The sequence below is a fragment of the Pipistrellus hanaki genome (assembly GCF_964339955.1).
Source record: "Pipistrellus hanaki genome assembly, chromosome: 1".
Taxonomy (NCBI): Eukaryota; Metazoa; Chordata; class Mammalia; order Chiroptera; family Vespertilionidae; genus Pipistrellus; species Pipistrellus hanaki.
In genome coordinates, this window is record NC_140503.1 from 48,366,918 (window position 1) to 48,655,275 (window position 288,358).

Consider the following 288,358-nt stretch of genomic DNA (forward strand, 5'->3'; position numbering starts at 1 on the left):
CTTTGAGAATCTAATAGAAGTCATGGATCCTTGCTTTAGAATACACAGTAAGTACTGTTAAATGTCAAAAACCTATTGTGCATCATAGCACTGTTGATTCAATGGAATTAGATATGAAGAAAATTCATATTGTTAATAAAGATTGCTCATTAACCTTAGGAACATATTTTAAAAGTATGAGAAAGCCCAGTGATTATATCATTCATTCATGTGCTCTTTTACTAACTGTAATGTTGACTGGTTGATGGAAATGTGCCCCTAATCTAGCCTATAAATATTAAAAGCAAAAATGTTTGTGTTCTAACTACTGCTAGCAGTATACATGTAACAATTTTCAAGTACTGCAAAATACTGTGAAGGAAAGACTTTAATATATCACTATCAAATTCCTATATACCCAAATCAGCAATGAAATGTCTGAGTATAATTTGTTGCCTTGAGCAAAATATAAGAAAATAAAGACACAATAGCTCTAAATTCTTTATAACCTTCAAGGATGGGAAACCAGTATCTCTGAGAAGTTTGTTTGTTTTAATAGAATTGAACATTTAATTTTTCCCCCACAGTAATCAAAGCAAACATTTTATCATTATTATTCTTGGTATATCAAACATTCCAGGAATGTAAGAAAATCTGACTTGGAAATATTACATAAAAAAAGGCTGAATTAACAAACACATTACATTTTTAAATTACTTCTTATAAGTATACATTGAATCTACTTATCTGATAGCACTGCTGCTTTTCAGTGAGTCTTTTTTTTTCTTCCAGAGGGAATGGAGAATGGCAGTATTATCTTTTGAACAAATTAAGTAGACAGTAGCAAACAACAGAAGAATAACACATAAATTTTTCAAGGGCAATAAATAGTATCATTATGAGAAAATATGCCTCAAATATGCTTTGTGAAATTTCTCAGGATTTATTTTGTGTGTGTGTGTTTCTTATATACTGCACTATCACTACTACCTGGGGAAAAACAAACCCTGAAGTTGTAGTTTCCTCCTTCAACCAGAATGACAAGAGTAAATGTGGCCCTCGCTGGTTTGGCTCAGTGAATGGAGCATTGGCCTGTGCACTGAAGGGTCCCAATTTCAGTCGCGCGTCAAGGCCACATGCCCAGTTTGCAGGCCTGATCCCCAGTGTGGGGCTTGCAGGAGGCAGTCGATCAATGACTCTCTCTCATCAGTGATGTTTCTATCCTTCTCCCTTTCTCTCTGAAATAAATAAAAGTACATTAAAGAAAAAGAAAAAAAAAAGTAAACCTGGACTAAGGTCAACTTGTTTGAGCCAGCAGAGAATTCTGCAGTACATTTGGTTACTTCACTAATCTACACATATTCTGGGTTATTATCAAGAGACCCACAAAATATTTTATATTGAAGTTTTATGCCCCAAACAGGTTTTCTGATGATTATCATGCTAGCATAGGAAATTTGAAAGAATAACAAATGATATAACATAAACAGACATGCAATACACAAGACATAAAAGATATAGCTTGACCCTGGATTTTTCCCTTAGAATAATTCCTTCCATAAATAAAACTTCACTTTTTACATGTAGACTAATCCTCTTGGATCATGGAGAATGTTAAGGACATAGCTTAAGCAATCTAGATCACTTTTTTTTTGTAGTCTATTGTCACCCAGATCACAAAAAACATTCTCCAAGTGGATGCTCAGGTTAGACAGATCCTCTTAAACAAACTTACTGAGGCTTAGAATGTAAATCACAGAACTACTTGCAGCAGCAATAGTCATTTCAAAAATGACCAAAACAAACTTTTAAATACAAAGCATATAAAAGTGACTGTAAGGATAGTTTTCCAAACTATATCTAGAAATACAGAAATACATGTGTTGCCTCATGATAAAGTTCAATAAATATTCTTTCTGAATCCTACAAACACTACAAGATGTTATAGGTTTATTTGGTTCCCATAAGTTAAAAAAATGTGATTGCTTTTATATAAATTTCTCCAACAGATTTCTACTACTGCTTTTTACTAGACTCAGAGGTTATAACCTAACTTCCCTTCAGAAATGTGCTTTTTTGTTGATTTTAATAATTATACTTAATTTTCTAGCAAATAAACATGGTTTAAGTTTTAAGGTTCAAGGTAATTCTAGAAAAAGGTAGACACTGAACTACTTCCTTTTCTACACCCTCATATTTACAAAGTCCAGCGTCCACTGTGGTTTCCTTCTTACTCTCACTTATTACACTGCCAGTAAATAGTAGCTGTGGTCCAAGTTACCTATATTAAAGATTTCAAAATTCCTCAAAATTTCACAACACTACAAAGTCATAATATCTGATTTTGGTAGAATATGAGTATTAGTATTATGTAATTTTTTGCTACTGGAAAAGAAAATACAAGTCTTTATTTTTTTCTATCTAATTAAATCCGAGCTCCATGATCAGTTCTTATGATAATATCTAAAATGTACATTCCTAAAGAAAGGTAAAGCTGTTCAAGGGCTGAACTAGTCCAATATACAATTAAGGATTATTTATTCCTGTTATTTTTTTTTCTTTTTTTTCTTTTTAAGTCCCTATATTAAACCCCTGGTTTCTTGTGGATTAGATCATAATTTAATATTGTAAAAATTAATTTCAGAAACTATTGTGCTAGTATTTAGTTTTCAGGAAGGAATCAGACAAAATCAATTACCTTCATTCATTGTTAGAACAGAAGAAAAAATAGCTTACTAACTGATATGAGTTATGAATGTCACTATGACACAAAAGTTACTGTGATTTGCTTATTTGGCTACAAGTGTAGTATTTTTCATGAATGACAACACACAGCATTTCCTACTGTAACAGGAAACTCCAGCTCATAAATAGTGTACTGTGTGACTTGAAAAAGTCTAATTGTAGTTACGTAACAACCTTTCCCCTGAAAAACATGAACAAAATCCATTGGAAAATCAGGCACAGACGGTATTTATCGGGTTTTCTTCCTTTCCTCCTGTGGTTTTGTTTCTCAAGACATATAGGTGGTTTCAATAGAATCCAACACTTGTTACAAAATAACACAGCTATTTTTTTCCTTTTCTTTTTCTTTATCTTTTTCTCGAGGTTCCTTTCGTTTACGTTCACCACTTCCAGATGGTCTTCCACTTGTCGGAGAGGCTTGTGCTGGTTGGCTTTGCTTTAGGAAAAACAAACAGGAAGAAATTACCTCAACTTTCTTAACTATGCTTAATCACAGTTATCTAGAGAGAAAAACCGAAAGAGTGAAAAAACTCATTAATGAAAAAAGAAGCTACTGGCATACAGCCTTGTTATATGGTATCTGAATAGTTTCCTCTACCATTTTGGATAGATATAAACTATTCTAAGTAAATAGAAATTTCAAACAATAAATAACATCAAGTAAGATCATGTTGCCTGAAGTCTCAAATTCAAGAAATATTTATGTTGAAGTTTAGAGAATGTTAATGAAAGTGATACCATTTGGGCCATAACCGGTTTGGCTCAGTGGACAGAACATCGGCCTGCAGAGTGAAGGGTCCCAGGTTCGATTCTGGTCAAGGGCATGTACCCTGGTTGTGGGCACATCCCCAGTAGGAGGTGTGCAGGAGGCAGCTGATCGATGTTTCTCTCTCATCGATGTTTCTGACTCTCTATTCCTCTCCCTTCCTCTCTGTAAAAAATTAATAAAATATATATATTTTTAAAAAGAAAGTGATACCATCTGGTAAACTACAATAGTTCTTTAAGACCCTATTAACTACCATAATAAACAGATTTTAAAAGGAAGAAAAAATATTTAAAACTGAGAGTATGAAATAAGTATATTCAGTGAAATAAGAGAAAAAGAAAAAAAATTTTAAATCCTCACCCAAGGATATTTTCCCACTGATTTTCTAGGGGAAGAGAGAGGGAAAGACAGAGAGAAACATCGATGTGAGAGGAACACATTGATTGGTTGCCTTCTGCATGAGCCCCAGGGCCTGGGCCAAAGGAGGAGCCTGCAACCAAAGCACATGCCCTTGACCAGAATCACACCTGGAACCCTTTGTTCTGCAGGCCAATGCTCTATCCACTGAGCCAAATGGACTAGGGTGAGAAAATTTTTAATGAAAAGCTAATCATAAATGGTAGGTTTTAACTTTTAAGCTTGGGGTAGTCAATATTTGAGCTCGAAATAGATACCGTATGTTATTTTATTTTAATGGAGACCTCTATATTTAAATCTTCATCAGCTCTTACAGGACATCTTGCTTTCTTATACTTCTGGCATTGTACAGTTAAACATAAAAAGGAGGATTTCCCCCCCCATTTAATACAATGAGATTTAACATATAGAAACAGATTTAACACAGTCACATTTACAGTGCATAAAGCATTCAGCTGGGAAGAGTAAAAAGTGGGAAAGTGCTAATCTTGGTTGGATACTTAGTACATGCCAGACACTGGGTTTAGTTGTTCTCAACCACAAACCTAAGAGTTAAGTATTATTTTCTATTTTACAGACAGGGAAAATGAGGCTAAGAGGCAGATGGCTTGGTCCAAGATGTTGCAGGAAATGCAAATCCACATCTGACTCGAGTCTACATTCTTCCAGTAGTACCTCACACTGCCCTCTGACTGACAGGAAAGACTATTTAAATAGGCCTATATTCTGGGCAGCTATTAGTAACTTTAAAAAGAAATTTGATCTTTAGGAAGAGGAAGAAAATAAAGATAAAAATTATGAACAACAAATAGGTAACTTTCAAGTGAATCTAAAAACCAAGGGATTTTAAAAAATCTGATGAACAATATTAACTGGTAAATATAATAAAATCAGAGGTTTGGAAGGGGAGTGGACTGACGATTCTTGGGGAAAAGGAGAGTGGGGGGTGCAGGAAGAGACTGAACATAAACTGTGCACCTATGGATGAGGACAATGGGGGGTGGGGAAAGGGCAGAGGATAGGGTGGGAACCTGGTGGAGGGGAGCAATGGAGGAAAAAAAAAAAAGAGGAACATTTGTAATAATATGAACAATAAAGATTTATTTAAAAAAATAAATTTGAAAACTCTTGTCATCAGAACCTTATGAAAAATAACTTCAGAAAATGAGAAAAATATTAAGATAACCACAAAAATAGGATAATGTTATAAAATCTAATGGGTAAAGAAAAAAAAAAACAAACAAGAAAAAGAAACCTAATGGGTGCTAAAATGCTTATATAATTAAAGAGTCAATATATAATTTAAAAATGTTTATCTCAGCACAAATCTTTTTATTGTTAAAGTGATCATGATGTTTAAGAATAAGAACACTGGTTTCACCTGAGCCTGGGCAGGAGCAGAAGTAGCAGAAGCAGCAGCAGCAGCAGCAGCAGCTGCTGCTGCTTGTTCCTGTTCCTGGTAATACTGAGAAGCCCGTCGATCCTCCTCTTCTTGGAGTTTCTTCGCAAGTTCCAAATCACTGATTCCTTCAGGCGCTTGTTCCCAATTGATCTCTTGGCTCTGCTGTTCTTGTTGTAGAGATAACGCCATAAGATAGTCCTAAGAAATGAAATTATAACCATCTTTAGCTATGAGACATTACCTAAGAACTAATGAGTGTAAATACAGAGGTTATATCTACAAAACTAAGAATGGCTTTTTAAAAACATACCAGAGGTTAAATATAAAAACAAAAGTTATTTAAGTGCTTCTACTTGGGCCCTAGCTGGTTTGGCTCATTGGATACAGCGTCAGCCTGTATGCGGACTGAAGGGGCCTAAGGTTCGATTCCAGTCACCGCACATGCCCAGGATGCAGACTCAATCCCCAGTAGGGGATGTGCAGGAGGCAGCCAATCAATGATTCTCTCTCATCACTGATGTTTCTATCTCTCTCTTCCCTCTCCCTTCCTCCCTGAAATCAATTAAAAAAAAAAAAAAAGTGCTTCTGCTAGGGAATATTAACTTATTTCAGTGATGCTACTATTATTCTAAATGTTTTTGGAATTCATCTGAAATTATTTCTAGAAGTATAGAAGGCATTAGAGAAAACTTAAAAATGTTGCCCCTGCCTGGCCAGTGTGGCTCAGTGGTTGAGTCACCTCTGAACGAGGAAGTAATGGTTCAATTATCAGTCAGCTGATCAATGTTCCTCTCTCATTGTTTCTATCCCTCCATCCCTCTCTCTCAAATCAATTTTTAAAAATCTTATCTGACTCAGTTCTAAATGGGAATTCTACTCACTAATCTACTCTTCCTTAACTCTAAGGCTTAGAATACACTACACTTTATCCAGTGCACACTATCTTCAAGACTCCCTCTTTTCTATGTTTTCTAATTAGCCAAAATACATCTCAAAGATGTACTTGACTCTTCATCTCTATCTCTTGCTTGGACTACTAGTCTCTACTTATACCTGTGTCCTTCCTCTGTATTCTCCACCTCTCAACCTTTTAAAAAGGTGAAGTAGTTCACTTCCAGGATATACCTGGCATATCTTCCCTACCACAATTTAAATAAAATTCAAATTCGTTACCGTAACCATTACAGTCCTAGATGATCTGGCCTTCTGAACCAAACTGTGCAATTAATATGCATATAGAATGATGACCTATCTAATTTTAAAAATGTATTTTATTGATTTTTTTTTAATAAATTTTTATTGTTCATATTATTACAAGTGTTCCTCCCCCCCCCCTTCCCGCCCCATCCTCTGCCCTTTCCCCACTCCCCATTGTCCTCATCCATAGGTGCACAGTTTATGTTCAGTCTCTTCCCACATTCCCCTGTCCCCTTTTCCCCAAGAATCATTAGTTCACTCCCCTTCCATACCTCTGATTCTATTATATTCAACAGTTACTATTGTTCATCAGATTTTTTTTTTTTAATTTCCTTGGTTTTTAGATTCACTTGTTGATAGTTACGTATTTGTTGTTCATAATTTTTATCTTTATTTACTTTCTCTTCTGAAAGAACCCCCTTCAGCAATTCATATAATTCTGGTTTGGTGGTGATGAACTCCTTTAGCTTTTTTTTATTTGTGAAGCTCTTTATCTGACCTTCGATTCTGAGTGATAGCTTTGCTGGATAGATTATCTTTGGCTGTAGGTTCTTACTATTCATCACCTTGAATATTTCTTGCCATTCCCGTCTGGCCTGCATGGTTTCTGTTGAGAAATCAGCTGACAATCGTATAGGAGCTCCTTTATAGGTAACCACCTGCTTAGCTCTTGCTGCTTTTAATATTCTCTCTTTGTCCTTTGCTCTTGGAATCTTAATTATGATTTGTCTTGGTGTGGTCCTCTTTGGATTCCTCTTATTTGGAGTTCTGTGTGCTTCCTGGACTTGTAAGTCCAATTCTTTCCCCAGGTGGGGGAAGTTTTCTGTCACTATTTCTTTCAGTATGTTTTCGATATCTTGCTCTCTCTCATCTTCTGGGACCCCCATGATTCTGATGTTGGATCGTCTGAAGTTGTCCCAGAGGTCTCTTACATTATCTTCAATTTTCTGGATTCTCTTGCCTTCTAGCTTCTGCAGAGGAGTGCCTTCTGGCTCTTTATGTTCCAAATCTTTGACTTGATTCTTGCGATCTTCTATTCTGTTTTTAGGACTCTGTATAATATTTTTTATTTCAGACAATGTATTCTTTATTTCTTGTTGATCCCTTTTCATATCTTCATAGGTCTCATTTATTTTATTGGCCTTTTCTAGGATACTCTTGAAAAACCTTATAAGTGTGGTTTTGAACTCTATATCCAGTCGCTTTTTGTCCTCCATTTCTTTCGTTTGTGATCTATTTGGTTTAGGCATTTTTGCAGGCAGCTTTCCTGATGGGGCGGGGTTTCAGGGTGGAGTCTACAGCCTTGGCTTCCGTCAGCCCCACCCTATGCGACTCCTGAGACTCAGGGTCCTTCAGTACTTGTTGCAAGCACCTCTGAGAGAAAGGTGCCCTCGATTTTCGCCTGCTACCAAACAGTGTAGGCTCTCCGCAATGGGCCCGAAACTGGGGTTCAGTTCAGTTGGAAGTGGAGTTGGAGATGGCGTTCAGAGCAGTCTGGAGCCCCTGTCTCCTTCCCGCCAGGGCAGTCCTACGGCACAGCCGGCCGGCCCTTCTCTGCGCGCAGTGTGCGCGCCTCTGGGACCGCCTTTCGCCGCTTCCCCGGGTTCCGCCTTACAGCCCAGCTCCCTCTGGATGAGCCTGGTTCCCCAGGGTCTGGCCTAGAACGGGGGTTCAGAGCAGTTGGGGGCCCAGCACAGTCGGAGTGTTTATCTCCTTCCCGCTTGGGAACGCCAGCCAGGCACTCGGCCTCCCTCCTCTCCGGCTCTGTCCTCTCCGCGCGCCGCGTGTCTCCGTACCTTAGGCTTTTACAGCTCCTCCGCGCTTCCTTCTGGTTTTCTCCTTGCTTCTCGTTGTAGAATTTCCAGTCAGTTGACTTTCCTGTAGTTCTGGGTAATGTCCATTTTATATTTTAGTTGTATTTTATTGAAATTGTTGCGTGCGGCCGCGGCTAGATGCCTACCCGAGCAGCCATCTTGGATTCCTCTATTTTATTGATTTTTTACAGAGAAGAAAGGAGAGGGATAGAGAGCTAGAAACATCGACGAGAGAGAAACATCGATCAGCTGCCTCCTGCACACCCCCTACTGGAGATGTACCCGCAACCAAGGTATATGCCCTTGACCAGAATTGAACCTGGGATCTTTCAGTCCGCAGGCCAACGCTCTATGCATTGAGCCAAACCAGTCCTGGCTTGACCTATCTATTTTGTAAGTGTCAGAAAACTTACATAAATATATTAATAAATACTAAATCTTTAGTTCAAAAGTTTTGGATAACTAAATTTGTATTTGAAAGGAATAAACATTTTAAATAATATGAAGAAATAAACAAATTTACCTGATCTATTTGATCTTGTTGTCCTTTGTACACAGTTTCAGGATCTGAAGGAGGCCGCAGATGAAAATCTGAGTCACAGAAATTTCCATCACCATCAACATTGTGAAGGCTTTCCCAAACAATTTTTTCTTCAGTAAGAAACCCCTGGTCTGTTACCAGCAAATACAGTAGACCCTTAATAAGAAATAACAAAAGAAAAAAGACTGATAAACTGATCAAAACTAGTTAATATTTATTTTTAATATTTTTCTATTGATTTGAGAGAGATTGCAAGAGAGGGAAACATCCATATGGGAGAGAAACATCAATGGGCTGCCTCCTGTACCCTGGGGATTGTGCCCACAAGCCGGGCATGTGCCCTGACCCGGAATCAAACCAGTGACCTTTTGGTGCATGGGAGGGTTCTCAACCAACTGAGCAACATCAGCCAGGGCAAAAATAGTTAATATTTAAAAAATATTTTATAATATGTATGTGTAAAGCATATTAACTATTCCTACTAGTTAGATCTTCATAACATAATAAATAGACCAAGAAGATATCTTATTTGCTCACTGAATTAAATCTAGCTGGCTTTGAATATAATTTATAATTGGTATACTACAGTATTATGAGAAATTATATTATAATTTTTAAAAAATATATATTTTATTGATTTTTTACAGAGGAAGGGAGAGAGATAGAGAGCTAGAAACGTCGATGAGAGAGAAACATCGACCAGCTGCCTCTTGCACACCCCCTACCGGGGATGTGCCTACAAACAAGGTACATGCCCTTGACCGGAATCGAACCCGGGACCTTTCGGTCCGCAGACTGACACTCTACCACTGAGCCAAACTGGTTTCAGCAGAAATTATACTATAATTTGAGGAGCTACTGGCATGTTCAACAAGTAAATGACTTACAAATAGCCTTGGGGGGTTATAATCTCATTTCACAAAATAGAAAAATACTATACAAGTTCCTAAAAACACAACAGGTACTAAGTAAAACAGTCACAATAAAATGATATCACTTTGCCTATACTCATAAGCCAATATGACTAATCCAATTCATATCAAATTTTCCTTTCTCTGTACTAAAGTACTTTGTACCTATTTCTATTGTAGCACTGAATCACACTATGCCATAATTGTGTTTTCCTGCCTTATTCCCCAAACTATATGTTTTAATCTCAATATCTCTGGCCCTTAGTGTACTGTACTCATTAAACTTTATTGAGTCAATCAATGAAGTCATATTTATAGTCACTACCAAAGAATTTAGCATTGATCTTTAATTTTTCATGTGTATTAGCTCTGATTCCAATCATGTGTGTCACTAGTATACACATAAGGATTGTGAGCCATTTTTCTTCAGATTTGCAAAGATATGAATTTAATTTACCTGTTGAAAGTTGCCACTGGTTAATACGTGTTTAGTACTGCACAAACCATACTTTGCATGTTCTCTCTTATCATCAGAATTAATCTTAGTAAGTAAGAATAAGAAATTCCTTTAAAGAGGTTGGTGGTGTGGGTAGAGAAATTACTAAATTAATTCTAAAGCTTTAAAAACTAAGTAATTATTTTTAAACATTTATTATGTGTCCTGCACTGTGGGCATAGCTCTTCCTAAAGTACAAACTTTTTTCCTGTGTGCTTACAGTTACATTCTAGAATTAGCTGTAGACAGTGATTAATTTATAGTAATTGAAATTACTATAACAACATGGAAAGTATTTATAAAGAAAAACATTTTGATATAAAGTTTAAAGACATTGTTTTAAGCAAAAATTAAGTCCAGATTTATACTTAAAAAAAAAATCAGGTATGTTTAAATTCACCAAACATTTAAATGCTCATAATATGCTCAGCACTATGCTAAGGGCTTGAGGATTCATATCATAGAAAGTAATGATCCTACCTTAGTCAGGTATTAGGTGCTCCTTTTACATGATTTTATAGAAATATGCTCTTACCATGATCATAGCACTTTATACAATGAATTGTAGTTGACTGCTTAGTTACCCATCTCTTTAAATACATTTCAAGCTCCTTGAGAACCAGAGCCATGGTCATCATTATCTATCCTATTTTTAAGGTTCTACCTTGTCCTAGGATAATTTAAGAGAAAAAAATAAAAGTTCTTTCCAATTTTCTACTGAATAGATCTGACCTTTCTGTTTACACTTATCACAACACATTTCAACACCCCATTATATTACACAATATTTAGGCTTTATAATTTAGTTTATGTAGATCATATAATGATTGGCTGTGTGCTAGGAGAAGAACCATAAGCTTATAATTTTTTTCCAAATGACACTTTAGGGTGGGTAATTTCTAGGAGGATTTCCCTTAAAGCTGTTATCATACAGCACATATGAACATTTATACACTTTTATCTAAAAGGGTATCCCATTCCTGGTATAACTGACCTGTCTTCTCAAGGACCATCAGCCTCAATTTCTTCCTCTTTTAGATCTTGACATTTATCGAAAAGGTCTGTAACTGGTCCACTGTCAACAATGCTGATTATTACTCAACAGTACCTTTATATAATTGCAGTGTAGAATAGCAAAGTATGTATTAGTATAGTACTGAACAGTTTAGGCCCATTTTTCCCGAGAGTTTACAGTTAAATTATAATCAAGAATACTTTTTGCATTTATACCCAATCACTTTTGCTGCATTATCTAGTCAAAGCTTTCTTTTCTAAGCTTTGAATATTCCTTCTAATCTCACTCATCAGTCTCTAAAATACTAATTTCATAAAAAAATAAAAAAGAAATTATGTATTAAATTCTTAAATTATTTATTAACATATAAAATGTATAAATTATATAAAAATGGTAAAGAAAAGACAAATAAATTTTATCATTTTATAAAATAGGCAATTGGATAACAAAAGAAAACGGTAACATCATAAATTAGTTGTATACAGAGTATGAATAACAGGGTGAGAATGTCATCGAAATTTATAAATTGATAAAATAAAACTTGGCAAATGTAATAAAAAAGTAAGTAATTCCAGCCTTTAAGATATGGAGAAAAGCACTGCCTGAATATTTTTAGATAACTAGTTTAGACTGAAATTACTAATACCTTTGAACTTTATTTAGTTTTCTTTTCTCATAAAGTGATATAGAGACATTACAATCTGAAAATCTCTAAGATATTTTATAAACTGAAAGATGAATATTATTCCTACAAACATAAATCTCATCCACAAATACATCTACCCAGAGAGGCAAAGCTGTTGAGAATGTGGCCTTGAAGTCAGGTTGGGGCTGCTTACAAGCTGAATGATCTTGGGCAAGTTAACTTAGGGCCTGTAAACCTGTTCTTTCACGTGTAAAGTAATATGGGAGTAATAATATTCACATCTCATAGGAGAGTTGTGCAAATTAAATAAGATAATGCATATAAAGTGGTTAGCACAATGCAAGGCACTTGGTGTTTAATAAATAAAAGGTATTATACTCATAAATATCACCTAAATTTATCTTAGTTTCTGTATCTATCTCCTTCTCCTGTCTCCTATTTGAGAGAAAAAGATAAATATCTCCGCCTGTACTGTGGAATTTACCACTTTCCTATTCTTTTTCTACATTTCTCTATCCACTATCCCCATTAAAAAAAAAAAAAAAATTGAAAGTGACAACTTTTTAAAAAGTATATATTTGTATTGATTTCTGAGAGGAATGGAGAGGGAGAGAGAGATAGAAACATCAATGATAAGAGAGAATCATTGATTGGCTGCCTCTTGCAAGTCCCACACTGGGGACAGAGCCCGAAACCTGGGCATGTGCCCTGACCGGAAATAGAACCATGATCTCCTAATTCATAGGTTGATGCTCAACCACTAAGCCACGCTGCCTGGGCAAAATAACACTTCTTTTTTTTTTTTTTTTTAAATATATATTTTATTGATTTTTCACAGAGAGGAAGAGAGAGGGATAGAGAGTTAGAAACATTGATGAGAGAGAGTCATCGATTTGCTGCCTCTTGCACACCCCCTACTGGGGATGTGCCCGCAACCAAGGTACATGCCCTTGACCGGAATCGAACCCGGGACCCTTCAGTCCCCAAGCCGATGCTCTATCCACTGAGCCAAACCGGTTTCGGCAAAAGTAACACTTTTTGGTGCATCAACTACCTTTTAAAAATAACGAAATTAAATAAGTATTTAAATGTAGTCTTCTGTGGAAAACAAAATTCCCACTATAGTCTTAGTAGAAGAAGAGAGAGAATGGGCCAATTTATTTCTTGAACATGTCTTCAGTACTTCTCTAGAATTGTATCTTCTCCTAAACTACTTTTCACTTCTAAATGGAAAGTAAAAAAGTGAACAAACAAAAGCCAACTTCAAAAACCCTGGTTTTGAATATACTTCAGGGAGATGTCAGTAATTTGAAACCAACAGGTAGAGGAAACAATTATGACATGGATATAAAGTTGATACTTTATAAAAAAATGATCAAGAGGGAGACATGTCATTATATATACCAAAGACCTAGAAACTAGGTGATCTGGACAAGGGCCAAGGAATCTTACTTGAGAGCAAGCAGAAAGTACTGGAGAAGTGGAGGAGGATCAAAAATAAAACAGGATAACTAGATCTTGGAGATAGAATAATTAGTCATGATCATATGGGAAGCAAAACAGAAGTTTCTAGGAAAGAAGTAATTTATTTAAAAACTCACTTTTATACTGTCAAGTTTCCTGCCTGTATAAAAAGTCACCTCACCTTCTAGAACCAGAGGAACGGCCCTGAGACCATCTGTTTTCTCAGTAGGGTCTCCTCCTGCTGCTCTCAGATACTAATCTAGGTATGCTGATGAAAAGCACACATCTTCATAGTATAACACACTCAGTGTGGTTTTGCCCTGATGATCTGTCCAATTCAATTTATAAGATTAGGTGGAAGTACATGGAGCAAGGTAACATAAGTGGTAGTAGAAATTGGAGATATGTGTATTTGCTGCCAGTGGACAGATGAGGGGTGAACAGTTTAATCAAGGATTAAGGAGAGTGCTATTACAACAAATAACTAACAAGAGCTGGACTTGATTACTTTGCTATAATACAGGAAACAGCAGAGGTATTTGCCCAGAGTTTAGGAATAGTAAACCACAAAACTAGGAATGATCAGAGGACTTTTCAACAGGAAAGTCAATTAGTATCTGTGGTCAGAGAAAATGTCATGAGAATCTGTGCAATCAAAACCACAGATCATACTGTGTTAGACAGTTAGAAAATGTGAGGTTGATTGGTAGATATTATATGGAGAAGGGTGGGAAGGGGAGGGAGGATCAATTTGATCAACACATCCATTGTGACTCTGTAATGGCAAAAGGCCTAATAAAAAGTCTATGGAGCCCTAACCGGTTTGGCTCAGTGGATAGAGTGTCGGTCTGCGGACTCAAGGGTCCCAGGTTCAATTCCGGTCAAGGGCATGTACCTTGGTTGCGGGCACATCCCAGGAGGGGGTGTACGGGAGGCAGCTGATTGATGTTTCTCTCTCATCGATGTTTCTAACTCTCTCTCCCTCTCCCTTTCTCTCTGTAAAAAATCAATTAAAAAAAAATTTTTTTTTTTACAAGTCTGTGGAGCCCCGCTGGTGTGGCTCAATTGGTTGAGTGTTGTCCCATGCACCAAGAGGTTGCTGGTTCAATTCCCAGTCAGGGAATATGATATGATATGATATGATATGATATGATATGATATGGATACAAGAAAGCATAAAGATGCTTTTTTCCAATTCTAATACAAATAAGCTCCTATATAATAAAAGCCTAATATGCAAATTGACCAAACAGTAGAAAAACCAGTTGGTGGGGGATGGAGCCAGCAGGCGGGCAGTGGCAGGCCAGCCAAGGAGGGTGTCAGTGGGCAGAGGAAGGGGATGGCGGTGACGGGTGGCAGAGGGGTGATCGGGGACAGGGCCTGCCACTTGCGGGCCCCCAATTAGCCCACCAGTTGCCTCCTGCAGGGGGAGGCCAAACTGCGCTTAGGCCCACTCTGCAGGGAGTGGACTTATGTTAGTGGGATATCCCCCCAAGGGCTCCCAGACGGCGAGAGGGCTACCAGCCAGGCTAAAGGACCGCCCCTCCCACAGGGCAGATTTTTGTGCACCGGGCCTCTAGTAAAATAGTAAGTTTGTAGATATTTATGACTGACTGTAAATTTATTATTATAGGCCCCTAGTTACAGAAACCATTTATCAGTAGAAGAAACAATTCTATCCAGCTAGGCTGGAGTAGCTCTCAGCTGGTTGGGCATCCTCTCATGCACCAAAAGATGGCTGGTGCGACTCCCAGGGCACATGCCTGGCTTGTGGGTTTGATCTTTGGTCAGGGCCCGTGCAGAGCCAAATGATGTTTCTCTCTCACATCAATATATTTCTCTCCCTTCCTCTCTCTAAGCATGTCCTCAGATGAGGATTAAAAAATATTCTATCCAGATATTAAATTAATTTTATTGTTGAAAGAATAACTGAATTCTATGGAATAAACTATGTTTATACCACAGGTGTTCCAAGAGTTCACAGGGGAAAAAAGATGGGAAGTGATCATTAAATATGAATGCACAAAATAACCCTAAAATCTTCAAAAGTGCAATGTTAAAAGGCATTATTAAAAATCTAATTCAGTATTAAATGTAACCTTATCTTATTTGAAACATCAGCTTTCTACTTTTTTTCTTACTTGTATCATTATTAGATCACAAATTCCCTGGTCCTCAAGTTTATAAACAACTACAAAAACTCAAACAAGACAGGAATCAGTAGTAGAGAATAATGGTTTTCATTTTTAACAGGTTTAACAGAATAGGGGAACAATTTTCCATTGTATTTCCTTAGTCAGCAAATGAATACCATTTTGTTTTTATTTTTTAAAATATATTTTTATTGATTTCAGAGAGGAAGAGATAGGGAGAGAAACATCAATGAGAGAGAATCACTGATAGGCTGCCTCCTGCATGCTCCACACTGGGGATTGAGCCTGCAACCCAGGCATGTGCCCTTGACTGGAATCAAACTGCAGGCCAACACTCTATCCACTGAGCCAAACCAGCTAGGGCTTGATACCATTTTGAAGAAACCCCTTCCTAAATTTTATTAAGTATTCCTTTAGGGCTTCTAGTTCTACAGCAACAGCCAAAGAAGTATAGGTTTTATTGTAAATCCAGTTAATTAGTCCCTAGAATGATGAGGGAAAGTGTCTCTGACTCTTCTCATCAATGTACTCACTGGGTACTCTGCCAGAAGTAAAGCAGTATCTTATTTAAAGACCATTAGAATTGAAATTATAGTTCCTTTTTAAAAAAATATATATATTTTATTGATTTTCCACAGAGAGGAAGGGAGAGGGACAGAGAGCCAGAAACATAGATGAGAGAGAAACATCGACCAGCTGCCCCCCAGCATCGAACCCCCCCCCCCATTGGTGATGTGCCCGCAACCATGGCACATGCCCCTGACCAGAATTGAACCTGGAACCATTCAGTCCGCAGGCTGACACTCTATCCACTGAGCCAAACCGGTTTCGGCAGTTCCTTTTTTTTAAAAACTATATTTTTTAGAGTATTATAGATTTCCCCCTTTAGCCCCCCCAAACTCCCTTCTACCAGGTTCTTGCCCCACTCCAGGTCCAATAGGAATGTAGGAAATAAGATGGAGAAGATTATAATGGGGCATAAATAAATAGATCCCTGGAAAACACAAGATTTACATAATATTAAAATGGGGTTAATTGACCAAATGTAATGCATGGTTCTTGATTAGAGCCTGGTTTGAACAATAAAACTACATGGGGACAAATGGGAAATCTGAATATGGACTGGGTATTAGATTATATTCAAAATTATAGTTAATTTTGTTAGATGCAACAAAATTAACTATGATTTATTTGAATGGAAAATGTTGTTTAGAGATGTATATTGAAATATAAGCAAAAAGATAAAAACAGTATGTCAAATTGTTAAAAAAAAAAAAAAAAGATGAGTATAATAGGAACACATTAAATTAGTCTTGTTACTTTTCTATAAATTTGCAATTTTTCATAATAAAAAGTAAAAAAAATCCTTCAAAAAACAGAGTTACTATTTCAGCTTGGTGTCAAGATAGTAAGCAATGGCATTTCCCAGTAAGCAACTGGCCACCAGGATAGTCGTTCCCACTTATCCCTTCTATATAAAAAGATCACCTTAGTGAAGAATAGTATTTTATTTGCTCTAGACAATATTTATAAATTTGCCCAATATCAGTGTGTTCATAATAGCATCATGTCCTTGAACTTCTTTGCTTTTCTACTCTTTGTTGCACCCACTTAGAAAGTCTCAAATCTAGAATAACAAACTAGCCACCTTCTCCATGAATGTATTCTGGCAGATACTCCTGCAAAAAAAAATTACACAAGTAATAATTACCATATTCTGGAATCCCAACAATGTTTGGTGATTCTTCTTAATTTCTCTAGTTACAGCTTTCTCCTACAAGCTATAAAGACTACTTCAAACTTTCCTTCTATGAAACCAAACCCAGTCCTACTCAGTCTCAGTAAATGATCTTGCCTTCCATATAACAAACAAAAGCATTCAAAGTAACTTCCTCTGCTTCCTGCCATCAAATTTGTAAATCTCTCTGTAGCTATACTCATAGTCTATTTTTTCCCTCCTTTACAATGAAGAAGTTTTTTTAATTGACTTCAGAGAGAAAGGGAGAGCAAGATATAGATAGAAACATCAATGATGAGAGATTATCATTGATCTGTTGCTTCCTGCACACCCCACACTGGGGATTGAGCATGTGCCCTTGACTGGAATTGAACCCAGGACTCTCCAGTGTGCAGGCTGACACTCTAGCTACTGAGCCAAACCAGCTAGGGTCTTTTTAAAAAAATATATATTTTATTGATTTTTTTACAGAGTGGAAAGGAAGAGGGATAGAGAGCTAGAAACATCGATGAGAGAGAAACATTGACCAGCTGCCTCCTGCACACCCCCTACCGGGGATGTGCCCACATCCAATGTACATGCCCTTGACTGAAATCGAACCAGGGACCCTTCAGTCCGCAGACCGACGCTCTATCCATTGAGTCAAACTGGTTGCAGCTGAAGAGGTGTTTTTTAAAACAAGGGCCAATCTCCTTCACCTGTGAACATTTCTAACCTTTTGCACTCTCTTAGGTGTCTCCTAACATCAAATACCTCTCTCCTGAATCCTTTTCTCTACCGAGTCCTTCATATTTATAATAGACATGATTAAGTTTCTCATATTAAAAAATAAAAAACACTTTTTGGATTCCAATACAGCTATGAGCCAATGTCTCTGCCCCTTCCTGAACTGTTTCAAAGAGGTGCTTTATCTGTTTCTTGTTCCTGACATCCCAAGCACTTATTAACCAATTCAAATAGAGTTTTTCCTGCTGCCAACATTCTCTAAGATACCAATGAAATCCATATCACTAATGGACTCTTCTCCAGTATTCTCCCACCAGCATTTAATAACTGAGATCTCAACTTTTCTTGATACACTATCTCCCTGTTGGCTTATCAGTGTTTCCCAAACTTTTGACATATGTGCACCCCTTCTATAATTTTCGTTACGCTGAGTACCCCTCGTGCTCATGAGAACGTAGAATTAGGCGCAGCTAAGCACAGTGCAGTGCATATCCCCACTAAATTCTGGTGCAAAGCGTACCCCCACCAAACTCTTCCCATATCCCTGGAGGTACGCATACCACACTTTGGGAAACACTGGCTTACATGATGTTATATTCTTTAGATTTCCCTTTTATTCTTTTCTTTCTTAGTCTCCTTTGCTAGTTCATACTCCTCCAGCTAATCATGAAATGTTGGCACTCCTCAAATCTGTCCAAAGCCCCCTCTTTTAGCCTCATGCATATTTTTCTTGTAAATCTCCTCCTATGCCAAAATTACTATTTGTACACAAAAATTATTCCAGTTTTGAACCATTTTTCCCAACATTTCCACTTGAAGCAATGTCTCAGATGCCTCTGACGTAACAATTAAGTAGCTAATCCATCCTATCCTAAAAAAAAAAATTTAATAATTACATTCATAATTTGATGATTAAGGAATATTATGCTAATTTTTTTATTTCGAAGCAGATGAGACATTTCTAAATCAAGTTCCTTTAATTTCAAATAACAAAGTTATTTCTATATCATACCTTGTATTTAGTCATGGTGCTAAAATGATTATTCCGAAAAAACACACAAAGTTCTCCTTCCTGGACCGTTGAAGTTAGTTCACATAATCCATGGTATGTCAGTTGAGTGGCTGTGTTATTTAGAAACTGCTCAGCTACAAAGCCTATGGAACCAATGCAAAATATTAGATAGAAGAATAATTTCGAAATTAAAAAGTTGTTCTATTTACATTGTGTTACAAGTATAAAAAAAGGCCAGTCAGAATAAAACTTCTCCTACAATAACATAATGGTACCAAATTGGAGATTCTACCTTTTTATTTTAAAAGATGTGTCTTTAGACATCCCCAACCTAAAGAAAAGTTACATGAAATTATTTTTATTAATCAATGTATTTATATATACTTTACCTACTTCCTAAAAAGAATTTCAGGCAGCTTACAACAAAATATATAGATAGAGTAAAACTAAAACCTACTAAAACAAGTAAGGCAAAAATTAGCAATTTAGCCAAAACCGGTTTGGATAGAGCATTGGCCTGCAGATTCAAGGGTCCCGGGTTCAATTCCGGTCAGGGGCATGTACCTTGGTTGTGGGTATATCCCCTTTGGGGGGTGTGCAGGAGGCAGCTGATAGATGTTTCTCTCTCATTGATGTTTCTAGCTCTCTATCCCTCTCCCTTACTCTCTGTAAAAAAAAATCAATAAAATATATTAAAAACAAAAAGAATTAGCAATTTAAAAAGTGCATAGGAGCCTGGCCAGTGTGGCTCAGTGGTTGAGCATTGACCTATGAAACAGGCGGTCACGGTTCAATTCCCGGTCAGGGCACATGCCCAGGTTGCAGGCTCGATTCCCATGTGAAGCGTGCAGAAGGCAGCCAATCAATGACTATCTCTTGTCATTGACTAGAGGCTTGGTGTATGAATTCGTGCATAGGTGGGATACCTCTGGATGGCCTGCAGGGATCGGGCCAAAACCCGCATCCAATGCTGCCTGCAGCTCCTACCTGATGCTTCTGCTCAGCCTGGCCCCCACTGTGCCTGCCAGGGCTCATGCTGCAATAGCAGCGCTCACTAGCCATGAACCCTGCGTCTGGTGCCTTCCCAAGGGGAGTGGTCTGTGGGACTGGGCTGAAACAGGCTCTCCGACATTCCCCAAGGAGTCCCGGATTGCAAGAGTGTGCAGGCCAGGCTGAGGAACCTCCCCATGGTGGTCAGTGCACGGCATAGTTAGTGGTTGAGCAGCTTTAGCATATCATTAGCATATTATACTTTGATAGGTTATTCAGGTGTTCTGCCACTCGATCTATTTGCATATTACCCTTTTATTATATAGGATGTTTCTATCCCTCTCTCCGAAATCAATTAAAAAATTAAAATTTTTTAAATCTATTTTTAACATAGAGGAAGGGAGAGGGAGGAGAGCTAGAAACATCGATGAGAGAGAAACACTGATCAGCTGCCTCCTGCACACCTACTGTGGATGTGCCCGCAACCAAGGTACATGCCCTTGACTGGAATCGAACCCGGGACCATTCAGTCCACAGGCCGATGCTCTATCCACTGAGCCAAACCAGTTAGGCAATAAAAAAATATTTTTAAAAAAGGAGTAAAATATCTATGTCAACAGCTCCTTCCCCAAAGATAGGTTTTTAGAAATTAAAAGTAGTCTTAACAAATTGAGTTGCTTAAGATTTTAATAAAAGTCCCAGATAATTTGAAATTCACAAACTGCTCAATTCTTGCCTTAAACCTAAAATTGAAGAGAAAACAGTGGGTAACTGATGCCATTTTATTCTAATCTCCTCTAACATATGCCACTTTATATCTATCTATCTATCTATCTATCTATCTATCCATCCATCCATCCATCCATCCATATCAAGTTCAGAAATAGAAGTGATCTCTTTTGTTTTCGAAACATAATAAAATATACAAAAGTTTTCTGTGGTTTAATTTAAAAGACATGTAGAGTTGATCCTTGTTAATAGCAAAATTTGCCTACTAGCTAAGATTTATTAACTCCAAAATCAATACTTGCTGTTCACTTTTAGGGTCATTCCTGGATATGTGCAAAGCTGCAAAAAAAATGAGTCACCAAACATGCACATTCCCAACTGAAATTGAACAAGGCAACACTAGGCCATGTTTCAGCTCTCATACTGTGAACAAGTGTCCTTTTCAAGTCTATGGAGTGCCACATTCTTCACATTTTTGTGCTTTTGGTGGAGTGATTTTTACTGTGTAAAATGGCCCCCAAGTGTAACAACGGAGTGCTTGCTGCTGTTCCTCAGTGCACAAAGTCTGTGATGGGCCTACGGAGAATATACAAATTTTTGTAGCTTTGTCCAGGTGAGTTATAGTGCTGATTGCCATGCATTTAATGTTACTGAATCAACCATATATCGAATGTCTCTAAACAGAAATGCACATAAAACAAGGTTATGAATTTATCAGTTGATGAAAAGCTTGTGACTAAAGGCTCACAGGAACCTAATCTTGTGTTTCCCGTAGGAGCAATGGTTTAATATTCACTAACTCAGTGTTCATAGCAACTTTATAGAACAGCGATTTTCAACTGGTGTGCTCAAGAATTTTTAAAACATGCAATACCTGCTCTGGCCAGGTAAAACATGCAATAACTGCTCTGACACTCAGCAGTTAGTGTCAGCCTGTGCAAGAGTTGCGGGCTTGATTGCCAGTCAAGGGCATGTACCCCTAATCAGGGTGCATGCTGGAGGCATGTGTCTCTCTCACATCGATGTTCCTCTCTCTCTCTCTCTCCTCCTCCCTTTCTCTCTGAAAAAAGAAAAAAAAAAGGGGGGGGGGTAATAGAAAAAACATCCTCAGGTGAGGATTAACAAAAACAAAAACAAAAAAACAAGCAATACCTGATTATTTAATCGGGGGCATTAATCTCTTTTTCCTTAGATTGTCAAATAAAAAAAATGATAACAGCCAACACAATAGTGAATGAAAATTATATCAGATTGGCAAAAAAAGTATTTTTGGCGTGCCACAGAATTTTGGCAATTAGTTTATACGTGCCATGAGATGAAATCCACTTTTACAGAACATAACTACTGTGAATAATGAGAATCAACTGTATATATATATTTTAAAAGCCTGTATTTCTCTTCTTCTGATCTTTCTCTTCTTCCTTCTGTTCCCTTACTGCAGAAGAAAACTCTCAGAAACCATGGGAGGAGGGGAGGAAGAGTGCTCTAAAACAGCAGTCGCCAACCTTTTGGATCTCGTGGACCACCAGTGGTCCACAGACCAACAGTTGGTGACTGCTGCTTTAAAAAGTTTTATAAGTGAGCAGAGAGGTGCAAATATAAGGTGTTCAAAAACTGACACCTCAATAAGAAATTGAAAATAAACTTGGAAGGGCCAAGGCAGCTATAGACTGTAGGTTTATTCCACTTACTCTCCCGTCCCTCACCTTTATTGTCAAGCCACACCAAGCCAAGCTGCTAAGTGGTTGTAAAACATTATCAATATATCACACTATTCCAAAGAATTGTGTAAGATAGGAGGGGAAATGCAAATTGTTATATGAAGGTCACAGCCAAAGGAAATTTATAGCAATATTTGCAAATTCTGAGGCTTATACATTTAGAAATAGTCACCTCCCTCGATTACTATTATTACTTTGTTAAGTACTAAATTACTGAGTAGAATAGATGTATTATACTAAAGCACTTAATATTAGATAGCATTTTAAAAGTAAGTAGAATGCCTGTGCTGAGAGGTACCACCGCTGCGTTACCAAACCTTTCCTTCAGAAAGATGTTTTTAAATGGGCCGCCCACACCTCACTCACCCAATGTGCTCTCTACAAATCCTTCAAGAAGATACAAAAATTCAATGGAAATACAGCACATTCTCTCTGAAAAATTCAACACTAGAAAGGTCTTTCTGAACTTCTTTCTATAGAACAGGACCAAGGCTCAGAGAGAATAACTTTCTCCAGGAAAAAATTACTTATAAGAAAGACTGAAGCCCAGGAGAACTGTTGGTATTAAGTTTAAAAATTTAGTGCTTATGCCCTGGCTGGTGTGGCTTAGTTAACTGGGCATCGTCCCATGCATAAAAGTGAATACCCGGTTGCAGGTTTGATACCAATGAGGGTGCATATTTCTCTCTCACATCAATGGTTCTTTCTCTCTCTCTCCCTTTCTCTTTCAAAATAATAATAATAATAATAATAATAATAATAATAATAATAATAATAATAAATGCAAACTGAATTGTATTTTTTTCCAAACCATAAAGCAGGGTAATATGGACCTATAAAGAGCAATGTTTCCTAATTCTTCTACCAACTCTTAAACAGTGTGATTTTAGTGGAATATTCAAAACCTAATCTAGTTTCAACTTTTTTTTTTTTATAAATATATTTTATTGATTTTTTACAGAGAGGAATTGAGAGGGATAGAGAGTTAGAAACATGATGAAAGAGAAACATCGACCAGCTGCCTTTTGCACACCCCCCACTGGAAATGTGCCCGCAACCAAGGTACATGCCCTTGACCGGAATCGAACCCAGGATCTTTCAGTCCACAGGCCAAAGCTCTATCCACTGAGCCAAACTGGTTGCGGCTAGTTTCAACTTTTCATAACCAATTAAACAAAATCTGGGAAACAATTCTAAGCATTATATAGCAGTTTATCTATCTGCATTGCTTCAAATATTTTATTTGCAATATTTACATTAAATTACAATTTATTAATGATAATAAAGTAGGGCGAAAATTAATATAATGATAATAAGGTAATATCACTGAAAATAAATTTAAATTAGAAATTATTTTCCTGAGAGGGGTTGGGAAGGGTTGCCATGGTGTGGGCCTGGGCCACCAGCCATGTGACTAGGCCTTCCAGGGTGGGTGCTGCTGTCCCCAGTGACTCCAGAGCAGCCTCACTTTTTTTTTTTTGGTCAACTCAGGACAGACATTCAGCTCTTCCACTCACAGACTCTATGACTGCAGCCAAGCCAGGCATCACGAACCTGTACCCTTCACTCACAACCCCCACCACACAGCCCTCTGAGAGCTCAGAGATCATGCCACAGCTGCAAAATATTGTATCCACAGTAAATCTAGGTTGTAAACTTGACCTAAAAACCATTGCACTTCGTGCCTGAAATACTGCATATAATTCCAAGTGGTTTGCTACTGTGATCATGAGAATGAGGGAGCCCCGGACCACAGCCCTGATCTTTAATTCTGGGAATATGATGTGCACCGGCACCAGGAATGAAGACCGGTCCAGACTAGCAGGAAGAAAGTATGCCAGAGTTGTACAGAGTTGGGTTTCCAAGCCAAATTTTTGGACTTCAAGATACAGAACATGGTATGGAGTTGCAATGTGAAGTTCCCAATAAGGTTAGAAGGCCTAATGCTGACCCACCAACAGTTCAGTAGTTATGAGTCAGAATTATTTCCTTGTTTAATCTACAGGATGATTAAATCCAGAATTGTTCTCCTTATTTTTGTTTCAGGAAAAGTTGTATTACCAGGTGCTAAAGTCAGAGCAGAAATTTATGAAGCCTTTGAAAACATCTACTCTATCCTCAAGAACCTTGGGAAGACAATGTAATGGCTGTTTTTCCCTCCCACCCACTAGTTTTAAAAACACATCAGTTTTTGTACACTTAAATGGTGGTGTTGAGGGTAGCCTGGGTCTGTGTGGATTGTAGCCTGTCTTACCGTAGTGGCTGAACTGTGCTGACCATCTATTAGATTTAGATTTTAAACTCCTACTACTGTTGACAAGTTGGTTTAAGAAACCAAACTCTGGCCAGGGAATAGGGGAGGCTGGAGGAAGGTCATTGGGGAAAAAAGGAGATATATGTACTACTATTAGTTTTGTTTTTTAACCTATTTTATTGATTTCTTACTGAGAGGAATGGAGAGGGATAGAGAGCCAGAAACATCGATGAGAGAGAAACATCGATCAGCTGCCTCTGCACTCCCATTGGGGATGTGCCCCCAACCAAGGCACATGCCCCTGACCGGAATCGAACCTTGGACCTTTCAGTCCGCAGGCTGACGCTCTATCCACTGAGCCAAACCAATTTTGGCTGTACTATTTGTAATACTTTAAACAATAAAATAAAATAAAAAAGAAAAAGAAACAAAACATAGGTGTTAAAGCCACCTCTACAATTGACTGGACTTTTAATTTTGTTTGCTTTCTTCCTCTTAAACCACAGATTTTATATTTCTACCAAAAAAAGTAAAAAAAAAAAATTTTTTTTAAACTGCTCTTTTTCTAATTTGTAAGTATAGGATTTATTTTTGTGCCAGACACATTCCACCTTCTCATAATTGCAGTACAAAACAAATGTTAATAATGAACATGAACGGCTGTAAATATTTCTTTTCTCAGTACTCTGTACAATAAATGCTGTTTATAAAAGTGTTAGGTTGATGTAATAAATAATGAATTATAAGATTTATGTGATCATACTGTTTTTAAATAAGCCAAGTTTCTTTTTACCTTACTACCTATTTTTGTTCCTTTTTGCCTAACTTTACTGTCCCTCTTTTTAACTTCACATCCTTTAAGGCAGTGTTTCCCAACCTTCTCTCATGATGAGAATCACCTGGTGGAGTTGTTAAAACAGATTCCTGAATCCCAACTAAGAAGTGCTAAACTAGAATTTTTGGGAACATATAGGTAAAATTGTATACTTAACTAATGCTCTAACACAGATGTTATATACAGAGCACTAAGTTAGGTATGCAATTTTACCTATATGTTCTCAAAAATTCTAGTTTAGCACTTCTTAGTTGGGATTCAGGAATCTGTGTTTTAACAACTCCACCAGGTGATTCTCATCATGAGAGAAGGTTGGGAAACACTGCTTTAAGGCACTCATTACTTTCAACTTCTCTAGTAGCTCTTTAGTAATAAAGGAAAATAATTTGATAAACTAACTTAGTATTGAATTTCTGAAACTAAGAGATATTTTCAAACACTAATGTCAGAAAATAATTTTTTTGTGTGGGTTCAGGCATTATATCTAAAATATAATCACCTTTTGGATATTTTATTGGTTCAAAAGAAAAGTTATAGTTGCAGCCCAAATAGAAAAGAGAGCAAACTACCACTTCAGTAGAAAATTATACCCAAGAAAATATGATAAAGAAAATGATGGAGGGAAGCTAATTGCTACTTATAAGTAAAAATGTCTATTGTGGCCTCTTTTTTTATATATTAGAGGCTAATGCACAAAACTCATGCAAGAGTAGGTCTTCCTTCCCCCGCTGCTGGCACTGGCTTCCCTCTGGCACCCGGGACCCCAGCTTCCCTCGCAGCCCCAGCTTCATCCGGAAGGTTGTGCGGAAGGATGTCCGGTGTAATTAGACATCTTTTATTATAGATTTCTAGTGCCTTATACAAGTAACCATTGGAGTTAAACAATTATTTCTAGTAGATTACACACTTGTAGTTTCTTATAAAAACTAGTTTAGTTTTTTAATTATAGTGAATTCTATATATAATTTTCCTTGATATGGGAATCTGATATGTAGAATTTCATCACTACAAAATGTATATAATAAATGATGAATAAGCGATGATATATATTACCCAAAATTCTGGTATATATTACCCGAAAATTCTATACCATTAAAGAAGATAATTACTTCCTTGTTTTTAACAGGATGTTCTTCTCAAGTTATCAACACGATATAAATTAGCTATTGGTTTTCATTATCCTGGGAAATCAATGTCAGAGAAATAATAATAATAATAATTATAGTTGTAACATCAGGTTGAGTAAAAAAAGTGAAAAAGGCACTGGGGTTTTTGTTGCTATTGTGCATTTGTTTGTGTATAGAGCTTGGGTAAGTTCTAGTGAGAGAAAATATTTGTGTGTGTGTTTTTTTTATGTTTTATTGTCATTTATCGATCTGTCTTCTGTTTCTTTTTTTTTTTCTCTTAATCCTTACCTGAAGATATTTTTCCATTGATTTTTAGAGACAGTGGAAGAGAGAGGGAAAGACAGTGAGAAATATAACGTGAGAGACACATTGATTGGTTGCCTCCTGCAGGGGTCTGGGTCAAGGAGGAGCCTGAAACCGAGGTATGTGTCCTTGCCTGGAATTGAACCCAGGACCTTTCAGTCCACAGGCCAATGCTCTACCCACTGAGCCAAACCAGCTAGAGCTAGAGAAAATGTTTGTTTGTTTTTAATATTTTTTTTATTGATTTCAGAAAGGGAGAGTGGCAGAAACATCAATGATAAGAGAGAATCATTGACTGGCTGCCTCCTGCATGTTTCCCACTGGGGAGAATCAATCCTGCAACCTGGGTATGTGCCCCCTGGCCGGAATCAAACCCAGGACCCCTCAGGCCACAGGCTGACACTCTACCCACTGAGTCAAACCAGCCAGTGTAAGAAAATATTTTTAACAAATATTTTGTTCCTTCTCTTCCCCCTAAAATTTAAACTTTGCTGCCTTAGGTTGTAATGAAAGAGCTGTCATGCAAAACAATGATCAATATCCTTCTGTATTTACTTATGCGTTTAATGCAAGTAGAAGACTAAGATAAGCCTCAATTAAAATACTGTGTGTTTTCTTGCTACTTGCCTCTTGCTAAACTTATGGATAATGGTGTAATAAAATTAGTTGGGTTCTGATTAATCATTATAGTATGGGGTTCATGTACATGTCTTCTTTTATATATTCTCATATACTCTTATAGTAATTTAGTTTTCATTTTTTTAAAACACAATAATAGCTCTCTTTCTCCGCCATCGAGGTGCGCGCGTTCGCCTCTCCCTCACCATGTCTTCCCACAAGACTTTCAGGATCAAGAGGTTCCTGGCCAAGAAACAAAAGCAGAATCGGCCCATTCCCCAATGGATTCGGATGAAAACTGGTAATAAAATCAGGTACAACTCGAAGAGGAGACATTGGAGAAGAACCAAACTGGGCCTATGAGAACTCACTCATGAGAGATGACTCACATATCTATGCTGTATCCAGGTTGCCTATACCTTTAAATGATTGAAAAGACGCTACTGTCTGGACAGTTGGAGCATTTTAATTGGAGAATTAATGGACTTGTGATTTTGCTCTGTTGATTTTTCCCCCCCTCCTGCAATAGTAGGATGGTTCAGTAATAAATGTGTGAGATCTTTTAAAAAAATAAAATAAAATAAAACACAATAATAGTAATCTACACTAATAAGAGAAAAATTCTAATTGACTGTACCTTCACTATGCCCATAGCCAATCAGAGTGAGTATGCAAATTAACCCAACAAAGATGATGGTTAGTTTGCATACATGAAGGGAGGGAGGAGTGAAGACTGAAGACAGCATAGAAAGAAGAGGGAGGAAAAGCGGAAAGCAAGGTGGTTGCCAGAGGGAAAGTGCAGGCGGGGCGGGGCGGGGCGGGGCGGGCAGCGACTGTGGCAGCTGCTTGCAGGAATCTTCCTGCAACAGGCCCCTAGTATATATAATAATAATATATACCGAATACCACATGCAAAAGAATTCTGTACCTAAAAAACTGAAGCTCACTCCCTACTTATGATTTCTCTTCCTTTTGTTTCCCTACAAAGCGAGGAGAATAGCAACCTCAGAATTTGAACATATTTATGAAAAAGTGAGCCCTAACCAGTTTGGCTCAGTGGATAGAGCGTAGGCCTATAGACTGAAGGGTCCCAGGTTCAATTCCGGTCAAGGGCATGTACCTTGGTTGTGGGCACATCCCCAGTAGGGGGTGTGCAAGAGGCAGCTGATTGATGTTTCTCTCTTATTGATGTTTCTAACTCTCTATCCCTCTTCCTTCTTCTCTGTAAATAATCAATAATATATATTTAAAAAGTAAAATAAAATACTTCTTAAAAAAAGTAAAGTAGGTGGTGGGGAAGGTATAAATATCCAAACGCTATGACTCTGGACAGCATTCTTCTCCTTCTCTTCAATGACTGAAACACAGCTGAAAAATATGAAATTACTTCTTTGGTGACAAATTTAGCAATTTTAATTAGTTAAGGATTAGGATAACTGAATGATCAAAGGTATACTTTGATTAAAAATGGAGTTTTAGCCCTAGCTGGTTTTGCTCAGTAGATAGAGCATCAGCCTGCAGAATAATAGGTCCTGGGTTCAATTCTAATCAAGGGCACATGCCTAGCCGGGACCAGTTTGGCTCAGTGGATTGAGCGTCGGCCTGCGGACTGAAGGGTACCAGGTTCGATTCCGGTCAAGGGCATGTACCTTGGTTGCGGGCACATCCCCAGTGGGGGGTGTGCAAGAGGCAGCTGGTTGATGTTTCTCTCTCATCGACATTTATAACTCTCTGTCTCTCTCAATTCCTCTCTGTATAAAATCAATAAAATATATTTAAAAAAAAAAAAAAAAAAAAAGGGCACATGCCTGGGTTTCGGGCTCAATCTCCAGCAGGTGGCGTGCTGGAGGCAGCTGATCAATGATTCTCTCTCATCATGGATTTTTCTATCTCCCCCCCTCCTCCCTCTCTCTCTCTCTCTCTCTCTCTCTCTCTCTTTCTCTCTCTCTCTCTCTCTTTCTCTCCCTTCTCTGAAATCAGTAAAAAAAAAAAAAAGAATGGAGCTTTACTATACTATGTTATACTGAAACAAGGCAGAGCTCTACTAAAATGAACACTGAGTATCATGATACTCAGTCAACTGAAGGATTCAGAATGAATTATAAGGTTCACATAGTACTCCCAAATAATCATCATTTTTAAAAAGAGCAATTATCAGTTACCCCTGAGTAATTTACCATATCAAAGCTAACAAGAGGGCCCTAGTCAGTTTGGCTCAGTGGATAAGGGCATTGGCTTGTGGACCAAAGGGTCTCGGGGTCGATTCCAGTCAAGGGCAGGATCCTCCATGGCCCAGACAGGAGGCAACCAATTGATGTGTTTCTCTCATATGGATATTTCTCTGTCTTTCCCTCACTCTAAGAAATCAATGGAAAAATATCCTCGGGTGAGGATTTAAAAAAAACTAGCAAGAGCTGAAACCGGTTTGGCTCAGTGGATAGAGCGTTGGTCTGCGGACTGAAAGGTCCCACGCTCGATTCCAGTCAAGGGCATGTACATTGGTTGCGGGCACAACCCCAGTGGGGGGTGTGCAAGAGGCAGCTGATTGATGTTTCTCTCTCATCGATGTTTCTGGCTCTCTATCCCTCTCCCTCCCCCTCTGTAAAAAAATCAATAAAATATATTAAAAAAAAACAAACAAAAAAAAACTAACAAGAGATTCTAAAGACCTTTATTAAAATCCAGGCCTCATTGTACAAGTGAAAAGGTTTTTAGGAAAAACCTTCTACTGGCACCTTTATGAAAAATTACTTAATTCCTATAAGTAGCAACATTTCTGTTTTAATACATTTGAAAGATCTTAAATTATCAAACAGTTTATTTTGCGAAGAATAAATTAGGTAATAGCAGCACTCACCCACCTTCACTAACCAGCTCATTATTGTCTGACTGCTTACAAGAGATGATCTTCTCCACTAGTTGGTTGTAGCTGCAGTTACCAACAGCTTTTACAATGTCATCCATCTAGAAAACAAATGACTGTCTTACTAATCATGATAAGATTAAAAATAACAAAGAAACCAAGGTCACTCTTTAGGGTTTTATTCTAATACAATACTAAAGATACAAATTATTTATGAAAAAAATCAACACTAAAATTAACACCCAACTGTTTTCAGTTTTGTTTACAGCTATAATATATTATAAAAATAATTTAAAAAAAAGAAAAATATTGCTCAGCTGTATTTCAATTACACAAAAAATAATTAAATGGGCTTATTACATGCAAATTTATTTCTTAAAGTTGTAAAGATGCATTTAAGTGATTAAAATAAAAAAAATAAACCATTAAGGAAAAAAAATAAGAAAAGCTCAGTTTTTTTTTTTTCTTTTCTAAAATACAAATATTGTCAGTTAAGGCAAGGCAAATATAAAGATGCTAATTCATGAGATGAAAGTTTTTCCATTTTATTTATTACTAGAGGCCCAGTGCATGAAATTTGTGCACTGGAGGGGGGTCTCCTCAGCCTGGCTGGCACCCTCTAGCAGTCCGGGAGCCCTTGGGGGATGTCCTACTGATGACTTAGGCCCACTCCCCAGCTGGCAGTCAGACATCCTTAGCACTGCTGCAGAGGCAGGAGAGGCTCCTACCACTGCTGCTGCACTTGCTGGCTCTGAGCCTGGATTTTGCCTGAGCAGTGCTCCCCCTGTGTGAGTGCACTGACCACCAGGGGGCAGCTCCTTCATTGATCATCTGCCCCCTGGTGGTCAGTGCATGTCATAACAACTGGTAGTTCTCCCATTCGGTCTATTTGCATATTAGCCTTTTATTATATAGAATTTACTTCCTAGCCAAGCATAGGGAAAATGAGTAGACACAACTAACTTTATTTTCTTGAAGAAAAGTTAATGTATATTAATCAGGGACAGTATTTACCTAATGATTCTTTTTTTTTTTTTTTTAATAATATATTTTATTGATTTTACACAGAGAGGAATTTAGAGGGACAGAGAGCTAGAAACGTCAATGAGAGAGAAACATCGACCAGCTGCCTCCCGCACCCCCCCGCCCACTGGGGATGTGCCCACAACCAAGGTACATGCCCTTGACCGGAATCGAACCCGGGACCTCTCAGTCCGCAGACCGACGCTCTGTCCACTGAGCCAAACCGGTCCCGGCTACCTAATGATTCTTATTTAATATTTGTCTTTGGAGATTGACTAGAAAAATGAATTCAATATTTTAAGTTATAGGAATATAAAACTGGGCATCTCTACTCTCTATTATACTTTGCTTTGTTTATTGAAGAAAAATAGACTTATGCTGTATCAACAACTTATTCTGTTTGCCCTCCTATCCCTAAAATATATTTATAAATTATTTACATGTACTACTGTATTAATATATGTCCATAATAAAACAAGTACAAATTAATACAATGATATAAAAAATAAGAGGGTCAATGCTTTCTTATCACCATCCAAATGATCTTCTTGAATACTTACTCTTTAAATACCATAGTCTTAACATATATCTGCACAAGAAATATTCTGGACAGTAGTTTCCAAACTGAGAAGCTTATTAAAAAGATGTAGACCCTGGCTAGTGTGGCTCAGTTGGTTGAAGTGTCATCAGTGCACTGGAAGGTCACGGGTTTGATTCCAGTCAGGGCACATACCTCAGTTGGGGCTCATGTGAGAGACAACCAGTTGATGTATCTCTCTCACATCTATGTTTCTTTCTCTCCTCCACCCCATCCTCCCTCTCTAAAATTAATTTTTTAAAAAGATTTAAAAGAGCCAAAAACAGTTTGGCTCAGTGGATAGCACATCAGCCTGCAGACTGAAAGGTCCAAGGTTCGATTCCAGTAAAGGGCATGTACATTGGTTGCAGGCACATCCCCGGTGGGGGTGTGCAGGAGGCAACTGGTCGATGTTTCTAACTCTCTATCCCTCTCTCTTCCTCTCTGTAAAAAAAAAACAACAAAAAAAAACCAAAAAAAAACAAAAAAAAATCAGTTATATATAGATAGATAGATAGATAGATAGATAGATAGATAGATAGAAAGAAAGAAAGATAGATAGATAGATTTAAAAAAATTCCAGGCTCAAGTTGTTTCTCAATTGACCATTCCACTGCTAGATAGCAAAATTTGAGAACAACTGCTCTGCTCTAGGCTATAATTTATTTATTTTACTAGAAACCCAATGCACAAAATTTGTGCACCAGTAGGTCCCCTAGGTCTGGCCAAAACAGTCTCTTCAACATTCCCCAAGGGGTCCCGAATTGCGAGAGGGTGCAGGCCACAGGCTGAGGGACTACTGGTGCACAATTGGGCCCAGGGCGGGATACAGGAGGTTGGCCAGCCAGGGAGGAACCACAGGAGGGCTCTACGGCATGTTTGGCCTGACTCACTCAGTCTCAATCAGTTGGACCCCAGCAGAAAGCTAACCTACCATCAGAGCGTCTGCCCCTGGTGGTCAGTGCACATCATATTAACTGGTCGACCAGCCTGTCTGCTCCCTGGTGGTCAATGCACATCATAACAAGCAGTTGAGCGGCCTTAGCATATCATTAAAATATTACACTTTGATTGGTTGAATGGATGACCAGACATTTAGAATATTAGGCTTTTATTATATAGGATTCCTGCAAAATTCTACCATGTTTTGTAAAAGCCTCTTAACCATGCAAGTGGAACTGAATTGGTTGGTTGAGAAGACCAGTAAATTGAAAAAGTTAAAGCAGTGAATTACGGAAAATGTTATATACATATCTTAAACATTTCATATTAACTAAAAGCACATAAATGTATTCGCTTGTCAGTCTTTCAATGTAGAGTCAAATAAGGCCTTTTCTTTGAAAGAGGATCTTTTGGCTATGAGTCTACATAAACCACACAAAAGAGTATGACTTCCAGCTTTGATTCACTTAAAATGAAAATTTGAATGCTTAAGAAGCAATTTGAGGGCACAATTCTTTTAGACTTTCATTCTTTTTCTTTTAAAAAATATATATTATTGATTTTTTTACAGAGAGGAAGGGAGAGAGATCAAGAGCCAGAAACATCAATGAGAGAGAAACATCGACCAGCCGCCTCCTGCACCCCCCCCCCACCAGGGATGTGCCCGGAACCAACGTACATGCCCTTGACCGGAATCGAACCTGGGACCTTTCAGTCCGCAGACCAACGATCTACCACTGAGCTAAACCGGTTTCGGCTCTTTTTTTTTAAACACACACACACACACACACACACACACACACACACACACACACACATATATATATATATATATATATATATATATATGTATGTATGTATGTTTTATTGATTTTCTCCAGAGAGGAAGGGAGGAAGGGAGAGGGGATAAAAGATAGAAACATCAATGATGAGAGAGAATCATTGATCGGCTGCCTCCTGCACACCCACAGTGGGGATCGAGTCTGTAACCTGGGCAATGTGCCCTTAACTGGAATCAAAACTGAGACCCTTCAGTCTGCAGGCTGACACTCTATCCACTGAGCCAAACCAGCTAGGGCTTCATTCTTTTTCTTAACACTTGTACTGTTTAGAGCATTTCTTTAATGAGTCAACTTCATTGTCTTTCCAAAGAACCTGAATTTTCAACCCTAAGGAATCCATTAAATACAACTAGAATAACAAATACCAGATCAATGTACAAAAATCAATTGTACTTCTATATACCTACAATGAACAATACAAAATTTCAAGTTTTCATAGGCTGAATCTCTATATTAATATTTCATTCAATTAATTCATTGGGTGCCTTTTATACACTACTATATATTAGGTGTTGTTAGAGAAATTGCAGATGCAGCAGAGAACAAAACAGATGTTCTATGCTTTCATTAAGTTTATATTCTGGAGCAAACACAAACAATAAATCAAATATATAATATGCTAGGTAGTTGTATGGAACTGTTCTTTTTCATTGTTCTATAATATTTCATCTTTTTTTTTTTTTTAATATATTTTATTGATTTTTTCGAGAGAGGAAGGGAGAGAGATAGAGAGTTAGAAACATCGATGAGAGTCATCGATCAGCTGCCTCTTGCACACCCCCTACTGGGGATATGCCCGCAACCAAGGTACATGCCCTTGACCGTAATCGAACCCGGGACCCTTCAGTCCCCAAGCCGACGCTCTATCCATTGAGCCAAACCGGTCTCGGCAATATTTCATCTTTTGATGGCTACCTAAGTTGTTTTTAGTTGGGACCACAACAAATAATAGTTAGGAATATTCTTGTACATTTATCCTGTTCCACATATCAAGAATTTCTCTAGGATACGCATTTTCAAATTTCTGAGTATTAGGATATCCTATCCTCAATTTTACTAGATAACTTGAAACTGCTTTCTAAGGTATACAGCCAATTCACATTACTTCAGCAGAAAATGAGAATACAATGTATATCTGATCCAACATTTCGTATTGTCAGACTTTTAGATGTTAGCCATCCTGATATGTGTAGAGTGGTATCTCATTTTGGTTTTAATTTGCATTTCCTGGATGGCTAGTTCATATGTTCACTGGCCACTTGCATATAGATTCTTGTGAAATGCCTGTTAAAATCATTTGCTCCTTTTTTTACTGGATGGCCTACCTTTAAAAAAGTACCTCTCGGAGCACTTTACTGGTATACTTTCTGGATATTCATCCTAATGTAAGTTGCGATCATCTTCTACTCCATGGCTTACATTTGCATTCTCTTAGGAATTTCTTTAGACAAATACAAATTCTCAATTTTAATGTACTCATGTGCCACCTATGTTCTTCATAGTCAATACATTTGTGAATTGTTTTAGAATCTTTTCATTATCAATGTTAAAAACATTCTCAAATTATATAATTTTATTTTTTTACAATTAAAAGATAAGTGCACACAGAATAGAATTATATAGTGTGATCTGGGGGAAACAATTTCATTTTTTCTAATTGGCTATCTAATTAGAAATCTGAATTGGCTATCAAACTGGCTAACTATTTACATATCTAATTGTTTTAGCACCTTTTATTGAAAGGACTACCTTTCCCCTGTTACCTTACAGTGCCCTAATTCTGTCTATATATTCACAGTCTTTCTTAATCTTTAAAATATTTTGCATCTGGAAGAGTAAGTTGTTCCTACTTATTCTGCTTCAAGAATATCTTGGCTTTGCCCTAGCTGGTGAGGCTCAGTTGTTTGAGCGTTTCCATGCACCAAATGGCTGATTCAATTCCCTCTCAAGGCATAAGACCAGTTGTGGGCTTGATCCCCAGTAGGGGGTGTGCAGGAGGCAGCTGATCGATTCTTCTTTCTCACATTGATATTTCTCTATCTTTCTGTCCTTCTCCTTCCTTCTCTCTCTAAAATCAATAAAAACATAGTTTTATTTTTAAAAGACTCTCTTGGCTTCTATTCCTAGCTCTTTGTATTTTCATATGAATTTCACATTCTAAAACTGCTCCCACAAATCTGCTGGGATTTTGCTTGAAATTGTATTAAAACTATAACTTAAAGAGAAATGACATCTTTATAAACTCAGTCTTAAAATCTAAAATTTCATTTGTGTAAAAAGAATGTATAATCAGGTTCATAAAACACAAGTAAAGCCTAGCTGGTATGGCCCTAATTGAGTTGGCCCCTAACTTCCTGAAGGGATACTCAGAATTCTTGGGCTTAGGCAGGTTTAACAGTCTGGGGGATCACTTCCTTAACCTCTCAATTTGGCTCATTCCAGGTAAAAACAAAAATATAAGTATCAGCCCTAGCCGGTTTACCTTAGTGGACAGAACATTGGCCTGTCTACTGAAAGGTCCCAGATTCGATTCTAATCAAGAGCACATGCCCAGGTTTTGGGCTCTTCCCTAGTGTGGGGCATGCAGAAGGCAGCCGATCAATGATTCTCTCATCATTGATGTTTCTCTCTCTCTCTCCCTCTTCCTTCCTCTCTGATTAAAAAAAATAAAAAAGAAAACTCTTTAAAAAGTATAGGAAAATATAAATCAAATTAATTTGCCAAAGTAATAGCATTTTACTAAATTTGTGTTTATAAAATTTTAAATTTTCTACTTACCTGAGGGTCCACTAACCACCCATGGTACAAAGGAATATCAAGAAGATCAAATACTATGCATTCTGGTGTATATTCAAACACTCGAACACCAGTGAATTTCACATTTACATCCAAGCCTGTCTGTAATTTGTGCAAGACTGCCATAGCATCACTCATATTCTGAAAACAGAAAAGGAAAGGATAACAATAAGAAAAGGAAATAGCAATAAAGAAGATATTTAAATGCAAGGACATTTCCTTCTAATTTTCCATTTTTGATTTTTATTAATATGTACTATGTGCCAGACACCAATCTGAGTTTTAAACATATAATATGGTCTCACTCATATATGGAATCTAATGAACAAAATAAACTGATGTACAAAATAGATTCAAAGACATAGAAGCACGAACAGACTGTCAAATATCAGAGGGAAAGTGTGGTGAGTGGGTGGGTGGGTGGGAAGAGATCAACCAAACAACTGGTAAGCATATATATATATATATATATATATATATATATATATATGATCCATGAACACAGACAATAATGTGGTAAAGGCCTGGGGTGGGGGTATGGTGAGCTAGAAAGGGTTAAGGGGGAAGAAACATATGTAATACTTTCAACAGTAAAGATTAAAAAACAATATATGTATATAAAATAAAATAGACAAAATTCCTGATCTCATACAATTAATGCTACTGTGGGAAACAAATATATTCTATATATATAAAAGGGTAATTGACAGACCATCCATCCGTCCAACCAGCCAGTGATTATGATATGCACTGGTAGTTTAAAAATAAACATTGACTTATGCATGCCCGATATATATATAAAGCTCTCACTGGTACAAATCGCACGTGTCTTAATTTTCGTAAATAAATCTTTATCCAGGTTATTACAGTTGTTCCTCTTTTCTCCCCCCATAGGTCCCCTCCACCTGGCTCCCATCCCACCTTCTGCCTTTACCCCCCCTCAACTGTCCTCATCCATAGGTGTACAATTTTTGTCCAGGCTCTGCCCGCATCCCCCACACCCTTTTCCCTGCTGAGGATTGTCAGTCCACTCCCTTTCTATGCCCCTGATTCTATTATATTCACCAGTTTATTCTGTTCATTAGATTTTTTATTCACTTGTTGATATGTATTTGTTGTTCATAATTTTTTTTTAAAGAATTCTCAGTTTTGTTTATTTTTATTTAAAAAAATATATTTTATTGATTTTTCACAGAGAGAAAGGGAGAGGGATAGAGTCAGAAACATCGATGAGAGAGAAATATCATTCAGCTGCCTCCTGCACAACCTCCACTGGGAATGTGCCCGCAACCAAGGTACATGCCCTTGACCGGAATCGAACCTGGGACCCTTCAGTCCAAAGGCTGACACTCTAACCAGTTTGGTTTTGGCTGTTGTTCATAATTTTTATCTTTACCTTTTTCTTCTTCCTCTTCTTAAAGTATACTCTTCAGCATTTCATATAATACTGATTTGGTGGTGATGAACTCCTTTAGCTTTGCCTTATCTATGAAACTCTTTATCTGACCTTCAATTTTGAATGATAGCTTTGCTGGGTAGAGTAATCTTGGTTGTAGGTTTTTGCTCTCCATCACTTTGAATAATTCTTGCCACTCCCGTCTGGCTTGCATAGTTTCTGTTGAGAAATCAGCTGACAGTCGTATGGTACTCCCTCATAGGTAACTGTTTTTCTCTGGCTGCTTTCAAGATTCTCTCTTTGTCTTTTGCCCTTGGCATTTTAATTATGATGTGTCTTGGTGTGGTCCTCTTTGGATTCCTTTTGTTTGGGGTTCTGTGCACTTCCTGGACTTGTAAGTCTGTTTCTTTCACCAGGTGGGGGAAGTTTTCTGTCATTATTTCTTCAAATAGGTTTTCAATATCTTGCTCTCTCTCTTGTTCTGGTACCCCCATAATTTGGATGTTGGTATACTTGAAGTTGTCTCAGAGGCTCCTTAAGCTATCTTCGTGTTTTTTATTCTTTTTGCTTTTTGCTTTTCCAGTTGGGTATTTCTTACTTCTTTGCATTTCAAATCTTTGATTTGATACTTGAGATCCTCTAGTCTGTTGTTGGATCTCTGTATATTATTCTTTTATTTTATTTTATTTTTTTCATATATTTCATTGATTTTCCACAGAGAGGGAGAGGGATAGAGAGCCAGAAACATCTATGAGAGAGAAACATCGACCAGCTGCCTCCTGCACAACCCCTGCTGGGTATGTGCCCACAACCAATGTACATGACCTTGACCGGAATTGAACCTGGGACCCTTCAGTTCACAGACCGACGCTCTATCTACCGAGCCAAACTGGTTTTGGCTGTATATTATTCTTTATTTTAGTCAGTATATGCTTAATTTCTAGTTGGTCCTTTTTCATATCCTCGAGGGTCTCACTAAATTTATCGGCTGTTTCTAGAAAATTATTGAAAAACTTTATAACTGTGGTTTTGAACTCTATATCCAGTAATTTGCTTTCCTCCATTTCTGTCATTTGTAACCTGTTTCTTTGTCTCTGCATTTTCGCTGCTTCCCTGTGTTGATAGTGTGGCCATGTGTGCTAGGTGTCCTATAGGGCCCAGTGGCTCAGTCTCCCCAGTTACCTCTGTTGGACACTCTTGGTGCACCACTTTATGGGCTGTGTACACAGTCTGGTTGTAGTTAAGCCTTGATTGTTGTTGGTATCACTGGGAGGAATTGGCTTCCAGGCCAATTGGCTCTGAGAATCAGCTGTGTCTATGATGGGAGAACTTCTGTGCTGGAGACACCCTTATGAGGCAAGACTTGCTTCAGAGGGGCTTTGGTGCTCACCGAGTCTGCCCCCTGAGTGTGTCTCTTATGGATCTGAGGAGTTGTAATCTGGATGGTCCCACTCTGATCCCTGGGCACACTGGCTCCTGGATCTCCAATATGGAGGTGCTAATTTAGCCTCTGCCTGAGGCCACCCAGCAGGAGCTACAGAGAGATCTGCAGATTCCTCTTCTTTGTTTGGGGTTTGTAGGTGCCCAGATGAGGCCCAGCTGTGAAGCTACGCAAGCTGCTGTGGGAACTTGGGCCTTCTTTTGGATATTCTGGGTGTCTGACTCAACTGCAGCTTGTTAGGTAATTTTTGGTTTCAAAGGGCCGGGCCATTCATATGCAAAAACCTCTGTGCACAGCTTGGGTGGGGTGAGGTCTCAGGGAATCAACAGAGCGAAGCAAATAGCAATGGCTGATCATCAGCCCTGTCCAAAGAGGCCCCGGGTCTCAGTGTCCCTTGATAATTGCTGCAAGCACCTCTTGAGTTCCAACTGACGCCAGATAAACCAGTTTCTCCCAGTATGAGTCTGGGTCCCCCGAGTTTTGCCTGGAACTGGAGTTCAGAGCAGTCAGGAGCTTGTGTCTCCCTCCAGATTGGGAAAGACAACCACGTACTAAGTTGCCATCCCCTTCCGTGAGTGCCTCCATGCCTCTGCACTTTACTTCTGCAGCTCCTCTGAGTCTCAGTGTGCTTTTCTCTTTCTTTTTAGTCGTAGAATTTCCACTCAGCCAGTCTTCCTGTGCTTCTGGATAATGTTCATTTGTCTTTTAGTTGTAGTTTTGAAGTGGTTGTGTGAGGCAGCAATTTCAGGTGTTTACCTATGCTGCCATCTTGTTTCCCACGTTTTAATTTTATAATACTATATTATATATACTATTTTGACATGTAATTTTTTGCAGTAATGTAATTACTGCACAAATCTTTCTTCTAATTAATTTTCTTTTAATGTGCATGAATCCGTGCACCAGGCCACTAGTAAATACATAATATAATATCAAGTATTGGTAAGAAAAATTGAGCAGGACAAGGATGTACAGAGTGACAGGGGTGAGGGACCAATTTTAGACCAAGAAGCCTAAATATAAAAGTTTCTAGTCAAAGAAGGCCTCTTCCACTTTTAGGTATATATCCAAAATAATTGAAAGCGGCTTCTTGAAGAGATATTTGTACACCCAGGTTCAATGCAGCGTTATTTACAACAGCCAAGAGGTAGAAACAATCCACATGTCTATTGACATATATGTAAAGAAAATGTGGTATATACATACAATAGACTATTATCCAGCTTTAAAAAAAAAAAAAAAAAAAAAGGAAATCCTATTATATGCTATAATATGGATGAAACTTGAGGACATTATGCTGAATAAAATAAGCCATTGCAAAAGAACAAATTCTGCATTATTATACTTACATGAAATATCCACAGTAGTCAAAATCATGAAAACAGAAAATAGCATGATGATGGTTGGGGTTTGGAGGGAAAGAGAGCTGAGGAATTGTTTGATGGGTACAGAGATTCAGTATTACAATATAAAAATGTTCTAGAGATCTGTTACAAAACAGAGTGAATACAGTTAGGATTACTGTATTATACATTTTAAAATGTTACGATGCCCTAACCTGTTTGGCTCAGTGGATAGAGTGTCAGCCTGCGGACTCAAGGGTCCCAGATTCGATTCCGGGTAGGGGCATGCACCTTGGTTGCGGGCACATACCCAGTAGGGAGTGTGCAGGAAGCAGCTGATTGATGTTTCTCTTTCATTGTTGTTACTATCTCTCTATCCCTCTCCCTTCCTCTCTGTAAAAAATCAATAAAATATGTTAAAAAAAATCAACTTATAATCATTTTAAAAACTGTCATAGAAACACACAAATACAATTTTGCCTTGTGTAAGTAAACCTGGGAAAAACATGCTCTTAGTTTACATTATAATTTCTGGTAAAAATATATATATATATTTTTTTAACCAGGGGGACCAGGCTGAAAGGGAAGGGCAGTTGGGAGGGACCAGGTTAGCAGGGAGGGCAATTAGGGACAATCGGGCTGGCAGGAGCAGTTAGGCATCAATCAGGCTGGCAGGGGAGTAGTTAAAAAGGGTGATCAAGCTGGTAGGCAGAAGTGGTTAGGGACAATCAGGAAGGCAGGCAGGCGAGCAGTTGGAAGCCAGCAGTCCTGGATTGTGAGAGGGATATCTGACTGCCTCCCTGTAGGATCGGGCCTAAACGGGCAGTCAGACATATCTTGAGGGAGAGGATGCAGGGACACCCCCGCTCCCTGCATGCAAAAATTTCATGACCTGGCCTCTAGTATTCATATAAAACAGAGACTGTTTTATATCTTTAAATTAAAAATGACATATTTTAATATAATAAAAATTGTTTGTTTTACCTGTTCATAATTTAAACGTTGAATTTCTGAAATTTCTTTTGGCTTTGCATCAAGCATGTAATCTCCTGTAAAAAAAAAAAAAAATTGTGAAGTTGCCTTTAAAAAATATCAGATTTAAATTTTAAATTGTAACAATAAGTGACATAAAATTAACCACCTAATTCTAATAAAAGAAAATTGATATTAGTCTGAGATGTATATTTTTAATCCTCACCTGAGGATATGTCCATTGATTTTAGAAAGAAACATCAAAGTGAGAGAAAAACAGCAATCAGCCCCCACATCCTGGATGCACCCCAACCAGGGATCAAACCCAATCCCACAACCTAGGTATGTGACCTGACTGAGAATCGAACCCACAACCCTTCGGTTTATGGGACAACTCTCTAACCAAGCCACACTGGCCAGGGTAGTCTCATATACTTTTTCAACTACATACTCTAATGCTTTTGAGCTTTCTCTTTCTTCCAGTTTATAATATAGTGGAGCATCTTTCCATGTATTTCAACAAAGCTCTAAATGGCTGTACCAAGTTTCACTGTTATTAACAATATAACTATTACCCCATTACCTTTCCAAGAATGGGTGTTATCAGTCTTCTAAATGTTTGCGCCATTCTGAGAAGTAAACAAAAATTTTTTGCATTTAAAAAATTGATGTATTTTATATATGTATTTTTACTTGGTATCACCTATTTTATATATATATATAATATGCCTTTTGGTATATGTGGCACCTTTTAAATATATGTAGCTCCATCTTACATCTGCAGTGCCTTATCTATGTTTTGTCTTTTTAATTATGTATTAACTATATATACTCCTTTTCTTTTAATTGCCTGCCTACACAAGTATTATTTCTTCTTATTGAACTGTAAAAGCTCTTTTTCAACTAGAGAAATTAGAACATTTATTATTATATATGTGGAAAATATTTGCACTCTGTATTGGCTTCTAACTTTATGCTTATGCTTTTTTGTCTATTGTTTGTGTGTTACAGAAATATTTAATTTTAATTTGGTCAAATTCTTCTATTAATAGATAGATTGGATATCATGTGTAGAAAGATCTTCACATCTTAAAAGTATAAAAATAGCCTTGGCCAGTGTGGCTCAGTTGGTTGGAGAGTCATCCCATACACTAGTGGATGGGATGTAGGTTTGATTCCCAGTCAGGACACATAACCAGGTTGTGCATGTGAGGGTGGCAGTCGATGGATGTTTCTCACATCAATGTTTCTCTCTCTCTCTCCCCTACTTTCTCTCTCTAAAAAAATTTCCCCCCCGATATTTTATTGATTTTTTACAGAGAAGAAGGGAGAGGGATAGAGAGAGAAACATCGATCAGCTGCCTCCTGCACAACTCCCACCAGTGATGTGCCCACAACCAAGACACCTGCCCTTGACTGGAATCGAACCTGGGACCCTTCAGTCCCCAGGCCAATGCTCTATTCACTGAGCCAAACTGGCCAGGGCTAAAATAAATTTTTAAAAAAATATACAAACATTCACATATGCCTTCTTCATATAACTTTGTATTTGTCTTTTTTAATGTTAAATCTTTAATTTACCTGGTGTTTATTTTGATATAAACAATTATATATAACACCAGCTTCTCACCTAGCCTCCCAAATCACTAACAAATTGATGAAATTTTTTATAATACAACCTTTATTTTCTAATTAAAAATAAACTTCTAAAGGTTGCATCAAGTACTCTCTTAAGCTTTCCAACTCTACTAAAAAAAACCTCCTATAAACATTAATATATTATTTGTATTTTTTTTTCAAAAATATATTTTATTGATTTAAGAGAAGAAAGAAAGATAGGTAAAGCATTAATAATGAGAAAGAATCATTAATCGGCTGCCTCCTGCACACTCCCTACTGGGGATCAAGCCTACAACCTAGGCATGTACTCTGACTAGGAATGGAACTGTGACCTCCTGGTTCATAGGTCAACATTCAACCACTGAGCCACACTGGCCATACTATTAATATTATTTGTACTTTTACCTAGAACTTTATATAATATATTTTATTAATTTTTTACAGAGAGGAAGGGAGAGAGATAGAGAGCTAGAAATGTCGATGAGAGAGAAACATCTACCAGCTGCCTCTTGCACACCCCCTACCGGGGATGTGCCCGCAATCAAGGTACTACATGCCCGTGACCGGAATCGAACCTGGGACCTTTCAGTCTGCAGACCGACGCTCTACCACTGAGCCAAACCGGTTTCGGCTTAACTAGAACTTTAGGATAGCAAAATCTAGGTAGGTGTGGGGTTGAAGGGGTCAATGGGAAAAAAGGGGGACATCTATACTTTCAAAAATAGATAACTTTAAATAAATAAAATAAATAAAAAATAGCAAAATCTAGGAAATATTTTATTCTGCATAGGTACAAGAACTCCAAAAGCACTAAATGAATTGACTTTCAGAGATATATAAGCAAGTCTATATAACAAATATTTCTGAGACCATATAATATGTACCATATTTATGTATCTCTAAATATATATCTATATACATATACATACACACACACACACACACACACACACACACACACAGACATAGACATATTTGAGAACATAATTGCTATACTTGTATCCTATATGTCATTTGATAGAATTGGATATTTTTACTTATTATTATTATTTTTTATTGATTTCAGAGAGAAAGGGAAAGGGAGAGATAGAAACATTAAGTGATGAGAGAGAATCATTGATCGGCTGCCTCCTGACCACTCCCTACTGGGGATTGAGCCTGCAACTTAAGCATGTGCACGTGACCAGAATAGAACCCAGGACCTTTCAACCACCGGCCAACACTCTATCCACTGGGCCAAACAGGCTAGGGTGAAGAATCAGATATTTTATTTATTTATTTTTTAATTTCTGAGCATTTTATTTTTTAAAAATATATTTTATTGATTTTACACAGAGAGGAATTGAGAGGGATAGAGAGTTAGAAACGTCACTGAGAGAGAAACATCGACCAGCTGCCTCTTGCACACCCCCGCACATCCCCCACTGGGGACATGCCCGCAACCAAGGTATGTGCCCCTGACCGGAATCGAACTTGGGACCTTTCAGTCCGCAGCCCGACGCTCTATCCACTGAGCCAAACCGGTCTCGGTAAGAATCAGATATTTTTAAAAGGCAGAGTTTGTCGCTGTCTGATTTGCTCAGTGGTTAGAGCATTGGTCTGCACACTGAGGGGTCTGGTCAAAGGCATGTACATGGGTTGTGGGTTCACTCCCTGCCCCTAGTCAGGGCATGTGTGGCAGGCAGCCAGTAGCAACCAGTCTCTCTCACATCGATGTTTCCCCCTCTATCTCTTTTCCTCACTCCCTCCCTTCCACTCTTGCTGGAAAGAAATAGAAAAGCCCTGGCCGGTTTTGCTCAATGGATAGAGCATTGGTCTGCGGACTCAAGGGTCCTGGGTTCAATTCTGGTCAAGGGTATGTACCTTGGTTGTGGGCACATACCAAGTGGGGAGTGTGCAGGAGGTAGCTAATTGATGTTTCTCACTCTCCATCCCTCTCCCTTCCTCTCTGTAAAAAATTAATAAAATATATTTTAAAAATGGAAAAAATATCCTCCAGGTGAGGATTAACAAAAAAAAAAGGGGGGGGGGGCAAAGTTTGAGTTTTTAAGGGAATATCTTTCAGATTTAGATACCTAAATAAATCTTGTTTTGTCTAGCTTTTCTAACCTTTATTATCTGAAACTGGTCAACAATATTATTTGAGTCAGTAGCTCTTCCTGAAAGCAGTCAGAGGTGACCTCTGAAAATAGTTTGCTATTTACTTGACCCAGAAAGCCCCACAAAATCATGCACATCAAAATGTTCAAAACTTCACGTTCACTTTAAGAATACTTGTGAAACTGCCCAGGCCATCAAAGGTATGCATATTCAAAAAGCCACCAAGTATCTGAAGGACGTCTCTTTACAGAAGCAATATGTACCATTCCATCGTTACAATGGTGGAGTTGATAGGTGTGCCCAGACAAAACAGTGGGGCTGGACACAAAACAGGGTGGCCCAAAAAGAGTGCTGAATTTTTGGTGCACATGCTTAAAAATGCAGAGAGCAATGCTGAACTTAAGGGTTTAGATCAGTGTTTCCCAAACTTCTCTCGTGATGAGAATCACCTGGTGGAGTTGTTAAAACACAGATTCCTGAATCCCAACTAAGAAGTGCTAAACTAGAATTTTTGGGAACATATAGGTAAAATTGTATACTTAACTAGTGCTCTAAGACAGATTTTATATACAGAGCACTAAGTTAGGTATGCAATTTTACCTATATGTTCCCAAAAATTCTAGTTTAGCACTTCTTAGTTGGGATTCAGGAATCTGTATTTAACAACTCCACCAGGTGATTCTCATCACGAGAGAAGTTTGGGAAACACTGGTTTAGATGTATATTCTCTGGTCATTGAACACATTCAGGTGCACAAAATTCCCAAGATGCAGCATAGAATTTACAGAGCTCATGGGCGAATTAACCCATACTCCAGCCCTCTCTACGACACTGAGATGATCCTTACTGAAAAAGAGCAGACTGTTCCCAAACCAGAAAAGGAGTTTGCACAGAAGAAAAAAAAGATATCCCAGAAGAAACTGAAGAAACAAAAACTATGGCCCTGGCCCTGTCCCTGGCCTGTGTGACTCAGTTGGTTAAACTGTCCTCCCAGGCATTGAGAGGTCACCAATTTGATTCCTGGTGCTGGTACATTCCCTGGTTACAATATTAGGTATGAATCCCTGGTAGAGGGCATACAGGAGGCAGCCCATCGATATTTATTTCTCTCTCTCCCCCCTCTCCCTTCCTCTCTCTCAATAAAAAAAACAAAAAACAAAAAACAATATTAAAAAAAGAAAAAGAAAAGAAAACCAAACACATGGCCAAGAGTAAATTCAGCATAAAATAAATATAAAGTAAAAAAAAAAAAAAAAAAAAAAGCAAAGAAAGCAAAACTATTTATTGTGAGTCTATTATATGTTTAGTAATGGTTTAAAACAAATATTAGAAAATGAATGGTTCTCTTTAAAAACAATAATTTGCCCTAGCTGGTTTGGCTTAATGGATAGTCAGTCAGTCTGTGGACAGACGGGTCTCAGGTTCGATTACAGTCAAGGGCACATACCTGGGTTATAGGCTCAATCCCCAGTAGGGGGCATGCAGGAGGCAGCCAATCAATGATTCTCATCATGATGCTTCTACTTCTCTTTCCCTCTCTGAAATCAATAAAAAAATAGTTTTAAAAAACCAATAATTTTGCCGAAACCGGTTTGGCTCAGTGGATAGAGCGTCGGTCTGCAGATTGAAAGGTCCCAGGTTCAATTCCGGTCAAGGGAATGTATATTGGTTGAGGGCACATCCCCAGTGGGGGGTGTGCAGGAGGCAGCTGGTGATGTATCTCTCTCATTGATGTTTCTAGCTCTCTATCCCTCACCCTTCCTCTCTGTGAAAAATTAATAAAATATATATTTTTTAAAAACACCAATAATTTGGTTGGGCAAACATAGGAAACAGAATAAGATAATGATAAAGTATAATATAGTTAAAATCTAATAAGTGGCCAACACCGGTTTGGCTCAGTGGATAGAGCGTCGGCCTGCGGACTGAGAGGTCCCAGGTTCGATTCCGGTCAAGGGCATGTACCTTGGTTGCGGGCACATCCCGAGTAGGGGGTGTGCAAGAGGCAGCTGGTGATTCTCTCTCATCAATGTTTCTGACTCTCTATCCCTCTCTTCCTCTCTGTGAAAAATCAATAAATTAAAAAAATAAATAAATAAAAATAAAATAAAATCTAATAAGTGCCACCCTATGTTAGTCTAATCCTCACACAAACTATTTCAGATAAGTTATAATATAAATTCTAATTTGTGTTATACTTTTTTATACATTATTTTTCTACCCATTTTCTACTTTCCACCTACACTTTTTCCTCACCTTATTTTATTAGACTTCCTAGCACTTCCTAAGTATTCTAGCTTGTCTTGTTCATTTCTTTATGCCAAAGCTCTCCAACAAACCTTGCCCATGTATAGCCCTGCTCTACTATTCTAGTAAGAAATTTCCAAATTAAAATTCACTCCTCATCTAACCTATGCCAATCAAAATTCCCATTCCCGTGTGGTTTCTCAGCTAGGTGCTAGAAAAGCAATTAATAGTTTCTCTTATAATTTTTCTACAAGTGTTTGCTTATTAATTCGAAAGTATCTCTGGTTCCTCTAGAGAACTGGAGTAATCTCAAGAGGAAAAAAATCAAATAGTTTAGAAAGTTAAACAATTTGTCCTAGCAGGATTGGCTCTGAATAAAGTTTACTTTTGGTGAGGCAAATTCTTCAGAATTTCTTTTCTCATACTACTCTTGCTCACTTTTCCCCCAACTCCCATTAGGATACTGCTTTCACGCTACTCCTAGTTGCTGATTCTCCCTCACCCAAAACTTTCAAACCTCTTAAAATACCCCAAATCTAGATATTTCTTCATTAATATTTCTTTTTCCCTATTAAAAATTTCTATCCTGTGGCCTGTTTTCTCAAAGCTTTGCTAACCAACATTTAAATGATATTAATATTCCAAATGTCCTCCCTGCTTTTAACACCCTCTACTTGCTTTTGTCTGCATACTTTCAGAGACAAAATGAGCTGTTACTTTCCTATTGGCTGTATATGAGGATTTCCAGTTTTCTCTTGTACTCATTCCAAGGAGGTTTTCATCCCATGCATTTACTTGTCAAAGTTATCAATGGCCTCCTTATGGCTCAGTCAATGGTCAAATTTAAAGTCTTCTTCCTGTTTGAACTACTTGTAGCATTTGATCCAGCTAATATCTCACTCTTCATTGAAGGTTCGTGGGCTGACGCTCTAACTATTGAGCAAACCGGCCAGGGCCCTAAGTTCTATTTCAACATCACAGCCAGAGAATTCTTATTAAACTCAAGTCATATCATGCCAGTTCTCTGTTCAAAATTCTCTAATGGCTGACCAGCTTACTCCCAGCTAAAGTCAATGTTATAATAGTCCACAGAGCCCTATATGATCCGACCCTATTACTTCTCTCTCATTTCCTACTAACTCCCCTTTACACACTACTCAGCAGTCATACTGGCTGCTCAAGAGCAACAAACATATTTTAGCCTCCCCCTTAAATATAATTTAGAAATCACAAAGCCTAAGAATCACTAAGCTAGACTAAAAAAAGTATAGATATTTTATTTCTAGATATCTAGGTATTCAAAGTAATCTACCCATATGTAAGACGTTCCCTAGCCAGTAAATATCCTATGCAATAAAAGTCTAATATGAAAATCAACCAAATGGTGAAATGATTGGTTGCTATGATGCACTCTAACCACCAGGGGGCAGACACTCAATGCAGGAGCTGCCCCCTGGTGGTCAGTGCACTCCCACAGGGGGAGCTCCTGCATGCCCTGTACTGGGGATTGTATGGGCTCTCAGCTGGTGAGTGCAGCAGTGATGGTGGGAGCCTCTCTCGCCTCCACAGCAGCACTAAGGACCCCTTGGGGGATGTCTGCAAGAGGGCACCCCCCCCCCCCGCAGTGCACAACGTTGTGCACCGGGCCTCTAGTAATGAAATAAAATATTAATTACACAAAGAAAAGGGTCTTCCAAAAGCTGCAATCTCAATTACATCACAGACCCTACATCTCACAAAAAAAAAGTTAGCTAGTTTTCTGGAATGACAAAGACAAAGTAATCAGCTGACAATTAAAAAAAAAAAAATTACTAAAAAAAATTGTGAGAATATGGACTAAGATTTCCAGTTGGTAATAGTATAAATATATAAACTTTTCTTTGTTAAACCAGGAAAGATCTCAGTGTGATATACAACTACCTGCTCTGTAAACAAGTTCTACTCAATGCAGCTGATCTGTAAACTGTGTATTGATGGTCTGTTTTGAAATAAGAGGCTTGCATAATAATGCAATTCAATACACTACTTCCTTCACCAAGAAAATTTTGCTATGAAAAAGTTTCAGATAAACTAAACAGTGAGTTTACTACTGTAAATGTTTTACATATTGGCACAAGTCCCTATCTCACTGCATACTGATAGCTAACATTTCTGGCATAGGTCCATGAATCATACTTTGGGTAGCATTGCTCTAAATCACCCCCTGGGTCTTTATTCAAAGATAATCAGTACTTTTTATTTTTAAACTTTTTATATATTTTATTGATTTTTCACAGAGAGGAAGGGAGAGGTATAGAGAGTTAGAAACATCAATCAGCTGCCTCCTGCATACCCCCCACTGGGGATGTGCCCGCAACCAAGGCACATCCCCTTGACTGGAATCGAACCTGGGACTTTTCAGTCTGACACTCTATCCACTGAGCCAAACCGGTCAGGGCAGTATTTTTTATTTTTTATTTTTAATATTTTTATTAAGTTCAGAGAGGAAGGGAGAGGAAAGATAGAACATCAATGATGTGAGAGAATCATTGATCGGCTGCCTCCCGCATGCCCTGTACTGGGGATTGAGCCCACAACCCAGGCATGTGCCCTTGACTCTTCAGTCCACAGGCCAATGCTCTATCTACTCTATCCACTCAGCCAAACCAGGTGGGTGTAATCAGTATTTTTAAAAACAATATATACAATATCAGAGTTTCTGTGCTACTTATCATTGTGCAACTTATTGGAATTAATGTATATCTTGTGTTTTCTAGATGTTGTTCAGTCTCCTTATAAATATTATAGAATTTTAATCCTGGTCAGAAAGAAGGCTTTAACATCCAAGAAGAATGAATACTGATAAAAATTATAATTAAGCTGAGATCGGTTTGGCTCAGTAGATAGAGCGTCGGCCTGCAGACTGACAGGTCCCGGGTTCAATTCCAGTCAAGGGCATGTGCCTTGGTTGCAGGCACATTCCCAGTGAGGGGCGTGCAAGAGGCGGCTGATCAATGTCTCTCTCTCATTGATGTTTCTGGCTCTCTATCCCTCTCCCTTCCTCTCTGTGAGAAATCAATATAAAAATATATATATATTTAAAATTATAATTAAGAGATTAAAAATTATAATTTTAAAATAGATTACATAATAGTACTTCTGGAACATGAGATTTAATAACATGTTTTTATTTTATTTTATTTATTTCAAAGAGAGGAAGAGAGAGGGAGAGAGAAATATCAATGATGAAAGAACCATTGATCAGCTGCCTCCTTATGCCCCCTACAAGGGATTGAGCCTACAACCTGGGCAGGTGCCCTGACCAAAAATGGAATCATGACCTCCCAGTTCATGAGTCAACGCCAAATTACTGAGCCACACTGACCAGACTTAATAACACATTAGCTTTGAACACTTTGTTTTAAAAGAGATATAAAATCATCCACTTTTCAACACTAACCTAAATATTCCATCAGCTGTTCAGCAGTTATGATTTCCATCATCGGTGGCAGTTTAACCTGAAAAACAAAGTATTTTTTTCTATAAAATCAAATGTTTTAGGTAATTAAAGTGTTTCTCTGTCAGAAAAACAAATATATATGTACATATATGTATCGACTATTTATATACATTAACATTAAAATGCTGATAGTGAATCTTTATAATATATAACAGTTAATCCTATAACAATAAAATTTACAGAATGATATAAGGTCTCATAGACATTGAGAAATCTGTTTCCAATGCATAGTGCTCTGCCTTTCACCACTCACCATGATTGTCATTAGGCACCTGTAACAGTGTCCTGCATGATAAAAAATGCATTTCAAGGGCAGGAAAAGGCATCAAACATATTGTGACAGGTGACTCACCGAACAGTTTTACTGAAGACAGGCTTAAATACAGTTCAATATCCAATTACTTCAGTCTACGCTGGCCATTTTTTATTGTGAATGACTAACATGAATACATATTAAAGTATTAGTCACACACTGAAGAATTCAGACTGTATTATTCCACTTGTAAAGTTTAAAAACAGGTAAAATTAAGTTATATTGTTTAGAGCCACATATTTGGTGATAAAACTACAAAGAAAAGTAAGGAAATGGATACAATAAAAATCAGGATTATGGTTAGCCCTAGGGATAAGAGAAGTGATAGTTTGAAAGGAGCATATTAGACATCTGAGGTGCTGGCAATGCTCTATTTCTTGACTTGCACGGTAGTTCTGCTGATGTTTGCTTTACAATAAATTGTTAAACTGGACATTTCTGTTTTATGTTCTTTTCTTATTATATTCCACAATAAAAAAGTTAAAATTAGGTACATATTTAAGTTTCTAAAGCTAATTCAGATGCAACACATCAGTCTAAATTAATTTTTCAAATGAACTGGCAAGAGTTACACAGATATTACAGCTAATAATTATAAATATTTTAAGTGACTTATTCAAAAGCATACTCTGTGGTATATTTATAGGAAAAAAATAAATAATGTAGGATGGAAATTCAAAGTCATTAACATATCAATAAGAGAAGAACTGCATGATTTAAAATTGTTCAGAATTATTTTCCACTCAACCAAGGAAATAATTTAAATCGGCAATTTCTCCAAATTCCCCGTGTTGAAAAAGGTCTTCTGGGTGTTCAAGTTACCAAATGCGGTAATAGCATGCCACAATTTTTTGTTTTTGTTTTAATCAATGAATAAAATAGGTCTTATAAAAGATCCCTGTAACATCGAACAATGTGAGAACCTCTGAGAGCATATATATTTGATGCTTATGATTTAGTCATCCAGTGGATTTATTACTCAGTGAACCCAAGAGATTCCATGGAGATTTTGATCATTTTGCTCAGTAATTATTTTCATTTTGTTTTTAAAAAATTACAATACTTTTTTTTTTTAAAGCAGTATTAAGTTTACAAAAAAAAACTGAGCAGAAATTATGGAGAGTTCCCATATATGGTATGTTTTTAAACTAAAACTTACTGGCAAATTATGGTCCCTGCTTGTTTTTCTAAATAAAGTTTTATTAAAACATGATTTATGTATTGTCTGGCTGCTTTTGCACTATAATAGCAGAGTTGAATCTTGGCAACAGGGACCATATTAGCCCACAAAGCCTAAAATATTTATTATCTAGCCCTTCACAAGAAAAGTTTACTGCTTTAGGTTATTTTTACTGCCTTCAGTATTGCTTTTGGATGTCTGATATTTAAACTAATAGTTTATGTTCAGTGTGAATGTTCATATTCTGAACAATTGTCAGACCAATCTGAAAGACCATTATATCTAACAATGTTTCTTAAACAAAATAAGACCTACATATTCTTTTATTCCAGACACACTCGCTACTGAAATATATTCACCAGAAAATTCCATAAATAAAGCTTGTCCTCTGCTTTGGTTAATGTAATAATCCTACTATAAAATTATCAAGATAAGAAACAAAGGCACTAACAAGTATATGTATTTGGAAAATACATTCTATAAACAAATTTCTGAAAACAGATAATTTCAGGGTTTAGCCTTGGAATTTCCAAATAATTGCTTATCTTCAAATATCTGAAATAGAAAATGACAATCTTTATACTGATTTTAGAAGTGGGACAACAGCCTAAACCAGTTTGGCTCAGTGTATAGAGCGTCGGCCTGCGGACTAAAAGGTCCAGGGTTCGATTCCGGTCAAGGGCACGTACCTTGGTTGCGGGCATATCCCCAGTAGGGGGTGTGCAGGAGGCAGCTGATCAATGATTCTCTCTTTGATGTTTCTAACTCTCTATCCCTTTCCCTCTCTGTAAAAAAATCAATAAAATATATTAAAAAAAAAAAAAAAAAGAAGTGAGACAACAAATACACAAATATTTTAACAGACTTATTCACAAGTATACTCAGTGGTATATTCATTTTCTGAATCTAAGCCAATAAAATATCCTGGATGTTCATTAAAACTAGAAACAAAAGAGTTAATAGTGAAGAAAAATACCTGCCTCTCACTAACAACTAACACTTTGGAGCTATCAACAGATGTTAGTTTTTTTAAATCCACAAAATGATATTCCTGAAAGCTTGCTTCTCTTTTTGCTTTCCTCTCTACCACAATCACCTTAAAAGCCAGTGCCAAGGTTTTATTAATGATCCTAAGACTGAAGGGCTTCCGGCTGGATTCTGAGTACCTCATACCTCGGCTGCTGCCTGGATCCTGGCCCAGTTGGGGCTTGTGCAGGAGGCAGTCAATTGATGTCTCTCTCTCTCTCTCTCTGTCTCCCCCACTTTCTTCCACTCAATGGAAAATAAAAATCAATGGAAAAATATCCTCAGGTGAGGATTAACAGCAGCAACAAAAACGTATTTTAAAAAAGAAATTAGCTCTTAGGTAATCTGGCAAATAGCTCCCTCAGTTTGTAGCATGTTTTGATCTAGTTCCTGGTGTGTGTGTGTGTGTGTGTGTGTGTGTGTGTGTGTGTGTGTGTCTGTGTGTGTGGTGGGGAGATTGTGAAGGTGAGGGGTGAAGAGGGTGGTGTCTTTTTGTCCTATTTTTCTTTAACCGTAAGCTCTTTTTGTTTTGTTTTGTTTTGTTTTGTTACCAAAATAAGAATCTGATGTACAATATTATTATTTTATGGTTTCTAGGACTAATGTTTGGAAAAACTGTGGTATGCAGTTAGACAGACCTGAGCAGAGCAAGGAGGATGGGCCAGGTCACCAAGGTGGAAAGCCTTGGGTGCCTAGCAAAGGACAATTGTAGGGTGGGACCTAGCCTCCAGGTCCCACCAGCACATCACTGATTGTGGTTTGGACCCATTGGCCTTTCCTCCCCAGAGATAACATCTGGCTTCAGTTCCAGACCCAGAAGAAAAATAAAACCAGCCACAGCTGCATAGAATAATGACCCTTAGCGCTAACCAATCAATCAATGGAGACCATAACCCTGAAAGGACATACCTGGAAAGCTGCTGAAGCTTCCCCTGGGACCTCCCCTAAAATCTCCACCCTTAAAACCCTTAGGAAGAATTCAGAGCACTCTCCTTCCCCTTTCCCCTTTTATCCCTCCAGGTGTTACCATTGTCTTCCTCACATCTAAGCTCCAAGCCCTTCCTTTACCCCACCACTTGTTTTCTACCTCTGTGATTTACCAAATAAATGTTCTGTACATTTTGAATCTTGGCTCTGGATTCTTTCCTAGCCAGATCTCAAATACCAAGGTTGCTGAACCCAGGTCCGGTCTGATCCCATAGGTCAAACACCTGGTGCCCTTCCCTCTGCCTACAACAAAACCAGTTTAATGTAAAAGAGCCTTGCTTCAGAACCCTGATGTTGCTCTCTTCACTCCCTCTACTATTATATTCACACAGTCATAAACAAAAATATTAAGGCAGAAACGTTAAAAAAATTATATACAACCCCAGCTGGTGTGGCTCAGTGGCTGAGAGTCAACCTATGAATCAGAAGGTCGCTGAGTGGATTCCTGGTCAGGGCATGTGCCTGGGTTTTGGGTTCCATCCCCAGTAGGGAGCATGAAGGAGGCAGCCAATCAATGATTTTCTCTCATCATTGATGTTTCTGTCTCTCTCACCTTCTCCTTCCTCTCTGAACTCACTAAAAATATATTTTTTTAATTGTATAAAAAAGTAGAAAAATAAAAGCATAATGGCCCAGCCATCATTGCTCAGTGGTTGAGTGTAAGCCTATGAAATAGAAGGTCACAGTTTGATTCCCAGTTCGATTCCTGGTCAGGGCACATGCCCAGGTTGTAGGCTTGATCCCCAGTGTGGGACATGCAGGAGGCAGCCAATCAATGATTCTCTCTCATCATTGATGTTTCTATCTCGCTCTCCCTCTGCCTGCCTCTCTGAAATCAATAAAAAAAATATTTTAAAAAGCATAATGAGCCGAAATCGGTTTGGCTCAGTGATAGAGCGTCGGTCTGCGGACTGAAAGGTCCCAGGTTCGATTCCAGTCAGGGGCGTGTACGTTGGTTGCGGGCACATCCCCGGTGGGGCGTGTGCAAGAGGCAGCTGGTCAATGTTTCTCTCTCATCGACGTTTCTAGCTCTCTATCTCTCTCCCTTCCTCTCTGTAAAAAAATCAATAAAATATATTTTTTAAAAAAGCATAATGAATTCAGCTTCAACATTTATAAAATAAGGCCAATATTATCACATAAATTTTATATTTTATATATCTTCTAAATTTTTATAATTAATTAGTCTAAATGGGACACAGCCCTCAAATATACCTATAAATGGTTTTTGTTTCTAATATATTTTTATTGATATCAGAGAGGAAAGGAGAGGGAGAGTGACAGAAACATCAAGATGAGAGAGAATCATTGACTGGCTGCCTTCTGCACAGTTGGGAACTGAGCCTGTAACCCAAGTATGTGCCCCAACCAGGAATCGAACTGTGACCTCCTGGTTCATAGGTTGTGGCTCAACCAAATATAGCATAAAGAAGCAAATTGAAAATATTCCAAGATATAAATTTGAGTAAGTTACCTGATATCAGTTAAAAAGACAGAAATTTGAGCTTGAGTAATTTAATGGATAACTTTCCTTCTTTCTTGATTTGTTGGAATATCATAGTTCAACTATTTTACAGGTTATGAAATATAACCTACCCACTCTCCACCAGTCCAAAGACAATTTTAATTAAAACTCCATTTCTAACTCAGTTTGATCATTTTAACTGTCATCTCTCATCCAGAACCACAGCATTTACTTCCTTTGAATCACTCAAATCCTTCCAATATGTTCAGTTTATTGATTTTTCTCATTACTTCATACCCAAAAAAGAGATGATCAACTATTTTACTTTCAACTCTAATTCCACTGACTCACCATGAATCAACCTTTTAAAAGCCCAATCCCTAATAACCCTAACTAGCCATTCTTCCTGCTCCTATTTCCAAGTATGAGAACTACTGGGGGGAGTGGAGGGGGGAGGAGGAGGATTACAATAAAGCAAAACTGATATACTAAAAGTTTTTAAAGAATACCCTAATTTATTCATTGCTACTCATGATTTCCTACTTATGCCTCAAATTCCTAGGCATAATCTCCATGAAGCTAGAATTTGTTTAAAATACAATGTACTTTTCTCATCATACCAACCCCTCATGCTTTACCTCTTTCCTCCTTAATTACTGACATGTTTGATAGTTCTTTTTGAAGAGATCAACTGTTATTCTGCAAAAATGGAAAATGAGACCTCAATTTCCATCTGTTAATATTAACATAATCTTGTCTCTGTATGTATTTGCCTTGTCCCATTCCTTACTTCAGAAAATAAGATTGTTCGTCCTTCAAAGAAAACTTTACCACCTATTCTGAAATGTCTGTATTATCACTTTTCAGCAACTTTGTTGTCCTCACACCTGTCTTTTTGGCAAAACATTTCCAATTCTGCCAGCTACTTGATGTTGTTACATTTGACAATAACTACTTCTTTTAAAAATATATATATATTTTTAATTTTAATGGAGAGGGAGAGAGAGATAGAAACATCAATGATGAGAGAAAATCATTGATCGACTGCCTTTGCATGCCCCACAATGGGAATTGAGCCCACAACTGGGGTATGTGCCCTGACTAGGAATCAAACCGTGACCTCCAGGTTCATAGGTCAATGCTCAACCACTGAGCCACGCCGGCTGGGCATAACCACTTTTTTATTACAGCTTCTCTCTCAGACGATTATCATGACATTTCCCTATTTTTAGTTTCTTTTACACCCTCTCTCCCTTAATGCTTAGCATTCCTATCTCCTCACCAAGTTAAATCTTTATTCCTGTTTTCTCTGCGTCTACTAAAGAATGGGATGGAAAAGAGATTGGGGAATAGAGGGAGGATAGGGAAGATGTTTATGCTGGCCATTTGTAGCTCCTCACATATATTGAGGTGAAAAAAAATTGACAACTATTGCTCACCATTCTCATTTATTCTTATAGTTATCATACTTACTTACATCTATATAATGTTTCCCTAATTCTATTTTTTTCTATAATTTTCACCTCTTTCCTGACCCAATCCATATTTCTAGAGGCATAATGAACATTTATATTTTTGTCAGACATTACCGACCTGACACGATCTAAGGTTGACCTCAACTTTCCCACCTAAAACACCTTCTCTATCTTTTGAATGGCCCAAGAAATCTCCATTGCCCAGATTAGAAAAAGTGCCATCTTCTTCATTTCCTATATCCAGGTAGTGATCATTTCATCATTTAGACCATGACATCATAGAGAAGGGGCAAAGAATTCCCCATACAAAAGAGCTATCCTTATCAATTCTTCCTGCTACATTCACTACAGTCTCACCTCTAATCTCAAGCAAAAAGACCACTTTCACCATGTCATTCCTCTGTCTAGTAATCTCTATTCTAAAACATCCCCCCCCCCAGCTATGACACCTGACGCCATCATGACCAAACGCCAAATGATTTCTTCATGGGAACAAGTAAGTGTTGCTCTGTTCAATTCTCATCTTCCAACAAAGGTCAATTTAAATGCTCCTGAGAAAGAAAGGTAGGGCAGGAAACTATTCTTATCTCCGTCCACAACTGTCTTCAAAGTGGGCGGGGAGGCGAGCTCCGGTGGGTGGGGACTTGACGCCTGGTCCCACGCATGGTCTGGGTCTTGCACAATTTCGCTCGGTGGGACTCTAGTTTATAATAACTCCCTAATACAGCTATATATAAAGTTTAAACACAACCAGTGACAGTCCTCTGAAATCTGATACCTACCTTCATACTCTATTTACTATTTTTCTCTACTATAGCATTTCTCAAACTTTTTGGTCTTAGAACCCTCTACAGTCCTAAAATCTGTGAGGTCTCTGAAGAGCTATATGGGTTACATCTACCAATACTTAAGATACTGAAAATGAAAACTGAGAAAAATTTTAAACACAATACCCAAGCAAACATTTTACTATCAGAGCAATGTCATCATATATCATGCAGTCTGGAAAACTCCACTGACACTTGTGAGAGAATGAGAATGAAAAAGGCAAATAGCATCTTAGTATTATTATTAAAATATTTTTTACCTCTAGAACCCCTGGCTCACTTTAAGAACACTGCTCTACCTAATCTTGATTCTTTTAACCTTTTCCCTGTCAACCATTGAGGATTACTGATTTGCAACTTTTGTGTGCAGCAATAGTCTGGAGGCAGAGAGAAGACTAAGAACTACAGGTTTATAAAATAATCTTCAAATTCATTAATATGCTCACAGTCTAATCCCACTATTATTTCCTGCTATTGCATTTCCCACCCTCCTCCACTGTACTCCCCAAATAGAACAAATGTTTTTCTGCTTCAGCATCTTTGAATACAGCATTCCATTTGTGTGGAAGGCCTTTTCTCACTCATCCTTCAGACCCAATTCATAGGTTATCACTTCTTTGAAGCTTTCTATTAACACATCCCATTCCCAATTAACTTTTTCTGTAATTCCATAGCACATTTAGAACTTCTCACATTGCACCATGATTACTGTTCATAAGTCTGTCTCCCCACTAACAGAGACCTAGATGAGGGCAGACTTGCATCTTTTTTTAATTTTAATTTTTTGTTAATCCTCACCTGAGGATATTTTCCCACTGATTTTTAGGGAGAGTGGAAGAGAGGTAAAGACAGAAACATTGATGTGAGAGAAACACATAGATTGGTTGCCTCCTGCATGAGCCCTGACCAGGAGCTGGGTCATGGAGGAGACTGCAACCCTTGTATGTGCCCTTGACCAGAATCAAATCCGACACTCTATCCACTGAGCCAAACCAGCTAGGGCCGGACTTGCATCTTATTGGTCTTTCTATTTCTAGTACCTCTCATAGTGGGAACCCAAACGTTTGATCATTCACTTCAAGTCATGTCTTTCAGAGTCAGTTCAGCCTGGCCAGTGTGGCTCAATGGTTCAACATCGACCTATGAACCAGGAAGTCATGGTTCGATCCCAAGTTAGGCACATGCCTGAGTTGAGTTGTGGGCTTGATCCCCAGTTTTGGGGTTTGGGGATGCAGGAGGCAGCCAATCAATGATTCTCTCTCACTATTGATGTTTCTATCTTGCTCTCCCTCTCTGAAATCAACAAAAATATATTAAAAAGAGTCAGTTCAATGCTCATCTATCCCCAAATATTCCATAGTATTTTTTCCCCTTCCTCTGAACTTCTGCAGTACTATATAGGAATTAAGAAGAAAAATGAAGCTTAAAGGAAACTGTTATAACCTTCCTACAAAAAGACTGGGAACGCTGGACCACAGGATCAAGTCCAATTCCCTACTTTGCATCAATTGGCTCTTCTTTACCTTTCAATTTTATTTTCTGTTATTCTCTAATATGAACTGACCACCCCTGTCATCCAACTCTAACTCTCGCTCTCTCCATTCTATTTTATACTCTTCTCTTTCTCAGGAATTCCATTTCCTTTTTAAATTCTATTTTTCCTTAAAAACTTGGTTCAAGACCCAAAGATGCCAGGACGTTCTCTGGGACTATGCTAGACCAAAGGAAAATTTCCCCTTTTGAGATATCCAATGTATTTCAATCTGTTTCCTATCACTTAGTATGTATAGTGTATGGTCTTGCATCGCTCTTTGATCATTTCAAGTAAGTCAATGCTGCAACCCCAAATAACTTTAAGAGCAGGCACAGTTTTCATTTAAAACATTTGAGTGCCAGGATGTACCAGATAATGGTAAGATTTCTAATCTTATTTCTTTTTTTTCTTTTTCTTTTTTCTTTTTTTTTAAATATATATTTTATTGATTTTGTACAGAGAGGAAGGGAGAGAGATAGAGAGTTAGAAACATCGATGAGAGAGAGTCATCGATCAGCTGCCTCTTGAACACCCCCTACTGGAGATGTGCCCACAACCAAGGCACATGCCCTTGACCGGAATCGAACCCGGGACCCTTCGGTCCCCAAGCTCTATCCATTGAGCCAAACCGGTCTCGGCAGATTTCTAATCTTATTTCTTTTGCATCAAACCTTTCTAGTAACAGGGAGACGAAGGCATATAATAAATACTATAGTATTTATTCTCTTAACTTGATTTACACCTTAACTGGTCAGAACATTCCAGGTTATTTTTTGTGTAGGGAACATTTTATCTGCAGACACAATTATCAATTTGAAAATAAAATATGCTATGAGATGTATCTTCTCAGCACCTTGAAACTGCAAGCTCAGATATGATACTCCATTTATAGATAACTCACTCTGAGTCTGAACAAATATGCTTACTTTTGAAGGCCCTCCCTTTAATGTTCCTTTACCTTGAATATATCTTTTCTTATTTTAGTTGGTACAATTTTAGCTCCCTTAACACATTCTGATGCATGGTTACTGGTGATAATGCCAAACTATTTAAGTGCCAAAGAAGAGGCAGGTAAAAATCATGCATAAATGTAAAATATAATCTTTGAAAACCAAGAAGTTGTGGTAATTGGGTCTCGGACCAATACGTTTCCTTAAATGGAATTTAAGGGGCCACATCTTCCCTATCACCATTTCCTTAAGTGTCCACACCCAAATGGAACAAGCATTATTTGAAAAATACATTACACATAACCATTAGAACTTGGTCCCTGACATCATGGGTTGATGATAATTTCTGAACATCATTTTCCCCCTTTATTCACTCTTTTACATATGTGATAAAGTCAATAAGAAGAAATACATTAAAAAAATATAGTTTAAAAGTAATCGTAGGATTTAGGATGTCCTAAGCCCTAGTTTTTTGTGAGTATTATCAATCATAACTAAATGTTAAGTGAGACCTGAGGTTGCCAGCAATTCTTTCTGATACATGTATAATTCGGAGTCCCCGAATGAGACTCATGTGATAAGAAAAGGGAACTGATGAATGAGGAAAGAGGGGAGGAAGACATCAGTGGACAGGGAGCGGCTCCCCTACCCCGTTTCCCTCCTCCCCAAAAGCTATAGGAGACAGGAAGCCACAGAATGTACCTTCCAGGCCAGAAGCAAAACATTGAGGATGGCCAGCAAAGGGCAGGGTCCGTTCTCATTCTGGGTGATGATGGGTGTGTGCTCTTCCTTCCACTGGATCCACTTGATGTGATAGACAGATTGTCCCGGGAAGCGTTCCTTGGAGGCCGCGATCACCTGAGCCGCCTCCCCCTCCTCTTCCTCCCCTCTGCACAGGGGCACAGCGCCGGGCACCACCGCCGCGGCGCCCGCTTCCCTCTCCTCCTCCTCCTCCTCCTCCGGGACCCTGCTCTCGGCTCCCTCCTCGCTGTTGAACTCGGAGCTACTGGGGAAAGAATGGAGGTTAGAGAACGACTCCAAGGAGTCCAGGCTGGGCGATTCCCCGGCGGGGCTCGGATCGCTGCAACTGCTGCTGAGGCCGCCGGCGCCGCTGGGCTCTTCGCAGCCCGCGGCCGCTGCCTCCGGCGGGCAGGTGCCTGCGGGGTCAGGCCGGGCGCCCGCGAGTCCGGCGGGACCCAGCCCCTGGCCCGCTCCGGCGGCCTCGGCTGTCTCCGGGGAGGCGGTCACCTTGCGCTGCCCTCTCAGAGGCACCTTCTGAGCAGCAGGACTCTCCAAATCGCTCTCCGGCAAGTCCGAGCCCCGGGAAGCGCTGCAGGGTCCGGGGACCTGAGAAGAGCTGGCGGGAGCCACCGTGTCCGGGAGGCTCCTCCCGGCGGCGGCCGCCGCCCCCTGCCCATTCCCGCCGCCGCCGCTCTCCGCCGCCCATACTTCGGGACCATCCCCAGCCGCGAGCCCGGTCTCCGGCCGCCCTTCCTGCGCAGACGCTGTCTCCGGCGCCGCTGGCCCGGCCGCCACCCCGTGCTCTAGCGGTTGCTGCAGGCTCTCGGGGCCGCTCTCCATACCCAGCCGCCCGCTCCTCGCTTCTAAAGAGACCGCGGCGGGTTCTCCTCGCCCAGCGCCTCCGACGCCATGACAGCGGCACTGGCAGCTACTGCGCCTCAGCGTAGCCCGGGCCAGGCACGTCAGGGGCGGGCAGGGGGGGGGGGGGGGAAGGGCGCCGGGAGCGCGCGCGCCGCTGCGCGGTCCGTCAGCTCCGGGCGTGCCCGCGCGCCGCCCCGGGGAAGGCCAAGCCGCGCGGCCCCGCCCTTCCTCGAGCGCGCACGCGTGCTGGTCGGCCCGCCGGAGCGCGCGCTCTCTCGAAGGGCGTGGCGTGGCGGGCGTGGCCTGGAGGGCGTGGCCGGGAGGAAAACATCCTCTCACTATGTGACCGGAAGTTGAACTCCGGGGCAGCCAGACCGCAAGCGGCTTATTTAAAGGCGAGGCGGAGGCTCACCGCTTGCTTGGCTGCGATCCTGGAGAGCCAGCTCTGGTGTGTCCCCAGTCTTGGGCTCGTAAATCCTGAGCTGGCGGTGGTAGGTGGCAGTACTTGGAAAAGAGCTCGCCCGCCCTTGAAGGATTTTCAGATTTGTTTCCCCAGCTTGTAATATGGAAAATTGAGCTATTTTCTTGCGACATGCAGATGTTAAAGGCTGGGGTCTACTGGAGATATCTGGATGACTGCACTGAACAAATTCCAGTCTCCCTCCATGCTCCCACCGACTGCTGATGAAAACGTTCGCCCTGCAACTGGCGTCTGGGCAATTGTGGATATTGGCCTGCGCAGGAAAAAAAAAAAAAAAAAAAAAAAAAAAAAAAAAGAGTGGGCCCTTTGGGCCAATAATAATAAATTAGCTTGTGCTTAAATTAGCCAAGTCTTTGCGGTTCTGTTAACTTGGCATCACTTTTCTTGGAGTAGGAAGTGCCTGTTCCTGAAAAAGTGACTTTTCTAATTTGAACTGACACCTCATTAGGCCGAGCAATTATCAAAGAGGACAGAGTAGGCTGGAAGATTTTGGGTGGCAGTGGATTTGGGTCCTCTTCAAACCTGTTTCAGACAAGGTCCTTTTTCCCCTTAAAAAAAATAATTGCAATATTTTCTAAGATCTGGGAATACAAAATTTGACAAAACAGATCTTCTTTCACAGTCAGACATGAAAGTGCCTGATAACTAACAGAATGTAATCTTTTGTATCTCTTGGTTAGAGAAGATAGAATTGCAAAGTAGTATTTCATTCACTCATTGAACACATTCCTTTAGTTAAATGTGATGTAAAATATACCATTTTAAAATAAATTACTTTCCAAAATTTAAAATTAATTTCCAGCCGAAACCGGTTTGGCTCAGTGGATAGAGCGTCAGCCTGCGGACTGAAAAGTCCCGGGTTCGATTCCGGTCAAGGGCATGTACCTGGGATGCAGGCACATCCCCAGTAGGAGGTGTGCAGGAGGCAGCTGATGGATGATTCTCATGTTTCTAACTCTCTATCCGTCTCCTTTCCTCTCTGTAAAAAATCAATAAAATATATATAAAAAATAAAAAATAATACAAATACATTAAAAATAATTTTTAAAATTAAATGTATTGGGGTAATATCAGCTAGTAGCATTGTAATTTTTCTCCATGCTTTTGAGTTGTTTTTTAAGAAGCAGTCCCAGGGGGGCAAAAAAAAAAAAAAAAAATCAATAAAATAAAATATATTAAAAAAAGAAAAAAAAGAAGAAGAAGCAGTCCCATTCAACTCCTACATATTTTTTTAGCTCCTTACTCAGTGCATTCATCACTATCATGATTACACTCTGATTTCTTCATTTAAAAGTTGTAGATATTATTTATTGATTGATTCCCATGGAAGATGATTTAATTCTTTTCTCTCACAATATTCTTCCTCTTGCTCCAAACTCCTAATTATTTAAAATTTTTCAATGAAATAAAGTACTCAAAGTTTAAAGTACTAGAGTTACATGAATATTATTCACTAATAAGTGAGATATTTTACTATGACTGTGATTACATTTCTTGTTAAACATTTTGTTTTTCCTGGAATTAACAATTGCCTCATCATTTTGTTTGTGTGTTTAACTCTTCTTCTATCACTAACTCAGCCACAGACTTACCAGTATGGTCACCCATATCAAGTTGCCCCTCAGATGCATTTTAATCTTGAGTACATCCTCCTGGAACACTCACCTCTTGATCTGCTCTGTTTTAGAAATTTCTTCCTCCTTTCTTCCATCTTGATTCCTTACTTTTCTTGGATTTCCTGTTCTCTTCCTTTCTCCCTTTCCTTTTCCTCCTTCCTTCCTTTTTAAAAATTTTTTAAATATTTTATTTATTAAAAAACTTCCTATGCCAAAACCGGTTTGGCTCAGTGGATAGAGCATCGGCCTGCAGACCAAAGGGTATTGGGTTTGATTCCAGTCAAGGGCATGTACCTGGGTTGCGGGCACATCCCCAGTGGGGGGTGTGCAGGAGGCAGCTGATCGATGTTTCTCTCTCACCGATGTTTCTAGCTCTCTATCCCTCTCCCTTCCTCTCTGTAAAAAATCAATAAAATATATTGAAAAAAAAAAGCTTCCTATGTGACAGATTTGATTCATTGTATGTCCTTGTCTGGAATTGAACCTGGGACCCTTCAGTCGGCAGGTTGTTGCTCTATCCAATGAGCCAAACCAGATAGGACTAAAAATGATTATTCTTTTAAAATTCTCTGAGTCATAGCTTTTCTAGTTTCTATGACAAAAAATAAAATCTTTTATTTTTTTTCTTTATTGATTAAGGTATTACAGATGTGTCCTTATCCTCCCATTGCCCCACCCCACTCCCACCCCCTATTCATGTCCCCACCCCCCTGGTGTCTGTATCCAGTGGTTAGGCTTATATGCATGCATACAAGTCCTTTGTTTGATTTCTCCCTCTTACTCCTCCCCTCCCCTACCTTCCCTCTGAGGTTTGATGGTCTGATAGATGCTTCTCTGACTCTGGATCTGTTTTTGTTTATCAGTTTATGTTGTTCATTATATTCCACAAATGAGTGAGATCATGTGATAGTTATCTTTCTCTGACTGGCTTATTTCGCTTAGCATAATGCTCTCCAGGTCCATCCATGCTGTTGCAAATGGTAAGAATTCCTTCTTTTTTATAGCAGCATAGTATTCCATTATACCACAGTTTTTTTGTTTGTTTGTTTTTGTTTTTAATATATTTTATTGATTTTTTACAGAGAGGAAGGGAGAGAGATAGAGAGCTAGAAACGTCGATGAGAGAGAAACATCGACCAGCTGCCTCTTGCACACCCCCTACTGGGGATGTGCCCGAAACCAAGGTATATGCCCTTGACCGGAATCAAACCCAGGACCTTTCAGTCCGCAGACCGACGCTCTACCACTGAGCCAAACCGGCTTCGGCTATACCACAGTTTTGTAATCCACTCATCTGCTGAAGGGCACTTAGGCTGTTTCCAAATCTTAGCTATGGTAAATTGTGCTGCTATGAACATAGGGGTGCATATATCCTTTCTGATTGGTGTTTCTAGTTTCTTGGGATATATTCCTAGAAGTGGGATCACTGGGTCAAATGGGAGTTCCATTTTTAAATTTTTGAGGAAATTCTATACTGTTTTCCACAGTGGTTGTACCAGTTTGCATTTCTCTGCATGCTTACCAGCACTTGCCATTTGTTGATTGTTGATGATAGCCATTCTGACAAGGTGTGAGATGTACAGCATTGTTGTTTTGATTTGCATCTCTCCGATCCTTCCTTCCTTTCTTTCTTCCTTCCTTCCTTCCTTCCTTCCTTCCTTCCTTCCTTCCTTCCTTCCTCCCTCCCTCCCTCCCTCCCTCCCTCCCTCCCTCCCTCCCTCCCTCTCTCTCTCTCTCTCTCTCTCTCTCTTTCTTTCTTTCTTTCTTTCTTCTCACCCAAGATATGTTTTTCAGTGATTAGAGAGAGGGACAGAGGAAGGAAGAGGGAGAGAGAGAGAGAGAAGCATTTTTATGAGAGAGAAACATTGATTGGTTGGCTCATGCAATCCCTGACTGGGAATCAAACCCACAACTTGGGTATATGTCCTGCCCAGGAATTGAACCCTTGATCCTTCAGTGCATGAGACAATGCTCTAACCAGAGAAATACAGGCCAGGTCTATTGTCTTCTTTCTTTAATTTGATTGAATATACCCTTAGCTTCCTGAGAAAAAAATGCATAGGAAGCACATTTTTATAGATCACATATGTATGAAAAAATATCTTTTATTCTATCTACATTTTATAGTTTGGTTGGATATAAATTCAACATTGGAAATACCTTTTCATCATTTTGAAGTCATTGATCAATTCTTTTCTAGATTCCAGGTGATTGTAGAGTTGGATACTATTAGACTCCAAAACCTTTGTATTGTATATAACCTGTTTCTTCTCTCTGAAGTTTATTTGATCTCTTTCTTCTTGGTATCCTGATATTTCAGTATTTGATATATCTTTGGGTGGGTCATGCTTTATTTATTGGGCTAGGTACTTGGTGATATTCATATTCAATGAAGAAACTTAAGTCCTTCAGGTCTGGGAAATTTTCTTTTTTCATGTTTTTTTTTTTTTTTTTTAATAATTCTTACCTTTTCTCTAATTTTATTTATCTTTTTGTTCTACTTTCTAAGAGATTTCCTCTAATTTATCTTTCAGTTCTTTTTAATGCATTGTTCATTGATATTACATATTTAATTTCTAAGAGTTCTTTCTAGTTCCTTTTTATTGTTTCATGTCATTCTGATATATTTTATTGATTTTTTACAGAGAGGAAGAGAGGGATAGAGAGTTAGAAACATGAATGAGAGAGAAACATCGATCAGCTGCCTCCTGCACACCCCCTACTGGGGATGTGCCCGCAACCAAGGTACATGCCCTTGACCAGAATCGAACCTGGACCTTTCAGTGGATAAGCTGATGCTCTATCCACTAGCAAAACTGGTTTTAGCCATGTCTTAGAATATTGATTATAGTTTTTTAAATTGATTTCAGAGAGGAAGGGAGAGGGAGAGATAGAAACATCAACGATGAGACAGAATCATTGATCAGCTGCCTCCTGCATACCTGGGGATCAAGCCCACAACCCGGGCATGTGTCCTTGACTGGAATTGAACCTGGGACCCTTCAGTCAGCAGGTTGTTGCTCTATCCAATGAGCCAAACTAGATAGGGCTCAAAATGATTATTCTTTTAAAATTCTCTATTTTTCTTAGTTGGGTCATAGCTTTTCTAGTTTCCATGACAGAAAAGTTGGTCCCATCTTTCACTTTTGCCCTAATTTACTTGCTGAATATTATCTCATCTATCAAGTCTTGGCTGATATTATATACCACTTTCCTACTTCATTTGCCTGTAGTCACCCCCTAGCTTAGTGCTTATTACCTTACTACTAGAGTGTGGCAGAATTCTAATTATTCCCCAGACTACGGTTTTCTCTTTCTCAGGTTTATCCTGCATAAACATGTAAGAGCTATAATTCACACACCTTGCTTTTATTTTGTTGATGATTCTACTAAAAATAATAAGATGGTTATTTATTGTTAGTTGACTTAAAAAGTGGCTCTGAGCAGAAGATGCTGAACGTATGTATATACCTTTACACCCTATTGCTTTCTACTCAAGATACAGTGAAAAAATTCTGAGTTAAAATGAAAGGTTTCCATGTAACTCAAATTGCCCTGGCTCTGGCCCTCAACTGCTTATGCAGAAACTCCAGCTTCCTGCAAAGTACATTCCCTATTTAATTATTTCTGAGAGCCCCCATGAGGAGTCCCACACCTGTTCGAAAACAAATCCAATTCTATGATATTCTACCAGGTGCTGCTTCTATTCCATGCTGCTTCACCAGATGCTAGTCCGTCCTGGTGGTGTTGAAGATACATGATGGAGAATGGAGGGAAATGACCTTCCTTTCCCTTTTATTATAGCTCTGATATGCAACAATATTTGTGCAGTTCTCTCAATTTTATTTATGCAGTCCTTTTTAAAAGAGGGACCCAAATATGGGTCCAGATAGGCTGCACCAGGAATGAATTAAAAGAATATATTTCATTACCTTCAACTCAGAATCCCTACTCCCCTTGTCTTACACCAAGTGTTTAAGGTTTTGTTATTGGATCAAGCATATCATGTTTAAGGCTTAGGACTTCTTTCTTAGGATTTCTCTCTTCACACATGCTTCTGCCCTACCAACCCACCAGTTTGCCAGATATCCCTCAACTCTAGTACAGTCATTCTCAAAGTGTAGTTTTTGGATTAGTAGTATCGACATCACCTCTGGGAACTTATTAAAAATGAAAATTCTCTACTCCAAGAATTTTCTAGTCTACAGAATCAGAAACTCTTAGTGTAGAGGTCTGTTTTAATAAGACCTATGGAGTTCTAATACATGAAAAGTTTTGAGACTTACTATTCTAGCAATTGGGAGAGCCTCCCCGCACCCCTATAGCAAATAAATAAATAAATAAATAAATAAATATTTAATATATACATATATATAGAAGCCTAAGTGATCATTATGACCTAACAACTAGAACGACCTGTTGACCAGTCACTGTGATGTGCACTGACCACCAAGGGGCAGATGATCAACGCAGGAGTTGCCCCCTGATGGTCAGTGTGCTCCCACAGGGGGAGCGCTGCTCAGCCAGAAGCCGGTCACAGCTGGCAAGCACAGCTGCAGGGTCAGGAACCTCTCCAGATTCCACAGAGCACTACCAAGTGGCAGCAGCAGGTGCAGCTGGCGGGAATGAGTGTGAGCAGCACCTGGCCCTGGCTCTAGCTCCTGCTTGGCTGCCTGCCACTTGGCACACTGCTACATCCCCCCCGAGGGGTCCGGGATTGCAAGAGGGCACAGGCCAGGCTGAGGGACCTCCTCCTTCCCCGCCCCTCCCCCCATGCATGAATCTGTGCACTGGGCCTCTAGTAATAAAATTAAAAAAAAAAAAAAAAAAAAGCTTCTATGCCCGACTGGTGTGACTCAGTGGTTGAGCATTGACCTGTAAACCAGGAGGTCACAGTTTGATTCTTGGTCTAGGCACATACCCAGTTGTGGGCTTGACACCCAGTGGGGTACATAGGAGGCAGCTGATCAATGATTCTCATTCTATCTCCCTGTCCCACTCCCTTCCTCTCTGAAGTTAATAAAAATATGTTTTAAAAAAAGAATAAAAGCTTCTAAATTTACCTTCTATCACCATTTTGATTTTTCATTATTCTCCCAGAGCTCCATAATGCTCCGAAGTTAGTCTTTTGGTCATTTTTTCAATGTACTCACTCAAGGATTTTATTTATGTGTGTGTATGTCCACCTTCAAAGTCATGTTTAAAACTATATTTTATCATTCTCATCATTAATGTTTCTTTCTCTTCCTCTCCCTTCCTCTCTGAAATAAAAATATATTTTTAAAAATAAAAAAGAAAATGTGTTGACTTGCTAACATGAATATCTAACTTATAAAATAATGAGGTGCCATTTTAATCAAGACATAAGTATCCTGAGAGTTTAGCACCTGGTTGGCTGATCAAATCAGGGTGCACTGAGAAAAATCAAGCTTCTGCACCTTCAAAGCCAAGAAGTAGATTTTGGACCATGCAATGATATTAAAAGTAGATTCATCCAGGAGTCAAAAAGACTCAGAGTTAAACAAACTTGGGTTGAAAGCCTAGTCTGCCACTGTTTCCTTATTTGTATAATGGGATATACCTACTTCACAGCATTGTAAAGTGCTATCGTGGTGCCTGGTACTATGTCAGAAATATTGTCTTGGCAGTCTGGCAATCTTTAAATCAGGAGTAGAACAAATATTTTTTGTGTGCCCTTTGCTTGCCTTAAAATTTCTATATCTCTGCCCTCTGCAATATCAGGATAAGAACACAAGAATTTCCACAAAGTAACAAAACACATGACTAATTGCAGATGAGGAAACAAATAATATATATTTTGGACTAAGCTATAATTGAGATTAGCTAATGGTGGCTTAGTAGTTGAGCATTGACCTATGAACTAGGAGGTCACAGTTTGATTCCCAGTTGGGGCACAAGCCTGGATTGTGGGCTCAGTCCCCAGTAGGGGGGCATGCAGGAGGCAGCCGATCAATGATTCTGTCTCATCACTGATGTTTCTATATCTCTTTGCCTCTCCCTTCCTTTCTGAAATAAATAAAAATATATTTAATATATATTTTAAATTTGGAATTTAGATTTTAACAAGATAGCTCCTAATTGTTGAAAATTGACATAAATAAATAAAAATTGATTACAAGTCAAACCAAACATGTTCTGAGTCAATTTGCTTTATGAGCTACAAGGCTGTGACCAAAGTTTCAAATTCTAGGTAATATTTATTATTTATTTTTATTATTATTATTTTTAAAATATATTTTATTGATTTTCTTACAGAGAGGAAGGGAGAGAGATAGTTAAAAACATTGATGAGAGAGAAATATTGATCAGCCACCTCCTGTACACCCCCTAAGGGGGATGTGCCCGCAACCAAGGTACATGCCCTTGACCGAAATCGAACCTGGGACCTTTCAGTTCGCAGGTTGACGCTCTATCCACTGAGCCAAACCGGTAATACTTATTTAAAGACTAGAGGCCCAGTGCACAGATTCATGCACTGGTGGGGCCCCTCAGCCTGGCCTGTGGGGTTCAGGCCAAAACTGGCTCTCCAACATCCTCTGAGGGTCCCAGATTGTGAGAGGGCACAGGCCAGTGTACTATCGGGGCCAAGGAGGGCTCCAGGGCGTGTCCAGTCCCTCTCGCCCAGTCCCCAGCAGCTGGACCCCAACAGCAAGCTAACCTACTGGTCGAGCATCTGGTCAAATAAATGGTCATATACTTAGCATATTAGGCTTTCATTATGTAGTATAACTGAGGCATATTAAAATTGTTATGAGTTTATTGAGTAAAAATTGATTAAAATCAGACAGCATCCAATTTAGCATATAGAAAGGAGCTATACAAAATGAAAGAGTTTAATAAGCAGAAGGGAGAAGGAATAAGGAAGTTATAGTGGGCAAAAAAGCGGGTTCGTTATTATAGGCTCATGTTCCTTTAGGGCAGTGGTTCTCAACCTTTCTTATGCCACGACCCTTTAATACACTTCCTCGAGTTGTGGTGACCCCCAACCATAAAATTATTTTTGTTGCTACTTCATAACTGTAATTTTTGAGAACCGCTAGCAGGGTCGCCTAAGACCATCAGAAAACACAGATATTTACATTATGATTCATTAACAGTAACAAAATTACAGTTATGAAGTAGCAATGAAAGTAATTTTATGGTTGAGGGTCACCACAACTCGAGGAAGTGTATTAAAGGGTCGCAGCAGTAGAAAGGTTGAGAACCACTGCTTTAGGGGATGGCAGAAGTCTATTCAGGCAGATTACCTAACAAATGCTGATCAAGAGATTCCTAATGACTGGTTTTAGATTCCCTTTCTCAGCGAGCTGAAACTGTAAATTAAGTCTCAGTTTGTTGATATGGGGCTTTAGCATAAGCGACTCTATTTTGGGTCTATTTTCTTTCTTTCTTTTTTTTTTTTTTTTAAGCATAGTGTATAAGCAGAAAGAAAATGGGGGGGGACAAAAGCATGAAGGAGGGAACGTTTAAGATGGTTTGGGGTTCCCAAGTGTAGACCAGTTCAACTGGATGGAATAGGAGTTTCGTTTAAAGGGGAAAAGAGGCCCAGCTGGCATGACTTAGTGGTTGAACTTCACGATTGGTTTGGATTCCTGGTCAGGGCACATGTCCAGGTTGCTGGCTTGATTCCCAGGGGTGTGTGTGCAGGAGGCAGCCAATCAATGATTCTCTCTCATCATTGATTTTTTTTCTCTCTCTCTCCCTCTCCCTTCCTCTCTGAAATAAACAAAAATAAAGGAGCACCTTTATTAAATTTTGTCTGGTAATGAACTTAGTGAAGATTTAACAGGGGAGAAGTCTGAACCATTTCTTTAACAATAGCTTTTCCTTTACATTTGAAAGGAAATTGAAATTTATTACATAGCTTCTAAATGCCATAAATTATAAATACCATTTTTCACTCTTGTCTTTTCCCCAAAAGTGGGTTTTCTAAGTTCTTTTCTTCTCTGGTCCCCTTTTTACACAGAAAAGTTTTATGAGTTTATTGAGTAAAAATTGATTAAAATCAGGCAGTATACAATTTAGCAGGTAGAAAGGAGACACATTGGCCAGGGCTAAGGGCTAAAATGATATATATATATATATATATATATATATATATATATATATATATATATATTTAAAAGATTACTCTGACCGGGTAGTCAGTTGGTTGGCATATCCTCCCATTCACTGAAGGGTTGTGGACTGGATTCCCAGTTGGGGCAGGTGTAGGGGTACAGGGGCTGGGGAGTGGCTGATAGTGTTTCTCACATCAATGTTTCTCTCTCTGTCGTTCTCTCTTTTTTTATTTTTTTATTTTTTTTATACAAGCAACCTCTTCCACCGAATTCTACAAACCCCCATTCCACAGAATTCTAATATATATATATATATATATATATATATATATATATATATTTAATAAAGTATCCCATGTTTCTTTTGTAGTGCAAGTTTTTTTTTTTTTAAATATATTTTATTGATTTTTTTCAGACAGGAAGGGAGAGAGATAGAGAGTTAGAAACATCGATGAGAGAGAGTCATCGATCAGTTGCCTCTTGCACACCCGCTACAACCAAAGTACCTGCCCTTGACCGGAATCGAACTTGAGACCCTTCAGTCCGCAGGCCGACGCTCTATCCACTGAGCCAAACCGGTTTCGGCTGTCGTTCTCTCTTTAAAAAAAAAAAAAAAAAAAAATATATATATATATATATATATATATATATATATATATATTATATATATATATATTGATTTAAAATATATATATATATATTGATTTTTTACAGAGAGGAAGAGAGAGAGAGGATAGAGTTAGAAACATTGATGGGAGAAAAACATCAATCAGCTGCCTCTTACACACCCCCTACTCGGATATGCCCACAACCAAGGTACATGCCCTTGACTGGAATCTAACCTGGGACCTTTCAGTCCACAGGCCCACACTCTATCCACTGAGCCAAACCAGTTTTGGCTCTCTGTTGTTCTCTTGTTCTCTTTCTCTCTCTTAAGTTAATGTACGTATCCTCAGGTAAGAATAAAAAGAATCATTTTGGCAGCAGTGCTGGCAAAATGTCAGGGAATGGGTATTACAAGACAAGGAGATCAGACCTTGGGCTGTGGCAGTAGAGGTAGGTGGGGAAATTTCGTACAATGGAGATAAAAGCTGACTTAATGACCTACTGGGATGGGGCAGCAGTTTAGGTAATTGCATGGATGGTATTGTCACTAAACAAAATAGAAAAGGTGGAAAGAAAGAAATGATTTGGGTAGATTGGTGTAGGGGCTTGTGCAGTTTGGGACATATTGAATTTGGTGTGGCTGTGTAACTTCAGGGAGGAGTTAGCTAGTAAATGTTGGATATGTAAGGATAACACCACCTAACATTTTATAATGCTTACTATGTGTCATATAGTATTCTAAGTACTTTACATCTCTTAACTTATTTAACTTTCACAGCAACCCTCTGAGATAGATATTACTATTTTCCCTGCTGTAGAGACAAGGAAACTGGCACAGGAGCCTTAATGTAGTCAAGGTCACACAGCTGGTAAATGGTGCACCTAGGATACAGGTCCGAGGCTTGGAGCACAGGGCCAGGAAAAGTGCTGAGTATCTGTGAGGCAATGGGGTAGAATTTGGAACAAGACACACCCATGCTTTGTTTCCAAAGAGTTTTTTTTTCTTCTTTTGTTTTGTTTTAGCTTAGTAAGTCACAGACTTTCGGGGGTTGTAAAAAATATAATCATACAAGTGAAGAATGAGAAGATAAGAAAGCCAAAGTTAAAATCCCAAGGAACAGCTATATTTAAAAAAAATAAAGGGTAGAAAAAGCCCCAGGGGAAAGATGCAGTTAAGAAGTAAGGAAGAGCCGAAACCAATTTGGCTCCTCAGTGGATAGAGCGATGGCCTGTGGACTGAGCGGTCCCGGGTTCAATTCGGGTCAAGGGCATGTACCTTGGTTGTGGGTACATCCCCAGTAGGGAGTGTGCAGGAGGCAGCTGATCGATGTTTCTCTCTCATCGATGTTTCTAACTATCTCTCTCCCTTCCTCTCTGTAAAAAATCAATAAAATATATATATTTTAAAAAGAAGTAAGGAGGAAAATCAGGAGATGGCAAGGTTTTGGGTGGTATTGGAAAAGGGAATTTTGAGGAAAGATTGTTAATTGACCAAGAGATCGAGTTAGATAAGGAGTGAAGGAGTACAGTGGCATTAATAACAGATATATATTTTAAAAATATATTTTATTGATTTTTTACAGAGAGAAAGGGAGAGAGAGAGAGAGAGCTAGAAACGTCGATGAGAAAGAAACATCGACCAGCTGCCTCCTGCACACCCCCTACCGGGGATGTGCCCGCAACCAATGTACATGCCCTTGACCGGAATCGAAACTGGGACCTTTCAGTCTGCAGACCGACGCTCTACCACTGAGCCAAGCCGGTTTCGGCTAATAACAGATATTTTTTAAAAATATATATATTTTATTAAATTTTTACAGAGAGGAAGGGAGAGGGATAGTTTGAAACATAGATGAGAGAGAAATATTGATCAGCTGCCTCCTGCTTACCTGAGGATGTGCCCACAACCAAGGTACATGCTTTTGACCGGAATGGAACCTGGATCCTGTCAGTCCACAGGTTGATGCTCCATCCACTGAGCCAGACCTGCCAGGGCTAACGGATCTTGATGGCCTTATAAAGAGTAACTTCTTAGGAATGATGGGAATGTAAGTACGTTGCAGTGGCTTGAGGTGGGGTTTGAAAGTACGTGGGCCAGAGACTGGAGTGAGAGAGGCTGTAGCAGTTTAAGCAAGAGAAAATAGTTGTGTAAACCAGAGACAGTAGTAGAAAAAGAAAGGTTACAGGCACAAGAAAGACAATTTCAGGGAAGAATCAATACTTGTTGACTGGTTATGAGTTGACAAGAGAATCATAGAAGAGTCTAAGATAATTCTACTGTCTACCAAGGTTACTGGTGCCATTATTAGAGATAAGAAGTTAAATATGTTGAGTTTGGCATGACATCTCCCCTGTTTCCCCGAAAATAAGACAGTGTCTTATATTATTTTTTTCTCCCAAAGTTGCGCTAGGTCTTATTTTCAGGGGATGTCTTATCTTTCCATGCGCCAAGTCTTATTTTCGGAAAATGTCTTATTTTCGGGGAAACACAGATAGCAAGCAGTTAGTTTATTAGTAGTTGTAAATTTAAAATGTAATTGTTGAAACATTTACTGGGCTCTGGCTGGTTTTGCTCAGTGGGTAGAGCGTCGAGCTTTTGACTGATGGTTCCCAGGTTTGATTCTAGCCAAGGCACATGCTGGGGTTGTGGGCTCCATCCCCAGTGTAGGGCGTGCAGGAGGCAACCAATCAGTGACTCTCTCTTATCATTGATGTTTCTGTCTCTCCCTCTCCTTTCCTCTTTGAAGTCAATTAAAAAACAAACAAACAAAAAAAAAAAAACAAAACCCCCAAAACATTTACTGGATTGGTTTCAAGTTGTGCAACAAGATTTTTTCTGTTATTACTTGTATAATATACTTTACACGGCCACAGACTTACTTGCTGAACTTCTCATGATTAAAACTTGAGGAGCACATTTATTAAACTGGTAAGAAAACAATGCTATTAATTACTCTTTTTTAATGGATGTCTGAGTGTTCGTGGAAGGACCACGGTATTTCTATTTTTTTTTTCTTAACAACCACTTATTGCCTGCCAGGCACTGTTATAATCACTTTATAAATGTTAACTAGATTATCAAAACAATTCCATGAGCCCTGGCAGGTGGGGCTCGGTTGGGCATCATCTGGTGCACCTGGGGGTTGCTTCCCAGTTAGAGCACATGCGCAGGTTGCAGGCTCGATCCCCAGTAGGGGGCGTGCCTCTATATTGTTTTCTGTATTGGCTGTACCAATTCACATTCCCACCAACCACCGTGCACAGGGTTCTCTTTTATCCACATCTTTTACACTTGTCTTTTTGGTCAGAGCCATTCTGACGGTGAGATGATATCTTATTGTGGTTTTGATTTGTGTTTTCCCTGATCATTAGCGGTATTGAGCATCTTTTCATGTACTTATTAGTCATTTGGATATCTTTGGGAAATGTCTATTCAGTTCCTCTACCCATTTAAAAATTGGATTGTTTGCTTCTGAGCTGTTGAATTGTAAAAATTCTTTATATATTTTGGATATTAACCCTTTATCAGATATCCGACTTGGATATATTTTTCCTCATTCGAAGGTTTTAATTTTCTTGTTTCTTTTGCTGTGCATAACCTTTTTAGTTTGATGTAGTCCCACTTATTTAGTTTTGATTTCATTGCTTGTGCTTTTGATGTCATATCCAAAAAAATCATTGCCAAGACCCAACCTCAAGGCCCTTCCTTCCTTCCTTCCTTCCTTCCTTCCTTCCTTCCTTCCTTCCTTCCTTCCTTCCTTCCTTCCTTCCTTCCTTCCTTCCTTCCTTCCTTCTTTTATTTTAAAGTTCTCTAGTTTCAGGTCTTCTGCTTCAATCTGTCGTCCATGAAATACAAGTTTTAAGAAACAAAGTGAGTTACTAAGAAACCAAATATAAACTTTAAATAAGTTAGGAAGTTGAGATGAGGGAGATTTGAGAGTTTTTTCATAGATGGGACAGAGAAAGTGGTAAAGTGGACATTTTTTGGGGGCTGGAAATTTAGGACCTTTGTGGTTTAGGCTGAAGGCTTTTAGAGCGGCTAAGGCCAGGGCCGTGACACAAGACTGTAGAGAGCTCAGAAAAATATGCCTTAGGCTGTGCCTTTCCTCTCTGATGCTTGAAGGTGTTTATATTTGTGTTCCGATCGCCGGTGACTGTCGCCAGTATAATTACCGCTTGCTGGTACCTTGCTTTTTGTGTACTTATTAGCTGTAGTGCATCACCAGAAGCCGAAAAAAGAAACAAAAATCTCCGTTCCTTGTTAACAAGTGGAAAGGGGCCCCTTAACATCCTTCATTCTCCCATTTTTACCCCAATTGACAGTTCTCAGCGGCTGTAAGAACTAGCGGAGCTTGGTCCGCGGAGACGCGCTCCCGCTGGGGGGCGGGACCAAAGGGGACCCCGCCTCCCACGCCCAATCCCAGCTCTCCGCCGGCGGACAGGAAGCGGCGGCGGCCCCGGCCGCCAGAGAACCGGCCTCCGCGCGCATGCGCGCGCCCCTGGGACGCCTCGGGGAGGGGGAGGGGCGGGAGGAAGGGGCGCGGCGCTGCGTGCGGGTTGGGCGCCGGTGCGTCACGTGGTGAGGAAGGAGGCGGAGGCCCCGGGCTTGGGGGAGGGCGATAGGGAAGAGGAAAGGAGCGAGGGAAGGAAAGCGGGGAAGGGAGGAAGGAAACGAGCGAGCGGGAGGGAGGTCCCTGTTTTGGAGGAGCTGGGAGCCCGTCGGGCCCCTGAAGTGGGAGCGAGAAGGGAGGTGCTTCGCCGCTTCTCCGGTCGGCGGGAGGTCCCGGCTTCCCGCGGAGTCTCCGGACCAAGCCCCTTCAGCGTCTCCCTCCGGATCGATGTGCTGCTGTTAACCCGTGAGGAGGCGGCGGGCGCGGAAGATGGTGTTGCTGAGAGTGTTAATCCTGCTCCTCTCCTGGGCGGCGGGGCTGGGAGGTGAGGCACGAGCCGGAGTGTCGGGGGCGCCGTGACCCCCGCGGACCGCGCGGCGGCGGCAGCGGCGGCGGCGGCGGCCCGGCCGAGCGGAGAGCCCGGCGGTGCCGCGCGGCGGGCGCGTCAGTCAGCCCGGCCGGCCGGCGGCGCCACTCAGGCGCGCAGCGCTCCCCGCTCCCTATTGTCCCTCGTACCCCGACCGCGTTCCCTTCCGCGGTGGGCCGAGGAGGCTCCGAGCCTCCGGCGAGGCCTTCCCCGCCCTCCGCAGCCCCGGCGGCCGGGGACGCGGGGGTCGCCTCCCGGAGAAGCAAAGTTGGGAGAGCCGGGGCTCCGGGCGAGAGCCGCGGAGCCCAGGTCGGTGGCTCCATCGCTCCAGCCCGCTTTGCCTGGCTCCGGGGCAGCCGCCCGGGTGGCGCGCTCCCCCGCACCCGCTCACGCACCCGCACCCTTCCGCCCTCATCCGCTGCCCGGCGGCGGATTCCGAGTCTGCACCGCGCGCAGGCTCGGGGGAAGTTGCGGGGTCCGTGCGGCCGGGCTGGTGGATTGTTCTCCGCCAGGGGTGGCGGTCCAGACCGACCCGGTGCTGCGGAGGGGCCGCGGGCGGCGGGGTACCGAGGTCTCCTGGTTGTCTGAGCCGAGTAGCCTCCGCTGTGCCCGGCCTCTGCCCGGGTGTGTGCAGAGGGCTCGCAGGAGGGTGTGGACGTTCCGGGAGAACCTTCTGTTGCCCAGGGGAAAGGGTTTAGTAGGGAGGAGGGGAGCCGTTCCGGGGTGTTTCTTTTTCCTTGTAGGCAGGATTGGGTCTCTCTCTCTCAGAGCGACGGTCGGTGGGTGGCCCAACTTTTGAAGAGTTTTCTTAAAACTCCCAGGTGGAACAGACAGGGTAGCTGTCAAGACAGAGGCAACCCCCGACCTCCCCCCCAAGTCGGAGCTATGTTTACTAAAAAAGCACATACACTCTTGATTATATGGGTTTTGAAGATGTTTGTTTCTCTGGTATCCTAGGACCAGCTGCATCATTTTTTTGTGTAAATGCTTTATCTAAAATAGGCTGAAAAAGTATGCTTAGAAACTCGAATGTATTTCTTAAAGCACTGAATTGAAAACAATTTCCGGAATGCTTTGGATGAGTATAACCTAATTTGATAATTAAAAAAAATATCCGAATATTTCATGGAGTATGTATAGTCACCTCGTCACCTTGACTTATGATTGGAGAGCCAAGCGTATTTTTTTTGTCCTGTAGTCTACTTAGTCCGAGGTCGTTAACTTGGTAGGTAAACTTTTGCTGTAGTTTGTGGTGTTCCAGTAAATGGGACTTCCAGTAAATCACTTTTCTGTTAAGTTTTCACTTTTTGTGATTATAAGGCGCTAGATACTGATTTATATGAGGTAGTAAAAAGTAAGACAAACACCGGAGATACTTTAGACTGCTTAATGTAATATATAAACTGTCCTTTATTTTTAAAGATTTAAACAGTGAGAATAAAAACTGGGGTAGTCTGAGGGTTAAAAAAAGAGAAACAGCATAATCTTTGTGGGTTAAGATTCTTGTTACACATTTACTTTTTTTTAATAGTAATTTTATGTTTAATTTTTTTTATTTAGGGGGGAGAGAGAGAGAGAGAGAGAGAGAGAGAGAGAGAGAGGGAGGGAGGGAGGGAGGGAGGGAGGGGAACATTGATTTGTTGTTCCAGTTATTTATGAATTCATTGGTTGATTATTATGTGTCCTGACCCGGGATAGAACTCGAAACTTCTAACCAACTGAGCTATCTGGCCAGGGCAGATACACAGACATTTTCTAAATTCAGAACTCTGAAATTATTTATAAACTGTCATTTTGCATTACATAGTGGTTAAAAGGTTTGTTACACTTTTTAACGTTTGTTTTAAGCAGAACTTTAAAAAACAATACAAGTATTTTAAAATCAGCATCAAGATTGTAGCTTTTGGGTACATGGTTACATAAAATTTGTAGTTTTATGGTAATACAGTTTTTTCATCTGTTCTGAGATATTTATGATCAAGTTTGTAAGAAGTTTAAATGATGAGGTATGTAGAATAGAATATATTAAAATGAAATTCCATTTTTAAAAAAAATATATTTTATTGATTTTGTACAGAAAGGAAGGGAGAGAGAGAGAGAGTTAGAAACATCAATGAGAGAGAGTCATCGATCAGCTGCCTCTTGCACACCCCCTACTGGGGATATGCCCGCAACCAAGGTACATGCCCTTGACCGGAATCGAACCCGGGACCTTTCAGTCCCCAAGCCGACGCTCTATCCATTGAGCCAAACCGGTTTCGGCATGAAATTCCATATTTTAATGTGTGAGAGAAGGATTATGATTGTTTAGATTAGGAGAATTAGTGTGGAAATATGGGTTTAATTTTAAAGTGTAAATGATTTTTAGGTACTTAATAAAAACCTTTTAATTGCTTCCCCCTTTCTGACTTATCAATCACTGTTTTAATTATTTTCCCTCCTAATATGATGGAAACTGGAAGAGATAAAATGTTTGAAATTATAAAATTTAAACTTTTCTAATGCTGTCTGTTTCTAGCACATATCTCAGCCTATGCTATATTTGTAGGAAGGTAGTGTAAAATTTCTAGAGTTCAGTGGCTATGTAGACATACAGTCAAATGTATACATAAAATGCTTTTAAAAATTATTTGTAACTACGTTAGAAATTTATTGGACCTATTTTTATTAAATATAGCCCAAATAATTTTTATGTATATGTGAATATTACTTTTTAACACAGATTTATTGGAAGTTGATGTCTTTTCTTTCTTAAAAAATTAAGTAGTTTGAGAGGTCCAAGGTATTTTAGCTGTAGCAGTACATGTTTTGGTTTGATAAAATTATACATAAAATGAACTGTACAGTATGACATTTTTAAAATTTAAAAACCTGTTGTATAACATATGCTTTACTTTGTACCATGGGTTCTATAGAAATAAGTCTTCCGCAAGTTTGGCGCAAAGTATTAAAAGTATAAACTATTTCTTCCACTTCTAACAGCAAGTAAAGGTCTATGAAATTAATAAGAGAGACAGACATTTAGTCTTTTTTTTAGTCTTTTTTTTTAAAGGAACTCTGATTCTTTATCTTTTTAACTGGAAATTGACAATCTAATTAGCTGTGGCACTTTAAGAAGGCCCATTTCAAGCCATCCCCTAAGTGAGCAATTTTCAACCAGTATGCCACAGAATTTTAGTAATTAGTTTATGTTTGCCATGGGATGAAAAGGCTGGAAATCGCTGCCCTAAGTTAACAGTATCTTCTCTGTATTTCCACAGGACCTCTCTGAGTAGCAGGGGTTGAGAGAGCAATGGGCATGGCAGGCACCTCTGTTTTCTGATGTCCTTTTTATAACTTTTAAGGACTTTAAGGGTGTTATTATCTGATACATTTAAAATTTTCCTAAGGACTTGCAGGGTTAAGTAGGGAAAGTAAGGGCTATTTATGTAATGTGTGCTGTGTATCTGGAATTGTTATAGGAGTTTTTCATCATTTATGAGAGAGAGAGAGAGAGAGAGAGAGAGAGAGAGAGAGAGAGAGAGAGAGAGAGAGAGAGATGATATATACAGTTGAAGAAACAGGCTTGAAGAAATAATTTTTTAGCATCATTCATTCAAACATAAGCCTGTTTGACCTCAAAGCTTGAATTTTTTACTCATCCTCTCATACTTTTATGAAAGCAGTTTTTACACATTAGTTTAGAAGTGCCCTTTGGACTGAATCATCCTATAGATGTGTTTTATTTGATTTGCAGTATTTGTAAGTTTCAGCTAGTGATTGAAATTGAAAAATTGGGAAATTTCTCAATAAAATCCATGGATTTCTTAATTTTTGGGAAAACTTGAACATCCAGGCATTACTTAGCTACATTCCCATTGTCTGCAGAGTAGTAGAACAGTAGCTGCCCTTTTTAGACTGGGAATATGCTTACCAGTCAGTGCAGTTCCCAGAAATCTCTGGATAATAGAAATGGCCTATTTCACTCATTTTTGTTACCTGCCTGGATCCTGTAGAAATGATATTCACATCTTTGCCTTGACTTCATCTTTCATAAACTTTAAAAAAATGCTTATTTTTTTACTGCAACCTCTTATCCAGCTTTTAATATAAAGGGTGTCCCAAAAAAATGTATACACAATTTGAATGATTGTAAAATCAGTGTTTATTAACATACAGTTCATTTTTAAAACTTGAAAGAATCTACAGAAATAATTTTTGTGTGTGTGTGTGATTGTCTGTTTTCAAACTGATGATCGTTCTGGTCCAGGCATTGCTGATACCATGAAGCAATGGAATGACAAACATCAAGAATAATTTTGTTCAGTATTTGTGTGTCTTCAATTCGTCAACTGTTGCTGATTTTGTACTGTAAACTTCCTTTTTTATGTATCCCCATAAAAATGTCTGGTGGATAGATTTTCTTTGTTCAAAGCTTAGTCTGGCTTCACCCATTATTTCAAATCAGTTAAATCTGAAAAGAAGTGAAAATTAAGTGAGTTATCAGCTGTTAAAAATGTTTACTAGTATACATTTTTTGGGGACATCCTGTGTGTCTCTCCCCCCCCCCCCCCCAAAAAAAAAAAAAAAAAATGTATACTCAGAGTACTTTTATAAAGGCATTGTTTGTACTTGAACTGCATTTTCAAACAGTAGCATTTTAGGATGAATTACCTTGGTTTAAAGCTTAGTCTGGTCCAACCTGTGGGGTTCAGTGGTTGAGCGTTGACCTCTTGTATGGTCAGGGCACAGGTTGCTGGTACAATCCCCAGTAGGGGGCATGCTGAAAGCAGCCCATTGATGTTCCTTCTCTTTCTCTCCCTTTCTCTCTAAAGTCAATTAATATATATATATTTTTTAAAAGAAGAAAGCTTAGTGTGGCTGTCAGCTGTTAAAGTGTGTATACATGTTTTTGGGACACCCTGTTATATTTTCTTGCATTTATTTTTTATAAATTAAAGTTGGTTAGTAAAAACTGTGACATATAATTTTATCTAGTATTAGGTTATCAGATATTTAAAATTCCTGTTTTCATAATACCAACAATTTGAAGTTCTTAAAGAATGGTTAGTTTTTCTAAATATTTTGATCTCAGTGAGCAAATACTAGTAAATAATAAATCATTTTTCTCCTGAGATAAGACTTAGAAAATTGAGGGTCATATCAATAATAACTAACTTAGGCCCTGTGGGCTTGGGTCAGTGGTTGAGCTGTGGACCTATAAGCTAGGAGGTCATGGTTCAGTTCCCTGTCAGGGTACATGCCCAGGTTGTGGACTCAATCCCCAGGGTGGGGCATGCAGGAGACAACTGATCATTGAATCTGTCATTATTGATGTTTCTATCTCTCCTTTCCTTTCTTAAATCAATTAAAAAACAAAAACAAAAAACAAACCACCCCAAAACCAACCAAAAACCAGAAAACAAAACAAAACTAAGACTTTTTTTTTTCCTTGAAGAACGAGTTATAAATATAAACTATGCTTTTGAAATAAAGAACATTGATATGGCCGAAACCGGTTTGGCTCAGTGGATAGAGCGTTGGCCTGTGGACTGAAAGGTCCCAGGTTCAATTCCGGTGAAGGGCATGTACCTTGGTTGCGGGCACATCCCCAGTAGGGGGTGTGCAAGAGGCAGCTGATCGATGTCTCTCATTGATGTTTCTAACTCTCTATCCCTCTCTCTTCCTTTCTGTAAAAAATCAATAAAATATATTAAAAAAAAAAGAACATTGAAATGAAGCAATAAATTCAACAAGTTACATTTTTCTTAAAATGTTGGGAGATGATAGGTTCAGATATGAGAAGATTCCCATAATCTGGGACCAGGCTTAAAATTGTGGCTGTTTTTTTTTTTTTTTTATTATGGAAATTTCCCTAAGATGTACACATTTACTGTGTTATTAATATGGGCTGAATTTAATATTTTCTTAAATGAGTGAGGTTTAGTCTAAGTCAACTGCTATTGTTCCGGGTTCTGTTGTAGTTTCTATTTTTTATTTTTTTCAAAAACAATTGAAATGGGCGTTCTTGGTGATTGTGCTTTTCATTCCTGTAGCTAGTGTTAATAGTATTTCCAACTTTTGGGTTAGATTTCCTGGCTTTCTTGCAAACCTTGAGTTTTGCAAGAAACTCTTAATTTATTGTTTCTAATATATTTTCTATGGGAAACTATAAATAATCATGCTTGATACATTTGTATGTAAAGTGGAATCCATGAGCTTTAGATAAGTTTTTTTTTAATGTAGATGTTTTGGCTTTATAGAGTTTAGTATTGAGGTTGCCCTATTCTTACATTCTGAACATCTGGGATCATGATGTATTGTTTTGCTACTTAAAGTGAGGCAAAGTAGAATGGAGAAAAGAAATTGATAAGTAACCAGGAAGACAAAGCAAATAAAGTGCACAATCATTTGGTTGCCTGTAGATCATTTCCTAGATTTGAATCTTACGTACTCTGATCTGAATCTAATATATTAGATTATTGATATTAAACATACCCTAAAATGTGCAGTTGCAATATTCTCTATAGGAATGTAAGTTGTAAGTTAAGAAGTATTCTCTGTATTTAAAGGAAAGACTAGGTGAAAGGTAGATGACAAAGATTGTTGATACTGTGCTTTATTGTTAGTTTGCAGTAAGTAGCTGTTGTGTGTTATGGTTAGTGACTTTGTGATTTGTATAAAGTTAAATTTCTAGTCTGTCTTTGAATTATATCACATTCTAATAGAAAAATTTTGCCAAAGTTGGAGGTATAGTTTTTGGGATAGTTTAGCTTAAAATATAGTTTACTAGAGGTCCGGTGCAAGAAATTTGTGCATGGATTTGCATATTAACCATATATATGTATGTGTGTAAATGAAATACCAAAAATGGAGTTTGTGTGTGTGGAAAGGTTTGGGTGCAGGAAAGGGAAATTGGACATAGTTGCTAACAAGAAGTTTCAGTGAGGGGTCTATGTAGCCACTAATTGGGAAGACAAATTATAGATATGAAAGGCTGTGGACAGCTGAAACCCGTTTGGCTCAGTGGATTGATCGTCGGCCTGCGGACTGAAGGGTCCCAGGTTCGATTCCGGTCAAGGGCATATAGTACGTTGGTTGTGGGTACATCCCCAGTGGGGGGTGTGCAGGGGGGGGCGTTTCTCTCTCATTGATGTTTCTAGCTTTCTATCCCTCTCCTTTTCTCTCTGTAAAAATCAATAAAATAAAAGAAAGGCTGTGGACAGAAAACACAGAAATTTCCAGTTCGAGCCCCAAGTCACAAGGGCAGACACTAAAATTGTAGGAATTGATTTGCATTTGATCTATTTTCATATAGGCATGCTTGGGTAAAGAGTCCCAGGTTTTTCTGTTGTTTTTGTTTGTGTGTATATTTTTTTAAAGGAGGTGTTGATTTATTTAATGTTAGTGATTCTTCCAAGCAACTTTTTTAAAAAAGTCAGATTATTCTGAATAAAAATACAGTAGTGGTAATTCTGATTGTTTAGCTGTCAATTTATACTGGGAAAAGGAAGCAATGTTAAGGATAAATGGAAAAACTAATAGTCTTACTAGTTAGATTTCTTTGAGGGCAGTAACATTGCTATCAGGAGTTTGAAGGCTTTTCCTTAGTACTGGTGGGGATAGTTCTGTCCTAGCTAGGTTGCAGGAAATAGCAGTGCTGTGAACAGTTCTCAGAAATTTAGACTCCCTTTGATATTGGGTGAATTTATTCTGAAACTACTACAATTCCAACTAAACAATGTGAGAATGTACAGTGAGAACATGCTCTTTAGTCCTCAGAGTTTATTGTATGTCTGCAGCTAGTAGGAGTCATGAAGCCACATAGTTCTAGTTCTATTTATGTATTGTAATTGCAGTTGAAATGAGTATTTATTAAGCTGGAGGGACATCAGCCAGTTGGGGAAAGCTTTTTAGAGATATAAGGGAATGGCTTATAGAATAATAAGATGCTTGTAAGTTTACTTGCCTGGAATAGAGAGTCCATGGCAGGAAAAAAGGGGAAATTCTAACTGGGCCAGGATAACCAGGATTCTAATTATTCATATTTTAGATCATAGTAACTGTGACATAGAGTATTATGGAATGTTCGTTGGAGTTCATGTTAAAGAGTTGGGATATGATACAATAAGGAATAAATAAGCTGTTTGATGAACTGGATGATTGAGTCTTGCATTAAGTAGCGATTGTAGAAATAAATTAGGATAGAACAAATTACATGGAAGAAAAATGGGTAAAATTTGGCAAATGTTTAATGTGAAGATAAAATTTATTGAGGGCTCACTTGGTTGTTGAATTTAGATCTTTTATGCTGTTGTATTGGAAGACGTGGCTTAATAAAACTTTGAGGACTTCAGTATCTGAAGTTGAAAATAGCTAAGGTTTTGAATTTAGATAGAAGGTTATAGGTTGGGATATGTGTTATGAATCTGGGATTTTTTCCTGCTTACATGTTTATACTTTTGTTGGGGATTGATTAAAACTTTGTGCAGCCCTTCAGTAATCCTTGACTAGTCATTTGGAAAGTACTGCTCCCAGATAGTTCGGAGATAGAAGCTTGGTGAATTTGGAGTGGAGGGGAGAAGTTAGATTTGATATATTAACAAGTATATTATTTACAAATATATATTTACTGTCCTTAAGTTGGAATTATACTCTTTAGTTCAAGAATATGCTTGATACTCTTTTTAAAAAAAAATATTTTTATTGATTTTTTACAGAGAGGAAGAGAGAGAGATAGTTAGAAACATCGATGAGAGAGAATTATCGATCAGCTGCCTCTTGCACACCCCCTTACTGGGGATGTGCCCGCAACCAAGGTACATGCCCTTGACCGGAATCAAACCTGGGACATTTCTGTTTGTAGGCTGATGCTCTATCCACTGAGCCAAACCGGTTTCGGCTTGATACTCTTGATGATATATGAATTGTGAGCTTTCTATTTCAGAGACAAAAATAATGTGATTTTATGCTAAATGTACATATAACAATTTATGGAGCAGAATTTCTTTCCATTGATTTTTTTTTCTATTGGTGATGGCAAAGGGTATACACACATTTTGAGCTATAAACTTTGAATTTTGTTTTTAAAAGAACACAGATAGAATCCTACACTTATGTGTTGAGTGAGGTATTATTTTGCTCTCTCATTTCCTAAGAGTTAAATGGGATGCTGAAGAGACTGTAAACTGCTATACAAATATTATCATAATTATGGTGTTTCCAGGCCTACTTTTGTTTGCAGTCTATTAATTGCAAAATATAGAAGGATAAAATGTATTTTACAAAGTTGAAGTACCAGAATATCATTAGTAAACATCATAAAATATCGATAGGATTTAAGAAAATCCATAATTCAGTTTTATCACGTTTTAATATGAACCATTCAATCTTTTTTTAAAAAAATATATTTTATTGATTTTTTTACAGAGAGGAAGAGAGAGGAATAGAGAGTTAGAAACATCGATGAGAGAGAATCTTATCAGCTGCCTCTTACACACCCCCTACTGGGGATGTGCCCGCAACCATGGTACATGCCCTTGACCGGAATCGAACCCGGGACCTTTCAGTCCCCAGACCGATGCTTTACCACTCAGCCAAACCAGTTTCGGCGAACCATTCAGTCTTTTAAAATGCCTATTATTATGAACTTACATCATAGTGTTTATGCAGTTTTGTGTCCTGTAAAAAATTAACATGTATTTGCCCTACCTGGTTTGGCTCAGTGATAGAGCATCGGCCCTCGGACTGAAGGGTCCCGGGTTCGATTCCAGTTAAGGGCACATGCCCGGTTTGTGGGCCCAACCCCCAGCAGGGGGCGTGCAGGAGGCAGCCTATCATCATTGATGTTTCTGTTCCTTTCTCTCCCTCTCCCTTCCTTTCTTCAATCAATGAAACATATATATATGTTTAAAAAAGAAATTTACGTAGTTAAAATGTATACACAAAGCAGATACTAAAATATCCATAAGTAGTCTAGAGAAAGTTTTGGTTGTCACAACTGGAGGGATACTAATAAAAGAGTAATATGCTGATTAGACCTGATAGACCAGACGTCTTCTGGATGTTCTTCTGGATATCCTTCTGGACAACGCCATTGTAGCGAAGACTGAGGCAGAGGAGGTTAGGGGTGATCAGGCAGGCAGGCAGAGGCAGTTAGGGGAGATTAGGCAGGCAGGCAGGCAGGTAGGCAGGTGAGTGGTTAGGAGCCAGGGGTCCCAGATTGCGAGAGGGATGTCAAAGGGGTCCGTCCCAGATTGGAGAGGGTGTACCCCCTGTGCACGAATTTTGTGCTCCAAACCTCTAGTCTATAATAACCTATAATAATAAAAGCATAATATGCTAATTAGACTGTACAGCCAAACAACCTTCTGGACATCCTTTTGGATGAGCTTTATCGAAGCTGGGGCTGCGAGGGCTCCTTGTATGAATTTCATGCATTGGACCTCTAGTTATCAATAACACTAAATAATTGGCAGAATTGTTTTATTTGCACATCCAGATTTCCTGGAAGGAGGCAGAGGCAAATGGTTTGGAATATAATATGGGAGAAGGATGAAGTAATAAAATTGGGTTTAGGATGAAATGCAGGGTCTGGGATAGATAAGGTGACGGCTGGCTGGATCCAGAGTGAGTGAGTGTGTGTGTGTGTTTTGGGAGGGTGAATGTCACAGTCCTTTCTATGGGTTACTGTCTGTACTTGTGTCTACACTTTTTTGAAATGTTATAAAGGCACTTCAAATTAGCATAGAAATCTTAATTATGTACACATTTCTACTTTTGGACTTTTAAGTTGTGTATCATAAGTCAGTGGTAGAAATTTAACACATTTAGTAGGTTTTAATCATTGATGTTTTGAGTTCTTTGTGATTGACTTAGTTTATAATAAAAAAAACTTTCACTTCTAAGTCAACTAGCTTTATTTTTATTTCTTAGGGACTAGCTTATCTCGAAAAGTTGGTGTGTTGAAATATGCTTTTAATTATAGACACACCCTCTTATCTTGAACTTTTCCTTGTAACTGTTAGGTATAGATATTCACTTGTAGAAAATTATTTGACTGGTTTCTAGAGAAGAAATGGATACTGTGGCTTAAGTTTGAGGTCGTGTTGTAGAAGTAGTGTTTCTAAGAGTGCAATAAAGACACTTAAGTATATTACTGAAATATAGAACATGATAGTTCTTGGAAGCCCACCTTTGTCATATAAGAGAACAATTTTGTTAATGATATATGACTTCAAGATCATAGTGAATAAAGAGGCAATATGCAAATTGACCATTACTCCAACACACAAGGTGGCCACCCCAGTGTGGACACAAGATGGCCACCACAAGATGGCCACCAGGGGAGGGCAGTTGTGGGCGATCAGGCCAACAGGGGAGGGCAGTGGGGAGGGACCAGGCCTTCAAGGGAGGGCAGTTGTGGGCAATCAGGCCAGTAGAGGAGGACAGTTGGGGGTGACCAGACCTGCAGGGGAGAAGAGTTGGGGGGGGGGGGCCCAAGCTTGCAGGGGAGGGTAGTTGGGGGGGCCAGGCCTGCAGGGGAGGGCAATTGGGGAGGGGATCGGGCTTGCAGGGGAGGGCTGTTGGGGGCAATCAGGCCTGCAGGGGAGAACAGTTGGGGAGGACCAGGTAGGCAGGGGAGGGTAGTTAGGGGTGATAGGGCTGGCAGGGGAGGGCAATTAGGGGGGACCAGGCCTGCAGAGGAGGGCAGTTGGGGGTGACCAGGCCAGCGGGGGAGGGCAGTTGGCAATCGGGCTGGCAGGGGTGTGGTTAGTTTGTGCGCAGGAGCTGTTAGGGGCAAGTAGGCAGGCAGGCAGGTGGGTGTTTGGGAGACAGCAATCCTGGATTGTGAAGAGGGATCCCAGATTGGAGAGGATGCAGGCTGGGCTGAGAGTCACCCCTCCCCCTGCACGAATTTCATGTATTGGACCTCTAGTCAAATATAAGAACCATTGGTCAACATTATGTGATGCTTAAGATAGTTGATAACTAAGTTCCTTCGGAAGGAAATACACTTTTCTTAAAAATATTTTTTAAAATGGATTTTTAGAGAAAGAGCAAGGGCGAAAGAGAGATAAACATTTATATGAAAAATAAAACTTTAGATTGGCTGCCTCCTGCATGCCATGTCATCTATTAAGGATTGGGTAGCAACTCAAGCATGTACCCTGACCGGGAATCAAACTGGCAACCTGGCAACCTTTTGGTGCACGGGATGATGCCTAATCAACTGAGCCACACTGGCTAGGGCAGGAAGGAAATACTATACACTTTTGGTGTGCTCTTAGTGCCTAATTTTAAAATTATACAAGTGAAATATCTATTGAAAACAGCTTGATCATAAGGAGTTTTTCTGAAGAATGGAAATGTGCCAGCCTTATTATACATCCTCCCACTTATTGTAATTAAGTTTTTCAGTAAATAAGGAGATTTGTAATGTCAAACATTTTTACAGAATTTTCTCTCCTATTCTTTAGATTGTAGAATCAACTTTATTTTTTTAAAATATATTTTTATTGATTTCAGATAGAAAGGGAGAGGGAGAGAGATAGAAACACCAATGATGAGAGAGAATCATTGATAGGCTACCTCTTGCACTCCCTCTTCTGGGGATGGAGCCTGCAACCTGAGCATGTGCCCCTGACTGGAATGGAACCTGGCAACCTGGCAACTTTTTGGTGCACGGGATGATGCCTAATCAACTGAGCCACACTGGCTAGGGCAGGAAGGAAATACTATACACTTTTGGTGTGCTCTTAGTGCCTAATTTTAGTTTGCACGCTAGTGCTCTATCCAGTAAACCAAACCAGCTAGGGCAGAATCAACTTTCTTTGACATAGAGAAAAAATTAAGTTTATCTTCCCATATAATAAAAGCCTAATATGTTAAGTATTCCAACTGTTCATTCGACTGACCAGTTGCTATGACGTGCACTGACCACAAGGTGGCAGACGTTCCAACTGGTAGATTAGCTTTCTGTTGGGTTCTGTCTGATCGGGACTGGGCGACATGGTCTGGACACACCCTGGAGCCCTCCCACAATCCCTTCCCGGCTCCGATCTTGCACCGGTGGGGTTCCTTGGCCTGGCCTGTGCCCTCTTGCAATCTGGGACCCCTCAAGAGATGTCAGAGAGCCAGTTTTAGCCTGCAGGCCAGGATTTGTGCACCAGGCCTCTAGTTTGTTATGTAGTATTTTGTATTCCACATAAAGATGATGACATTGGCCCATAATCAGGAAGCTGTTTCTGATTGTTGATTGTATTATTCCCCTGATGTTAATGTAATTTTTATTCTGTTTTTGCCCTATTTTTACTTTCAATTTAGATAAGAATGAAGATTGTAGGTTTTGGATTCAGGAGTTTGTTTGCAAGTGTTCCTATCTACCCATGGAATATGGAAAATAATCATAAATAGCTTGCACTTATAGGATACTTACGTGCCAGGCACTGTTTTTAGAGGATTTTGTGTACTAACTCAATATTTTTGCAACATCTCTATAAGATAGGTTCTGTTATACTTATTTTACAAATAAGGGAGCATATTCAGGGACGATAACTTAGTCAAGGTCAGAAAAGTCATATAGCTATTAATTGGGGAAGCCAGGATTTCAAAATAGCCTGCTCCAGAATTCAGGCTCTTAAACACTATACTACCTTCTAGAAACATATCTCATGCTTTAAAAAGTATAATGAGATTGCCACATTCTGTCATTGTATGAAATATTGGATCATTTTACCAAGAGCATAATTAGGTTCTTTGTACTGATAGTATTTGAGCCATTTGACTTTTGGTTAGTCAATTTCTTACAAGGTATTTTTTGTTTTTTGACATTAGAAAAATGTTTATAATCAAGTGGGGAAAGTACCTTATACTAGTAAAACATTTATGCACAATATTTTGGTAATAGGTAAATTTATATATTCATTTATTTTTTAAAAATTGAGGATAATAGAGAAAGCAAATATGGCAAAAGATAACCATTCATTTATTTTTTAAAAATTTGGTAATAGGTAAATTTTGGTAATAGGTAAATTTGGTAATAGGTAAATTTATATATTCATTTGGTAATAGGTAAATTTATATATTCATTTATTTTTTAAAAATTGAGGATAGTTACTAAATTTCTGGATGGTGAGGTGTAAGGTATATATCTTTATAGTAATCACTTTTGTAATCAGGAAAAATAATTTTCTTTTAAGGCAGATTATCGTTAGTAAATGGTGACTTTGAAAAGTTACTGGAAATAAAAATATGGTTGGCCCTGTATACCTGTAGATTTAGCATCTGTGAATTTAACCAACTGCAGATTGAAAATATTCAGGGGAAAAAATCTTGTTTTAAAACTTGAATTTGCCATGTACTGAGCACTATGCTGAATCCATGCAAATGAAGTGATGTGTAGCCATTCCCTTCTGTAGCTTCTATGCAAATATACGTTATATGCAAATAATGTGCCATTTTATATAACATCTGTGGATTTTATTTTTTTGTGGAGTCTTGGAACCAATCCCCTATGGATACTGAGGGACAACTAGTTGTAAAAAGGGAGAAATCTAAGCTCTCTCAGGTTACATTTTTTTTCTACTTCTTACACCTGCTGGTGATTTTATGTAGGTGATGTTTTGGTATTGCATTACTCCTCTCCCCCGGTTTTTCTTCAAAATTTTAAATTTGTTTTCTCCATCTTATAGGTCCAATGCAGTTATTATTATTATTATTTTTAAAATATATTTTATTGATTTTTTTACAGAAAGGAAGAGAGAGGAATAGAGAGTTAGAAACATCGGTGAGAGAGAATCATCGATCAGCTGCCTCTTGCACAACCCCTACTGGGGATGTGCCTGCAACCAAGGTACATATCCTTGACCAGAATCGAACCTGGGACCTTTCATTCTGGAGGCCGACGCTCTATCCACTGAGCCAAACAGGTTTCGGTACAATGCAGTTATTATTCTACTAGTTTTACACATAGACATTTGCTTGATATACACTATTACACTTTCTAAAAGATTAGCAGTATCTATAGTTCAACTAACATTTGTACACCTTTCATTTAAATTTGTTAATGGTTATCTTTTGCCATATTTGCTTTCTCTATTATGCTCAACACCCCTCACACCCAACCATTTGAAAGTAAGTTGTACCCTTAATACTTCAGTTTAGTATGTATCTCATAAAGTTAAGGACATTGTCTTATATAAACAAGAAGATTATTTTCTCTCTTAAATTTGGAAATGTTTAAATAGTCCATGAAGTTTCTAAGTACTAGGTATACTGTAAATTTGTTGTATGCTCTGTGAAGGCCAGATTTCTGGCAACTACAACTAAGGACCAGAATGTAAATGCTGTTGGTATGCATTATGTATAGGTATAACAAAGTAATAGTTGAGGAAGGAGGAATAACTGGCCAAATAACCACATCGCAGGATGAAGCTATAACACGCACTGGCACCAGGCCAGCCAAAGCGGGTGTAATGTGATTGGTTGCCATCACCCTACAATTGCCTCACAGAGGGAGTCTCAGGCTACTGGCCCGCGGGGCAATCGGTTGGGGGGGAGGGGGGTTCTGCGATGGATTGCCCCAAAGAGAGATCCACTGCGGTGGGTGGGCAGGGCCTCCTTCTGCAGGGCGATTGATTGCAGGCTTTTGGACTGAGGGCAATGGCACAATCTTCTATATATATAAAAGTCTTAAGCGACTGTTAACACCCAATGATTGGAATGACCGTCGGGGCAGAAGCTCAACGCAGGAGCTGCCCCTGGTGGTAAGTGTGCTCCCACAGGGGGAGTGCTCCTCAGCCACAAGCCAGGCTGACAGCTGGTGAGCACAGTGGTGGTGGCGGGAGCCTCTCGGGTCTCTGAGGCAGCGCTAAGGATATCTGAATGCAGCTTAGGCCCACTCCCCCGGACATCCCCTGAGGGCTCCCAGATTGCTAAAGGACGCAGCGGGCTTCGGAACAGCCCTCCCCAACGATGTCATGCACTGGGCCTCTAGTAATATATATAATAGTGTTGAGGTTATCACATCAGTATGACCTCTTAGGATTAAGATGTTAATAAGGATGAGCCTAGCTCAAGAAGGTGATAAAGTAGGGGGAAAAAATCAATACTGTTTCAAATGGAAAGATATTTGGCACATAGATAAATTTCAGTTATCTAGAAATTTTTCTCAGTGGAAGCTGTCATTTCTCACTGATGTCAGATTACTAACATCATAGTGTGCTCTAGGTCAGTGGTCGGCAAACCACAGCTCGCGAGCCACATTTGGCTCTTAGGCCCCTTGAGTGTTCTAACGCCACTTCTTCAAAAACAGACTCACCCAGGCCAAAAACCAACTTCTGCGCATGGGCCACCAAGTTTCAGTTGTACTGTACGTGCGCGTCCGCACGTGATATTTTGTGGAAGAGCCGCCCTCAAGGGGTCAAAGAGCCGCATGTGGCTCACGAGCCGTGGTTTGCCGACCCCTGCCCTAGGTTAAATGTATTTTGTTTTCATCATTGTCAGGTAACAGATCTATTTGTCCATTGTTAAAACCTTAATGTGAGAATGTCTCCAGTGGGTATTCTGTTCTTTATTAGAAGGGATAAAAGGAGTTACAGATTGCTGTTCTTTGAGTCCTTCCATGTCATTCATTTTGCCCTGCATGGGTGATAGACTCCAGCTCTATATTCAGCATCAGAACATGAATTTCTCCCCCCCTGATTGTTGTTTTATTTTTATTTCTAAATGTGTAGGCCAGCGTTTTTCAACCGCTGTTCCGCGGCACACTAGTGTGCCTCGAGATGTTGCCTGGTGTGCCGTAGGTGCAGACAAGACAAGAATTTTATAATTTTTCACTATTTTGTTTACTTAATATTTCATAATAAAGTAATTATAAAATACTTTCTTTGTGTTTATTTGATTCCTATTCAAGAGAATTACTTTATATATAGTCAATATAGGCACAGAGTTAAATTTTTTAACATTTTCTAATGGTGGTGTGCCTCGTGATTTTTTTCATGAAACAAGTGTGCCTTTGCCCAAAAAAGGTTGAAAAACACTGGTGTAGGCTATATTTCTTTCCACACAAACCTACTTCATGTAAATAAACAAATTAGAGAAAGAAAATAGTCTATGTTAAGGAACACAAATCATATGTTAATTTAAATGGCAACAGATTTTTGGAAAAGTAGTTTCTGTGCCTGTATTTAACTTATTGTTTTAAATAACCCCTAATATGGAGTTGATCCCCATATTTTTATCTCTAGCCCTTGAATTCCAGATTCTTGTATCCCAGCTGCATTTTTAGTTAGATGCCTAGTGGGCATTTCAAACTTACCATGTCCAAAACAAACCCCTGATTCCCTTATCTAACCCTGCCTTTTGTCCCATAGTCTTCCCCATATCAGTAAGTGGGAGCTCTGTTCTTTATTTGATAAAAACTTGGAGTTATTCTTTTTATTTTTTAAAAATATATATTTTATTGATTTTTTACAGAGAGAAAGAGAGAGGGATAGAGAGAGTTAGAAACATCGATGAGAGAGAATCATTGATCAGTTGTGTCTTGCACACCCCCCACCCGCAACCAAGGTACATGCCCGTGACCGGAATCGAACCTGGGACCTTTCAGTCCGCAGGCCGATGCTCTATTCACTGAGCCAGACCAGTTTTGGCTGGAGTTATTCTTGATTCCTGTCTTTCTCTCTCACACCATGCAAATCCTGTTAGTTCTTCCTTCAAAGTATATGAAGATTTTGATTTATTTTCACTAGCTCCATTACTAACTACCCTGATTGACACAGCCAGCATCCACCTCACTTTAATTATTATAAAAAATGCTAACTGTTCTCTATGTTTTCTTGTTCTCCCAGTCTCTTCTCAGTGTAGCAGTTAGTATAATCCTGTTCAAAACTACTTGTTCAAAATCATCTACTGGAAAATTATATATATTAAATTGGTTAAAGTGATACGTTTTATATTATGTGAATTGTATCTCAATAAAGCACATAATAACAAAATAAAAAATTAGCAAAACCCCATTCAGTGGCTTAGTATAGGGTCTCCCCAAAAATGTATACACATTTTGAATAATTATTAACTCCAGTGGGTTAAATCTGAAAAGAAAGAAACATCAATTGCTCTGTCAGCTGTTAAAAGTATGTATATATTTTTTGGGACACCATATATTAAAATTTTTAAAAAATATGTCTTATTTTAGAGAGGAAGGGTGAGGGAGAGGGATAGAAACATCAGTGATGAGAGAGAATCATTGATTGGCTGCCTCCTACATGCCCTTCCCTACTGGGGATTGAGCCAGCAACCCAGGTATGTTCCCTGACAGGGAATTGAACTATGACTTCCTGATCCATAGGTTGACGCTCAACCACTGAACCACACTGGCTAGGCATGGGATACCATATTTATGATATCCTTGCTATTAAAAGCAATATGCAAATTGACCATCACTCCAACACAAGATAGCTGCCCCATGTGGGCACACATGGCCGCCACAAGATGGCCAGTTGTGGGCGATCAGGCCAGCAGGGGAGGGCAGTTGGGAGGCCTACAGAGGATGGCAGTTAGGGGTGACCAGGCCTGCAGGGGAGAGAATTGGGAGGGATAAGGCCAGCAGAAGAGGAAAGTTAGGAGGGAGAAGGGCAGTTAGGGTGACCATGCCTGCCTGGGAGGGCAGTTGGTGGGACCAGGCCTGTAGGGGAGGGCAGTTAGGGGCAACCAGGCTGGCATGGGAGGGAAATTAGGGGTCACTGACAGCAGGGGAAGACGGGGGCAACCAGGCCTGCAGGGGAGGGCTGTTGCGGGTGACTAGGCTGGCAGGGTAGGGCAGTTAGGGGTGTCTGGGCCAGCAGGAGAGGGCAGTTGGAGGCAACCAGGCCTGCAAGGGAGGACAGGGCGGTCTGGGCCAGCAGGAGAGGGCAGTTGGAGGTGACCAGGCCTGCAAGGGAGGACAGTTAGGGGTGACCAAGCCGGCAGGGGAGGGCAGTTAGGGTCAATCAGGCTGGCAGAGTAGCAGTTTGGCATCAATCAGGCTGGCAGGGGAGTGATTAGGGGGTGATCAGGATGGCAGTCAGAAGCAGTTAGGGCATTCAGGCAGGCAGTCAGACGAGCAGTTGAGAGCCAGCAGTCCTGGATTGTGAGAGGGCAGTCAGATATCCCTTGAGAGGTCCTAGATTAGAGAGGTTTCAGGCTGGGCTGAGGGACACCCTTTGCCTCCGTGCACAAATTCCATACACCAGGCCTCTAGTCTATAATAAGCCTATCTAATAAAAGAGTAATATACAAATTGGCCGTCACTCCAACACACAAGATGACTGCCCCCAAGTGGACACAAAATGGCCACCACAAGATGGCCAGCAGGAGAGGGCAGTTTGGAGGGGCCAGGCCTGCAAGGGAAGGTAGTTTGGGGCGATCCAGCCTGCAGGGGAGGGCAGTTGGGGGGGGGGGGAAACCAGGCCTGCAGGGGAGAGCAGTTGGGGGTGACCAGGTCAGCGGGGGAGGGCAGTTAGGGGTGACCAGGCCTGCAGGGGAGGGCAGTCAGGCGCAATCAGGCTGGCAGGGGACTGGTTAGGGGGTGTTCAGGCTGGCAGGAGAAGCAGTTAGGAGCAATCAGGAAGGAAGGCAGGTGAGCAATTGGAAGCCAGCAGTCCTGGATTGTGAGAGTGATGTCGGCTGCCCGTTTAGACCCAATCCTACCCAGTGGGAAGTCAGACATCCCTTGAGGGGTCCCAAATTGGAGAGGATGCAGGTTGGGCTGAGGGATACCCCCCCCCCCCCCCCATGCACGAATGAATTTCATGCACCGAGCCTCTAGTTTATATATAAAAGCCCAGTGAAACCACCAGTTGTTATGACGTGCACTGTGGCAGCCAACCAGCCTAATCCGGGCTCTGATTGCCCCCCCCCTCGAGCTGGTCAACCACCTGCAGCCCCTCCCCCCTGCTGTCCCCACCTCTGGTCAGCCTCCAATACCCCAATCGGGTGGGGCTGGCCAGCCAACCTTCCACAGCCCCTACCCCCACTGACTTGACTTGATGGCCCTCCATCTGGATGGGCCAGCATTTGTGCACTGGGCCTCTAGTATCCAATAAAATTTACTATGTTAATTAAGATGAAACTTTTAAAAACCCATTTTTATTTTGGAGTAAATTTAGAATCACAGAATGTTAGAGCTAAAAGGTACTTTTGTAGTTTCTGGTGGGTCACTTAATTTCTCTGTGCCTGATTTTGAAATGAATTATACTTGCTCTATATGGTTATTACATGGATTAAATGAGAATAGATTAATTAATTTAGCCCTAATTTGCAGAATTTTTCTTATGTACTAACACTATTCTAAGTTGTTTATTAATTTATTTTATATAACAACAGGTATTGCTATTTCTCAGATGGGAAAACAGAGGCATAGAGAAATAAGTAAATTGTCCAAGATGATTTAACTATTGGGTCGGCAACTAAGTAATTGCGGATTTTTTAAAGAAAATCAAAGAATTTTTTCATGGAACTAAATAACTTTATTCTGTAATGTATTGCCCATTTTGATCAATGACCTTTTGCCATCTTTCAGGCAGCATCATAATCCCACGTTCAAAAACCTTCTGGTTTTTATTAGCAAAAAACTGAATCAGGTACGATTTGACATCATCATCATTATTGAAATTTTTACCATTCAAGGAGTTTTGTAAAGATCGAAACAAAAAGTAATCAGATGGTGCAAGGTCAGGACTATATGGTGGATGTGGCAAAACATCCCAACCAAGCTCCATTAATTTTTGCCGAGTGACCAAAGATGTGTGTGGCCTTGCATTGTCATGATGGAATACAACACCTTTTCGATTTGTCAATTCGGGCCGCTTTTCTTCAACTGCATTGTTTAATTTCGTTAGTTGTTCAATGTAGACATCAGAATTGATCGTTCGGTTGGGTGGTAAGAGTTCAAAGTAGACAATTCCTTTGTAATCCCACCAAACTGATAACAAAACCTTCTTTTGATGAATATCAGCTTTTGATGTTGTTTGAGTTGGTTCACCTGGCCTGCTCCACGATCTTTTCCGCTTGATATTGTTGTAAACAACCCATTTTTCATCGCCAGTTATCAGTCGTTTTAAAAATGAATCATTTTCATTACGTTTCTTTAGCAAATTGCAGCTGCTAATGCGTTGCGTTAACTGTGATTCTTTCAGTTCGTGAGGAACCCATGTATCGAGTTTTTGAACATAGCCAAGTTGTTTTAAGTGATTTTCAATGCATGTATGTGATACATGAAGCTTCTCTGCAATCTCACGTGTTGTACTGTGACAGTCCGAATTGATTATTGCTTTGATTAGGGCGTCATCAACTTCAACTGGACGACCAGAGCGTTTTTCATCTTTGAGTGAAAAATCACCAGAACGAAATTTGGCAAACCAATTTTGACACTGCCGTTCTTTTAAGGCTTCGTCACCATAAATAGCACATAACTTTTTATGAGCTTGCGATGCGTTTTTCCCTTTGTGGAAATAAAAAAGCAAAATATGATGAAAATGTTCCTTTTGATTTTCCATTTTTCAACGAACGCCAAACGAAAACTACAAAACAGATCAAAAAGCTTTTTTTACTGATTAACAGCTGAATAGCCAACTATCAAATAACAAAATGTGTTTTACATTTGTACTACGTCTGCAAACCTAAAAATTCAACTGAAGCCATATATGTGTGAAACCAGCAATTACTTAGTTGCCGACCCAATAATAAGTGACAAAAGTGGGATTCTAATGATGTTTAGTTCCACTTATAAATAAATGAAATGCTTGCTAAATGGTTGGAACATAAACTAAAATGTTGACCATATACTTCCATGGTTATTGAAAAACTTAGTTGCTATAGAGATATGAGAGTTATAACTGGAAAGTCATGCAAAATGGTTATGAAAGTTGCATGAATAATTGCAAAAATAAATATCTGAAATGCACTCATAGCATTAGTAGAAGATTTTTAAAAACATATCTAGTAAATAAATCTATAATAATTTTATTTTTAATCAATTGGACTTTGCAAATGCTTGCTTGGCCTGTTAGAAATTCTGATACTTCTTAGGTATCATAGGATCACATATTTTCTGATGATTGATTTATGGCTCTCATTAGTTTTTTAAAAATAAATATAAATGAAAATGGAAATTTTCAATGAAACATTGGGGTGGATTCATCAATTCTTACAGCAAATATTTATTGCGCATGCTTTCTGACTGTTGTAGGTACTGAGTTACATCATTGAACAAAACAACATCCTTGTTCTCCCGAAACATATTTTAGTGGTGGAGGGATATATGTCATTGAAAAATAATATGAAGAAAGTTAAAGCAGGATATTGAATGAGAATGTTTGGGACAATATGGTTTTAGATAGAGTGATAAGAGTAAGCTTTGAAGAAATTGACTAGATATTTGAATAAGTGTAGCAGCTTACCTTGCTTTGGGGAGGATGTTCTAGGTAGAGGGACAATAAGGAAGGTAATGTGGGTGTAGCACACAATAAGGGAAAAGTGGTGGAAGATAAGGTGAGGGATAATAGAGTTGAGTTGGGGAATGGAGTCCCTGTTAAGGATCATGTTCGGCCTTGTAAGCCATGGTTAGGATTTTAGGAATTGGGAAACGTTTGAAAAGTTTTGAGCAGAGTAGTGACACAATATGACTTTACTTGAACATTACTCTGGCTGCTGTATGACAAATAGATTATAAGGGGCAAGATTGGAAGCAAAGAGGAATTATTTGTAATAGTTTTTGACTCTCCAGAGCCTTCTGAACCTTGCTGTGTTTGGCCCTTTTCAACCTTATGAATTCAATCTCCCTAGTTCTGATTCCCAGCCTTCCATTTGCAACTAGGACTCTGACATGTAAACTGGTGTTCTGAACTAGGCTCCTCTAATCAGAAACATCACCGTAGACATGGATTTTGAACTGAGCACACGTTCGCTTGCTGAAGTTTTGCCAGTATGCATCTTACAGACAATTATGAAAGATTTTTTCCCCTGTATTTCTGGTACAAAAGTGACATTGGAGGGGCAGAGCTGTGTTGATGTTTTTCGCATGAAATTTTTGGGGTATTATGGTATATACTACTGGCTTCTGGAGACACCTAACTAGTCTTAATGATCTTAAGATAAAAGTGATAGAGATTCCAGTATTATTGTCAAGTAATGGAATATTACATCAAGTAGGAGAATATTGTATGAGAATTGGGTATTATAATGGAGAATGCTTTAGAATTTATGAAAAAAATCTAAGGATTCTGGGTCAACTTTCCTTTGTAGGATTTGCAGGAAACATAAAATCTTGTATTCCTATTTGTGTTTGGTACTATAATATTGTAGAAGCAATGGTATTGTTAGTGTTAGGGCATATGTATTTTTGGATTGATAGAACTTGGGAGAGTCTAGAAAGTAACAACATTAGGAATAGAATAGTTGATTAGTAGTTAGAGTAGACAAGTGTGCAGCTTAGAACTAGGAATTCAGGAAGATCTGTAACAAGGAGATTGATATAAAGGTGAGTAGATCAGAGGTCAAGCTCTGTTCAGATGGAGTTGAGGAGATGTGTGAATATTTAACTGTACCAGTGAGATTTGATGATAGAGTTGAATTCTATCCCTATTTTTTGACTTTTTGACTGGTTGCTAGAGTATAAGAACAAATCTCAGTAGAGTAGGTCCAGACTCAGCATGTGAGAACAGGCAGTTGTGTGGTGTCTGACTGAGCTAAGTAGTACAAGGCTTGGAGATTGGCATGGATTCCTGTAGAGTAAACTGAGCCAATTTTAGTTACTAGCTGTGGAAATCAAGGGTATGCATACATTGATATATTTTTGATCTATAAAAAGTGCATTCTTTGGTATTTCTTTACATGCTTTTCCACATTTTAAGTAGATGTCAGTTCAGTTTTTGAAAGGCCCCTGCCAAATGCTATGTTCGATAATTTTTTCCTTTTCAGCTTTTTGTAGTCACATCAAAAGTGTGAATGGTGACTTACCTTGCTTATGATAAGGATAATAGAATTATTTTAGCAAAATCACAAAGTTTTGAAACCAAAATAATCTCCTTAGTATTGCCTCCTATTTGCTCTGTGTCCTTGGTTTTCTTTAAAATGGATTGATAGTTCTTACTTTAGGATAGATTAAATGAAAATGTGGAATATTGGGGTTGGCAGGTAGAATGTGCTCAAAGTTATTACATCCAATTTATAAGCATCATTTAATACTTAAAAAAGTTTATCGAGTCAGGATGTTTTTTATACATAACAAGCTGTCAGTGTACATTTTGAAAAAAAAAAAAGGGAATACATTTAAAAAAAGGCATATGTCATTTTGGATTTTTAATTTAGAGATGTGAAGCTTTTTAAAACAAAAATAAATGTCTTTTAGCCAATTTTATGTGAATTTTAAAATATTAGATTTCTAAGATTGAAATGGGAAGAAACAACCTTAACATAACACAATGAATATGTTATATGGTGAAAAACTAAATATATTCTTATTAAAGTTAGGAACAAAGTGAAAAAGTCCTCATTTATAGTTATTCAGCATAGTTGGTGATTAGTGTAGTAGGTTAAAAAAAGATAGAGTTATAAATAGATGAACAAACTATTTAAATATGGAAAGCAGAATCAACAAAGTGCCAGACACACACACACACACACACACACACACACACACAACGAAGAATATTCTTAGAAATTTGTATGCAAAATCAAGGGGCTCATGAATCCCCTACAACAGAAAATGGATCATAGGTTAGAGCTGTTGCAGAGGAGAAAAAGATGGGTTATAATCAGTCAATTCTAATGAAACTAAATGCTTAAGTGATTTCCTGAAGATTTGATACCTATTTTGCAGTGCTCTGCCCATTCAATTCTGACATTTTAGTATGAAAGCAGTGATGGAAAATATGTAAATGAATGAGCAGATAGCTATGTTACAGAAACAGTTGGCCAGCTGAAATAGGCTGGTGGGTTATAGATTGCCTATCTCAGTTATATATTATTTGGGAACTTTTTCTAATTAGTACATTACCTGTGACATTAATTAAGGTATTTTTTTTGTTTAAATGGTAGCACCAGTGGTAACTAGCCCTGTTAACATGCTGTTAAAATCTTAGAGTAAAGCAAGCATGTAGAAAAAGAAGGAATGGTAGAAGTGAAGGAATTTCTGTAAACAGAAAACTTGCAGAGCTTCTCCAACTTGAATGTGTATACATATCACTCTGGGAATCAGGTAGGTCTGTGTAGAGCCTGAGTCACTTTGGAGGATCAGTAGATTGGAGGGGAAGGAGCCCAAGATTCTGCATTGCCAATAGTTTCCCAGGATATGCCCATATAACTCATTCCTCAGAGTTTGGATAGTAAGGTGTCAGGAAAACACAAAATGCTGTACATAGAAAAATATTTAATTGGGCAAGGGCTGAAACATTAAGAAACAAATTCCCACTCTCAGTGGGAATATATAATGAATGAATTTGTTATTTGAACATGTGGTATGGATCCCAGGTTTTCTTAGCTTTTTATTTTAGTAGAGTTGGGACCTTTAATACTGCTAAGAAGTTCTTGAAATGGTGTAGTTGTCACTATCTCAAGTGATGTTTTTTCTTGATGCTTGGTTTCTCTAAATGTTTTTCTTTTTGTATCTGTAACCACTGGTTGTTATTTATTTTTTTATTTATTTCTTTGATCTCATACTACATATGTCCTATTAACAGAGCTATAGTTATTTATGAATAATGAGTCATTACAGGATGTTTAATTCTTGGAGCGAAGTAGACTGTTGATTTAATTTATTTTACTGAAAGAGAGGACAAGTTGGAATGCTTAGAATTATTTTTGATTTTGGACTTTTATTTTGAAAAGTTTTGTAAGTTAGGGAAAAGTAAAGAAAATAAAAGGTAAAATACTCAATAACCCAAAATGTTGACTCAACAGTTAAAAAAAATTTAGCTAGCTTTATTGAGGTCTGAATTCAATAAATTAAAATTCAACAATTAATTTTGAGAAATGGATATAGTCATATAACCACTATCATAATCATAATATAGAACAGTTACATCAATACATAAAGTTCCCTCATGATCATTGTAGTCAATTCAAAACACTTTCAGATTTTCCTTTTTGATATATTTTTATTTATTTTTTATTGATTTTTAGAGAGAGGAAGGGAGAGACTGAAAGAGGGAAAGAGACACATTTTAAACAATAAAAAGGTAATATGCATATTACCCCAACACACAAGATGGCCGCCACAAGATGGCCATCAGGGGAGGGCAATTGTGGATGATCAGGGCAATTGGGAGGGACCAGGTCTGCAGGTGAGGGTAGTTGGGGGCGACCAGGTGGTAAGGGAAGGCAGTTAGGGATGACTGGGCTGCAGGGAGACAGTTGGAGGTGACCAGGTCGGCAGGGGAGGGCAGTTAGTGATGACCAGGCTGGCAGAGGAGGGCAGTTAGGCGTCAATCAAGCTGGCAGGGGAGTGGTTAGGGGGTGGTCAGGCTGGCAAGGCAGAAGTGGTTAGGGGCTATCAGGCAGTTGGATTTCTCTTGAGTGGTCCCAGCTTGAAGAGGGTGCAGACTGGGCTGAGGGACACACACACATACCCCATGCATGAATTTCGTGCACTAGGCATCTAGTTAATATGAAAGAGAAACGTGGATCAGTTATCTCCTGCTGGGAATTGAACCCACCACCTTTTGGCATACAGAACAATATTCCAACCAAGTGAACCACACCAGCCAGGACTCTGATTTTCCTTTTGATTTCTTTATGGTTTGTTTAGAAGTGTATTAAGTTCCTAATGTTTGAGGATATTTTCAAATACCTCTGACTTAGTGGCATTATAGTCAGAAAACATACACTATGATTTCTACCTTTTAAAATTTATGGAGAAAGGAGAGGATCCAGTGGAGAGGTGGAAGTTACACTCATCTACTCTCAGGATCATATCAAAATTACAGCAAAATTATAGAACAGTGAACCTGAATAACCATCTGAAGACTAGCTGAACTGAAGTGTTACAACTAAGGATTAAGGATATACAGAAGAAGCCACATTGAGACTGGTAGGAAGGGCAGAGACAAGAAAAGGTCTACACTGTACTTACATGTGGGGATTGAGAATCTGGAGGTTTATTTCAGCTGTAGAGGTCCCTCCTGCCAAGGAGCATGGGTCTCAATCCCATACTGGCTCCCTAGCCTGGAACAAGTGCTGGGAAGAGGAGTTCATATAATATCTAGCTGCAAAAATCATCAGGGATTCCATGTGCCAGGTGAAACAGGAGACTGCTGGAATCCCAGATATTCTAATTAAGGGCCAGCCCACAAAAATCTCTCTTGCAGGCACTCACCTGGGCTCAGGAAGAATGATGGTGGCTCACGGGCCTGGAGCCATACAGGAGAGATTGGGTTGTATGCTTTCAGTGGAAGTGCTGGAGGCTAATGTGCTTGTGACGAGTCCTTTTCCCACACTGCTCACAGATGCTATCTTTTCTGGGTCTAGCACTTTAAGGCCCCATCCTAGCCAAGCTGGCAACCTGCGGAGGAATCTGTTGGCTGCAGCCAGCCTGAGTCCATATTGCAGTCCTTCTTGAAAAATTCTTGAGATAATTTGGGCAAACTCAAGGGTTTCAGAGACTGAGTTATGTAACTTTAGGATGACATTTTCCCCTGAGTGGCCCCCCCCCCCCCCCGTGCTGTTGTTTCTGTTTTGGTACCTCCCCGCACCCCAATGGCATTAGCTTGGTTAGATGCTCTAGCCCCACCTTGCCAACTCCCTGAGGCTCTGCTCCATCATCAAGGTGTTCAGACTCCAGGAAGATGGCGGTTGCTGTTGGTGTAAACTGAGACTTTGTTTGAGTGGCCTTAGATGCAGTACTGGTGCCAAGTTTGAATCTGCATCAACCTGGGGAATACCACTCACTACTACCTGGTGACTCACTGAAAACTTGCTTCATGCAGCTCATGTACTGCCAGAGGCTCTTTCAGTGGCTGAGCCTAATAGGCACCTGGCAGGCAAAGGCAGTCTTAATCATTTTGCAATCTTGCCCAGGCATAGTACTGGTGGAAGTTAGCTTTGGTCTGTAGCTTGACCCCTTCCACAGGGACCCAGGCCCAGCAGAGGCAGCCACCAATGTGAATCACTTAGTATCTGCTAACAAGAAGTTCAGGGCTGGTCAAATGCAGTGTTTGATGTGGACCTGTGCAGGAGTCTCTCCCAAGGGGCTCTAGAACCAACATAGTGGCTGGCTTCAGACCACATCAGATCATGGACCAATTAGCACCACAAGTGGCATAACTTAAGGGAGGTCACATTAGGCATCGGAACCTGCAGGAGGGAATTCACTTCGTGGGGTCAGCCCCTGCAAAGCAACTCAATAAACTGTGATCAGGATCAGTCTTCCCATGAGGGTCAGCACCACCCATGGATGGGCCAAGAGCCATCAATTTCAACTACAACAGGATAGCTCACATACCCCACACAAGGACACTGTTAGTGATAGGGTGACAGCCTCACTGAGCCCCACAGGATACCTATTAAATAATCCCACCCTACTAAGGCTGGGAGACATAATAGATTTATCTAATACATAGAAACAAATACAGCCTAAATGGGGAGACAATAAAATGCCCCAAATGAAAGAGGAAATCTCCAGAAAAACAACTAAATACAATGGAAGTGAGCAATCTACTAGATTCAGACTTCTAAACAATGGTTCTAAGGATGCTCTAGGACCCTAGGGAAAGAATGGATAAACTCAGAACGCTAACAGATAGTAAGCATAAGAAAGGATAGTGAAACAATTACAAAGAACTATATAGTCAGAAATGAAGAATACAATATCTGAAGTCAGTGGTTTCGAAAACAAGGTAGCAGGAAGCACCCAATCAAAGTAGCAGAAAGAAAAAGAATGAAAAAAATGAGGATATTTTAAGGAACTACAGGGATAACATCAAACATATCAACATTCACATCATAGGGTTGCCAGAAGGAGAAGAAAGCAAGGTATTAAAAATCTATTTGAAGAGAGAATGACTGAAAGCTCCCCTAATTTGGTGAAGAAAAAAGATGCACAAGACCAGGAAGCACAGAGTCCCAAACAAGATGAATTTAAAGAATTGGCAGAGTTTGAAGACAGAGAGAAACTTAAAAATAACAGGAGAAAGGCCATTTGTACTATTGAAGTTGTCTCAGTTACCAGTTGACTTCTCAATAGATGCATTTTATTTTATGTTTTTTATTTAAATCTTACTGTTGAGCGTATTACAGATGTTCTCTCCCTTTTCCCTCCATTATCCTCCTCCACCAAGCTCCTGCCCCACCACAGGCCTCCCCCACCTTATTTATTTATTTATTTATTTATTTATTTATTTATTTTTGTTTCGGTGAATCTTTATTGTTCAGATTATTACAATTGTTTCTCCCCCCTCCCCATAGTTCCCTTTCACCCCACCCTTTGCCCTTACCCATCCCCCATTGTCCTCATCCATAGGTGTATGATTTTAGTCCAGTCTCTTCCCATACCCCCACACGCTTTCCCCCCTGACAATTATTAATCCACTCCCTTTCTTTGCCCTTGATTCTATTATATGCACCAGTTTATTCTGTTCCTCAGATTTTTTTTTTAAAATATATTTTATTGACTTTGTACAGAGAGGAAGGGAGAGAGATACAGAGTTAGAAACATCGATGAGAGAGAGTCATCGATCAGCTGCCTCTTGCACACCCCCCACTGGGGATATGCCCGCAACCAAGGTACATGCCCTTGACCGGAATCGAACCCGGGACCCTTCAGTCCCCAAGCCGACGCTCTATCCATTGAGCCAAACCGGTCCCGGCTGTTCCTCAGATTTTTAATTCACTTGATTTTTAGATTCACTTGTTAAAATATATATATATATATATATATATATATATATATATATGTTTGTTGATCATAATTTTTATCTTTTTCCTTCCTCTTTTTAAAGAATACCTTTCAGCATTTCATATAATACTGGTTTGGTAGTGATGAATGTTTGTGTCAATAGGTAATGCATGTATACATGTAAGTTCTTTGGTTAATCTCTTCCTGCCCCTCCCCTGTCCCTCTGAGATTTGTCAATCTGATTCATGTTTCCATGCCTATGTTTCTATTTTATTCATCAGTTTATTTTGTTTATTAGATCCCTTTTTCTTTTTCTTTTTTAAAAAAAGTATATTTTATTGATTTTGTACAGAGAGGAAGGGAGAGATATAGAGAGCTAGAAACATTGACCAGCTGCCTCTTGCACACCCCCTACTGGGGATGTGCCTGCAACCAATGTACATGCCCTTGACCAGAATCGAACCCCGGACCTTTCAGTCCACAGACCGACACTCTACCACTGAGCTAAACCGGCCTCGGCTAGATCCCTTTTTCATTTATTTTTATTTTTAGGTTCAATTTAAAAAAAAAAAAATATATATATATATATATATATATATATATATATATATATATATTATTGAATTTTTACAGAGAGGAAGGGAGAGAGATAGTTAGAAACATCGATGAGAGAGAAACATCGATCAGCTGCCTCTTGCACACCCCCTACTGGGGATATGCCCGCAGCCAAGGTACATGCCCTTGACCGGAATCGAACCCGGGACCCTTCAGTCCCCAAGCTCTATCCATTGAGCCAAACCGGTTTTGGCAAGGTTCAATTGTTAATAGATATGTATTTATTGCCATCTTATTATTCATATTCTTAATCTTTTTTTTCTTTTCCCCCTCTCCTTCTCCTTGTTCTCTTCTCTTTTGTCATCCTGTTCTTCCCTCCTCCCTCTTTTCCACCTCTCTCTTCTCCACCTCCTTCTCACCCTTCCCTTTCCTCTCTTTCTCCTCCTCCTTCTTCCTTAAATTTTCCTGTAATACTGGTTTGGTGGTGATGAACTCCTTTAGTTTTATCTTGTCTGGGAAGCTTTTGTATCTGACCTTCAATTCTAAATGATAGCTTTGCTGTGTAGAGTAATCTTGATTGCAGGTTTTTGCTTTTCATCACTTTGAATATTTGTTGCCATTCCTTCTGGCTTGCGTAGTTTCTGTTGAGAAATCAGCTGACAGTCACATGGGTGCTCCCTTGTAGGTGACTGACTAACTGCTTTTCTCTTGCTGCTTTTAAGATACTCTTTTTGTCTTTAACCTTTGACATTTTAATTATGATAGTCAGTGTGAGTCTCTTTGGGTTCATCTCGTTTGGGATTTTCTGTGCTTCCTGGACTTGTAAGTCTATTTCTTTTACTAGGTAGAAGTTTTCTGTAATGATTTCTTTCGTTCGTTTGCTGTTTGAATTGTTGATTTGAATCTTGGCGTCCTCTATTCTCTTGTTGATTCCCTGTAAATTATTCTTCATTTCAGTTAGTGTATCCTTAATTTCTGAGTGGTCCTTTTCATATTTTTGGTGTTCTCACTAAGACCCTTGGTATTCTCATTAAGTCCCTTGAAGCTCTCATTAAGTTTCTTGAGTAACTTTATAACCATTGTTTTGAACTCTATCTAGTAGTTTCCTTGTTTCCATTTCATTTATTTCTTTTCCTGGAGCTTTCTTCTGTTCTTTCATTTGTGACATGTTTCCTTGCCTCTGCATTTTGGCTGTTTCCCTATGTTTGTTTCTATATATTAGTAGAGCTGTTATGTTTCCTGGAATTGGTGGAATGGCCTTATATAGTAGGTGTCCTGTAGGGTCTAGTGGCTCAGCCTCTCCAGTCACCTGAGCTGGGCACTCAGGTGCATCCCTATATGGGCTCTGTGCTCAGTTTGTAGTTGAGCCTTGATAGCTGTTGGCATCACTGGGTGGGATTGGCCCCCAGACCAATTGGCTGTGAGGACCTGCTGTGATTACAGCAGAAGAGCTGCTGTGCAGGAGGCATCTCTATGGAACAAGACTTGCTTTAGTGGGGCTTTGGTGCTCACTGAGTCTGCCCCTTGAGTGTGTTACTTGTGGATGTAGAGTTATAATCTGGTGTGGTCTAAAGCTGTCCATAGGGCGTACTTGTTCTGGGGCCTCCTGTAAGGTGCAAAGTCAGCCACATCTTGTACCTTGTCTGGGGCCACCCAGCATAAGCTACAGAACGATTTGCAAATGGCTGCTACTTGAGTTGGGCTTGGAGGTGCACAGGAGAGGTCAAACTGTGAACCAAGGCAGGCTGCTGTAGTGCCTGGCCTGGGACTGCTTATTGATAGGGATGGGATGTGTTGAGGTCAGATTCTGCTTATTTGAGGAATTTTAGGAAAGTCTAAAGACTGAACCAAGACGGGCCATTTATATGGAAAAGCCAGTGCAAACAGCTTGGGTGGGGTACGGTCTTGAAATTAACAGGGCAGGGCAAACAGTGTGAGCCAGATTGATGTAGATACCTGCCAGTCAGCTGTGTGGTGGGAGAGGTTTTGGTATTCAGAAGGAACAGTGACCTCTGTCAACCCTTTTGTCTGGGAGAAAGCAGCTCCTGAGTTTTTCCCCTGATGCCAGACAATTTAGTTTCCCCTCATATGTCCCTGGATCTTTTCAGGCTGCTGTCCCAGAACTGGAACTCAGAGGGAGTTACTCTGAGTAAATCTCTGCACTGGTCCTTTAAGGGGAACTGCCTTGGTTCTCTAGTAGCCTTTGAGTCACTCAGCTACAATCTCGGCTGTTTTTTATAGCTTAAAATTACAGGACTTCTCTTCCCAGTACTGGAACCCACCCTGGTTAAAGGGTTTGATGTGGGGCTGGAACCTCTTGTTCCTCACAGGAAGCCTCTTCAGCCTAGATATCCCTCCCAATTAAAAAAGGTGACACATATGGGTCTTGGACCAGTTTGTTTTGCACCTCCACTCCTGCCAGTTTCAGTGTGCTTTCTTTTTTAATTCTCTGGTTGAGGACTTCCATTCAGCTGTATTTCAGATAGTTCTGAATGATGGTTTTTCTGTACTTTAGTTGCAATTTTGATGTAGTTGTGGAAGGATGCGAGTACTGTATGTACTTATACCACCATCTTGGTTACTCAATAGGAACATTTTAGGCTAGAAGGGATTGGTGTGCAATAATCAAAGTGATGAAAAGTAAGGACCTACAATTAAGTCTACTCTATCCAGCAAAACTATCATTTGAAATTGAAGGAGAAATAGGACCAAACAAACTTCAGCTCTGGTCAGACAGCTCCAAAACCTCCAAACCCCAAGCAAAGAGGACAAAATTGTAGTTCTCGCTGTAACTCCTATTGGGTGGCTTCAGACAGAAGCTGACCAAGACCCCATTAGAGTTCCAGAAGCTAGTGTATGTAGTGGTCAGATTTCAACTACTCACATCCATAAGTGACACATTCCAGAGGTAGACTCAGTGTGCACCAAAGCCCCTCTGAAGCAAGCCCTGCCCTATAAGTGTGTCTCCAGTGTAGAAGTTCTTTCATTATAGACACAGCGGGTCCTCATAGCCAATTGGCCTGGAGGTTAATTCCTCCCAGTGACATCAACAACAATAAAAACTTAACTACCACAAGGCTGTGCACCCAGCGCACAAAGGGGTGCACCAAGAGTATCCACCTCAGATAACTGGGAGGCCGACCCACTGGCCCATATAGGACACCTAGGACACAAAGCCACCCTACCAACTCAGGGAAGTAGCAAAAATGAGGAGACAAAGAAATAGATCACAAACAAAAGAAATGGAGGAAAATAAACGATGCTATAGAGTTCAAAACCATGGTTATAAGGTTTTCAAGAATTTCCTAGAAAAGGCCAATAAATTCAACAATATCCTCGAGGATATGTAAAAGGACCAACTAGAAATTAAACATACGCTGACTGAAATAAAATATATTATACAGAGACACAATAGCAACTAGAGGACCCCACGAATCAAACCTAAGATTTGAAATATGAAGAAGCAATAAACACCCAACCAGAAAAACAAAAATAATAAAGAATCTGAAAATATGAAGATAGTGTAAGAAGCCTCTGGGACAACTTCAAACATTCCAACATCAGAATTATGGGGGTGCCAGAAGAAGAGAGAGAGCAAGATATTGAAAACCTAAATGAAGAAATAATGACAGAAAACTTCTACCTGGTGAAAGAAATAGACTTACAAGTCCAGGAAGTGCACAGAACCCCAAACAAAAGGAATCCAAAGAGGACCACACCAAGACACATCATAATTAAAATGCTAAGGGCAAAATACAAAGAATATTAAAAGCAGCAAGAGAAAAACAATTACCTATTAGGGAGCACCCATAGAACCCCTGAGGGGTCCTGGATTGGAGAGGGTGCATGCTGGGTTGAGGGACACCCCTCCCCATGCATAAATATAATGCGCTAAGCCTCTAGTGTAGAAATAAAAAAGGAAGAGATTTGTGCAACTGTAAGTCTATATGTGGTGTGGTCAGACCTCTGCATACCTGTCTTTAGCATATAAAGAATATATAACATATAGGCTTTGAAGTCCTGGGCTACAGACAAGGTCAGGGAGTTCTGAAAAGAAGCATTGAACTAGTTTTTCAGACTAGAGCAGCTGGTGTGACAACCTACACTAAATATTTCATATTTGAATACTTATAGGCTCCTGCCTACACCCTTTTACACAGACTTTACATTTAGTTTTATATTATGTCATTTAAAAATATTTATTGAGCCTGGCTGGTGTGGCTCAGTGTTTAAGATTGGCCTATGAACCGGGAGGTCATGGTTTAATTCCCGGTCAGGACACGTGCCCAGGTTATGGGCTTGATTCCCAGTGTGGGTTGAGCAGGTGGCAGCAAATCAATGGTTCTCAACATGATGTTTCCATCTTTTTATTCCTCTCTCTACCTCTCTGAAATCAATTTTTAAAAAGCCAGCCTGTTTAAAAATAAAAATATTTATTGACTACAAAGATATGTCAGATATTTGAGGAAAACCTGTAATGTGAAAGAGACAAGATAAATATATATTTAAAATATATTTTACTGATTTTTTTACAGAGAGGAAGAGAGAGGGATAGAGAGTTAGAAACATCGATGAGAGAGAATCATTGATCAGCTGCCTCTTGCACCCCCCCCTTTGGGGATGTGCCCACAACCAAGGTACATGCTCTTGACCCGGGACCTTTCAGTCCACAGGCCGACGCTCTATCCACTGAGCCAAACTGGTTTCGGCAAGATAAATATTTTAAAAATGACTATAAAGAGTAGAGATAATTTAACAAACAAAAAAGATATTTTAAACCCCCTCTAGTGCTTACCCTTTCCCCCACTATCCTCATCCATAGGTATATGAATTTTGTCCATATTCTTCCCACACCATCCACACTACCCGTTTTGTCTTTTAGTTGTAGTTTTGAAGTGGTTGTGCCAGGCAGTAAGTTCAGGTGTTTTCCTATGCCACCATCTTGGTTTTTTTCTGATGAATTTATTTTGTAAAATGATTCTATTTTATCTCTGCAATTGGCTTATCTGATATACTTGTTTGATATACTTTTTTAGAGGTTGTTCCTGGACTATATAATACACATCTATAACTTACTGTATGCATTCAACTAATATTGTAAACTACTAATTTATAGTATAATTATACTTTCATTTCTCCTATTCTCTGTTTTGCTTCTGTTATCATAAATTTTTATTGTATACATGTCATAAATGTCACAATACATTTTTTAAAATGTAGCCTGGCTGGCATGGGTCAAGTGATTGAGCATTGACCTAGAACCAGAAGGTCACAGTTTGATTCCCAGTCAGGGCACATGCCTGGGTTGCATGTTCAGTCCCCATTGTGGGCTGTCCAGGAGGCAGCCCATCAGTGATTCTCTTTTCATTGATGTTTTTATCTCTCCTGCTCCCTTCCTCTCTGGGAATAAATAAATAAATAAATAAAAATTTAAAAATGTAGTCATTAATTTTTTAAGAGATTGAACAATGAGAGAAGAAATTTCTTTTTCTCATATATTTATCAATTCTAGCACTAGTCTTTGTGTGAACACAGATTGTCTTCTGGTTTCATTCATTCTGCATAAAAAAGCTTACTTTAACATTACTTGTAATGCAGGTCTAGCAATGAATTGTTAGCTTTGTTGTTTGAAAAAGGGCTTATTCTCTCCTCCCCGCGCCCCCCCCCCCCCATCCTCATTTGTGAAAGATATTTCTATTGGATATGGAAACTTAGATTGAGAATTTTTCTTGTACTTTAAAAATGTTGTTATATTGTCTTCTGGCGTACATAGAGTTTTGCTGTCATTTGTCTTTTTCTAAACCATCCACAGCTGATTTATAGCCATTAATTTATGATTTGCCTCTGTGTGGTTTACTTTTATATTTATTCTTCTTAGGATCTGTTGAGTTTTTTTGATCTCTAGTTTTATAGTTTTATCTTTCCCTCTCCCTCCAACACGTTCCTTTTTTTGTATGTTCTTTAAAACATGGAACATATTGCCGAAACTGGTTTGGCTCAATGGATAGAGCGTCGTCGGCTTGGGTTTGATTCCGGTTTGATTCCGGTCAAGGGCATTTACCTTGGTTGCGGGCACATCCTCAGTGGGGGGTGTGCAAGAGGCAGCTGATCGATGATTCTCTCTCATCGATGTTTCTAACTCTCTATCCCTCTCTCTTCCTCTCTGTAAAAAAATCAGTAAAATATATTTAAAAAATATATTTATCTTTGTCTCTTTCACATTCTAACTCTGTCTCTCTCCCTTCCTCTCTGTGAAAAAAAAAATCAATAAAATATGTTTAAAAAAATAAAACATGGAATATATTTATAATAGCTGTTTTAACCTCTTTGTATGCTAATTCCATTATATGTAATTTGTGTTTTTTAAAAAAAAATATATTTTACTGATTTTGTACAGAGAGGAAGGGAGAGAGATAGCCAGAAACATCGATGAGAGAGTCATCAATCAGCTGCCTTTTGCACACCCCCTACTGGGGATATGCCCGCAACCAAGGTACATGCCCTTGACCGGAATTGAACCCGGGACCCTTCAGTCTGGAAAATATATATTTTTCTGATTTTTTTTTATATGCATGGTAATTTATGATAAGATGTTGAGCATTCTGATTTTTACTTTTTTTGTGTGTTTAATTTTTGTCTTCTTTAAACACAGACTATTTTGTTGTACAGTTAAGCTACTTGGAATCAATTAAATTCTTTGGATGATTGCCTTTATGCTTTGTCAAGTTAACTCCAGAGCATCCTCTACTTAATCTGTGGCTAATTTTACCCCTATGAATACACTGCTTTTTTCCTGAGGGCTATATCCAAAGCTTTATATATTATAGGTCTTTCTTCTTTGGATGGTAGCAATTCCTTAATATCATCTAAGACTGATTTGAGTTTGTTCAGGATTGTTTTCAAATGTTTTTTTTTGTTTCTCAATTGGGTTCTCTTTTGTTTTGCTTTTATTGTTCCTTTCATTGTTTTTGTTCTAGTTTGTTTGGATAGTATTATGTTCATGGTTGTGTGGCTTTTCTCTGTACTATTCTTTTTGCTGTGATATTATATGGACAATTCCTTTTTTCCTTGTTTCTGAGACCAGCATATTTTTCCCCTTTAAGTCATAGTTTGAGGGATTGTTTATTTTGTATTTTACCCTTTTATACAGTCATGGGACCATAGTTATATACAACATTTTTGAGAATTCCAGAACTCTGTTCTCTTTGGGAATTTTAAAAAAGTGAATTGTATGACATCTGAGAGTTTGGGGCAGCATCAGAAGTCCGTGTGCTAAAGCTTTTCCACTTTCTCATTATAGTAGATTGTATATTTCCTTGGCTGCTTGTTTGAGAGATTATACCATCAGGTTTTAGCCAGTGTTAGTACAATGGCTCTCCTGAAAACAAGAAAAACATTTTTTTTATGTAACATTTTTTGATTTTAGTAGTGTAAAAACTCCTCCCATCGCTGTTTTCAAACTGTCAACATAATGCCACTGAACAGAGTTGGGAATAGAATTTGAATTTATCAGCCTGTTTCAGCTCCATAAACACTGGTTGTATCCTTTTCTTCTGTAGTTTTAATCTTGAGGATATTTCTTAAGTGAAAGACTAGACTGCTTTTATAGTTTCTTTGTTTTCATGATTCCCCCTTTTCTTCCTAAGTATTGGGGTGAGAAAAGTTATATAATACAGTTTTAATACATGATCTTACCTTCAGTGTTTTTTTTTGTTTTGTTTTGTTTTTAACATTACTGGAATTATAAACACTGATATTTAGGCATAGTTAGCAAAGGAACATAGATCTTTTGTAGAAGATAATAATGAAGTATACTTGATAACTCTATGTCCCCGAGTAACATTTTAAACTTCCCAATTAAACCCTGTGAATTATGATCTATTTCAGTTATAGATTCAGAAATCATTACTCAGGTCCTTTGCCAGTAAAAGTAAACATTATGTTGCTTTATTAGTTTCTTTGTGTGTGGGACAGAGAAAAGTTGACTTTGTTTAATAACTCTCCCAGTTTTGTTCCATCCATGCAGATAATTGAGCTTTTATCACATGTGTTTCAATGACACAGCAGTAGTTATTGTTCTAAGTTATCAGAAATGGCAAAATACTTTTATCTGAACTGAAAGAGTGGCAAAATACTTATAAACCCACCTTTTACGTATATGGGACAATGCTTCAACCAACTGTGCCACCCAGCAGGGGCCCCAACTCATTTTTTACTTTGATATCAAAACTTGACAAAGACAGTAAGTACAAGAAAACTATAATCACTGTCTCTCATGAACATAGATAAAAATTCTAAGCAGAATTATAGCAAATTGAATCCCCATGACTATGTGGGACTTATTTCAGTAATGCAAGATTGGTTTAGCATTAGAAAATTAGTCATTTTGCTGTATTAATAATCTAAAAAGAAAAAAACACATTAATATAATCATCTTAATTGATACTGAAAGAACAGGTGACAAAAGTCAACATTTGTTTCTGATAGTTTTTATCAGCAAAATATGAAGAGAAGAGACCATTCTCAATCTGATAAAAGACATCTAAGACAAAATAATTAACATCCAAACTTGTGTATGGTTGAATTTCCATTACAATGAATTTTTAAAAAATGTATGTACATCTAAGACAGATCTATGGCTAACATCCAAATTTTTGTGTATGGTTGAAATTCCCATTACAACAAATTTAAAAAAAATATGTGAAAGTAAAGTATTAGGATTAGTGAGAAAATTATTTCATATATATTTGTAGATATTTAGGTCATGGAATCATAATAGAACTAAGAATGAGCCTTCAAGAGGATTCTAATTCAAAGTATTTATTTTTCATAGGTCAGTATGGAAATCCTTTAACTAAATATATTAGACATTATGAAGGATTATCTTATGATGTGGATTCATTGCACCAAAAACACCACCGTGCCAAAAGAGCAGTTTCACACGAGGACCAGTTTTTACGTCTAGATTTCCATGCCCATGGAAGGTGAGTAAATTAACTCCTGACTGTGTTTGAATTTCACCTATATTCAATCTAAGTTAAAAGAAGAAATTTATATCCTTAATTTACCTTTTCTAATGGAAAGGTCCTTACTTAGAAATTTGACCTACACTGGAATTTGGTATATACAATACATTAAAAAAATGTTTTTTTTTATATAATGTATTGCCCTTTTTATATTGTTAAGGAAACAGTTATTTAAATAACTTTATATTTATGAATTAGATCCTCTATTGTGTTATTAGAGGATATGTCTTTAAAGAAGATTTTATGGTATTGTAGAATTATGCCAGAATGATTTCTTTTTTATATACAAAATTTTTTTATTTTGTTGTTTTTTTTTAACTAGGAGATGGAATAAATTCTTGGTGCCATTAAAAAAAAAAAAGATATTATGTTCATAGTTTTCCACTACTTTTTATGTGTTTTATGGTCAGTATATCTTTGGTACTAATAGTGAAGGTACCTGGTTGTATGCCATTGAATAAGTCATTTAATATCTCACAAATTCAATATCATCAGCTCTAAAATGCAACTTGTATATGGGTTGCTTCCACATTGCTCAATTCTTAGACAGAATTATTAAGGGATAAAGAACAGGGAGCCAAGAGGGAGAGGTAAAAATCAGTTATTAGTGTTTGTTGTGTTCCAAGTGCATAGATACCTTATATGCATTTTCTTATTTAATCCTCTCAGCACCCAAATGTGGTAAATATCTTTTTATATCCGAGGAAACTAAGGCTCAAAGAAGTTAACTTCTTTAAAATTACTACAAAGCACAGACTTGGCCTAGACCTGGCTGACTTAAACCCCAATTTTTTTTTTCTTTCTGTCAGGGATACTTAAATACAAAATTTTTGAGTATTTTTGTCAGACTCTCTTACTTGCCTGCTGTAATTAGTAAATTTACTCTTTTTGTACTTTTTTTTATTGGTGTAATCTTGATTTATTACTCACCTCTTAATAGGTTTCTCCACTTTAACTCCATTTATCATTTAAACTACATGCTATGAGATGCCACTTCCTTAGTCATGCCAGCTTATTGCTCTGAAATCTTCAATTTACAATTATTAGCCAGATTTCTTAATTTGTCTTTCAGTATTCTCTGTAAATTAAATTTGGTCTAATCTAAACTTACTTCACTTCCCAGCATTGTCTGTTTCACCCAGAATGATCTTCTGATTGCTTTTTAAACCAAATACAATTTATTCTGTATCATTTATCTTAAATAATTTTCACCATCTTTTAATGCTCAGTTCAAGTTCTACTTCTTTGAAGTTTACCTACATCTTCCTTGGAACTTTTAAATCACTTCTCTGTATTACATTATATTTATTCTCTTTCTTTTCATGTATGTATTTCTTGTTTATTTTTCTATGACTGTTTTTATTCCTCACAGGCAAAGAGCCTGGCTAATATTTAATGTGTTATTGTTTACATTTATAGTAAGATGCTTAAGAAGTATTTTAATGGATGGAAAGGCAGATAATAAGAAATACTATGAAACAAAGTATTTTGTACATGGAAATAAATGTATTACTGAAAATAACTTATTTTCCATATTGTAATGTAATGATCATTGTAGGGAAAAGTATTTAAGTTATAAAATCTCCTACTTTGATTTGAAGGAGGGAAAAAGATTCAATTTAGGCTGAAACCGGTTTGGCTCAGTGGATAGAGCGTTTGCCTGCGGACTGAAGGGTCCCGGGTTCGATTCCGGTCAAGGGCATGTGCCTTGATTGCGGGCACATCTCCGGTGGGGGATGTGCAGGAGGCAGCTGATCAGTGATTCTCTCAAATTGATGTTTCTGACTCTCTATCCCTCTCTCTTCCTCTCTGTAAAAAAAAAAAAAAAAAAGATTCAATTTAGGGTCTGTTTATTTTCTAGGTAAAAATTTTAGTGACAGCATTTCATTTTATGACCCTTAACTTCAGTTATTTTAAAATTACTCATTCTTTTTTAGTACCATGAAATAATATGCAAGCATTAAGCCTCCCTAAGTTTTTAGCCACCACCTAAATTTAATACTATATTCCAAATATAGTGGGAATGCCAAAAGGAAAAGTTGAGATTCTAACTGCCCATATACATATATATATATATATATATATATATATATATATATATATATATATATATTATTGATTTTTTTACAGAAGGAAGAGAGAGGGATAGAGAGTCAGAAACATCGATGAGAGAGAATCATCGATCAGCTGCCTCTTGCACATCTCCTACTGGGGATGTGCCCGCAACCAAGGTACATGCCCTTGACCGGAATCGAACCTGGGACCTTTCAGTCCACAGGCCAACCCTTTATCCGCTGAGCCAAACCGGTTTCGGCTATTACTATTAAATTTTTTTTTTAAAATATATTTTATTGACTTTGTACAGAGAGGAAGGGAGAGAGATAGAGAGTTAGAAACATCGATGAGAGAGTCATCGATCAGCTGCCTCTTGCACACCCCCTACTGGGGATATGCCCGCAACCAAGGTACATACCCTTGACCGGAATCGAACCCGGGACCCTTCAGTCCCCAAGCCGACGCTCTATCCATTGAGCCAAACCGGTCCTGGCAATTACTATTACATTTTTATTTTATTTTTTTTATTTATTTATTTTTTAAATAAATTTTTATTATTCATATTATTACAAGTGTTCCTTTCCCCCCCCTTCCCACCCCACCCTCTGCCCTTTCCCCACTCCCCATTGTCCTCATCCATAGGTGCACTGTTTATGTTCAGTCTCTTCCCACATCCCCCTCTCCCCTTTTCCCAAGAATCATCAGTTCACTCCCCTTCCATACCTCTGATTCTATTATATTCAACAGTTAATATTGTTCATCAGAATTTTTTTTTTTAATTTCCTTGGTTTTTAGATTCACTTGTTGATAGTTACGTATTTGTTGTTCATAATTTTTATCTTTATTTACTTTCTCTTCTGAAAGAACCCCCTTCAGCAATTCATATAATTCTGGTTTGGTGGTGATGAACTCCTTTAGCTTTTTTTTTATTAGTGAAGCTCTTTATCTGACCTTCGATTCTGAGAAATAGCTTTGCTGGGTAGAGTATTTTTGGCTGTAGGTTCTTGCTATTCATCACCTTGAATATTTCTTGCCATTCCCTTCTGGCCTGGTTTCTGTTGAGAAATCAGCTGACAATCGTATAGGAGCTCCTTTATAGGTAACCACCTGCTTAGCTCTTGCTGCTTTTAATATTCTCTCTTTGTCCTTTGCTCTTGGAATCTTAATTATGATTTGTCTTGGTGTGGTCCTCTTTGGATTCCTCTTATTTGGAGTTCTGTGTGCTTCCTGGACTTGTAAGTCCAATTCTTTCCCCAGGTGGGGGAAGTTTTCTGTCACTATTTCTTTCAGTATGTTTTCAATATGTTGCTCTCTCTCATCTTCTGGGACCCCCATGATTCTGATGTTGGATCGTTTGAAGTTGTCCCAGAGGTTTCTTACATTATCTTCAATTTTCTGGATTCTCTTGCCTTCTTGCTTCTGCAGAGGAGTGTCTTCTGGCTCTTTATGTTCCAAATCTTTGACTTGATTCTTGCGATCTTCTATTCTGTTTTTAGGACTCTGTATAATATTTTTTATTTCAGACAATGTATTCTTTATTTCTTGTTGATCCCTTTTCATAGCCTCATAGGTCTCATTTATTTTATCGGCCTTTTCTAGGATACTCTTGAAAAACCTTATAAGTGTGGTTTTGAACTCTATATCCTGTCGCTTTTTGTCCTCCATTTCTTTCGTTTGTGATCTATTTGGTTTAGGCATTTTCGCAGGCAGCTTTCCTGATGGGGCGGAGTTTCAGGGTGGAGCTACAGCCTTGGCTTCCGTCAGCCCCGCCCTATGCGACTCCTGAGTCTAAGGGTCCTTCAGTACTTGTTGCAAGCGCCTCTGAGAGAAAGGTGCCCTCGATTTTCGCCTGCTACCAAACAGTGTAGGCTCTCCCGCAATGGCCCTGAAACTGGGGTTCAGTTCAGTTGGAAGTGGAGTTGGAGGTGGCGTTCAGAGCAGTCTGGAGCCTGTCTCCTTCCCGCCAGGGCAGTCCTACGGCACAGCCGGCTGGCCCTTCTCTGCGCGCTGTGTGCGCGCCTCTGGGACCTCCTTTCGCCGCTTCCCCGGTTCCGCCTTACAGCCCAGCTCCCTCTGGATGAGCCTGGGTCCCCGGGGTCTGGCCTAGAACAGGGGTTCAGAGCAGTTGGGGGCCCAGCACAGTCGGAGTGTTTATCTCCTTCCCGGTAGGGAACGCCAGCCAGGCACTCGGCCTCCCTCCTCTCCGGCTCCGTCCTCTCCGCGCGCCGCGTGTCTCTGTACCTTGGGCTTTTACAGCTCCTCCGCTCTTCCTTCTGGTTTTCTCCTTGCTTCTCGTTGTAGAATTTCCAGTCAGTCGACTTTCCTGTAGTTCTGGGTAATGTCCATTTTATATTTTAGTTGTATTTTATTGAAATTGTTGCGTGCGGCTGCGGCTAGGTGCCTACCCGAGCAGCCATCTTGGATTCTCTCCTAATATTACATTTTTTAAAAAAAAATATGTTTTAATTGGTTTTAGAGAGAGAGGAATGTAACTTCTTGGTATATGGATTGATGCTCAATCACTGAGGTAAATTGGCCGGGCTATATTATTATTTTTTAATTTTCACTCAAAGACATGTTTTTATTGTTTTTAGAGAGAGACGAAGAGAGAGAAGGAGAGAGAAAGAGTAACATCCATGTTAGAAACACTGACCAGTTGCCTTCCCACTTGCCCCTACTGGAGATCAAACTCGAAACCTGGGTATGTGTCCCAACTAGGAATTGAACCTGCAACCCTTCCATGCATGGGATGATGCTCTAACCAAGTTACAGTGGCCAGGGCTATTTTTGTCGTATAATGAATGGGATAGCAGAAACCTAGGATACTTTTAACTCTGTAGACAGACCAGTAGACTTTGAGAAGCAGAGGTAGTTTAGGGAGCACAAATGGATGCCAGCTCATAAAGAAGAGCAATAGAATACATTTGAATTCTATAAAAATACTATTGTTAAGGATGTGGCATGTGCCCTGATCAGGAATTGAATTGTTACCTTTTGGTTCATAGGTTGATGCTCAACCACTGAGTTATGCTGGTCGGACAAACCTACCACCTTTTTGGTGTATGGGACAACATTCTAACCAACTGAGTTACCCAGCCAGGGCTACAATTTTTTCTTGAAATAGTTTCTGAACATTGATTCCTTGCTTGATTGTATCATAACCTCTTATACAACTTACTAGAGACTTTTTCTTCTTCTTTGGGTTGCCAGATATTTTTGGTATTTGTACAGAGGGATAAAATTAAGTTGTTAATTTGTGCTTGGTTCTGAAATCTTAAATTATATTTAAACAGTCTGTACTGGGAGAGTGATACTGAACCAACAAATCAAATATAAACACAAAATATAACATATCAAACTTAAAGGGCAAAGATATGATGGTGTGGGACAAATAGTTGTGTTATGTAGCAGCAGTCACTTTTTTAAAGAAACCTAAACCACAAATTTAGTTAAATGGAATTTTAATCTTTGGATGGAATGAGCAAATGTGTTATGTATTTTCTTTTGTTTAAGTTTTTTTTTGAGCTATAGGAGATGTTTCTATAGTTTTAACATGCCGTAATTTATTAAGTCCATGTTCATGTTTTGATTTGTTTTAATCCTCTTACTGTTTTATGTATTTATTAAGCATCTCTACTGTATTTCAGTCATTTTAGTAGTCACTAGGAACGGAATAGCTGAACAGGACAGGCTCTTGCTGTTAATAGAGTTTATGGATTCGTGAGAAAGACAGGTATTGAATTAGGAATGAGAATGTGATAACTAAGAAAAAATGTTCAGAAGATTGCTGTGGGAACACAGGGGGTTGCCAACTTATCTGGAGGTATGAGAAGACCACATTTAGGAGATGGCATTTAAATTGATCCTGGAAGAATGACTAAAGGAAGTGATTAGGCAAAGAAGGGAAGGAGATGAAACAGTATGTGCAAAGACACTGAGATGAATGAGAAGTGGCATGCTGATGGAATTGCCTTGTGCTTAAAATGTGAGGGAGAAAGGTTTCAAATGAGGCTGTGCATGTAAGCAGGAGCCAGATCTTGTGAGAGTTTATGGTGACAAATTTTACCTAGCCATTGGAAGTTTTTAATAGTAAGTAATTTTATAGACTTTAAAAGTTCAGTCTGGCTGCAAATGAAGGCTAAATGCATTGAGATTAGGTTGGAGACTGTTGCACTGATCTTCATGAGAATGGTAGCCTGGATTAAGGTGGCACAAGAGGTAATGAAGGAGAGTGAGTAGATTTGAAAAATATTTTGAAGGTAGACTTACTAGACTTAATTGACATGTAGTGAGGTTTAAAGAGGAGTCAAATATGACTGACTGAACAGTGGATTGAGCAACTGAGGGGCTTCTAGGACCATTTACTGACATAGGAAATACTGGAATAGATATGTTTGAGGGGAGATCATAAATTCAGTTTTGAATATATTATGTGAAACATATGAGGAGGACCTAGGAGAGAGAAAGCCCTGCTAAATGCTAACATTTTCAGGGAGAGGTGGAGGAGAGGATGCAAAGACTTAAGAAAGATAAGTAGAAGATAAGAATAGTAGAAGAAAGGCTGGGAGCATGGTATAATGGAAGGCACGGGACAGGTGTTTCAAGGAAGTGAGGGGTTAGTTGTTGCTGCTTGCTCTTATCATACTGAACATTAGCAGTATTCTTTGTCCATGTTATTCATCCTTAGAATTTCTTTAGTTCTGTTTGATCTTGCTGGATCTAATTACAGAGAGTAGTCCAGATTTGGATACATGATAGTTATGTATAATGGTAAAGAAATAACATTTTTGGTTTGAATTTTGAATGATTCATGACAGTTGTTAATACATTTTGGTTACAAGAGCCCACTATCTTCGAAAGACAGGTATTGGATTAGGAATCCATCTCTACCTCTTTTGTGGTGATTGACTATAAGGACCCAGTTATCTTTTGAGTATAGCTTGGCTAATTTTCCCCTAAATGTATGAAGTACAAACACATTTTCTCATAGTCAAGCTGTTCTGGCCATAGACTTTACTCCCCAAATGTGTATTTTTTTAAACTGACCTTTTTAATTTTTTAAAATTTTATTTTTCAATTACAGCTTACTTCCATAACTATTTTTAGTTCCAAAATCTCTTTGTTTTTCATTTTGACAAATAGTTTAGTCTTACCTGTCAAACTGAGTGATCCTTTCACATAGTTTATCTTTTCTATTTTTATTAAAAATTTTTTTCTTTAAATATATTTTTATTGATTTCAGAGAGGGAGATGGAAACATCAGTGATGAGAGAGAATCATTGCTCGGGTGCCTCCTGTATGCCCCTTACTGGGGATTGAGCCTGCACTGCAGTCATGTGCCCTGCCTGGGAATTGAACCGTGATCTCCTGGTTTATAGGTGGATGCTCAATCACTGAGCCATGTTGGCTGGGCTCACATAGTTTATCTTGAGACTTTAAAGGTCACTTTATACAACTAAATATTGATGAGTTTTTTGAGACTTAGTCATTCAACTTCACTTGTATGTATTTAAAGTCCCCAAATAGAAGATTTTATTTATGTTTTCTCTGAACATTTAAGATTCTACTTTACTAAAACATTATGTGCTTTTTTCTTTCTTGTTTTATTAACTTTAAAGTATAGGATGACAGTCGTTTCTTCTCCCTAAGTTCTTATCACTTCATCATCAACCATAAATATTTATAGTTTACCAGTATTAGATCTAGAGTAGAAGTTTCCATCATTGTGTTCTTTTTCTTCTGGAGGTTGGGCTTATCACAAGACAAATAAAAAGCTATCAAACACTTTGCTATAGCAGAGCAACAGTGCCTCTGCTTCTACAGAAACTTTAAGTGGGAGGGAGATGAAAAGTGAATATTGTACCCATTTATCCATAGGAAAGAAGACCAGACCTATTTGATTTAACTATAGTTCGATAGGTGGAGCTTGGGAGCAGAGCTTGGAAGAGTGATCCTCAGGCCTTCTGGATGTGGAAAAGTAATAAGGGCAGGAAAATATGGATGGTAATGAATAATTGGGGAGTTTAGGAAAGAGATGATAGGTTTTATCTTTAAAAAAAGAGATCTGAAATGATGAGAATGGCAAGAGGACAACTTCCCTTACCATTTCTAACTACCCCCAAAGGGGAATAGGGAATATTGTAGCTTGAAGGGATATAATCATAGATTTGTTTTAGAGAGTTTGCCACTTAAAGAATAACCTGCTAGCTGCCCACACACATCTTCACTAATTCAACAATGTTTTGGAGTCCCTTCTGTGTGCCAGATTCTTTTCTTCTATCTTATTTCTTCTCTTTTTTTCTCTCTTTATACCACTGTAAGCCCAGGGATTTTTCTTCAACAAACAGTACATTCCTTTGCACCTGTAGTTCCTCTCTGCCTGAAACCCTTTCCATCTCTACTCCGTAGTTACATGGTTCTTGCTCCTTCACTGAATTCAGGTCTCTGTACAGATGTCATCTATTCAGAGAAATCTTTCTTTTCTCTCTCTCCTCTCTCTCTTTTTAAAAAAATATATTTTATTGAATTTTTACAGAGAGGAAAAGAGAGGGATAGAGAGTTAGAAACATCTATGAGAGAGTATCATTGATCAGCTGCCTCTTGCACACCCCCTACTAGGAATGTACCCACAACCAAGGTATATGCCCTTGACCGGAATCGTACCTGGGACCTTTCAGTTCGCAGGCTGATGCTCTATCCACTGAGCCAAACTGGTTTCGGCAATTCAGAGAAATCTTTCCAACCACCTTCTAAGATAGCATCCTTCTTTCTTCTTCCACTCAGTTATTTTATCCTGCTTTGTTTTTCATCATAGTGTTCATTACTGTGAGACCATCTTCCTTTTTTCTTACCTTCTAATTGATTTACATTAAATATCTGAATAAAGTCTCACTCTACTGTTAAAATCCTATCATTGTTTTAGTGTTATATATACAGTAGTTTTGCTTGCTAATAGTGTAGTTACACAGTTACTAGTGATAATGCATGTAATCATGTGCTGCTGTCACATTATTATGGCAGATTTTCCTCCTTGGCTCTTCTGTATAGGAGAAAGCCTCACTCTGATGATCTGCTTGTCTTCTTACACAGGATAAAATTACTCATTTTAACTTAAGTTTTACTTTTACTTTCCTTGTGTACTCTTGATGATTTTGTTTATGTATTTTTGCTTATTTGAGGTAACTTGTCTACCTCAGGTCCATTAGTTAAACCTGGAACTAATGTTTTTCAAACTGTTGAGCACTAGAATTTCTGTGGAGGGTATTTCAGGTGATGCTCATTGGGGTACACATGGGCTGATTCTGCCCTTTCTCCTCTGCCAACCTGTTATACTCTCACCGCTTTAACTTTGGCTTCTTTATGATTATTTGAAAAGATTTTTCTGTTTCAAAAAGTGAACTAATGGAAATAAACTAAGTATTTGACTAAGCGATATTTGATAGTAATAATGGCAACTTGTCTTAAAATAATTTGAATGTGAGTTTCTCTCAAGCATCTTTATCAAGAGGAGGTGAAGGGCCGGGACCGGTTTGGCTCAGATGTAGAGTGTCGGCCTGCGGACTGAAAGGTCCCGGGTTCGATTCCGGTCAAGGGCATGTACCTTGGTTGCGGGCACATCCCCAGTGGGGGGTGTGCAAGAGGCAGCTGGTCGGTGTTTCTCTCTCATCGACGTTTCTAACTCTCTGTCCCTCTCAATTCCTCTCTGTGTAAAATCAATAAAATATTAAAAAAAAAAAAAAAAAAAAAAAAAAAAAAAAAAAAGAGGAGGTGAAGGAAATGGACATCTAAAGATGCCAGGAATATCCTATTAAATTCAGTTTTTTCCCCCCTAGGAACCACTATCTTAGACCTGCCATTGACCTATTCCATTTAGACATGATAGACTTTTTTTTTTAAAATATATTTTATTGATTTTTTTTACAGAGAGGAAGAGAGAGGGATAGAGAGCTAGAAACACCGACGAGAGAGAAACATCAACCAGCTGCCTCCTGCATAGCCCCCCACTGGGGATGCGCCCAAAACCAATGTACATGCCCTTGACTGGAATCGAACCCGGGACCCTTCAGTCCTCAGGCCGACGCTCTATCCACTGAGCCAAACCGGTTTTGGCTAGACATGATAGACTTCTGTTCATGAAGACAGTCTTGGTGTCTGGGACTGCTGGATTACACTCACATACTTTGAAGCATGGGTTTTGCTTTCAGGTTTCTTCCCTTCATTACCAAAGTACTTCCATCAGTTGAGGGCCGTGGTCTTAATATGACTTCATTTTGAGGTATGCACCTTAAGCCATTGCTCTGTTTTCTTCTGAGAATCACAGCCATGCCATCTTTAGCCAAAATAAAAATCACAAAAGGAAAGGCAACTTTTTACTCTCTATTCTTACTGTTCTAGTATATAGAAAGGTGCCTTTTTACATAAAGACGTAGAAAGTACAATACATGACCTTCCAGAACTTATAGAACCTCATCCTAGCATAATTTATTTTCTTCTGCACCAAAGATGGTCTGGTACCTCTATCATTTGTTTTCTTGAGATGTAGAGTGCTTTTCTAAAACCTAAGAAAGGAAAGCAGCTATTTTTACCACCGGGTACAACTGCATCTTTATATCACTGAGGCTGGAAAATTGTAATCTGGTGTATTTTTTCAAATTGCTATCATTTGTTAACTGATTGTGTCCTCCTATAATCACTCCATTCTTTATAACTTTACTACAGTTCCACTAAGGGAAAAAAAGAATTATAATAGAACTACTATAATCAATATAAGAGATGAATACTATTGATCCTTAGAACCAATATAAAGGTTAAATCTATAGGTAGAAAAACATTTCCAGTGCAGATAGTGTTTTTTATATAGGAAATCTAAAGTTAATGATAGTACAGTATATTATAATAATAAAAAGAAAGAAATCTGCTGAATGAAATAGTGAAATGGTACAGAGGTTAGCCTTACTCCTAAAAGTGGATCAGGCATTAATAAGTAAAGAGAATTTCTTTCCTTACCTGAGAATATTTTTTTCCATTGATTTTTAGAGATAGTGGAAAGGATGGACTGAGGGAGGAAGTAAGGGAGGGAGAAAAAGAGTAAGAGAGATAACAATGTGAGAGAGACACATTGATTGGTTTCTTCCCACACCCACCTCTACTGGGGCCAGAGATCAAACCTGTAACCCAGGTACATGCCTTTAACCAGAAATCAAACTTGAGACCTTTTGGTTAGTGGGCTGATGCTCTAACCACTGGGAAACACCAGCCAGGGTTCAAATAGAATTTCTTATGGTAGTGTTGCAAAGTACAATTTTTAGTGAAAGTCAGATAAGGTTAATTTTTTATTATTATTGATTAAGGCATTAAATATGTCCTTATCTTCCCATTACCTCCCTCTTCTCTCCTCCCCCCCGCCCCCCCATTTATGCCCTCATCCCCTGGTGTCTGTGTCCATTCATACAAGTCCTTTGGATGGTCTCTCCCCCTTACCCCCACCAAATATTTGCTTCTGAATCTTACTTGCATTTGTGTAGATTTTAAAATAGGTAATTTGTTGGTAGAGACTGATAATATTACGTTAAAGCTATTATAACACAGCATTTGTGGCATGGTAGAAAAATAATATGCAGCAATAACCCAGTACTGCGGTTCTATTCCTAATTTTAGTCTTGTGACCTTGTGACCCTTTGATAAAATTATGCATCATGCCTTTTTTGCAATGTTACTGTGAGGATGAAATGCAATAATATATGTAAAAATGCTATAACATAAAGATTCATAAGCCTATATAAATGATATATAATTTCATCATTCTCAATATAATGTCACTATCTTAACCAAATTTCTTTGAACTTTTACCACTAAGAAAGGTATGGCTAGCAATATAATTTTATTTTATACTCCATCTTTTTGTAACACTGTGATTTAAAAAATGTATTTGTTTATTTCTATAGTGGTAAAAATAACTTGTAACTTATTATTTTAACCCTTTTTAAGTGTATAACTCATTGACATTAAGTCATACAACACTCTCAGTGTTGTATAATTATCGCCACTATCTATTTCTAGAGTTTTTTTTTATCATTCCAAACAGAAACTGTATATACCCCTTAAATAGGAACTCCCCATCCTGCCCTTCCATCAGTCCCTGATTACCTCTGTTTTACTTTCCATCTTTATGAATTTGCCTAGTCTAAGTGCCTTATACAAGTGGAATCATACAGTGTTTGTCCTTTTATGTTAGACTTACTTAGTGTAATGTTTTTAAGGCTCATCCATGTTGTAGCATGAATTGTAATTTTGTTCCTTTTTAAGGCTAAATAATCCATTGTATGTGTTTACCACATACTAGTATATAGGTTTTTATCCGTCTATTGATGGACATTTGGGTTGTTTCCATCTTTTGACTATTATGAACAATATTGTTTTAAATATTGATGTACAAGTATCTCTTTGGGTTCCTGATTTCAATTTCTTTGGATATATACCTAGAATAAGAATTGCTGGATCATATGATAATTCTCTGAGGAGCCACCAAACTGTTCTCTCAGAATACAATTACAAAAAAAATTTTTATTGTTGAAAGTATTACAGATGTCCCTTTTGTTTCCCCATTAACCCCTTATAAATGCACCTGTCCCCTGCCCCAAGTCTTCCCCACCCTATTGTCTGTGTCCATGGGTTATGCATATGTGCATACAAGTTCTTTGATCTCTTTCCACCCCCCAACCCCCCTGTTTTCCCTCTTAGATTGGACAGTTTGTTCCTTGCTTCTATGTCTAGATCTATTTTGTTCATCAGTTTATTTTTGTTCATTAGTTTCCATATATGATTGAGATCATGTGATACTTATCTTTCTCTGACTGGCTTATTTTGCTTAGTACAGTACTCTCTAGGTCCATCCATGCTGTTGCAAATGGTAAGAGTTCCTTCTTTTTATAGTTGTATAGTATTCCATTATGTAATTGTACCACAGTTCTTTAATCCACTTAGCTACTGATGAGCACTTGGGCTGTTTCCAGATTTTAGCTATTGTAAATTGTGCTGCTGTGAACATAGGGGTGCGTACATTCTTTCTGATTGGTGCTTTGAGTTTCTTAGGACATACTCCCAGAAGTGGGATCACTGAGTCAAATGGCAACTCCATATTTAATTTTTTGAGGAAACTCCATACTGTTTTCCATAATGATTGCACCAGTCTTCATTTCTACCAGCAATGTACTTGGGTTCCTTTTTCTCGACATCCTGGCCAGCACTTGTCATTTGTTGATTTGTTGATGGTAGCCATTCTGACAGGTGTGAGGTGATACCTCAATGTTGTTTTAATTTGCATCTCTCTGATGATCAGTGACTTTGAGCATTTTTTTCATGTTTCTTGGCCTTATGTATGTCTTCTTTGGAAAACTGTCCGTTCAGGTCCTTTGCCCATTTTTAAATTGGATTATCTTCCTTTTGTTAAGTTGTATGAGTTTCCTATATATAATAGAGAATAACCCTTTATCACATGTATCATTGGCAAATATGTTTGTCTATGTAGTGGGTTCTCTTGTTATTTTGTTGATGGTTTATTTTGTTGTGCAGAAGCTTTTCATTTTGATGTAGTTCCATTTGTTTATTTTCTCCTTAGTTTCCATTATTTTCTCCTTAGGAGATGTATCGGTAAACATATTGCTATGAGAGATGTCTGAGATTTTGCTGCTTATGGTTTCTTCTAAGATTTTTATGGTTTCATGTCTTACATGTAAGTCTTTTATCCATTTTGAGTTTATTCTTTATGGTGTAGGTTGGTGGTCTAGTTTCATATTTTTGCATCTATCTGTTCAATTTTCCCAACACCATTTATTGAAGAGACTATCTTTACACCATTGTATGCTCTTGCCTCCTTTGTCCAATATTAATTGAGTGTAATGGCTTGGTTCGATTTCTGGGTTCTCTGTTCTGTTCCATTGATCTATATGCCTGTTCTTCTGCCAGCACTAGGCTGTTTGGAGTACAGTGGCTTTGTAGTATTGATATCTAGCATTATAATTCCTCAAACTTAGTTCTTTTTTTTTTTTTTCAAGATTGCTGCGGCTTTTTGGGGTCTTTTTTTGGTTCCATATAAATTTTTGGAGTGTTTATTCTAGAGTAGGGGTATCGAACTCAATCAGAGAAGGGGCCAAAATCTAAAATCCAGCCTAAATCACGGGCCGAATGGTTTACTGAACAGTCATAAACTGACAATGTCATAAACTGACAGCGGAGTGCAGTGATGACAGCGCGGTGCGGGCCACATTGCAAGGCCTGGCGGGCTGGATTTGGCCCGCGGGCCTTGTGTTTGACACATGTGTTCTAGAGACTGGTTTTTATAAGGCAGTGTTCACTGCAGTTTTTATGACCTTTGGGCCAAAAGTTTAAACAATTAAAGAAAGAACCAGGTTATGTTTTCATACTTTAAAAAAAAAAAAAAAATATATATATATATATATATATATATATATATATATATATACACACACACACACACACACACACACAATATATATATATATATTATTGGATTTTTAAAGAGAGGAAGAGAGAAGGACAGAGAGTTAGAAACATCGATGAGAGAGAGTCATCGATCAGCTGCCTCTTGCACACCCCTTACTGGGGATGTCCCCGCAACCAAGGTATATATGCCCTTGATCGGAATCGAATCTGGGACCTTTCAGTCTGCAGGCTGATCTATCCACTGAGCCAAACCGGTTTTTGCTTTTCATACTTTTTATTTAAGGCTGGTTGAGAAAGAGGGAAGACAGAATGTTGTTAGGTAGTTATAATATGTTATCCAATAGGAATATTGAAAAATATAACATGTAGATATTAAAATAAAGATATGATCTATCAAATGGATGGCAGTGGAATCAAAATTAGGGAATTGGAATTTAGTGACTTAGTTAATAGAATTCATAGATTATTTATAGTTTTTCTTACCGGTTTCATAGATTATGACAGATTTAATTCAGTCTGGCTTTTTTCTACCATTTCTAGGCTCAGTCCTGTTTATTCCCTCTTTGTTGATACATGTTTTTTAGATGCAAATTTATTTTGATATAATTAATAAAAAAAGTTCATTTTGGGGGTATGGTCAATTTATTTATTTTTCTTATTTGCTACTTTACACTGCATGGATCATTGAGATCTGATTTTATTTATGGTTTTAATGCAATTTAGGTCAATACTAAGAGTAATGTTCTGTAAATATGAAACACTTTTCTTACAAAATCAATATCAGGGTCGGAAGGTGTCTATCTCAAGCGTTTTTATTTCTCTTTGTTATAACTTTGCTCTGGGTTGCTGTCTGCTTAGACGCTTTAAGTGATATAAAACTACTTTGGGAGAGGGTAGGGAGTGTAGCACAGATTGTTCTTATATTGCACTTAAATGTCTTTCTGAATTAAAAAAAATATTGATTTTTTAAAGAGAGGAAGGGAGAGAGATAGAGAGCTAGAAACGTCGATGAGAGAGAAACATCCACCAGCTGCCTCTTGCACACCCCCCACCAGGGATGTGCCCGCAACCAACGTACATGCTCTTGACCGGAATCGAACCTGGGACCTTTCAGTCCGCAGACCGACGCTCTACCGCTGAGCCAAACCAGTTTCGGCTCTTTCTGAAATTTTTACCCATTCTTTTTTGCCATATAGAATATTAATACTCTTACTTATAATGATATTAGGGTACAATAGTTTTGCAGAATATCAATTCTGAATGATAAATATATTAAGCCCTTTGACAGTTATTATTTAGTCTGTTTAACAAAAATGCTCTTTTAATAGTAGTATTTATTAAGTTAAAGTATATAAAATATAAATTAATGATTTTTAAAAATACTGTGATCCTTTGAAAAATAATGTATTTATACTCACATATACGATCAAGAATTTTCTTAAAAAAAATTTTTTTTTTTATTGTTTAAAGTATTACATATAGTAGTACATATATCTCTTTTTTGTTTCCCCATTGACTTTCCCCCAGCCTCTCATACTCCCTGTTGCATGCCCTCATCCCACCGCCCCAGTGTCTTGTGTCCATTGGTTGTGCTTCTATACATGCATACAAGTCCTTTGGTTGATCTCTTCCTCCCCACCCCAACACTCCCCAGCCTTTCTGCTGTAATTTGACAGTCTGTTTGGTGCTTTACTGCCTCTGTACCTATCTTTTTGTTCATCATGTTATAATCTTTATTTTCCATAAATGAGTGAGATCATGTGGTATTTTTCTTTCATTGCCTGGCTTATTTCACTTAGCATAATGCTCTCCAGGTCCATCTATGCTGCTGCAAATGGTAAGAATTCCTTTTTTATAGCAGCATAGTATTCCATTGTGTTTCCGTGTCCCCGTGGCCTGCTTCCCAGCACAGTAAACAGTGATTCTTGTGCGCACCTCTGTGAGAAAGCCACCTTCACTTTCTGAAATGATGCCAGACAGTCCAGTTTCTCTCTGTAGGAGTCCAGGTCCCCCAGTGTCTCCCCAGAAACTGGAGTTCAGAGCAGTCGGGAGCTTGTGTCTTCCTTCAGGTTGAAAAAAACAGTGCACCCAGTCACCAGCTTGGTTCACATGCCTCTGTACCTCTGCTTTTCCCCGCCTGTGCCTGTCCTACTCTGTCTCAATGATCTTTTTTCTCTTTCCTTCTAGTTATAGAACTTCTACTCAGCCAGTTTTCTTGTATTTCTGGGTGATAGATGTTTTGTCTTTTAGTTGTAGTTTTGGTGTGGTTGTGAAGGCAGTATGTACAGGTGTGTACGTTATGCCACCATCTTGGCTTCTCTACAGTGATAGTTTTATACCATAGTTTTCTAATCCACTCATCTGCTGATGGGCTTTTAGCCTGTTTCCAAATCTTAGCTATGGTGAATTGTGCTGCTGTGAACATAGGGATGCATATATCCTTTCTGATTCACCATCAGTCTGTGTGTTTTTTTTTTTTTTTTTTTTTTTTTTTGTGGGTCTTTTGTAGACAGCAGATATATGGGTTATGTTTTCTTATCCAATCTGTTACCTATGTCTTTTGATTGGGGCATTTCATCTATTTACATTTAAAGTTATTATTGATAGGTACTTGTTACCATTTTTATTCTTTTTAAAAATATATATTTTATTGATTATTTTACAGAGAGGAAGGGAGAGAGATAGAGTGCTAGAAACATTGTTGGGAGAGAAACATCGATCAGCTGTCTCCTGCATACTCCCTACCAGGGGTGTGCCCGCAACCAATGTATATGCCTTTGACCAGAATCGAATCTGGGACCTTTCAGTCTGCAGGCCGATGCTCTATCCACTGAGCCAAATTGTTTTCGGCACCATTTTATTCTTTATGTCTGTGTTCTTTCTTTGCTTCCTATTTCTTTCTTTCTCTCTCTCTTCCCCCCCCCCCCACCCCCCCCCCCCCCCCCAGCAGAACTTTATCATTTCTTGCATTGCTGGTTTGGTGGTAATAAACACCCTTAGTCCTTTTTTGTCTATGAAGCTCCTGATTTCACCTTCAATTTTGATTGATAGCCTTGCTGGGTACAGTATTGGATTCACTACCTTCCTTTGCATGACTTTGTGTATATTTCATCCCATTCTCTTCTGCCCTGATGTGTTTCTGTTGAGAAATCAGTTGCTAGTCTGATGAGGGATCCTTTGTAGGTAACTTTCTTTCTCTCGCTGGCTTTTTATATTCTTACTTTGTCATTGGTGTTTGCCAATTTAATTATAATGTGCCTTGGTGTCAGTCTTTTGGGGTTCATTTTGCTTGGGACTCTGTGAGCTTCTTGGATTTGTTTGGGTTTCTTCTTCCCTATATTAGGGAAGTTTTCTGTCACTATTTCTTCAACTAGGCTTCCTATTCCTTGTTCAGTTACCTCTCCTTCTGCCAACCTTATTATGCGGATGTTGTTTTGTTTCATGTTGTCCCAAAGTTCCCCTAGGCTCTCCTCCTGCTTTTTAATTTTTTTTCTAGAAGCTGCTCTATTTGGTTATATTTTCCGACCTTGTCTTCTAGCTAACTAATGCAGTCCTATGCTTCTTCTAGTGTACTCTTGATGCTTTCTATTGAATTCTTTACAGCAGCGATGTCATTTTTCATTTCTTCTTGATTCTTCTTCATTTTTTCTTGGTTCTCACACATATTGTTGAATTTTTCTTCCATTCTTTTCAGCCACCTTATCTCCTTTTCTCTGAGTTCTTTTTCTGACAGGTTGCTTGCCTCCATTTCGTTTACTTCCTTTTCTGGCGATGCCTGCTTTGCTTTCATATGCAGGCTGTTTCTTTGTCTCCCCATGTTTTATCTTCTCTGGGAGTCCTGTTATGTATTCTTTTTCCTTTCCTTAGTGAAGTGTAGAGCTCCTCTGAATTCGCATGCTTGTGCCACTTGGGAAACAGTGTTTTTGGGTAAGCAGCTGTTTGGTGGGTGCCGTAGTTGTAGATTCAAGAATTTTCTATAGTTGGCAGAAGTAATTTTATGAAAATATAGAATGTACCACAAGAATTCAGGCAGGATTCCTATTTATTCAGGATAGGCTATTTTTAAATTTGTGAAGTTTCCCTTTAGATGTGTTTGAATTTGTTGATTACTTGCTCAAATAAATTATAACATTAACGCTTTGAGGATGCTTTCTTAGCCACAGCTCCTGGGAAGCCCTAGAAATTTTTTTGTAAGAGTTTTGGGCAAGTAATATGTGAGTACATCCTCAGTATAAAAGGATGCCAAGATTGATTAGGGAAATTAGGGAAATTATAAAATAGACATTCTTGAAAAAAGAACACACTTTCTGAACTCAATCAGTATGTCCTGTTGATATCAATTCAGTTGAAATATTAGTGTTTTTTTTTCTTTTTCTTTTTTCTTTTTTAATTAACTTTATTGAAGTGTCTATATGCTAGAGTTCCAGTGCACGAAATTCGTGCACAGGTAGGGTATCAAGTGGCTGCTGGCCACCGGCCAGGGTCTGCTTTCCTTGGCTGCTGGCTGGGGCCTTCTTTCATTGCTTTCCATCCCCCCTGGTGATCAGTGCATGTCATAGCAAGTGATTGAACTCTGGTCAGTCGAACCCCTGAGGGGACACTTGGCATATTAGATTATATATATTAGAGGCACAGTGCATGAAATTTGTATACTGGTAGGTCCCAAGTGGCTGCTGGCTGCCAGTCGGGTACTCCCTCTGTTCCCCCAGATGCTGCTGTGGGCCAGGGCCTCCCTTCCCCTGGCCACCTGCCACTGCTACTGGCCAGGACTTTCCTACCTTTCTCTGGTCACATGCCGCCATCGCCAGCTGGGACCTCCTTCCCTCCCCCTGGCTGCCTGCCTCTGTTGCTGTCCAGGGCCTCTCTCCCTTCTTCCGTTCATATGCTGCCACTGCCAGCTGAGGCCTCCTTCTCTTCTCCTGTCTTCCCGCCCTAATTTGAACTCCTGGAGGAATTCTGGTTGAGGGGACAATTTGCATACTACACTTTTATTATATAGGATAGATATAAAAGCATAATATTCAAATTGACCAAATGGTGGAATGACCTGTCACTATGATGTGCACTGACCATCAGGGGCAGATGCTCACTGCAGTAGCTTCCCTCAGCCTGCAGGCCCTGATCGTTTTATTGGGGCCTACCGGCCTACCTCTCAGTCCCTCCCCCCGGCTGTCAGGCTTCAATTACCCATTGGAGAATGGAAAACTGGGAGTGTTTGGCAGAGGATGCGGCCAGTGTTAGGCCAAGGCGAGTGCAAGTGAGCAGGGCCCTGATTGCCCTGCTGGCTGCCCCATACACAGAGGGGCCAGCTAGCGGCAGGAACGGCCGATGTTTTGGGTTTTTCCCCCAGCCGGCAGGCTCTGATTGCCTAATGGGGAACAGGGAACCAGGGGTGGGTGGTGGCATACCTGAGTGGCGCCAGCCCAAGGTGGATGTGGTCGAATGGGGCCCTGATCACTCCACCAGTTACCCCGCTGTTCACCCCACACACAGAAGGTGACTGATGTTGGTGGTAGGGGATGGGGCTGGCTGCCAGCAGCAGGGAAGTGGGCTCTGATCGCAGGCCATGCCCAGGGATTCTACCTGTGCACAAATTTCCTGCTCTGGGCCTCTTGTAATTTATATATCGGGTCTAGTAATAATTAATGTCGTTTTTAAACATTCGTTTAAAATCTTGCTTGGCGTTGACTTGTATTGACATAACCTTCAAACACGTGGTATCTACAGAACGTGTGAAGTGCAATTAACAAGTTTTGCTTGAAAAAGTTTGTGTTTGGTTTGGTTTTTGTTGCAAAACTAGGGCTAAGAAGATGGCGGATGAAGAGCAAATTCGGCACTGCATGCTTTACGAGTTCCAATTAGGAAGAAAAGCAAGTGAGGCTGCAAAAAACATCTGTAGTGCTCTTGGTCAAGATGCAGTTAGCGCCAGAAAATGCCAGCGTTGGTTTGAGAAATTTCGCGAGGGAAATTTTTCGTTAGATGACAAGAGTGGTCGAGGCCGTGTGTCCAATTTTTATCAAGAAGCTCTTCAAGCTCTTTTGGTGCAAAATCCTCAAATTACTCAACAAGAGCTTGCGACAACTTTAAATTGTTCATAAAAAACAATTTCCAATCAATTGCGTGCACTTGGCAAAGTCCAAAAGTTTGGAAAATGGGTTCCTCATGAGTTGACCAACAACAACCGTAATCAAAGAGTCACAATTTGCAGTTCGCTCCTCTCTCGTCAAAACCGTTTGCCGTTTTTAGAGCAAATTGTTACCGGAGATGAAGAATGGGTGCTGTATGTTAATTTGAAAAGGCGGCCTCAATGGTTGGACAAAAATGAGGCTCCGCAGCCCACGCCAAAACCTGACTTGCATGCGAAAAAAGTGATGTTGTGTGTTTGGTGGAATTTTAAAGGAATTCTTCATTATGAACTTTTACCATCTAACCAAACCATTACAAGTGCAGTGTATAGTGCCCAATTGGAAAGGTTAGCCCAAGCTTTAAGAGAAAAAGAACCCGCGCTGATTAATCGGAAGGGCGTAATTCTTCACCACGATAACGCACGACCGCATACTGCAAGAATCACTGCTGAAAAACTGCGCCAGTTGGAATGGGAAGTTCTCCCTCAACCTGCATATTCTCCTGATATTGCCCCTTCCGATTACCATTCGTTTTGTTCTTTGCAAAACTTTCTTCTTGGAAAAAAATTTCATAATGAAGAATGCCTCAAAAATGCATTGACCGAATTTTTTGCATCAAAATCACAAGAATTTTACAACAGAGGGATTAAAATGCTTCCTGAGCATTGGGCACAAGTAGTAGAAAACAACGGCAACTATATTGTTGATTAAATTTTGCTGTATTGTTTAAATAAATTCGATTTTAAAAAAAGTATTAGAAAACGACATTAATTATTACTAGACCTAATAATAAAAAGCTAATACGCAAATTGACGGAATGGTGGAATGACTGGTCGCTATGACGTGCACTGACCACCAAGGGGCAGATGCTCAATGCAGGAGCTGCCCCCTGGTTGTCAGTGTGCTCCCACAGGGGGACTGCTGCTCAGCCAGAAGCCCCGAGCCAGGTTCATGGCTGGCTAGTGCAGTGGTAGCAGTGGCAGGAGCCCCTCCCACCTCTGTGGCAGTGCTAAGGATGTCCAACTGATCGCTTAGGCCTGCTCCTTGGAGCAGGCCTAAGCCGTCAATTGGACACCCCCTTAAAGCTCCCAGACTGTGAGATGGCACAGGCTGGGCTGAGAGAGGCCTTTCCCCCCGAGTGCACAAATTTCACGCACCAGGTCTCTAGTAATTTACATAAAATCAAATATACTCATTTTAAATGTGTTGTTTGACAAATCTACCGTATTTTTCGGACCATAAGACGCACTTTTTTCCCCCCAGAAGTGGGGGGAAAAAGTCCCTGCGTCTTATGGTCCAAATATAGCCTACACATATAATGTAAAAAAAGTTTTTTTACTTGCCCGGCTGTGTGTGGTCTCTTTGTGCTTGCCCGGCTCTAAAATGGTTCTAAATGCTGCTGTTTACTTTACAGGGTTGATTACATGTGTTTATGACTGTGATGTTGGGTTTTAATGCACATAAAATATTTTAGGACACTATTTGTTTCAGAATCTTTTTTTCTTCATTTCCCTTCTCTAAAAACTGGTGCGTCTTATGGTCCGGTGCGTCTTATGGTCCGAAAAATACGGTACTATATATTTTTGTAACCACCATTTATTTATTTATTTATTTATTTATTTAAATAAATTTTTTATTGTTCATATTATTACAGATGTCCCCCCCTCCCCCCCATTGCTCTCCTCCACCAGGTTCCCACCCCACCCTCTGCCCTTTCCCCACCCCCCATTGTCCTCATCCATAGGTACACAGTTTATGTTCAGCCTCTTCCCACATCCCCCTCTCCCCTTTTCCCCAAGAATCGTCAGTTCACTCCCCTTCCATACCTCTGATTCTATTATATTCAACAGTTAATATTGTTCATCAGAATTTTTTTTTTTAATTTCCTTGTTTTTTAGATTCACTTGTTGATAGTTACGTATTTGTTGTTCATAATTTTTATCTTTATTTACTTTCTCTTCTGAAAGAACCCCTTTCAGCAATTCATATAATTGTGGTTTGGTGGTGATGAACTCCTTTAGCTTTTTTTATTGGTGAAGCTCTTTATCTGACCTTTGATTCTGAGTGATAGCTTTGCTGGATAGATTATCTTTGGCTGTAGGTTCTTACTATTCATCACCTTGAATATTTCTTGCCATTCCCATCTGGCCTGCATGGTTTCTGTTGAGAAGTCAGCTGACAAACGTATGGGTGCTCCTTTATAGGTAACTACCTTTTTTGCTCTTGCTGCTTTTTCTCTTTGTCTTTTGCTCTTGGGATTTTAATTATGATTTGTCTTGGTGCGGTCCTCTTTGGATTCCTTTTGTTTGGAGTTCTGTTCGCTTCCTGGACTTGTAAGTCTAATTCTTTCCCCAGGTGGGGGAAGTTTTCTGTCACTATTTCTTTCAGTATGTTTTCGATATCTTGCTCTCTCTCATCTTCTGGGACCCCCATAATTCTGATGTTGGTTCGCTTGAAGTTGTCCCAGAGGTTTCTTACATTATCTTCAATTTTTTGGATTCTCTTGCCTTCTAGCTTCTGTGGAGGAGTGTCTTCTGGCTCTTTATGTTCCAAATCTTTGACTTGATTCTTGCAATCTTCCATTCTGTTTTTAGGACTCTGTATAATATTTTTTATTTCAGACAATGTATTCTTTTTTTTTTTTTTTTTTTTAAATTTATTGATTTCCCCCCCCCCCTCCCTCCCGGTATTCTTTATTTCTTGTTGATCCCTTATCATTTCTTGTTGATTCCTTATTAATTCTAGTTGATCCCTTTTCATATCCTCATAGGTCTTATCGATCTTTTCTAGGAAATTCTTAAAAAACCTTATAAGCGTAGATTTGAACTCTATATCCAGTCGCTTTTTGTCCTCCATTTCTTTCGTTTGTGATGTATTTCGTTGTCCATTTTTGCAGCTTCCCTGATGGGGCGGGGTTTCAGGGTGGAGCCTACAGCTTTGGCTTCCGTCAGTCCCGCCCTATGCGGCTCCTGAGTCTCGGGGTCCTTCAGTACTCCTTGCAAGCGCCTCTGAGAGAAAGGTGCCCTCAATTTTCGCCTGCTACCAAACAGTCTAGGCTCTCCCCCAATGAGCCGGGAACTGGGGTTCAGTTCAGTTGGAAGTGGAGTTGGAGGTGGCATTCAGAGCAGTCTGGAGCCCCTGTCTCCTTCCTGCCAGGGCAATCCCTCGGCACAGCCAACTGTCCCTTCTCTGCGCGCAACGTTCATGCCTCCGGGACCTCCTTTCGCTGCTCCCCCAGGGTTCTGCCTTACAGCCCAGCTCCCTCTGTGTAACCACCATTTAAATCAACATACAGAAATTTCCATTGTAGCAATAAGTTTCTTCATACTTTGCTCCTCTTATCCCTTTACTTGTTGATAGACATTTAGGTTATTTCCAGTTTGGAATTGTTTTAAATAAAGCTGCTTTGGCCATTTGTGTCCAATTGTTGGGACATACGTTTTCATTTCTTTTAGAGTGGGATTTTTATTCATAGGATTTTTGTGTATTTAACTTCATTAAAAATTTTCCAGCTTTCCAAAGTAATTGTACCTCTTGGTACTTTCAACAGCAATGTATGAGAGTTCTAGTACTTCACATCCTGTTAACATTTGGAGGTTGGCTAATTGAAAACTTAGGGTAATTGATAGAAATTGTGTTATGTCTAGACTTTTATAGAAATTATAACAGATACTTGATATACTTAGTAAAAGTTTAATAATGATAGCTCATTTGGTATCATTTATTGTACATCTATATGCCATAAAGTGTGTTAATGATTTTACATATATTATAATCTCTAATCCTTAAAACAATTCCATAAGATAGAATATATTATCTTTATTTCTCACACAGGAGTCTTGGACTAGTAATATTAGTCTTAAGATTTGATTTCAAGTTTGCTTCTCAACTCTAGTTTCTTTATTTAATTTCACTTCAACATTTTGATCTTTCATTCTCTTTTATAGAGCTAGAATGAGTATGATTTCAATTAATATCATGGTCTTTTATGCTTCCCAAATTGAGGAAGATCCAAATATAATTATAAGAATTAGGACCCCCCAGGGAAAAATAAAAGTTTGAAATGTTGTGTGTATGTGTTTTTTCAAATGAAAGAGCATGTATCTCTCAGATGTTAAGTATGTAATATAGATGCCATTTTTTCATATATTATCTTAATTTGAGTTGTGAAAAGAAAGGGAAAATGTCAAAACTTCAGAAATACTAGAGAGGGAAGATAGGTAGTGGTAATAGTGTGTTTATCATCTCCAAGCTAAGTAGATGTTCTTACAATGATCTTGTTTTACCATGTAGGAATCAGCCTATTGGCATTTACTTTTAAACTAGAGGCCCGATGCATGAAATTTCCCCCAGCTGCCGGCACCAGCTTTCCTCTGGCACCTGGGACCTGGGGACCTGGGCTTCCCTCTGGCAGGCACCTGAGACCTGGGCTGGCTTCCCTTTGGCAGCTGGCAGGGACCTGGGACTCAGGTTTCCTTTGCAGCCCTGGCTTTGTCCGGGAGGACATCTGCAAGGTCGTTTGCTATCTGGTCTAATTAGCATATTATGCTTTTATTATATAGGATATATTCTTAGACAGTTACTATTTAATTTTCTATAGCTAGAGTTGTATCACAGCTACTAGATTGAATTTAGAGCAGAATTTTTATAAGAAAAGTTTGGTCAAAATATTTCTCAAGTAGAAAAGTTGAAGTGAAACAGTCCACATTTTGCAAACTTTTCTATTTAAAAAAATAATTGTTTAACATTTGGATCCTTTAAATTTAATTTTCCTTTTCCCATCTCTTTTGCAGACATTTCAACCTACGAATGAAGAGGGACACTTCACTTTTTAGTGATGAATTTAAAGTAGAAACATCAAATCAAGTACTGGATTATGATACCTCTCATATTTACACTGGACATATTTATGGTAAGTTGAATCTTTAAGAACCCTTTATTTAATTTTTTTCTACATAGGAAATACATTGAATCAGAGGCAGATATTTCAGAAAAGATGGGATAAATCCCAAGGAGGTTTCAATATATATCATAAAGGGTATAATTGTCTTTGAAGATGAAGTAATCTTGGATCTATCTTTGCATGTTTGTTTAATGTTGAATTATGCAGTGTCTGGCTTCTGAAAGTTTTGAATTTCTGACTCTCTCAATACCTCCAAACTTAGATTTAAAAATTTTTTTAATGACGTCTGTAATTTCTTGATCATCAGAACAAGAAATTAAGCAGTAACTTTGCTATGTTTTATAACAAGAGGAAATATCTAAAAGGAAACTGTAAAGATCATCTAACAGCCCAAAATAATGTGTCAGTAATTGATAGGAAATCCCTCTTAAAGCCTTCCTCTTTACTATGTATTTGCTTTTGTTTACAATTCTAGCAAATCTCTTACTACAATACATACACCAGATTATAAAGGTATTGGAGGGGTGGGGAACACACACATTGTTTTAATTTTATTTTTTAACACACAAATTTAACCCAATAAAAAGTAATATTTGACAGCTTAGTAGTTTGAGGAAGAGCACAATAATTACAGAAGTTCATAAAAAAGCTTAAAAAGTAAGTTAATCTTCTGGAGGTATTAGAGAAGGGCGAAATATCATTGTGTTATAATTCTGTGCATTAATCTCAAGGTGATCCTCAGATTTTAAGACAAAGTTAACTGAAAGTTAAATTTTATTTTTATATATTAGATTTCCAATCAAAATTACAACATGAAAAATTAAGTGCTTTAAAAAAGTGTTTATTTTTTCATTATGCCAGATTCATGAGGCATTTCTATGCTTAAAGTTTCTCACTTTTAGAGTAAACCTAAACTATTTAACAAAAATACTTTTGTATTCTTACTATTTTTTTAAAATATTTTTTTCAGAAAGAAAAGGAGAGGGAGAGTTGGAAACATCAATGATGGTAATCATTGATAGGCTGCCTCCTGCACACCCCCTACCAGGGATTGAGCCCACTATTTGGGCATGTGCCCCAACTTGGTATTGAACCGGCAACCTTTTGGCACAAAGCATGATGCTCAAAACAACTGAGCCAGATAGGCCAGGGCTAAGTTTTTAATGTTAGACTACAGTTTTTTATTTTTATTATTTATCTTTCTGGACAAGTAACTTATAGTCTCTGCTTTTTTTTTTTTTTTTTTTTTTTTTTTTACTAGGCAGTGGTCAAGAAAAGTATGACAGCCTGTAGATAAAAACGATGACATTTAAAATACCAATGTTTTGGGCTCTTACCTACAGTTCATGATTATTTTAGAGGTTAACTAGTTAATTTTAATTCATAACTTAGAAATTGTAGAAAGCCTGATTTTTGTTTTAATGAGAAAATTTTAAGTAAATTCAACTTTTTAAAGCCTTCTCCTTCTATCTTCCATTTCTTCAAATATTTGATGGTTAGTGCTCTTCTTTTCTTTGTGACTATATTATGAACCAAAAGTACCTTTTTTTTTTCTGTTTTGTTCTTTCACTAGGGAAGTATAATCGATGGACAAAATTAGAAATCTTTGTCCAGTATCATAAAAGAAATTATTGGTATATTTCTGTTCAGTTTGCTTTTGAAGTATTTGACACTATCTTATTTAAGAAATATATTTATAAAAGCTAAAGGTGGTAAGGAAGCCACATGGCTCATGCAGAATATATCAGATTGGAAAAGAGCTTTTTTCTTATAGTAATTAGAGCCAAATTTCATAAGAAACTTTATTAACTTTATTTTGAAAGTGTTTATTTTGTCCGTGGATCTATTGAAGTTAATTTAGCAATTACTCATTGATTAACTACTACTGCATACATGCCAGGTACCGTGCTAGGTGCTAGGAATGTGATTTATTTCATTGTTGTTACTAATAATCGTGTACATTTTAATAAATACTAGTTGCTATTTACATCTCAAACTCAGCTTGATATATTTTATGTTAAAATTAATTTTCCCAGTGAATTTATATTAGGTTTAAAAAATATATATATAAGAATAGCTTTTTAAAGAAAAATGAATTTAACATTCTAGGCAAATTAAATTTTCAAGAGTTTGTTGCTTTCATTAATAGGTGAAGAAGGAAGTTTTAGCCATGGGTCTGTTATTGATGGAAGATTTGAAGGATTCATCCAGACTCATGGTGGCACATTTTATGTTGAGCCAGCAGAGAGATATATTAAAGACCGAACTCTACCTTTTCACTCTGTCATTTATCATGAAGATGATGTTAGTAAGTACTTAACTTTTATCAAGTAGCCTTTTGCAAAAAGACATAAATAAAGCTATGTGGCGACAAGTGAAGCTTGTTGTTTTTTCTTAGCTTATTAATCAGATTAGAAAATAGTTCACAACCAAAGTTTCAATTTAATGAATAACAGATCTATAGTACCGTGATGCAATTTCCTTACCAATCCATGCCAGTCCTACTTTGTTGATACGATGCAATCACTTCTATTTGAACTGTAAGTTAACCAATTATGATTGAATTGGAAATCCTATATTCTAATATCAGCGAGTCATTTAATGTTATAATGCTTTTGTGGCTATATCCTATTCAAGCATCATTATCTTCTTATGTAAATTTCAGTGTGGATATTTGTAGTGATTAAGAAATATTTTATGTATTTTTAAAATTTTGAGTTTTTCTTTTAAAAAAAAAATATTTTATTGATTTTTTACAGAGAGGAAGGGAGAGGGATAGACAGCTAGAAATGTCGATGAGAGAGAAACATTGACCAGTTGCCTCTTGCACACCCCCTACTGGGGATGTGCCCGCAACCAATGTACATGCCCTTGACCGGAATCGAACCTGGGACCTTTCAGTCCGCAGACTGATGCTCTACCACTGAGCCAAACCGGTTTTGGCGAGTTTTTCTTTTTGGAATCTTGAAATAATGACTTAAGTTTGGTAAGATTCAAGATCTATCATTATGAATTTTGTCCTCTGCTATGGTCTTTTATATGATGGTGATTTGTTGGGAAAGTTATTTTTCTGTGTTTTAAGAGTAGAAAATGTATTTAAACTTCATCTTTTAATTTCTACCACTGTTATGAAACCATAGCCATCTAATCATGAGGACACTTTAATGAAATACCACAGAAATTCATTCCTCTGATTATATGCCTCTTGAGTAATCATATTTTATTTTTGACTGTAATTAGACTAGTCTCTCAATTTTTGCCTGTTTTTAAAATTTGGCAGCTTCCTTTTAGTTTCATTTTCCTTTTTATAGCCAGGAATTTATTGTCAATAATAATATTCTTTTCCCTAGTAATGTACTGGAAAGCCTTAACCATTTTGACTTTTTGTTCCATCAGCTATTCTTGCTTTTTTTTCTGATCCTCTATTTCTACAGAAAATAGCATAATTATTCTAGATGGGATACATATATGATTTTGCCACTTGCTAATTCTCAAATTTATTAATGCTACTTACCCATATTTTTTAAAATCCTTACCCAAGGATATGATTTAAAAAAAAATGATTTCAGAGAGGAAGAGAGAGGAAGAGAAAGATAGATCAACAATGAGAGAGAATCATTGATTGGATGCCTCCTGCATGCCCCCTGCTGGGAATTGAGCCTGCAGCCCAGGCATACGTCCTTGACTGGAATGAATCCGCAGTCCTTCGGTCTGCAGGCCAATGCTTTATACACTGAGCTAAACTGGCTAGGGTCAAGGATATGTTTTTTAATTGATTTCAGAGAATGAGGAAGGGAGAGTAAGGGAGAAACATTGATCTGAGAGAGAAACATCAATTGGGTGCCTCCCGTACATGTACAGGAAGCAAACCCATGACCCTTCAGTGCATGGGACAATGCTCCCACCAACTGAGCCATACCAGCCACGGCTTATTTGCCCACATTTTTACTCATCTTTATTTGATTCACTTTCCAACTTCCTCTCTTTTATTTCACACTCTCCTCAGTCTCTAAGCTATAGTCCTTCACAAATTGGATTATGAATTTCTTTGTTTTCTTTATTTCTGCCAACAGAATTATTACCTATTTGATTTATATGTTACTTTGTAATTTTCTTAGTAATTTAATATATACTTTTTAAATTTTAATCCTCACCTGAGGATATTTTTTCATTGATTTTAGAGAGAGTGGAAGAAGAGAGGGAAAGACAGAGAGAAATATTGATTGAGAGAAACACATCGATTGGTTGCCTCCTGCATGAGCTCCGACCAGAGCCTGGGCTGGGAAGGAGCCTATAACCGAGTGTACGTGCCCTTGACCGGAATTGAATCCAAGTCCCTTTGGTCCACTGGCTGATGCTCTAGTAATTTAATCTTTTTGTAGAGTTACCTTTTCTGTCCAGAGTATGTAAGTTCTCCAACTGCAATTTCTGTTTTTTTCCTTTCTTCTTCTTCTTTAACATTCCAAATATTATTTATGTTTGGAGCAGGTTCTTCACAGACACATAATGAAATCTTGAAACATATTCCCTACAATGCTTTCTCAAAATTAAACAGATCGTTTGGGAAAGGAAGGAGAGGAAAAGAGTAAAATATAAAAGATTTTAAACTCAACTTTATCCTCCCATCATATTATAATCAAACTTTTCCCTTTGCTTTATACTTCCCACAAGTGCCCTCCACTATGTTTGTTCTGTCCTTTATGATTTATTTTATTACATCTTCTCTCTCTTGTTTCTCTCCTCTTACCTAGTTGTATGTATCCTCATCATATAATTGTATTTGATCACTTTGCATTTTACTTTATTTCAACTAGTCTTCTTTAGATCAACCTTTCTTCCCCCCCTCCCCCCAAAAGATAATGAGTTAGCTTGGAGGAGTGACATTGGATGCAACTTTCTGTCTATTTCCTTTTGGCATTTAACTTTACCATTGACTTTAGCTCTTTAATTTTTATTAGTCTAAGTAAATATATATTCTAAGAAAGGACGTTGTTTCACATTCTTTTTATTATTACACGCCAATTATGGTTTTAGAGCTTAAAAATAGTAATGTTTAGAGTGATTTTATTTGTAACTTTCTGGTAAATGGAAATTAACTATATGAGGATGAGAGTATGGGAAGGAATTGCTTTTAAACAGAGTTTTTAATGCTTACAAATTAGGATGATTACCTTTGTGAAACTATCTGAAAATCAGTCAAGATACCCAAGGTTTAAGAAAACTATTTGGCCTGGTGGTGTTGCTCAGTTGTTGAGCATTGACCTATAAACCAGGAGGTCACAGGTTTGACTCCTGGTCTGGGCACATGACCTGGTTGGGGACTTGATCCCCAGTAGGGAGTGTGCAGGAGGCAGCTGATTAATGAATCTTTCATTAATGATCTTTCCTTCTACCTCTATGAACTTAGTATATATATATAAAAGTGTCTATGTGTTAACCTTTTAGTTTCTAAATAGTTGCTATAGTCTAAATTCTAGACCAAGGTCTGGCAAACTTTTGCTGTAAAGTGCCAAATAGTAAGAATTTTTGGTTTTCTGGACCTTATGAGCTCAGTTGCAACTCATTTTTGTCATTGTAATGTGAAAACAGCCATAGACAATATGTATATGAATAAGTGTGGCAGTGTTCCAGTAAAACCTTAATACTTTTTAAATTTGAATTTCATACAATTTCATGACACAAATGATTTATTTTTTAACCATTTAAAAATATAAAAGCTATCCTTAATTTGCACACCAAACATAAGGATTCACTTGTCCAGCATACTAGTTTGCCTCCCCCTTTTCTAGACCATAAAGTCAACAATTGATTCTGAAAAACAAAATAAATGAACAAGCAGAACAGAAACAGACTCATATATACCGAGAACATTTTGATGGTTGCTAGATAGGAGGGGTGTTGGAGTGGTGGTGAAAAAGGATAAGGGATTAAGAAGGAATTGGGAGTTACAGAATAGTCAGGGGGATGTAAAATATAGCATTGGGAGTATAGTCAGTGATCCTATATAATAAAAGGCCAGGGACCATAAGCGCAATGACTGGAACGACCTCTCGACTAGTCGCCATGAGGTGCATTGACCATTTCTCGGTCCCTCCCCTGCCCCACTTCCCCCACCCCCATTCCTGCCCACAGGTGAATGGGGAACCATGGGGAAGCAGGTGGGTGGTGGTGGGGTGGGACTGGGAACTGGTGAGTGGGCGGAACAGCTGATCTCTTGGTCGTGAAACCCAGGCATGTGCCCTGACCAGGAAACAAACTGGCTACCTCTTAGTGCCTGGGATGGTGCTCAACCAACTGAGCCACACTGGCCAGGATACACTATATACTCTTTAAAATCAGGCTTCTAAGCATAATTGTTTTGAGATTTATGTTAAATAGTTTTATTTATAGATTTATTTATGTTATATAGTTTATTTCTTTTTATTGATGAACTAGAGGTCTGGTGCATGCATGAATCACATATAGGTGGGATCAGGCCAGCCAGCCCCGATCGAGGTGGGGGGGGGGGGGTTTGAGCAGGGGTAAGGCGGGCCCCGGGGGAAGGGTCTTGGGAGGTTGTAGGGGGCTGATCGGTCCCTGATGTGTGACTGGTTGGCTGGCTGCCACAGTGCGTATCATCTCGATCAGTTGTTCTGCCTTTCCAGTTGTTGGGCTTTTATATATAGATTAGTATAATAAAACTTGGGTTATTTGATTGGCCTTGGTGATTCATTGGATGTTATTTGAATGATTACACTAAGTTTTGACTGTTAGAGAGTCATCTCATAAGCAAGGCCTCGTGCTTTGCAGTCAAATTCTTAACCTGCCAGTCAAATAGAGGGAGGGTTGCCTTTCTGGAAGTAGTGAAGATGCAAAGTCTACTCTAGTTAGTATGGAGAGAGATGTGGGTGTTTTATGCATCGTTCTGTTGGGGAGAAAATCTGAACTGTAAATGTTCCCCCTTCTTGGAGTTGAGAGTTAACTAGAGCTATTTCCTGCTTGAGGCCATATAACAATATATGTATTATTTATATTTGCACCTCCTACAACAAGACAAAAGCAAGAGGCTAGCATGCAAAGGAACTGGAAGACAGTAGATTTAAATCTGATCTTTGTTTTGAATAGGCCTAGTATTCTACACCAATGACTCACTCTTTGTGAAAGAACATGCTGTTTGGCCTTTGCAGGGGAGCTACAGTGCATCCTGTGATTTAGCAGCTCAATGTGGGTTTATTCATTAGTTGAACAAAGGCTTTTCTAGAAATGGGATTATATTGTCAGTAATTTTATTTTTTTTTTTTATTTTTTTTTTTTTTTTTTTTTTTTTTTTTAAATCAATCTTTATTGTTCATATTATTACAAAGGTTCCTCATTTCTTCCCCCCTCCACCAGGTTCCCACCCCACCCTCTGCCCCCTCTCCATCCCCCATTGTCCTCATCCATAGGTGCACAGTTTATGTTCAGTCTCTTCCTCCCTCCCTTTCCCCAATAGTAAATCCCTTTTCAGATAGTAAATCTGTTACTTAGCATTTTCTCATATCAATAATACCTCCACATGCCCAATGATACACTTCACACAAAAGACATTTTCAAATAGGTCAACCAGCCTCATCCAGGCCCCACCCAAGGCACTCACAGATCAACACCCCAGCGCTATACTAACTCAACACATCCAGATCTAAGCCTTCATCACTTGATTCAGCAGACCCTCAAGTTCCCGCAAAAGTTTCCAGCCATGTCTGAGAGGCAGCCGTGGGCAGGTACAGGCGAGGAGCGAGCTGTTTCGGGCCTGGCTGCTCCGGGCCTGGCCTCTGTTGCTCTGGATCGTTCCACAACCAGCTGCTCCGGGTCTGGTCACTGCCGCTCCCGACCTAGTTGCTCTGGACTTGGCTGTTGCTGCTACAGGCCTGGCCGCACCCGACCCGGCTGCTCTGGGCCCGGTTGCTCCGGTCCCGGCCGCTCCGGGCCTGGCTGCTCCCAGCCTGTCAGCCGCTGCTCCGGGCCTGGCCGCACCAGACCCGGCTGCTCCGGGCCTGGCCACTCCCAGCCTGGCAGCTGCTGCTCCGTGCCTGGCCGCTCCTAGCCTGGCAGCCGCTGCTCCGGGACTGGCCGCACCCAACCCGGCTGCTCCGGGCCTGGCCGCTCCCAGCCCGGCAACTGCTGCTCCGGGCCTGGCCGCTCCCTGCCTGGCAGCCACTGCTCCTGGCCTGGCCGCACCAGACCCGGCTGCTCCGGGCCTGGCCGCTCCCAGCCTGGCAGCCGCTGCTCCGGGCCTGGCCGCACCCAACCCGGCTGCTCCGGGCCTGGCCGCTCCCAGCCCGGCAACTGCTGCTCCGGGCCTGGCCGCTCCCTGCCTGGCAGCCACTGCTCCTGGCCTGGCCGCACCAGACCCGGCTGCTCCGGGCCTGGCCGCTCCCAGCCTGGCAGCCGCTGCTCCTGGCCTGGCCGCACCAGACCCGGCTGCTCCGGGCCTGGCCGCTCCCAGCCTGGCAGCCGCTTCTCCAGGCCTGGCCACTCCCAGCCTGGCAGCCGCTGCTCCGGGCCTGGCCGCACCAGACCCAGCTGCTCCGGGCCTGGCCGCTCCCAGCCTGGCAGCCGCTGCTCCTGGCCTGGCCGCTCCCAGCCTGGCAGCCGCTGCTCCTGGCCTGGCCGCACCAGACCCGGCTGCTCCGGGCCTGGCCGCTCCCAGCCTGGCAGCCGCTGCTCCGGGCCTGGCCGCACAAGACCCGGCTGCTCCGGGCCTGGCCGCTCCCAGCCTGGCAGCTGCTGCTCCGGGCCTGGCCGCTCCCAGCCTGGCAGCCGCTGCTCCTGGCCTGGCCGCACCAGACCCGGCTGCTCCGGGCCTGGCTGCTCCAAGCCTGGCAGCTGTTGCTCCGGGCCTGGCCACACCAGACCCGGCTGCTCCGGGCCTGGCTGCTCCCAGCCTGGCAGCCGCTGCTCCGGGCCTGGCCACACCAGACCCGGCTGCTCCGGGCCTGGCTGCTCCCAGCCTGGCAGCTGCTGCTCCGGGCCTGGCCGCTCCTAGCCTGGCAGCCGCTGCTCCAGGCCTGGCCACACCAGACCCAGCTGCTCCGGGCCTGGCCGCTCCCAGCCTGGTAGCCGCTGCTCTGGGCCTGGCCACACCCGACCCGGCTGCTCCAAGCCTGGCCACTCCCAGCCTGGATGCTCCGTGCTTGGCTACTGCTGTTCTGGGCCTGGCTGCTCCCAACCTGGCTGCTCTGGGCCCGGCTTCTCCGGGCCCAGCCACTCCGTGTCTGGGTGTTCCTGGACTGGCCACCCTGGGCTTGGCCGCCTCTGCCTCAGGCCTGGCTGCCACTGCCCCAGGTCTGGCTGCTCCAGTGCTGGCCATTGATGCTCTTGTTCTGGCTGCTGCTGCTCTGGGGCCTGGCCACTGCTGCTCCGGGCCCAGCTGCCACTCTAGGCCTGGTCGCCTCTGTTCCAACATTCTGTCCCTTTTTTCTCTTTTTTTTTTTCTTTTTTAAAAAAAAACAAAAACGCATTTATGTTGCAATGTTGGCTGGTGCGTTGAGTTCTGACGTAGTCTTTGATTTTTCAAGATCTTCTTTGTATTCTTTCTTAAGTAATTTTACTATCATTTGCTCTCACTTGATTTCTTCACATTGAGAACTTCTTTGGTTTCTTCCTCCTTGTCCTGGGAGCTCAGCAGGTTGGCCTGTGGCACCCCTTTGTTCTCCGCGGGTTCCCGCGCTGCTCCAGCCTGTTGCCGGGGTCAGCGCCGCCCAGGAAGCAGCCCCCGTCCTTGGCTCCGGTGCCCGCGCTCAGCAGTCGAAGGCTCAGGGGCACCCCCCCCCCCTGGGGGCCCCGTCGCCCGGCTCCTTGCTGGCGCCCGGCTGGCCGGTGTCCGGCAGGGGCTCCTGCTCCTCGTCGCGTTCCTCCAGTCTGGAGCTTTCTTTCTCCCTCCCACTAGGGGAGTCCAGGATCAGAGTCAACAGACTGTCCTCTGCGCAGTGTGCGCGACTCCGGGGGCTCGGCCTTTCGCCGCGCTCCCAGGACTCCACCTCACAGCTCCGTCTCCCCCTGCCCCAGCCTGGGTCCCCAGGGACTGGCCCAGACCTGGAGTTCGGGGCGGTCTGGACTGAGGCTCAGAGCTGCCGCCGGAGGCTTTGTTTCTTCCGGCTAGGGTAATCCAGCATCAGAGTCAACATTCAGTTCTCTGCGCGCCATGTGCGCGCGACTCCGGGGGCCCCGCATTTCGCCGTCCCCCGGGATTGTCTCCCCCTGCCGGAGCCTGGGTCCCCAGGGTCTGGCCCATAACTTGGGGCTCAGCGCTGCCGGTTCGGGGGTTCAGCCCAGGCTGGGGGTTCTATTTCCTTCCTGCTAGGGAACGCCAGGCAGCACCCAGCCCTCTCCTCCTCTCTGGCTGCGACCTCTCCGCACGCGCATGCGTGCGAGCGCACAGCATGTCTCCGTACCTTAGGCTTTTTTTCAGCTCCTCTGATTTTCCTTCTGGTTTTCTCCCTCCTTCCTGTTGTAGAGTTTTCAGTCAGTCGACTACCTGTAGCTCTGGGCAATGTCCACTCTACATTTTAGTTGTATTCCCTTGAAATTGTTGTGAGCTGCTGCGGCTAGGTGTATACCCGAGCAGCCATCTTGGATCCTCTCCTTCTATTGTCAGTAATTTTAAAGGGAAAATGCCATTTAACATGATGACCAGAGAAAATAGTCTGTTTTAGAAAAGTTTTTAAAGTACTGTATATAGGAAAAGTTTTATACATGGCCTTTTTTTTTTTTTTTTTTTTTTGGTCTTTCTATTGGAAGAGTTTTGTGCTGACAGAATTTGATGCATATATAAATACTGCTTTGTTGCTTTGAAAATTTTTTATCCTAAATATCAAGCTTTCAAAAGTAATATATGTCTTTAATTTACAATATGTAAAATATAATTTACAAAGAATAAAACACTCTAATTTTTCTTTTTGAATATTCTATAATAATTCTTGATGTTTCTAATTAAAATTTTTTCTTTGATTTTTTTTTTTTTTTTTTAAGAGAGAGAGAGAATGAGAAATTCCATTCTGTTATTTCACTTATTCATGCATTGATTGGTTGACTGTGATATATGCCTTGATCAGGGATTGAACCTTCAACCTTGGCATATGTGGCTGACACTCTAACCAACTGAGCTTCTAATCCTGGGCTTCTACTGTTTTAAATTACAGTGTACGATATAGTTTTAGTATTTTTTATTTTCCTATATATTTAAACAGTGTAAGATAATTTTAATATTTTGATAAAAAATTTTAAAAGTCATGGAACAATTTTATTTTCTCCCATTCATTATTATTACTTTGCATAGTTTCAGCTTATATGGTTAATTTTATTGCCTCTAGTAATGTAGCAAAGTGAGGACTGCTAGTGGTTAACTAGGTATGTAGGATTGAGAATGGACTCTGAAAATAGAGTAATCATTGTCAGGTAGCATGAATGAACTGGTTTAGGTTATAGATTATGATTTTTGAGTGAGGGTAGTCATATTACCAGTTTTTCTTCAGCTTTATTCAGCTGGAGCAACCTAGGTATTGAGAGTTGAATTTAAACAGGATTTGGTTGAGGATTGGGAGATGGGTGTCAAGGGAGATTAAAGCAAATGCAGTGGAGTAATTATAGTAATGATTTACTATGGGATTTAAGGTGAATAAGGAAAAGAAAGAGAATATTCAGTGATGGACAATTGAACAAGGTGCTAATATTGGTAGATTGAAGGGTCTTAGTGGTGTTGAAGGATTGTTGGAGTCTAGAGGGAATGTTCTGAAAAGATAAGTTGTAGAAAGAAAGTATGATTTAGCAGTTGAGATGATGAAGGGGTTTCAATTATCAATAATGACAGGTTCAAAAGTATGACCATATAAGTGAAAAGTTGAAGTAGGAGAAGAATGTCATAGAAAAAGTGGTCTGAGTATATTGGAAGGATCATCAACATGACTTGTAATCTCTAAGAATTATGGGTAATGTCAGAAAGAGTGACAATGAGTTAGGAGCTAAAAATAAGAAAATAGAGGGAAATAAGGATTTGTGGGGCATGCGAATTATTTAGACTATTTATTTATTTATTCATCTCCCAAGGATATGTTTATTGATTTTGAGAGAAACAGAGAGAGAAACATAGTTGTGAGAGAAACAGTGATTAGTTGCCTGCTAATCAATCAGTCTTCAACTTAAGTGTATGATTGATTTTTTAGCAAAAGTTTTATTTTTTAGGATGAATGAAAACTAGTATAAATGAAAACATTTAGAAAAACCATAACAAATACCAGCACTGCTAAAAAACAACAACAACAAAAAAACAACTTCTGACATGCTAGAGCAAGATTATTTTGTTATTGTCTGTGATAAATTTGCCAGATCACTAGTGGAGAGCAGATATAAAGTAAATTTTGTTCTTGACAAAAGTTTTCACTATGTATTAAGGTAATACTAACTACAGTACCAAACAGCCCCCAATTCAGTGACTAAAGTGCACTAAAGCTCATTTCTCACTATGTAACAGTTTAATGTGAGTATTCCTTAACAGGCAGCTTTTCTTCTCAGGGTACTTTATTTTATGCTATATTGTACTGTAATGTTGTTCCCAGTTGTCTCCTACCGCCATTCAGAGGGAAAAAGAGCATATAGGACCCTGGCTGGTGCACTTCTCTACTGTTCATATTTCTTTATTAAAAAAAAAAAAAAATAAATAATATATATATATATATATATATATATATATATATATATATATATTTTATTGATTTTTTTACAGAGAGGAAGGGAGGGAGATAGAGAGTTAGAAACATTGATGAGAGAGAAATATCGATCAGCTGCCTCCTGCACACTCCCTACTGGGGATGTGCCTGCAAGCAAGGTACATGCCCTTGATTGGAATCGAACCTGGGACCTGTCAGTCTGCAGTCTGATGTTCTATCCACTGAACCAAACCGGTTAGGGCTACTCACATTTCTTAAACTAAAAACTAGGCTACGTACACCCAGCTTGGATGGGAGACTGGGAAACTTAATCTGGATTTGTTTAAGATAGTGAGGAACCTGTTTGGTCAATGACTGCCAAACCTTGCCAATAATAAAATTGTTTCTTCAAATAAAATCTTTGAACATTTTAAAACATATTTTTAAAAGTGGTTACATGATTGATATACTATTAGGAGGAGTTTTGGGGAAGATTGTATATTTTGTAAACGGGTTATTCTCCAACCCCATATACTTTTTTTTTTTTTTTTTTTTTGGTAGTGGTGAAGCATGTGGGATGGGGAGACCAGATATGATAGACATTTAGGGGAAGTCATCTGAAAACAGGCTGTAATGATGTAACCACAAGGTTTTTCTTTTGAAAGGCTAAGTTAAGTAGTCTTTTTTATTTGGGAGTGAGGCCTGATGCCATGCTCTTGTATCTGCGCTCATGTTCATGTGTGAAAGACAGCAATTTGGTTATGGAGGTTATTAAGATAATTTTATGAAACTTCATGATAAGTTAGAATTGTAGTTTAAATAGGCCTTTTTTTTTTTTAAATACGTTGGGAGATGTCTAATTCAACTTTTAAGAATTTCATCAAATGTTAAATACATGTTTATTTCATTGAACTTAAATTAGTATAAGATAAATGATAAAATAGATTATTAACTGTTATCTAAATAAACAATCTAAATAAGGCACCACAAATTGATCCATAAAGGATAAATAAGAACATAACATACTAATATTATGTTCTTATTTAATAAGTTAGTTGCTTATCACATTGGAACAGAAATTAAAATAAGCTTTTGAAAATGTATTACTTAGTCATTTTCTGTGGCCAAATATTTTGTATATCAGTACTCTTAGAGCATGTTTTACTTATCTGCTTAGTTACTGCCAGAATCAGCAGGATTCCTCCTCATTCACCTTGTTATCTTATAAGAAAAAGATAAATTATGTTTTTATTCATGATTTAAGGGAAAAGTTAACCAGAGAATGTGGCCACATTTTTAGTTGCTGGATACTGAACTATCCCAATGTTGGGTAAATAGCACAAAATAATATCAGACTATGAACTCATTTTATATGATAACTAGAGGCCCGGTGCATGAATTTCGTGTGTGTGTGTGTGTGTGTGTGTGTGTGTGTGTGTGTAGGGGTCCTTTAGCCCGGCCTGCATCCTCTTGCTATCCAGAACACCTTGGGGGATATCTGACTGCTGGTTTAGGCCTGTTTGGGCAGTTGAATATCCCTCTTGCAATCCAGGACCGCTGGCTCCTAACCGCTCACCTGCCTGCCTGCCTTCCTGATTGCCCCTAATTGCTTGTCTGCCTGCCTGATTGCCCCTAATCACTCACCTGCCTGCCTGATCACCCCTAACTGCCTTTGCCTGCCTGTCTGATTTCCCCTAACTGCTCGCCTGCCTGCCTGATTGCCACTAACTGCCTCTGCTTCGGCTGCTGCTGCCCCGGCCCGGCTTCGTCTGGAATGACGTCTGGAAGGTCATTCGGTTGTCAGGTCTAATTAGCATATTATACTTTTATTATTATAGATTAAAACAATTAGGAAAATTCCAAGACATATAACGTCTGTTAACTGAATAAAGAACTTAAGTGCATATATACACTTGTTACACTTGTCTATGAGTTTGCTTTTGTATTGTATTTTTTTAAATCTTTATTGTTCAGATTATTACAATTGTTCCTCCCCCCCCCCCCCCCCCCCCCGCTCCCCTCCACCCGGTTCCCACCACCCTCTGCCCTCACTCCCCCCCTCCCCCCATCCATAGGTGTACGATTTTTGTCTAGTCTCTTCTTGCACCCCCACAACCCCTTCCCCCTGAGAATTTTTAGTTCACTCCTTTTCTATGCCCTTGATTCTACTATATTCACCAGTTTATTCTGTTCATCAGATTTTTTATTCACTTGATTTTTATTTTATTTTTTTAATTTAAAAAAAAATATTTTATTTTTTTAGAGAGGAAGAGAGAGGGATGGAAAGTTAGAAACATTGATGAGAGAGAAACATCGATCAGCCTCCTCCTGCACACTCCTACTGGGGATGTGCTCGCAACCAAGGTACATGCCCTTGACTGGAATCGAACCTGGAACCCTTCAGTCTGCAGGCCGATGCTCTATCCACTGAACCAAACCGGTTTTGGCTTCACTTGATTTTTAGATTCACTTGTTGATAGATATGTATTTGTTGTTCATAGTTTTTATCTTTACCTTTTCCTTCTTCCTCTTTTTAAAGAATACTTTCAGCATTTCATATAATAGTGATTTGGTGGTGATTAACTCCTTTAGCTTTTTCTTGTCTGTAAAGCTCTTTATCTGACCTTCCATTCTGAATGATAGCTTTCCTGGGTGGAATAATCTTGGTTGTAGGTTCTTGCTATTTATCACTTTGTATATTTCTTGCCACTCCCTTCTGGCCTGTATAGTTTCTATTTAGAAACCAGCTGACAGTTCTATGGGTACTTCCTTGTAGGTAATTGACAAAGAGAGACTATTAAAAGCAGCAAGAGAAAAACATGCTGCTTTTAATATTCTCTTTTTGTCTTTTGCCCTTGGCATTTTAATTATGATGTGTTTTGGTGTGGTCCTTTTTGGATTTTTTTGTTTTTTTTGTTTGGGGTTCTGTGCACTTCCTGGACTTGTAAGTATATTTCTTTCACCAGGTAGGGGAAGTTTTCAGTCATTATTTCTTCAAATAGGTTTTCAGTATCTTGTTCTCTCTCTTTTTTTTTTTTTTGGCACACCCATAATTCTGATGTTGGTATGTTTGAAGTTGTCCCAGAGGCTCCTTACACTATCTTCATATTTTTGGATTCTTTTTTCTTTTTGCTTTTCTGGTTGGGTGTTTTTTTGCTTCTTCCTATTTCAAATCTTTGACTTGATTCTTGTGATCCTCTAGTCTGCTGTTGGATCTATATTGTTCATTATTTCAGTCAGTGTATGCTTAATTTCTAGTTGGTCTTTTTTTATATCCTCGAGGGTCTCACTAAATTTATCAGACTTTTCTAGAAAACTCTTGAAAAACCTTATAAACATGGTTTTGAATTCTATATCCAGTAATTTGCTTTCCTCCATTTCTTTCATTTGTGACTTGTTTCTTTGTCTCCGCATTTTGGCTGCTTCCCTGAATTGATAAGAGTGGCTTTGTGTGCTAGGTGTCCTATAGGGCCCGGTGTCTCAATCTCCCCACTTACCTGAGATGGACACTCTTGGTGCACTCCTTTGTGGACCGTGTGCACAGTATTGTTGTAGTTAAGCCTTGATTGTTGTTGGTATCACTGGGAGGAATTGGCCTCCAGGCCAACTGGCTGTGAGGATCAGCTGTGTCTACACTGGGAGAACTTTTGTGCTGGAGACACCCTTATGAGACAAGACTTGCAAAAGCCTCTGTGCTCAGCTTGAATGGGGCAGAGTCTTAGGGCGGAGCAGACAGCATTGGCTTCCCGTCAGCCCTGCCCTAAGAGGCCCCTGAGTCTCAGTGTCTCACGGTAATTGCTGCAAGCACCTCAGAGAGAAAGCTGCCCTCGAGTTTTGCCTGCTGCCAGGCAATTCAGCTTCTCCCAGAATGAGTCTGGGTCCTCAGAATCTCACCCAGAACTGGAGATCAGAGCCATCGGGAGCTTTTGTCTCCCTCCCAGTTGAGAAAGCCAGCCACATATTTAGTTGCCAGCTCTCCACGCGTGCGCCTCAGTACCTCTGCCTTCTGCAGCTCTTCTGAGTCTCAGTGTGCTTTTCTCTTTCCTTCTAGTTGAAGAATTTCCACACAGTCAGCCTTCCTGTGGTTCTGGATGATGTCCAGATGTCTTTTAGTTGTAGTTTTGAAATTGCTGTGTGAGGCAGCCGTTTAGCTGTTTACCTATGCCGCCATATTGGTTTCTCCTCTGTATTGTGTTCTTGACATAGAGGAACTTTAACTGGTGGGCCAGGCAAACTAGGTTCTATTAACAATCTGGGAAAGACTCATTGGGACATTTTCAGGTTAAAATTATAGTAGGAGAAGAAGTGGAGTGGTGATAATACCCCAAATTAACTAAATGGTGAGAATTGAAAAACTTGGCCTATTATATTGTAAGACTTTCCAGTCTTTGTGGTATATTCTTTCTTTAGAGAGGAAGGGAGAGGAATAGAGAGTTAGAAACATCAGATGAGAGAGAAACATCGATCCCTGCCTCCTGTACACCCCCTACTAGGGATGTACCCACAACCAAAGTACATGCCCTTGACTGGAATTGAACCTGGGACCCTTCAGTCTGCAGTCTGACACTCTGTCACTCAGCCAAACTGGTCAGGGCTGTGGTAGATTCTTATTAAATGTTTGTGGGATGGTATTATATCTTCAATTTGCTAAAATGCGCTTTTGAAATGATAAAGTAATAAATGTATGAGTGCTTTTTCTTTTAAATATATATGTATTTTTATTTTATTTTATTGATTTCAGAGAGGAAGGGCGAGAGAGAGAGAAATAAAAAGATCAATGATGGGAGAGGATAATTGGTTGCCTCCCACACACCTCACACTGGGGATTGAGCCTACAACCTGGGCATATGTCCTGATGGGGAATCAAACTTGACCTCCTGGTTCATACCTTATTTCCCCGAAAATAAGACAGTGTCTTATATTAATTTTTTCTCCCAAAGTTGCGCTAGGCCTTATTTTCAGGGGATGTCTTATCTTTCCATGCGCTAGGTCTTATTTTCGGAGGATATCTTATTTTCGGGGAAACACAGTAGGTCGACGCTCAACCACTGAGCCATGCTGGCCAGGCATATTCATCCTTTGAGTTGTGTTATTTTTCCACTTCACAATAATTTAAACTTGTTCTACTGATTTGTAGTTTTTTTAGTTCTAGTTTAACTTTGAAAATTTCAAACTTAAAAAGTTTAAAGAATTATACAGGAACACATACATCCTTCTCTCTAGTTTACCATTTTTAAAAATATGTTATACTTCCCTCAACACATTTTTTTGGGAACCATTTGAAGGTAGGCTTCAGACTGAATGAGCCACCACTGCTAAATACTGCAGCACAGGTCTCCTAAGAATACATTTTTCTAAATAACAATAATGTTTCATCTTCTAAAAATGAACATTAATATCATTTACTATACAGACTAAAATGAAATTTATCCAGTTCTAAAAGTATTTTCTTTTTTTTGGCATTTATTGTATCTCTTTTAAGTGTCTTAACTTCCAGGCTCCTCCACCCCCCAGTTCTCAGCTTTTTCTGTTTTTATAAATTTTACTTATTTTTTATTTTTATTTGTTAATCCTCACCTGAGGATATTTTTTTTCATTGATTTTTCAGAGTGAAATAGAGGGTAGAAGAGGGGAGGGAGAAAGGGAAGGAAGGGAAGGATAGAGAAAGAAGCATCAGTGTGTCTCACATTGACTGGTTGTCTACTGCAGTGTTTCCCAACCTTCTCTCATGATGAGAATCACCTGGTGGAGTTGTTAAAACACAGATTCCTGAATCCCAACTAAGAAGTGCTAAACTAGGATTTTTGGGAACATATAGGTAAAATTGTATACCTAACTAGTGCTCTAAGACAGATGTTATATACAGAGCACTAAGTTAGGTATGCAATTTTACCTATATGTTCTCAAAAATCCTAGTTTAGCACTTCTTAGTTGGGATTCAGGAATCTGTGTTTTAACAACTCCACCAGGTGATTCTCATCATGAGAGAAGGTTGGGAAACACTGGTCTACTGAACATGCCCTAATGGGGGTGGGGAGAAAGTCCACAACTTAAGTACATGCCCTTGACCAGAAATCTAACTGAGATCCTTCAAATCACTAGTAACACAAGCCAGGGCAACCTTTTCTGTTTCTTTAAATGACATTGCCTTTATTTTTTTCTTTTTCATATTTCTAAGGCAGTGACTTACAGAATGTTTCACATTCTTAGTGTGTCTGTTTATTTCTGATTAGGTTCAGTTAACACATTTTGGCAAGAATATTGCATTCAGGTGAAGCTGAATGTTTCTTAACTGCTTCACAGTAGGAGGGACATAATATCAAGTTGTCCTACTGGTAACGCTTAATTTGATCACTTGGTAAATGAAATGGTAATGATATCGCTTTGAGGTAAAGGTACATTTTTCCTTTATAATTATTAAATAATCTGTGGGGTTATTTTAAAGAGACTATTAATATCCTGTTATCTCCCATCTTTCACTCAGTGGTGTTAGCACCCATTTATGATCTTTGGCTTCATTAACTATATACTAGTATATCGACTTGGAAATAGTAACTTTTAAGTCTATAATTTCTTTCACATTAATTGATTAGAATTATACAGCTGTTGGAGTCTTGACCCTTGATAAAAACTAGTTTAAAATGTAAAATCAGAGCTGTTTATCAGTGTAGATAGGTTGTTGATAATATCTAGCTTCTACATGCCAGTTTCGATTTGTATTGTAGTATTATTTAACTTGTGTTTTCAATGAAATAGGTTACTAGCATGCACTTTAGGTTCTAGATTTTTCTTAATTAACTACCTGCAGTGTTTCTAACTACAATTCTGTGGATTGCTTCTATAAGCTACTTAAGGATTTTTCAGTGCTTCCCCTTTCACCTATGTCTTGGTATTTTATTTTGAAAGTTCTCTTAATTAGCCGAAACCGGTTTGGCTCAATGGATAGAGCATCGGCTTGGGGACTGAAGGGACCTGGGTTCGATTCCGGTCAAGGGCATGTACCTTGGTTGCGAGCATATCCCCTGTAGGGGGTGTGCAAGAGGCAGCTGATCGATGACTCTCTCTCATCGATGTTTCTAACTCGCTATCACTCTCCCTTCCTCTCTGTACAAAATCAATAAAATATATTTAAAAAAAAAAGAAAGTTCTCTTAATTATGGCTACTAGATTGAATTATAAAGTATGTTCATGATCTAAGGAAGACCTTAACAGTGGAGAAGTATGTGAACTTTGAGAGAGTGGAATAAACTTAAATGACTAAACTAAATTGAACAGCTATCTGGAAATAGACCCAACTCATTTAAGGATAAATTAATCATTGCTTATGAACGGAGAAGAATGGTGATAAAATAGTTATTGGTTTATAAAGTATTTGCTTGAAGTATACATTGAATAAATTTAAAGTGCCTTCTTTTACTGTGCCATAGAGCTTGTTTCTGAGGCCATTTGGTATTCATGGGAGGAATTCAAACCAAATATAACATTATATTAGCTTAATTGTTCAGATTGAGGTGGCTTTGTGCTTTGCAGCATATGAATTTAATATTTTTGAAGGGAAACTTACACACTACAAAATAAAGTAAATTGCAGTATTAAGATGCTCTGTATATCTAAAGTGGGGAAGGTGGGGAAAGTTCAACTCAGAATAAACAATTATTACTGTTTATAGAATTAACAAATTATTATTATTTTTTTTTTATTTAAAATATACATTTTATTGATATTTTACAGAGAGGAAGAGAGAGGGATAGAGAGTTAGAAACATCAATGAGAGAGAATCATCGATCAGCTGCCTCTTGCACACCCACCACTGGGGATGTGCCCGCAACCAAGGTACATGCCCTTGACCGGAATCGAACCCGGGACCTTTCAGTCCGCAGGCCGACGCTCTATCCACTGAGCCAAACCGGCTTCGGCTTAACAAATTATTTATGTGATAAAAGTTCTAGATGTTTTTTTGAGGGAGAACTTGGGAACGTATCAGGTTTGAAAATTAGAATGCCTAGCATAATTCTATTCCTATATTATGACGGTTAAATTTTCATTTATAAGATAAGTCATAGTACCTAAATATGAGACAAAAAAGTATTTTTTTTTGTGTGTTTTAGACTACCCCCATAAATATGGTCCACAGGGGGGCTGTGCAGATCATTCAGTATTTGAAAGGATGAGGAAGTACCAGATGACTGGTGTAGAGGAAGTAACACAGGTAAGGATTTTAATACTAGCTTGCATTTAAGAAATAAAGATGAACTTGGGCATGTGTTCCTGCATTAAATATGTTTGTTCTACAATTTCTGAAATATTTATAACACTGGAGAAATATTGTTGTTTTTTTTTTTTTTTTTTTTTTTTTTAATGCTTAAAGCAGCCAGTTAATTTGCCTCTAATAAAGACATAGTGGTGAGATTTGAAAACAAATCTGTGTGTCTCATTAACATTACACTATATGTCTGAAACATAGTGAGTGTTAATTTAAAAAATAGTCAGTTTGAACTTGTGTTTTCTATAAATGTAACTTTTTGTATTAGTATAAAAATTAGACTGGTCAACTTCCCCTTGTTTGCCTGGGGCTTCCCAGTTTAACATTGAAAGTCATGTGTCTTTAAACAAACACATCATTAGCCACCCTAATAATAATCACAATGCTGTTGATATTTTAATTGTAAGATTTTTTGCCATTTGACTGTTGTTCTTTTATTCTTTTTTTAATCTCCTTTTTCCTGTGATAAGGGATAGGTTTATAGTTATTTAAAACATAAATTTAGTCCTGTCCAGTGTGGCTCAGTTGGTTGGAATGTCATCCCATACAACAAAAGGTGGTGGACTTGATTCCCAGTCAGGGCATTTGCTTGGGTTTGTGCTGTGTCTTGGTGTGTGTGGAAGGCATCTGGTCCACGTTTCTCTTTCACATCAATGCTTCTCCCTCTCTCCCTCTCCCCCCTCCTTTCTCCTTCTCTCCTTCTCTTCCGCCCTCCCTCTCTTCCTTCTTTCTTCCCTCCCTTCTTCCTTCCATCCCTCCCTCCCTCCCCTCTTTCTCCCACTTCCTCTCTCTTAAAAAAAAAATTCAAAGCAAGTTTAAAATGAAAAAATGTTTATGGTAAAACATTTATCATGTAGTTTAGACATCCTTTCTAAAAGTAGTAGGCTAGAGTAATGTTTCTTGAGCTATTTGAGTTATAAATGCAGATTTGTGTGTATCTTGATCGGCAACATGCACAAGCGATTCTTTTTCCGGTGGGACTTTTAAGTGAGATTTTATTCTTGCATTAATTGAAAAACTATGTGTTGATATGTCATATTGTCAGACTGCTGGTTCTAGGAATATGTGGATATTAAGACCAAAAACTTATCCTCAAAAAGTTTGTAATTTGCTTGGAGACACAGAGAAACAATTGAGAGTAAGGGATAGAAGAGGATTACCGGTAAGTATAGAATGATGCTCTATAAGTAGGAGGAATTGTTAATCTAAACTGAGAAGTAATTGAGGACAGTAATCATAAACTAAAAGAATAAGTAAGAGTTAGATTGGGCATGAATAGATGGAAAGACAGTATACAGGCATATCTTGTTTTATTGCACTTCACAGATGTTGTTTTTTACCAAATGAAGGCAAGACCCTACACCAACAAAAAGATTACGACTCACTTTATTGCTGTACTCACTTTATTGATGGTGGTCTGGACCCAAACTTGTAATATCTCTGAGGTATGCTTATATACCTCAGAGGTATTAGAGTTATTAAAGGCCAGAATGACAGTAAGCCTGGTAAATAATTTTAATCCTAGGGTGAGGTGTAAGATTAGAGACTAGGAGACTAATTAGAAGTTATTGCAGTTATTCAGTAGAAAAGTGATTTGTATTAAGATATCAGCAGTGTGGAGAGGACAAGACTACAGATTGCTAGAAATAGCAGAGTTTAACAGTGGCTAGATAATAAAGTTAACATACAAAAATAGGTCACATTTATCTTTTTTTGTTTGTTTTTTAAATATATTTTTATTGACTTCAGAGAGGAAGGGAGAGGGAGAGAGACAATTATTGATTGGCTTCCTCCTGCATACTCCCTACTAGGGATTGAGCCCGCAACTGGGGCATGTGCCTTTGACCAGAATTGAACCTGGGACCCTTCATTCTGCAGGCCAATACTCTATCTACTGAGCCAGACCACTTAGGGCTAGGTTATATTTCTTTATATCCAGTAATAGACTATCAGAAATGTAACAAAAGAGAAGACATTGTTAATAGTATCAAGAATATCATGTATTAAAGAATAAATGTAACAAAGAATTATAAGACCTAATTAAGGAAAATTATAAAACTAAATAAGATGTGTTAAGATTACTTTTATTTATTTATTTTTAAATATATTCTTTTTTATTTTTAAATATATTCTTTTAAAAAATATATTTTATTAGTTTTTTACAGAGAGGAAGAAAGATAGAGTTAGAAACATCGATGAGAGAGAGACATTGATCAGCTGTCTCTTGCACACCCCCTACTGGCGATGTGCCCGTAACCAAGGGACATGCCCTTGACCGGAATTGAACACGGGACCTTTCAGTCCGCAGGCCTACGCTCTATCCACTGAGCCAAACCGGTTTCGGTTTTAAATATATTCTTATTGAGCGAGGGAGGAAGGGAAAGAGATAAAGAAGCATCAATGATTAGAGAATAATTGATTTGCTGCTTCCTGCATGCACCCACTGGGGATTGAACCCTCAACTTGGGCATGTGCACTGACCAGGAATGGAATCATGAACTTCTCAACCACTGAGCCACTGTGGCCAAGCAAGAAGATTAATTTTAAATAAATGTCGGAGAGACATACCTTATTAATGGAAAATAACATATCATAAAAATATTAATTTTTCCATGTTGATTAATAGGTTAAACATAATTTTGATACAAATTACAAAAGAGTTATTTATAGCACTTAGATGGGTCTAAAATGTTATACAGAAAAGTAAGCACTAAGAAGAAGTAGGGCCAATCTAGAGGTGATGAGCAGGCAAGAGGGATTTGCCCTAGAAGGGATTAAAATTTATTATATTGAGAGTGTGATCTTAACATAGAGATGAAAACAATAACTTATATGAAACTGTTATGTGGTAGAGTTAGAATCTCAAATCGGTGAGGAAAAGTACAGATGGTTGAATAAATGGAACCAGAAATAAGTGTTTAACCATTTAGAAAAAGATGAAGTTGATCTTTATCTCTTACCATATTTAAAACAAAACTTTAAATAGATTAAAGTATTAAATGTCTAAAATGAAAACATTGAAACTCTTAGTAAAAATATTAAGTAAAGATTTCTCTTTCCAGCTGTGATTAAATAATGCGTATCCACATAACTTTCTTGTAGAAAACAACACGAAAACTAAACAAAATATATCAAACAGCTGTTTTCAAATATTGGAAGCAGACAGTACAGGATGCGATGCTGAGAAGGAAAAATAAATATCTCTGTGATTTTCCCGACTTCATAACTTGAGGCAAAACTTTAGGTGTGGCACAGGGAAGGGGATCTCAAAGCGAAAAGTGCACAGTAGTCTTACCGAGTTGAAGAGACAGGTCAAAGTACAAGAAGGCAGAGTTTACAGGAGATAGCTACACGGAGAAAAAGCTCCAGATATCTGCATAACTGTTTCCTTTAGTTTTAGATGAATACTAAGCTATACCTGCATAAGGTGAAATTCTATGAGGAAATTACGAGAGAAAGAAAAACTACTGTGGAATCAATGTACTATTAGAAATTATACTTTGTAGAGATCCCAAGCCATATTAAGAGGAAGGCTAATTTCACCCCTGAGTTAAAGGCTACTGGAGACTTGCCCTAACTAAGCGGAAAAACCAAACTCCAAAAAGATCAAGTTGACTTTCAGGTAAATTAACTGTCTGTCAGAACAGAATTCAGTAATACTTGTTAAAAGAGTACATAGCCCTGGCCAGTTTTGCACATTGGTTAGAATGCTGGCCCTAGCACTGAAGGATTGTGGATTTGATTCCTGGTCAAGAACATGTACCTAGGTTGTGGGTTTGATCCCTGACCCCTGTTGGGGCATGTGCAGGAGGCGGTCGATTGATGTGTCTTTCACATCAATGTTTCTCTCTTTCCTCTTCCTTGCTTCCTTTCCACTTTCTCTAACAATCAATGGGAAAAAAATATTTTAGGGTGAGGATTAGCAATGAAAAAGAGTACACAGAATGTAGATACTTAATAATCTAACATTAATAGTGTCAGCATTCACAAAATATTACTAGATGCAAAAAAATTGAAAAATGTGATCTATAATCAGGATAAAAACCACTCAGATAAAAACAGAACCAGAAATTACAGGCATTAGCACAGAAGGACTTAAGATAATGGTTATAAATACATTCAAAGAATAACAGAAAAATATGAAAACAAAGAGGAGGTAATAGAAATTATAATAAAAACTAAATGTAACTTGTATAACTGGAAAGTACATTTTCTTATTTGAAATTGAGTGGATAGGCTTAAGAGCAAATTATTTACTACAGAAGACAACACAGGCAAATAAAGAACAATAAAAAATAGAAACTATCCAGATCTAATCACAAAGAGAAAATAATTGGGGTCTTGGGACAATGGGTACAGGAAATGTCTACAAATATTTAATGTCTCCAAAATTTGTGGCCCAAGAATCTCAATGAAATCCAGGTGGGATAAATACAAGGAAAACTGTATTAGTAGGACATAATGCAGTCAAATTATTGGAAATCACTGAAAATGAGAAAAACATAAATAAAAGTAGCTAGAGAAAAGAAGATACATTTATATCCAGGGGAACAACTGTAAGAATAACTTCTGACTTCTCATTACACAGTGCAAACTGAAGATTACATATTGACATCTTCAAAGTGTGCTGGGAAAAAAACCTACCAAACTAGGATTCTATATTTTGTGAAAATAATTTTCAAAAATGAGGGCAAATTAAAGATCTGTTTTACACAAACAGGCTGAGAGAATTTGTAAGAGATTTACACTTTAAGAATTGTTAAAGGAAGTTGTTCAGGTAGAAGTGAAGAGCATAACATTGCAAATATGCAAATATAAAAGACATTTTTTCTCATTTAAAAATTTTATTTAGAAGGAGTGGATAAAGATAATTTATGTAAGTGGAAATGGGAAAATGATGGGGTAGCAATACTTACATTTGACAAAATAACCTAAAACAAAGACTATAGTAGGTGACAAAAAAGGACACTACATAATGATAAAGGGAGCAATCTGACAAGAGGATATAACACTTGTAAACATTTATGCACTCAACATAGAAGTACCTAAATATGTAAATCAAATCTTGATGGACATAAAGGGGAGAGATTGACAATAAACTCACAGTAGGGGATTTTAATACCCCATTGACTGGATAGATCTTTCATACAAAAATCAACAAGGAAATAATGGCCTTAAATTATACACTAGGTCAGATGAATTTAATTGGTATTTTCAGAGCATTTCCCCCAGAGCAGCAGAATATACATTCTTTTCAAGTGCTTATGGAACATTTTATATGATAGGTCACATGTTAGGACACAAAACACATTTCAATAAATTTAAGAAAATTGAAGTCATATCAGGCATCTCTCTGACCATAATGGTATGAAAATAGAATTTAATAATCACAAGAAAAAAACTGAAAAAACACACTAAGACATGGAGGCTAAATAACATATTACTAAACAATGAAAGAGTTAACAGTGAAATCAAGGAAGAAATAAAAAATGACCTGAAAACATACAACAACCAAAAATCTATGGGACACATGATAGCAGTTCTAAGAGGGAAATTAATAGCATTATAAGCCCATCTCAAGAATTTAATTTGAATTCTCTATTACTGTTTCATCAAAATTCATTTAAAATGGTTCTTTTACATGTCAACAACTATTTAAGTATTTGGATTTAATTGCAGTGGTAATTCTTTAAACAAATACTACTGATTTGAGCATTCAGTTTGCCTGCCAAGAGTGTGTTAGATGAGAACAATCTATGTATATATAAAAGCCAAGCAACTGGAACAACGGAATGACTGGGATGACTGGTTGCTATAATGCGGCAGCCAACTGGCCTGATCAGCTCCCTCCCCACCCTCACCAGGCCAACCTCCCGTGTCCCCTCCTTCCTGTTGGCCTGGCCCTATTGGTTCCTATCAGGGATGGCCGGCAGGACCCCACCTGTGCATGAATTCCTGGGCCGGGCCTCTAGTATAGGGATAAGCAAACAGAGATAAGTATCTTTTTTCTAGAACTCATGAAGTAATAGACGTTGAGCTGCAGATAGAAATTAATCAAATAACCATACAATAAATTGTAAGATTACTCTATGTAAGGACATGGGTGCATGGTTTTATGAGGTGGTATAATGGATGAATTGACCTTTGCTAAGTCTGAAAGAAGATGTTAGATCAGGAGAGGTACCATCAGCATGTGCAAGGACTAGCAGAAGCCAGACTGTGTGTTGGAGGATTGGAAAGAGGGCTAGAGTTGGGTAATGCAGTAGGGTGTCTCTGTGAAATAATATGGAATGGGAAGGAATTGGACAGGTAATTACAGCTTGCAGTACTGATTGGATGGCATATACAGAATTTAGGACCTTATTCTTAAAGCAATGGGAAGTCATTGAAATATATTATAGAGATGAGTAATTTTTTTGAAAAGATTTTGAAAAGATTACAGTATAGACTGTGTTTCCCAAACTTTTGTCATATGTGTACCCCTTCTATAATTTTCGTAACGCTGAGTACCCCTCCTACTCATGAGAATGTAGAATTGGGCGCAGCTAAGCACGGTGCAGTGCATATCCTCACCAAACTTTGGTGCAACGCGTACCCCCACCAAACTCTTCCCGTACCCCTGGGGGTACGCGTACCACACTTTGGGAAACACTGGAGAGAATAGATTAAAGGCTAATATTGGATGTGGATAGATTACATTGCTCTTATTCTAGTACTCTAGGTAATAAGTGAGAGTAGTTTGGACTAATGTGATGGAGACAGGTTTCTTAAGCATTTAGGAGACAAATTTGACAGAGGTAGGTAATACATTGGGTTTATAGAGGTGAGGTGGAAGAAGGATATTAAAGTATTATAAACTATAAGACTTGCTTTATATTCAAATGATTACATATTAAAAGGTATGTTTTGAAAATATGTAAAAGTGAAAGAATCTCTTGAATAAGTAATCTATGCAGTAGATTTTATGAGACTGAAAGTGATGTTTATGAAGAATTTTAATGACATGGGGAAATGTCTTTGGTGTTACATAATGCAGGATATGAAATATTTTATAATGTGTACTCTTGTTTATAATACGAAATTTTTTTATGTCTACTCATAATAAAGCAGAATATGAAATTGTTTATAACATGTACTATATAAAATTATAATAGTGAAGCATGCTAATGATTAGAAATGACTCTCTTTTTGACATACAGACACCTAAAGAAGAACATGCTGTTAATAATGGTCCAGAACTCTTGAGGAAAAAACGTACAACTGTAGCTGAAAAAAATACTTGTCAACTTTATATTCAGACTGATCATCTATTCTTTAAATATTATGGTACACGAGATGCTGTGATTGCTCAGGTACTTATAATTTTCCTACTGTTTTAGGAGCTCTTGTATTCTAATACCGTGTTTCCCCAAAAATAAGACATCCTCCGAAAATAAGACCTAGTGCATGGAAAAATAAGACATCCCCTGAAAATAAGACCTAGCGCAACTTTGGGAGAAAAAATTAATATAAGACACTGTCTTATTTTCAGGGAAACAGGGTAGCTATATTTTCCTCTAAAATTAAAGTTAGCACATATCTCATTTGGGAAAAATAAAAAGTATGTATTTTCGCCAAAACCGGTTTGGCTCAATGGATAGAGCATCGGCTTGGGGACTGAAGGGTTCGGGGTTCGATTCCGGTCAAGGGCATTTACCTTGGTTGCGGGCATATCCCCAGTAGGGGGTGTGCAAGAGGCAGCTGATCGATGACTCTCTCTCATCGATGTTTCTAACTCTGTATCTCTCTCCTTTCCTCTCTGTACAAAGTCAATAAAATATATTTTAAAAAAAGTATTTTCAATTATGATATGATGAAATATGTAAGATAACTATATAAATAATTGAAAGACCAGTTAGGATATTTCAGTGTCATTCAAAAGAGAGGTGTAAGAAAATGATTTCATGAAGGAGATGACATAGGAGCTTAGCTTTCAAAAGAGGATTGAATTTCTTTTTTTTTTCTTCATTTTTTTATTAAGGTATTTTATGTGTACATATCTTACCATTATCCCCTCCCCCCTTCCCAAGAGGATTGAATTTCATTTGTGATCTTAACAGAGGGAAAGATAGAGGAATTGTTTCAACAAGAAGTATTTCATTTCTATTCTGTATTTCCATTGTACTTAGCACTTTCTAGTTACCTTATTATTTGCATTTATGTCTTAATCCTTTTTAAAGTATAAAGTATTTAGACATACCCTTCAATATGTTATCATGTTGAAGGTATCCAGTGAGAGTTTGATGAATGCATTTTGACTTTAAGGATTTGAGACTGAGAGGATGAATGTGCCATTGTATAATTGGTGAATTCATTTTGGTGGTGGTGATGACCTTAATTTTAGATATATCTAAAAGCCAGGTGGTCATTACATTAGGATATTGAAAATGTGATACTGGACCTTGGGAGAGGTTTGAGCTTTTGCATGGAATTTCTTGGTATAAAATAGATATAGTGATACATTAAAAGGAGAGAGAATGAAAGGGAGAGAAGGAAATCAAAAGGGAAGAAACGGAAAGAAAATCTGTATATAGTGAACAGAATGAGGAAGAGAGCAATGGGCTAAAACAAAACAGTTAAAAGAGGTAGTATTAAATAATTAGCGAAGAAAGTTTCAAAGCAAAATGCACAGACAATAGTGTCATCTTACAGAGATATCAAAGATATAAAGATATGAAGATATTAAATGTGTTAGATGGCAGGAATTCTCAGTGTACACATATATCAAGATATTCAAATATCTTACAGTTTTATTTAATTATACTTTTTATTAAATAAATTAAAAGTAATGGTGGAAAAAAGTAGAATTACTTTTTTTTTTTTAAGAAGATGGTATATAGATGTTTGAACTGAGCTGATGTCTCAAGGAGGATATGCTAGGCATAAGGGAAGAGGTACAAAAGGTAGTTGATTTTCAGTTACTAGAGATTATTGGATGATATTTAGGCAAGTTCTCAATGGAATTGTGAAGGTGAAAACATTTGTAAACCAGTAAGGAATGGGTTGGCAGTGAGATTCTAAGAAATGTGAAAAATAAAAAAAATATATGGGGACCTATAATAATATAAAATATTTGGGAGTGAAAAGGAAGTAGGGATTACAAGAGAAGTTGGTTGGGAGAGGAAAATAATCCAGTAGGAAAGCAGTGTAAGATATAAGAGAAAGAAAAATTGATGTGAAAAAGACCCAGTAAAGGATTGAGGTCAGAAATAAAGAGACCTTACTCTTTAAGGAAGTCATAAGTGGATAATGATGGGACATCAGTTAAGTGTCTTATCTAATAAAAGAGTAATATGCAAATTGACTGCACCTCTACATCCACAAGCCTCGCCCACCAGCCAATCAGGAGCAAGTGTGCAAATTAACCCAACCAAGATGGATGCAGCCATGGAGAGAGCAGGAAGCTTGGGTTTCCTCGGCAATGGAGGAAGCCAGGCAGTTGGGAGAGCAGTTTTTTTTTTTTTTTTTTTTTGGGGGGGTGGGGGGGGGCGACCAGACCAGACCTGCAAGGGAGGGCAGTTAGGGGCATACAGGCTGGCAGGGGAGCAGTTAGGCATCAAACCAAGATGGGTGCAGCCATGGAGAGATCAGGAGGCTTGAGTTTCCTCAGCAATGGAGGAAGCCAAGCTTTTTGCATATCCTGGCCGGCACTGGACTCCACTCAAGACTACAAAGTTTCAATTATAGAAGATAAATAAATCCCAATAAAAATGGCAGCAGCCACGGAGCTGGAGAGAGCAGGAGGCTTGAGTTACCCCCAGTGATGGAGGAAGTCAAGCTTCAGCAGCCCTGGCCTGCCTTGGCCTCCACTCAAGGGTACAAAGTTTCAATGATAGAAGATAAATAAATCCCAACAAAAATGGCTACTGCCATGGAGCAAGCAGGGGGCTTGGCTCTGCTCCAGGCTACAAAGTTTAAATTATAGAAGATAAATCCCAGATACCAAGGCCTCTGCTTGGGTCACCGGGGGTGTGTGGCTGGCCTGCAAACCACCATAGGCCCCTTGCCTAGGCTACCCCGTACCCCAAGGAAACCCCCATCCTGATCCAGGATACCCTTCTAGGGCAAACAGACTGACCCCCACTCGTGCACCAGGCCTCTAGCCTATCCAATAAAAGAGTAATATGCAAATTGACCATCACTCCAACACACAAATGGCTGCCCTCATGTGGTCAAAGATGGATGACCCCATGTGGACACAAGATGGCCAGGCAGTTGTGGGCGATCAGACCAGTAGGGGAGGGCAGTTGGGAGGGACCAGGCAGTTGGGAGAGCAGGTTTTTTTTGGGGGGAGGGGCGGGGGGGGGGGGAGCGAACCAGACCAGACCTGCAGGGGAGGGCAGTTAGGGGCAAACAGGCTGGCAGGGGAGCAGTTAGGCATCAATCAGGCTGGCAGGCAAGTGGTTAGGTGGTGATCAGGCTGGCAGGCAGAGGTTGTTAGGGGCAATCAAGAAGGCAGGCATGCGAGCATTTGGGAGCCATCAGTCCTGGATTGTGAGAGGGATGTCTGACTGCCTGTTTAGGCCCCATCCCGGTAAGATCGGGCCTAAACGGGCAGTTGGACATTCCTCCAGGGGTTCCAGATTGGAGAGGGTGCAGGCTGGGCTAAGGGGACCTCCCACCCCCTACGATTTTCATGCACTGGGCCTCTAGTGAAATATAATGACCTGTGGAGAAATGTTTGAACCACCACTGTTGAGAATGGAATAGACTCAGAAGATTGCTAGGCCAAACTGAGATTAGACAGCATGACTTTTTAATGTAGTTTGTCAGCACTGTTCTGATTTTCTTTATCAATGTTTGGCTACTTGGGGAACTTTTGAAGTCATCACTGTTAATGTTTCTTCTTTACTATTGTATGCTTATATAATTTATTTGAAAATAATATATATACAGGGTGTCCCCAGAAATGTATTACACACTTTTAATTATAAAGGCAGTGTTTTAAAAAAATATTTTATTTTCAAAATGTAATAGAATCTGTAGACATTGTATGTATACATATTTTGTGGACACCCTATATATGTATATACAATATTACATATATGTAATATTTTGCATAAATGGTAGCAAGTGCTTTTTGTAAATGAAGATGGGAAGGTTGTATACAGAGTGGTTTAGAAGCCAGACAGTTTAGTTGATACATAGGTAAACAGAATTATTTTGTATTCTGTTACCATGTTAATCTCTTCCTGAAATTTAGCAAAATCTGAACACTTTATTTGTATTTTTATTATTACCATCCATCACCCTGGCAAATAAATTTTTGTAAATTTATAGAGACCTTTTTTATTTCGTTTGCCTTTATATCCCTAGCACCTAAAACAGTGTCTAGTACATAGTAAATAGTCAACAAAGCAAAAAATGAAAATATATTTTAATTAAGTATGGAGGAAAAAAGCCCAAAACTTACAGAAAAAAAACAACCCAAACTGTACTAGTGCAGCAATAGAAAGACCAAAGTCAGAGAATGACTGAGTGTCCTAATATTACCAGGGAAGTTCTCAGGGATCTTTGAGCTGAGCTGAATCTGAAGGATGATACCCTAGGCATTAGAGAACAGCATGTGAAAAGGCATAAAGGTGTCATATTATAGGATGGATTGAGGAAACAAAGTTTTATATATCTGAGAAGAGTGCAGATTTGGTTGGAGTAGAATCTGGAAAAGCACAGAATCTTCCCTTTTAGCTCCAGCTCACTAATCTGTTTCATTCTTTCATCTGGTATTTGGTATAGACATTTTAAAAATTGAATGTGGTGGAACATGAATAATTCTTGATTTGGGAGATGGAAATTCAGTCTTTTTCATATTTTAACATTGTGTCTAAAATGTTTTTCTTTTTTTCAATCTGTAGATATCCAGTCATGTTAAAGCGATTGATACAATTTATCAGACCACAGACTTCTCTGGAATTCGTAACATCAGTTTCATGGTGAAACGAATAAGAGTAAGGAGTTTTATTTATTTATTTTTAAATTCTTTTTTTTGAGTAAGGAGTTTTAGTAGTTAAGTACGTTAAAAACAACAATAGGACCATGTTTACATGCTTTTTTATGCATGCAATAATTTACATTATATTTACTGATGCATTTTATCTTTACTCTTGGCTTTTATACACACACACACACACACACACACACACACACATATGTGCATACACAGAATGGATACCTGGGTTTATGATTTAAAAATAAAATCTAGCCCCAACCGGTTTGGCTCAGTGGTAGAGCGTCGGTTTGCGGACTGAAGGGTCCCAGGTTCGATTCTGGTCAAGGGCATGTACGTTGGTTGCGGGCACATCCCCAGTAGGGGGTGTGCAAGAGGCAGCTGGTCGATGTTTCTCTCTCATCGACGTTTCTAGCTCTCTCTCTCTCTCTCTCTCTCCCTTCCTCTCTGTAAAAAAATCAATAAAAATATATTTAAAAAAAAAAAAAAAGAAATCTAGCCCAGCTGGAGTGGCTTAGTGGTTGAACCTCGATGTCTGAACCAGGAAGTCACAGTTCTATTCCCAGTCAGGGTACATGCCTGTGTTGCAGGTTTGATCTCCAGTGTGGTGTATGCTGGAGGTAGCCGATCAATGATTCTCTCTCATCATTGATATTTCTATCACTCTCTCCCTTCCTGAAATCAATAAAAATATATTTTAAAAAAGAGAAAAAAAAATGAATGAAATCTATAGGACTTTAATCTGGGCTGCAAAATAGATATGGCAGTACTATTTTCTATCTGATTAACATTCTAGTTAGAAAGCCTAACATCTCAATAACTATAGATACTGCACTTGACATTCTCACCCTGGTATTATTCCCCAGTTTTTTAAGATTTGCCTTGTACAGTGTATTTTAGTGTTAGAAAAATCTATCCTTTAGAGCAGGGGTCTTCAAACTACGGCCCGCGGGCCACATGCGGCCCGCAGAGGAGTCTGATCCGGCCCGCCAGGTTTTTTGGGCAGTGAGCGCAGCCGAGGTGTTACAGTAGGAATTAGTAGTTCATATAGTCCGGCCCTCCAGCTCTCTGAGGACCGTGATCTGGCCCCCACTTTAAAAAGTTTGAGGAACCCTGCTTTAGAGGAAGGATAGATAAAGTGGTTACATAAATTTGGAAGTTGGAAAATAATACTGTATTCCATCTTCTTAAAAAAATTTGCAGTGTATACTAAAATATCTCAGGATTTGAGAAGTCCTTCAGGAAAGAAACCCATATTTTTCTAAACAAATTTGACCATTAAAACTTATTTTGGCCGAAACCAGTTTGGCTCAGTGGTAGAGCATCGGTCTGCGGACTGAAAGGTCCCAGGTTCGATTCCGGGCAGGGGCATGTACATTGGTTGCAGGCACATCCCCGGTAGGGGCTGTGCAGGAGGTAGCTGGTCGATGTTTCTCTCTCATCAACGTTTCTAGCTATCTCTCTCCTTTCCTCTCTGTAAAAAAATCAATAAAATATATTTTAAAAAAACCCAAAAAAACTTATTTTGTATTAACATGAACTAAGACTCCAAAGAACTACAGACACATTTTGAGAAATGCTGACCCAGAGCCACTAATTATTAAATTACAAATAGGTAAATAATGCATTACTAAAAAAAATTTGGGTAATTATTTCAAAAAATTTCTGCATATATAATAAATTCTTTCATTGTGTATAGCTTTTAAGAATCTTAATATGTAAACTAGGTAAATAATCTGAGGTTTAAAAAAATCATCTTATAAAAGTATTGCCATAAGGTTTCTTGTGCTCTTATTTTTCTTTAAATATGATTGACTGGATTATAATTTACTTATATCTATAATAATAAAAGTTTAATACGTTAATTAGACCAGATGTACTTTCTGATGTCCTTCCTTTTGGACAAAGCTACAGTGGGCGGGGGCTGAGGCAGAGGCAGCAGAGACCCCCTGGCCGCAGCGGCAGTGGGTGGGGGCCGGGGCCAAGGCTCTTACATGGATTTTGTGCATCAGACCTCTAGTATCCTATACTAGAGGCCTGGTGCATGAAAATTCATGCACTGGAAAAGGGGTTCCTCAGCCCAGCCTGCCTCCTCTCACAGTCCTGGAGCCCTCAGGGGCCGGAGGCAACCAGTGATAAGGGGAAGGCGGCGCCCCCATCACAGCTCTGCTGCTGCCATTGCCAGCAGCGCAAGTCTCAGCCGGCCTTGGTTACCTGAGCCTTGGGCAGCCCTGAGCGGGCTGGGCAGCCACCATCTGAGGCTTGCCTGCGCCTTGGGCCAGCCGTGGGCGGATGGGGGGCTGAGGAGACGGGGGGACTCCAGAGTCAGGTGTGCGGAGTGGTTGGTCCGCCCCGGTGGGGCTGAGGGAACTGGGCGCTGTCATCTTGTGGCTGTGGGCGCTGCCGTCTTTGAGGGTGTGCCAGTCAATTAGCATATTTCCTTCTTATTGACTGGCTGCTGCCATCTTTGTGAGGGCGTGATGATCAATTAGCATATCCCTTTATTAGATAGGACAATAAAAGAATAATATGAAAATAGACTGAATGGGAGAACAACAGAACAACCAATCAAAGCTTAATATGCTAATGATAGGCTAAGGCTGCTTAACCAGATGCTCTGACTGGTAGATTAGCTTGCTGCTGGGATCTGGCTGATTGGGACTGAGTGAGATGGGACAGACATGCCCTGTAGCCTTCCGGGGTCCCTCCCCAGCCTGATATGCACCGGTGGGATCCCTCAGCCTGGCCTGCACCCTCTCTCAATCCAGGACCTCTCAGGAAATGTCAGAGAGCTGGTTTCAGCCTAATCCCACAGGCCACTCTCCTTAGGTAGGCGCCAGATGCAGGGCTTATGGCTGGCTAGCACGGCAGTGGCAGCACAAGCTCCAACCCCCCCCCTTTAAAAAAAAAAAAAATCTTTATTGTTCAAATTATTACAGGTGTTCTTCCCCCTTACCCCCAGCTCCCCTCCACCTGATTCCCAACCCCACCCCACGCCCTTACCCCACCACTGTCTTCATCCATAGGTGTAAGATTTTTGTTCAGTCTCTTCCCGCACCCCTCAGACCCTTTCCCCCCTGTGAATTGTTAGTCCAATCCCTTTCTATGTCCCTGATTCTATTATATTCACCAGTTCATTTTGTTCACATTTTTTTTTATTCTCTTGATTTTTAGATACGCTTGTTGGTAGGTATGTATTTGATGCCTTTTTGTTGTTCATAATTTTTTACCTTTACCTTTTTCTTCTTCTTCCTCTTCTTAAAGAATATCCTTCAACATTTTATGTAATCCTGGTTTGGTGTTGATGAACTCTTTTAACTTTTTCTTGTCTGTGAAGCTCTTTATCTGACCTTCAATTCTAAATGATAGCTTTGCTGAGTAGAGTAATCTTGGTTGTAGGTTTTTGTTGTTCATCATTTTGAATATTTCTTGCCACTCCCTTCTGGCCTGTATAGTTTCTGTTGAGAAATCAGCTGACAGTCATATGGGTACTCCTTTGTAGGTAACTAGTTGTTTTACTCTTGCTGCTTGTAAGATTTTCTCTTTGTCTTTTGCTCTCGGTATTTTAATTATGATATGTCTTGGTGTGTTCCTCTTTGGATTCCTCCTGTTTGGGGTCCTGTGCACTTCCTGAACTTGTAAGTCTATTTCTTTTACCAGGAAGGGAAAGTTTTCTTTCATTATTTCTTCCATTAAGCCTTCAATATCTTGCCCTCTCTCTCCTCTTCTGGCACCCCAGAAATCCGGATGTTGGTACGCTTTAAGCTGTCCCAGAGGCTCCTTACACTATCCTCACACTTTTGGATTCTTTATTTTTGCCTCTCTGGTTGGGTGATTTTTGCTTTCTTATATTCCAGATCTTTGGTTTGATTCTTGGGGCGTATTGATCTATAGTTGAATTTCTGTATATTCTTTATTTCAGACTTTGTATGCTTAATTTGTGGCTGGTCCTTTTCCATTTTTTTGGTATTCTCTTTAAGGTCCTTGAAGGTCTCACCAAGCTTCTTGGAGGTCTCATCAAGTTTCTCAAAGGTTTTTAGAAGATTCTTGAGTAATCTTATAAATATGATTCTGAACTCTGTGTCATCTAGTAGTTTACTCTCTTCCATCTCTCCCTTTCATATCATGCTTCTGTGCCTCCTCATTTTGGCTGCCTCCCTGTGTTGATGGAGTGGCTTTGTGTAGTGGGTGATCTATAGGGGTCAGTAGCTCAGCTTCCCCAATCACCCGAGGTGGTCGCTTTTGCTATATCCCTTTGTGGGCTTAGTGCAAAGTCTTGGTGTAATTAAGCCTTGATTGCTGTTGGTACACTGGGAGGAATTGACCTCCAGGCCAATTGTCTGTGAGGATCCGCTGTGTCTATAAAGGAAGAACTGCTGCGCTGGAGACACAGCTTGTTTCAGTGGGGCTTTGGTGCTTACTGAGTCCGTCTCCCGAATGTGTCACTTATGGGTGTGAGGGATTGAAACTGAGCACTAGAACTCTGGTTTCTGGGTCTCAATGAGGTGCAGTTCAGCTACTGTCTGAGACCAGTACTGTCACAGAAGCTACAGCGTGAACCACAGTCCTGTCCTCCTTGGATCTGTTTGCCCCAGGTTGCAATTTTGCTAAACTGCAACAGAGAGGGCCATTCATATGCAAAGTCCGCTGCTTGGAGCTTGGATGTGTTGTGAGGGACAGAGTCTCAGGGCATCACTAGGCTGGGGCGTGGCCAACAGCGATGGCTGCCGTCCACCGCCTCTCTGATGGCGTCCCCACGTCTCCCCGTGTCTCGCACCGCAGCACAGCAAACAATCTGAGCCCTGCAAGCAAGCCAGCCTCACTTTCTGACCTGATGGCAGACAGGTCAGAAAGTGAGGCTGGCTTCTCCCCAGAAACTGGATTTCAGAGAGATCGGGTGCTTGTCTCTCTTTGGGTTGAAGAAAGCACTGCCCTCCGCCAGCCTGGATCCACCGCCAGCCCTTATTGCGTCCTCGCCCCCCTACCTCAGTTTTTCAGCGCTTGTGCCCTGGATTCTCCTCTTTCTCTTTTAGTCTAGATGTAGGGCTTCCTCTCAGCCAGCTTTCGTTTGATTTTTGGGGAGATAGACGTAGGTTTTATAGTTTTTTTTTTGAACTCGTTGTGCCTGGCAGCCGTTCAGGAGTGTGTATCTACGCCACCATCTTCATTGTCTATCTCATGAGCTTCTCTTGATTGGGCACGAGACTGTGGCGGACACAGTGTGGGGCTGGAATGAGCAGGAGTGGCAGGTAGGAGCTGCAGGCAGCGTTGGCCTGTGGGTTTTGGCTCAATCCCTGCAGGCCACCCAGAGGGATCCCACCCATGCACGAATTTGTGAACCAGCCCTTGTATATATCTCATGCTTTTTTGGATTTTTTTTTGTGTATGTGTTAGATGATCATAACTGATTTTTGTTTTTGTTAATTGTTAATGGATAAGTCAAATGTTCTGAAATCTGTCCTTAGGCAATTGCCATTCTGTTTCTAAGCTCCTTGGCTTTACTGAAAGGTGTCGATCCTAAAAAGACCAGTAATTCTTATTTTACCATGTTTCCCCGAAAATAAGACTTCTCCGAAAATAAGACCTACTTACAGGTTTCCTTCTGAGTTAAATATAAGGCATCCCCCGAAAATAAGGCCCCCCCCCTCCCCCCCCAGGCTAAACATGAGAGATTTGGTCCACTGCTTCTGAAAGAAATGGAGTCACAAGAAATTCACCAGGAAATTCAGGAATTGGATTGTTATGATGATGTTCCAGAAGATGATGACATGATTGTCATTGAATAAATGAGTACATTCTTGATACTGTAGGATTCAGTTTGTCTGGTTTGTGTTGACAACTACTGTACTACCGTACCGTATACAGGTAATAAATTTCCTTTATTTTCATTTAACAATAAATGTGTATTGTATTCTTCTTCATGGAAAAATAAGACATCCCCTGAAAATAAGACCTAGTGCATCTTTGGGAGCAAAAATTAATATAAGACACTGGCTTATTTTTAGGAAAACAGGGTATCATACTTACCCTTTTTATTCTCTAGCAACAATATTATATGTAATTCTCTGACTTATTTGAAGAACGCCAGATAGGACTTCAAAGGACAGATAGGGATCTCTGAAATGAAGCAGAGGCTGATAAATGAAAACTTTTGTTTAGCAGAAGTTTGTTATCAGAACACCATAATTCTTCATATTGTGAAGGAGGAACCTGCACTGGGAATTTAATAGCTAGTGTCAAAAGAAACATTGTAGCCTGGCCAGTGTGGCTCACTGGTTGAGCATCGACATATGAACCAAGAGATCATAATTCAGTTCCGGGTCAGGGCACATGCCTGTTTTGCAGGCTCCATCCCCAGTGTGGGGCAGGAGGCAGCTGATTAATGATTCTGTCTCATCATTAATGTTTCTTTCTCTATCTTCCTCTTTGAAATCATTCTTCTATTAATAATAAAAGCATAACATGCCAGGGCTGCGAGGGTAGCCCGGGTGGGTACCTGCCAGCGGCTGGAGGGAAGTCCAGGTCCCAGGTGCCAGAGGGAAGCTGGTGCCTCAACCAGGGGAAGGAAGGTCTATTCTTGCATGAATTTTGTGCATCGGGCCTCTAGTAAAATATATATTAAAAAAAAAAATTCTAGAGGGACTCAACCTGAAATAGTAAGAGAAATGAATTGGCGGTAAAATGTGTGTGTGTGTGTGTGTGTGTCTTATTTTTTGCCACACCCAGGAGAAAAAAATTGATCTTGTAAGGAGAACAAGTTTGTTTTATGTTTTAGTAATTAGCTGAAATACAGGGTTGTATGTTCTCATACTTGTCACCATAGAAGTATATTGCACTAAAAGAGGCTTGCTTAGATGAATAAATTTGAGGAACTGAACTTCATTAGAAGTAAGGACTTGTTTTTCCATTCCAAGTGTTCAACAATCTGGTGAATACTTGCTCAGAAATGTAACGCATTCCACCTTGCCTTTTTTTTTCTTTTCCTTTTGGCTTCTGAAATCAGCTCAGAGGTTGGGAGGTACAACCATAGAAAACTTAATTGAGGCCTGATTTCCTAAGGACCCCAAACATATTGTTCAGGCAGACTTAGAAGGAGGTGAATAGAGACTTACACTAAGGCTCCGCTAACATTAATTGTTTTTTTTTAAATTTTAGATCAATACAACTGCTGATGAGAAGGACCCCACAAATCCCTTTCGTTTTCCAAATATTGGTGTAGAGAAGTTTCTGGAATTGAATTCTGAGCAGAATCATGATGACTACTGTTTGGCCTATGTCTTCACTGACCGAGATTTTGATGATGGCGTTCTTGGTTTGGCTTGGGTTGGAGCACCTTCAGGTAGTTCTTGAAACAAAAAGCAATTTTCAGGGCAGAGTGAATTTTACACAGTATAAGAGAAAATGATGCCTGTACAAGATTCATTAGCATGATATATATAAATAGAAAAATTAATGAATTAGCTTTTTATTTTGAACTGAGTACCAATAGGGATATGTCCTGATATTTTGGTACATTCAGTAGGTGAAATAAATAATTTTATGAGAAAAAGTGGTACTAATTTCCAAAATTAAAAGCAAAATAGTAAATGTTTTCACAAAAGTTAATGTTATTAATTATTTAAAAAATGTTTAATGGGGCCATTAATGAATATCAACCAAGTGTCTCTTTATCATCTGCAAGCCGTTTTTCCTACAACAAGAAGGAGTAAAAAAAAAAAAAAAAATGTTTAAAAGAAACTTTTATAGTTAAAAGGGAAAACCATGCTTTGCTTCTGTTCTATAGAGATAGGAAGGAGAGTAACCCTGGTCAGGTGGAGCAGGTGGAAGGAAAAAAACTGCCTATATTATTATTTTTCTCTAGTTATTATTAAAAAAATTCTTCACCTGAGGATATGTTTGATTTTAGAGAGAGGAAGGGGGAGGGGAGAGAGAGAGAAACATTGATCAGTTGCCTCCTGTACATGCCCTGACCAGGGATTGGACCCACAACCTAGATATGTGCCCTGACTGGGAATCAAACCCAAAACCTTTTTGGTGCATGAGACGATGCTCCAACCAACTGAACCACACAGCTAGGTTTTTTTTCTAGTCATCATTATTATTATTTTAAAAAATATATTTTTATTGATTTCAGAGTAGGAATCAAACTAGAGACCTTTCAGTGCATGAGTTGATGCTCAACCAACTGAGCCACACTGTGCTCTAGTTGAATTTTTAATAAGCTAGTAATAAATATCTTCTTAACAGTTTCCAAAGCTTCCTTTTTTTTATTTATCTTGTTGAAAATATTACAAATGTCCCCTGCTTTTCCCCTTTGGCCCTCTCCACCCAAACTCACCCCGCCCAGGCCTTCACTACACTATTATCTGTGTCCATGGGCTATGCATATTGCATATAAGTTTCCTGGTTAATCTCTCCTCACCAGAGCTTCTTTAAAAAAAAAAAAAAATATTTTCATTGTTGACATTATTAGAGAGAGACCTCACTTTCTCTCCCCTTTGCTCCTCTCCACCTAGACCCCATCCTCCCCTACCTTTGGCACTAACTACAGTATTGTTATTATCTATGGGTTATGTATATCTGTTCTCTTGCAATTTTTTCATCTTTCATCTTTTCCACCCCACCAACCTCCTTTCTGACATCTGTCAGAATACCATGTATTCTGACATTGGTTCTGTTTTGTTTATCAGCTTATTTTGTTCATTAGATTCCACATATAAGTGAGATCATATGGTATTTGCTTTCTCTGAGTGGTTTATTTCACTTAGCATTATAATCTCCAGGTCCATCCATGCTGTTACACAAGGTAAGCATTTCTTCCTTTTTACAGCTGCATAGTATTCCATTATGTGAATATACCATAACTTTTTTATCCACTCACCTACCAATGAATATTTGAGCAGTTTCCAGATCTTGGTTATTGTAAACTAGAGGCGTAGTGCACGAATTCGTATACTAGTGGGGTCCTTCAGTCTGGCCTGCGGGATTGGGCTAAAACCGGTTCTCTGACATCCCCCAAGGGGTCCCAGATTGCAAGAGGGCACAGACCAGGCTGAGGGACCCCCACCAGTGCACCATCAGAGTCGGGGAGGGACTGTGGGAAGGCTCCAGGGCTTGTCTGGCCCATCTTGCTCAGTCTCGATCTGCTGGACGCCAGCAGCAAGCTAACCTACTAGTCGGACCATCTGCTCCCTGGTGATAAGTGCACATCATAGAGCCGCCTTAGCATACCATTAGCATATTACGCTTTGATTGGTTGAACAGACGACTGGACACTTAGCATGCTGAGACCATAGGGGTGCATATATTCCTTCTGATTGGAGTTTCAGGATTCTTAGGATATATTCCCAGAAATGGGATTGTTGGATCAAAAGGCAGTTCCATTTTTAATTTTTTTTGAGGAAACTCTGTACTGTTTTCCACAGTGGCTGCACCAGTCTGCATTGCTACCAACTGTGCACTAGGATTTCCTTTTCTCCACCTACATTTGTTGTTTGTTGATTTATTGATGGTTGGAATGTAGGTAGGTGTGAAATGATATGTTACTGTGGGTTTAATTTGCATCTCTCTTTGACTATTAGTGATGTCGAGCACCTTTTCAGGTGTCTTTGGCCCTCTGTGTGTCTTCTTTGGAGAAGATGAGAAAACTTAAGTTCAGAGACTGACTAACCCAGTATCATACACAACCTGGAATCTGGACCTTTGACTCCAGGATTAGTGCAGTTGGTAGTTACTTTACTAGGTATTGTATATTGGAATATTCTAGCTGTGTCTTTCTAACACATTTCTAAGAAGTTGAAATGTTTCCTGCATCTTGGTAAACTGTTTTATATTTTTAAAATTCATTTTCTTCTTAAGAGAGAGTAGTATAAAATACGTACTACTCTATAATATTTAATCTTATTTTGGTTAACTGTTTTGACATGATGGAAAGAATACTGAATTGGGAGCTATGAGACTGGGTACTTGTCCATTCTGTTTCTATAAATTCAGGTAAATCATTTTACTTCAAGTTGTTTATTAAGGATAGAACCTTAATATGTTCTATCTTTGCCCTTTCCTTTGAGAAACTTTATGTTTCTGCCTATAGATCTTAGTAATGCTTGCTGTTATCTTTTTGGTTTTTTAAAATAGCATTTCATAGCTGATTTGCTCAGCGTATGATCTGTTTCTGAATATTCTCTCATTTTAATTTGGTCTAATTAATTTTGATTCTGGTGTATTATTTAGCTTTACTTCACTTAATCCTATAGATATTTCACTATTCAAATATATGGTAGTGGAAAGGATTTTATTGTGATATTATTATGTTAATTTTCTCAGGACAATTACTCAAATTATTAGCTATTTCCCTTCACTGACTGACTCATTTAAGCCAGAGAAAACAATGAAGGCTGAAACATTTGAATAGTAGGTTTTCTGTCTTCAAGTCTTTTTTACACTACTTTTTATTTGTTTGAATTTAATTTCATACTATAGTTGGGTGCTGCCTTGTGTTTTATTAATGAGGAAAATAGTACCTTCTGCCTCAACTCTGTAATAAGTAGAAACAGCTAACGAATTGGGCTGACTTGGAGGCTCTAGTTTTAAATTGTACTGTCCTCCTGGTCTGTGTGGCTCAGTGCTTAGAACATCAGCCTTTGCACTGAAGAGTCATAGGTTTGAATTTTGATCAAGGGAACACCCGAATTGCAGGTTTGATCCCCAGCCCTGGTTGGGACAAATGCTGGAGGCAGCCGATTGATGTGTTTCTCTCACATTGATGTTTTTTTCTCTCTTTCTCCTTCGTCCCCTCACATTATCTCTCCTCCTCTACCTACTTCTCTCCCTTTCACTCTTTCTAAAAAATCAGTGGGAAAAATATCCTTGGGTGAAGATGAACAAAAACATAAAAATTATACTGGGCCTTAAAGAGAGCCCCGTAAAGGGAGCCTGGTCTCCAAAACAAAGTCAATCTGGAAAAATTACTCTGAACTTTATATAAGTACAGTTCTCTGTTAAGTAGGTAGCCTCTTATTTAATTTAGAGACTGAAACATTGGTTCCTTAAACAAAATAAATTGTTTATATTAAATAATTCCTTTGTTCTACATTACTTTACATTTTGAGGGGCCATTTTTTAGAGGGGGATAATTAAGTACATTCTGCTCATTTATTATCCATCTTAATTTTATCAGTAGGTCACTAAATAACACTAGCTTTGGAATTCCTCTCATAGTTAACCCTGAACCATTCAGTATTCCTCTGACCATTTAAAAAAATTATTTATTTTTAAAGTATTACATATAGTATTACATATGTCTTCTTTTTCTCCCATTGACCTCTCCCCAGCCCCCAGCATATGCCCTCACATCCCCCTAGTGTCTGTGTCCATTGGTTATGCTTATATGCATGCATACAAAACCTTTGGTTGATCTCTAACCCCTCCCCTCGCCCCCTTTTCTTTGAAGTTTGACAGTCTATTCGATGTTCCTATGTCTCTGCTCTATTTTTGTTCATCAGTTTATGTTCATTAAATTTGAAGAACATTTTTTGAAACATTTCATTTGGTAGAAATAGTCTCTTCTGTGTTTCTTATTTTAGAAACTTTCATTTAATTTTACATATTAGGATTTGAGGGCATACAGAGCTCATCATGGGTTCTCAAGATAACTAAAAGCCTATTGAATTCTTAACCTGTTGTTTAAAAGTCTAATTACAAGGCTAGGAGAATTACATCATTAGAATGTTGCAACAGAACATTTAATATTGGCATTTTATTCAGGTCTGGATTGTCCTTTGCAGGATGTTTAACATCTGTGGTCCCTACTCATACATGTGAGTACTGTCCCCCAGACATGAAAGACAAAGAAATGCCTTTGGATATTTCTTAATAACCTATCTGGCAGTGGTAATACTGTGTTTCAGAATTGCAGCTCAGATCAATATTGTATGGTCAACATATTACTATTAAGTTTTAGGTACTTAGGCCTGCTCACATCAAAATTGTAGTTTTAGAGTCTGTCAAGATATTTAATTACCTTTGTAGTTTCTAATTTTACATTTCACTCTTCTCATTGTTATTCACAATTGTGTTTTTCAATGATGACATACATAGTAAAATCATAAATTTATAATATAAAGCAATTGCTGAACTTCATTTATGGTTTATTTATAAGTATATATAATATCTTACCAATAATTGAGTTTCTGGCATATCAGAACTCGTTACAGTATTAAAAAATTAAACTTTAACTTATAAAATTAGATATAGTATTTTATTTCCTTCTGTATAATTGAGTTATTCTAACATATTCTATTAACCTGTAACACATATTAACTTTTCCTATAATTAATAGACCAAAAGCAGTTGTTTAAAACATTAAATAAGATATGAATTACAAAGGCTATATTTCAGAAAAGTACTCATGTATATGTCTGAACTTCTCTTATACTAGATCTTAAAAATACAGAAAAGTATATTATCAGAGTTTTTAATATATGCTCTCTACTTTTTTTAACTGATAAATTTGCAGTGTGGAGTCTTCTATGCTTAATTCAAGTTTGACAGTACTACATTGGACCAATTTGCAAATGACAAATCTTCGCTAAGGCAGGATATTAATTTACTATTTGTTCAAAACTCTAACATGTATACTATTATTATTATATACAGAGTGCTGATTCCTATCTTTTCTACTTTCTAAAAATAGTGATATAGTCTTTAGAACTCATCTCCAAAAGTAGAGGTATCTTAAGAAAATACATTAATTATTCATTAGCTATTTCCTTTTTTCAGTTTTCTGTGTAGAAAAGGTAGTAAGTTTTGACTATCATAAAGATTCTCAATCCCTTGCTGGTTAAAATCTGCGTGTGCCCCAGTCTTTCAGTTTATTTTTCTGTTACTTAAGCACATTATCTTCTCAGCTTCCTAAATTGTATCATAATGGTAATTCAAATTTATGTTTTGCTGCCATATACTTTCTGATTTTAAAAGGAATAAGACAGCAGTTGTATCATGCCATTCTTAAAGATCTATTTTTTATTCCTTTTTATTATATGCTTTATTAGAGGTTATAAATATTAGGTTTGTAAAAAATATTTTTTTTTATTGATTTCAGAGAGAAAGGGAGAGGGAGAAAGAGATGGAAACATCAATGATGAGAGAGAATCATTGATTGGCTGCCTCCTGCACATTCCCTACTGGGGATCAAGCCCACAACTGGGCATGTGCTCTGACTGGGAATCAAACCGTGATCTCCTGGTTCATAGGTTGATGCTCGACCACTGAGCGGCTGGCCTAAATATTAGGTTTTTAAAAATGATTTAATGACTTGGTTCTAACTTTGCATTACACAGCTAGCTAATTTGAAGTAATTTGATTAGTTTGATTGTATTTTAACAAAAATTCAAATAGAGAAACATTATAATGTGAATATAAAGAACTTTTCACTAAAAATCTTCAATAGTTAGGAGAACTATGGTTTTCTTAGTACACTGTAAGTAAAGACATGGATTGGCCAGCCAGTTTCTGAATTTCATGTTCTTTTTCTAATTTTTTATGTTAACTGCATTTAGATGTGAAAGTACTTTTATTTTGGAATTAAACTCTGAAGTTCAGGAACTATTAATGAAGTATAAAATGACTTAATAAGTAAAAGCATGGGTTTCCTTTTAAAATTTGGAAGTATTCTTAAGATACATTGGAAAATCATAATTTAATTTTTTAAATTTATTTTGAAAAAAATTGTTAACATGCCAAAAGGTTTTAAGAGTACTACAGTGAATACCTGATAATTAACATTTTGCTACTTTTGCTCTCCTTCCCTCCCTCCCTTCCTTCATACACTCCCCTATCTTCCCTCCTCCCTTTGTTATGTTTTTCCCCCCACCCATTTCGCATAATTCTTTTTTTATAGCTTTATTGAAGTATAATTAACAAAATTGTAAGGTATTTGAAGTGTACATTGTGCTGATTTGCTATTTGTATACATTGTGAAACCTTATAACTGAAAGTTTATACCTTTTACCAACCTCTCCCTACTTCCCCCACCCCCACACCACTATATCTTGGCAACCCTAGTTCTTTAAAAAAAAAAAAAAAAAAGGGTTGTCACTCAGATAGTGAATCATGTACATTTTTCTGTGCATCACTGCTTTTATTTGTAGAAGTGAGTTTTTTATTCAACTTTCGTGCGCTTAAAGTTTTCTTTGTAAAAGATGTTTGTTTTGTTAAATTTTTGGGAGCAAAAATCTGGGGACCTTTTGGTTATGAAGAGGAATATTTATAAGGGTTTTGTACTTAATCCTGGGAGTTTCTTCATGAAAGCTTTTATTTGAAATGAGTTCCTAATCTTGGACCAAAGAAACTTTTGAGTATTTGATATATGTGGATACCAGTTGTATTTTGGACTCAAAGTATAAAATGTCTTAATTTTACATAGCTCATATTAGAAAGTTATTTGGGGGTGAAATAGATATTAATTTAGCATTTTTTTGCTCTGAATTAGGAAGCTCTGGAGGAATATGTGAAAAAAGTAAGCTCTATTCAGATGGTAAGAAGAAGTCCTTAAACACTGGAATTATTACTGTTCAGAACTATGGGTCTCATGTACCCCCCAAAGTCTCTCACATTACTTTTGCTCATGAAGTTGGACATAACTTTGGATCTCCAGTAAGTATTACATAATTACTACATTTTAAATAAAATAATAAAAGTTATTAACCTACCTTTTATGTCACTGATTGTTTACAATGAAAGTATATATGTATGAATGCTTTTATGTCAGAACAGTCATGTACTTGAGCATATAGAAGGAAAGGAAAATAGAGTATTTATGATTAAAGTAAGAAAAGTCAACCTAATAATGCCAGAATTCTATGAAGGTAAGGGATTTTGTCTTTTGCATTCACTTCTATGTATCCTGGCCCTAGACCAGTACCGTGTACATGATTTATTCAAATATTAATTGAATGAGAATAATTTTTATTATTTAAAGTACATTTTGAATGTTAAGAAATTGTGGATTAGGTTTTTTGCTTGGTTTCTGTTAAAGTATTATTGGGGCTTACTAGATTTGTCTTTCTCTACTGTGGAATAAGATTGATATGCTTATCATCCAGAATGAGGTCAGCAAACTTTTTTTGTATACAGCTAGCTAGTGAGTAATTTAGGCTTTGGGGGTAACATTTTGGCTGTATATTTTTCTTTGTTGTTTTTACAATCCTTTATACATGGGAGAACCATTTTTAGCTTAGGCTATACTAAAACCGGTTGTGGCTTGCATTCATATTCAGCTCCTGATTCAGATTCAACAATTATCAGGATTTTGCTATATTTCCTTTCTGTATTTCTTCCTTTTTCTTTGTGAGGTGTTTGAAGCAAATTCATTCATTCTTAAATATTTTAGTATACATTCCTTAAAAAATACTTTTTTTTTTTTTTTTTTACATAACCAGTGTGATTGATAGCTGACAAAATAATTTTTTGGTATCATTTAATATCCAATTCATTATATTGATTTTTAAGTGACCTAAAGATTAATACAGAAATGCAAAGTATTGAAATATAGTCTTTGTGATTTTGTTAGGATTTTAATAAGTTTGGGAAATTCTCATTTGAAATCATGTAAATTTATTTTACTTGTACCTTAACACTTGTAAAAATGAAAAATTTTATGAGTTTAGGAAAATATATACAGTAGTTTTGAATCCTCAAATGTGCTTTTCTAATTTTCTTCAGTTTGTAAAATGTAAGTGGCATCTCACTTAGTTGTAAGTCTTTTCTCTTCTAGGTCCCAATCTGAAATTGATAGATTATTATCAATACTCTTGGGAAAAGTATTTAAAATGTATTTAAATCTCCCTATCTTTTGACTGCTTTGGTGCTCTGTCTAAAAGGAGTAATCGAAATTTTTAGAGATGAGCAGAGAACTGTTGTTCACAGTTAATTTGTTTTTTCCAGGACAATCAAATGTCCTCTCTTCTCTCCATGCTCCTTTGATTCCAGCCCTCACTAAGGGAATTGTAGTACCTTTCTAACTACTCTTCTATCCTTTAGTCTAGATCCTCTCAAAGAATATAAATTACTGAGGATCTTAATATACAGATTGCAGTTCAATGAGTCTTTGGTGGGACACAAATTTGCACATTTCTAAGAAACCTCTGATGCAGCTGTTACTGCTGGTCTGTGGACCACACTTGGAGTAGGGAATTGAATCTATTCTCTTTTCACTTCCTATCTAATCTATCTCCTACCATTGCTGGAGAGGTGTTTTTAGTATATGAATGTTATATTACTTATTGCTTAATGGATAAGTTGGTTGACAAATTTTGTCTCTCTTGCCATCTTTTCCTGTCATACTGATTTGGGCATTTCAGGAGCCTGGGGATCTGATGATCTGTGACCACTGTGGGGTTCTTGGCTTGGAGCAGGAAAGAACTCAGTTTTTAGTCAACATAGACTTTAAAGTGAAAAAGGGTTTATAAGTGAAATAGTGAGACAGAGTGGCTACTCCACAGTAGAGCAGCCACTCCCTAGTGGGATTTACTCCTTTTATTAGAGCTCATTTAATTGATGGGTAGGGCATTCAATAAGGGGAAAGGGTATTCAGGATTTTTCTGGGAAACGGGTGGAGATTCTTGGGAGAACAGTTGGCCATTTTGTATCCTTATATGGGCTTTGCATTCTCTGTTTGTGTGTGTGGTTGTTTAGTATGCTAATGTATTACAATGAGAGAATCATGAGGCTTAGGGTTACTGCAAGGTGAAATTAGTCTCTTTGTTGAATGACCTGGCCTTCTGTTGGTTCTAAGCCATAAATCCATTGGGAGTTGGTCTATCTTTATGATAGTCCTTATAGCCTTTATTGATTACATCCCTTTTGCCACCCACCTTTTCTCAACATCGGACTAGCTTTAATGGCTCTACCATTCTTAAACACACCCCATTCCTTTGTGCATATTTTTCATGTTACCATTCATATATACAGTAGATACTTAGTAAATATTTATTAAGCATTTTAAGTTAGATCAGCTAGAACCATAAACTTCTGAGCCTATCTTCCTTCTTTTCTTTACCTGAAATCTGCCTTTATCTCTCCTTTTGTACATCTATATACCATGCCAATGTTACTTTCTCTTTGAGTAGTTCTATCCTATTTAATAAAAGAGTAATATGCAAGTTAACCATCACTCTGCTACACTCACAAGCCATGCCCACCAGCCAATCAGGAGCGAGTATGGAAATTAACCCCAACAAGACGGCTTTGGCCATGCAGTGAGCAGGAGGCTTGGGTTTCCCTGGCAATGGAGGAAGCCAAGCTTTCCACACACCCTGGTGGGCCCAGGCCTCTACTCAAGGCTACAAAGTTTCAATTATAGAAGATAAATAAATCCCAGATACCAGGGCCTCAGCTTGGGTTGCTGGGGGGCGTGGCTGGCCAGCAAACCACCACAGGCCCCTTGCCAAGGCCGCCCTAGGCCCCAAGGGAACCCCTTCCCTGATCTGGGATACCCTTCAGGGTAAACCAGCTGACCCCCACCCGTGCACCAGGCTTCTAGCCTATCTAATAAAAGAGTAATATGCAAATTGACTGTCACTCCAACACACAAGATACTGCCCCCATGTGATCAAAGATGGATGCCCCCATGTGGACACAAGATGGCCACCACAAGATTGCTAGCAGGAAAGGGTAGTTGGGGCGATCAAGCCTGCAGGGGGAGGGCAGTTAGGGGTGACCAAGGCTGGCAGAGAAGGGAAGTTGGGGGCGACCTGGACTGTAGGGGAGGGCAGTTAGGGGGAAAAAGCTGGCAGGGGATCAGTTAGGCATCAATCAGGTTGGCAGGCGAGTGATTAGGGGGTGATCAGGCTGGCAGGCAGAAGCGGTTAGGGGCAATCAGGAAGGCAGGCAGGCAAGCAGTTGGGAGCCAGGAGTCCTGGATTGTGAGAGGGCTGTCGGATTTCCCGATCCTACTTGGATCGGGCCTAAATGGACAGTTGGACATCCCTCGAGGGGTCCCAGATTGGAGAGGGTGCAGGCTGGGCTGAAGGACACCCCCTCCTCCCCATGCACGAATTTTGTGCATCAGGCCTCTAGTCTATACTAATAATAAGATAATGTGCAAATTGGTTGGGACGTTGTCACAGTAATGACCCATCAGCAGGCTGCATGCACTGTGGGTGAGGACTTGCAGAAATGGAGGCGGGGCTGCGGTAGAGAGACATCTCTGCATGGCTGCGCTGGGGGTCCACTGGTGTGTGGAGAGGCCTCAACCCGGGCCCAGCTGAGATCTGTAGGCGCACGGAGAGGTCCTTCTGCTGCAGGCCCAGCCAGGGGTCTGCAGGCTTCTACCGTGGCTTGGTCCGGGGATCCACAGGCCTCCCCCGGCTTTGGCCTACCTCTTTGGGGCAGCCCATCAAGGAGCTCTGGGTGGGTGGGTGGGGCCTACCTCTTTAGTATATTGGAGTGACAGGGCACAGGCAAGGCTGGTGAACTTCCCTCCCTCGCCCCAAGTGCACAAATTTCATGCGCTGGGCCACTAGTCCCTTATATTTATTATCCTGTCCCAAATATTTATTGTACACCTGTTATTAATTACTTTATAAGCTTTGTTGTGGGAAGTTGTAATCATAAATGACACATTCTGTCTCAATATGAAAATTCTAATATGTGTCCACTATTACCAGATTACTCTTTATCTAGGTATAGTTCTGATCATTCTGATCCTGTTACTTATGTTGATAGCTTACTTCTAGTACCTATTGATACAATTTCCTTATCTTAGCATTTAGGGATTTCCATAATTTGGGTCCAAGTATATTTTCAATGTTTTCTCCCCTCTCTTGTCAAATTAAGTAATTTATAGGTCTTTAAAACTTTCCTTTTGCAAAGAAGCCAGTTTCTTCCCATGTCTGCCTATTGAAATCTTGATCCATGCTGCTGTATAATGTAAATTAGTATGGCTTTTTTGACAGTATGGCAGTATGGCTTTTTTGACAGTTTGGCAGTATGTAGCAAGACCTTTAAAATGTTTGACCTTTTTACTGAGTAATTCTACCTCTGGGAATCCAACTGAAAGTAATAAATGCAGAATCTATCAAAGATTTGTGTACATTTCGACAATAGAATGAAAAGGTATTCATGGCTATTTTATTTATTATAGCAAATAATTTTAATGCTAAGTGCCTCCACTCTAGGAAAGTATCATGGAATGCTCTGCAATCTTTTAAAAATAAAGTGTTTAATTGCTTGCCTTATACTGTTAAACTGAAAGAAACCATTTATATAACTAAACACAGAGTATAGCCCAAATTTTGTATTAAAATATGACATTACTAGATACAAGTCATGTAGGAAATAGACCAAAATGTTAATAATGGTTATTGTGGTTGGTGGATTATGATTGAATTTTTCTTTATCCATTTTTTCTGAAGTTTCTAAAGGAATATGTTGTTTTCATAGTCAGGAATAAGCTTTTCTGTTTTCTTGTCAAACTAAGATTATAGTTTCTTTGTGAAACTATATTCTCTTTATTTGAACTCTCACCACACTTTTTGGGGGTATAGTGAAGGCTACTTTTATTTTCTGTTTTGCTTATTTGTGTGCTTGTTTATTCCCTATTATGAGAATGACAAATAGCTGGCATACTTGTATATAATTTGTTGGCTATGATCCATCACAGTTTCCTCTGGACTAATAAAATAATAATTAATGAATTTATGGGGCAGAAAGTAGACTATGCAGAGATACCAAAATTTGCTAGCCCTTTAAAATAGAATGTGAGTTCTTTGAGGGTTGTGGACAGTGCTTAACTCATCTTTATACTGTCTTATTGTATTTCAGTTTTTTCTTGTATTATATTGAACACAGTGCCTATTGTTATTCAATTGAAAGATGATATTCTGTGATTACATCAAGAGTTAAACAGTATTGATTATTTTGTCTTTCTCTTTCTAAAGACAAAATTATTCTAATGCTGAGAATAATTCTGGTGCCATATATTATGAAAAATCAAATTGAATTCTATAGAATGAAAACATAAAGCAAGAAAATATTGGTGAATGATAAAGAGTTGTTGAATGCTGAACCTAGGTTCAGGAGAAAGGCAAGAGGTATCAGGAAGAATAAAGATGAAATTAGTTGCTTTAATAGTTGCTTCAGATTAGGGAGTAGAAAATGAAAGTGACTTACATGGATTATGGAAAGAAACAGAATGCCTTCGGGCAGTTCTCTTCTTTCTGGAGGGTAGGGTTGTCCGGAATTCAAAACAATTTAATTATAAATGGAACTATTACTCTAGGATCCATTGTTTTCATCTTTTCTGACAAGTTCTGAATTGTTTGTGGAGCATGGTGAGGTTGTTTTGTTTTTAAAATACATTTTTATTGATTTCAGAGATGAAGGGAAGAGAGAGAGAGAGAAACATCAATGATGAGAGAAAATCATTGGTTAGCTGCCTCCTGCATGCCCCACTCTGGGGATCGAGCCTGGGCATGTGCTCTGACTGGTAATCCAAACCATGACCTCCTGGTTCATAGGTCGATGCTCAACCTCTGAGCCAGCTGGTGGGCTATTTTGTTTTTAAATGCATATCCCCCAGAAGCTGGGGAGACCTGCTGTGATCTGGTAGTGTTCTCTTTTCCAATCTTAGTGCTGGCCATGTAAGTGTATTTACTTTGGGAAAGTTCATGGAGCTGTGGTTTGGTGCTTTACTGTATGTATCTGATACTTTAGGAATAGTTACCAACATCATAAACTATTTATGTACATAGACAAGTATGTTTCTTGTTTTATTCCACAAAACAGTGTTTTGGTTTTACCTCTTAGCTTTTCTTAATTTTTATTTAAAAATAGATCATTGTATTTCTATTTCTACTCAGCATTTACTTACCTTTCTTATATAATAGTAAATCCTCAACACTCTTAGATGCCTATACTGTATGTACTTAACCCCATACCATTCTCTTTTGTTTCCTGTTTTTCCCCACTGCTGTCTTCTCTGAACTGGCCATAACATGTATTTTAATGAAAATTTAGTAGTTCTTAAATAGTTTATATTCCTCCTACTAGTTTTAAAAGTAGGTGAGCTAATTTTTAATAGACTTTTATGAATTTGTCCTCTATTCTGCTACCTACTTATAAAACTATAAGTTGTGGTTAGAGATTCACTGGTTTTTTCTTCCCTTCTAACACAGCAGCCTTAAAAGAGAAGATTGTTTTCTATCGCACAGTCTAAAACAATTGTAAGATCTTTTCTAAAGGAGAGTCTACAAGCTTTCATTGTTCTTCTGATGAAAAAATTACATTTAATCAGATGACCTGAAAACCTTATTTTACTTCCCTGTTTATGTAACTTTGTATTCTGTTTGACAGCATGATTCTGGAACAGAGTGCACTCCAGGAGAATCTAAGAATTTGGGACAAAAAGAAAATGGCAATTATATCATGTATGCAAGAGCAACATCTGGGGACAAACTTAACAACAATAAATTCTCACTCTGTAGCATTAGAAATATAAGCCAAGTTCTTGAGAAGAAGAGAAACAACTGTTTTGTTGGTATGTATATTTTCCAAACATTTTATTAATATTTTCATACTTTAAATAATTATATGGTGAACACCTATTTATCCATCACCTATATTTTATGATTATTAACACTTTGCTGTATTTGCTTATTACATTTATCAATCTATCCATCCCTCAGTCCATAATTTTTGTTGCAATTTAAAGAATACTTCACCCCTAAACAGTTCAGCATACATATCATTAGAGTTCAGTATTGTTTGTGATTATTTCCTACATAAGCTAAGTACACAGATCCTTAGTCCATACTTTGATGAGCTCTGACAAGTGCATTTACCTGTGTAACCTCTCAAGATACAGAACATTTCTATCCCTCCAGAAAGTTCTTTTATTTCCCTTTCCAATCAATCTCTGCTCCCGCAAACACATCAAAGTAACCACTATTCTGATTTATTTTGCTTGTTTTACTTCACATAAATAGAACCATATAATTTGTATACTTTTGCTCTCATTCAGCATAATATTTTGAGATTTATCATTACTATCTTATTGTTATTGCTGAGTAGTATTGCATAGTATCACAGTTTGCTCATCCACTCTCCTATTGATTAACACCTGGGCTTTTCAGGTTTGGGCTAATATTAATTAAGCTGCTATGAAATTCCTTTTTTTTCCTCTTATTGTATCACAATATAACAAAAATATGTATTTAAACTAATTTTAAGTGTACAATTCAATGGCATTAAGTATAATCACAGTGTTGTGCAATCATCACCATTATGTATTTCCAAACCTTTTCATCACTCCAAATAGAAATCATGTAACCATTAAACAATAACTCCTGTTCCACTCTCTCCTCACCCTTGGTCACCTCCCATCTATTTCTGCCTCTATGAATTTGTCTATTCCAGATACTTCATATAAGTGGAATCATACAGTATTTGTATTTGTGTAATTTTGGCTTATTTCACTTAGCATAGTATTTTTAGTGTTCAAATTGTATCAGACACTTAGCATAATATTTTCAGAATTAACCCAAGTTATAGCATGTATCCAGTTGCCATATTTAAAAAAATTCTAAGCCTTAAAAAATATTTTTTCAAAAATTCTCACCCTAGGATATTTTCCCCCATTAATTTTTAGAGAGTAGAAAGGAGGGAGAGGGAGGGAAGGAAGGTAAAAGGATAAGAGGGAGGGAGAGAAAAAGAGAAATCGACATAAGAGAAACAAATTGATGATTGCCTCATTGCCTCCTGCATGTGCCTCTAACCTGAAAACCAGGTACATGCCCTTGACTGGGAATCAAACCCATGACCCTGCCAGGACCGGTTTGGCTCAGTGGATAGAGCGTTAGCTTGCAGACTGAAAGGTCCTGGGTTCGATTCCGGGCAAAGGCATGTACCTTGGTTGCGGGCACATCCCCAGTGAGGGGTGTGCAAGAGGCAGCTGATCGATGATTCTCTTTCATTGATGTTTCTAACTCTCTATCCCTCTCTCTTCCTCTCTGTGAAAAATCAATAAAAAACACACAAATTAAAACAAACAAACAAACAAACAAACAAAAAAACAACAACCCATGACCCTTCAATCCACAGGCTGACATTCTAACCATTTTGGAAACTGGCCAATGCAGATTTGTATACATTTTTGTGGCTGAATAATATTCCATTATATGGATATGTCACAATTACCCATTTATTTATCATGCCTCTCTATGGCATTTAATATTCTAAATAATCTACCTAGTTTTTTTTTGGGGGGGGGGATTCTTGTCCTATTTCACAGAATTATAAATTACTTGAGGGCAAAATTGAGGCTGCTCATCATGTATATAAAGAGCTCACAGAGATGGGTTTAAATATGACAGCAAAGGAGAAAGAACTGAGGGAGATTTCCATATAAACAGGGCCTTTTGATTTTTTAGCTGGCTTTAAAATAAAATTGAGATGTAATTGAATGACATTGTGGCCTTCTGTTTTTAACCTTAATTTTATAGTTTAGATTCACATTCAGTTATAAGAAATAGTAGATTCCATGTATTCTTCACCCAATGGTAACAGCTTGCAAAACTGAATAGTAGAGTATCACGATCAGGATATTGACATTGATGCAATTCACAGATTATTCAGATTTCCCTAATTTTCTTGTTCTCATTTCTGTGTTTGTGTGTGTATTTGGTTCTATACAGTTTTATAACACGAGTAGGTAGGTATATGTATCCACCACCACAGTCAAGGTACAGAACAGCCTGTCACCACAAAGAACCCCCAGTGTTCCCTTTTATAGTCACATTCATCTTCCTCCTGCTGTCTCCTCACTTCCCCAGTAAGCTGTTCCCCATTTCTAAAAATTTGCCAGTTCAGAAATATATATAAAAGTCTAAGTGACCGAATGACTGAATGACTGGTCAACTGGTTGCTATGAAACACATTTACCACCTGGGGGCAGATGCTTAACATAGGAGTTGCCCCTGATGGTCAGTGCACTCCCATAGTGGAAGCGCCGCTCAGCTGACAGACGGGTGCCAGACACTGGGCTCACAGCTGGTGAGCACAGCTGTGGTGGTATCATGAGCCTCTCCTGCTTTCCCAGCAGCACGCTACTGAGCGGCTGCGGCAGGTGCAGCAGGGCTGGAATGAGTGGGAGTGGCGTGGCACCCAGCTGCTTGCTACTTTGGGTACTACTACATTTCTCAGGGGATGTTGGGGGTTGTGCTGAAACCCGCAATCTGATGTCCCCCTTAGGGCTCCAGGTTGTGAGAGGGCAGATTGTGAGAGGGCGCACGCCAAGCTGAGGGGCCCTCACCGGGCCTCTAGTACATATAAAAGCCTAAGTAACTGAATGACCAGTCTACCAGTCACTATGACACACATTGACCACCAGGGAGCAGATGCTCAACACAGGAGCTGCCCCCTGGTGGTCAGTGTGCTCCTATGGCCAACCTCCCATGGTTCCTTCTCCCGGCCAACCTGCCCCAATTGGCCCTGATCGCCAGCCAGGCCAAGGGACCCATCCATGCATGAATTCGTTCACTGGGCCTCTAGTGTTATATAATTGGAATCATATAACACATGTAACCTTTTGGGATTGGTTTTTTTCAGTCAGTATAATTCTCAGAGATTCATCCAAATTGTTGCCTGTATGAATAATGTGTTCCTTTTATTTCTGAATAGTGTTCTGTGGAATGTTTGTAGCACAGTTTGTTTAACTTGTTAAAGGACATCTGGGCTATTTTCAGTTCTTTGCGATTATGAATAAAACGGCTAGTAACATTCATATATAGGTTTTTTATGTCAACATCAATTTTTATTTTTAATCTAATTGATGGGTCATATAGTAATTATTTGTTTTCATTTATGTGAAACAGCCAAACTGTTTTCTAGAATGGTTTTACTATTTTATTCTTTTTTTTTTTTTTTTAATATATTTTATTGATTTTTTACAGAGAGGAAGAGAGAGGGATAGAGAGTTAGAAACATCGATGAGAGAGAGTCATCGATCAGCTGCCTCTTGCACACCCCCCACTGGGGATATGCCCACAACCAAGGTACATGCCCCTGACTGGAATTGAACCCGGGACCCCTCAGTCCCCAAGCCGACGCTCTATCCATTGAGCCAAACCGGTCTTGGCACTATTTTATTCTTTAAAAAAAAAAAATTATTGATTGATTTTTAGAGAGAGGAGAGAGGGAGAAAGAGAGAGAGAGCTTTATTATTACACTAGAGGCCCAGTGCATGAAATTCGTGCATGGGGGGAGGGAGGGGCGGGTTGTCCCTCAGCCCAGCCTGCACCCTCTCCCAATTTTTGGGACCCCTTGAGGGATGTTTGACCGCCTGTTTAGGCTGGGATCAGGCCAAAATGGGTGGTTGGACATCCCTTTCACAATCTAGGACTCCTGGTTTCCAACTGCTCACCTGCCTCTGCCTGATTACCCCTAACTGCTTCTACCTGATCACCCCCTAACTATTCCCCTGCCAGCCTGATCTACGCCTAACTGCTCCCCAGCTGGTCCGATTGCCCCTATCTGCCCTCCCCTGCTGGCCTTGTCACCCCTAACTGCCCTCCCCTGCCAGTTTGGTCGCCCCTAACTGTCCTCTCCTGCAGGCCTGGTTGCCTCCAACAGCCCTCCCCTGTTGGTCTGGTCACCCCTAATTGCCCTCCCCTGCTGGCCTGGTTACCCTTAACTGCCCTCCCCTGCAGGCTGGGTTGCCCCCAACTGTCCTTCCGTGCAGGCCTGGCCCCCCCAACTGTCCTCCCCTGCTGGCCTGGTTCTCCCCCACCCCCTACTGCCCTCCACTGCAGGCCTGGTTCCCCCCTCAACTGCCCTCCCCTGCAAGCTTGGTCCCCCCCCCCTCAACTGCTCCCCTCTGCAGGCCTGTCCCCACAACTGCCCTCCCCTTCTGATCTGGTCTTCTCCAACTGCCCTCCTCTGCCGGCCTGGTCACCACTAACTGCCCTCCTCTGCTAGCCTGTTCACCCCCAACTGCCCTCCTCTGCTGGCATGGTCACCCATAACTGCCCTCCCCTGTAGTTCATCTTGTGGCAGCCATCTTGTGTCCACATGGGGGCAAACATCTTGTGTCTTGGAGTAATGGTCAATTTGCATATTACTCTTTTATTAGATAGGATTTCTTTACGCATTCGTTGGTCAATTCTTGTATGTACTCTCACTGGGTATTGAACCTGCAACCTTGGGTTATTGGGATAATGTTCTAACTAGTTACCTACCTGGCTAGGGAAGTGGTTTTACTATTTTACATTCCCACCAGCAGTATATAAGTGATTTAATTTCTTTGCATCCTTGCTAGCTTTTGGTATTTTTAATAGTTTTATTTTATCCATTCTGATAGATATATAGTGATATCTCATTGTGTTTTTAAATTTTATTTTCTTGATGACTAATGAATGATGCTGGACATCTTTCTATGTCTATATTTGGTGGAATGTCCATATTTCTTAGCTATTTCTAATTGTATTATTTTTCTATTGAGTTTTGAGAGTTTTTTTTATACAGTCTAGAAAGTTGTCATTTATCATATAATGATCTGTGAGTAGTTTTTCTCAGTCAATAGCTCTTCGTTTTATCTTTTTTCACAGAATACTTCCCAGACCAAAAATTAAATTTTGATAAGTTCCAAATTATTAATATTTACTTTTATTGAATGTTTTTTCTCTTTTAAAGCCTTCTTTTTCTTTTAGAAATGTAGATTAAAATTACAATTATGTTGATATTTTTGTTGTTATCAATTTAGCTTTTCTAAAGCTTTTAACATGGAAGTGCTGCATATATTCTTGATTTTTCAACTGGGTTTTCACAATAAACTTTCTGGTTGGATTTGAGTTTTAAAAATGAGCATATTGCTTTGCAGGTGTTAAGGGAAGAAAGTTTGTTTCTTATAATGAAATATGTACCTATTATAATTTTTGCACTTAAATAGCACCTTTTTATGTGTTTAAGCTGTTAGCAAGTAGCTGATTGAAGTAATATTTCTGTGAGTTGTAAATTATTGTAGTGAATGTATCATAGGCTTTCTAACTTTATCATTTTTCTTCTTAATTATATGTCACATGAATTATAAACTGATTATTAGTAGGCTTTAGAAAAATCATTATTGTTTACTTAGTGTGTGTATATGTGTGTGTATATATGCATGTATCTACTTTTATAAAACAAAGGGATGATATAAAATGAAAGAGGGATAGAGATTTAATTATTGCTAAGATTCCCTTTAATATTTGATGTGGTTAAAGGAAGGAATGAACTTTTTTTTTTTTTTAATATATTTTATTGATTTTACACAGAGAGGAATTGAGAGGGACAGAGAGTTAGAAACATCGATGAGAGAGAATCATCGATCAGCTGCCTCTTGCACACCCCCTACCGGGGATGTGCCCGCAACCAAGGTACATGCCCTTGACCGGAATCGAACCCGGACCTTTCAGTCCGCAGGCCGACGCTCTATCCACTGAGCCAAACCAGTCCCGGCAGGAATGAACTTTAAGTTTAGTCTTTTGCCCATACTGGGGTATATGGATTCCTGCAAATCACAAACTCTCTGGAAGTCAGTATTCTTTTCTGTAAAATAAAGACATTTGATTCTTATCATTTCCCTGCAAGTGCTGACGTTCTGTAATTTTATGATCTTATAAAGAGTAGCATTCTTGTTCTAATTTTAACCTCACTGACAAAATGAAATAACTTAAAAAGAGATCCTAAAATTTTTTCCAAAAAAATTATTTACTATGCTTTAACTAGGCAGTATAACCTTAATGAACCAAGATATTTGACCCAATACTAATAGGCTCTGTAGAAATACAAAAGATATGAATAATACATGGTTCTTGCTTTGCTTTAAGAAGCAAAACTAAGGTAAAATTTAAAATAATTACTTATAGAATACTAGAGGCCCAGTGCATGAAATCCATGTACTTTGGGGAGGTAGTATCCTCAGCCTGGCCTGTGGCCTCTTGTATTTTGGGGGCCCTCAGGGGATGTCCAACTGACAGCTTAGGCTCACTCTAAGCTGGCAATTGGACATCCTTAGCACTGCCATTGTGGTGGGAGAGGCTGCCACCACTGCCAGTGCACTCAACCATCCATGAGCCTGGCTTCTTTCTGAGCTGCATTCCCACTGTGGGAGCACACTGACCACCAGGGGGCAGTTCCTGCGTCGAGTGTCTGCCCCCTGTGGTCAGTGTGCATCATAGCAACTGGTTGTTCAGATGTTTGGTTGATTTGCATACAGTATTAGCCTTTTATTATATAGGAAGATACAACCAGCCAAATAGAATGTGGGAAATTCCACAGAACAAAATGACCAATTTCTTTAACGAATAAAGCATGTACAAAAAAAAAAAAAAAAAAGAGCAAATCTGCTATATATTAAAAGAACTAAAGACACATGTCAACCAAAAGCATTCATCAGGAGAGGGTGTAGGGGAGCCTTTTGTAGAACTTGGTTCAGATAAACCAGTTGTATAGAGATAGTTGAGTAAAACTGAACATGGATTGGCAATTAGATGCTATTAAGCATATGGTTAATTTTGTCAGGTATGATAATAGTATTATAGTTAGAATTTTAAAAGAAGAAAATTTATTTTAGATTCATCCTGGAGAATTTACAATACTGGTGGGGAATGTCTGGTTCCAGGGCCGTATAAGGTCTGCAAAATCATTTGGTCTGATCCTGCCAAGACATTAGGGGTGAATTAGCCAAATACAGCAGGCTAATTTTTAAGTTGATAATTTTGTATGGCCTGTGAATGATATTATAAATATCCAAAGGACCCTTGGCAGAAAACAAGTTCCCCAACCCTTACTTACAAGAACAAATGAGTATGCTAGGAGGAGTTGTTTATTAATAGTTGTTAAAGCTAAGTGATTGGTATGTAGGAGTTTATTGTACCTATTATATTACTACTACTATGTAAGTTTGAAATTTTCTGTCTAACAAAACAAGTTTAATTTGTTTCTGGTTGATAAATCACTAACTTAATTTGTATTTGTGTAATATAAATAGTGCTATTATTGTTCAGTAATATAGCCTAAATAAGATGTCACCACTTCTAGAAGGGACCTAAGAAGAGACTGTCAGGCCAAATCCCCTCACTATACAGATGAAGAAACTGAGGCCCAAAAAAGGGAAGCAAATTGCCCAGACCATATTGTTAGTTAATGACTGAACCACTGTTAGTAATAGGTTTCTTAATTTCCACATTTCTAGGTTCTTCTACCTTTCTTGTCAAAGTTTTCCTGTCTCCAAAGAGTTTTGTGAATTTAAAAAACATTAATATGTGCATACAATGTTTACTTTGTCTTGTTTATTTTCCTCAGAATCTGGCCAACCTATTTGTGGAAATGGAATGGTAGAGCAAGGTGAAGAATGTGATTGCGGCTATAGTGACCAGTGTAAAGATGAGTGCTGCTATGATGCAAACCAGCCAGAAGGGAAAAAATGCAAGCTAAGACCTGGAAAACAGTGCAGGTGCCTTGCTAATTCCAGTCATGTTTATGTTCCTTTAAAGTCACCTGAAGGCAGTTAGGAAAAATTTAAAACAAATTAAGAGATGCATATGGTTTTGAAACTTAATCTTTATTTGCTGTTGTTTGGCTTTATTCGTGTGTTTTATTCCCACAATCTATTGTATACTAATAAAAGGGTAATATGCTAATTAGACTAGATAGACCATACGTCTTCTGTATGTCCTTCAGGACAAAGCCACAAGGGCTGAGGAGGGCCAGCAGCCGCAGAGGTCAGCAGTGGCAGCAGCAGCAGGGTGATGGGGGTGGCACCTTCCCCTGATCAGCCTGATTGCCTCCTGCAGAGGGATGAGCCTAAGCCACAGTAGGACATCCCCTGAGAGCTCCTGGACTGTGAGAAGGGGCAGGCCAGGCTGAGGGAACTCCAGTGCTCATGCACCGGGCCTCTAGTATATTTACACTAATAAAAAGAGTAACATGCTAATTGACTGTACCTTCATGATGCCCACCAGCCAATCAGGAGTGAGTATGCAAATAAACCCAACAAAGATGGTGGGTTAATTTGCATACACAGGTGCCAAGCGGCTAGGAGTGGGATGCTTGTGTTGTCACCATGGTGACTACAGAGGCGTTCTGCACCACCCCAGCTGCTCCAGGCCTCTGGGCAGTGTGGAAAGGCGGTTCTGGGCCAAAGCGTAAAGGGAGTTCTGCCCAGAGTGAAGGTGGTGTTGGCAGCCAGGGGAAGGAAGGCCCATTCTTGCACGAATCTTCGTGCATTGGGCCTCTAGTATATATATATATATTTTTCTACTCCATAGCATTGATTAGTGCACTGTTGTTGGCAGATTGAACTACATGTAATTGTAGTGTTAAGGGGAGTGTTAAAAGGACATGCAAAAGATGCTCAATGAAATACATTTTATTTACTTTTTAAATTTAAAAATATGATTATCATCCATATTTATAGAATCTTAATTTTAAATATTTAAGTTATATGGATTCCATATACTCTTTTTAAAAAATTATATTTTATTGATTTCAGAGAGAAAGGCAGAAGGAGAGAGAGATAGAAACAACAATGATGAGAGAGAATTAATGATTAATGAGAGAGACATGCCCTGCATGTCTGCAACCTGGGCATGTGCCCTGAATGGAATCAAACCCTGACCTCCTGGTTCACGGGTCGATACTCAACCACAGAGCCATATCAGCTGGTGGATTTCATACACTCTTATAACTTAGTATCATATAATTGTTTCACTTGTCAAATTACTTTGCTAGTAATTGATATAAGCAATAGAATATTGTTTATGCAATACTGGTTTGTTTTTTCTACTTTGATTTTAGCACATAAATGTGAGGAAATTGATAAATTGACTAATGTATAATGTAATTATGAAGAACACTGATAACTTGCCTAATATTAAATCCATTTTTTTATTCTAGCTAATGACAAATAGAATAAGAATGCTTGCTTATAAAAATGAGACAATCACTTTTTTGTACTTAATAGAATGTTGAAATTTAGTGGTCTCTTATTCTAATATTTGAGGTTGTATATCAATAACATAAACATTTAAAAGATAAGATTTATATTTTAAAATTTAGGACATTTATGTATATAAGAAACATCCTAGCAATTTTCTTTAATCATTCAATGTTTCTTCTAGTCCAAGTCAAGGTCCTTGTTGTACAGCACAGTGTACATTCAAGACAAAAACTGAAAAGTGTCGGGATGATTCAGATTGTGCAAAAGAAGGAATATGTAATGGCATTACAGCTCTCTGCCCAGCATCTGACCCTAAACCAAACTTTACAGATTGTAATAGGCATACACAAGTATGCATTAATGGGGTAAGCATTTGATGTATATATTTTTAATTTAGTTTTATAAAACCTTTATCAGAATAGTTGTTTATAGTTAAAGCTGCGTAGCTAAATTAATCTCAGTTCCTGTTTCAGTATCTATTTCCCCACAAAGTCAAAATGTATTATATGGTTGATGGCATCCTATTAGTTACTGACTTGCCTTTTACCTTTCCACTGTGTGTTTTTGGTATTCTCTAGAGTCGTGGTTGGTGAACTGCAGCTCGCGAGTCACATGCGGCTCTTGGCCCCTTGAGTGTGGCTCTTCCACAAAATATCACAGCCTGGGGAGTCTATTTTGAAGAAGTGGCGTTAGAAGAAGTTTAAGACACATCAATTGGTTGCCTTAAAAAATTTGGCTCTCAAAAGAAATTTCAATCATTTTACTGTTGATATTTGACTCTGTTGACTGAGTTTGCCTACCATTGCTCTAGAGAAAAATAGTTATACAACTAGTCATGAGACTTTGTGCTATTTTTAAGTTTTATAAATTAATATCTTTTTAATAGCCTAAATAAAAGAATATAAAGCCTTTGAAGCTTTCTTGACTAAATGGTTACTTCCTTCTACATGAGGAAAATTTCATTTTTCTCTTCTTATAAAGGAGCCATAATAACTAACATAAAATTGATGTTCATCTATTCTTTTTCTATTTTTGCTTTGTAAAGATCTTGATATTTTAAGTTGCTATTTCTTTAAAAGATTTCTTATCTTATTTGCACTTATTCTTTTTCAAATATGTTTATATTACCTGTTTCTGATACTAATTTATGCTTTTTTCCCCAGCTTATATTTTTACTTAATTATTTTACCATTGGAGGTTTATTACTGTGCACAATAGGCTTGACTATTTAGGGATTAAATAATGAATTTTCTATTTTCTATTTTCCTTTTAGCAATGTGCAGGCTCTATCTGTGAGAAATATGGCTTGGAGGAGTGTACCTGTGCCAGTTCTGATAGCAAAGATGATAAGGAATTATGCCATGTCTGCTGTATGAAGAAGAGTAAGGCTTTTGAAATACTAGAAGAATATAAAATTTGCTTTAAAATCTTATTTTCTTTTCTATTTTAAGTGTTAAACTCTGACATATACTTTGCACAGATAATTACAGCTAACCTGATCCTCTTGAGAAAAACTTTAGATGTAGCATAGCATTGTGTTTTAGTATTAGGTCCCTACCGTGTTTTCAAAATGGTAAACTAGGCAAAAACCTGCCAGCTTTATGACAATCCTATTTAATACAGAGGGAATATGCTAATTGACCCTCATACCCTCAAAAGATGGTGGCGCCCACAGCCAATAAGAGGGAATATGCTAATTGACTGCCTCGCCCTCAAACATGGTGGTGCCCATAGCCACAAGATGTTCCCTATAAGTTGTTTGTCTCATTTGTGTTACCGCTCTGCACACCTGCATCCAGAATCCCTCAGTCCCACAGCCGTCCAGGGATGGCCCAAAGCACAGATAAGCCTCAGCTGTCAGCTTTCCAGCCACCCAGGGCTGGCCTGAGGGATGACCAAATGACTGAACAACAGGCTATATGGGGCAACCAAGCTGATGGGGGGGAGGGTTGTGAGGGGTGACCAGGCTGGCAGGGGGCACAGTTAGGGGTGACCAGGCCAGCAGGAGGGGGCAGTTATGGGCGACCAGGCAGGCAGGCAGTCAGGTGGTGATTAGGAGCCAGTCATCCAGGACATCCCCTGAGGGATCCCAGATTAGAGAGTGTGCAGGCTGGGCTGAGGGGCTTCCCTCCGCCCTCCCATGCATGAATTTTATGCACTAGGCCTCTAGTAATTAATGTAAACACTGTTAGAAGATTTTAAAGCTATTGTATGCATTAAGTAAAGAGTTGCTGGTTGTTTACTGATATTGTAACATTAAGGTGAATTGCCAGTAGTGTTATCTAGCCTCATTAATGAAAGTCTGTAACATGTCATTATAATGATTTTAGGCAGTTCCTTCCTCCTTCCTTTCTCCCCAAATAGCCCCTAGAAAATCTGATCTTCAATTTATATGTGGTACTTCTTTTCCAGTGGACCTATCAACTTGTGCCAGTACTGGGTCTGTGCAATGGAACAAGCATTTCATGGGTCGAACCATCACCCTGCAACCTGGATCCCCTTGCAATGATTTTAGAGGCTACTGTGATGTTTTCATGCGGTGCAGATTAGTAGATGCTGATGGACCTTTAGCTAGGCTTAAAAAAGCAATTTTTAGTCCAGAGCTCTATGAAAACATTGCTGAATGGATTGTGGTAAGTTGTTTTTATTTATAAAGAATCCTTATCTTAAAATGTTTTGATCATAATTTTACTTGGTCAGAGGTCACCAGTGTTATTAGAAAATCACTTTTCTGTTTATTGGAATGAATTTATCTCAAGAATGATTTTTAAATTTCAAATATTCCTGGGTATTAATTTCTTCTCAAGTGATCAGAATCTCTGCATGTATATTGTTCATAGAATGGTTGGTAGGTGATAGGAGTCATTCTGTTTTACTCTTCTCCTTAGTTAGTGTCCTGATGGGTTACTTCCTGCTTTGGTCCATATGCTTAGGGCATTTGCATGGGAGTTGTTTTGGAAAGCCCTGCTTGCTTTTTTTATTTCTCCCTTGTCTCAATATGACAGCCAGCTGTGGGTTCTACTTTGCTGAACAGGAGAGATGAAAGAGAAATTGGTGTTTTTTTGAAGTTTTTTTCCTGGTGTTTCAATATAATTTCTGGGTCTTCATTTTTTCCGTGATTGGAATGTTGAACAGGGTAAGATCAGATACAGAGCCTTTTTCAGATTTGTTAATGATTATGGATGTTCATTGCAATGTAAATCCACTGAACTGTAATATTTTTAAGCCCACATTTCTCTAAGTTGTACAGATGTTAAATTACCTGAAATTTTCTTGGAAGATTTCTGAGAATGACTACCTTAAGTCACTTAAATATTCATGTTTCTAAATGATTACATTAAAATATAAGTAGAAAGCTTGCAAGTGATGTACTTGATAATATGCTATACCCAAACTGAAAGAGTTTGCTTTGGAAATTGACTTAGTAGTCAGCTCTTCCTCTTTCTCCCCTTTCCAATTATTTCTCACCTTTTGTGTGTGTGTTCAGGACTGAATATGCCTCAAAAGCACACCAAAAAGTTGTTTGTGAGGATTGTCCCTCTTTTGGGTACTCTTAGAATAATAACATTCTACAATAACAAATTTGGAATTATCTCCAGCATTAAATGGTGTTTATTATATTATACATAGAAAGAATAATATGTGGCTTTTAGATATGTGATGGTTATGTGATGGGGGGATCATTAAAGTTGGAATTAGGAGACTTAGAAATTAAACCAAATAGTTGGGCAATTCTTTTAACTTAGTTATCTTTATTTTTTAATATTTTTATTGGTTTCAGAGAGGAAGGGAGAGGGAGAAGGAGAGCGGGGGGGGGGGGTGTGGGAGTAGAGAGAGAGAGAGAAACGTCAAAGAGAGAGAGAGAAACATCAAAGAGGAGAGAGAGGAGAAACATCAAAGAGAAGAGAGAGAAACATCGAAGAGAGAGAGAGAGAGAGAGAGAGAGAGAGAGAGAGAGAGAGAGAGAGAAACATCAATGATGAGAGAAAATCATTGATTGGCTGCTTCCTGCCTGCCTCCTGTGGATAGAGCCCACAATACGGGCATGTACTTATTTTGTTACATTAATAGCTCATGCTTTGGTCTTTTATCATGTCCAGAAAGTGGCCTTTCAGTTAGTCATATGGGATGCTTTGGTGTAAGAAGGTATGCAAGAAATGGGGTTAGTTTCACTCACTTTTTTTTTCAGTGGTCCCTGGTAGCTTTTTGTCTCCTTTCTGTTATATATTGTTGCATCTTTTCTCCTCGTGTAGGTTAGGTAAAGTAGGAAGAATCTTAGTAGTAGTGATTGCTACTGGTATCATGGAAATGATGGACTTTTACTTTGTTTTCGACAGTGTTTTGAATATATTTCTCAAAAATACGTTTACTCTATTTTTATTTTATTTTAAATTCTTTATTGTTAAAAGTATTACATAGGTCCCTTTTTCCCCCTTGTCCTATTCCAGCCTGCGCCCATCCTCCCAGTCCCGCCTTTACTTCCCCCACTCCCTATTGTCTGTGCCCATTGGTTATGCTTCTATGCATATAATTTCTTTGGTTGATCTCTTACCCTCCTACCTCCCTCTCCTGCCAACCCTCCCCTGCCATCCCTCTGAAGTTGGATGGTCTGTTCGATGCTTCTGTGTCTCCAGATCTATTTTTGTTCATCAGTTTATGTTGTTTATTATAATCCACAAATGAGTGAGATCGTATGATACTTATCTTTCTCTGGCTGGCTTATTTCGCTTAGCATAATATTCTCCAGGTCCATCCATGCTGTTGTAAATGGTAAGAATTCTTTTTTTTTTTTTACAGTTGCGTAGTATTTCATTGTGTATCTGTATCACCATTTTTTAATTCACTCATCTGCTGATGGGCACTTAGGCTGTTTCCAAATCTTAGCTATGGTAAATTGCACTGCTATGAACATAGGGGTGCATATGTTCTTTCTCATTGGTGTTTCTGATTTCTTGGGATATATTTCTGGAAGTGAGATTACTGGGTCAAATGGAAGTTTCATTTTTAATTTTTTTAGGAAACTCCATACTGTTTTCCACAGAGGCTGCACCAGTCTGCATTCCTACCAACAGTGCACGAGGGTTCTCTTTTCTCCACATCCTCGCCAGCACTTGTTTGTTGATCAGTTTGATGATAGCCATTCTTATAGGTGTGAAGTGGTACCTCATTGTTGTTTGGATTTGCATCTCTTGGATGATTAGTGATTTTGAGCATTTTTTCATATGCCTCTTGTTCTCCTTTCGAGAAGTGTTTATTTAGGTCCTATGCCATTTTTTTATTTACTACATTTCTTGAATGCCTATTGTGTATCTATCTGTCCAGTAGATAATGCTAAAATCCTTTTAAGTTCTTGAAAGTTTGAGAGCATTCACCAGTATTGAGACCCTGTATTATTATTATCTCATTTTCTTTAAATGGGGTTTGATGGCATTGATAATTCTATTTTCAGTTTCTTCCAGAGTTATTGATGTGTTCAGATTTTCTACATTTATTGAGTTGTTTGATGTTGTAGAAACCATCTTTGACCTTGATTTTTTCCCCCCAGATTTCATTGTAGTTTCATTTTTTTTTTCTTCAGATTCATTATAGTTTCCTCTCCCTTTTAAAATAACTGCCCGTTATTTGTGGCTTTTTGAATTTTTAATTTGTCCAGATTTATAGGAATTGGACTTCTAAAAATTTTTGTTTTGATAGTAACCAACTTTATTCAATTTTTAAATTAATTTCTGCTCTTATATTTTACTATACTTATATGAAATTAAGTATTAGTATCTGGTATTCTTTATGAAAGATTTAGAGCAGTGTTTCCAATTGCTTCATAGAATACTAGATCTGTGGGTCTAGTGGTCAAATTAAACAGATTATTATATCCCCTCTTAGAGATTTGTAAGAATATTATTAGAAATAATGCAATAAAAAAACTTTTTAAACTTTGTTTTCAAACTTACCTGATCCCAGAAATCTTTATTCATGTAAGCCTATTAAACCTTAAATATCCTAAGAAGTCCCTTGGGGGAACATTAAGAGCAGTAGCTCTTATTCCTGGTTGTACATGAGAATCACCTTAGGGTTTAGACCCATTAATTCAGAATCTTTTGGGATGGCACGTTAAGTATTTCTGATGAGGAGCCAGGATTGAGAACCAATCATCTAACCAGGGATTGGCAAACTATGGCTCTTGAGCCAAATTGAGCTCATTGCCTGTTTTTGTATGGCTCACAAGCTAAAAATGGTTTCACTTTTAAAAATATTTATTAAAAAATCAAAAGAAATTATAAAAATAATATGCTTTTAAAAAATATTTGAAATTCAGATATCAGTGCCCATAAATAATTTATTGGAACATGGCCACACCATTTGGTTACATATGGTCTATGGCTTCTTTTGCACTTTGAATAGTTGCAACAGAGACTGTAATGGTCCCACAAAGCCTAAAATATTTATTTACTTGGTCTTTTATAGGAAACTAGTAGCCCTGTGCACAAATCTGTGCACTAGTAGCTCGCCAGTAGCTTGCTGCCACCCTTTAGTAGCTCTCGGCCTGCTGCCCTTCCCTCCTGAAGCTCCTTCCACCCCCCCCTCATAGCTTGCTGCCCTGCCCCCCGTAGCGCCTTCTGTCCCCTGCCCTCCATAGCATGCTGCCCTGCCTCCTCCTGTAGCTCTCTTCCACCCGCTTATAGCTCGCTGCCCCACCCTCCTGCTGATTTGTGATCTGGTCGTTATGTAGTCGGTCATTACACTTCATGGCATAATGACCATAAGCATATTACATCTTTATTATATAGGATATTTGCCAACCTCTGACTTAGAGCAGTGGATCCAGAGTTTAGTCCCCTGACCAGCATCATCATCATCACCTGGGAACTTAATAGAAATGCAAATTATTAAACTACTCTGGACTCACTTAGTCAGTAGGTGATGGTGCTTGCTAAAGTTTGAGAACCATTTTTTCCAGTCTGTGCTATGTAATGACTACTTTTGAAAAGACTTGTAACAGAAAATTTCTACTTTGTCATTCTAATATGTTTTAAATAGAAGATTGTTATGGTTCTCTAAAGTCCTTCATTGCCACATAGCTCATGAAACATGAACAACAGAGATACAGTATTGTCACAGGGCTTAGCATATGGTAAGGATTCATTATACATTTGCTAGATGAGTGAAGCAGATTTCTTAAATGCCATTATTTATATGGGAAGAATAAAAATTGTGCACATTCACTTGGAGGCTATAATGTTTTTTAGATTTCAGTGGTATTTTATGCCAGCTCAGACAGAGCTGAAGAAATGGAAAGATTAGTACCCAGTTGCTTTCATTTTGGCAGATTGGTGTTGAGGGGTGGCACATGGGGTGTTGAAGAATAGAACATTTAGTCCAAGTCCAGACTATAGTATCTTCTGAAGGATAGAATGGAAGCTTTCTGTCTTGCAGGATGGCATAATCAGTATCACCTCAAGGAATTGTGGGTCCCACATGGTTTTGTGACCCATAGGAAGTCTCTAGTTTGTTTGCTGAGAGTGAGAGTTAAACATTGGAACATTCACTGAAAAGATTAGATAGTTGACTTTTTTTCTGGGGACCTTTAGAAACAACAGAGATTATTTTATGTCTGAAGAAACTTGAGTACATGTCTTGTCCCTTTTCCCTCACAGTTTTTTGTAACACCTGGTTTATCATTTTGTTATCCTATAGGTCTTTTTTTTTTTATTTAGATTATTAAATAACAAACCTATTATAATTGATACATAACAAATTAGATTGGTAAATAAACTTTTGAATGCCTTCTCTTTGTTTTTTAAGTTTCACTTAACACTTCTGTATCTATGAAAGATATGAGCTTGGTGTATAATTTATACTCATTAATTGTTTGTTGGATAAATGGTAGCTCTTTCAGACTCTGACAAGTGGACAAATTGTGATCTTTTGATTTAGAACACATATTTTACATTTATTAACCTGATTGGTATTCTTTCCCCTAATTTTATAGTACTGTATGTAAAAGAGAAGACATATGATTTAGCATTTAACACACTCTGATAATTCTTTTTGTTTATTTATTACTAGAAGCCTGATGCACGAAGTTGTGTGCAGTTGGGGTTCCTCAGTCTGGCCAGCAATTGTGGCTGATTGGGCTGTTTTGCCCAGTACGGGGGGAGGGACTGTGGGAGGTTGGTGGGCCAGCCCAATCAGGGCCAATCGGGTGGCCAGCCAGGGAGAGGGACTGTAGGACGTTGGCCACTGCTGGAGGTTGGTTGTGGGAGTGCACTGACCACCAGCAGGAAGCTCCTGCATTGAGTATCTGCCCTCTGGTATCAGTGTGCTTCATAGCAACTGGTCAACTGGTTGATCTCTTAGGCTTTTATATATATAGATTATTATTTTAAAATATAGCTTTATTTTATTGATTTCAGAAAGGAAGGGAAAAAGATAGAAACATCAATGATGAGAATTATTGATGGCTGCCTCCTGCATGGCCCCCACTGGGGATTGAGCCCACAGCTGGGGCATGTGCCCCTGACTGGAATGGAACCTGCAACATTTCAGTCCTCAGACCTACACTCTATCCACTGAGCCAAACAAACTAGGACTGATAATTCTTTTTTTAAAGGGAGCATTAAAAATTCTTTTTACCAAAGGTGGCCATACTTTACTAACACTCTCAAATACACCATTGTTTTGTTTAGTTTTTCTTGCTATTAATCTATCCAAGATATTCTATTTTCCTAGATATTAAACTTTGAAAAGCTATCATTGTCATTAAAATATCTCAAGCTTTGTGTTTTTGAGATGTTTAGTTACCTAAAAATTTTGGAGGAAGTCCAAGAACACTGTTAGAAGGAACAGTGGAAGTTCTCAAAAACCTGGGGGCCATGTTTTAGTAAATATCTGTTGATCTGAACTGAGAGTAGGTTCTTTTGACTTTTTTTTTTTTCTACAAAGTTATTATCACTATTATTAAATACAGTCATCATTCCAGTCTGCTTTTCTTACTGCCATATTTCTTGCATTTTTTTTTTCAAGATTCTATATAGGTACTGAAAAGCTAGCATCAGAGCTGTCAAAACCACAATTTTTATAGACATTGTAGAAATAATAACTGAGCTGTTAGTACTGTTTCAAAAAATGAGTATTTGGGATACTGACTCAACTGTAATAACTAATTAGTACATACTTTTTTGTGAGCTAGGTACTGAGTTTGTAGTACAGTGTATATAAATTTAAGGAACTCATAGTCTAGTTTGGGGTAGAGAAGACAAGCATGCACGTTGAAATGTATTTCCAGTTCTTCATGATGTTTTCATAGAAAATAGGAGAAACTATTTGGGGAAGGTCTCTTTAAAGATGTGATGCCAAAGCTAAGTTCTTACGGACTAGTAGAGGTAGAAGGGTACAGATTGATGTTTTATGAAGAGGGAGTCCCTGCAAAAAGTCACAGAACTATGAATTTTTGTAAGTAAAAAATTTTCTTCTTCTTTTTTCCTTTTGAAAAGTGTCCTTTTTTAAACGAAATTTTTAAAATATTTATTTTTATTGATTTCAAAGAGGAAGGGAGAGAGAGAGACAGAAACTTCAATGATAAGAAAGAATCAACAATCAGCCTCCTGCACACCTGCACACCCTTCCACTGTAGACCAAGCTCACAACCTAGGCATGTGCTCTGACCAGGAATTGAACTGTGACCTTCTGATTCATAGGTTGATGCTGAATCACTGAGCCACTCTGGCCTGGCTTTTCTTTCTTTTTTTTTTTTTAATTGACAGAGTAATATATTGAAAATAATGCCTTCTTTTTACTCTGGAGCATAATCGTCTCAAAATGTGTTTCTTGTATATTCTTCAGACACTATTCATGTCATTATAAGAAAATTTATTTATAAAAGCACACAAATGGAATTATATATATATATATATACACACACACACACACACACACATATATGTCATATGTATTTGTGTGATGTATATTCTATCTAATAAAGAGGGAATATGCTAACTGACCATCACACTCGCACAAAGATGACTATGCCCACAGCACATAAGTAGGGAATATGCTAATTGACTGCCACATCTTCAAAGATGGCAGCACTCACAGCTATAAGATGGTGGCACCCAGTACCCTCAGCCCGACAGGGTGCCTGCCTCCGGAGTCCTCAGTCCCCTCAGACTCCCAGCTACCCAGGGCTGGCCTGAGGTGCAGGCAAGCCTTGGATGGCGGCTGCCCAGCCAATACCGGACATACAGGCAAGTCTTGAATGTTGGCAGCTCAGCCACCTAGGGCCAGCCCAAGACATAGGCAAGCCTTGAATGGCGGTTTCCCAGCCAACGCCCGAAGCGCAGGCAAGTCTTGGATAGAGAATTCCCAGCCGCCCAGGGCTACCTGAGGCTCAAGTAACCAGGGCCAGCCGAGGCTTGTGCTGCCAGCCATGGCAGCAGCAGAGTTGTGATGGATGTGTTGCCTGCCCCTGATCGCTGGGTTGCCTCCTGCCTCTGAGGGCTCCCGTTCTGTGAGAGGGGGCAGGCTGGGCTGAGGGACCGTCCCCTCCCTTCCAGTTCATGAATTTCATTGTACTGGGCATCTAATATATGGCTGAGGCTCCCCCTCCCCCCTCTAGTGCATGAATCTCATTTCACCAGGCATCTAATACATACATATATATATAAGGTTATAAAGGTTTATATATATATATATATATGTGTATGTATGTATATATATATGTATGTATGTATGTATGTATGTATGTATATAGGCTCAAGTCCCTCCCCTCCCCCCTTTCCCATTTGGTCCACTTTTCATATTAAAAAGACCATTAACCTTTAGATAAATTAATATATATGTATTGTAAAACAGACACTATGATATATATGCATAATAGAATGAAAATTAAGATATATTAAAATAATTTTACAACAGTTGACTGGGTCTCAAGTTGCAAATGAAGTACAGTAATAGGAAAAAGGGCCGTCAAAAAGGTAAAACTTTAGTCTTAACTTTGATGAGTAGAAAAACTAGAAAGAGTATAAAAATCCGTCCAGTAGTAGAGTTTAAAGTAATATACTTTCAAGTCAGTGGAGCATATAAAAGCAAACATAGCATAGTCTATATGAGCAGTAGACCAAAAAAGGGGAAATATTTAAACCAGAAAATATTTAACAACGTTGAAAAATACAGTATATACTATATCCATGTGTTTGACATAGCTATATAGAAAGAGACTGACAGGAAAATAAGTTTGAGTGGTTTCCTTTAGGAAGTGAAGTTATGGGTAATTTTTGTTTTCTCCTTTATACTTTTTTTATACTTAAAAAAATCATATGTATGTGCTTATATATGATAGCTATAGAACTCCAGCCAACAAATGTTCTTTAAAAATTAAAATGTAATATATTCTATTCTGTATTTTATATAACACTAGAGGCTTAGTGCATGGATTCATGCACCAGTAGGATCCCTCAGCCTGGCCTGTGGGGATCGTGCTGAAACCACCCCTTGGACATTCCCCAAGGGATCCCAGATTATGAGAGGACAGTTCTCGGGTGAAACACCCTGAAATCCGGCTCCCTCTTCTCTGGTTCTGGGTGTGTCACCTGAGAATAAAAGCTGCCAAATCACCTCAGCTAGGCAGCTTTGCATTGATTGTCTACCCCCTGGTGGTTAGTGCACATCATAGCTACTGGTCAGAGCACCTGACACCTGGTGGTCATTGCGCATCATAGCTATTGGTCGCTTAGGCTTTTATATATATAGATAAATATTCTAAAATTGAAAATTATTTATTTCTAGGATAATTGGTGGGCAGTATTGCTTATGGGAATTGCCCTGATCATGCTAATGGCTGGATTTATTAAGATATGCAGTGTTCATACTCCAAGTAGTAATCCAAAGTTGCCTCCTCCTAAACCTCTTCCAGGTAAGACAATTTGAACAAGGTTTGTATTCTTTTCATATTCTAAAACTTTCTATTTTTGTTTTAGATTATTGGTCCTATTCTAATAGCTATGCTTCTGTTATTGTTTTTAATGTTCATGTTTATCAGTGATTTCTGGCACATAAGCTCATTTTCCCTAGGGAAGATGCTTATGGGGAAATATAGTCTGTGAAAGAGTCTTAGGGTGGAGGCTTTTAGTCACCTAATGACCATTCTTCATCTCTGAAAATAACTCTCTTTCCCTCTCAGGGAGGGTTTAGATGAGTTCCAGGGATTTACAGAAGAAAAGAGTAGGGAGCAACTGCTCCAGGTTATTTAGTCTGTTTTATTTCTCCCTCACCTTTCCCAAGGTATTTGTGACTTTTATGCTACCCTCTGACTCCTGCACCAGCCCTCTGTTCACTGTTGGTTTTGGGTAGACATTATCCCAAGGCAATGCCAGAGGAGAACCAGAGCTAAAGGACAGCAGTTACCTCTTCTCTCTCCCACAGACTCCTCATGACACCCCTTGCTTTAGGCCAAATTCACTACCCTACAGAAGGCAGATTAAAATAGGGGGTTTCTTACAATGCTCTCCATTTCCCCTTAGTTGTTTTCCTGCATTTACCTATCTTGGGGCAAGAGAACTCAGTGGTATCTTGGGGGGGCGGGGGGGGGGGGTGGTCAGAGGAAATTTGATTTTTATATAATTGCTTTTCATAAATTTACAATGTTTAGCCCCCTGGAATTTTTTGTCTGTTACTTAGGCACTTATAAGGGCCTCATGACACATTTTAGATGAGTTACCAATTATAGTCTCATTTATTGGAACAATTCTTGTACTTGTTTTCACTTTAAGCGAATTCTACCTTTAAAACTTAAAAAACCCCACAAAACCCTTGTCACCACTTATTGAACTCTCACAAAAAGTGTTAAGCATTTTTACATTCACTACCATATCATCCTCACATATAGACTATATGAGTTCGTTATTTTCTCTGTTTTTATAGGCAAGGCATTAGAGTTGCAAAGAGGTTAAGTCATTTGCTCAAAGACACTCAGTAATTTCTTTGTCATGAATCTTATCCTCAGAATTCATTAGTCTAACACAGGGGTCTTCAAACTACGGCCCGCGGGCCACATGTGGCCCGCAGAGGAGTCTGATCCGGCCCGCCAGGTTTTTTGGGCAGTGAGCGCAGCTGAGGTGTTACAGTAGGAATTAGTAGTTCATATAGTCCGGCCCTCCAGCTCTCTGAGGGACTGTGATCTGGCCCCCACTTTAAAAAGTTTGAGGACCCCTGGAACAAGTTGTGGTTGTTGAGCACTTGAGAGTGGCTAGTCTTAATTGAAATGTGTTGAAATTGTAAATATAAAAGACATATCAGATTTTGAAGGCTTACTATATAAAAAAGAATGAAATATTTCATTATTTTATCCATCATGTCTTGAAATGATAATATTTTGGCTATATTGGATTCAGTGGAATAAAAAATACTCAATGTGCCCAGCCGGGTGTGGCTCAGAAGTTGAATGTTGACTCAGGAACCAAGAGGTCATGGTTTGATTCCCGATCAGGGCATGTGCCCGGGTTGCAGACTTGATCCCCAATGTGGGGCATGCAGGAAGCAGCCAATCAATTATTCTCTCTCATCTTTGATGTTTCTATCTCTCTCCCCCTTCCTCTCTGAAATCAATCAAAATATATTTTAAAAAATACTTAATGTATTTATTTTTTACTTTTTATTATTATAGTTTCTGAAAATTTAAAATTACATATATGACTTATAAATCTATTTGATAGTACCAGTTTAGAGCCTTTCTCATTGATATGGCAGCTTTATTTTTAAAGAGTATGAAGCTCACAGTAAATCTGTCTCACTTTTGTTTGTGACTCGCAGGCACTTTAAAGAGGAGGAGACCTCCACAGCCCATTCAACAACCCCCGCGTCAGAGGCCCCGGGAGAGTTATCAAATGGGACACATGAGACGTTAACTGCAGCTTTTGCCTTGGTTCTTCCTAGTGCCTACAATGGGAAACTTCACTCCAAAGAGACACCTATTAAGACATCCCCAAAACGAAACCCTAACAGTCAAAGAAAAAAATGGCAAGAGATCATGTCCTCAGACCAGGTGGAATTACTTAAATTTTAAAGCCTGAAAATTCCAATTTGGGGGTGGGGGGTGGAAAAGGAACCCAGTTTTCTTATGGACAGATATTTTTAACCTAATGGCACAAAATCTTAGAATATTATTGTGTGCCCTGTGTTCCCTGTTCTTCGTTGCTGCATTTTCTTCACATGCAGGCAAACTTGGCTCTCTATAAACTTTTATCACAAATTGAAATATATATATATATTTTTCAACTGCCAGTCAAGGCTAGGAGGCTCGACAACCTCAACATTGGAGACATCACTTGCCAATGTACATACCTTGTTATATCAGACATGTATTTCTTACGTACACTGTACTTCTGTGTGCAATTGTAAACAGAAATTGCAATATGGATGTTTCTTTGTATTATAAAATTTTTCTGCTCTTAATGAAAAATTACTGTTTAATTGACATACTCAGGATAACAGAGAATGGTGGTATTCAGTGGTCCAGGATTCTGTAATGCTTTACACAGGTAGTTTTGAAATGAGAATCAATTTATCTTTTTCTTATGATGGAGTTGGTTCTGATATTCATTTTGTCTTTATCAAATGGCTGCTAAGAGCACATGAGTGACTATGCTGAAGAACACAGTTGTGTTGTGCAAACTGGACATATGCAGCATACTACTTCAGAGTTCTTTATGTAAGTGTCTGATTTCTGCTTATTTTAAACTTTCTAATTCAATTTCATTTTTTAATTGATAGGTGACATTTTATTCATGATTCAGTAGAAATTATGTCAATGAAATTATTCTTTTTGTAACCTCTTATTTGTGTTTCCATATATCTAAAGTATGCTAATTATGCTTTTGATTTTTGTCTGATATGGAAAAGAAAAGTTGTCTTTTTTTAATCAAAATATTTGAACAATTTTTTCTGTATATCATTACTGACCATTGGTAACCACTAAAGAAGAGCGATTTGCTCAACTACTAAGTTGTAGATAGGCCTTCTGATGTTTTTTTCCCCCTAAAATATTTTAACAGTGGAGGTGAAACAGCACAATGGCCCATTCCAAAATTATTTTTTAAACAGATGTAAATAATTGGCTTTTTAAAGAAAGAAAGCAAAAGCATTTAATGTATTAACAGGCTTATTGCTATGCAGAAATGGAAGGGGGCATTACAGGAATATTTTAAGCTTGTGACATATTTATTGCTTCTGTTTCCAACTACATCACTTAAATTAGACATAAATAGCTATGATTTTCCTGGCTTCATGTAGGAGGCAAATTTAGGGAAAGTTGAAAAAATTTGTGTTTTGGCTTCTTTTTTTTCCTTTTTTTTTCTTAAGAGTATAAGGTTTACACAATCATTCTCATAATGTGACGCAAGCCAGCAAGGCCAAAAATGCTAGAGAAAATAATGGGAACTCTTCCTTGTAAACTTGTACAGTACATGGTGACTTTTTTCAAAATACAGCCTTTTGTACATGATTTAGAGACAAATTTTGTACATGAAATCCCAGATAGACTATAAATAATTCTAAACAAACAAGTAGGTAGATATGTATGTAATTGCTTTTAAATCATTTAAATGCCTTTGTTTTTGGACTGTGCAAAGGTTGGAAGTGGGTTTGCATTTCTAAAATGGTGACTTTTATTCTGCAAGAGTTCTTAGTAACTTCTTGAGTGTGGTAGACTTTGGAACATGTACATTTTTTGCTTGTAATGTTATCCTGTGGTGAGGTTTTGGCAGGTATACACTGCCCTGTTTTATTTTGAGTCTAAGTTAAATGTTTTCTGAAAAGAGATACATGCACTGAACTCTCCACGACAGATCAAGATGTGGTAAAACAAAAGGATCAAGACAAATGAGATCTAATACTACTGCAGTTTAATGTCCACTGTGTTTTATACAGTATCTTTTTGTTCACTTTGGAAATTTTTACTAAAAAATGCAAAAAATAAAGTATTGTGCAAAGATGTAAGGTTTTTTGAAACTTGAAATGCATTAATAAATAGACTTGATGAAATCAACTTGAAGGTTCCATTCTCTTGCACTCTGAGAACTTCCAAAAGAAGCTTCCCACAGGCAACTTCTTGCTAAAGGAAAGAGATTGGTAAGTAGAAAGAGGGTTGTCTCTTTCCACCCAAGTATAGATATCTTTATCTCTAGTTAGGAGTCCATGTGAAAAACTATGATTAAGTATCTTTGTATTTATATACTGAACATTTTCAAAACACTGAAATAATCTCAGTTGCTTTACATTATTTCCAGTCACTATTCTTTTGTGTTTAAAAGTGTTCTTGATGGAAGAGCTGGCATTTTGGAAACTGGTCTTATTGACATTGAATCTTCACTTAACTTGGTCCCTAGGTTCTGCAGTTTAAAGCAAAACGATGTATAATGAAACCAATTTTACCAGAGGTTAATTGACATAAACTGGAGTTAAAGTCCTACATCTCATCAAAGTTATAGTGAAATTTTGAAGAAACGATGTTATTTGAGAACCTACTTTACCAGTATATATTTTGCAAAGTTTGCTAAATGCCTAATTTTAAAAAAAAAACAACTAGTAAGTATATTTTAAATTTTTGAGTCTCATCTTCCTACTTTGTCAAACTTATAGAAAATAAGGAAAAACTTGACATTTCAGTCTTATCTAGTAAAAGAATTATAAGCCCACAATGGTGCCCTGCATAGAATAATGTGCCCCCAATTCTTTTTCCTTTTTTAAATTGAGCCCAGTTATAGGTAAGTAGTATTTGTTTAATGAATAAACATGCCCTACTTTTTAGTTAATTTAATTTAGAAACATTAAAATGTATATTATGTTTAGTTTTGTTTGTTCATGAAACCTTCATTATTGATTAATTCAGATGATTGCAAATTGGTTGTTTTTAAAATTGAATGCTTAGATTTTATTTAGAAATTTTTTCAGTTTTCTAAATTCAGGCAACTTACAAACAAAATCATCAGTAAAATCAGACATTACAGTTTCTGGACTTAGTAATTCTTTTAATATCAGGCAATATCATATAGTTTGGTAAAGGACTTCTTTAAGGGGAAGACAAACTATCTTGATCAGTTTTGTTTTCTGGGGTGTCTTCAGCACTTTGTGCTTGGGAACTTTATTTTTGTCATATTCACAGGCTAGTAAAAACTAAAGATTTCTCCAAGTTGAGCAAACCACTCCTCTTATAAATCCTGACATCTCTTTCTATGGTCTGTACATTTTAAGACTTACTGTTATTATTTCTCTAAGAATGGGATTAGTATCCTTGGCAGCTATGCAATTGTGGGTGCTTGTGCTTGAGAAGGCTTTTAATTTCTTGTTATTTCTTTTTTTTAAAATTGTATTTATTGAGGTGACTTTGGTTTGCAAAACCATACAGGTTTTATGTGTACAACTTAATAAAACATCTGCACACTGCATTGTGTGCCCATCATTCCAGGCAAAGTCTCTTTCCGTCCCCCCCCCCCCCCCGTCTCCCTCATCAATCCCCTCCCCGCCGCCCTTCCTTTCCCTCTGGCTATCACCACACTGTTGTCTGTGTGCCTATGTGTTATGTATTTATGTTTTCTTTTTTCTTTTTTTGGTTAATCATTTTGAAGTCTAAGAGAGTAACTGTAGCAAGAGCATTACAAAACTAGACAGCCATTTTAAGTGGTATAAGAGGGAATGTTCATGATTCAGATTTACAGGGTCAGGTCTCCCAATACTAGAAAGCAAGTTGGGTATAGTTTTAAGCAGCTACCAGAGATAGTTCATCTGTAGAGAAATTATTAAAATTTTAAGAAATCATAGTTGTTTGAAAACCATGTTTGATTTCCAAGTAACAAAACATGATCACGGGATTCAGTTTCAGCATTTCTGGTTTTATATTCTTGATTAAAAACAACTTCCATTTGAATCTCTTTTTCTATTTATTACCAGTTTAGTTTTGCATTATTGTTTCTGTATTATTAGCATATAAGTATGTTCTGTACTATCGTATTATATTGTGATACACACACACACACATATATTTATACACGCACACAACATATATGCACTATTTTTAGTAGAAATTCATATGTTTTATAGCTGACAAGCTCTTTGGAGTGTTTTCTCCTATAAAAAGGCAACAAGATGATAGGTAAAAATGGAGGGCTCAGCAAAATTTTTATTAGCCTCTGCTCCCTCTTAAAATCTCTACTATAATCACAGCAGTTGGAGAAAGAAAAAAACATGGACAAGGAGTACTGGAGAAAAGATAAAAACAAAATGAAATTGGAAAGCGAAAGAGGAGTATCTGACTTGGCAGACAGGCCCAGGGATGCCAAATTCTAAACCAGCACTGGCAACATGAGAACAGCCATTGCACTGTTAAGATTTTGGAATATAGTCTTCAATACACTTTTCTATGCATGTGGCTAAAGGCATCTACATAATTTTAATGACTAAATACTTTATTCCCTGAATGCATTGTACATTTAAAAATTAACCAATTCCCTGTTGTTTGGACATTTGGGTTTTCAGATTATTATTTTAAAAAATCCTACAAGGGAAATCCTAAGCCTGATATTTCCTGAAAATGTAATTGTTGGGTTAATTAAAGGTTTTTTAAATGTCATTGATAAAAATTATGACATTGTCATCCAGCTAGATGTACCAAGTTATGCTCCTTCCAAAACTATATAAGATTACTTCCACCATTAGCATATTGTCACATAGTCAATGTTTTTCTTTTAAATCTGAGTGCTCCATGCTTACAAATTCACAGGTACACAACCACATGAATTCATTAGAAACAAAAGTATTGATAGAAGAGTCCTCCTTAATTGACTTCATTAGCTTTGGACATCTTTGGATAAAAGGCTAATTCCAGATCTAGGGAGAGGAATACCCAAGAAGAGCCTAGAAAAAATCTCCAGAAAGCAGGGAAGCAAATTTAGATGAAGAAGATTCAGGAGCCACCTTGATGTTCCCATTAGCCAAAGCTAAGCTAATTTTAGCACCAGTAAGGATAACATCTGCAAGAGATTGAAGCTCCTATTTTACACCACGAGTTAATGATAGTTTACAAAATCATAGTTACCTTTGGAGTATGATCCTAAAGGAATATCATAGCTGATAAGTTGGAGAGTGATAGATTATCACCATTTACCCTCCAACAATTAATGGATTCGGACAATGGTCACCAGTGACTTTTAATAACTTCAAAGGGATAGCAGTCTAACATTTTGTGCCTGCTAATGGAAATCTGCCACTTCTGAAGCAGTCCTGCCAAAAGTCAAAACTGATCCTGGTCAAGCCTCTGAATCTAATAATCTCTTTACTAGAAATGTAGGAAACAAAGGAACATGTTAAATAATGCAATAAAGGGATTCAATAGGAAAAGTCCAAACTGGGAAACTGTAGGATAAATGACTGTTTCTTCAACAATGGGATTGCAAAGAAAAAGATTAAGAGAGACTTAAGAGATATATCTACCAATATAACATAGAATTATTTGGATCCTGATGTGAACAAACTGAAAGATGAGACCATTGGGGAAATAGGAAAAATAACTGAATGTTTGATGATTTTAAGAATTTTTACAGTTATTTTTAGTGGTGGTGATGGTTACATTTTTATAAGTAGCCCTTTTAGAGATGTAAATTAAAATGTTTAAGATGATACAGTATTTAGGCCCTAACCAGTTTGGCACAGTGGATAGAGTGTCGGCATGCAGACTGAGAGGTCCCAGGTTCAATTCCAGTCAAGGGCATGTTCCTTGGTTGTGGGCACATCCCCAGTTGGAGGTGTGCAAGAGGCAGCTGATCGATGTTTCTAACACTTTCTCCCTTCCTCTCTGTAAAAAATCAATAAAATGTATTTTTTAAAAATGATACGTTATTTAGGACTTAGAAATAAGGAGTTAGAATTGGGGAGTGTGTTGGAATATAGTTGAAACAAGATTGATGTGAGTTGATAATTGTTAAAGCTGGGTAATGGATACTTGGGGATTCATTATACTATTTGCTCTCCCAGTGTTTATATTAGAAAGGTTTTTTAAAAATGTGAATAAGATTCATTTAGAAATTCATTCTTTACTGTTTTTATTCTAGCAATAATTCATGATAATGGCCTATATTCATAATGATTTTTTATAATGATTTTTTAGTGGAATTAAACTTGAATCAGCCAAGCTAACATAATTAATTATATTCTGTTCCAGTTATAAGGAATGATTAATTGATTTCAACTGCTAGGTTGAATGCTTGAAGCTATCAGTTGCTCAGCAGTTTTTGCAGGCAGGCCATTAGCTCCCCCTTTGCTCACTGATTATTGGGGGGCATTGCTAGCTATTTAAACAAAATATTTTCTGTTTAAACATGTCAGGAGTGTGATCAGATTATCCATATGTAACCTGTGTGTCCCTTATTAGAATAAATGTTAAGTAGCTCAGTACAGTAAACTAGATTATACTCTTGCTGAAATGATCATGATCCCCAGAGGTAGAAATCTCTCTTCAAAAAGACACTGTGTAATCTCAGCATAGAGGAGTTAGAATAACTTAATAGAGTGTAGGTTGTCTTATATAAAAAGTGCTTCCATTGCATAAATTTTAGAAAACATTTTGGAAAAGTGAAGGCTATTTGGTAATCAAAAAAATGAAGCCATCATTTTTTATTCTAAGTATATTACTAGTGGCCCGGTGCATGAAAATTCATGCACTGGAGGGGGCGGGGGTGTCTCTCAGCCCCGCCTGCTCCCTCTCACAATGCAGGAGCCCTCAAGGGCAGGAGGCGACCTAGTGATCAAGGGAAGGTGATGCCCCCATCACGACTCTGCTGCTGCCACTGCCAGCAGTGCAAGCCTCAGCCAGACCTGGTTGCCTGAGCCTCAGGTGGCTGGGCAGCTGCCATCCAAGGCTTCCCTGCACCTCGACCCACCCTGGGCAGCTGGGAAGCTGACATCTGAGGCTTGCCTGTGCCTGGGGCCAGCCCTGGGGGGCTGGAGGGCTGAGGGGACTGGGGGATCCCAGAGGCAGGTGTGCAGAGCAGCTGGGCCCGCCTCAGGGTGGGCCTGGCTGTGCCACACACGCCTGCCACCCCAGTGCAGCTGAGGGGACTGGGCGCTGCCATCTTGTGGCTGTGGGCACCACCATCTTTGAGAGTGTGACAATTAGCATATTCCCTCCTTATTGGCTGTGGGTGTTGCCATTTTTGTGAGGGTGTGCTGGTCAATTAGCATATTCCCTATTTATTTGGTAGGATTAGCCTTTATATTTCTAAACAGAAAAGTAAGTTTTTATAAATTAAGGTGTCAATGTGTTGTGATTAATTTATCATTATTTAGTTTTATGATTAAGTGAATTGGCTTGTTAATCATTTTATCCCATTCTCCCTTGAAATCCTACTATAGGCTGTATAGAATTCTTTGGCTCCTGTGGCATGCATGTGCTATTTGCATGAACTGGTTACCTCAATTATTCACTGGACAGATATTTCTTAAGCACTTGGCTGTGCCAGTGCCTCTGCTAGATGATAGGAATACAATGGTGAACTGAACAGTGCCCCTGCCCTGTGGAGCTTATGGTCATTAATCAAAGAATTGTGAATACAGGTGCAATTATAACCAAGATAAGTGTTATGATGGGAGCCTTTGGGGAGGGCAATGAGTGGGACCTAGTCAGGCAGGGCAATGAGTGCTTTCCCATGGAAGTGATGCTTGAGCCCAAATCTGAAGGATGAAAAGAGATTAAATAGCCCAACCAGTTTGACTCAGTGGTTGAGCACCAGTCCATGAACCTGGAGGTCATAGTTCGATTCCCGGTCAATATATATGGTGTGTGTGTGTGTGTGTGTGTGTGTGTGTGTATTTTTAAAGAGGTTAAATAGCATTTTAAATCCTGATCTTATTATATATAAACCTAGCCTTTGTGTATTTTTAAAAAGATTTTTTCATTTTTGCCTAGTACTTATTTACTGCAGAGCTGGCTTCTGTGGCCGATATTACAGCCATATACTGAGAATGAGGATATTAAACCTCCTACCTTACTGAGAGAAGGGTGCCTCTGATCTGCTCTGTGGCATTCTGCACATCTTTGTGATAGCACATACCACACTGCAGTGTAATCCTGCCTCGTGTAAACCAGCTCTTAAAAGAATCATCTGTTCTCAGTGGCCACTTCAATTTTTATTCACTTATCAATTTAACTGCATCTTGTACTGACAGTCCTCAGGAATGGGCTGTCACTCATGTAATCCATGCCCTGGGGGAGCTAATGATTTGGTGGAAAGAAAGAGCCCAACAATTACAATATAGAAGGATTTGTGCTGTGAAAAATACAAACACAGGGTACCTAGGAGCTCAGGGGACATGCATATGTGAGCCAAGACTTCCCCAAGGAGATAGGCTCGAGCTGAGTCTTAAGAGTTTCGGTAAAAGTTGGCTCTAGAGAACTTGCTCTAACAAAAATCTTGCCCAGTCCAAACTTCCTGTCACAGCTTTTAGAAACAGTGACATTTCAGGGCAGTTCCCTGACCATCTGTCAGGCCGTGGGGATGCTTTTCCCTCTGCCTGGACGCCCCTCCCTCTTGGTTCTCCAGGACTGCACTTGATTACTGTTTCCTTGGACTTGGTTATAGAAAGTGTTCAACAAACACTGGTGTTTTAATAAAGCCTGTGTGTTTTGTAAAGTCAAGCTAATTTCACAAGATAAGCTCAAAAGTTAGTCTCATTATCACATGGGATCAGCACCATCCTTCTGACATCTCTGGTTCTAAATCCTCTTAGCAGAGCCACCTCCCCTCACTCCCTGGGAGGAATTTTCTTTCAAAATCTAATATGCGCTTGTATTTATAGAATGGAAAATGTGTGCACCATGTTTTGCACAAATGGGAAAAGCACAGCTTAGCTCTGGAATGCGTAAGTAACAAATTATAACTCCTGGCAGAGAAAGTGGATTCAGAAAGCTCGACTTAGAAGTTAAATTTGGAGGTCCTCATTCTTTGTGTGTGTGGACAAGTGTTTTCTTTGGCTAATTATTCATGGTCTTTGACTATTTCATAATGGAAAGTGGAAGTTAACCATTTTGTAGATGATGTTCTCCTACAGGAAGCCTCCTGATCAATATTTCTGTACAAAGTTTTTCCACGAAATTCTAGTTCTTTATGTTTATAAACAAATATTCAGGGGGAAAATTTTTTGGGAGTAGATATGGATTCCAGAGTCAAATAGAAATGCTGACTTAAAATCAAACAGGTTTTTTTATTTTTATTTATTGACTTGTTTTTGTTTTTCAAATGAGGTCCTTAGTTTAGTGACACTGATCATGATCTGTAAAATGGCCTTCCATGCTCCCAGACCAGTTGACCTCTGTTATTCCCTCCCCCAGAGAACCCGGGGTCTGCAGAAACATTGGGAGCTGCTGCTTAGAGGGCAGGCACTGCTGCCGGGTCCCGGCCAGGAACAGGTTCTTGCCTATGGGGTTCTCACTGGGCGTGGAGCACTGAGGAGCGTGGGTGGCAGAGCTTCAGAGGACAGGCCGGGAACCTCCTGCCCTCTCCCAGGCAGCACTGATTCTGTGCTGCTCCTCACAGCCGCCTGGGACAGGGGCTCCCTTTGTTGGCCTTGTACTCCAGACTAAAAAATGTTGAGTACATACCTTGCCTACGGAAATGTTTATAAAGTATACAAATGTATTATTGCACTATCAGTGTATATATATTTTAAACTACACAGAAATTTTCAGGGATGGTATAAAAATGAATGGAAGTTATATCCCCCCCCCTCAGGCCCCCCCTTTCTCCAGTGGATCATTTTGCATACACCTGGGTATGTACACAACCCACTTTGTAACTCTGGCTTTAAGAGACAGATTTTCTTAACCTAAATCAGTGATCAGCCCCCCCCCCCCCCTCCCAATTCCTTGGTTAGGTGTGCTTTCTAGTGGGATGCTGTCGCTGTTGGAGAATTCCCACCAGCTCCACTTAAGGAAGGCTAAGGTTTGGAAAGTGGAAGAGCAAGCAGTAATAAACATGTATGGTCTGATTTCTTGTGTGTGAAATTTTAAGTTTGTGAAAGTATGGCGAATGTCTAGATTGATAAATTGACAACTTATTTCTGAGCATTGGAATTGAGGGTCTTGGGAAAGGAAGATATTTTTATTTTTTTACTTTTTATCTTTCCATACTGCTTTAATTTTTTATGAACTCAGGCTCTTTGTATAATAACTTTTAAAATCACTAAGTACATTGTGATGTCAAATGCATTGTAAATGTTGATTGTTGACACTGGACTAATGAGAACATTGGGCTTCATTATACTATTTCTACTTTTATAAATATTTAAATATTTCCATAATAAAATATTAAAAATAAATAAAGACAAAGCATTGCTATGGAAGAGTCTATGGAAACACACCACGTAGTTAAGTGATTATCTTGGGAGTGGGAGGATAGTTTAGGAGAACTTTGGGATCCTTTCCTCTGATATGTTCTGTGAGCATCTGTTGCTTTTATAAAGAGAAGAGAAAACAAGTAAACACACACTGCAGAGCCCCCATACAAAGAGTTTCAAATGTAGACGGGAGTATGAAACACTTGTTTGACCTCCCAGATTCTTGTTAGTTTCTTTGTTTTTGTTTTTGTTTTTGTTTTTTTAAATTTTCACCTGAGGATATTTTCCCATTGATTTTTTGTGTAAGAGAAACACATTGATTGGCTGCCTCCTACAGGAGCCCTGACCAGGGCCCAGACCAGGGAGGAACCTGCAACTGAGGTATGTGCCCTTTACCAGAATCAAACCTGGGAGCCTTCAGTCCTCAGACCAACACTATCCATTGAGCCAAAATGACTAGGGACTGAGGGAATATATAAAATAAATGTGCAAGCCAAGAGTGTTTAATGTATAGGGCTCAGCTGTTCCATAATAAGATTTGAGGATTGTTTTGTAAGAGGATCCTTGAGCCTCTTTTATAATAAATGAGGTGAAACTCCAAGGCAAAGCCAAATGCCTCCACACATCCCAGCAGCTCTAGGGAGAGTTCAGCTAGTGGTCTGCCACGCAGAATTTGGACTGTTAGCTCCAAAATATAACAGTGTTAAAGTAGAGGACTAATTACAGCTCTCACATGCAGTCCAAGACAATTAACATGTAAAGGGAGTTGCTGCTGGGGACTGCCTTGTTAGCTGCATTTATATACTTATAGAACCTACTAGAGGCTCAATGTATGAAATTTATGCAAGAGTAGGCCTTCCTTCTCCCCACTGCCAGCACCAGCTTCCCTCTGGCACCCAGGACCCAGGCTTCCCTCCAGCTCCCTGCAAGCACCTAGAACCTGGCTTTGTCCGGAAGGTCATCCGGAAGGATGTCTGGTCTAATGAGCATATTATGCTTTTATTATTGTAGACTAGTGGCCCAGTGCATGAAATTAGTGCAAAGGGGGGGGGGGGTCCCTCAACCCAGCTTGCACCCTCCCTAATCGGGGACCCTCTCACAATCTGGGACCACTGGTTCCAAACTGCTCTCCTGCCTGCCTGCCTAATTGCCCCTAACCTCTCTGCTGGCTTAATCACCCCTAACTGCCTCTGCCTGCCTGATGCCCCTAACTGCCCTCTCCTGCCAGTCTGATCTTGCCCCCAACTGCCCTCCCCTGCTGGCCTGATCTCACCCCCAACTGTCCTCCCCGCTGGCCTGATCTTGCTCCCAACGGCCCTCCCCTGCCAGCCTGATTGCCCCTAACTGCCTCTGCCTCAGCCCCCACCACCATGGCTTTGTCCAGAATGAAGTTGGACATCTGGAAGATGGCCAGTCGACCTGGCCTAATTAGCATATTACCCTTTTATTAGTATAGATTATATAGAATAGGATTGCTTAGATGCAGGGTGGGGGGGGGGGAGAGCCTTTTTCAGTAGGATGAGATGCTTCTTTCAGACAAAAACACATAATCCCTATATCTTGACTGATAGCTAGTCATATGCACTATACTGTCAATCCAGTCATTAAAAAATTGAGTTGCATTCTTACACCTTACACCAAACAGCTGTTTCCCTTAAAACCCCTCCTCAGCCCCCACCTTAGGTTCTGCCTTCGCAGTTCACCCAGATTTAGTTCGGATTGGTCGATTTCTATGCCAGTCAGCATCAAAAGCTCTGCCTCCTAGGCAGCCATTGGCTCCTCGCAGTTCTCCCAGATTTGGTTCTGATTGGTCAGTTTCTATGCCAGTCAGTGTCTCTGGGCCTATTCAGGGCCTGATCAAAGAGGTGGGGCTGATTAGCATCCGCTCCAGGCTGCTGGCGAGCAGGCTGAACTGCTGACCTCTCTGGGCCTCACCAGCAGTCTGGGGTGGCTGCTGATCAGCCCCACCTCTCTCTCTCCAAAAGGTCAGCAGTTTAGCCTGCTTGCCAGTCCCCACCCACCTGAGCCTGGTGCATGGGCAGCCTGGTGTTCGGTCATCCCTTCGGTCATGTTTTGGACTTTATGAACCCTGACTCTTTATATATATAGATAAGGAGGGAAATGATGGCTCATTAATTGCATGACCTTGTAAAAGTTAAACTCTAGGTACCTCATCTGTGAAACAAAGATAATACTATTTTCTACCTTAGGGACTGTGATGAGGACTAAATGAGAATGTTTGTAAGGAACCTTGCATAAAGTGAGCACTCAAATGCCAGCATTCTCATTTCCACGTGAAAGGCTGCTCGCTGAACTGAGGACACTTAGCTCGTGAGCAGGTGTTCCCTGATTTTGAAGTGTCTTTTCAACAGCCATGTGTTTAGGGATGATTGGTGTTTGGTTGTCTCATTTCCTGTGCCAAGATTAGGAATGGGCATGCAACCTGATCTGGCTAATAACATAAGAAGGGGTTCTAATTGTCTTTTTATGGATGTTGTCAGGTTTAAGGGGGCTGCCTGGAACCACAGCAGCCAACAGCAAGGATGGCCAAGTAGAGCAAAGAAAAGATACAGGATCTTAGAACCCAGCCTACCTTGGGACTTCTTTTTTTGTGATATTAAAAACAAATTTTAAAAAATTTAAACCAGCCCTAGCTGGTTTGGCTCAGTGGACAGAGAGTCAGCCTGCAGACTGAAGGGTCCTGGGTTTGATTCTGATCAAGGGCATATACCTAGATTGCAGGCTCAATCCCTGGCCCTGGTCAGGGCAGTGTGGGAGGCAACCAATCAATTTGTTTCTCTCTCTCTCTCTCTCTCAAAAAAAAAAAAAATAAATAAAAATTAAATCATGCTCAGCTGGCATAGCTCAGTGGTTGAGTATTGACCTATGAGTCAGGAGACCATGGTTTGATTCAGAGTCAGGGCACATGCCCAGGTTGTGGGCTCGATCCCCAGTAGGGGGTGTGCAGAAGGCAGCCCATCAATGATTCTCTCTCATCAATGATGTTTCTATCTCTCTCTTTCTCTCTTTCTCTATGAAATCAATCAATAAAAATATGTTAAAAAAATTAGACCAGTTTGAGTTAGCTTCCCAAAGCATCACAATTCACAGACTGTGCTCATTTGAGATAGGTGGTGGCATTTATTCAGTCCTACCTATTGAGCAAAAATAAACAAGAAGTCAAAAAGTTCTGAGGGATGGGGGGCAGGGTTCTCCTGGAAAGATAGCAGCTTGAAGGCATCCTGCCTCTCTTCTCTGAGCAGTTTAGCCCATCTGCCTCTCCCAGGGAGAATCAGGTGCTGGGACCTGCAGGAGGCAGAGAGGCCTGGGAGGTGGGTGAGCCTCAGGAATGCTGACAGAGAGAGCTGGGGCAGGACACTTCCTGCCTGAGGATGATAACAGGGGGGTGGGGGGTGGCTGGCCTGTGTGACTGCACCTAGCCTCACTGGTTCCTGAGGAGCTGACCGTGCGGGCTGTGTGGCCACCACTTCTGCGTTGGAGCAGTGAGGAGACTGGGAAGAGGACTGGCAACCCATCTGCTGCTCAGCTGGGGCCAGAGGAGGCTGTGCCTGCTCCTTCTACTGCTTTGGAAATGCGGCCACTTAGGACAGCACAGTGGCTGAAACAGAGCCCCAGTGCGCAAACAAAGGAAAGGAAGATTCCTAGTGTGGCCCAGCAGCCAGGGAGAAGAGCTACAAACAGAACCCTCAGTCCAGATACAACTGCTGGCAGAGATAACATGAACAAAATAACAAAACAAAAAAAAACCCGCAAAACAAGACAAAAAGAAACAGAACTTGAGATATAAATGCAGCACACACACACACATACACACACACACACACACACACACACACACACACACCTTATTCTGAGATAAAAAAAAAAAAAAAAAAAAGAGGGTTTTGATGTAGAAATTTCAAGAGAAGAATTGAAGGAGAAATTGGATTGGTGTCCTGGAATATAAGAGAAGGATGCACCTCCAAGCACAGAGCAAAAATAGAAAGAGACACGAAGATGAAGAGGGAGGGCTGGGGGATGTAACGGAAGAGGAATCGATAATGTAATAGAAGGTTCTGAGCTGAAGAGAGACTTCATCTCACAGATTCCAGGAAGAATTTATAAAAGCCGCCTAGGTGTGTTGTATCTCTGAGCTATACTAGTAAGAACAGAGAAAACTCTTACAAGTTTCCATGGAGAAGAACCAATTACTGCCAGAGGAGAATCAGCCTAACATTGGTTTGCTTATCTACAACACCAGAAGCTACAATATAAAAACTGCTGACCACTGAGCGTGGGAGACTGTATGGAAATGGATCTAGGCAGGAAGAGCCTTGTATCTTCCGATCACCGGTCTTGCAAAATAACCTAAGAATACATTACCAGTTGCTGTTACCTAGTGAGCAAAAATCTCCAGATGAGTCGGGAAGGGCCAGGAGAATATACAATCTTAGGAGAATATCACCCAAGTCAGGGTGTATTGCCCACACGTGGATACACTAAGTCCAGAGAATCCCGTCCATCTGACTGTTTGGTGTGGCTGGGATCTCCACTCTGTAAAAGATGATTATTTTCCTGAAATGATCACCGTCAGCCTTGACAACTCTTCTAAAAACAATCTGAAACTAAAAATAATAAGCAAGTCTCGCAAACCCGGGCATTGGGGTGGGTTGAAAAGAGGGAAGCATTCCGAAGGCCTCATCTGGGGAGTGGCTGTGGAGCTGGTGGGGAAGTGAAAGGATTCTAAAGTTTGGCGTGGACGCAGTGGACGAACAGGGTACTTTGGTGGGAGAAGTAGGTGTGTGACTTTCATATAATGGTAACGAAAATTGTATCTGATTATCTGCATCAGGGAATGGAAGTAGCTAAAAATAGAATGGGAATCTACAAGAGGAGTCACATTAACAAGATGGATAGGAGAAAATAATGGCAATTTGATCAACCTGAAAAAATACATGTAAGTAAAAGGAGGAAATAAGTAAAATAAACCGATAAGTAAAATAAAATAGGAGAAGTCCAATCATTACACAATATGTAAATGGACTGGATTTTCCCATGAAAAGTCAGAGCCACTTAAATTGAGCTAAAAATATAAACCAGCTATACACAATCTAGAAAAAAATACAATTAAAAATTTTTATAGAGGCCCTAGCTGGGTAGGTTAGCTGGTTAGAGCATCATCTGATATGCTGAGGTTGCAGGTTTGATCCTTGGTCAGAGCACACACAAGAATCAACCAATGAATGCATAAATAAGTGGAACAACGAATCGATGTCCCCCCCGCTCTCAAATAAAAAAATTAAAAACGAAAAGAATATGTATAAAAACTTTATAGAAATGAAGCACAAAGTAAAGTTGATAACAAAGGGATTTACAAAGTTACCAATTAAATATAATAAAAAAGAAAATAGGAATAGCAAAATTAATAGCAGACAAGGAGTAATTTAAGATTAAAAACACTATAGGAGGGATACTAAAAAACAACGTAAAATTCATGCAGAATTAACATTGGTAAACCTGTGTGTACCAAACAATGTAAATTCAAAGACAACTTGATAAAAATATTGTAGACTTGAAAACCTTTTTTTTCAGGATCTGATCTAATATCCCAGGAAAATAAGGAAAAGAAAAAGTGAACAATACAATCAATATACTTAATTGAACAGATATATATAGATCATTATAAGTCCCTCAAGTAAAATACATAGAAAATTTTTACATATCCAATAGAACATTATAAAAATTGATTGTGCACTTGATCACCAAGAAAGCCTTAGAAATGAGAAATTTCTCTAGCCACATTCAATAAAATTAGAAGTAAGTAATTTAAAAATCTCCAGAACAGTCTATTAATACATTAAGGAATACTTTCTGGATAATCTTTGGAACAAAATGGAATTTAGAGCTAAAACTGCAAACTAGAGTGCAGTGGAAAGGCGAATACTTTATATCAAATTCTGTACTTAGAGGAAAATTTATATTTACATTATTTTTAAAGAAGAATAGCTAAAATTTGTAAACTTATAATTATTATTATTAAGAAGAATGAAAATAAGAGGAATTGTCTTTCTATGGAATAAATTCTATGGAAAACAAAAAAAAGCAAAAGAAAGTCTGAATAAGAAATTAATAGAAACAGATTTGGGACTAGGAGAGGCAAGTGAGGTGCTCAGAGTATAAAATTCAGAAGACAAAGTTGCTCATGTGCCAACCCTGGCACCCTGGCACCTCCCTCTGGGCACAGTGAGGAGTTGGCACCTGCACAGTCCTGCCTCCGGGGACTGTATGACCCAGGTGCCTTGCTTGCCTCATTAGTCCTGGCCCAGACTATAAAAGTCAAAACTTCCTTTCTCAGGGAAAAAACAACACTGTCCTGTTGTATTTCTTTCTCCTTTAAAAATTAAACTGGTAATAATCCAGATATAACTTATACTTACTATTGTGATCTTTTAATTTTACTACTTTTATTTCAGCCTAGAAGAGAGTAGAGCTAGAAGCATTCTTACAGAAAGAACTTAGTGTCCATTAACTGTGTCTTTTTAGAAATTTTTTTGTAAGTGCATTGGATTCCTTAACTTATTTTATATCCCTAAATTAATGGGCCTATTTTATAGGCGGACACATGTCATTCTATGTCATTATTATTTTAAAAAAATATTTTATTAATTTTTTTACAGAGTGGAAGGGAGAGGGATAGAGAGCTAGAAACATTGATGAGAGAGAAACATCGACCAGCTGCCTCCTGCACACCCCCTATCAGGTACATGCCCTTGACCGGAATCGAACCCGGGACCTTTCAGTCCGCAGGCCAACGCTCTATCCACTGAGCCAAACCAGTTAGGGCCTATGTCATTATTTAAAAATACAAATAGTAATAGATTCACTGGACATTGTATTCCATTTGGAATTTCAGGGTAAAAGGTAGAAAACAAAGGTGAGTGCTGTTCAGAGAGCATCCACTTTGCAACAAACGAACCCTCCAACCTATCAGGGATTCTAAGAACTTAGCATTACTCCTAATATACTTTCTTTTTTTAATAAATCTTTTTGTTCAGATTATTACAGTTGTTCCTCTTTTTTTCTCTCCATAGATCCCCTCCACCCGGGGCCTCTACTACTAGTAATAAGTCCCATTAAATAGAAATGGAATCAATAATTCTCTTCTCAATAATGACAAACATTAAAATGCTGAGCAATAAATTAAAATGAAAAATAAACACTGTAAACTCTAATGAAGGACATGAAGCAAAATCTGAACAAATGGAAAACATACGATGGTCCTTGATGAGAAGCTCTCATAGAACTCAATGGCCGATGCCCCTTGTACTAAGTTCTGTATTTCATGTGATTTCCAATTAGGATATTAACAGAGATTTTAGGGGAATTGCACTAAATTACCTTAATGTCCACATGAAAAATTAAATCTCTGAGAATACACAGAGTAGAAAGCCCTTATAAGCAAATAAATTAAAGACTTTGAAATCAATTAAGTTTGATTAGAATAGAAATAAACATGGAGATCAGTGTAACAAAACAGAGATTTAAGAAATAGTTCCCAGTATGCACTTTAAATTTATGATAAAAGTGGGATCTCAATTCAGCAAGGGAAATTTAATTTAGTTAATAAATAATAGTTTCACTTTTATCCATATAGAAAAAAAAATTGGCATTGTATCTCACACCATATAGGAAAATTATATTTCTGATTGAGTAAAGCCTTTAAGGGAGAAAAACAAACATAAATCTCAGAAGAACTACAATTCAATTATGAAAGAGACTATAACTAAGTCAGGAAATCCATCCTATATAATAAAAGGCTAATATGCAAATTGTCCCCTCGACTGGGAGTTCAACCAGGAGGTTGGTCCCTCTGGCCAACTGCCCATGGCCCCTCCCTCTGGCCAGCCCGGATCGGGGCAGGCTGGAAGGACCTCACCTGTGCATGAATTCATGCACTGGACCTCTAGTATGTTATAAAAGAAATGTAGCTACTGTATAGCAAAGAAACACTATAATTAAAAGCAATAGAGGTGCCCAGGACGGTGTGGCTCAGTTGGTTGGTCACTGCCTTGTGCACCAAAAGGTTGCCAGTTTGATTCCTAGCCAGGGCATATGTCCCGGTTGTAGGCTCAGTCCCTAGTAGGTGGCATGTAGGAGATAGCTGGCTGATGTTTTCTCTCACAGTGATGTTTCTCTCTCTCTCCCTCTCCCTTTCTCTATCTTTAGAAATCAATAAAAAAATATTAAAAAATAAAATCAATAGAGGAGTAGATTTGGAAAAATATTTGCAAAGAAGCTGAAAGATAAAGGCTTCATATAGTTCATAAAATATGTAGTTCTTACAACCTGACAAGAAAAAGACAAGAATTGTAACAGAAAATGGGATTTGGACAATTAATTCACATTAAACCAAATCCAATAAACATGGAAAGATTCTCAATTCTAAAGTAGGTAGGGAAATGTAACAATGAGGTCATCACTTACACTCCTCACCAACCTGACAAAGCTTAAAATGAGCAATAAGTATTTCTGCCCAGAAGAAGGTGGGGAGAGAACTGCAAACAGTTGCAGTGTTTTAGGAAAGCAATATGCCAACATCTACTAATTTTTAAAAAATGAATATATATATTAATAAAAGCCAAGGTGGCCCTTGCACCCGCACACCATCACAATATGGTTGCCCCCTTGCCATCACAAGATGGCCACCCCCACACCATCACAAGGTGGCTGCCCTCATGTTGTCACAAGATGACTGGCAGGGGAGGACAGCTGGGTGGGGACCAGGCCTGCAGGGGAGGGCAGTTGGGGGGTGACCAGGCTGGCAGGGGAGGGCAGTTCAGGGCAATTGGGCTGGCAGCGGAGAGCAGTTGGGGCCATTGGGTCAGCAGGGGAGGGCAGTTGGGGCAATTTGACTGGCAGGGGAGCAGTTAGGTGTCAATCAGGCCAGCAGGGGAGCAGTTAGGGGGTGATCAGGCTGGCAGGCAGAAGCAGTTAGGGACAATTAGGCAGGCAGGCATGCAGATGAGTGGTTAGGAGCCATCAGTCCCATCTTGTGAGAGGGATGTCTGATTGCCAGTGTAGAATTGGGCCTAAACCGGCAGTCAGACATCCCCTGAGGGGTCCCAGATTGGAGAAGGTACAGGCTGGGCTGAGGGACACTCTTCCAGTGCACAAATTTCACAAATTCCAGTGCACCAGGCCTCTAGTATATAAATATTTGACTTAGCAATGCCGCTGCTAGAAATACTTTCTATTACTAGACATATATGGTATATATGTATAAGGATGTTACAGGCAGCATTTTTCAGGGAGTGCAAAAATCTGGAAGCAGAGTGAAGACACATCATTATGAGACCAATTGAATAAATTAAGACACCTCTGCATTGTAGAATATTACACAATCATTAAAAATAATGAGATAAACCATTTGAGCTAGAAAGATTTGGGGAAGTACTTTTGATTAAGAAAATCAATGTGCTGAAGAGAATGTATAATATATAATAGAATTACATTTCTATAAAACAGTGACGGCTCCCCTGTGTATGAGAATGGGCTTCTATGTTCGGATATATGACCATACAAAAATTTTAATTACAGCTCTAGGTGTTAACATGGGTCAGGGGACAGGGCACTTGGTCAAGCAAGAAGAGCAGGAAAAAAAAAAATATTGCATTAACCCCTCTAGCATGTGTAATTCTACTTATATAGAAACTAGGGGCCCAGTGCATGAATTTGTGCACCTTGAAAAAAACTGTGGGCTGCAAGGCTGTGGTGGACACAGGGGAAGGTCTTGGCCCATCCTCTGCACCCCTGCCCAGCCCCTCTCACTGTGGCCCCTGGACCCCTGTTTGCCAGTAGCCCCACTCCTGCCACCACCATTCCCATGTGCTGTTGGCACTGGCCCCACTCTCATCTGCTGACATTGTGGAGAAATTGGGGCCAGTGCCAGCAGCAGGTGCGAGCTGCTGCCCTGATTGCCCCTCAGGAGCAGAGGAAGGTGGAGAAGCCATCAAGGTGATCAGGGCCGGCAGCCATCGCTTACACTTGCTGATGATGCCGAGTGATTGAGACTGGCACTGGGCACTAGCAGTGGATGTGATGTGGGGCTGGTGCTGGCAGTAGATGCGAGTGCCAGGCGGGATCACAATATGCGGGAGCAAAGAATTTTTAATAACCACCAGAGGCTTGCCCTGATGACAGCAATTGACGCCAACCTTGGTCTGGCACCCCCACTCACCTGCTCCACCATGCTACTGCAGCCAATGCCTATAATGCTCTGCACATGCCCCCTGGTGGTCAGCACATGTCAGCGACTGGTTGTTTGGTTGTTCTACCATTCGGTCTATTTGCATATTAGCCTTTTATTATATAGGATTAGAAAAAATATGTATCTTACTGAGTTATAGGGATGGTAATGATACATCATTAACTGAAAAATAAAAAATAAAAGCAAGCTGCAGAGTAACCTGTGGCCTATGATTCTGTGGCTGGTGAAAACAAGAAAGCCCTGAGTACATGCCCTTGATTGGAATCGAACCCAGGACTTTTCAGTCTGTAGACTGAAGCTCTATTCACTGAGCCAAACCAGTTTCGGCATGCCCTTTATTTTCTTGTTTGTTTTTTATATTGTGAATGTGACCTTCATGCCAAAAATGAGCGCAATAAATGGATAGACCCAGTTGAAACTTGGTTACAAATGTGAACACCTGTGCAAGCACCACCTAGAGCACATGAGTCAAACACAAGGCCTGAGGGCCAAATCCAGCCCGCCAGGCCTTGCAATGTGGCCCACACCGTGCTGTCATCACTGCACTCCACTGTCAGTTTATGACATTGTCAGTTTATGACTGTTCAGTAAACCATTCGGCCCGCGATTTAGGCTGGATTTTAGATTTTGGCCCCTTCTCTGATTGAGTTCGACACCCCTAACCTAGAGTGAGAAGTACAGCCTTCTGGGCACCTGGAACTCTGGTGCGCACTTCCTCCTTCTTGGGGTCCCCACAGTGTCACTGTGGTGCTAGTGAATCTATTGCTTTTACTTAGAACTTTACCACCTATTTATCCATCCCTGATGCTATAGTTTAGTTTTGTTTGTAGCACACTATGCATATTTTTTTGTGTCTTTGTGCAAGTGCACAAGCCCATGAGGGCTTCTTTAAATCATGTACCCTGAATGCCTCCTGGCCTCCCTCCAGAGTCAGTCCTGTGTGTATAGCGTTGGCTCATCTTTTCCACTGCTGTTTAATATTCCGTTAGTAAGCACATGCCACGGTTCACTTATGCATTGTATTTATGGATATTGGGGCTGTTTCTGGTTGCGACGATTTTATGGATAATACCATGAATAACACCAAACCTTATATATGCTGTGTTTTTTCCTATACATATAAACCTTTTCACTTAGGCAAAGCATTTACAGCTTCCCTTTGGCATGTCTGAATTGTCAGCTTCACTACCCTTGTGCTTTGGGGCCATTATTATTAAGTAAAATAAGGGTTACAAGCACTGAGATGTCTGAGAGTGGATCTGATGTCTGAGACAGCTGCTAAGTGACTAATGGGTGGTGAGAGTAGACAGCATGGAGACGCTGGACAAATTCACATCCCATACAGGATGGAACAGGACGATTCAAGACTTAATCATGTTCCTCAGAACAGCTCACGATTTAAAACTTGTGAATTGTTTATTTCTGGAATTTTCCATTTAATGTTTTTGGAGCGTAGTTGACCAAGGGTAACTGAAACTAGAAAAGTGAAACCGAGTTTAAGGGGATGAGGGTGGGGTGGGGGGTGGGATACTGTATTTCAAATTTGTTCTGGATATTTAATGGTAAAACATGCTAATCCAATGCAAACATGATTTTATTGTCAATCTAGTATTTTAGACATAATGGGAAATATTGTTCATTTTAATATCTATATTTTTTTCTAGACACACACACACTTTACCTAAAAGTGCGGTCAGATACTTTTGCAGGCAACAGCAGCGTTCAGGACACAATCCAACATGGACGCAGATGTTTTTCTTCTCCCTTCTCCCATACCCATTGGTTTAGTGGGTCTTTACAGGGGAAATAAAGGGGAATCGTGCAAGATAATCTCACAGTGACTTACAGGCAGACGTGTCTTCAGGACTCTTATGCTCACGAGCCCCGGTTTATCTGGCCCTGGCAAAGAGTTTGTGAACTAGGAGCTGGGTAGAGCCCAGCAGATGTCAGGTCAGGTGGTGAAATGTGCATTGCGTGCTCCTTCTCTCCAAATTACTTAAAACACACACCCAAGTGGTTACCATACCTGGTATTTCCTTCACATGCTCTGTGATGGAATTTGCTGATCAAACATCATTATTTCATTTATTGGACAGTTGGAGGTTTGATACCTCTTTGAGATATTTCAAGTTTTCCATTACCTTTTTATTTATTATTATTATTTTTTAATCCTCACACAAGAATATTTTTTCCATTGATTTTTAGAGAGAGTAGAAGGGAGAGGGAGAGACAGAGAGAAACACCAGTCACAGAGTTTTTGCAGCAAGGGTTCAGGAATTTGGAGAAGGAGCTGCGACATAAATGGATATACTAGACAAGAAATATAAAATTGGAAGGTATTTGGGGGAGCCAGACAGAAACCCTTTTGTAGTGGAATGGGCTCCTGAATGTCCGGACCCACGGCTTTTTATTCACACATTTTTCCTTTAGCAAAGCAAACATACATATCAAAGGTAAAGTTTGGTAAACAGTAAAAGATTATCCATTTAGGGGAATTGCCTACAGCTGTTCAGCAGCAGGTAATAATACCTAGATTTTTAGACATGCTGAAAATGTCCATCAGCCTTCTGATGAACTGCTCACATTTATTATGCTAACTACTGTCCTTAGCCTCCCGCAAACACTGATGGGACAGAGACACATTGATTGGTTGCCTCCTGCATGACCCCGACAAGGGCAATGGGCCTGCAACCGAGGTACGTGCTCTTGACCAGAATTGGACCCGGACCCTTCAGTCCCTGGGCTGACTCAAACCAGCTAGAGCTCCATTTATGTTCTTATTGATTTTCTTTTCTTTCTTTCTTTTTTTTTTTTAGAGAGAGAGAGGGAGAGATAGGAAGAGGAGAGAAACATCAATTGGCTGCCTCCCTTATGACATCCCCTGGGGGTCAAGCCCACAACCTGGACATGTGCCCTGACTAGGAATCAACCAGCAACTTCCAGGTGCATGGAGTGATGCTCAACCAACTGAGCCACACCCCCCGGGCTCCATTGCCTTCTGTTGTGAGCATTGTAAAGAGGAAAATTGGGACAATTGGTAATTATTTTCATTTATTGAAGCACCAGTTATGTAATAAAGAAGTACCTTTCCAGCCTGGTTCAAAAACTGATCAGAATAAACTAGCAAAAAATTATGAAAAATTTGACTTAATTGGAAAAGACATTTTAAATTAGAACAACAGATCTAAAATGGGTTTTACATTTGTACTTATTTGCATATATTACCACTTAATCAGAGACAAAATTGGAAAATATTTGGTTACATTAATATTTGAATATAGTTACATAATACAGTTATTAAAAGCTTAGTTTATAATAGTGAAATGTACTCTCCCTTTAAGTCTAAACTTTATGCAAGATTATTTTATATAACTGGTTTCCAAATAAGGCAACCATTCCAGATAAGGAATAGCATCATTTATTCTTTACACTGGGTCTTCATTAAAACTCATCTGTTCTTTCGCTTCCTTTTTTTAGAGTTTACGTCACATCTCACAAAGGTTTTCTCCTGGGTTGGGTGAAGTTGTAGGTCTTCCACGTTTTCTGAGCAAAATGTCATTCTGAATAGAAAACATAAAGCAAAGGCAGCATTAAGTTTTAGACGGAGCTTATTGAAGTGTTTCATTTTTTTTTGGTCAAATACTCAATTGATATAACACTTGCTGTGTTGTTTTTTTTAAACTAGATTCTTATGTTTGCAAATCCTATAAAGATGTAATATGCAAATCTACCCTCATGCTGTCACAAGATGGCTGTGCCCACAGTGGAGATAGGGTTTCCATAACAAGCCATAACTAGTGATCAGCAGAAACCTGAGGCTATGTGACGCCGGGTCAGGGTGGGGGACCTGAGGCCATGCCCCCCTGTCTGGCGGGGCTTGACAGGGGACCTCAAGACATGCCTCCCAGCCCGGTGGGATTTGATGGGGGACCTCAAGGTGTGCCCACCATCCTGGCGCTGGGTCGGGGGACCTCAGGTCGTTCCTCCTGCCCCAGCGCTGGGCCAGGAGACCTAAGGGTGTGTCAGGGGACCTGAGGCTGCGCTCCTCATCTGACACCAGGCAAGGGGACCTGAGGTTGCACCCCCCACCCAGCGGGGCTTGTTGGGGGTGAGGCTGGCCAGGTCTGGATCTTGCCCAATGGGAGTGGGGCTGGCTGGGTCTGAGTCTTACATGATTTCTAGGCACGTGTGCATGGGGGGGACTTGTCTTTGGGTCCAACCCCATGCCCCAGGCTCTAATAGGAGGAAGATTTTCATATACATTTTATTATTTTTTTTTTTCAACTCTGACACTTCTATGACAGAGAAAGGGCAAATAGCAATATTAAAATATTTCCTCTAATTAATTCCCTTTTAATGTGCATGGATTTTGTGCACCGGGCCACTATTATTTTCATAACTTCAGAGAAAAGCAAAACCTAAGTCAGTGACCCAATCTGTATCAGGCTCTGCTCTGAGCTGATTTCAGTTCTATAAAAGCGCAAAGTTCTAGGGGCAGTCCTCCTTTGTTCTCCCTGATAACCGCTCATCAAAGATTTGAGCGTTACTACTGTTCCTTTCATGACATTGTCCTGGCTCCTGGGCAAACATTCGCAGCTCCTTCAACTGTTCTGCTCAGGCAGTCTTCCCTCCAGCCTTCCTTCTTTGGACCCGATCCAATTTGTCAATGCTGGTCTCAAAGGTCCCTGGGCATGAGCCCACTGTCACCAGTCCCTGCCTGGCTGTCATGTAAGCCCTGCCCTTCCTCTCATTGGTGCAGATGTTGCCCAGCCAAAGAGGATATCACTAATATTTTGGGCCTCTTTTGGAGACCAGCTAGCAGCTAGTCTGCTTTGGCCTATAGGTTGGCCTGAGATGCTATTTTGTGTTACCAGCTCCAGTGGTCACAGAGAATTCCAGTTCATGGCTTCCTTTTCTTTGAATTGCATCTGAGGTCAAGTCTTGACTCATAAACTTTTAACATTAAAGTAGTATATAAGCTAGAGAAATACTATGTTTCCCCGAAAATAAGACATCCTCCGAAAATAAGACCTACTTACAGGTTTCCTTCTGAGTGAAATATAAGGCATCCCCCGAAAATAAGCCCCCCCCCCCCGCCCCTAGGCTAAACATGAGAGATTTGGTCCACTGATTCTGAAAGAAATGGAGTCACAAGAAATTCACCAGGAAATTCAGGAATTGGATTGTTATGATGATGTTCCAGAAGATGATGACATGATTGTCACTGAATAAATGAGTAAATTCTTGATACTGTAGGATTCACAGTTTGTCTGGTTTGTGCTGACAACTACTGTACTACCGTACTGTATACAGGTAATAAATTTCCTTTATTTTCATTTAACAATAAATGTGTATTGTATTCTTCTTCATGGAAAAATAAGACATTCCCTGAAAATAAGTTCTAGCACATCTTTGGGAGCAAAAAATAATATATGATACTGTCTTATTTTCGGGAAAACAGGGTACTACATGGTATCACTTACATGCAAAATCTAAAAAAAAAAATTAAAAATGAAATTTATAGAAAAAGTAGAGAAAAGTGGTTCCCAGAGCTGGAAGAAGGGGACTAGGGAGCGAGCAGCTGATAAAAGGGCATAAACTTTCAGCTACAGAGAGAATAAGGTCTGATGACCTAATGTGAAACACAGTGACTGTAGAGGGTGACAACACGAAATGGTATCAATGAAATTTGCTAACAGAGTAAACTTCCATATTCTCAAAACAATGAATATGATAAATATGTGAGGTGACAAATGTGTTAATTGACTAGATAGGGCAATCCTTTCACCGTGTATTTGTACAGCGTGGGGGAAAAGAAGGTTTACAGTTGTAATACAAATAAACAAGGCTACAGTAAACTGTTTTGTGAGCTCACAGTTCGAACCCACTTTTGCCCCACCCTGTATATCAAATCACAATGATGTACATTTTAAATAGCTTAACAATTTTATTTGTTAAATACACTTCAGTGAAGCTGAAATAAGAGTGACATGAGTAATCTATAAATGCATTCTTGAAAAAATTCAAGTAGTAAAGACTGAAGTCAAATATTAAAGACCCTTTCCTCCATCACCCTTCACCAATGTCACTTCCCTCCCCGTTTCATGGTTTGCTTTCTGTCTTCCCAGGACATTTACTCATATCCTGATGCTCTTATGCAAACATAAGGGTTTTCTGTAGGTATTTTTTCTGAAATTTTTCCTTGTCACCAGTCACTTGAAGACCAGTCATATCTTATATAATAAAGAGGTAACATGCAAATTAATCCTCACAATCTCACAAGATGGCTGTCTACGACAAGGCCAGCAGGGGGGTTAGTGAGGGATGAAAAAATGACTGAACAAGCAAGCTGTGTGGGGTGGGGCGGTGGGGGGAAGGGGGTAGTTGGGGGTGATTAGGCCGGCGAGGAGGCAGTGAGGGATGACTAGGTCAGTGGAGGGGGGGCAGTTGGGGGCAACCAGGCCAGCAAGGGGGGGGGGGAAGTAAGGGGTGACTAAGTTGGTGGAGGGGGGAGTTGGGGGGAGCAGTTAGGAGCAATCAGGTCGGCAGGGAGGGAGCAGTTGGGGGCAGCCTGGTTGGCAGCGAGGGGCAGTTAGAGGCGACCAGGCCAGCACACAGAGACAGTGAGGGGTGATCAGGTCAGCTGGGCGAGGGGGGGAGTGCAGTTAAGGGCAACCAGGCAGGCAGACAGGTGAGCGATTAGGAGCTAGCAGCCCAGGATTGTGAGAGGGTTGTCCAACTGCTGGTTTTGGCCCGATCCCCAGGATGGGGCCTAAACTGGCAGTCAAATATCTCCCGAGGGGTCCCGGATTGGAGAGGGTGCAGGCTGGCTCAGAGGACCCCCTTCCCCGTGCATGAATTTCATACACAGGGCCTCTAGTTAGTACATATACATCTCTTTCATTCCTTTCCACCTGCTGCACGGATTCCATTGTACATATAGAGCTCAATGCATTTAGCCATTTTTCTATTGATGGATAGATATTGAGATTTTCCCCAGTGGTTTACTATTGCCAAAAAGTACTGCAACAAACACTTTGTATATATATATATAGCCTCTGTGGGCATACTTAGTATTTCACTAGGACAGGCACCTGGAAGTCAAGTTCTGTCATGTCACATTCTCGGCCATATATATTATGGATATGGACACTTTTGATAATGTAAGCTCCATGAGACCAAGGTGTTGTCTCCTCTGTTCACTGCTGTATATCCGGGGCCCACAGCAGTGCCTGGCATAAGGCAGGTGCTCACCACATCAGTTGCTGAGTCAGAGGCGGCAGACGCTCTGTAATTTCACTCCCACTATGAGCAGGAGAGAGCCCATTGCTCCACACCTTTACCATCTCTGCACGTTATCTCTTCTAATTCCTGCCAACTGATGGCTGGCCAGAGATAACCTCACTGCTTTTTGTTTTGAATTATATGATTATTGTGGAAATGGAATTTCTCATTACGGTTAGCCTATTGCTTTTGATGTGCCGTGGGCTCATATTTTCTGTCCTTTCTCTTCACCCCACAGCAGGCCCTCTTGTCCCTGACTTTGTGCCTGTGGGAGAGAAGAACCAGCCGTGGAGACACAGAGCAGGTGACTTAATCAATCCCCCCTCCCCCGGCCCCGCCTTGTCGTCAGCAGGGAGATTGAGAGCACGAGGTTAAGCATTTGCATCCCGGCTCTGGGATTTTGCTTTGTGGAAGGTAATTAAACGTTAATAATTGTTATTAGTCTCATGGGATACATAATATAATTCCCATTTATTATTGAAGAACCGAGCCTCAGAGAGGTGCCGTTGTTCTCAGAATTACCCTACATCAGAGAGGTGCCGTTGTTCTCAGAATTACCCTACATGTTTATTCCACGGAGGTGGGAAGCGGTGAGGTCACAAGGAGAGTTTAGGACGGGCTGACGCGGGGGCCACCAGACCCTGCTCCCCTAGCACCTTGCTCCCTGCCGCTCTCTGGGAACACCTCCTGGCCTCCCCAGAGCTCAGCCCCAGCAGCACCAACCTGAGCTTACTTCTTAAACTTCCCGGGCCACGCCGACTACACCCCGGCTAATCAGTTTGTGGTCTGTGACCAGCAGCATGAGCCGCGCCAGGGACTTGTTAGAGAAGCAGATTCGCATGCCTCCTCCCCTCCCCCTGACCTACTGAAGCAGAACTGCATTTTAACAGGATTCCCAGATGACCCGTGAGGACATTGAGGCTGGGGAAACTCGGAGATGGAGCACACTATTACTAAAATTAATGCATCTTGTTTTCCTTTATGCCAACAACCAAAATGCAGACTTTTTAAATCTCCCTCCGTGACATCTGGTACTGTCCATAGCCCTTCCCCTCGTGCTGGCACGTGCCTCGAAGAAGGGCTTGGTGTGCATGTATTGATGTCTGCACTGCACTCTGCTAGGTTCCACTTAGGAGAGTCAGATTAGTGGGCCAAGAGTAACGGAGGAAGGACCTGCTGGGAACAGTGTACGGGCAACAAATGGGCAATGAATCAGGCAAACCTGAGTGGGCACTGGGCTCGGACAGTTACTAGCAAAGTCCCCAAGCTGTGTAGCTTCTGTGAGTCTAAGGTTCCCGTGAGATGCCTGCCCTGGAGCATCCATTCCAGGCCCGCCTCCTGCAGGAGCTCCGTAAGTGCCGTCCCCTCCCCTCTCCTCTTTCCTTCTTGTATGTATTGCTTGTGGGTATATATATGTATGTATGCATGTGTGTATATATGTATGTATTTACTGTTTAGAGGGAAAGAGAAGGGGGTCAGAGAGACTGAGAGAGAAAAAACATGGCTTTGTTGTTCCACTTACTATGCACTCATTGTATGTGCCCTGACCGAGAACTGAACCCACGACCTTGGCATATCGGGACGATGCTCTAACCAACTGAGCTACCCGGCTGGGGCCTCCTCGCTGGGGCCTCCTCTTTCCTTCTTGAGTGCCGTGCAGTTAAGCACTAGCGGAGAAGGTGGTGTTGTCTTTCTTACAACCTTTCAGGCCAAGTCACGGGACTGTCCTGGGGAGCGGCCACCGCCCCGGAGGGTTCGCTCTCCGGCTGGGAGCACGTGGGAGGGGCGGTGCTCAGACAGCGCTGATGTAAAGGGCCGAGAACTCAGGCGAGAACAGCTTAGCAGTTTAATTTTCCAAAGTGATCACGTGGAGAAGTCTGTGGCAGACTGCAGAGTGTGCTCTTGGTGATTGCCAGGACCTTGTATCCCAGGAAGACAGGCCCTCAGAGTGGGGCTGTGGAAGGGCCTCAGGAGGCATACATCCGCCCTGGTCCCCCTCATTGCCTCCCCCCACCACGCCCAGCAGAGAAACCTGGTGTGTAGTTTAGAAGTGAGAAACCTGCTGTTTTCTGTGCCTCCTGGGGACAAGCCAAGGAGAAAAATGAGCTTCCCTACAAAGAAGTGGGAGAGGAGAGGCCAGTGTCCTGAACACAGGGGCTGGGGGGTGGGGGTGGGGGTGGGGGAAGAAACAGGAAAAGGTCTGGGAGGACAGAATTCTCCTTTTGTGGAGACCTGCACAGCTGCAAACAAGTATGGCTGCCATGGCAAGACATGTTGGGCATCTCTTTGCTCTGCTGAAGTAGCAGCTGGACAACCCCTTCTTCCCCATCCCCTCCCTAACACCTCACTGTCCCCGAAGACCTTGGGGCCAAGGGAGAAGCTAAGTCACACAGAGCAGGTTTCTTAAGGGCAGCCCACGGGCCCACGACAAAAGGTCTCAGGAAAATGTGTGTCCCGGCTCCCTTCTCAGACCACCACGCGTCAGAAGCTCTGCGTGTGGGGCTGGACATGATGCATATTTAATACGCTTCCCGTGATTCTCTGGCACTCTAAAATTCGAAACGCAGCACTACAGAATGAGATGTTAAGATTATGATCTGTTAAGATCATTCCTCTGAGTAAGGGGAACAAAAAGAAATGTGGAATCTGGGGCCTTGCCACCCAAAGTGTGGTCCGTGGTCCAGCAGCACTGACATCACCCCATGATGCATCCACAGGCTGCGATTTGAGGAATGTTGGGCTAGCGAGGTGGTCCACAGACTCCAGAGGCAGCCAGCTATGGCACCCAGGCAATGGAAGAGCCTAGCCCGGTCCTTCCACCTGTGGCTGCACATTTCACTTTTCTCAGTGTCAGTCCTCCATTATTAGGACATAATAATGCCCACCTCATTTATCATAGGATAAATGCAAGAATCCCATATAATAAAAGGCTAATATGCAAATTGTCCTTTTGAACTGGGAGTTCAACCGGGAGTTCTATCAAGTGGCAGTAGGCGGGGCCAGCCAGACCCCACCCATGCATGAATTTGTGCACTGGGCCTCTAGTGACATTATAAAAGTGCTTACTAGATGTCAGGAGTTGAAGGAGCACTCACCTTTTCTGGGTCTCTCCTGCCTTGACTCGGATGTTCTTTAGAACGAGGCCTGAGTAGAGGGGCCCTTTGCCCCATGGGATGATGGTCTGGACCGTGTTCCAGACATTGGCCCACACGGCGCTGTTTTCCCACTTGAATTTGATTCTGAGCAGCTCGCCAATATCCGAATCCAAGGTGATAAGAAAGGAGTAGGTTTTGTTACTGGTAATTCCTTCGCCCCTTGAAGATACAAAGGAAACCAGGCACAGTCAGTGCATTTGTAACAGCAAAGTGATGCTTAGGTACATTCAGGGTGTGTTCGGTCTGCCTGTGTGACTTGCATGGTCATTCCTACCGTATTTCTCAAACTCTTGTTGGGAAATTACTACTAGAAGTAGCAATAGGATAAAAAAAAAGGGGGGGGGGGTTTCTAGTAATATTGGGGAAAGCCATACTGTTTCCCATGACAGCATATTCTAAAGGCTCAGAGAGTTCCACAATGAAAACCTAGTTAACTTGGTTTAGCTCAGGCTTCCTAGCTTTTACGTTAACAAATCAAGAAAACTTGCCCCCGATGGGACAGTGGGGCTTTGGCAATGGCCTCTGCCCAGGTCGGCCCTCTGTTGGTTTGATGGACACAACAGAGCCGCACCACCCTCTCCTCTCCCCAGCAAGGCCCCTTTCTCCCCATATAAATAAATAGAAACTTCTATTTAATCAACGAAGCACAACATTAATAGAAAACCACATATTAAAAGGATGCACCAATGCTGAAACCGGTTTGGCTCAGTGGAATGAGAGGCGGACTGAAAGGTCCCAGGTTCAATTCCGGTCAAGCGCATGTACCTTGGTTGCGGGCACATCCCCAGTAGGAGGTGTGCAGGAGGCAGCTGGTCGATGTTTCTCTCTCATCAATGTTTCTAGCTTTCTATCCCTCTCCCTTCCTCTCTGTAAAAAATCAATAAAATATATTAAAAAAAAAAAAGTATGCACCAATTTAGAGCAGATTTACACACATCTCCACAGGCAACACCAGGATCCGTGTGCTCACTCATCTCCACGACATTAAACACACCCAACACTGACAGCACCCAGATGCCCTTCCCACTCTTTAGAACAAGCCCCGCCCCCAGGGAGAGGAGTGGGTAATGCGGTAACACGGGATTTAGGGAGACAGCGGATGGAGCTTCCTTGCACGGCTGCTCATCTAGCCCTTCCTGCCGGATGTTCCTGGGACCATTCAGGAATGCCTCCACCCGCTACACTGGGCGGAGCCTCCAGGGCGAGCACCCATAGACTTCCCCAGTGACTGAAGCTGTGTGAGATCAGAGATCAATGCCTGGGGGCCATTTTCAGAAGCTGAGGACCGTCCCTGAGCGAGTGAAGGGCCAGTGTCACTTCCCAGGAGGAGCCCCCGCTGAGAGGGGAGATGCTGAGAAAAAGCAGCCCACCGGCCCCTTCTGGCCGGAGAAGCCGGGAGCCTCTGAGGGAGGCGTGAGGCTTGTGCTGCGAGCAGGTGTGAGGCCGGACGAAGGACAGATGGGAAGGGCTGGCTGTGCAGGCGGGTTGGCATGGGGAACGGGTGCCACGTTGAATGATACCAGTTTTATTTCTGGGCCACTTTTTTTCAGAAGTCACTGGATAGGCAGGCGCTCGGGGCCTTCCCGTGGACACCTGCTCTGGCCTCACTACTTCTCCCTGCCCGGCTTCCTGCCCTGAGCGCAGGGACTGGGCCCCTCTGGTCCCCTCTCTGCTCAGCCCACAGGCAGGGGGCCGGGCACAGGCACAGGTAGTGCCAACGGTAAGCGAATGGTGAGTCTGGGAGAGGCCGGGGAGGGATGACAGGGCGTTGGGCTTGGGTGGACGCCTCATCGGATGGGGTGTTCAGGGCAGTCCTACGGGCTGAGGAAAGTAGGTTGTATCTGGCCTGACCCTTGAGAAGTGCAGCGTCCATCTAGTCCCCGCCGGAAAACCCAGGCTGCCCTCACCACAGACGGGCGGCTCCTCATACTCACAGGGTGATGGGGATTTTCTCTATCTCGTTTTCTGTTCCCAGGAGTGACATGGTAAACGTTGGTTCCACTGGCTTCTCAATTTGGTTGAGAAACTGGATCTTGAACTGATAATGATACACTGGGAGCAGGGGAGGGGGAGGAGAGGGAGAGAGAAAGAGCATTTAATCAGAACACATGTAAATTTAAAATGCAGAGGGAAAAGTCTGGATGAGTAGATACCTCTTCCCCCCAACCCATAATTCTTTTCACAAGTGATAGAATTATGAATGCCTTTTGTTTTCTTCTTTTTCTCCCTCTGTGTTTCCTAAATGTCTTGAGGAGACTTCTCTTGTGTTTGTAAATTCATAATAGTAAGTATTTTCCCAACAAAAGGAGGTAGAACAGGAGTACCGGTATATCTGGCATTGCCCCGACTTCCGGATGCGATTCTGTTGGACTACCCATGGTTTGGTAGGGGTCCCTTTCATAGATCAAAGAGTATATGCCTCTGGGGACCGACAAAGGCAAGAGGACACGCTGTCATGTTTACGTTTGCCAGTTTGATGGGGTCCGTGTTGGGGTGAGGCAGAATTCCAGCTGAGACACATGTCTCAGTGGCCACAGCCCTATATTCTGGGGCAGTTCCTGGAAACTAGCTCTGGGGGGTTCAACGAACACATTTTCCAATGGAAATAGATAACTGGAGTTCTAGTACTTGGTCCCAAATGTTTTCTATCAGAGCAAATGTCCAGCATGTCCTTCTACTGGATTGTTTGGAAGAGAAAATGTATTTTATTTATTTTTAACCTAAATACTTAAGTCTATATTTCATTAACAAAAAAACTACATTGCATACTAGTAGGCAAGTATTGTTACATATTTCACATTGCATCATCTCATTAACTTGTCATAACAACTCTATTATTATATCTTCATTTTATAAATCAGAAAACCAGGGTTCAGGGAGGCTAAGTAATGAGTTCAAGGTCACCCAGCAGCATCTGTGTTCATTGCCAAGGCTCCTAAGATGGCATTGGCTTTGCCTGCATTGTTGTACCAACCACCTAGGAGGCTGTTTTCAAAAATTCCCCTACCTCATTCCAAATTGGCTGATGGCTGCTTAGACTTCTTTTTCTTGCTGTGGCCATATTCTGTAAGTACCTGCAGCGTTTTAGCTCCAAGATTGCAAACAGGCTTACTGTGGCATGTCCCTTCGATTGAAAGGACTGCCTAGAGCCCTACATTGAAATGGGTTCTGAGACCATGTCCAGGCTCTTGAGAAGGCTAGAGACTGTCTTGGGCAAAGGATCGGGGATTTATGGTGTGTATACTTGCCTTTCCTGCTGTAGATACTGACTAGTCCACTAGTCCTGACATAGTGCCTTGCATGTAGTAGGTGCTTACTTAACATTTATGGGATGAATGACCTGATAGTTCGCTTGGGAGTATCAAGATATGTATGAACATTTAGCAAGATGGAAAATCACCTCTAGAATTCAAGGCCTGAGTTTCAAGCTTTGTTATATGAGAATTCCCACTAGGAAGTAGAGATCCTAAAACTAGTCTCATGGTCATCCGTTACGTGTACCCAGCATGTAGAAATTCATCATCCTCATGAATCATTCTACTAACTCCTAAATGGCCCATTTCCACGGGAGGTTGGTAGCTGCACACAAGCCTAGCAGCTGTGGCTAATGGAGTGTTGCCAACACCCCAGCTGCAGGGTGTGCCTGTATTGCTGGGCTTCTGGGTTATTTATACAAACCCACCCTTTGGCACAAACTGACCTTCCCATTGGGCTTTGCGGTGGATTTACTCCAGTGACCTGTACATCACAGGTGCTTAAATCCTCCAGACCAGAATAAAGTAGTTTCATACTCTCAGGACTATGTGATGGTGGGTGGAAAGTAAGATAAGGGCTGTGGGTCAAGTCCCAGGAAGGGTCCTCAAACCTTTGGGTGGTGGTGGTGAAGACAGGGACTCTGTCCTATAATCCCAGAAGCCTCTGGAGAGGACTTACACTATTTAAGGTCTGTCTAGGGCAGTGGTCGGCAAACTGCGGCTCGAGAGCCACATGCGTGTTTTTTTGCCCCTTGAGTTTTTAGCAAAGGCCAGCTTAGGAGTACCCCAATTAAGTTAATAGCAATGTACCTACCTATATAGTTTAAATTTAAAAAATTTGGCTCTCAAAAGAAATTTCAATCATTGTACTGTTGATATTTGACTCTGTTGACTAATGAGTTTGCCGACCACTGGTCTAGGGAACTCTGTTACAAGAGAATACTGTTATAGGTTGAACTAAGGCCAGAAGGGAAGGTCTGCCCCAAGATACTGGCCATAGACATGGGTCCAGGATGTGGGGATGTTGTGGACAGCATGAGGTGGGAGGACTGAACTCGGGGCAACCTCCTAATGAGCATCTTCCAGAGTACCCAAGGAACACGACTAGCAACCTATGTTTACCTACACTGAGTGGCCAGATTATTATGATCTCTGAACGCATAATAATCTGGCCACTCAGTGAATATCCTATATAATAAAAGGCTAATATGCAAATTGTCCCCTTGACCAGGAGTTTGACCAGCAGGCAGGCTGACCAACTGCCCATGTCCCCTCCCCCTGGCCAGGCTGGCCGGACCCTACCCATGTACAAATTCATGCACCAGGCCTCTAATATATATATATATATATATATATATATATATATATATATATATATACACACACACACACACACACACACACACACACACACATACATATACTGAGTGGCCAGATTATTATGCATTCAGAGATCATAATAATCTGGCCACTCAGTGTAGTTTACTGTGTATTCATTGGAAGTCTCCTGGTGTTCAACCCAGTGCTAAAAGCTGTCAGAGGTAAACAAGTGAGGGTGTAACGGGCAGTATGCATGATAACAATGTTGACTAATATTTACATTAACTGCCAAATGTTTTGCATCTATTCTCTCATTTAATTCTTATGTCATTATCTTTTAGAGCAGGGCTAACTGAAACACAGAGAGGCTACAGGTAGTAAATAGTATAGCTGGGATGTATCTGGCTTCAGAACTGAACTAGTAAAATATTTAAACCAGAGACCAATAGCTTTACATACCCTAAGGAAAAAGTTGAAGCGTGAAAAGAAGATTTAAGTTCAAAAAATGTCATAGCAGAATTCCCTAATTAAAAATAAAGCAGAAGCACCCTAAATATTCACGGATAGAGGAATGACTATGGACTCTTAGTGACAATTAGGATAACTACCATTTAGCTCTTTGCTATGTCCCAGACACTGAGCTAATGACTGCACGTTAATAAATATTTCATTTCTCTTTGCAACAACTTTGTAAGATGCCTACTTCATTCTCCCTCCAGCGTCACTGCACAAACAGAGAGGCCGAAGGTAAGGAGCTTGCCTGTTGTCTGCAGGAAGAGCTGGTAAGCTGCAATTAGACGCTCGTCTGCTGATTCCAAGCTCATGTTCCCAGCCATGTGATTTACTCTTATGAGCTCATTAAAAGATACTTTTGGAATGATTTCAATGCTTATGAAAGGGGGGGGGGACCCAAACAACAACCAGGCTATTAAATTGCATATGTAATATGAGACTGACTCTAAAGCAGAAGGCACAGGAGGGGAGGCAGCCACAAAATGGCTAAGAGTGCTTATCTCTGGAGAGGGTAATTTCTCATCTCTGCTTTTTCACGAGTTCCACATCTCTGCAATAAGCTTGCATTCTTTCAGACTCTCGTTGGAAAAAGAAAAGCGTTAAAAAGTATTAAGAAAGAAAGCGCGAGAGCCAGAGCCGTGGCCCTGGCCCGGCGGAGCATGACGCTGGTAGGGCTTGTGCGCCTGTGTCACCCCCTGCCCCATGGGCACCAGAGTCCATGTCTTATCTCCCCAGGCAGCCTCGGTTATATTAATGTTACATCTGCACACCAGGGCACAGCACACACCAGGCATGGAAAGACTGCTGGGGCCCTTTGTGTGAAAACAAGGCAATAAAGACCCTACAGGTGGATAGAACTAATGAGAAAATAGTTCCTATTTGTTGAAATCTACGATGCATTTGGCTACATATTAAGTGTTTCACACACGTTTTTGTCCTCATAACAAGACTAAGTAAAGCTGAAACCGGTTTGGCTCAGTGGATAGAGCATCAGCCTGCGGACTGGAAGGTCCCAGGTTTGATTCCGGTCAAGGGCGTGTAGCATGTACCTTGGTTGCGGGCACATCCCTGGTAGGGGGCATTCAAGAGGCAGCTGATCAATGATTCTCTCTCATCGATGTTTCTAACTCTCTGTCCCTCTCTCTTCCTCTCTGTAAAAAATCAATTTTATATATATATATATATATATATATATATATATATATATATATATATATATATATATATATAGGCTAACTAAGGATAACATGTTGTCCTACACCGACCCTTGCTATCTCCATCCATCTTCTTCCCGCTCTGAACCCCAGGTGTGACCCCACAGCCTACCCTGCCCAGGCTGCCTTGCAGGGTGGTTTGTGGTTGAGATTGACCTCTTGGGAGGCTTCAGCAGGAAGTCAGAGAGAAGTCAGGGTGTCTTTCTCAGCTCCTTCCTGCTCTGGAGCCTGACAACACAGCAACTGCACCCACCTCCTCCCCAGCTCCCGTTCCCCTGGGCCAGTGCTCTGCAAACTCATTAGTCAACAGCGCCAAATATCAACAGTACAACGATTGAAATTTCTTTTGAGAGCCAATTTTTTTTTTAACTTAAACTTCTTCTAACGCCACTTCTTCAAAATAGACTCGCCCAGGCCATGGTATTTTGTGGAAGAGCCACACTCCAGGGGCCAAAGAGCCGCATGTGGCTCATGAGCCACAGTTTGCCGACCACCACCCTGGGCTATTCCCACCCCTCGCTGTTCCTGGCCTGGTGTCAGCTTTGGGGTGCAGTGACACCCTATGTTGGTTGCTTTAATATTGCCTTCCAAGTGTAAGGAGTCCTGCATGCTCTTTCTTGCTGACCCAGGCCAGTGGAGTCCTCATTTCTGCTGAAACCTAGACAGATAGGATGTCAGTGCTCCCGGAGAATCACAGAGAAGGAGGCAGAGGTTTGGAGAGCAGTCCCAGGTCACCCAGATAGTTAGAGGTGGAGCAGAATTTGAACCCAGGTGTCTGATCCCAAAGACCCTTCTGACAGTCTTCTGGGGCTCAGGCTCTGTCAGCGGGATCTGCCCCTTGAACACAAGCCAGATACTCAGCCCCTGAAGGAAAACAGCGGTCAACGCCTGCTCTGAAGCATTAGATATCGGCGCTGGGAGACAGCGTGACTCCCTCTGCGGACATCAAAGCGGCCTGCTCTCCTGGGTGTGGACTCTCTCCGCGGACATGGTAGGGGGTCTCCTGCTTTCTTGTAGTGCCGAAGGCTTGCTCCTCCATCTGAAATGTCTCCAAGCCAAGAGGGAGGCTGATGATCATGGGACTGAGAAACCCATGGACAGTGTGCAGGAGGCCACCACGTGAGGTGGCCACCACATGAGGCAGCCAGCACTTGTGATGGAACCCGGAGCAGGCTCGGAGGAGGGAGTAAAGGGGTGAGTGATGGTGTTAGCGTGTGTGTGTGTGCGCGCACGTGTGCTTAAGTTGGTGACTACATTGGGCTTAACTGTAACCCACCACTTGAGTGGTGCCTGATGTCACAAGATTGGATGCTTGTTCCTTCTGTGGATAGTTGCTCTTGCTAGGGGTGAGGACGGGGAGTGTGTGTGTGTGTGTGTGTGTGTGTGTGTGTGTAGGAATGTTGTCATGTGTAAGTGTGTGGTAGGTGTCCTGCTGCCCACTGTGCCATGGTGCTTCATGGGGGATGTCCTCACCTTGGCTGCAGTTCAGCTCTGCCACCTCCCACTGCGTGGCGGGAGCACTCACAGCCTCTTGGGAGCTCTCACTTTCCTCCTCTTAAAAATGGGTGCTGTGCTCCCTCACGGGGTAGTTGCAGATGCGACGGCATGTGCAGAGTGCCTGGCTTCCAGAAGGTTTTAACCCGGTGACACATGCTGTCCCACGTGCTGACTGACCGGACACGGTTCCAAGCCCCACCCATCGCTGCCAGCTTCAGGGGCTGACCCCATTCACACACAGTCACTGCATGGCCTGCATAGATCTTGTCACCACGGTCACGTAAGTGGCTGGCAGCAAAACCCAATTCTGGACACTCCTTGTCCTAAACCCACACCTGCACTCTCTCCCCATACGTGCTCTTCCTCCGGAGCACTCCCTGGAAATCAGTGAACACCTTCCAGAGAGGTAGCTGAGAAAAGCCAAAGACACGGACTCCCCAGTCACAGCTGCCTGGTCCTCTCACCAACCAGGAGGAGAGCGTTTGCCAGCTGCAGCTGCAATGCAAGCAAGTTCCCACGCTCCGCTCCTCCGGGCCCCAGTGGAGGAATGGTGGGGGGAGGGGGGAGAGAGAGAGAGAGGGAGAGAGAGGGAGAGAAAAGCAGAGGGAGAGAGGGAGAGAGAGGAAGAAGAGAGAAGGAAAGAAAGAGGGAGTGAGGGAGAGAAGGCAGGAGAAGAGAGAGGGAGAAAGGGAGAGGGAGGGAGAGAGAGGAAGAGACAGGAAGAGAGAAATGAAGAGAGATGGGGAGAGAGGGAAGAAAAGAGGAAGAGGGGATGAGAGAGGTAGAGACAGGAAGAGAGAAATGGAGAGAGAAGAGAAGGAGGGAGGGAGGGAGGGAGAGAGAGAGAGAGAGAGAGAGAGAGATGGAGAGAGAGATTGGGGTGATGGTGGTGTGGGGTGAAAGGGGCAGGGCAGTGAAATCAGAGGTCTGCGGTCAAACACTGCCATGTGCTATTCACAAAGGATATGCTTTGGGAAGATTTAACTTCTCCGAAACTCAATTTATTTATTGGAGAAGTAACCGCCCTCCCCATCCATCTACCTCTGCCTATCACCTTTCTCTCGGTTGGTTGGTCGGTTGCTCTGGATCTAAAGAGGTAACTGTGTGCACATCCCGCGTGGAGCTGGGACAGGGCCAGGGCGCCCCTGAGTGCCACTCCCCTCCCCTTTAAGCTGCCTCCTCTGGCTGCCACCAGGACTGATTAGACACAAGGAAGACTTACTCAACGCGGATTCGCTTCCTACCCCTTCTCTTAAGAAACTGGCCACAGAGAGTTCATGGCCGAGCTGGCAGGAAGCCTGTAATCCAAGCCGCCAGAACCGCACCCTTCCCCTCCCACCGTGGCCACCGCCATCTCTGTTTAGGCCCCCAAAGCCTGTTCCGCTGGCCACCTCCAGCGTTTGATGAATGGGTATCGATTCATGAAAGAACAGACTCGCCCAGCCCTGGTTACAGAGAACCCACAGCCCGTATTCTTCAAGGACAGCTAACTGCGCTCTATATTTTAGTGTTGGTCTGGCTGGGCAAGATAAAAGTCACCTCCCAGTTGTAGCTGCACAGAGGATGGCTAGCTCGGCCCTCATTCCTCTGGGTCCCAAAATATTTCAACACAACCATCAAAGGGGCTCTTTTCTACAACCGTCCGCCAGAGCAGGCAAACACTGGGAGAGGACTGCGTGGCCCGGAACTGGGAAGCAGGAGCTGAGTGAAAGGAGGCGATGTATCACTCACTTCTATGCTCACTATCTCAGGAGGAGTCTTTGCCAGTTTGGAGCCAGTTTCTTAAGAGAAGGGGTGGGAAGCGAATCCACGTTGAGTAAGTCCTCCTTGTGTCTAATCAGTCCTGGTGGCGGCCAGAGGAGGCAGCGCGGAGGGGAGGGAAGTGGCACTCAGGGGCGCCCTGTCCCGGCTCCACTCGGGATGTGCCGCACAGTTACCTTTTGCTGGTCTGGTCTGAATGCTGGCGCTGCCAAGGACCCACTGGGCGGTCCTGGGCAAATGGTTCCCCCATTTGGGCCTTGGTTTCCCTGTCTGCGAAATTGGAGGGTTGAACAGCCCCTCGAAATGCCCGTATTCCAGGATTAAAGTGGATCCAGTGAACTGTGAGGATCAGAGAGGCTTAATCACTCCAGGTGGCTTTGCCATGTAAAGGAGGAGCTGGTTAATCCAAACGGATGTCTCCCTGGTGACCCGTGGCCTGTGGCGGGGGCGCTCCCGGAAGCAGGAGGCCGTCCACAGGTACAGGCCCCTCCACCAGCGAGGCATGGGCAGCGGAGGGGACCCTCCGCCCTCAGCTGGCCAAGATCCTGTCCTCACTCTAAGCACTCTGAGAAGCTACCACCCACCCACAGCGATTTCTGTGGTTCCTAGGCTGGCTGGGCCCCGGGAAGGGAAACCTGACTGGAGGGCCCACGTTCAGATAAGCAGAGGAATCCTGCACCTAGAAATTAAGCGGCTGGGAGCTTGAACTCCGGAGCCTGAATGGAGCTCTGGACTGGGAGCCGGATGTGCCTGGTGCTAGGCCTCCCTCCAGGCTGTGGCAGGTCTCTCCATCCGGGTTTTGCTCTCCTTTTAAAAGGGGACATAGAGCAACAAGCCCGGCCAACTTGCTTGGCTGATGTGGGAGCCACAAGGAATCCATGGCTGCATCTCACGTTTTGCATAAGATGCTGCGCAAATGCAAAATGATGGTGACGATGCGTTCACCTTCTGCAGGAACAAATATTTGCATGGAAGCAATCAAACCGTATAACACAGGTTCCCTGCCCCCATCAACCCCCCCCCCCCGCAGCCCCAGCGCAGGTGAGCATGAGCTAACTCACTCACAAGCTGGTTTAGGGATTAGGCAGAAATGTGAATGGCAACAGATGCCGCCTGGGTCCCTCCAGGAAAATGTAGGCTTCACCGAAGTATTTCCCTGCTGGCAGCAGCCCAAGCCGTGGCCACAGCCCTTTTTCTGACCTCCCGTTCAACCCAGGGAAGGGCAGGGGCTTGGTTTCTGCCCGAGGTGAGGCTCTGACTGGGAAACATTGGCAGCTGAACTTCATCCTGGCAAGGCCTCCACAGGGCCATGATCTTCTGTGACATCAGCTCATTCAAACTTTTGGGGAACAGAGGAGCCACACGTGTAGCCCGGAGCGGTGTTTCTCATGGGGGCCGGGGCAGAGGAAAGCACTGGGTCCTAGCCAGGATTCAGAGACACCACCAGGTCCCAGTGACAACGAGACCTGGGGGGTCCAGGCACCCCTGCAGGGCACCCTGGACATGGATGAAGAGAGACCATCCGGGGGTGACGGCCTGGAACACCAGCACGCATTGTTCCGTTCAGGCTTTTCTTTTAGCTCTTGGCACCGGGGCCACCTTCTCCAGAGAGGCGAGGCCTCGTCAGTATCACTGTATGGAATCTGTGCAGTTTCAGAAACACTGAAATAGAACCGGAAGCCCTTCCCGGAAAAGACTCCGGGGAACTTCTCGGCCCTCGGGTAACACGAAGGCTGCGGGCGGGCGCCCGCACTCACCTTTGAACGGGGCCTGGGCTCGCGTCACTAGGAAGAGCTGCTTGCTCTTCTTGCTCTGGCCGCCCTGGCGGGTGTGGTAGCCCAGCGTGTTGCAGCGGCCCTTCTTGCAGTCCAGGCACAGGCCCTGGCTGAAGCTGTCCATGCCGCTGCACAGGTAGGCCGTGCTCTGCAGGTCGGGGTGCACCAGGGAGTCGATGAAGAGGTGCACCGACCGCTCGTGGGCGCACTTTATGGTCTGGGCGAAGGCTGGAACACAGGGCAACAAGGACGTTAGCAACCTCGAATCCAACGTCCCTCCACGGCCGAGTAGCAGCATGTTAGGATGGGGAGGGGTGCTGCTCACAGTGGTGCATGTCCTAAGTGGTCAAAAATGTTAGAAAGAGGACCCCCTCTCAGTCGCTTAGTGTAAGGTGACCAGACGTCCTGCTTTTGGCGGGACAGTCCATTTGTCCCGCGTCCCGCTGCGCTTAAAAAAAGTCCCGATTTTTGGAAAGAAAAAAAAGCAGGATGTCTGGTCACCTTAGCTTAGTGCGAAGGCCTAGTCCCAGGCACCAGCGACCACAGTGTGCTACATACGGTAGGTGTTTTGAAAGGAACTCCAAGTCACTAAGAAAATAACAGATTATTTAAGAAAGCAGGATAACATAATTCCACTGGAGACATTTCTTTCTCAAATGGTTGAAAATGCACATGCTGATGCCTCGGTGGTGCGTTAGCCGGGAAAGACTTGAGTGAGATGCCGCTGCTCTTCCTAAAGGGCGGTGCACTAGTGGCTCCACGAAGGGTCTTTGAGAGCCCACTCTGACCGTCTCCCTTCTGCCCCGAAACAACCATTGCGTCCCTGGGTGACTGGCCTGGAACACCGGCTCGGGGATGGGCTTCCAGAGAACACACCCCAGGGACCAGGTCCTTACGGCCCTGACCCCTCCAGCAAGCGTAGGAGGTTTCGCTACCTTTTATTTTCTTCCCCTGAAGTCTCCAATATCCTCATCTTTAGTAAATGATGCTCAAAGAATTTACTGAGGAGCCAGCACCAGGCCTGGGAAGTACCTAATGGGAAGGCAGAGCACAGGTAACTTTGCCCAAAGCTCTTTCCAGGAGAGCCGTCACCTTGGTTCTTTTTTTTATTTTATATTTTATTGATTTCTTTTTTTACAGAGAGGAAGGGAGAGAGATGGAGAGCTAGAAACGTTGATGAGAAACATTGACCAGCTGCCTCTTGCACACCCCCTACTGGGGATGTGCCCTCAACCAAGGTACATGCCCTTGACCGGAATTGAACCTGGGACCCTTCAGTCCGCAGACCGACGCTCTACCGCTGAGCCAAACCGGTTTCGGCATCACCTCGGTTCTTGGTCCCTAGTGGCTGCGTGGGCCAAGCACCTAGGATGCGGCAGGTGCTCTGCCGAGTGTCCCCTGCTCATCCACTCCCTGCGTCTTCACACAGTTCCTGCCTCTCCTCCTGCCTCTGCACGCAGCCCCTCGAGGCAGCAGTTACTGGTGAAGACATTCATGAACTCCCTTGTGCTCACCCGGCCTCACCCAGGTGGTGAGGAGGGTAGAGCAATGATCAGCTTCTCTTCTGCCCAGCGATGGTGCTGAGAGCCATCCCAGAATGGCATCCCTCTCCAACAGAAGGATGAAGAACACAGAGAAGAACCACGCCGAGGATAGGCAAGCTAAGTAAATGGACTCGGTCCCATCACTTTGAAGTTTTGCACAAGAGCCAATAGCGCTCATTGGTCAGAGAGGCACCTCCCAGGCTGCTGGCTGCTCAGCGCCATCCTGGGGGTCTGTGCTGCGCTCCGGGAGGGGTGGGTCTGGGGGGAGGGCTGGATTGGGGGGAGGAGGGCCCCATGGAGCGGCGATAACTCCAGGGAGATGTAGGGATTGGCAGGGCAAGTGTCCAGAAGGTTCTCTCAGGCGTGGGTGGCTGGAAGGCCGGGCGTCCGGCCAAGATGAGATAATGTGGACCATAAAGGCCATCCTGATACGGGAGAGGTGGCGGTGACGCACCCACAGAGAGCGTGTTCTCATCGGGGTTTCGGATGATCGGGGTGAGGCAGTGGTCTGCAGGGGTGGGCGTCGCCAGCTGGCTTTCAGTGAGCTGGCATGCTTTAATTAGGATAATATTTTATAATAATGAGACATTGGGAACGTTTATGGCAAGTGTGGTATTTGCTGACAGTCTCGTTTTTTGATCCTGTGCACGTTGTCAGTGCACATGCTAATGTTTTGGATTGGAGAGAGACGTGGGCTCACAACGCAGAAAACGCCACACTCGGCGTTTGCCCTGAGCCAAAGGAAGTCTCGAGGACGTGTTTAGAGTCGAACTCCGAACGGGAAGACTCTCAGGGCTGTCCGGGAGGACCCGCTGATTACACCTCACCGGAGGGAGGAGGATTCCCACTCTTGTGAGACCAGGGATCGGGAAATCCCAGTCTATTGTGTGGATCCTCACGGGAGCCAGGACAGTGAGAGCCGCCTGAGCGAGGGAGGGTCTGGAGCAGGTAGGATAACCATAGGCATCGGGACTCCACTTTCAGAAGGACCACCACTCCAGGAGAGACTTTGCACCGAGTGGGGGTCAGGGCGGGGATTCCTGGTGGTGCCCTCAGCTCATCCTCACCACAGACTGGGCTCTAAGGACCCCTGTCTAAAAAGAGGAGGGCTTGCTGGGGAACACCAGCCCTCACTCACTGCCACAAGCCCCCTCCAAAAGGACTGGGTGAGCCACACCCTGGGCCCCCATCCTTGCCCAGTGCTTCCCAGAATCCACACAGTGGGCAGATTCCACTGGGTCCAGCGGCCCCATGTGAGCCGTGGAGAGTGCAGGTCAGTGCTCCGGGCCGCACCGCCCTCCTCACCGTTTAGGCCGTGCTTGGTGATGTGCTTGTAGAGATCCAGGAAGTGGCAGCCAGGCTGGAAGGAGCCCCCGTTGGGGTAGAAGTCGTAGTGTGCGACGGGCTCCTTGATGCCCACACTCAGGCCCATGTGCTCCCGGGTGAAGGTGTGGATGGCGTCCACAAAGTTGGCGTCATCCGGTGAAAGACGGTCGCTGGAGGAGGTTCCTTCGAACAGAGGGCCGGCGGCGTCCAACCCTGGTGGAGAGCAAGGGCAAGGCTCAATGGCGCTGGGAAGGGGAGGAGAGGTGCTCTTTTCAGCTTTTTCACGCTGTTACACATTCATGAGTAGCAGGAAGGAGAAAATCCTCGGGCCTAATCTTTCTCTAGGAAATCTTGCCACAACCTCTGCGCAGTAAAACCACAGTAATTCATGGCGCTGAAAATTGAACACAGGCTGCGCATTATCTATGGGGAAAAGCGGCTTGCAGGAGCTATCCAGGGGTGGAAATCAGGTTATGAGGGAATGCTTGATTTATTTTAGCGAATCAATTTTAAGTACCTCTCAAGCCACTTTCAGGAGCATCTGTTTGCATACAAAAAAAAAGGTAAGTAGCTCTTGCCTACTCATCGAACACGAATTTATCTGCCAGCATGTCGTCAATAATTTTTCTAAACAAGCTGGCTTTTCTCCTACACTCATGTCATTTCACTGGACTGTCCCCCGCAGCCTCGGACATCACGTTCCCGGGTGAGGAGACTGTGAGCAGATAGGGCTGCCGAGCTGTGGGCCTCCAGGGCCAGATGAGTGGCAGCTCCAGGCTGACCCCAGGTGGGGAGTACTTATGCACATTTTCTCCTTCTTCCGTCACCTTCTCTGGAGGGCCCTGTCATGTCCCACATCAGCCCGGCCTTCATCCTTGCTGGAAGGGATGAGTAGGAGGCCTGAGAGCGCCTGTTCCCCAGGACTCCGCAGTGACAAACAGAATGTCTGGGTGATTTATGTTCCCGTCTCCACCAGGCTGACTGCAAGATGCCAACAGCGGAATCAGCTGCCCCTGACGTGTGGGCCTGGCTCACGCTGATGTGCCCATGACCCCGGAATGAAGAGGGCTGGAAGTGGCCTCTGGGGTTCTGGCTCAGCCTTTAGGCCTGATTCCTGTGGAGGGAGGGTCTGCTCACAGCCAGGCTGCTGATGTTACATCACAGGCGTTGGGGGGGCACAATGATTGGTTTGGGGACTCGGCCTTCCAGTCACCAGCAAGATGAAAAAGAAAACAAAAAGGATTCTCATAATGACAAATGTACTTGGTTTACATGTCTGCCATTATCCCTATCTTTTTTTCATACTAAATTAAATGTCTTCTTTTATGAAGTAACTAGAGGCCCGGTGCACGAAATTCGTGCACAGGGTGGGGGTGGGGGCGTCCCTCAGCCTGACCTGTACCCTCTCCAATGCAGGAGCCCTTAGGGGATGTTCAGCTGCCAGTTTAGGCCCGAGAGGACTCCGGTGCCAGGGGCAGGAAAGCAAGCCTCATGCGAGTCCCCCTGCTTCGCACTCACCTGCTGGTTTGTCAATATGCAAATTGGTTACTGGGACACTGTAATGGACAATTAGCATATTACCTCTTTGTATGTATAGATGATGATAGTAGATAGTAGTTGCTAAAAATCTTCTTACTCGATAAAATAAAAGGTCATAGTAATGCAATTCATCTTACATGTCCTTTGGATTGTTTTAGCCTGTGAATGTGGTTTTAGCCTGCTTGGTCTTGAAGGATGAGTACGAGTTTGAGATAGACTAGGGCTGGGAGGCTGAGTGGCGGTAAGCTATTCCAGGCAAAGGGGACAACAGTACGGGCAAAGGCCCAGAAGCACTAGAGGCCACAGCGTGTTTGTAAAGTGGAGAGAAGTCTTGTGCTGAGGCAGCCTAGAATGACAGGAAGGGAACTGCCGGGAGAGACCTTGGAGCTCTGGGGACACTCCGCTGAGAAGGCCTTGCCCGGGCCATTGCAGGAATCGCTGGCCTCGGGGCTTGGCCGGGGAACCATCTGATCAGGCGGGTTTTCCTGATGTGGCTCTGGGGCAGCCTGGGGAGTGAGGCTGGCGTCAGGAGCACCTGGGAGGAGAGGCCTTCTGGCACAGTTTTATCTCTTCCTGGGCATCCAGGGCTACTTCCGAGCTGGTGTGGAGCTCAGGGCGAGGTTTTTGGGGCAGAGCTTCCTCCCTCAATGCGAACGGGTCCCACAGGAAGACCAACGTGTCTCACAGATGTGGACACTGAGGCACAAACGTAGCTGATGTTACTGCGGAGTCAGGGCTGTGATTTTTTAACTGGCTCACGCGAGGCTTTTTAAACCAGTGGTTGAAAAAGAAACTTTTTCCTGCTACCAAAGTGTACAGAAGGCCTACTTCTCTGACCCTTTTGTCCTGAGACAAGAGGCATTTGTTTGCGGGAAGGAAGTGGGAGTGGAGGCTGTGATTTCCGCGTTCTCTCCGAACAGCCGCCTACGGCAGTGCTTACGTTTCAAATGGTGCTCCCCGTCCTCCCGTGAACCCCAACACAGCGCCAGGGAGGCGGGGCGTGCTCTTTATGAGACTGCTGGAAGGCGTGTGGGTGCCCCACGCCCAGCACCGTTGGAGATGACAGTTGTTAGTTCTCAGGCGCGGTTACCTGTAATTCTCCCAATCTTGCGCTTCCCGCCGATGTAGCTGCCGGCAAACCCCGAGACGTGCGCGCCCAGGCTGTACCCGATGAGATGGACCTTGCTTCGGGAAAACAGAGCCGATTCCTGGAAGGCAGGGGAGACGGCTGCAGGCAGGGGAGAGCTGCCTGGATAGAGGCCTCTGTGGGGGCAGCTTGTTCAGGCTCCCCCCCTGTGCTTTGCACCTGATCGCAAGCGAGTTGCTCGTTCTTGCTCTGGGTGCTCCCCTTGCGGAAGCCCTCCTCCCTCCTTTCAGGCTCAGCGGCCTGGGCCCTGCCAGGTGCTGCCCCCGCCTGCCTGCCCGTCTTCCCTGGATAGGAGTCTCCTGCAGGAGCGACCCACCTGCTCTTGTGTGTGGGGTTAGGTGGTTGCCAGGGTGTGCTCAGATCCCTTAGGGCAGTGGTCGGCAAACTCATTAGTCAAGTATCAACAGTGCAACGATTGAAATATCTTTTGAGAGCCAATTTTTTAAAACTTAAACTTCTTCTAATGCCACTTCTTCAAAATAGACTCGCCCAGTCTGTGGTATCTTGTGGAAGAGCCACACTCAAGGGGGCCAAAGAGCTGCATGTGGCTCGAGAGCCACAGTTTGCTGACCATGGCCTTAGGGTGTCCAAGGACTGAACATAAAAGGAACAGTGGGTGGGGTGGGGGGAGAAGAACTGGGGATGGGGATGGGGTTCAAGGGGCTGTCCCATTCCTGTGAGTATGTCAGAAAGGCTCTCCTGTCGGGGCTGAGGTTGGAGACTAACTTATGCCCTTGGCCGGGAGGGGACGGGAGAGGCAGGGAGGCTGGGCCTGTCTTACCTCCAGCCACTGCAGAAGTGCAGCGACCTCCTGGCCCACGATGCGGGTGTTGCGAACGGCGATGGCGTAGTGGTTGTGGGCCAGGGTGATCCAGTCTGCCAGTGCCACGTTCACCCGCGGGGCCAGGTGGGACTTCAGCGCGGCCACCATCTGCCAGATCCAGTCCTCCAGCAGCCCGTCCACCTGCCGTGGGCCCACAGGGCAGTCAGCATCACCAGGAGGGCGCCGATGTCCTCTTTCTCCCTATCCACCTCCTTTTCTCCTCCAACGCGTGCCTAACGCTGAGCCCTTCTCTCCCAGAGAAAGGGCTCGGTAAGGGTTTGCCCAGCCTCAGCACTAAAAGGACATCTGGGGCCAGTGCTTGAAGCTGTGGGCTGTCCCGTGCATTGTAGGAGGATTAGCAGCATCTCTGGCCTCCATCCCAGATGCCAGCGGCACCCTCTGCCCCCAGTTTCGAAAACCAAAAATTCTCCTGACTTTGCCTAATATTTCCTGGGGGCTACCACCTCCAACCTCTAACTGAGAACCATTGTGTTAGCATTTCCCTATTGTAGGATTCAATAAAAGCCTCGAAACAATGGAAACATTTGTGCTAATCGGGTACTCAAGGCGGACTTCTCCTTCCACGGTGGTCGGCTGCCACACCAGCCCCTCCCTCACGCCTGCTCTGCTGTACCTCTGAGTCCTTCCCAGGTGCCCCCCTCACTGCACCCTGCTTGCTTTAGAGGGACTAGCACCCTGAGCCAGAACATAGAAGGAGCTCAATAAGTGTTCACGGGGAATGGCTCTATGTATGCGCCTTGTTTGAGAACCAATTTGCAGGGCACTTCTGATGGGTTCACAGAGCGAAGACACGTATGCTGAGCCTTAAAGGACAACTAGGCATTCTCTGAGAAGAATGAAGGTGGCAGTGGACATGGTGGTGGTGGAGGGGGAGGTATCCAGGGCGTTCCAGGCAGAAGGAAGAGCAGAGGTGCAGAACCGCAGAGGGAAAGTGCGGTGTGCCCGGGGAGAGGAGGCGAAGAGCAAAGCTGAGGGATTGGCATGTCCCCGGGGTAAGATCCATTCATTTAGTAAAGATTTCCCCAGCCCTGGAGGTAGCTCATGGGCCTCATTCTATCTTAAGTCCCTTCTCTAGGGGCAGACAAGTCCCCCACCGCTTTCACTGCCAACCCCCATTTCTCTACGGGGACCCTTTAAATCCTTGGGGGTAGTTGCTGGGGGGCTGCAGGAGCCTCTGTGCTATTCTGGGGTGGCAATAGAAGCCACCCCACCTTGCGGCTGCACCCACGTGGGGGCATGTGGCTCCCTACTGCCCCCGGAGGCCAGGCATGGGGTCTGTTTGGTTCATGTGAGGGTGTTAGCCTGCACGTGGCAGGCTCTCGGAGAAGTATGTTGAAAGTGGTGTGGCCGGTGGGCCTCTGTTGTTCTCTGGAGGAGATAGTGAGGGTTTCAGGAGTGTTTCCAACTGGATGGTAGGGAAAGGTTTCCAAGTCATAACCTAGACCCCCAAGTCCTGGAGGTTTCTTACGGTTGGTCGGTAGGAAATCTTGAGATTGTGGGGGGGCTGGTCACCAGGGAGTCAGGATTTCCTCTTGGGGATGAGGCCTCACTTAGTTTGACTTCAGTGATGGCCCACAATACTCTTCCCCTCTCTTCCACAGTAATAGCAGTCTTAGCTAACATCACCAAAGGGCTACCCTTTCTCTGAGAGGCCACACATGTCTCAGCCACCTTGCCTTCGGGGTATGGCCAATGGGTGCGACTAGAGGCACTTCACAGATGGCCGACCTAAAAGAGCACTCTTTTATACCCAAGCCATTGAATCGCACACTTGAAATGGATGAATTGTATGGAATGTGAATGATATCTCAATAAATTGTTGTCCTTGGTACGCACCCTTTACTATCTGGAGTAAAGAGGTGACGGCTAGAGCTCCAGCTGCCGTCTGGGGCTTACGGGGACGAGGGCTGCATTGAAGGCCATGAGCTGGGTCCTGAGGACTTCCCTGACCAAGGCCATTTGCCCAGTTTTGGATTCCATATCTCTGGGTTGTTATGTGACACAGAAACAAACTCCTGGCTTATTTTAACCACTGCCAGTTGGGTGTCTGCTATTTGCAGCTGAACTTGACGCTGACAGAGACAGCATCTCATTGAGAGACGATGTCCGTGGCTGCCTCCCTCCTCTTGCGAGACATGAAGCTTCACCTGCAAGGACCGCAGCCCCGGTGGGCCTTCCGGTGCGGGGCGACCTCTTTGAGTCACATCCCATCACCTGAAACCGGGAGATAACGATCGTTTCCCCTCCCTGCTTACTCATGGAATCGAGATCATCAGTGAGGTGGTGTGTGGGGAAGCACTCGAAAAATTAGAATGTGCTTTAGGAAAAGTATTATGCATGAAGCCGTTATCAGCAGCTCCCTATCTTTTTATTAGTGCCGAGCGCACGCGGGAGGGAGGGAAAAAAAAAAAGAATGTAAGAGGAGCAGAGAGCAGAAAGATGTGTCAGCATTTCCTACCGACCACCCGTGGATGATCATCACCAGCGGCAGAGAGGCGTTGAAGCCGCACTGCTGCAGCGTGTCCGGGCGGCGGAGCTGGATCTGACAGCCCTTATCCGTCTCCCCCTCAAAGAGCAGGAACCTGGTCTTCGTCTCCTGCAGCGTTTCATTTTTTTTAGCAGCGCGAGCTCCCCTTCCAGGCGGCTCTGCAATAGAAGATGAGGGACGGTGCTTAGCCCGGCGTCTCTCCCACCCATGCCGGCTCTGGGACAGCCCAGAGGCCCTGAGGAACCCCGGCCCATGGGGTTCCCGTGAGGGGACGGAGATAGTCTTGAGCCGCAGCTTCGGGGAGCCCCAAAGAACGGTTCCAGGAGGACGACCGCTTCTCTCCTGGGAGGGACGGAGGGTGGCCTGGGAGGACCCAGCACCGAGGGGGAGAGGGCCCTCCTTCATCCTGCCATCCCGGGACCCGAGGGCCAGCCTGCCAGCAGCTAGAGTAATGGGAGGACAGTGGGAATATGGGAGAGGCAATAGGGACAGAGGCTCAGGAGGACACGGATTTCACCCAAAACCCCAGTGCCAGTAAGTGGTAGAGTCGGGATTGAAACTCAAGTCTCTCTGGTGTCTGGCATATAATTAGCAGCTACGCAGGCCTGTGTGGTTAAAATAAGGAGAGTGGAGCATCCAGCACTTGGTATTTTTGATCTGTGAAATCCTTTCTGTGAAAATGTATCCCAGCTGCCCTCCCAGGCCAATTCTGTCTTCCATGTATTTACTCTGGGTTTAGCTGGGAGAATTAGGAATCGATGAATGGGCATGACATGGAAAAATTTTTTTTTTTTACTTTAAGTAGTTCACAAAAATTCTTGGTAGAAGACATAGAAATGAAGAGAAAATAAAGCCAGTGAAACCTTTACAAAGACAGAAACTGTAAATAGATGAGCACCCTAACACGCACAGTATGTGATCCTAGCAGGCTGCTAAAGATGGGCCACAGATTTTATTCTGAGCTTCCTCTTGGCTGAAGCAAAAAGGGAAACAGGAGCAGTTATAGGATTCATGGCGCCTAGTTGCTCACCCTCTCCTGACCCTGAAGCCCCAAACAGTTTCCTTATGGGTTGCTGTAAAAAGGTCGCCAGGAGGCCTCTGCATTGTCTTGAGCACCGTTCCCACACAGCAGCAAGTTTCACGTGGCTGACGCTGAGCGTGGTCTCCAGTCCTCACGGGAAGCAGTGGCTGCAGTGCCAAACTGCATTTCCGTGGCAGTGAATCTGCCGGGCTCTTCTCTGGAACCCAGCAGTAACCTCGCGATGGAGGGAGGCAGGACCACTTTGGGTGGAACCACATTTTGGGTGGAACTAGTGAAGCTCTGGAGCCTGCGTGTCTGAGCCACCATGACTGTCTGGATGTCCCCGTCGCAGAGCACACAGAACACCGGATCCTCCTCAGCCACACCCTGGCTTGGAGGGCTCAGTGCTGTGGCCCACACCCACACCTTCCCTGAAACCCCTCCCCGAAGTGTGAGCCCTGTGCAGAGCCAGCTCTTGGCTGGGCATCTCTATCTGGGGACACGTTGGCCACTGCAAACCCAGAGAGGCCAAACTGGGTTGGCTTTCGTTCCTCCCCACCCATTCTTCTTCCTTCTGTCTACATTTCCTACTGTGGTTTGTAACACCATCATTCGTCCATGCAACTTCTCCAGCTAGGAAGCTTAGAGCTGTCCTGGAATGCCCTTCTGGTCCCCTTGGCAACCCCCCGAGGCCATCAGGAGTGTCCCCACTGCCTCTGCTGCTGGGCTAGTCTAGGGCCATATCTCTATGTAGTTGTGTCGGTGGCATTGTAATAGACTCGTATATGTTTCATATTTAATTTGTTTACTTGTAGAGTTAATACATGCTAGTCATATGTATACAATCTGAAAAGTGCCCAAGTGAATAAAGACTCTCACTATTCAGAAAACCACACAAGTAATATCTGGAGTATTCCCTCCTAACCTTTTCTGATCCGGGTATGTTTTTCATGGATACTTATGTGGAGTGTCTATAACGGAGGCCATATTATGTGAATGGTTTTCACCTGGCATAATAATTTCTTATAGCGTTACAACTCTTCAAAAAATTTGCTTTTGAAAAGTGGCATAGTTTGCTTACTTGTTCCATTTTTGTTGGACTTTTAGGTTGTTTCCAGGTTTCTTTTCTTTTTCTTTTTTTCTATTACAATGTTCCGATGACCATTTTTACACATAAATTTTTATCTGAGTCTATGAGAATTTTCTTAGTATAGATTCCCGAAAGTAGAATCATTAGCTCGTTAGGTGTGATCTTATTTATCTCTCTTTTTATATGCACATATATCTAAATTGATGTTTAGCACCTTTTAAGCTAATATTTATTGAGGGCTTACCCTGTGCCAGGGACTTTTCTAACAGTCTTGTTTGTATTAACCTATTTAAGCCTCAGAGCAAGTCTGCCACTGAGCTGTGAGGACACCTGTTGTGAGGGAGGACATTTCTTGCGTGTATTCAGTAGGAGACACTGCCTCCCAAAGACACACCAATGATAAGAACCTAAGGGTGTGGAAGGAGACTTGACTTGGGATAGTGACCACACAATACATGATACAGATGATGTATTATAGAATTGTACACCTGAAACCAGCACAAGTTGTTAACCAATGCTACCCTAATTAATTAAATAATAAAAAACAGAATCCATGATGAGGTGGTGGTTTTGAGAGGGAGACTATTAACGAAGGTAAACAGTCAAATCCCTGAGGGAGTCACCTGGAAAGTGAGATGTCAGGCTGGGGAGGGGGGAGGCTTGGGGTTCCCTCCGTGTGACGGCAAGATCCCGAGGCAGCAAAGCTTCCTTTCATCAGTCAGAAGAAGCTGGGTGCAGCCATTAGGTTTCTAATATGAGATTCCTTGCAGCAATGATTTCTCTCTTTCTAAGTGAGCCCTCAGGGTTGAGGGGTCCTAATAGTTCACACAAAAACAAATGATTTCATTTTCTTTGGGGTAAGGATGTCATTAGGTGGGCGACTGCAGGCGATGAGTGAGCTGGCACCAGAGAAGCCAAAGGTTCTGTCCTAGAGGCTCCCGGAGTCAGGCCCTCGTCTGCCCGGGATTCCTGGGCTGGGGCCCCCATCAGTTCAGCATTTGTCCCACCCCCACCAGGTGCTGGCTCAGCTGGGGACACAAGTGCCTCAGACAGCAGCCACAGGCATTCATATGGCCCATCTCTTTGTGAAATATCTTCACCTGTGCTGTAAATTGCTAACGTGTGTGTGTGTGTGTGTGTATGTGTGTGTGTGTGTGTGTGTGTGTGTGTGTGTGTGTGTGTTGATTTCCTTTTATTAATTCAACTACTGAAAATATTCTCAGACCTGGGACTAGGGGGAGGGGGTTGGACAAACCTGAGATAAAACACAGCCATAGCTCTGACCTTGGCTGCCGTGGCCAGGCCCAGGATCCGTGTATATCAGCACTGACTTTGTAGTTTCTAGGACAACCCATTCATTCTTCTTTCTGCCCACACTTCCTGAATACCTGCTCTGTGCCAGGCATTCTTCCACAAATGAAACTTGCTTACAGCTCAGTAGCTTTTGGAGCAAGTATCAGGTTTTCCTCCTTATTCTTTAAAAAATGTAGTTGGTGCACAACAGTGGAGCAACAGCAGAAAACAAAATGCTAAAAAATACACTCACTCGCATTCTCATCATCCAAATGGATTGGCTTTTTATTTTCCTGTATCCAGAAGCAAATATATTTTTCATGTAAGTGCACAGATATAACGTGCTTTTTGCTTTTTTTTTCATTTCACATTTCATAATAAGAATCTCTCCATATGCCTACATTGTTCATACCCATCATTTTTAAAGGCTGAGTAATATTCCATATGGGAATGTTTTGTAATTTATGATTCCATTTCCCTCTCTGGGACAAGCAATATGATTCCAATATTTCACCCTCATAAAGAGAGCTGCAATGAACTTCAGCAGAGAGGTTTTCCTTCCAGAGAATGATTTATGCCAGGATGAATTACCTGGTATGGAACTACTTGGTTAAATGGTGAGATCGTTTTGCTGACATGGGAGTTGAAGCAATCTTACAAAGAAGTCCCCCACAGGGTGTCAGCCATGATTATTACTGACCTAAGAACCCATAAGACCCACATGTTCTCATTAAAAGAGATAACGGGGTGCTGGGGAGCAGGTGGGATTGGTATGGCAGGTTAAAGGGCTGTGTATGTGGTTATCATGTACTTTTTGCTAGTAACTCAGAATTCCTTATTTTATTCAATCCTCATAATGCCCCACAAGTCGGTTATCCCAAAAGGAAACTGGGTCTCAGTGAGAATAAGTGTCTTGACTAAAGTCACAGGAAGTGACTGAGTTGAGCCTCAGGACAAGAGCAGTTCCTTTGCAGTCCAGGACGTTAAAGTCTCCCATTGGGGCAGACCCAGGAATCTCCTTTGCCAGGCCCTCAGCACCCCACTGGAGGTTCGCTGACCATGAGGTCATTGAAATGGGTCTTTCACAATTGCGTTCCCAAGGTCTAGAGCAAGCATGTCAAACTCTTGGCTCTCGGGCCTCATGTGGCCCCCAACAAATATTTTTGTGGCCCAGCCAATATAACGGTAAGAAACATTTTAATAAAAATTTAATAACTTAATTTTTACAATATCCTGTTATACATAATTATTAATAATGAACTATAATGCGCACTAATGACTGATTACTATAATCATGTTGCATTCATTTCCCTCATGTGCTTTACATGCAGGTACACTATTTCTCTCCACTAATACTAGCAGCGAATATTTTAGTGGCCAATTGTCACGTCATTAGTCTTGGACTGACTTGTTTGGTGTGTGCAACAGGAAATATTTGCTTTCAGAGAACAAGAAAAGTAGGTTTATTTGAGTTGCACTTATTAGTTGGTGCAGTTATTCAGTGTCTGGTAAGTTAATGTTGAAGAAAAATATTAATTTTTATTAAAATGTTCTATTATTTTATGACTCATTTATTTTAGCCCTTTGTATTCACCATGTCTCTAAAGAAATAAACCTACGTTTCTATGAAAATTGAAGCTTTTGTTTTTTGCAGCCCACATACACTTAAACCTTGTTTACTTGGCTCGTGTTAGCCCTTGAGTTTGACATGCTTGGCCTAGATGTGGCTGTGTTGAATTGCCTTTATGTGTTGACTTAGAAGAGAGCTCAGATCCTGAAGCGAAGGCATGTCACAGAAGGCTAGCAGGTGAGCACGCTAGTGTTTGGGTCTGCAGCATCTGCTTGCAGAGACAGCATGGCCTTGGACACACAGGAATACTTACCTATTGGTGGATTACGTGTGACTGTGTGTTGGCAGATCTTTGTGAGGCCCTAGTTCACTTGTCCTGGTTGATCTTGAGCAAGTCATGAAACTTTCTAGGCCTAAATCCTCATCTGGAAAGTGAGGCGTTTGGACAAGCCAGATCTGAGACCCCCATGGTGACACAATGAGATATCCTTGGCCCTTGAGTCAACTGGACCAGGGGTCAAGACCTGGCTTTTCCTCCAAACCAGCTTGGCCTCCATTTCTATCTCTGGAAAATCAAGAGGCAGGGCGAATATGCCAGATCCCTCTGGTTCTGAGGTGTGTGGGTCCTAAGTCTGTCCTATATCTGACTTTCAGTAAATAAAAGATGCCGGAGAGAAGTGTTTTTGAGGCCAGATTAATCAGACAAAGAGAAAAGTGAGAGTCGGAGCTGGGACTCCTGGCTCTGTTCCCAAGGGACGCTCCCTCCTGTGCTGGAGTCTGAGCCTGACGCTTTGCAAGGATAAACACTTGTAGCAGGAGAAAGCGGCCCAAGATTACTCTTTAAGGCAGCGTGGATGGTGTGTATGGAAATGTGAGTAAGTACATGGAACATGCTCTCTAGGGCTCCCTGAAGAGGAAATATTCCTGACCCACCAGTCCCCGAGTGACCCTGGGGCTTCCCTGGGTGGTGGTATGGGGCTGAGAGGGCAGGTCATTGGCTTCTCTTAATCTCAGTCTTAGAGATTGAGAGCCCGTATGATCCCATTCATTCATGTATTCATTCATTCATTTCACTACACATTTAATGAGCACCTACTATGAGGCAGGATGTGCTTAATATTGCAGATGCAACGGTACATAAGAAAGATTGTACTTTCAAGAAGTTCAGCATTTACTATGCTGGACACAAGTACATAGACAATTGTTACACAGCTTGGTAAGTGTTTCAATGAGGGAATAATAGTAGAGCATCTACCCAGCTATAGGGTGGCTGGTGTGAAAATAGCCAGAGTACCCTATTGGTGAGTAATGTCACCAGTTCCCCAGATAATCTCAGGGATTCCAAGTCAAAGGCTAGTCCTGATGGGAGGGAAGGTCTATAGAATGTGGAAGACGAGCCCATGTGTGATCAATATGTCACCTCAAGGCTCACAGAACTTGAGGTCATGGCTGAAGCCTATTTTCCTGAGACCCTTGGTATCTCTCATCTCCTTTGAGACTCCCCTGGGGTCTACAGCACAGGTGTTTTCTGGCTAAAAAAATACATAAACCAAGACCAGAATCCTAGTTCTCTATGTTACTATCCATACACCCAGGTCCTGAGACTGCAAACCTCCTCTGGGCATGTGCTTTTCTCCTTGTTCCACTCTCCTTAAGATATTCTTTTGAACCCATATTCTCCCTTCACATCTGTGTCTGGAGGCCCTGCTGTCTGCCCCTTCAGACCGTGGACATGTACCCCAACAATTTCTGGGGCACCGTGGAAAACAATGGCAGGTGAAGGGTAGTTTAGTGGAAAGGGTACTGGCTTTGGAGCCAGTTGGCTCTGTATTTGATCTATCCTTTGTTAATGAATAACTCTCTAGTTACTAGCTGTGTGACCTTGGGAAGCTCACTTAACCTGGAAGCTTCAGTTTCTTTATTGCAAATATCATGACTGGATAAAACTCAGTGAGACGTCTGATACGGAGCTCGGCCTTTAATACTTCATTTTCCCGTCCTTTAAGAACTTACCTAAGATCTCTTCCATTTCATGTCTCACCCAACATAGTTTCTTCCAGATACTTTTTGGTACTTATCTACCAAGGCCTTTGCCATCCTATTTAGCACCTTCCTGTGAATTCTGTGCACTCCTTCAGGCAGGATATTGCACGTCTTGGCAAGAACATTGTGCCTTTGTGCCAGGAAGAGGAAGCCCCCTCCTTGGGGTGAGGATCTCAGCCTCCCTCCTCCCATTTGTGCAGGCTCTATGGGGTAGGAGAAGTCTATTGACCGTATGTAGCAGCTTTGGAGACCCTAGGCTGGGTCTCTGCCTCTACCAGCTGGGTGCTCTAGCCATGCCACCCAAATTAGGCAGCTCCAGCCTACAGGTCAATGGGAAAATAAATCTCGGACTGCAAAACACACCCAACCAGAGTTCTGCCCTTAGGCCACTGCTAAGTGAATACTTCCCTTTCAACATTTCTTACGTTTTACCCAATCTTCTATATTGGGGGGCAGAATTCTTCCATAGCAATATGCTAAACATCCCCAAAGCAGCTGATTCAGTAGGTCTGGTGAGGCCTGAGGATCTGAATCATCCCAAGGTGGCATTTCATTCTGAGAATAACTTGCCTAGTGGTTAATAATATAAGCATTGGCTATCCATGATGAATATAGATACAAAAGTTCTCAACAAAATATTAGCAAACCAAATTCAACAACACATTATAAGGATCATACACTATGATCAAGTGAGGTTTATATCTGGGATGCAGGGATGGTTCAATATACACAAATCAATTGGGACACCACATGAATAGAAAGACAAAAATCATACATATAATCATCTTAATAGACACAGAAAACATTTGACAAAATTCAACATCCTTTTGTGATTAAAAAAAATTCTCAACAAATTGGGTATTGAAGGAACCTATCGCAACACAATAAAGGGTATGTATGACAAACCCACAGTTAACATCACACTCAAATGGTGCAATGTTTTCCTTTATAAGATCAGGAATAAGACAGGCTGCTCATTCTCTCCACTCCTCTTTAACATAATATTAGAAGTCATAGTAAGAGAAAGAAATAAAGGCAAGAAAAAGAAATAAGAGGCATCCAAAGTCAGAAAGGAAGAAGTAAAATTGTCTCTCTTCGCTGATGACACAATCTTGTATATAGGAAATCCAAAAGATTCCACCAAAACACTGTTAGACCTAACCTATGAATTCAGTAATCTGAGTATACAAAATCAGCATATAAAAACCAGTCGCATTTTTATACACCAAACAATAAACCATCTGGAAAAGAAATAAAAAACAATATCATGGTTCAATTCAATGCCTATCAAAATCCCGATGGCATTTTTCACAGGGAAAAAAAAAATCCCATAATTTGTACAGAACCACAAAAGATCCCAAACAGCCAAAGCAAGCTTGAGAAAAAACAGAACTGGAGGCATCACATGTTCTGATTTCAAATTATATCACAAATCTATAGTAATTGAAACAGTATGGTAGTGGCATAGAAACAGATTCATCAAGCAATAGAACAGGCTTAAGAGCCCAGCGGTAAACCCATGCGTGTATGCTGTCACGGAGCTTAGCCCCAGGGGCCCTTGACTTCAGCTGATGAATGGGTCAGAGGGAGAGGCTCCTTCCCATGGGCCCTTAGTCACCTGAAAGACTACAGGTGATTCCCAGGCAGGCAGCTTCCTCTGGGGCAGGAGTGGGCCTGGCAGATGCCAAAGTGCTTGGAGCCAATGTGTGAGGAATTCTATGAAAGGAATCTGGCTTGGAGCTTGGAAGCCGGGCAGGGAGGGCTGGCTTCGCTTTCGAAGGGGTGGAGGGGGCGGGAGGAAAGCATGTGCTTCTCAGCCAGGAAGGCCCTGCCCAGGGCCCTCAGAGGCCTTTCAGAGACCTGACGCATCTCCTCAGCCAGCCCATCTGGGCTGGTGCTCGGGGAGTGTTGGGAGCGAGGATATTTTGGATGTGTCAACAGTGACGAATGTTGAAAAGTGCCATCAGCATCTCTGGGGACTCACAGTTCACACTGGCAGCTAAGATGTGCCAGTCTCTTTGGAAGAAGCTCTGGAGGAAATTGGGAAGTCTTTAACACAGGCAGCTCTTGCTCACCTGTCCAGGTGTGGGTGGCAATGAGGTGGCCTCTGTAGGTGACAATGAACCATGGGATCGGTAAAGACGAGGCTGGGATGCCTGAGGTCTTGGCAGGAAAAAGTGGCATTCAGAGAGGCCAGCAGGAAAAGCAGGAGCATAACAAAGCAGGAGAGGGCAAGCGGGGGCCTGAGGTTGGAGTTAGCAGAGCTCACTGCCCACAGCACCGGGGCTACGGTCCTGGCCTATTAAGTGGTCCTGTCCGGATCTGAGCAGGGGCAGCAGCCAGAGCTGGTCGGAGGCTGGAGGTAAGCCCGGGCCTTGGCCCAGAATGAGGCTGGAACAAGGCTCCAGTGTGTCTGGCTTTGGATACACCCCAGGGAATGTGCTACTAGAATACAACATCTACCCTGAAGATAATGCATCCCAAGAGGAGGGTGCCTCAGTATTCGGTTTTATTTTTTTGCATGGCCCTGCTCTGTATGTAGTGATTGGTACTGGTTCTTTGCTTCTGCAGGGAGATGGCTCACCTGGGCTCCTTAGAAGCTGGGGGTCAGGATCAGCTGGACCAGCCCAGTAGGTATTCTGCAGAAGGATGAATGGGTGGAGGGAGTCAGAGATGGATGGGGACATTTGCCCCCAAGGGCTCTCTAGAGAAGACAGCACTCTGTCTTATGATCATTGTCCTTCTGCTATTTCCCTGCACAACCCCTACAGCCAGGAGAGAAAGGGGGAGGAGAGAGTGCACAGTCATCTTTGTTGCAGTTGTTGTCATCGTAGACATTACCGTCATCATCACTGTCATCGTCACCAATGCTTAGGCTTCTTATATAACCTGCTTAGCTTGTTGAGGCCTGAACTTGTCTTCCCACCTCCTTCCTGCGTCCAGATTTCTCCGTCTGCTCCCACGTCTCTCTTCTTCTAGGCACTCCATCACCCCCCTGAGTCATCTCCCACTCCTCCCTCCCTTTTCTTCCCTCCTTATCAGCAACTGCAACTCTCTGTAGCAGTAACCAGCTCCATTGCTTACTTCTGGGCAGGATCCGTTCTACCCCGTCTGTCCACTCCCTCCCCATCCTGCCAAACACTTTGCCCCTAGACATCCCAGGCCACGCCTCTCTCTCCTGCCTCCACGACTTTGCTCTCGCAGTTCTCTCTGCCAGGAGTTTTCTCTCCCCTTCCTACACCTCAGCCCTCTACCTGGCAGCAATGAGGATGTGTGCTTCACGAGGCCCCAAACCAGTCTCTTTCCCTCCATTCCCTTCCTGGCATTTCAAGCCTTATAACTCAGGCTTAAAGAGTTGCCTTTCTGAAGCTGTCTTTGGTCCTGACCTGTGTGCTGAGATATTAATAGAGGTCATGGGGAAAAGAGAGTTTTGTGGTCAAGTAAATTAGAGAAATAGTGGATGTATTAAGGGACACTAACCAGGCTTTCTGATGGCCAGAGAAGTTAAGACTCTTACTGCTTACTGCGTATTTACTCTCCAGTAAGGGGCTATTGAAACGCAGTGTTCTCAAACCCAATCACTTTGGAGTAGACCCCCACTCCCCTCCCGAATTCCTATTTGAAGCCACAAATTGCATTTCTGGGACTAACACCCCCTGGGTCACACTTGAGGAAACCCTGTCTTTCAGACTTGTGCCCGCCCCCGTCCCCCATCGCTGTGTGCTGGTGTCTCCGAGGCAGGGCGGGTGCTAGCAGCTCCAGCGAAGGCAGGGCTCTGTGTGTGGGAGGCAGGCCCGGGCAGTCTGAGAGGCGCCAGCGTCTTCTCAGAGGCTTGCTGTAGGTGGTGATGCAGAAAGGTGCGAACCACACAACATCCTGCTGCAATGACTGCTGTGGGAGTCCGGTCACCTGGAGATGACTACTCTCCTGACATTGGTTTTTATGCATTTCCTTCCAGTCTTATCCCATGAAGCTATAGATCATGTAAGATTCTACTTAGGGGTTTTCTGAAAGTACAGAGGGTCTCTTGATTAAAGTTTAGGGAATGAAGAGCAATGGGGGCATTTTAGAACAAGGTTTTAGCTGCCTGGGGGATTGTTTTATTTTTATTTTTTAGATAGGCAAATGTAATGGTTTTCAAATTGTGCTGCTCTGATGGGAAGCCCCACAACCCTACAGAGGTACCCTGGAGGCTGCTGGGGGGTGGGGTGGGGGTGCGGAGGAGGTGGGGAGAGATGCAGAAGTGGAGAGGGCAGACTCCCACTGCAGCCCAAACAGCAGTGCTTTCATGTTTTAATGTTTTCTGCTTGAGATTCTGTTTGTAGGAGGGCTTCCATGGCTGACATATGTTCAAAAACCACAAATCTAGACCCATCACTCATTTAACGGATTAAAACAAAACAAAACAAAACAAAACAAAACAAAGACTGTGGTGCAGAGAAGTTAAAATGTATGCTAGTCAATTACAACTGGATACTGAATCTAAGACCCGGTTTCCGGACACAACATCAATGCTCTTTCTACACCCTCTTGCATGTGTTTGTTTCCTTCTGACTCAGCCAGCTTCCAAAGAGAAGGTTAAACTGTAGCGAGAAACAAATACTGCAGTAAATCCACCCATAACCAGTTGCGGGAAAGGTATGGGGCAGCCCCATGTGCTCCTCATTTCATCTGTTTCACTGAAGGTCGTCAGCTTGGCCTTGAAAAAATGTAAAGAAGCGTATGCTGAGAGCAAGAGCCGCTTCTGCCAAGAACATCTCATAAGATACAATACCCTAATCCGCAGTGAAACGAGCTGTCTAATTACAACTGCCATCCTGTAAATATTCAGTTTATCGATGAAAGAGTTCTGCAAAGAGAGGCAGCTCTTCAGCAGGCCTCCTGCGGGAATTCTGGAGGAACCAAAGAAGAGAGAGAATGATGGAGACATGCCCGACCTGACTGTTGGGGTCGTGGTTCCTACGGAGGAGGGGGCTGGTGTGTATGTCACATGCACCACTTCGTGTCCAGTGCATGGGGGTGGGGTGAGGGGTGGGAGTGAGGCAGAGGGGACAACAGAGGGGTTCAGAAGCATCTCTCTCTCTTTCTCTTTTTTAAATTCCTTACCCAAGAACAGGGCGGGTGGGGGAGAGGGGAAAGAGAGAGAGGAGAGAGAGACAGACAGACAGACAGACAGAGAGACATTGATGTGAGAGAGAAACATGGATTGGTTGCCCTCTGCATGCTCTCTGACTGAGGATCAAACCCAAAACCCAGGTAGGTGCCTGACTAGGAATTTGACCCGCAACCTTTCAATGCATAGGAGGACGTTCAACCAACTGAGCCACTCTGGCTGGGCCAAAAGCACCCCTCCTCATCCTTTACTTTGAAAGGCTGGTTAGAACCGTGACCCCTTTAACGATAACGATGTGCCCCATGTTATTCACTGACTTCTCGTAAAACACTGTGCGGTAGCCAGAGACAGCCTCAAACCCAAGCAGTTTGATGCCAGAGTTGACATCCCTTTTAAAAGGTGATGAAGCTCATTTACTTACTAGAGGCCCGATGCACAAAATTCGTGCAAGAGCAGGCCTTCCTTCCCCCGCTGCTGGCACCGGCTTCCCTCCAGCACCCAGGACCCGGGCTTCCCTCACAGCCCCGGCTTTGTCCGGAAGGTTGTCCGGTCTAATTAGAATAGTATGCTTTTATTATTATAGATATGAAGTATAATTCATGCACAGGAAGGTGCGCAAATCCTAAGTGGATTGCTCCAAGAGTTTTTAAGCTGCGTATGTTCCTGAAAGGTGCCCTCCAGCCTGTCTCCCGGCAATGCCACCAGCGATGTGACCACTATTCTGACCTCCATCACGAGGGATAGGTCTTGCCTATCCTTGAATTTCATGTAAATGGACTTATACAGCACATGCACTTGTGTGCCTGACTCCTCTTACTCAGCAGGATGTGAGGCTCATCCGTGATGCTGCATATACAGAGCCTGCACCTTAGCTATTATGCCTCTCTTCGGGTTAACTAGTCAATGGGCTCCTCTGGTGTCCTCCAAGAGTAAGGTGACCAGATCGTCCAGGTGTTTGGCGGGACAGTCCTGATTTCTAACAATTTTTCCTGTGTCCCGAGGCATTTAAAAAAAGTCCCGATTTTTGCAAAGAATCTTTCCAATGTTTCCAATCTTTCCAAAAGTCGGGAACAAGAGGTGCCTTCTCTTAAGGAACTAAATCATCCTGACATGGCCAAGTTGTTTGAGGTAGTTACTATCCAGGACAAAGCATATCTCTTCATGGAAAATGCGAGTGAAGAAACCTTATTTAACTGCTTGGAGAACGGTGGCCTCATGATGGAGAAGGAAGCCCAGGCCTGTTCCGACAACTGCTGTCAGCTGTCCATTACTGCCACTAGAGACATCGTACATCGGGTCCTGAAGCCGGAGGACATACTTCCAGATGGTGAGATGAATGTTAAATCAGCAAACTGTGACTTCAGTGGGGAATTTACAGAAGGGAAACTGAGCACCTTTTGTGGCGCTGCCCTCCATATGGCCCAGAGTAGTTCCAGTTTGAACTATGAGGGCCTGAAGGGGGACATCTGGACCATGGGATAGTGCTCTACAGGATGGTGATGGGGGAGCTGCCATTGGTGGGAAAGACTTTGAAGGGAGTACATTTTGAGTGGGTGCCTCTGTGTATACCATACTTCCTATCTCCACAATGTCAAAAACTGTTGCGAAATTAATGACCCGCGACCCCAACCAAAGACCAAGCCTGAAAGATATAATAAAAGATCGCTGGGTCAGCATTGGCCAGTCATAGGAACTGAAGCCATACAGCGAGCCACCTGGGGTGACTTAGAGTGAACCCTAATATAAAGCAGGGCTTTGTGTGATAATTATGTGTCTATGGTAACAGATGCACTGCTCTGGTGGGGGATATTGTATGTTTGTGGGGAAATATGTGAGTACTCCCTGAAATTTCTGCTATAACCAAATGTGCTCTGAAATTAAAAGCACTGACATGTGGTGGTCAGATGACGATATAGCCTCATGACCACACTTAGGAGAGAACATGGAGAGGAAAAAAGAGTAACGGAAATTTCACACTGATGCTAACTAAGCCAGTCCTACCAAAAGAGGTGCAAGTTCCAGGAAGCATTAACTACATTATTTTTCCTAGAAATGTGCCGTGTCCTCTCTATATCCCCAGCCCAGTCAATGGCACCCTCAAACTCTGAACTTCAGGCAGCCTTGATTCCTCCATCCTTTTAACCCCATCTCAGGCTGGTTACTAAATCCCACTGATTTTTGTCTCCAAAATACCTCTCAGTTTGCTTTTCTTCCTCCAGTCCTAATTCAGGCCCTCAATCTCCCACAAAATCGCTGTCTGACCCTGGGGTGTCATATTACCATGCTGGGTCAGAGTGTGCCTCTGTAAAATAGGATGATTGGCTAATGGTCTCCCCAGGTCCTTTTCACTTTTAAAGCCTGGGTTTCAGGCTTTAAAACCTCCTTTATTTCTCACTAATGAAGCTTGATTCTGATGCAGTTACATCTAGAGAGGAGCAGGTTATAAATTATACATGTGCCCTGCACACAGTATTTGCTGAGCAAATAAATGCAAACTTTAAAGCAAAATAAAAGCAAAAGCAAATGAACAATAACAACAAAATAAACCAACTCAAACCCAAAGAGTTATGTTCTGCAGGACAGGATTCAGCCTGGTTGGCTGGACAATGATTCCCCCCACCAAGATGCCTACATGCCCGTACCCAGAGCCTGGGAATGTTCTTTTGCTACCTTATATGGCAGAGGGGACTTCGCCGGTGCGATTACATTAAGCCTTTTGAGATGGGGGGATTATCCTGCATTCTCTGGACGGGCCCAATGCAATCACATGGTCCTTATAAGAGAGAGACAGTAGAGTTAGAGCGAGATGGGAAGATGCTACACTGCTTGGCTTCGAGGACATAGAAAGGGGCCGTGAACCAAGGAATGCAGGCAGCCTCTAGAAACAGAATAAGACAGGGAAATGGATTCTCTCCTCAGAGACTTCAGAAGGAACAAAGCCCTGCAAATGCCTTGAATGGAGGACTTAGGACTTCCAGTGGCTGTGAGGTGATGATTTGTGTTGACTTAGAGCAAGCGTGTCAAACTCAAAGGCTAACACGGGCCAAATAAACAAGGTTTAAGTTTATGTGGGCCGCAAAAACCAAAACCAAAACCAAAAGCTTCTATTTTCATAGAAACGTAGGTTTATTTCGATAGAGACATGCTGAATACAAAGGGCTGAAATAAATAAGTCATCATTAACATAAAATAATAGAACATTTTAATAAAAATTAATTTTTCTTGAACATTAACTTACCAGACACTGAATAACTGCACCAATTAATAAGCGTAACACAAATAAACCTACTTTTCTTGTTCTCTGAAAGCGAAATATTTTCTGTTGTGCACACCAAACAAATCAGTCCAAGGCTAATGTCATGGCCATCAGCTGCTAAAATATTCACTGTTAGTATTAGTGGAGAGAAATGGTGCGCCTGCACATAAGACACGTAAGGGAAATGAATGCAACCTGATTATAGTAATCAGTCATCAGCGAACATTGTAGTTAGTTATTAATAATTATGTATAACAGGATATTGTAAAAATCAAGTTACAAAATTTTTATTAAAATGTTTCTCACATACCGTTATATTGGCTGGATTGCAAAAATATTTGTTCTGGGCTGCATGTGGCCCGCAGGCCGAAAGTTTGACATGCTTGACTTAGAGTGTTAATTTTGTAGTAATTTGCTACAGAAGCAAT

General features: G+C 40.5%; 4 protein-coding genes, 1 long non-coding RNA gene and 2 pseudogenes across 10 annotated transcripts in view; 5 read left to right on the forward strand and 2 right to left on the reverse strand.

The window, feature by feature from the left end:
• Positions 1-521: 521 nt before the first annotated feature.
• MINDY2 (MINDY lysine 48 deubiquitinase 2) lies at positions 522-62,738 on the reverse strand. The gene is made up of 9 exons (XM_084873448.1): positions 61,723-62,738; positions 51,204-51,261; positions 41,810-41,874; positions 36,628-36,786; positions 30,464-30,566; positions 19,026-19,168; positions 8,847-9,020; positions 5,292-5,510; positions 522-3,160 (listed from the first exon to the last, which is right to left on the reverse strand). The coding sequence occupies exons 1-9, from the start codon at positions 62,599-62,601 to the stop codon at positions 3,032-3,034; spliced, it is 1,929 nt and encodes a 642-aa protein (XP_084729574.1). The 5' UTR covers positions 62,602-62,738; the 3' UTR covers positions 522-3,031.
• LOC311631470 (TATA-box-binding protein-like) lies at positions 23,467-24,637 on the forward strand (annotated as a pseudogene). The gene has a single exon. The product of its transcript is annotated as a TATA-box-binding protein-like (transcript).
• LOC311625244 (large ribosomal subunit protein eL39) lies at positions 26,923-28,030 on the forward strand. Its single transcript, XM_084889335.1, has one exon. It carries the CDS (start codon positions 27,810-27,812, stop codon positions 27,963-27,965), a length of 156 nt encoding a protein of 51 aa, XP_084745461.1. The 5' UTR covers positions 26,923-27,809; the 3' UTR covers positions 27,966-28,030.
• LOC311611918 (large ribosomal subunit protein uL22-like) lies at positions 45,615-46,485 on the forward strand (annotated as a pseudogene). Its single transcript has 2 exons — positions 45,615-45,934; positions 46,235-46,485. The product of its transcript is annotated as a large ribosomal subunit protein uL22-like (transcript).
• Positions 62,739-78,014: 15,276 nt separating the features above from the next.
• On the forward strand, positions 78,015-223,280 carry ADAM10 (ADAM metallopeptidase domain 10). The gene is made up of 16 exons (XM_084873324.1): positions 78,015-78,341; positions 117,623-117,773; positions 143,251-143,369; positions 145,510-145,668; positions 164,131-164,231; positions 171,485-171,637; positions 176,180-176,272; positions 183,427-183,610; positions 190,760-190,923; positions 197,623-197,806; positions 205,609-205,759; positions 207,426-207,609; positions 208,518-208,626; positions 209,657-209,877; positions 219,026-219,152; positions 221,048-223,280. Exons 1-16 carry the CDS (start codon positions 78,287-78,289, stop codon positions 221,140-221,142), a joined length of 2,250 nt encoding a protein of 749 aa, XP_084729450.1. The 5' UTR covers positions 78,015-78,286; the 3' UTR covers positions 221,143-223,280.
• A 21,637-nt stretch (positions 223,281-244,917) lies between these two features.
• LIPC (lipase C, hepatic type) overlaps positions 244,918-288,358 on the reverse strand; it is a 126,249-nt gene continuing 82,808 nt past the window's right edge. For all 4 annotated transcript variants that reach the window (XM_084873713.1, XM_084873711.1, XM_084873714.1 and 1 more), the window contains exons 3-10: positions 272,515-272,702; positions 269,994-270,176; positions 269,156-269,273; positions 266,506-266,739; positions 263,639-263,884; positions 254,257-254,374; positions 252,263-252,481; positions 244,918-245,443 (exon numbers count right to left, since the gene is read on the reverse strand). In XM_084873713.1, the coding sequence (XP_084729839.1) occupies positions 245,332-245,443; positions 252,263-252,481; positions 254,257-254,374; positions 263,639-263,884; positions 266,506-266,739; positions 269,156-269,273; positions 269,994-270,176; positions 272,515-272,702 (1,418 nt within the window). In that variant the 3' untranslated portion in view covers positions 244,918-245,331. The remainder of the gene's footprint in view (positions 245,444-252,262; positions 252,482-254,256; positions 254,375-263,638; positions 263,885-266,505; positions 266,740-269,155; positions 269,274-269,993; positions 270,177-272,514; positions 272,703-288,358) is intronic.
• LOC311618074 lies at positions 245,451-251,344 on the forward strand. Its single transcript, XR_014794222.1, has 2 exons — positions 245,451-249,667; positions 249,704-251,344. It is a non-coding gene; the product is annotated as an uncharacterized lncRNA (long non-coding RNA).

Bases quoted from the DNA above. Each gene is read 5' to 3' on its own strand.
- LOC311625244 (XM_084889335.1), top strand. From the start codon at position 27,810: ATGTCTTCCCACAAGACTTTCAGGATCAAGAGGTTCCTGGCCAAGAAA.
- MINDY2 (XM_084873448.1), bottom strand. From the start codon at position 62,601: ATGGAGAGCGGCCCCGAGAGCCTGCAGCAACCGCTAGAGCACGGGGTG. The intron at 36,787-41,809 runs GTAAAACAAACA...TTCTGTTTTCAG, and splicing joins AACGTTTAAATTATGAACAG to AATATGAGTGATGCTATGGC. The intron at 30,567-36,627 runs GTAAGTAGAAAA...TTTGTTTTCTAG, and splicing joins GGTGGTTAGTGGACCCTCAG to ATGGATGACATTGTAAAAGC.
- ADAM10 (XM_084873324.1), top strand. From the start codon at position 78,287: ATGGTGTTGCTGAGAGTGTTAATCCTGCTCCTCTCCTGGGCGGCGGGG. The intron at 78,342-117,622 runs GTGAGGCACGAG...TATTTTTCATAG, and splicing joins CTGGGCGGCGGGGCTGGGAG to GTCAGTATGGAAATCCTTTA. The intron at 197,807-205,608 runs GTATGTATATTT...TATTTTCCTCAG, and splicing joins GAGAAACAACTGTTTTGTTG to AATCTGGCCAACCTATTTGT.